General features: G+C 44.3%; 3 protein-coding genes and 1 long non-coding RNA gene across 6 annotated transcripts; 3 read left to right on the forward strand and 1 right to left on the reverse strand.

The window, feature by feature from the left end:
* Positions 1 to 275: 275 nt before the first annotated feature.
* On the forward strand, positions 276 to 39,773 carry LOC141220369 (uncharacterized). Its single transcript, XM_073666294.1, has 7 exons — positions 276 to 333; positions 32,094 to 32,242; positions 32,372 to 32,551; positions 32,651 to 32,774; positions 32,858 to 32,955; positions 33,154 to 33,244; positions 37,902 to 39,773. The coding sequence occupies exons 2-7, from the start codon at positions 32,165 to 32,167 to the stop codon at positions 39,425 to 39,427; spliced, it is 2,097 nt and encodes a 698-aa protein (XP_073522395.1). The 5' UTR covers positions 276 to 333; positions 32,094 to 32,164; the 3' UTR covers positions 39,428 to 39,773.
* A 21,030-nt stretch (positions 39,774 to 60,803) lies between these two features.
* On the reverse strand, positions 60,804 to 195,869 carry LOC141220370 (uncharacterized). Of its 3 annotated transcripts, none has more exons than XM_073666297.1 (7): positions 195,840 to 195,869; positions 73,553 to 73,701; positions 73,244 to 73,423; positions 73,037 to 73,160; positions 72,856 to 72,953; positions 72,226 to 72,316; positions 60,804 to 62,725 (listed from the first exon to the last, which is right to left on the reverse strand). In XM_073666297.1, the coding sequence occupies exons 2-7, from the start codon at positions 73,622 to 73,624 to the stop codon at positions 61,221 to 61,223; spliced, it is 2,070 nt and encodes a 689-aa protein (XP_073522398.1). In that variant the 5' UTR covers positions 73,625 to 73,701; positions 195,840 to 195,869; the 3' UTR covers positions 60,804 to 61,220. The 3 variants fall into 3 exon arrangements, with proteins under 3 accessions (XP_073522398.1, XP_073522396.1, XP_073522397.1); XM_073666295.1 differs by lacking the exon at positions 195,840 to 195,869 and adding an exon at positions 99,885 to 99,938; XM_073666296.1 differs by lacking the exon at positions 195,840 to 195,869 and adding an exon at positions 73,999 to 74,332.
* A 27,896-nt stretch (positions 195,870 to 223,765) lies between these two features.
* LOC141220362 (uncharacterized) lies at positions 223,766 to 229,847 on the forward strand. The gene is made up of 3 exons (XR_012288664.1): positions 223,766 to 223,827; positions 229,504 to 229,587; positions 229,717 to 229,847. It is a non-coding gene; the product is annotated as an uncharacterized lncRNA (long non-coding RNA).
* Positions 229,848 to 243,686: 13,839 nt separating this feature from the next.
* On the forward strand, positions 243,687 to 251,513 carry LOC141220380 (oocyte zinc finger protein XlCOF29-like). Its single transcript, XM_073666312.1, has 4 exons — positions 243,687 to 243,748; positions 249,452 to 249,535; positions 249,665 to 249,844; positions 251,499 to 251,513. The coding sequence occupies exons 2-4, from the start codon at positions 249,458 to 249,460 to the stop codon at positions 251,511 to 251,513; spliced, it is 273 nt and encodes a 90-aa protein (XP_073522413.1). The 5' UTR covers positions 243,687 to 243,748; positions 249,452 to 249,457.
* Positions 251,514 to 288,358: the final 36,845 nt, after the last annotated feature.

The following is a 288,358-nucleotide window of genomic DNA, read 5'->3' on the forward strand; positions in this document are numbered from 1 at the left end:
CACACGCGGCTCCGCTCCATACACCTCGTACACACGCGGCTCCGCTCCGTACACCTCGTACACACGCGGCTCCGCTCCGTACACCTCGTACACACACGGCTCCGCTCCGTACACCTCGTACACGCGCGGCTCTGCTACATCCACACTGTAAACCCCTCCTGACCCCACACATAAACTTCAGCTCATCCAGCACCATGACAACCAGCACAGCAGAGTCCTGCATCCACTGAGGCCCCTGATCATGTGACCCCTGACTCCTCCCCTCCTGTGACCTCATCACAGGTCCTGTGCCACAGAGCAGCCATATATGTGGTGGCGCCTCTGCAGGTGGAGGTATGTGGAGATTCCCCATTACTGGGCGCAGGGGGCATTAACCCCTTCAGCACGGAGACTCTTTTGGGGTCTTGTGTTGCCCCTTTATAAGAATCATAAGGTTTTTGTTCTGTTTCCTGTAATAGATACATACGACCCAACTATGGAGACAGGAAGGGAGGAAACGTATTGTTCTCATAGTACAGGACCCCTTTACTGCCCCACAGTGTAATGCCCCCATTATGCCCCTTATGCAGGATGTATGATGCCCCCCCACAGTGTAATGCCCCCATTATGCTCCTTATGCAGTATGTATGATGTCCCCACACAGTGTAATGCCCCTTATGCAGTATATATGAAACCCCACACTGTGTAATGCCCAAATTATGCCACCTTATGCAGTATGTATGATGCCCCCACACAGTGTAATGCCCCCATTATGCCCCTTATGCAGTATATATGATACCCCACACTGTGTAATGCCCCCATTATGCCCCTTATGCAGTATGTATGATGCCCCCACACAGTGTAATGCCCCCATTATGCCCCTTATGCAGGATGTATGATGCCCCCACACAGTGTATTGCCCCATTATACCCCTTATGCAGTATATATGATGCCCCCACACAGTGTAATGCCCCCATTATGCCACTTATACAGTATGATGCCCCCACACAGGGTAATGCCCCGTTATACCCCTTATGCAGTATATATGATGCCCCCACACAGTGTAATGCCCTATTATGCCCCTTATGCAGTATGTATAATGCCCCCACAGTACCGCCTGAGGTCCTGCAGTTGGAATAAGTCCTGAGGTTTTACAGTTGCAATAAACCCTCTGGAAAATGTTTTTCCTTTTGCCTGCTCCCCTACATATATACCCTCGAGCTTGTATACTTGCATGTAGGGGAGCAGGCCTTACTAGATATCGAGGCTTTGTACAGTAATATACCGCATGAGGATGGTATCAGAGGAGTAAGACATTTCTTGAAATCGAGATCAATAGAGTGTAGCAGACATAATGACTTCATGGACGATCTTCTAAAATTCACTCTTACACATAACTTCTTTCTTTTTGACAGGAAGTACTTCCACCAGCTCAGGGGTACTGCGATGGGGAGACCCTGTGCCCCCTCATATGCTAATCTATTCCTTGGCTGGTGGGAGGAATCCACAATATTCAGAGATGATCATAAGTGGCGTCCACATATTGGGGTATGGTATAGATATATAGACAACATTTTTATCATCTGGTCAGGGACGAGTGAACAATTTTTTTAATTTGTCAGGGAACTCAACATCAATAGAGTGGGTCTGAGATTTACAGCGGAGTTTAGTTATAACCAGTTGCCTTTCCTGGATGTAACAATCAAGAAAGAACTGGATGGGACCCTAGGGACACTCATCTACTATAAACATTCAAGCACTAATAAACTTTTGAAGTGGGATAGCCACCACCCCACCCCCCTAAAAAAGGAATACCCAAAGGCCAATTTTTACGGTTGAGAAGGAACTGAACTAATGTCACAGATTTTAATATACAGGCAATAGACATGAACACCAGATTCGGGGAAGAAGGGTACCTACAGTACATTTTGTATTCCACACAATCAATTTCAGAAAAACGGGAAAGACAGACACTCCTGTTAGAACCTTGCTCTTAGGTTTTTTCCTTTGCTGGTCACATGACCTTGTTGGCCTATTAAATCCTGCTCCGCCCTTCTGGCTTTGCTGGACTTCATTGTATATCTACTTTCTTGCTAGCCTGTGCTCTGTGTCTTGCTCTGTTAGTTTGCTTGGTCTACGGACCTCTATGTTCTATATATTTTGTTTGTTCGTCTGTCTGCTACTATTTCTGTTAGGAGGTGTCCCATATTCCTCCCAGTCCTTAGTACTTGTAGGGATTCCTTCCCCACATCTATAGGTCTCCGTACAGACTAGCTTAGGACTTTAGCAGGTCTGATCGCAGGATCAGGTTCCCTGTTACATCGTAGGGTTTAAGCTGAGTTCTATTGCAGGGACAGATCTCCTCTCTTTCCTTAGCTCTGGTAGCAGAACATAACAGTAAGTCCAGCCTGCAAAATCTCTAAGGAAAGATTTTTCTGTTCCATCATGGTGTCGGTTCAGGATTTGGCTCATCGCCTGCAGGGACTCTCTCTGGAGGTGGCCGAGCTCCGTCAGCACGTGAGTAACTGTCCTGGAGCACATTTCTTGGAGCCTAAGGTATGTTTGCCGGATTTATTTTTTGGTGAACACCGAGAATTTTTTTCATTTAAAAATGCTTGCTTATTGTATTTTCGTTTGAGACCCAAGTCCTCTGGGGATGAATCCCAGCGCATAGGGTTCATAATGTCACTTTTGCGCAAAGAGCCTCAGGAGTGGGCCTTTTCTTTGCAACCTAGTGATACATGCTTCAGATCAGTGGATAGTTTTTTTCTGCTTTGGGCCTATTATATGATGATCCTGACCGTGTCGCATCAGCTGAGACTGAGTTGAGACGTTTAAAACAAGGATCAGGTAATGTGGAAAAATATTGTACTCATTTCCGTCGGTGGTCTACTCAAACAGGGTGGAACGATTCTGCTCTGAAAAGCCTATTTCTTGCTGGGCTCAGTGAAAGGGTTAAAGACCTGCTAATTGCTTATCCTACACCTGGAGATTTGCAACAGGCTATGCAATTAGCTATACGGGTGGATAGAAGACTGCGTGCAAGGGTTAATGAGAGCAAATCCTCTGCTATGTCAGTTTCTGGTTATGAGAATGTATGTACTAACAGTGGTGAACCGATGGAGATTGGATCGGTGGCACCTCACTCTCAAGAAAAAGATCGTCGATTTTTTGAAGGCTTGTGTTTCTATTGCAGAAAATCTGGTCATTTGATAAAAGCCTGTGAGCTTCGTATGAAGAAAGAAAAAAAAATGGTCAGTCACGCCCGTATTGCCTGTTTAAATTCCAAGGGTATATTTTTAGCTGCTTCCACGATTGCTCAGGAAAAAGTAATGGAATTTCGGGTGTTTGTGGATTGCGGGTCTACTCTGAATGTAATTGATGGGGGATTCTTGGAAAGACTCAATTTAAAACCCGAACCTTTGTCATCCCCCATTGCTGTGGTTTATGTGGATGCTTCCCCTTTGAAGAATATTACTCTCAAGGTCAGTGAATTTCCTCTCACTATTAATGGTGTTCACCATGAGAAATTGGATTTGGTAGTGTTGAATAACTTGCCTTCTCCAGTAATATTGGGATTGCCCTGGTTAAAATTTCACAATCCTGTACTGGATTGGTCTACCAGTGAAATTAAATCCTGGAGCCATAAATGTTATGACAAGTGTTGTAACGGGCGTATTGCAGCTTTGGATAGGGGAGAATTGCCTGTTCCTATTCAGGATTTTTGGAGAGTTTTTTCTGAGAAGGAATCGCAGGTTTTGCCTCCCCATAGAGACTATGATTGCTCTATTGAATTTGTCCCTGGAGCGACTCTTCCTAAAAGTCGTTTATTTAACCTTACTATTCCTGAGAGGAAGGCTTTGGAGGAATACATACAGACAAGTTTGGCCGCCGGTCACATTAGGCCCTCTAAGTCTCCTGTGGCGGTTAGATTTTTTATTGTAAAAAAAAAGGACGGCGGTTTACGTCCTTGTCTGGATTTTCGTGAGATTAACAAAATTACTGTACGCAATCCTTACCCACTGCCATTGATTCCTGATCTGTTTAACCAGTTAATGGGGGCCAAGTGGTTCTCTAAAATTGACCTTAAGGGGGCATACAATCTGTTGCGCATGAAGGAGGGTGACGAATGGAAGACTGCTTTTAACACTCCTGTGGGTCATTTTGAGAATCTGGCTATGCCTTTTGGTCTTACCAATGCTCCTGCATTTTTTCAGAATCTTATTAATGACATCCTTGGGCCTTTGATCGGCAAAAATGTGGTTGTGTATTTGGATGACATTCTGATTTATTCGCCGGATCTGGAGTCTCAATGGCGGAGCGTACGTGAGGTATTACAGTTATTAATGGACAATTCGCTTTTTGCTAAGCTGGAGAAATGTGAATTCGCTGTACAGAGAATTAGTTTTTTGGGTTACATTATCTCCAGCGAAGGTTTTGAGATGGACCCGGTTAAAGTTCAAGCTATACAGGAATGGCCTAGGCCTATTGGTTTGAAATCGATACAGAGGTTTTTAGGTTTCGCCAATTATTACAGAAAATTCATAAAAAAATTTTCTAGTATTGTCAAACCTCTGACCGATCTCACCAGGAAAGGTGCTGATGCGGTTCAGTGGTCTGCTGAGGCCATTGAAGCTTTTGTGTATCTCAAGGAGAGGTTCACCTCTGCTCCCATCCTTATGCAGCCTGATGTGACTAAGCCGTTTTTGGTTGAGGTTGATGCTTCCTCTGTGGGGGTTGGAGCAGTATTGTCTCAGGATAACGGGGATGGATTACATCCCTGTGCCTTTTTTTCAAAAAAATTTTCGGAGACTGAACTGAATTACGATATTGGTAATCGGGAATTATTGGCTATTAAGCTCGCATTTGAACACTGGCGCCACTTCTTGGAAGGTGCGGAATTTCCTGTTCAGGTTCTTACGGATCATAAAAATCTGATATATCTTGATGCTGCCAAGCGCCTGAATGCCCGTCAGGCTAGGTGGGCACTGTTTTTCTCGCGGTTTAATTTCTCCGTTACTTACATCCCTGGTACTAAGAATGTTAAGGCGGATGCCTTGTCTCGCAGTTTTTCTCCCATAGTCGGTGCTGAGAAAGAGGAGAACATTTTACAAGAAGGTGTTGTGATAGCTGCTTTAGACTCCGTTTTGGAAGATGAGATTCTTAAAGCACAGGAGAATGCCCCTTCTAACACTCCTCATGGGAGGTTGTTTGTGCCTGGGACCTTTAGGAGAGATTTGTTTGTTGAGTGTCACGAATCTCGGTTGGCAGGTCATCCCGGAATCTCTGAGACCAAGAGACTGGTGGGTCGCAGTTTTTGGTGGCCTGGATGGCAGAAGGAAGTCATTAAGTGGGTGCGCCAATGTACTATATGTGCTAGATCTAAGTCCTCACATACTCCTGCTGCGGGGTTGCTTTGTCCTTTGGAGGTCCCCAGTGCTCCTTGGACACATTTGGCTATGGACTTTATAACTGACCTTCCCCCCTCTGAGGGTTTTATTGTCATCTGGGTGGTCGTGGACCGTTTTAGCAAGATGTGTCACTTGGTTCCCTTCGTCAAACTGCCCTGCGCTAAAACTCTCGCTAAGGCCTTTGTCAAGGAAATTGTCAGACTTCATGGCGTTCCTACTGACATTGTTTCTGATAGGGGTCCTCAGTTCGTGGCTCGTTTTTGGCGTGCCTTTTGTGACAGGTTGGGAATTCATTTGTCGTTTTCGTCCGGATATCATCCTGAATCTAATGGCCAGACAGAAAGGAAAAACCAGGATGTTGAGGAGTTCTTGCGTTGTTTTGTGGCAGACAATCAAGAGGGGTGGTCTGAGTTTCTGCCACTTGCTGAATTTGCTCTGAACAATCATACATCTTCTTCTGCTGGTTGTTCGCCTTTTTTTTGTTGTTCTGGGAGACATCCGTCGTTTGGGTCGTTCTCCAAGTTGGGATCTGCCGTGCCTGAGGAGGAGAATTTTTCCGGTGATTTGGAGAGAGTTTGGACGGATGTGCGTGGTAATCTTCAGGAGGCCAACAGAAAATCTAAAGGCTACTTTGATAGGAAACGACAGGAGGTTTTGTTCGCTGTTGGTGACATGGTTTGGTTGTCCTCTAGGAATCTGCGGTTGAGGATTCCTTCTAAGAAATTGGGTCCCAAGTTTGTAGGGCCCTTTAAGGTGCTTCAAGTTGTCAACCAATCTGCTGTTAGGTTGGAGGTTCCTACCTCCTGGAGAATTAATCCGGTATTTCATGTCTCTCTGTTAAAAAAAGCTGTTGTGTCGGATGGAGACGCCTCTGCCTCTGTTCCTCCGGTGGTGGAGGACGGGGAATATGAAATTTCTCGCATCCTTGACTCTAGACGGTATAGAGGTAGTTTGCAGTATCTTGTGGCCTGGAAAGGTTTCGGACCCGAGGATAACTCTTGGGTGAGGTCAGATGATGTTTCCGCGTCCAGACTTATCAGAGCGTTTAACAGGAGATTTCCTGATAAGCCTGGTCCTAGGGGATCCGGAGGATCCTCTTAGAAGGGGGGGTACTGTTAGAACCTTGCTCTTAGGTTTTTTCCTTTGCTGGTCACATGACCTTGTTGGCCTATTAAATCCTGCTCCGCCCTTCTGGCTTTGCTGGACTTCATTGTATATCTACTTTCTTGCTAGCCTGTGCTCTGTGTCTTGCTCTGTTAGTTTGCTTGGTCTACGGACCTCTATGTTCTATATATTTTGTTTGTTCGTCTGTCTGCTACTATTTCTGTTAGGAGGTGTCCCATATTCCTCCCAGTCCTTAGTACTTGTAGGGATTCCTTCCCCACATCTATAGGTCTCCGTACAGACTAGCTTAGGACCTTAGCAGGTCTGATCGCAGGATCAGGTTCCCTGTTACATCGTAGGGTTTAAGCTGAGTTCTATTGCAGGGACAGATCTCCTCTCTTTCCTTAGCTCTGGTAGCAGAACATAACAACTCCTCCATACCTAACCAAGAGACCAAGAAAAAGATGGGATAACACGAGTAATAGGAATTTATGACAATCAGAGTGACTGTATCTTTAATATCCTCAGAAAACACTGGGGTATGCTTGGAGCTGACCCAGATCTGAGGGTGCTGTGGGATCGTCTTCCACAATAAGTTTCAGAAAGTGTCGGTCAATTAGGGACCTTTTAGTGCATAGAGTCTATAAAAAAAACTCAAGGGGACTTGGCTAGATAGAAGAGTCTGTGGTTTCTTTAGATGTGGAGAAAGTTGTACATGTAATTGGATGAGACCATGTAAATCTTTCTCAAGTTCCTCCACGGACTTTTATTTATGGCCACATGCACCTGCCCCCTAGATTATATGGGCAAGACCAAGGGAGCGAGGGGGAGCATTTGGGCAATATATACCATGACCGTGACACCCCATTAGCGAGACACATGAACAGTGTACATTGAGGTGAAATTGGAGACATTATGTCTCCTTATTCAGAGACATTATTCACCCTGACCAGGCGGGCTTTATGCCCAAAAGAGAAGCAAAGAACAAGACCACCAAGGCCTTGAATCTTATTAATAGGGCCAAATTGGATGGCACCTCTTTGATGCTCTTATCCACAGATGCCGAAAAGGCCTTTGACCGGGTCAACTGGGTGTTCATGTAGGAGGTGTTGAAATCTATCGGGTTGCAGATCTCCCTTCAGCCTCCTAATCTTTATCCTCACTTCCTTTGGTGTATCTGGTCTAACCCAGATATTATGGGTCTAAAGATTCAAAATATCTCTTACAAAATTGCAGCCTATGCGGATGACCTGTGATTCTTCATAACTAACCTGATTGTATCTCTCTCTAGCTTGATGTTGGAATTTAAAAAATATGCATTTTTGTCTAATTTTAAGATCAACTTAACTAAGTCAGAGGCTTTTGAATATAAATCTCCCTTTGAAATTAGTTTCCTCATTACAGAATTCAATCAAATTTCGTTGGTCATCTCAGTCCCTGAAGTATTTCGGCATTCTCCTCTCTGCTGATATGAATTCCATCTTCAAACTTAATTTCTTACCATTGCTCCAGAACACTAAAGTTAATTGTTCAAAATGGTCTAAACTTTACTTTACTTTGTTTGGCAGAAATTCTCAAAATGAATATCCTCCCTCTCATATTATATCTCTTTCAAACTCTTCTCATTAAAATCCCTAGCTCCTTTTTTAAATCTATCGTGTCCTTGCAAATAGGTTCCACATGGACTAACAAACCCGCTAGACTCCAGCGATCCCTTCTATGTAGACCAAAAAGTCGGGGAGGCTTGGGCCTTCCGGATGTAAAAACATACTATTTATCTGGTCATATGTCTAGAGTTATAGATTGGTGTAGGCATGCCTCGGCGAAGCCATGGGTACAAATAGAACAAAGCTTTTCAGAGGCCACTCTAGCTGCTCTCCCCTGGGTACCCTTCTTTTCCCAATCTTCACTGAAATCTCATCCCACAATTAGTGCTACACTCTGCTGCTCCAGACCAATGATACGCAAACTTCTCCTTCCCATTCCATCTCCTTTATCGCCTACTATCGGCTCTCCGGACTTCTCCACTGGTTTGTCAGATCCTGTTTTTAGACTTTGGATTTCTCAGGAAAGGTTTAGGGCTTTCCAGATTGGCGTAGATAATGATTGGCCTTCTTTAGAGGCACTTCAAGCGATTACTGATCCCTTAGCACTGGGCACATGGCGTTCTCTCCAACTGCGTCACTTTGTTCGCTCCCTTCCGCGTTTGAAAATCTTTGCATGGGTAAGGGGGTGATTCATAATGCACTTTCCTCCGTACACTCAATGCTAACTAACGCAATGGATCAGCCTCCTCCCAGATTTTTAACACAATGGGAAGAGGACTTGGGTATCACTCTCTCCATGGAACAAAGCGAAAAGGTGCTGTCCTTAACGCATAAATCTTCCATAAGTTCTCTGCTTCAGGAAGCGAATTTCAAACTCCTTTGGAGGTGGTACAGGGTCCCTTATAAGTTGAACAAAATGTTCCCCTCTATTGACCCTAAGTGTTGGAGATGTGGATCAGGCGAGAGAGATTTCTTTCATATCTTTTGGTCCTGTCCGGTTTTACAACCGTTCTGGACTAAAGTGAAAAGCATTATAAGGTCAATTACAGGCATTTCATCTGAAATGGGTCCTGGACTATTCCTTCTACAGCTTGGTGAGACTTCTGTTTCCTCCTACAAACGTTCCCTATTGAGATTTTTGGTGAAGGCTGCCAGAGCTTGTATTCCGTTGTTATGGAAGAAAGTTAATCCACCTAACCCGTCCCTCTGGATTTCTCAGGTCAATGATTTAATGTACATTGAGGATTTGACTGCTTCTCTCTACAATAGATATGAGGTCTTCTACAAAACGTGGTTCTATTGGATGGAATTTAAGCAATCTAATGAATATGGAAGCCTTGTGCAGCTCAACTCTCAAACTTGATTGCCATTGGGGGATTTTTGTTCAAACGGTTGTCTAGACTGGGGTGGGATTTTTTCCTCTTTTTTTTTTTTCTTCTCCCCACTCCCCTTACCATTTCCCCTCCCCCCGTTTACTTTTCTCTTTAAGTCCTTTCCTTTTTTACCTGAAGTTCTTCTTTTCTTTCTGCTCTTCTTCTCCTTCCTGTCTTAATATGAAAAATTTGGACAAAACTAAACTCACAATGTGGATTCTTGATTACTTTACAGATGTTTATTATATTATATATATATATGTATTATTTTTTTTTTACTGTTCTATGATACTTTTGTATTCTCCTGCATTACTCTGCCAAAAATATGTTTAGTGTATGGCTTTATCTATATACTTGCTATGTTTTATGTTTCGTTCCTAAATAAAGAAATTTGAAAAAAAAAGATCAACAAGTCATGGATCTCCAAGGACTTTTGCACCCCAATTGCACACTGTACAGAGTAGGCGATGTTGTCTTTTTGAGTGTGCTGCATTGATCTCTTGAAATTGCAGTCTGTGATATGGCTTCTGTGCCTGCTCTTGCTGCTGCTGCAAGTTTTAGGCCCTAATTTTGGGAAATGTGGAGAATTCTGATTGTGTTTCCATCCATTGGGTTTGCTGTAGTGGGACAGGTTTGGGTCTGCGTTAAACTACTTGTAGTCTGATGACATTGATGTCACTTCGGTGGTGTCAGGCCCTCATTTATGGCAATGTGAACACTCCTGGTTAGGTCTCCATCTCCTGGACTGTCTGTACTGGAAGAGGTGTGGTTCTTATTTACACTATTTGTACTGTAGTGAAATTGATGCCACTTTGTTGGCGTCTGCCACTAATTTTTTAAATGTGGGGAATCCTGATTGGATCTCCATCTATTGGGTTGGCTGTGGTGGAACTGGTTTAGGCCTCCTTTGCAATACTTATACTCTGGTGAAATTGATGCCACTTTGGTGGTGTTAGGCCCTCATTTAGGGCAATGTGAACACTCCTGGTTAGGTCTCCATCTCCTGGGTTGGCTGTACTGGAACAGATGTGGGTCTTATTTACACTATTTCTAAAGTTGTGAAATTGATTACACTTTGCTGACATCTGCCACTAATTTTTTTAAATGTGGGGAATCCTGATTGGGTCTCCATCTATTGGGTTGGCTGTAGGGGAACCTTCCTGTTCTGCAGTCTAAGTTGTGTAAGGTTGCATACCAGTCCTTGCTGCACTCCTGATACAGACTCTGCCTGCTGAACTCCTGGTACAGACTCTGCCTGCTGCACTCCTGATACAGACTCTGCCTGCTGCACTCCTGATACAGACTCTGCCTGCTGCACTCCTGATACAGACTCTGCCTGCTGCGCTCCTGATACAGACTCTGCCTGCTGCGCTCCTGATACAGACTCTGCCTGCTGCACTCCTGATACAGACTCTGCCTGCTGTACTCCTGATACAGACTCTGCCTGCTGCGCTCCTGATACAGACTTTGCCTGCTGCGCTCCTGATACAGACTCTGCCTGCTGCACTCTGATACAGACTCTGCCTGCTGCACTCCTGATACAGACTCTGCCTGCTGCACTCCTGATACAGACTCTGCCTGCTGCACTCTGATACAGACTCTGCCTGCTACACTCCTGATACAGACTCCGCCTGCTGCGCTCCTGATACAGACTTTGCCTGCTGCACTCCTGATACAGACTCTGCCTGCTGCACTCCTGATACAGACTCTGCCTGCTGCACTCCTGATTCAGACTCTGCCTGCTGCACTCCTGATTCAGACTCTGCCTGCTGCACTCCTGATACAGACTTTGCCTGCTGCACTCCTGATACAGACTTTGCCTGCTGCACTCCTGATACAGACTCTGCCTGCTGCACTCCTGATACAGCCTCTGCCTGCTGCACTCCTGATTCAGACTCTGCCTGCTGCACTCCTGATTCAGACTCTGCCTGCTGCACTCCTGATACAGACTCTGCCTGCTGCACTCCTGATACAGACTCTGCCTGCTGCACTCCTGATTCAGACTCTGCCTGCTGCACTCCTGATTCAGACTCTGCCTGCTGCACTCCTGATACAGACTCTGCCTGCTGCACTCCTGATTCAGACTCTGCCTGCTGCACTCCTGATTCAGACTCTGCCTGCTGCACTCCTGATTCAGACTCTGCCTGCTGCACTCCTGATTCAGACTCTGCCTGCTGCACTCCTGATTCAGACTCTGCCTGCTGCGCTCCTGATACAGACTCTGCCTGCTGCACTCCTGATACAGACTCTGCCTGCTGCACTCCTGATACAGACTTTGCCTGCTGCACTCCTGATACAGACTCTGCCTGCTGCACTCCTGATACAGCCTCTGCCTGCTGCACTCCTGATACAGACTCTGCCTGCTGCACTCCTGATACAGACTCTGCCTGCTGTACTCCTGATACAGACTCTGCCTGCTGCACTCCTGATTCAGACTCTGCCTGCTGCACTCCTGATTCAGACTCTGCCTGCTGCACTCCTGATACAGACTCTGCCTGCTGCACTCCTGATACAGACTCTGCCTGCTGCACTCCTGATACAGACTCTGCCTGCTGCACCATCTAGTCTGTCCTACTGGGTCCAGCTGCTGCACGTTCGTTGGTCTGTCTTGGAGTGGCACCTGCTGTTCATCGGGAGCCAAGTGTAACCTCACCATCAGAGGCTCTAGTAAACAGTCCGCTGCTTGCTTAGTCACCCCCCTCCAGGCTCTCCGGGGTCTGTGGAACAGTGGTTCCACAAACCATGTCCGTGACAAAGCGCCCTCGCAGGCAGGGTCCTCTCTCCTGTTGTACCAGTCGGTGACCCCTTTTGACATGTAAAGCGCAACTGAATAAATGTTGCTGTCACAGTAATAATAATTATAGTACTTATACTCTGGGTCAATTGATGGCACTTCCCTGGTGTCTACACCTAATTTGATGTGTTTTGGCTTCTTTTGGTCCCGTTTCTAGGTGTTGTATATGCATTTTTTGGTCCCCCCATTGACTCCTATGGGATTCGGAAATGTTCGGCGAATATCAATTTGTTCGGCGAACTTTTCAAAATCGAACATTGAAATGTCCGCTCATGCCTACCCAGGACCCATTTGGGCCAGTCTGGAGTGACCTGTTTTTTTATGCATGTATGCATATATGTATGTATGTAATGGTGGTGTGAAATCAGTGGCCCAAAGTCATTTAACCCATGATAAACACCAGTTACTTATGCAAATCTGTGAAAAGTGGCTATTTGCCCACGTTGATGCCCAGAACCCATTTGGGCCAGCCTGGAGTGACCTGAATTTGATGTGGGCCATCACTATGTATGAAATGCTGGTGTGAGATCAGTGGCCCAAAGTCATTTAACCCATGAAAAACACCAGTTACTTATGCAAATCTGTGAAAAGTGGCTATTTGCCCACGTTGATGCCCGTTCTGATGCCCAGAACCCATTTGTGCCAGTCTGGAGTGACCTAAATTTTATGCGGGCCATCGCGGGCTATCGCTGTGTATGAAATGCTGGTGTGAGATCAGTGGCCCAAAGTAACTTAACACCTGAAAAACACCAGTTACTTATTTTGCTCATCAAAATCGACTGTCTGCCCACTTTGATGCCCGTTGTGATGCCCAGAACCCATTTGGGCCAGGACGGAGTGACTTGAGTTAGTTGTGGGGCACCCTGATCTGTGTTTTTGCAGTGTCAGATCTTTAGCCCAAAGTCATTTAACCCTTTCAATAATGCCCTTCAGTGCCCACTTTGATGCCCATTTTTGTGCCAACTTTATGACTTTTGTAGCCGCTTTTAAGAGTATTCACATCAGGACACATCACTACATTGTATTTTATTATTGTAATTTTTTTATTTTTGTAATTAAACTTGTAAAAAACAGATAAAAAATTGCTGAATAAGAAATCAACTTCAGCATGGTCATACAAGTAACATTGCCTCCTTCTTCCCCACACCTACAAGATCTCCCTGTTCAGCCCCCATACAGGAACATCCACTTATCTACGCCTCCAAAACCCCTCAGCTCCTCGGTGTAATCACCACAGCCTCAGCAGCAGCAGAACGCGCCTTCCAGTGTCAGGTTTGCGATGGAGAATGAGACCCCGCCCCTTCCAGTGACATCATCAAATTGCATGGTCACATGGGCATGACGTCAGGAGAGGTCCTTTATTGCAGTGAGGTGCCCGACTTGGATTTAGTCTCTACCATATATGTGGTGGCGGCTCTGCAGGTGGTATGTGGAGACCCCCATTACTGGGTGCAGGGGGCATTAACCCCTTCAGCACGGAGACTCTTTTGTGGTCTCTGTGTGGTGTGAACAGTGAGGTAACATCTGTGGACAGAATGCGGCTTAGCTGGTTCCCGTCCACATTAGATCCATTCAGACGACTGCAGGATGAAGGACAGAAGCCCAGAGAAGTCCTCACACAGCGCCATTATTCCTCTCCTAGCTCCAGCACAGTAATGTAGATAGTAGTGATGATATTCGGGGGATTTGCAGCATTATATGGCCGATACTTTGCTGGATCTTCTGCTTTCTGGACCGGTTCCTCCTGTAAGTCCTATGGAACAATCCAGATGATCCTGTCAGATCTGTGACGCGAGATCCATCAGCTGTCGGCACAGGCAACGTTTCATGGGGACTTCATGGAAAATATTAAGAGGGGGCAGCATAGTGCAACCCTTCACCCACTCCCCCCAGTGTAACCGATCACTGGGTAACGGACAAAGGAGTAAGGCCACGGTAATTCCTTCAGTATTTTTTCTCAGGAGTGGGAGCCAAAACCAGGTGAGGAACAAACAGAGAAAAGGTATAATAGAAACAAGTCACCAATTCTGCATTTATCACATACTCCTGGTTTTGGCTCCCACTCCTGAGAAAAAATACTGGCCAAATACTGATAGTGGGGCCGCGGCCTTAGACTGATTTACTAATGCACAGCCATCTATTGTATCGCTTTCTGGTAAAGCGTTTTTCGTTTTACCTTCATGTGCATATATGAGAAGATTTTTTGGGTTATTCCCCCCCACTCCCCCCCCCCCCCCCCGCCCAGAACAAGCAACATAGAGCTGACCATGTTGCCATAATTAGGAACAGCATCTCTTAAATGAATGTTTTCATCCTCTCAAAGTTTTTGTTGGTTCAGTCGTATGTACAGAGGACGCTCGCTTTCCACCTTAGCATACATATCTACTATAAATTGATGAAAAAGTTGCCTACATGGTAAAATGTGGTTTGAACCTTGTCTGATCATCATATGGTAGGTGTAGAAGTCCATAGCTGATATTTTTTTATTGGTTGGCCTAGTAGTGCTGGAATTGGTCTGCATTAGTGTTGAGCCACCCCCGTAGTGTTCGAGTTCGGTTCGGTTCGTCGAACACCCGTGTGTTCGCCGAACTGTTCGTCGAACTGTTCGTCGAACACCTTCGAACACCGTTAAAACCAATGGCAGGCAAACAAAAACACATAGAAACACATAGAAAACACCTTCAATGGTGTCCAAAAGCTGACAAACTGCTCAGAAGACACAACTAACACATGGAAAAGTGACAAGTACATATAGTCATGCGAAAAGAAAAGAGGTGGAGGAGTAAAAGGAGGGGGAGACACAGATATAGGCATGTCATGCCCTTCTAAAATCCAAAAAGTGAGAAGCCGACATGGCCAGTCCGTTCCTGCCTGTGCCACCTCTGTGTCGCCGGGTTTGTGCCAGAGTCGTGGTGGACCCTGACGGCCAGCCCCCCTATCCCAATACTGGTGCCTGTCCGCCGGTGGGTCGAGGCCCCCCACGGTGGGGGGGGGGGAGTAACATCTGCAGAAGAAAGACCATCTTCCAGCCAAACTAAGATGTCGACTTCTTTTCGTGGACAATGTGATACGATCCCATTCTTACGGACATGCCCATCGCTACAAATTCTAGATGAGGCACAAAAACAGCAGGTGCTTCAACGGATATCAAGTGCTCCTTCAAGTGGGCTCTCCATCACCTCAATTTCAACATCACAAATACTCCAGTCCTCAGAGGTGTCACCCCAATCGCACTTGCTTCCTCACAGCTCCCAAGTCTCCAGCTGCCCGTCTGAGTATGGGGTAACACAGATGGCTGAGTCTACCCAGCTGTTTACTCATACTATAGCCTGGGAAACGGAGGTCTGCTCCAGAGCTTCTGTTAATCCAGATGAGGAAATGATCTGATCCGATGCCCAGAATCTTTATAAGTTGGATCCAGGACCAGATGAAGAAGGTTCTGAGCATAATGTAGACCCTTGTTCCCAAACTGTAACTCCTGTTGGTGGAGACAATGATGAAGACGATGATGAGACTCAAATACCTGATTGGAGCGACAACTTGACTTTTCGGTCAGGGCAGGAAGAGGTTGGCTCTGAGGGCGACGGGTGTGATAACACACAGGGTGATGATGACGAGGTTGGAGATCCCACTTACTGTCAACCCACAGTCAGACAGTCGATGAGGTCAGCAGAGGAGGTGGAGGAGGATGTGACTAGCCCTGGGGATGGGGATGACTCGATACCCGGGCATTTGCCTGGCCTTGGGGATGTCGCGGTGGTCGGCTCCCTGGCCCGTACCCTGGGGTCTCTCTTTAAAAGGGTGGATAATTGTTAATTTTATAAGAGTTCATGACGCCACCTGTGGTATCTGGTGACAAGCACCAGCGCTGCAGCAGTCCACTGAGGCCGGTGATAAGGCAGCTCGATGGTATAGCTCCCCACAGGTGGAGCTAGGTCTCAGGGCAGCGTATGCAGGGGGAATGCAGGACAGGCGAGACCCAGCTGGGTCAGAGCAAGAACGGGAACGGACACGGTAGTCACTTCAGTACCTTTTACTGGTGGAAATTCAGGCACATCCCGGAGCACTGTAGGGTGAAGGGTGCATATCAGGATCCTCCCCAATGAGCGGGTGTAGGGCCTCCTGTTTCTTGCCTCTGCGTAGTAAGTTTCTGACCTGCCTGGAGCTAGGCCTAACTTTGTCTCTGTCCTGCGCTGGCTGACCTTGTGGTAGGGCCTTCTCTTGGAGTTCACGCTCCTAAGCGTCTCCTGGCTCTGTTACATATCAGCACCTTAGCGATCCTGGGACTTGTAGTTCTCCAGGGATTCCGGTTATGCCTTACTGGGTCATAGAGATACCGGTAAGCTCGGATCCTGTGTCCGGTAAATGCTTCGGGGTGAGCTGGTTAAGCTCCTCTGCCCCTTATGTACTAACTCGCCACTCGCCTTCGGCCTACTCGGGCCCTCACTAGGCTATACACACTAACGGCAGCTTGCCGCGCTTCACTGATCTTACGGCACCGGCACACCTTAAGCTCTATCTGGGCTCCCTGAATCTAGCAAGCAGGAGCCTCGTGCTCCACTGCTGAACTATTAACTGCGTTCTCTAGACTAGACTGAGCTCCACTGCAGACTGACCTCTCTTAGGCTTCTCTACTGCAGGAACTCTTCAGAGGAACTGAACTGCCTAGCTCCACCTTCCCTATTTATATCCCTAACGGGCTCCCTCTGCTGGTCTGAGGTGGAAGGTGGAGATGTGTGAATGTTTATGGGGGCCTCTTGTGGAGGATTCCATCAATGCACTCTTGTAGGATCTGTGATACCAAGCGCAGCGGGGCATCACAGATGCTATTGACGACGAGGTTAGGTTGCGCCTTCCTGAACAGAGACGGAGTACTGGAAGCACGTCAACAACTGCATCCTCAACCACAACTCTGCCTCTGACCACAAGTCGTAGTGGCTCTTCGGGTCACATGGGCTCTAAGCCTTGCATAGCCTGGGCATTTATTCAGATCGATAAGGATGACCCAACTCGTGTTATCTGTAATATTTGTCAGCAAAAGCTAAGTAGAGGCCAAAAAATACATAGTTTGAGTACTTCATGCATGTACCGTCACATGGATATGAAGCATAAGTTGCAGTGGGAAGCTCACTGTGCTACAATGCGGCCTAGCCGGCTGGGCTAACCACCGTCTGCCCCATCTTGTGCATCCGCAGCCTCTTCATCCTCTGTGACTGGGGGGACAGCAGTCACACATGTTTTTGGACGCAGACCTGCCACCTCTTTACCCGCAACAGCCAGTGTGATTGGCAGGTCGTCAGTTCATTGGGAAGTGGAAACACCTGCTAGTGTTGAGCGCTCTCCGACATCGAGAGCACCACCTTTGGATCAAGGCAACCTAACATGTCCGCCTGCATCTTCCTCACAGACCGGCAGTTGCCGGGGACACCCTACTCAACACCGTCTAAGCACAACAGCCAGCCCTCGGTCCCTCAGATGTGGAAAAGTAAAAGACCATTTCCTCCTAGCCATGAGAAAGCTAAGAGGTTGAATTTCACCATCTGCAAGCTGTTGGCTACAGAAATGGTGCCTTTCCACCTGGAGGACACAGAGGATTTTCAAGACCTTATGTCCGTCACAGTGCCCCAGTACCAGATGCCCAGTCGGCACTACTTCTCAAAGAAAGGTGTGCCTGCGCTCCACTAGCATGTCGCACACAACATCACCGCTTCTTTGAGAAACTCTGTGTGTGACAGGGTGCACTTCACCACAGACACTTGGACGAGAAGGCATGGACAGGGGCGTTACATGTCGCTGACTGGGCACTGGGTAACTATGGTGACAGCAGGACAAGGGGCTGCTGTCCAAGTCTTACCGTCCCCACAAGTTGTGTGTTAATCCTCTTTATCTCGAACTTCCTCCACTGCTTATGCCTCCTCAACCTCCTCTCGGTCCTCCACCTGCACCCAAAGCCTGTCTGGTAATGCCACCTGCTTTCTAACTGCGCAGAAGGAATCCTGCACACCTCCTTACTATGCTGGCAGCAGGGCTCAACGCATCAGTGTTTACTTTGAAATGTCTGGGAAATGTGAGTCACACAGCTGAGGAGTTTTGGTCAGCTCTGGAGACCCAGTTTCATGAAAGGTTGTCTCCACTGGACCTGCAACCAGGGAAGGCCATGTGCGACAATGCTGCAAACCTGGGTGCGGCACTTCACCGGGGCAATGTCACACACGTGCCTTGTATGGCTCACGTGTTGAACCTGGTTGTCCAGCAATTTTTAGCCCACTATCCCAGGCTAGATGGCCTTCTGCAGAGTGCACGGTCGCTGTGTGCTCACTTCCGCCGTTCGCATCCCGCAGTTCAACGACTTACATCTCTACAGAAGTCGTTGGGCCTGCCAGTTCACCGGCTGAAATGCGATGTGCCGACACGGTGGAATTTAACTCTGCACATGTTGCAGCGACTGTGGCAGCACCGACAAGCCCTGGTGCAATACGTTCTGACGTATAGCCTGGGCCAACGAGATCCAGAGGTGGGGCAAATCACGCTGGAGGAGTGGTCTCAGATCAGGGACCTATGCACCCTTCTGCACAGTCTTGAAATGGCGACGAAGATGTTTAGTGCTGACGATGCCATTATCAGCATGACTATTACGGTGATTTACATGCTGGAGCACATGTTAAACAGAATTCGGAGTCAGGTGGTGGGACAAGAGGAGGTGGAGGAAGTAGAGGAGGAGTTGTATGCGGAAGGGATAACATCTCCAAGGTCCAGACGGTTGGCAGCACCAAGGCGGCAGGCATGAGAGGGTGGGGGAGAGGGATTAACCAGGGCACATGGTAGCAGCCAAACTGTTGAGGAAGGTGCAGGAGCCGAGGAAGAAGTGGAGGACGAACTGGCAATGGGCATGGAAGACTCATCAGATGAGGGAGACCTTGATCACATTTCTGTTGTGCGAGGTTGGAGGGAGAGGGCAGAGGAAGGAAGCATGATTCTTACCTCGCTACCAACACAACAAGGACTTGGTCCTTCTGGATGCGCAAGACACATGAGTGCCTTCTTGCTGCACTACCTGCAACATGACCCCCGGATTGTCAGAATTCGAAGTAATCCCGACTACTGGGTTGCCACACTCTTAGATCCCCGGTACAAAAGTATATTTGCCGAAATAATTCCTGCCATAAAAAGGTATTGACGAATGCAGGAGTATCTGTTGCAGAATCTTACATGTGCTTTTCCACAAAACACCAGTGGTGCACGTAGTGAATCTCACAGTTCTAACTTGCCAACGGTGGGACTGTCGAGTCTTCATCACTCAAACAGTAACAGTAACACAGTATCTGCTGGTAACAGCAATTTTGTGGAATCGTTTCACCACTTTTTTAGACCATCCTTTGCAAGGCCACAGGAGACAAGAAGTCTGACACATAGTCAATGCCTAGAGAGGATGGTACAGGAGAATCTCCAAGTGAACATCGAAGCCATGACTGTGTCACTGGACCCTTGCTCATTTTGGTATTCCAATCTTGAAAAATCGCCGGAGCTCGCCACTCACGCCTTGGAGATCTTGTCATGCCATGCAGCCAGCGTTCTCTCTGAACGTGTGTTCAGCGCTGCTGGTGGTGTGCTGACAGATAAGCGCACGCGGCTGTCCACTGAGAATGTAGACAGACTCACGTTCATAAAGATGATCAAATCATGGATTCGCAAGGACATTTCTACCCCTGTGTCATCCTTGGGAGACTAAAAGCTTGGGGATTTGGTAAAATCACCTCACCAACCGTTTTAAGCAACAGTGGGGCAATTGATGCCACTTAACCCTAGAACGCATGACCATAAAAATCTACACTTTCACATACCTGGGGCCCTTTAGGCCCGTGTGCAAATAACATTGAATAACTCAAACTCAAATGACAAACAACTATATACATGAAGAATACCTAGAGTTTCAAAATTCTAACTAAAGCAATCTTGCAGAAAATAGAAAACAATTAACTGGGCGGGCCTGCAAGGCCACAGGTATGCGTTCTAGGGTTAAGTGGTGTCTGTGCCACAATTTTGGGAGTCCCCTTGCTGTGTCTTACGTGACGTTGGCATCGTCAATTCCAGGTGGGTTGGGTCGCACCCCCCCTTTTAACTGTAAGAAACTACATACACTATGGCTTGGGGTAACACAGATGGTTGAGTCTGAAGAGCTGTTTACTCAGAGGTCTGCTCCAAATCTTCAGTGTCTGCTAGTCAGCGTAGAATTTTTAACTGCATCTAGCCTAGGCAATACTTTGGGCGTAGTAGCCCAGCTGCGAAGCAAGCTGCACCGCCTGTGTATCTAATAAGAATTTTTAAATTAATCTAGCCTAGGCAGACTGTGGGGACCCTCAACCAAACCCAGATGCTCAGCCCCCCTACCGCCCCCCTTTCATGGACAACCCAATAATGTAACTCTTACAACTGGATGGGTGAGGATCGGTCACAGCTTTATTAACTCTTTATACTCATTCCATTAGAAAGGCATTTTATTTCTAAAATAATTCAGCTTGTTGCAGCATGCCCTGGGTCCCCACTCCGGCAAGTTGGCCAACAAGTGTAACTCTCCAACATGTCCTTTCTATTTCCAGGCCACGGAGGATCCAGCGTACTCGTATGCAGGACTCTGACCCCCCACCCATCACTCTTAACGCTTGTTCCACTCCGTCCTGGAGTCCTGACAGGAATATGTCCAGTCCAATATCTATTAAGTGAACACCGTCGGGCCGTATGAGGCCTGCTTTATCTCCTTCCAGTTGTCGGTGTCGTATCACTACACCGCCTCTGTCTCTTCTAAATTTTGCCATCCGAATATTTATTACCCGCCTTGTCCATTCGATGGCCGTGATGTCTCGCGCACCTTGCCATACCGCTATCGGCACAATCTCTGACCATACTATAGCTAATTTTGTGAAAAATTCTCTGAAGCGCTCAGTGTCTAGTTTCATTATTGCCATTAGTTATGCGCTCTTGTGATGACCTAGGTTGTTTCCCCCGGCCTGTATAACTAAGATGACCGGACCTCTTGCCTCTCTCCCTACCTTGATTACCTCCATTAGTACCTGTGGCCATAGCAGGCCTCTAATACCTCTCCAGTTGAAATATGTGTTATGAAACTCTAATTTCCTCCCGCCTGGGCAGACTTTCGCCCTTTTTTGTGCCCAATATATATACGAGTGGCCTATCACTCACACTGTTGGCTTAGCGTCACCTGTAAAAGAAATAAACCACGTTAGGATAACAAGTCCGGTCTTATGTATCTCGCCAAACACGTGGATCGCCATCTCCCTATCCTCTGAACTTCCGTTTCTGACAGTCCTGCTCTTGCTGCTTCCGTGGCCGCACCTATGCGGAATGAGTGTGTCCCGTAATCTTTGGGGTGGTTCCCTGCCGATGTTATGCATTTATTAAATATAGCTTGGAACAGGTATCTTGATAATGGCGTTCCATCAATGTGTGATACGAAGAAATTACTTTGTGATCTGATGGTTAGATATGTTTTTACTATTGTTACCCGACTCAGTGTACCGTTTGTGGGTTGCAGAAGTACCCAAGTACCCCTGCCCGCTGGAACCGTTTTCGATTGGTGTATGCGTAAACGTATTGCATTATTGGCTATGACTACTTCCTGGTGTAATAAGCGTCCACTGGTGGTAATTTTGGATTGAGGGACTAATTCGCTTATACATAGCGACCCGAAGAAGGCGATCACAAATGCAGTAGACATTAGTGTTGCTTCAAATTGTGAGTGTCATGTTAATGGTGTAGGGATAAGATGTGAGAAATCAGTTTTAGTGACACGGGACGGGACGTCTACATTCCTGACTTGGCTGACCCCTTTTCCACCCTTTTATGGATTGTCTGATGATGAATCTTTGTCACATCTCCCCAATTCAGTAGTTGGAAGTGAAATGCTACTCCGGTCAGACACCGCTGCGCTGACGCCCCTGATATGCCCCTCATCATTAGCTGGTGGAGAAATTCTATGGTGATTTGTGATCTGGCTTGTTCACATTGGTCAACCCGTCTGCCTGCTACTAGTCGTGTCCACTCTTCCCATGCCTTACCGTATGCTTGCCACGTTGACGGGGCAACTGACGCTCTGATTAATGGCATCAACTATTCGCCACTAGATCCCATAGGGAGGGTGGGCAACTGTTGCCCGATGGGTGGGCGTTGTGGAAGAGCTCTGTGAAAATCTGCCAATTGAATTGTTATAAAGCGTTAGCAGCAGCTTTATACCCCTCAGCATAGTGGCTAGCGCGGACCCATACATTGTGTTTTAGGCACAGGAATACTAGCCTGCGTAGTAGGCCTAGCACTGGGAGAGACGATGATGCCATCTTATTAATGCAGTGCGCTAGGCTGGTGTTTTGTGTTATGAAGCGTATATTTTTGTTAGCCAGGCGCGCGCCCCATATTTCTATTGCTACCACTATTGGGAAAAATTATTTTCAGGGCTAGATGCAGCTAAAAATTATTATTAATTTCAAAGCTGGTGGAGCTTGGTATAGATGGCCTAATACAATGAGTCCCACACACTGCTAGAAGCCCAAATATTTTTTCAGAGGTAGATGCAGATAAAAATTATTTTTAATTTGCAACCTGATGGAGGTCAGTATAGATGGACTAATAGAGAAAGTCCCACACACTGCTAGAAGGCCAAATATTTTTTCAGAGCTAGATGCAGATAAAAATTATATTCAATTTGCAACCTGATGGAGGTCAGTATAGATGGACTAATAGAGAAAGTCCCACACACTGCTAGAAGGCCAAATATTTTTTCAGAGCTAGATGCAGATAAAAATTATATTCAATTTGCAACCTGATGGAGGTCAGTATAGATGGACTAATAGAACAAGTCCCACACACAGCTAGAAGCCCAAATATTTTTTCAGAGGTACTGTAGATGCAGATAAAAATTATTTTTAATTTGCAACCTGATGGAGGTCAGTATAGATGGACTAATACAACAAGTCCCACACACAGCTAGAAGCCCAATATTTTTTCAGAGCTAGATGCAGACAAAAAATTATTTTGAATTTGCAACCTGATGGAGGTCAGTATAGATGGACTAATAGAGAAAGTCCCACACACTGCTAGAAGGCCCAATATTTTTTCAGAGGTAGATGCAGAAAAAAATATATTCAGTTTGCAACCTGATGGAGGTCAGTATAGATGGACTAATACAACAAGTCCCACACACAGCTAGAAGCCCAATATTTTTTCAGAGGTAGATGCAGAAAAAAATATATTCAGTTTGCAACCTGATGGAGGTCTGTATAGATGGACTAATACAACAAGTCCCACACACAGCTAGAAGCCCAATATTTTTTCAGAGGTAGATGCAGAAAAAAATATATTCAGTTTGCAACCTGATGGAGGTCTGTATAGATGGATTAATAGAACAAGTCCCACACACAGCTAGAAGCCCAATATTTTTTCAGAGGTAGATGCAGAAAAAAATATATTCAGTTTGCAACCTGATGGAGGTCTGTATAGATGGATTAATAGAACAAGTCCCACACACAGCTAGAAGCCCAATATTTTTTCAGAGCTAGATGCAGAAAAAAATATATTCAGTTTGCAACCTGATGGAGGTCAGTATAGATGGACTAATACAACAAGTCCCACACATAGCTAGAAGCCCAATATTTTTTCAGAGCTAGATGCAGACAAAAAATTATTTTGAATTTGCAACCTGATGGAGGTCAGTATAGATGGACTAATAGAGAAAGTCCCACACACTGCTAGAAGGCCACATAGTTTTTCAGAGGTAGATGCAGAAAAAAATATATTCAGTTTGCAACCTGATGGAGGTCTGTATAGATGGATTAATAGAACAAGTCCCACACACAGCTAGAAGCCCAATATTTTTTCAGCGGTAGATGCAGAAAAAAATATATTCAGTTTGCAACCTGATGGAGGTCAGTATAGATGGACTAATACAACAAGTCCCACACACAGCTAGAAGCCCAATATTTTTTCAGAGGTAGATGCAGAAAAAAATATATTCAGTTTGCAACCTGATGGAGGTCTGTATAGATGGATTAATAGAACAAGTCCCACACACAGCTAGAAGCCCAAATATTTTTTCAGAGGTAGATGCAGATAAAAATTATTTTTAATTTGCAACCTGATGGAGGTCAGTATAGATGGACTAATAGAGAAAGTCCCACACACAGCTAGAAGGCCAAATATTTTTTCAGAGCTAGATGCAGATAAAAATTATATTCAATTTGCAACCTGATGGAGGTCTGTATAGATGGACTAATACAACAAGTCCCACACACAGCTAGAAGCCCAATATTTTTTCAGAGGTAGATGCAGAAAAAAATATATTCAGTTTGCAACCTGATGGAGGTCTGTATAGATGGAGTAATAGAACAAGTCCCACACACAGCTAGAAGCCCAATATTTTTTCAGAGGTAGATGCAGAAAAAAATATATTCAGTTTGCAACCTGATGGAGGTCAGTATAGATGGACTAATACAACAAGTCCCACACACAGCTAGAAGCCCAATATTTTTTCAGAGGTAGATGCAGAAAAAAATATATTCAGTTTGCAACCTGATGGAGGTCTGTATAGATGGACTAATACAACAAGTCCCACACACAGCTAGAAGCCCAATATTTTTTCAGAGGTAGATGCAGAAAAAAATATATTCAGTTTGCAACCTGATGGAGGTCTGTATAGATGGATTAATAGAACAAGTCCCACACACAGCTAGAAGCCCAATATTTTTTCAGAGCTAGATGCAGAAAAAAATATATTCAGTTTGCAACCTGATGGAGGTCTGTATAGATGGACTAATACAACAAGTCCCACACATAGCTAGAAGCCCAATATTTTTTCAGAGCTAGATGCAGACAAAAAATAATTTTGAATTTGCAACCTGATGGAGGTCAGTATAGATGGACTAATAGAGAAAGTCCCACACACTGCTAGAAGGCCACATAGTTTTTCAGAGGTAGATGCAGAAAAAAATATATTCAGTTTGCAACCTGATGGAGGTCTGTATAGATGGATTAATAGAACAAGTCCCACACACAGCTAGAAGCCCAATATTTTTTCAGCGGTAGATGCAGAAAAAAATATATTCAGTTTGCAACCTGATGGAGGTCAGTATAGATGGACTAATACAACAAGTCCCACACACAGCTAGAAGCCCAATATTTTTTCAGAGGTAGATGCAGAAAAAAATATATTCAGTTTGCAACCTGATGGAGGTCTGTATAGATGGATTAATAGAACAAGTCCCACACACAGCTAGAAGCCCAAATATTTTTTCAGAGGTAGATGCAGATAAAAATTATTTTTAATTTGCAACCTGATGGAGGTCAGTATAGATGGACTAATAGAGAAAGTCCCACACACAGCTAGAAGGCCAAATATTTTTTCAGAGCTAGATGCAGATAAAAATTATATTCAATTTGCAACCTGATGGAGGTCTGTATAGATGGACTAATAGAACAAGTCCCACACACAGCTAGAAGCCCAAATATTTTTTCAGAGGTACTGTAGATGCAGATAAAAATTATTTTTAATTTGCAACCTGATGGAGGTCAGTATAGATGGACTAATACAACAAGTCCCGCACACAGCTAGAAGCCCAATATTTTTTCAGAGGTAGATGCAGAAAAAAATATATTCAGTTTGCAACCTGATGGAGGTCTGTATAGATGGAGTAATAGAACAAGTCCCACACACAGCTAGAAGCCCAATATTTTTTCAGAGGTAGATGCAGAAAAAAATATATTCAGTTTGCAACCTGATGGAGGTCAGTATAGATGGACTAATACAACAAGTCCCACACACAGCTAGAAGCCCAATATTTTTTCAGAGCTAGATGCAGAAAAAAATTATATTCAATTTGCAACCTGATGGAGGTCAGTATAGATGGACTAATAGAATGATGCTATGCCCAAAAGATTTTACTTCACTAGGTGCAGTAAAAAAATTGGTATTCTATACACAGGTGGTATATCTTGCAACACAGATAGGCTACTCCACTGACTAACACACTCTGCAATAGGCCAAAAAGGATTAGCTTTGCTAGATTCAGCCAAATGCTGTGAAAAAAACTTGCACAGCACTGGCACAGACCTGCCTGGCAAAAACTGATAGGAACTGATGTAACCTAGTCCTGAAAAGGACTCCAATTACAATTAGTCTTTACTCCCACAACCTATCTATTTAAGAGCACAGACCTCCCTGATAAAAGTCATAGGAAATGCTGTAACCTAGTCCTTAAAAGGACTGCAATCACAACTATTCCCTACTCCCAAGCTATCTGTAGATTTGTGCGAAAATTGGCTTGAAATTAACAAGGTATAGCGCACACAGCAACAGCGGTGCCGTCTAACACGCAGCTGCAGCAGTGAGAAAATGGTGGCGACGGGGAAAATGGCTGGGTCTTATAGGGCAAGGACATGTGACATACACTGCCAATGACACATGCCCTTGCTTGTGTGAAAAAAAGCACTTCGCTCCGTGTGTGCGCTGCTGATAGGCTGACAGATTGCACCTCCCCACTGTAAATGCGGGAAAGAGAAAAAAAAAATGGAGATCTTCATTGTTCCTGCAGAGATCCATCCCCTGCCCCTCCCCCCACCCCGCTGTACACTCAAACTGCGTATTAACATTAATTTTCATCATTACTGAGAAAAAATCCAGTTATGATTTTGGTGCACGAACAGTTATCGAACATAACCTCGAACAGCCGAATTTTTCTCAAATTGTTCGTGTTCGCCGAACGGCTCGAACACCGCCCAAAACAGCTCGAATTTGAGATTGGCGAACAGTTCGAGTAGAACAACGCTCATCTCTAGTCTGCATTTAGATTAAAGCGATAGCCATCTTGGCCATTCTAAAATATTATAGGATATTGCAGAGCATCATATTCACGGTTGGGACCCAGTCCTTTGTCAGCCCTTATTCACACAGAGGTCAACTTTGACACATGGTAAGGTTTTTAATGTTAGACAGTGTAGGACTGTCCCGAACGGTTTCACCTTGTCGATGGTGGGATAGCTTATATACTATTTTTGATCAAAAACAGTGTTGCTAAGAACCCTATTTTATTTAAATTGGTCTGTACAGACCAAAAGTTTGGACACACCTTCTCATTTAAAGATTTTTTCTGTATTTTCATGACTATGAAAATTGTACATTCACACTGAAGGCATCAAAACTATGAATTAACACATGTGGAATTATATGCTTAACAAAAAAGTGTGAAACAACTGAAAATATGTCTTATATTCTAGGTTCTTCAAAGTAGCCACCTTTTGCTTTGATGACTGCTTTGCACACTCTAGGCATTCTCTTGATGAGCTTCAAGAGGTAGTCAACGGAAATGTTTTTCACTTCACAGGTGTGCCCTGTCAGGTTTAATAAGTGGGATTTCTTGCCTTATAAATGGGGTTGGGACCATCAGTTGTGTTGTGCAGAAGTCTAGTGGATACACAGCTGATAGTCCTACTGAATAGACTGTTAGCTGCTTTTTTCTTGCCATAATACAAATTCTAAGTAAAGAAAAAGGAGTGGCCATCATTACTTTAAGAAATGAAGGTCAGTCAGTCCGAAAAATTGGGAAAACTTTGAATGTGTCCCCAAGTGCAGTTGCAAAAACCATCAAGCGCTACAAAGAAACTGGCTCACATGAGGACCGCCCCAGGAAAGGAAGACCAAGAGTCACTTCTGCTTCTGAGGATAAGTTTATCCGAGTCACCAGCCTCAGAAATCGCAGGTTAACAGCAGCTCAGATTAGAGACCAGGTCAATGCCACACAGAGTTCTAGCAGCAGACACATCTCTACAACAACTGTTAAGAGGAGACTTTGTGCAGCAGGTCTTCATAGTAAAAATAGCTGCTAGGAAACCACTGCTAAGGACAGGCAACAAGCAGAAGAGACTTGTTTGGGCTAAAGAACACAAGGAATGGACATTAGACCAGTAGAAATCTGTGCTTTGGTCTGATGAGTCCAAATTTGAGATCTTTGGTTCCAACCACCGTGTCTTTGTGCGACACAGAAAAGGTGAACAGATGGACTCTACATGCCTGGTTCCCACCGTGAAGCATGGAGGAGGATGTGTGATGGTGTGGGAGTGCTTTGCTTGTGACACTGTTGGTGATTTATTCAAAATTGAAGGCATACTGTACCAGCATGGCTACCACAGCATCTTGCAGCGGCATGCTTTTCCATCCGGTTTGCGCTTAGTTGGACCATCATTTTTCAACAGGACAATGACCCCAAACACACCTCCAGGCTGTGTAAGGGCTATTTGACCAAGAAGGAGAGTGATGGGGTGCTACGCCAGATGACCTGGCCTCCACAGTCACCAGACCTGAACCCAATCGAGATGGTTTGGGGTGAGCTGGACCGCAGAGTGAAGAAAAAAGGGCCAACAAGTGCTAAGCATCTCTGGGAACTCCTTCAAGATTGTTGGAAGACCATTTCCGGTGATTACCTCTTGAAGCTCATCAAGAGAATGCCAAGAGTGTGCAAAGCAGTCATCAAAGCAAAAGGTGGCTACTTTGAAGAACCTAGAATATAAGACATATTTTCAGTTGTTTCACACTTTTTTGTAAAATATATAATTCCACATGCGTTAATTCATAGTTTTGATGCCTTCAGTGTGAATGTACAATTTTCATAGTCATGAAAAGACAGAAAAATCTTTAAATGAGAAGGTGTGTCCAAACTTTTGGTTTGTACTATATATATATACAGTACAGACCAAAAGTTTGGACACACCTTCTCATTTAAAGATTTTTCTGTATTTTCATGACTATGAAAATAGTACATTCACACTGAAGGCATCAAAACTATGAATTAACGCATGTGGAATTATATACTTAACAAAAAAGTGTGAAACAACTGAAAATATGTCTTATATTCTAGATTCTTCAAAGTAGCCACCTTTTGCTTTGATGACTGCTTTGCACACTCTTGGCATTCTCTTGATGAGCTTCAAGAGGTAGTCACCGGAAACGGTTTTCACTTCACAGGTGTGCCCTGTCAGGTTTAATAAGTGGGATTTCTTGCCTTATAAATGGGGTTGGGACCATCAGTTGTGTTGTGCAGAAGTCTGGTGGATACACAGCTGATAGTCCCGCTGAATAGACTGTTAGAATTTGTATTATGGCAAGAAAAAAGCAGCTAAGTAATGAAAAACAAGTGGCCATCATTACTTTAAGAAATGAAGGTCAGTCAGTCCGAAAAATTGGGCAAACTTTGAAAGTGTCCCCAAGTGCAGTTGCAAAAACCATCACGCGCTACAAAGAAACTGTCTCACATGAGGACCGCCCCAGGAAAGGAAGACCAAGAGTCACCTCTGCTTCTGAGGATAAGTTTATCAGAGTCACCAGCCTCAGAAATCGCAGGTTAACAGCAGCTCAGATTAGAGACCAGGTCAATCCCACACAGAGTTCTAGCAGCAGACACATCTCTTCAACAACTGTTAAGAGAAGACTTTGTGCAGCAGGCTTTCATAGTAAAATAGCTGCTAGGAAACCACTGCTAAGGACAAGCAACAAGCAGAAGAGACAAGTTTGGGCTAAAGAACACAAGGAATGGACATTAGACCAGTAGAAATCTGTGCTTTGGTCTGATGAGTCCAAATTTGAGATCTTTGGTTCCAACCACCGTGTCTTTGTGCGACGCAGAAAAGGTGAACGGATGGACTCTACATGCCTGGTTCCCACCGTGAAGCATGGAGGAGGAGGTGTGATGGTGTGGGGGTGCTTAGCTGGTGACACTGTTGGGGATTTATTCAAACTTGAAGGCATACTGAACCAGCATGGCTACCACAGCATCTTGCAGCGACATGCTATTCCATCCGGTTTGCGTTTAGTTGGACCATCATTTATTTTTCAACAGGACAATGACCCCAAACACACCTCCAGGCTGTGTAAGGGCTATTTGACCAAGAAGGAGAGTGATGGGGTGCTACGCCAGATGACCTGGCCTCCACAGTCACCAGACCTGAATCCAATCGAGATGGTTTGGGGTGAGCTGGACCGCAGAGTGAAGGCAAAAGGGCCAACAAGTGCTAAGCATCTCTGGGAACTCCTTCAAGATTGTTGGAAGACCATTTCCAGTGACTACCTCTTGATGCTCATCAAGAGAATGTTAAGAGTGTGCAAAGCAGTCATCAAAGCAAAAGGTGGCTACTTTGAAGAATCTAGAATATAAGACATATTTTCAGTTGTTTCACAATTTTGTTGTTAAGTATATAATTCCACATGTGTTAATTCATAGTTTTGATGCCTTCAGTGTGAATGTACAATTTTCATAGTCATGAAAATACAGAAAAATCTTTAAACGGAAGGTGTGTCCAAACTTTTGGTCTGTACTGTATATAATCACTCCTTTTAAGGATGGTGGGGCCCAATTAGAGATGTTGCTGTAGGACTTGTGATTTCGATCTACGTCACCGTGTATAGGATAATAGAGTATAATAAAGTTGTTATGGACGTGACTTAACATTGTGTAGTGAGTCTGTTTTGCCAATAGTGACGGATATTTCTTGTTGCCAAAACTGATATTTTTATTCACGTTAAACCTTTGTTAACCAACTCTTATTAGTGCGATCATACAACATACAAGCCTCTGATTGCTCATGTGATGCACTGTACTACTGTATTATCCCTGACTGTCAGTGTAATACTAACGGCCCTATACACATGATAGATATTGGCCGAACGGTCATTTGGCAGATGACTATCTCTCCCAACTCCCCCATACACACAAATATTCCAGCTTTCCTGTGGTCTATATGAGAGAGTCGCCACAAGACTACTCTAGTGGAGGATTATCTACAGGAAGAACAAACGGATTAGCATCTGAAATTCAGGCCCCCAAATACATTATATAGTCAACCAAATCCCCCAAAATCAGTGCCCGACCTAATAGACTTTCGTACATTACAGGCCCAGAAACCATTATTAGGCATTTAAATATTGTAGTAACTAGGCAGCCCCATACTATCGAGTACTTGGGGGAGGAGGGGCATTGAGCCGAACTCTGTCAAACCTTCTGAGATGCCATGTTTTCTTTTGACAGCAGTAAGTGGTTAAACTGCCAGGGTTTTTGTTGCAGCCACATCTGTGTCATCCCTGCAGTGTACATCTATGTTTTGATGCCCAAAACAGTTAATTAAAAAAAAAAAATCGTTTATGGTTTGTTTGTTTTTTGCAAGTATTGTTGGTGCCAATTTTCTGTTGAAACATTTTAATATCTGCCTTTTTTCTGGTGTCTTTTCTTGTAATATAGGAAAACTGAAGGCCAGAAATAAACCCCATAAAACACTGTACAAGGAGACTTTGCTATCAAATAATTTCTGTCCTCGGTATTTGTGCAAACAAATTAGCTTTTATAAATGCCTCAAACTTCTGTGTGTGAATCAGACCTGAGATGTCATGTGATAGAAGATTAAAGTCTGAGGAAGACGGGAAACATTTATATAGACGCCGGGGGTGATGTAGTCAGTGACTGACTCTGACCAAATATGTTCCCGAGCCATAGTAGAAGATGAAGATGTCGTCCTCTTCATCAAGTAGTTATTTCTCATGTTACGTGTAATGAATATCTCCTGCAGTATTGCCAATGCTGATTCCAGTGTCAATAAATGATTAGAGAATTCGCTTTATGGAAGATGAGTCTATGAGAAACGTCTTCAGCTGCAGACTCCGAGGAAGAACCTGCTTGTTGTCTGTGGCCTAAAATATATAGGTTTTATTAGTAGATGTAAAGAAGAAAACTAAATACTGTAAAATAATAAATCTCCTCATATATTTCCCCTTATTGTCTCCAGTAATTGTATTATTACACAGGATTTTTATAATGTTACATCTGTTCATATTCTCATTCAGATCTCTACAATATCAGATCCCTCAGTGAAGATCTTCTATATAAGAGAATTTTCCTGATTTACCCATCCAAGATGGATATGGACAGAAACAAGATGGCAGAGAGGATATTCCACCTCACCCTAGAGATCCTCTTCCGGCTTACTGGAGAGGTGAGAGATTCTGATGACGTCACATTACATCATTCTTATCTATGGGAATAACAGATGGACAGAACTGGGGAGGTGAGGACTCTGGAAATGTCTGGAGGGAGATTTATTAATGTGTCTCTCCATAACCAGGATTACACAGTAGTGAAGAAGACCTCTAGTGAGCGCTGTCAGGACCCTGTGTCTGAGGGATGGGGAAGACCCCTGAGCCTAATCACGGGGCCTCCACCTCACCCCCTGATACATGAGGACATCAATAACCAGAAGATCCTAGAACTCACCTACAAGATGATTGAGCTGCTGACTGGAGAGGTGACATTGCTGGGAATTCTGGGACATGATACAGTAATGCTATGAAGGTTCTGGGGGATTTCGGTATTGGGGGTGTGACAGTTTCATTGTATGTGTCAGGTTCCTATAAGGTGTCAGGATGTCGCTGTCTATTTCTCCATGGAGGAGTGGGAATATTTAGAAAGACACAAACATCTGTACAAGGACATCATGATGGAGGTTCCACAGCCCCTCACATCACCAGGTAATAGACAGGACTAAATACACACGGCCTATAATTATCTGTATGTATAGAATGAATTCAGTCCCTGTATGTGTTTCCTCCAGATCTATCCAGTAAGAGGACAACACCAGAGAGATGTCCCCATCCTCTTCTTCCACAGGCCTGTAAACAAGAAGACCCCAATGTTCCTCAGGATCATCAGGTAGATGGAGAGAAGGTGTCATGAGATCTCCCCTATGATGTGTAGACGGCTGTGAAGGTCTTGTGTTCAGTCTTGTTTTATCCACCAGTATTATATGTTTTATACTTGTGTAATGATAACGGTGGAGATGGCAGGATTAGAGCTGATCATAGATGGGACTTCTCCACCTGTCTGTGACTTTTACAATATTTGTTTCAGAGTGAAGATCTGACCCATATTAATACTACAGAGACATATGTGAGGGGTGATGAGTGGTGTAAAGAGGAGATTCCTACAGATAACCACCAAAGTGAGTAGTAACCACTAAATGCAGAGAAGTCACATAGTCTTCTCAGTCACTGTCTGTGTCTGCTTTATCGGTGGTGAAGTCCGGCCGTATTACAAACATGTGATCACCATTTTGCCTCTAGACCACAACATTCTGCTCCACCAAAAACTGTTCAAATGACTTTGGGCATTAAAAGCCATTTTCTCTAGAGCTTACAACCTGGAGGATACACCTTCCAACTGAAATTAGAAGACGCTGACCCTTACCTGTCCAGATCTGTAAACTGCAAAGCCAAATGACAGCGTACGTAGATTGTGCTGACAAGTTAGAAAATCACTTGAAGAAAAATATTATGATGGGCCTGTAAGAGAAAGCGGAGGGTAATGATGGTGTTGGCTTCCTAGATCCCTGATATCTTATTGGATGAATCTACCTTCTCTCTCTTCTGTGCTGCTGAATGTGCTCATATGGTCCCTACAAGACCAGGTCCAGTCTTTCTGGCCAAACTTCACTTTTTGTAATTGACAACATGTGCAGTGAGGCCAAGTGTGAATTTCTGTACAATAACAACAGAGTTTCCCTTTATCTTAAATTTTCAATTTCTTTTAAAATCAACTAACTTCAAACAGAAATTTGATAAATTATGCAATTTACATTACATCTGTGCCATGATATATCTCTAAGTTGAGCGTGGTTGATGGTTGTAATATACACTGCTCAAAGAAATAAAGGGAACACTCAAATAACACCTCCTAGATCTGAATGAATGAAATATTCTCATTGAATACTTTGTTCTGTACAAAGTTGAATGTGCTGACAACAAAATCACACAAAAATCATCAATGGAAATCATATTTATTAACCAATGGAGGCCTGGATTTGGAGTCACCCCCAAAATTAAAGTGGAAAAACACTACAGGCTGATCCAACTTTGATGTAATGTCCTTAAAACAAGTCATGAGGCTCAGTATTGTGTGTGGCCTCCACGTGCCTGTATGACCTCCCTACAATGCCTGGGCATGCTCCTGATGAGCTTGCGGATGGTCTCCTGTGGGATCTCCTCCAAGACCTGGACCAAAGAATCCGCCAACTCCTGGACAGTCTGTGGTACAACGTGACGTTGGTGGATGGAGCGAGACATGATGTCCCAGATGTGCTCAATCGGATTCAGGTCTGGGGAACGGGCGGGTCAGTCCATAGCTTCAATGCCTTCGTCTTGCAGGAACTGCTGACACACTCCAGCCACATGAGGTCTGGCATTGTCCTGCATTAGGAGGAACCCAGGGCCAACCGCTCCAGCATATGGTCTCACAAGGGGTCTGAGGATCTCATCTCGGTACCTAATGGCAGTTAGGCTACCTCTGGCGAGCACACTCCAAAAAATGCCACCCCACACCATTACTCACCCACTGCCAAACCGGTCATGCTGAAGGATGTCGCTCTCCACGGCGTCTCCAGACTCTGTCACGTCTGTCACATGTGCTCAGTGTGAACCTGCTTTCATCTGTGAAGAGCACAGGGCGCCAGTGGTGACTTTGCCAATCCTGGTGTTCTGTGGCAAATGTCAAGCGTCCTGCATGGTGTTGAGCTGTGAGCACAACCCCCATCTGTGGACGTCGGGCCCTCATACCACCCTCACGGAGTCGGTTTCTAACCGTTTGTGCAAACACATGCACATTTGTGGCCTGCTGGAGGTCATTTTGCATGGCTCTGGCAGTGCTCCTCCTGTTCCTCCTTGCACAAAGGCGGAGGTAGCGGTCCTGCTGCTGGGTTGTTGGCCCTCTCCACGTCTCCTGGTGTACTGACCTATCTCCTGGTAGTGCCTCCAGCCACTGGACACTACGCTGACAGACACTGCAAACCTTCTTGCCACAGCTCGCATTGATGTGCCATCCTGGATGAACTGAACTACCTGAGCAACTTCTGTGGGTTGTAGAGTCCGTCTCATGCTACCACAAGTGTGAAAGCACGATCAACATTCAGAAGTGACCAAAACATCAGCCAGAAAGCATTGGTACTGAGATGTGGTCTGTGCTCCCCACCTGCAGAACCACTCCTTTATTGAGGGTGTCTTGATAATTGCCAATAATTTCCATCTATTGTCTATTCCATTTGCACAACAGCATGTGAGATTGATTGTCAATCAGTGTTGCTTCCTAAGAAGACAGTTTGATTGCACAGAAGTTTGATTTACTTGGAGTTATATTCTGTTGTTTAAGTGTTCCCTTTATTTTTTTGAGCAGTGTACATTTATTCACGCCTGCAGGAGATGTGTTGGCATGGCTCGAGTCCTGGTTTCATGGATTCACTCCACTTCATAAATTCCATTATGTTTTCGGTCCTAATGAATTCAGATTACTGCACAATCTCTCCTGAAATGGGGAGCACTAATTCTTTCTCTACTCTTCTGGTCAGGACTTATAGTAGCTCCAATGGTCCACCATAAATGAATGCACCTCCGGTTTAGTGTTGGAGTTCTCCCTTCATACTTACGTTGTTGTTGGGGATGTAAATTTTTTTTTTATTTTATGTCTATTTTTTACAGGTTCATTCTGTGTAATAGTTTGATTGTGGTGGGATCGGCCGGCCTCACTTATGTGAGACTGTAACTCCCTGGTAGTCTTTAAAAAAAGGTCTCCATTGCCTCTTCCAAATGCCTTAGATCTAAATTTAAGATATCTCAGCTCTTCACTATTATAAAAAGTTCTCCTTGAATGTCTAATATTTCTTCTTGAACCTCATCTGATAGATAATATTAACCCTTACGATAGTTTAGATTGCCAAGAGCCACCGAGCCCCATACTCTAATTACCCCAGAGAGGTTTCACCACTAGTTACTCATCTTTTATTGATGGAGACTGTTCAGTTTGGTCATTTTAGTAGATGTGTTATTGTCTACGCTCACAATTTTTGACTAGGCAAAAAATGGAAGCTGGCACGTTTAGGCGGAACGGTGCCTTTCTCAAGGTATAAAAACCAAATGCCACAATTTTTGACTACAGTAGTTAATGCCCAAAATACTCTGATTTAACCACTTCCCGCACACAGTTTTGTGTTCCTAATTAGGTCTCAAGTTTCATACCTGACGTGTGCCACTTTATGTGGTGATAACTTTGGAATTCTTCACAAAGGATAATAGGAAACAAATGGACTTTTACAAATTATTTTTCAACTTCTCTTGAATCTGACAATACACTATATACAATTGTACACTTCTGTCTGGGCACATAGCAGGTTAAGAAAGGAAGGATTTAGCTATTTGAATGCAGATCTTGCTGGAATAATTTGCAGACACAATGTATTGGGGCACTGTTCGTGGTCACCTGGCAGCTCAAAAGATGGCTCCTACGAACAGGCTTGCCACTATCCACCCCGTTTTCCAGATCTCAGGAATTTTCTCGTTCATCACCCTTTAAACATTAAAGGGTGATGAACAAGGACTTACACAGAGACCCCTAAGCTTGGGCCACGGTGTTACCTGCTATTCTGTGGTGTGACTTGGCAAGAAGAATAGTCAGGTAGCCGAGTCAGAACCAGGAGGGCAGAGAAAATACAAAATCAGAAGACACAAGAGTAGTCAGTAAACGGGCCGGGGTCACAACAGGAAACAAATACACAAGCCGGGAGCTGAGCACAGAGGACTGAACCAGAGGAGAACAAGGCTGTATCTGGCAGCTTCCGGCATTATGCTTCCAGCTTTAGTAGGGTGTGGTGCTTTCCAGCTGGCTAAAGCAGGAAGCTGATTACTCAAGCTGGACAGCACACACACCCATGCTGCCAGACTGGATGGTACTATAGGTCCCAGGCACCCTAATCTTAGTGGCTGGGCAGAGCCTGGGCCGCTTAGAGCTTCTTGCTCCGACACCTCCATTACTAGCACCACCTGCAGAATGAATAAGACAGCGCCTGGTAACAGAAGCAGATGTCTCAGGAGCAGGACACAAAGGAGATGGGACACCCCTTTTGAAGAAGCCCTAATATGACAAAATGGCAGAAAACCAGAGCAGTAGAAATCCCCTAGGAGTAGTGACTATTTTGACTCCACAGGCACTTTCTAGAAATTAGCACGTAGTGGATGTTGGAGAGTGAAAATTGCAAAATAGTATTTTATTACCCAACACATAGTGCCCAGATTGTGCTCCAGGAGACACACACCGTAAATGAAGTGGGATCTTCTCACTATAGTTATGTCAAATACATGGATGCTAAATGTGGTTTGGGCACACTGCAAGGCTCAGAAGTGAGGGGGAGATTTGACTTTGGGATAGTGGATATTGGTGGATTGGTTTATGGAAGCCATGTTGCTTTTTAAGAGCCTTTTAGTCACTAATAATGTGGAAACCTCTGTTTTTCCATTGACAGGTGATGGACCTGTGTGGGGACTTGTTTTTGGTGAGATCAGTAGAAGTTGTTATTGCTATAATTTTCACCTACATAACATTGTTTGATGGCTTTTTATTCCGTATTTGGGAAGCAGAATGAATAAACAGTTGGACACCACGCTGTACTGGTTCATCCTATGAGGTGTTCTATTAGACTGTGAACTGTCATTGTCTTTGTGAATAATTCTATAATTTTACATAGCTGGCCATTTTTACAGACAGTTTAAGTAGAAATGTTGAACAATATAAAATTCAAGGATATTTTATTCAAAAATAATTGGTTTTATTCTTGGCAGATGACTGTACCAGGAGATCAGAGGGACAGCTGACATCTTCAATTTTTAAATCAAATGATCTCGATATCCCACAGGATACAACTAAAGTGAATGCCATTACTCCAGACATACCATCATCCCTTCACAGCAAAGATCTGTCATCTGATGCTTTGAAACAGGTCCTGTCTTCTGATTCATTACCGACTGCTAAGGAAAATGAAAGTAAAAAAATAAGAATTAAAAAACAAATTGCTCCTAAAGCAAAGAAACCATTTTCACATTCAGAATCTGGAAATAATTTTCACTTCGAAAAGCCTTTTCTTAAACATAAAAAAATTCACACAGTGGAGAAAAGATTTTCTTGTTCCAAGTGTGGGAAATATTTTAACCAGAAATCAGATCTTGCTAGACACCAGAGAAGTCACACAGGTGAGAAGCCATACTCCTGTTCAGAATGTGAGAAATGTTTTACACAAAAATCGAATTTGGTTAAGCACCAGAAAACTCACACAGGGGAGAAGCCTTTTTGCTGTTCAGAATGTGGGAAATGTTTTAACCAGAAATCAGATTTGGTTAAGCACCAGAGAACCCACACAGGGGAGAAGCAATTTTCCTGTTCAGAATGTGGGAAATATTTTATGCAGAAATGGAATCTTGTTATACACCAGAGAAGTCACACAGGGGAGAAGCCTTTTTCCTGTTCAGAATGTGGGAAATATTTTTTCCAGAAATGGGATCTTGTTATACACCAGAGAAGTCACACAGGGGAGAAGCCTTTTTCCTGTTCAGAATGTGGGAAATGTTTTAACTATAAATCATATTTTGTTAACCACCAGAGAACCCACACAGGGGAGAAGCCTTTTTCATGTTTAGAATGTGGGAAATGTTTTGGGAAAAAATCATATCTTCTTAGTCACCAAAGAGCTCACACAGGGGAGAAGCCTTTTTCATGTTCAAAATGTGGAAAATGTTTTGGGAAAAAATCAATTCTTCTTGGTCACCAGAGAACTCACACAGGGGAGAAGCCTTTTTCATGTTCAGAATGTGGGAAATGTTTTGGGAATAAATCAGATTTGGTTAAGCACCAGAGAACGCACACAGGGGAGAAGCCTTTTTCATGTTCAGAATGTGGGAAATATTTTAACCACAAATCATATCTTTATAGCCACAAGAGAATCCACACAGGGGAGAAGCCTTTTTCATGTTCAGAATGTGGGAAATCATTTATCCAGAAATCAGATTTGATTAAGCACCAGAGAACCCACACAGGGGAGAAGCCTTTTTCATGTTCAGAATGTGGGAAATCTTTTAACCAGAAATCGCATCTTGATAGCCACCAGAGAATCCACACAGGGGAAAAGCCTTTTTCATGTTCAGAATGTGGGAAATGTTTTAACCATAAATCAAGTTTAGTTATGCACCAGAGAACCCACACAGGGGAGACCCCTTTTTCATGCTCAGAATGTGGGAAATATTTTGTGAAGAAATCATCTCTTCTTAGTCACCAAAGAGTTCACACAGGGGAGAAGTCTTTTTCATGTTTTTAATGGGGGAAATGTTTTACACGGAAATCAACTATTAAAAAACATCAGAGAAGGCACACAAGGGAGAAGCCTTTTTCATGTTCAGAATGTTGAAATGTTTTAATCGAAAATTGTACTTTCTTAAAGGGGTTGTCCACGATTAGGGCAATTCCTTGTCATTCCTCATATTTGGCTTGTTAAAATAAAAACACTCATTCACCATTCCAGGGGTGTCGGCAATCACATTCCCGGGGCTCATGTGAGGTTGTTACATCACATGAGTCCTGTGCCCAATCAGCGACGGCTTCAGTATCCCCGCCTTCGGATGCATTGAACATCAACAGGAAGCCAGGGCTGCTCTCTGACTTCTTCTTGATGTTCAATTTGTCTGAAGATGGGGACAATCACGCCAGCACTAATTGGCTGAAGAGCTCACGTGACGTAACAACCTCACATATAAGCCTCGGGAGCGCAAGTGCTGACACCGCTTGAATGATGCCTCCATGGGAGGTTTGTATCAGTGCTTTTATTTTAACAGGACCAAGCATGAGGATTGAGAAGGGGTTGTCCATGTAGTGGACAACCCTTTAAAAGTAAAAAATCCCACACAGAGAAGCCATTGTCATACCTAGAGTGTGAAAAATGAATTACTGGAAAATTGTATTTTGTTGACCATCAAAAATAACTCAGACTTAGATAAACTATATGTGGTATTGACACATTGTACAAAGAGATATAACAGACAGTTGTATTATTAATAAGCCTCCTTACCTTTACGTGCCAGAGCTGGTGTGTCACTCTCCATAAGGAGAAACACTACCCCTTAGACCTCAGTCCAGAGCCTCTCACCTAGCCAAATCAGTACTCATACTTTGCACTGACGAGGGCCAACAGCCCGAAACACCGTGTCTGCAAATTGAGATTCTGATTTGGCTTTTATCCTAAGTCATATTGCACTACTCGTTAAAGGATTGATTGTGACTTGTAGGATTGCTACTTCCAATAGGTGGCGCTATAGAGTACAAGTCCTCTCTTTCTCTGAAGAGGCAATTTGCATATTATTAAATGAGAAAGGGAAATCACGTTAGAACGTATCATATTTCTTGGCCTATAATACATTTTTATCATGAAAATATCTTAATAAGTAAGTGTGTCTTATAAACTGGAGGCAGCATCCCGTGACAGAGGAGAATGCTGAGACAGTGTCCTTCCTGATCACTGAGAGTACTGCTCTCTCTCCTCCAGCCCCACCTGTATATAACTGATTTGTGCAGAGCAGGAGGGGAAGGTACCAGGACCTGTACAGAGGCTGCACGTCCTGAGTGAGCAGCTAAAAAACCTTCCACCTGACTAGCTCAAGGACCTTTCTGATCATGTAATCATTCACATGACCTGGAAGGAACTGCAAAATGAGGAAATGTGTACACAGTGTTTTTGTATGCAAATTTGCATATAATAATAATAATCTTTATTCTTATATAGTGCTAACATATTCCACAGCACTTTACAGACATTATCATATGTAGCAGAGCTGTGTATGTATGTAAATGTGCATATGTAGTAGAGCTGTGTGTATGTAAATTTGTCTCCCGAAGAAAAATCTCCATTAAAATGTATATACTTTATTTATACCTTATTAAAAAGGAACTACTACATATGTTCCCGATCAAATTTTACAAATTGGCACTATAGAAATGAAAAAAATGTATTTAATTCCTAGGCCATATAAATTAAATCAGGGGTTAAAGGCATGTAGGCGAGGTGGGGATGGAGCCTCAATCCTTTCCCTATTAATTATCCCTCATTATTTACCCTTCCTTGCCGCTGAGGTTTACACCCTAAAAGAGCGCAAGTTGTGGCACCCCCACTTTCTGTCGTATCACGCTAATTATCCCTAGATGATCCTAGGTACTACAACCACTCACAGGAGGAAAAAATTAAACCAAACGTAGTTTTGGCAAATAGTTATCAGCCAAGATATCCATAAATACACATTAAGAGGCTCCTTCAATATCTGCAGAGGTATACCGTATTTTTCGGACTATAAGACACACTTTTTTCCTCTAAAATTTTGGAGGAAAGTGGGTGGTGCGTCTTAAAGTCCGAACATATGTTCTGTGGCTGGTGGGGGGGCTGGGGGTGAGCGACAGCGGAGGAAGAGCGGGGCATAGGAGGTAGCAGCCGCCTGCTGCAGCCTACACTGTGCCTGCTGCTAAAGAAAATGAATATTCCCTGCTCCCCACGCCCATAGGCGTGGGGAGCAGGGAATATTCATTCTCCTTAATAGCGTGCCCACTGTAACCACAGCTCGGCTCCTGCTGCAGCTGGCGGTCTGTGTGCCCACTATTAAAGCTCATGAATATTCTCTACAACCCACTCCCATGGGTTGTAGTGAATATTCATGATCTTTATAGCGTGCACACTGACCGCTGAGCGCAGCAGGAGCAGCACTGTGGCTGCAGTGTGCACTCTGTGTGAGGGTGCATGGCAGGGACGCCATGCAAACCCTGCTATGCGCGGCTCACAGTGAGTGTCGGCAGCAGAGTGGGACGCAGCACTGAAGGAGAAAGGAGGTGAGTATGATTCTTTTTTTTTTTTTTTTGAAAGCAGCGTGATGGGGGCTCAAGGGGTGCCATGCATACCAGGATTAAGGGGTGCCATGCATACCAGGATGGGGGAATCAAGGGGTGCCATACATACCAGGATGGGGGATAAAGAGGTGCCATACATACCAGGATGGGAGATCAATGGGTGCCATGCATACCAGGATTGGGGAACAAGGGGTCCCATGCATACCAGGTTGGGGGAATCAAGGGGTGCCATGCATACCAGGATCAAGGTGTGCCATGCATACCAGGAAGAGGGGTGCCATGCATACAAGGATTGGTCATCAAGGGGTGCCATGCATACCAGGATGGGGGATCAAGGGGTGCCATGCATGCCAGGATGGGGGATCAAGGGGTGCCATGCATACCAGGATAGGGATGAGGGCCATGTATACCAGGATGGGGATGAGGGCCACGTATACCAGGAAGGAGGGGCCATACATACCAGGATGGAGGATATTAACAGAATTGGGGGACATTATCCCAATACCAGAGTCAGCAGCAGACCCCCTCCCCCATAAAAGTGCATCATGACCACATTTTTTTGCTTACATTTTTTTTCCATTTTCCTCCTCTAAAACCTAGGTGCGTCTTATGGTCCCGTGTGTCTTATTGTCCGAAAAATACGGTAATTCAAATGTGAAGACATGAGACTAAATAATAATGTCCATGCCTCTAAAAAGATGCCAATAGTGCTACAGTGTTGTCACAGGCAAATAAAATGACCATGCATGAAATTCACACATAGCTTATATTACATATAAAGCTCCTTCTATGTTTACAGAGGTAGAATTCAAATGTTCATGAAACAAATTGATACATTTTCCGTGCCTCTAATAAGGTGCTAATAGTGCTACAATGTTGTCACAGACAAAATACCTCTACATGTTGTAAATAGCGAGTCCATTCAAAATGTGGTAGATCCCAGCTTGTCACAGAACTATATATATAGAAACCCTACATAGCTACCATTGTAATGTGACCCCAATACATTTCCCCATTCCTGTTCAAGGTTCATCAGGAGGCTTTTTAGTAGTAACCTTTTTTGGAAGTGTAGGATCACTTGTGGTTTCAAAAATTCATGTCATTCGTCTCTCAGCATGTCATAATCCCATGTACAGCACCCTTAAATATGAGCTGTGTGTATGGAAATGTGCGCATGTAGAACAGCTGTGTGTATGTATAAATCTGTACATGTAGCAGAGCTGAGTGTGTGTGCACTGTCCACGTAGAAGTGTTGTGTGTCTATATATGCACTGTAAACTGTTCATTAATGTTCGTACTGGAAGAGGAAAAAATTGCTTGCACCAACTACCTTGGTGTTCTTATATCCAATCGAATGCTGGACTTCAGCAATCAAGCCTGATGGTACCGGTTGCTCACATAAATAAGTACATAAATGTGAAAAAAAGTGGCACTCAGCGGTCCTGTAAAATCCAATGTCTTTATTTAACAAAATATTAAAACTGGAACAGAGCACATGGAAAGGATGACTGCCTTTTTGTGCTAGTCTGTGCTTCAACGGGTCCTTGGGAAACATTTAATTTCCAGAACCCGTTGAAGCGCAGGCTAGCGCAAAATGGGCTTCATCCTTTCCATGTGCTTTGTCCCTCTCAGCAGCCAGTTATAATGTTTTGTTAAATAAATACATTGGATTTTACAGGACCAGTGAGTGCCACTATTATTATTATTTATTATTATAGCGCCATTCAGTCCATGGCGCTTTACATGTGAAAGGGATATACATAGCACAAACAATTACAATAAATTTTGAACAATACAAGTCGGCGGCTGGTACAGGAGATAAGAGGGGAGTAGAGAAGGAGATCTTGTGAGGATCGGAGGTTGCGTGTAGGTAAGTACCTGGAGACCAGGTCACAGATATATGGAGGAGACACGTTGTGGATGGCTTTATATGCCATGATTAGGGTTTTGAACTTGAGTGTCTGGGCAATGGGGAGCCAGTGAAGGGATTGACAGAGAAGAGAGGCCGGGGAATAGCGGGGGAACAGGTGGATTACTCAGACAGCATAGTTTAGGATAGATTGGAGGGGAGCCAGAGTGGTAGAAGGGAGGCCACAGAGCAAGAGGTTGCAGTAGTTGAGGCGGGAGATGATGAAGGCGTGCACTAGTGTGATTGAGGAATGTGCGGATCCAGGAGATATTTTTGAGTTGGATTCGGCAGGGAGTGGAAAGGGCTTGGATGTGTGGTTTAAAGGAGATGTTAGAGTCCAGGGTTACCCGGATGCAGCGGGCTTGCAGGACTGGGGAGAGTGGGCAGCCATTGACTTTGATGAATAGGTCAGTTGGGGAGGTTGAGTGAGACGGTGGAAAGATGATGAGTTCTGTTTTATCCATGTTAAGTTTTAGAAATCTGTCAGAGAAGAAGGATGAGATAGCGGACTGACATTGTGGGATTTTGGTTAGTAGGGAGTTGTGTTGAGCAAATTTGTTCGGCATTTCAAATTCGGGTTCGTGTTTGGGGTTCCGGCTTGTTCGCGCAAAAAAATCGGCTCCATCCATGAACATCGGTGATTTGCCATGCTGTCACTCACATAACATCTGCATGACAGCGTAGCAAATCAGGGATGTTCATGGACGGAGCCGATTTTTTGGCGCGAACAAGCCGGAACCTCGAGCACAAACCCTAATTTGAAATGCCAAACAAATTTGCTCAACATTAGTAGGGAGGAGATATCGAGTTCAGAGAGGTAGATCTGTGTGTCATCAGCATAGAGGTGATACTGAAAGCTATGGGACTCTATGAGCTGTCCCAGGCCGAAGGTGTAGATGGAAAAGAGCAGAGGTCCTAGGACTGAACCTTGGGAACACCGTCAGATAGGGGGCGAGATGAGGAGGCGATGTGTGAGTGAGAGACACTTAATGTCCTGTCTGTTAAGTATGAGGAGATCCAAGATAGGGCCAAGACTTTGATGCCAAGAGAAGAGAGAGTCTGTAGTAAGAGGGAATGGTCCACTGTGTCAAAGGCAGATGACAGGTCCAGGAGGAGGAGGACAGAGTAGTGTCGCTTGGATTTGGCAGTTAGTAGGTCGTTGGTGACTTTAGTCAGGGCAGTTTCAGTGGAGTGGTGCAGTGGGAAGCCAGATTGGAGGCGGTCAAAGAGGAAGCAGGAGGAGAGGTGGAGGACAGTTGAGAAGGGTCGTGTTGTTACAGTAGTTTTGAGGCTTAAGGAAGAAGTGATATGGGGCGAGAGCTAGTCAGAGATAATGGGACAAGGGAGGGCTTTATGAGGATGGGTGTGATCGAGGCATGTTTGAAGCGTGACCGTGAGCATGACCAGTTGTTAGTGACAGGTTGAAAAGGTGGGTTAGGGTTGGGATGAAGACTATGGTGAGGTTAGGGATGAGGTGGAACGAGATTGGGTCAAGTTCGCAGGTGGTGAGGTGTGATTTGGAGAGTAAAGAGGAGAATTGATCGTCTGTAATGGTGGAGAAGATGGTTTTGGAGGAGGATGGTTGAGTAGGTGTACGGAGGGGCTGTGGGGACTTTAGGCAAAAGCGTTGTCTGATGTTATCAATCTTCTGCTTGAAGAATAAGGCAAAGTCTTTAGCTGAGAGGAGAGGGAGGAGGCGCTGGGGGACAGAGGAGAGAATTGAAAGTTTTGAATAACTGTTTAGGGTTGTGTGACGGAGGATATGAGCGATGAGAAGTATGTTTGTTTTGCTGCAGTAAGTGTGAACTTGAAGGTAGTGAGGGACTGTTTGAATGCGATGAAGTGCTCACTGGGAGTGGGACCTTTTCCATTTCTGCTCAGCAACCCTGGAGGCCCTTCGCAGTTCTTTAGTCAGGTTGGTGTGCCAAGGTTGCCGGTTCAGTGGGCGAGCTGTTGTATGTGTGAGTGGGGCGACTGAATTGAGAGCTGCAGCTGCTGTGGTGTGTGGTAGTACTACTTGCTCGGCCACGTCTGGAAGTAGACTCAGGAACCCGGGTTTTCTTTGCAGGCTTTATTAAACAGCATAAAGCTCTGCACTCCAGCAAAATAAACACGGCCTTAATTGGCCTTCAGCCCCCACTCACAAAGATGGCCACACACTGGACGTCATCTTCACCTGCCTCTGTTCCCTATCTAACCTCTCTGCTCACCTCACCCTCTTTCTGACCACAACCTACTCACATTCTCTTCCCTCTCCTCTCCAGGTGGTTCTAATGATATCGACTATTTTATATTATTGTATAGTTTTTGAATATTTGAAAAATCAATTTATTGACTATTGTTATTTATGTCGCTGCGATATACTTACCTCACATCAGATATGTATTGTTAGGAGGTATAATCGGACTTGGCATAGTGGTCTAATGGCATACACCACTGACACTATGGTATAGTCTCTGAACATCTGAAATTGATTACTGCTATCTATTCCGCTGTGATATACTTACTCGATACTCCTTATATATATTGTTTATTTACAACTGCATCTGCACTTTACTATTGATTATATACCTCTTTGGTATCATATGAGAATCAAATATTTAACTATATGAGCCCCATGTGTGATATTTATGTATTATGTATTATTAGTATTTACCCAATATATCATGTACACCATCTCTATGAACAGCTTGCCCTATTTCTGTGTGTTTTTAATAGTGTTTTAGAGGGTTTTTATGGGAATTTATCTGTAGTTGGTATAATTTGTGTAATAATTCTTTCACTAATAAAATTTAGCTGATTATACTTCAGAAAATTATGAGTTTATGAATTATTGTTTGCCTGATGGTAATTAATATTAAAACTGCTTTTGTGGGTACTCTCAGGATTTAAACAATTGATTATATAATATGGGTCAGAATGTCCTGTTTATGATATTAACAGTATATCAGCTGTGCCCACCAGCACCTGCCTGCCTGTGTGTCAGCCATATCAGTCACTATACCTGCCATGCTTGCCAAGTCTACCTATTCCTGGCAGTTAGAGCCTCCTGTCCCTTGGGGGTCAGTTGCCGTGCATCCAAGGTGAGTCCTGTTGTAGCACTTGTTTCCGCCTCCCCTTGGATCGCGGTATCGTCAGCTGCCATGCATTCGAGGTTAGACTTGGTGTGGCACCTAGTCACACCCCTCCAGGCTCTCCTCAGGCCATGGCACAGTGGTTCCACCACCCAACCTAACAGTTTGCACAGGCCATGGGGTCTGCTGGCTCTCAAGCTTCCTCCATCTCTGACCTGTACCAGGAGGTCTCCCGCCAGAAAGATCAATAGTATAAAATCCGATTCTACCTGCGGACAGTAAACACCCGACTAGATATGCTGACAACTCTGTCCGCATCCGCACCTACCCAAGCTGCAACAACTTCAGATGTGACATCAGTCTGCCAGCTACAGTACAGACCAAAAGTTTGGACACACCTTCTCATTTAAAGATTTTTCTGTATTTTCATGACTATGAAAATTGTACATTCACACTGAAGGCATCAAAACTATGAATTACCACATGTGGAATTATATACTTAACAAAAAAGTGTGAAACAACTGAAAATATGTCTTATATTCTAGGTTCTTCAAAGTAGCCAGCTTTTGCTTTGATGACTGCTTTGCACACTCTTGGCATTCTCTTGATGAGCTTCAAGAGTTAGTCACCGGAAATGGTCTTCAATTCACAGGTGTGCCCTGTCAGGTTTAATAAGTGGGATTTATTGCCTTATAAATGGGGTTGGGACCATCAGACTGAGCTAAGGAAATCTCACAGTGGGACAGTAGGATGTGCGTTTTCACACCTTGTTGTCTGAACTCTCCTGCAATAATGAGGCTCTGGTAGCCACTTTCTGAGTGAATCAAGGACAGGTTGGCCGGTCACAATATACCCACCTCACTGGATGACCTGGTGTCTCTGGCAACACGGATAGACAACAGGTATTAGGAGCATTCCAAAGAGGTGACCCGAGAGAGGAGACCTGTATGCCTGACTCCTACCTTTCTAAGACTGGTCATGCAGCAAGCATCAGCTCCGACACCTTCTCCAGAGTCCATGCAAGTGGACCAAACATCGTCAGGAGGTCCTTTGTGTTGAAGCAAGGTGCTTTTGTTGTGGCAGTCCTGAGCATGTAATATGTTCCTGCCCAGAGAGACCGGGAAACTCCATAGCCTGCAGTCTGTTGGAGAGGTCACCCTGGGCAAGAATAGTTCCTCTCCATCGCAGACTCTGTCAGTGTCTATGTCCATGTCCTGTGGCGGCATCCATTTTGTCGAGTCGGCCTACCTGGAATCCGGATCTGCAGGTAATCTCATTCAACAGGCCGTTGTGGAGTGGTATCAAATCCTGATCTAACGTCTTCAGGATCCGTTGGTGCTTTCTTTGGTGGATGGAAAACCTCTTTATGAATCCTGTTCATGACCAAGCCTATGGAACTTCGAGTACGAATGCTACACTCACAGAAGATTAACCACTTCGCACCAGAGCCTGTTTTTGCCTTCGTGACCGGGCCAATTTTTTCAATTCTGACCACTGTCACTTTATGAAGTAATTACTCTGGAACGCTTCAACGTATTCCCCTGATTCTGAGATTGTTTTTTTGTGACATATTGTACTTCATGATACTGGTAAAATTTCTTCGATATAACTTACATTTATTTGTGAAAAAATCAGAAATTTGGCGAAAATTTTGAAAATTTTGCAATTTTCAAACTTTGAATTTTCATGCCCTTAAATCAGAGAGATGTGTCACACAAAATAGTTAATAAATAACATTTCCCACATGTCTACTTTACATCAGCACAATTTTGGAACCAAATTTTTTTTTGTTAGGAAGCTATAAGGGTTAAAAGTTGACCAGCGATTTCTCATTTTTCCAACAAAATTTACAAAAACATTTTTTTAGGGACCACATCATATTTGAAGTCACTTTGAGGGGTCTTTATGACAGAAAATACCAAAAAGTGACACCATTCTAAAATCTGCACCCCCAAGGTGCTCAAAACCACATTCAAGAACTTTATTAACCCTTCAGGTGCTTCACAGGAATTTTTGGAATGTGGAAGAAAAAAAATTAACATTTAACTTTTTTCACAAAAATGTTACTTTAGACCCAATTTTTTCTATTTTCACAGGGGTAACAGGAAAAAATGGACCCCAAATTTTTTTGTGCAATTTCTCTTGAGCGTGCTGATACCCCATATGTGAGGGAAAACCACTGTTTTGGCGCACGGCAGGGTTCGGAAGGGAAGGAGCGCCATTAGACTTTTTGAATATAAAATTTGTCTGAATAATTAGCAGACGCCATGTTGCGTTTGGAGAGCTCCTGATGTGCCTAAACAGTGGAAACTCCCCAAAAGTGACACTATTTTGGAAACTAGACCCCTTAGGGAACTTATCTAGATGTGTGGTGAGCACCTTGTACCCCAAGGTGCTTCACATTAGTTTATAATATTGAGCTGTAAAAATAAAATTTTCACATTTTTCCCACAGAACCGTTTTTCATCCCTTAATTTTGCATTATCATAAGGGTAATAGGATAAATTGCACCATGAAATTTGTTGTGCAATTTCTCCTGAACACGCCGATACCCCATATGTGGAGGCAAATTACTGTTTGGGCGCATGGCAGGGTTTGAAAGGGAAGGAGCACTATTTGACTTTTTGAATGTAAAATTTGTTTGAATAATTAGCGGACGCCATGTCGCATTTGGGGAGCCCCTAATGTGCCTAAACAGTGGAAACCCCCCACAAGTGCCACCATTTTTTAAACTAGACCCCTTAGGGAACTTATCTAGATGTGTGGTGAGCACCTTGCACCCCCAGCTGCTTCACAGAAGTTTATAATATTGAGCCGTAAAAATAAAATTTTCACATTTTTCCCCCAAAAAATGTTTTTCATTCCCTAATTTTGTATTATCATAAGGGTAACAGGATAAATTGCACCATGAAATTTGTTGTGCAATTTCTCCTGAGTACGCCGATACCCCATATGTGGGGGAAAACCACTGCTTTGGTGTACGGCAGGGTTCGGAAGAGAAAGGAGCGCTATGTTGTCTGGGATAGGTTGCAGACACCATGTCACATTTGAAGAGTCGCTGACATGCCGAAACAGCAGAAACCTCCACAAATGACCCCATTTTGTAAACTACACCTCTCAAGGAATTCATCTAGGGAAGTAGTGAGTATGTTTTAATTTTTAAATTTATACCATTGGGCAGTGAAAAAAGCATAATTATATTTTTACCACAAAAAAAATGTTTTACTCTCAGATTTTACATTTTCACACAGGGCAATGGGTAAAAATGGTGCCGAAATGTGTCACACAATTTCTTCTAAAAGTGTCAATACTCCATATGTGGCTGTATCGTAGAGCTCAGCCATGCGGCGAGATCTGGGGGGGACGGAGCGCTATTTGACAATTGGAGAACAAATTATTGTAGAATAGGCATTTGGATTTGGGAGAACAAAATTTTTTGAATTTCTTTTGGGGGGCAAGGGCCATTTTGCTTTTCCAGAGCCTTTCTGCTACCAGTAACTTGGAAGTCCCTTATATTTTTAACAGATGACGGACCTGAGTGGGGACTAGCTTTTTTTGAGGACTGAGTTGAAGCTTTTATTGGGAACATTTTACGTAACATTTATCCGGCGCTCTAGGCTGAGCACTTACATCGGGGTTTCCATCTAAATTTCCAAGTGATGTAATTCAGATGAAACCCCTGCGGGATCCATTCACTGTAATGAGGCAGCAGAGTTACTCTGGACTCCGTCTGGCCTCTGTTTAGCGGTGTCCTTTTTTTCAGAAGTGCACAAAACTGTGGCCAACCGCACTTTTATCTACGCCTAAAACAAATGACACCGTGGGATCCCAGGCTAGACGGCATCCACAGTGGCCTATATCTGTCTCATTACAGGGAATCTTCCGTCATGGGTTCCGGCTGAATCACGTATTTCAGAGATTTACACGGAAACTCTGGTGTAAGTGCTCAGCGCAGAGCGCAGGTTAAATGTGAGCAGAGCCTTACTGGGATCTTTGGGAGACATAATTAATCAGTAGCAGGTGAATAATATTTGTTTTATTTATTTTTTATGCCGTTCCTAGTGTGATATAGCTGATTAGATTACTTTACTCTTCGGGTCGGTGCGATTACAGAGATACCAGATTTATATCGGGTTTTTATGACTGACAGCTGTCACACACTAAAATACGCTTTTTTTGCAAAATCTAGTTTTTGCATCACCATATTTTGAGAGCTATAATTTTTCCGTATTTCGGCCGATAGAGTCATGTGACGGCTTGTTTTTTGCGGGACATTTTTATTGGAACCATTTTTGGGTACGTGACATTTTTTGATCGCTTTCTATTCCGTTTTTTGGGAGGTAAAGTTAACAAAAACAAACACTTCAGGAATTGTTTTTTGAGGTTTTTTTTATGCCGTTCTGCGTGTGGTAAAAGTGATCAGGCAGCGTTATTCTTCGGGTCAGTACGTTTACAGCGATACTATACTTACTGTATTTTTTTATGTTTTGGCGCTTTTACACAATAAAACAATTTTATAGAAAAAAAAATATTTTTTTTGCATTGCTTTATTCTGAGCGCTATAACTTTTTTATTTTTCGGCTGATGGAGCTGTATGGCGGCTTTTTTTTGCGGAACAAGATGACGTTTTCAGCCGTACCATTTTTATTTCTATTCTGCTTTTTGATCGCATTTTTTTCCACTTTTTGTTTGTCGATATGATGAAAAAGCATATTTTTTTGCTCCGTTTTTTATTTATTTTTATTACGGTGTGCACAGAAGGAGTTAATTAGTGTGACAGTTTTATAGCTCGGGTTGTTTCGGACGCGGCGATACCAAATATGTGTACTTTTTTTGGTTTTGTAATAATATACGGATTTATTGGTTTAATATTTTATTTATTTATTTTTATTTATTTTGTGATTTTTTTTTTTAATAGTTTAAAAACTTTTTTTTTACTTTTTTTTTACATTTTTACTTAGTCCCTGTATGGGACATTAATTTTTATTTTTCTGATCACTGATCTCATGTAATGTAATAGACATATATTACATTACATGAGATCTTCACTGACTGTTTCAGTAAGTCTCCTGTCTGGCATCAGCTACATACAGGCTGAAGCCAGACAGGAAGGACACCATATATGGCAGAGCTGGAGGCGGTCATGTGACCTCCAGCTGCCATAGCAACCCCAGGTCCTCAAACGAAACGGAGGTCTTTGGAGGTAAGTAAGACGACCCCCTCTCTTCCTGCTGTCTCCTATATGCCGCGATCACTATAGATCGCAGCATATAGAAGACAGCAAAGGGTTAACATCACTGGGACCTGATCCAATGCTATTTATGATGAAGGAATCCATATCACCTGATAATCATATAGTGAATTTTACTCCAATAACATTTACTGTCATTTGCCTGTGGATAAAGAAAGCAATATTTCTGAAGACACTTCCTCAGATCCTGATAAAAAAAATAAAGGATGAAATCCTTATATTTGTATCAAAAAGTCCCGATGAATACACCGATGTCTCATCTTGCGCAAAAGACGTACGAGATAACCAGACAGTAGAGGACGTGTAAGTATGTATACTTTGTTCTTTATTATTCTTTATTCGTTCCCCTGTTCCCTTTCCTCTATTTTCTTCAGGCTGTTAGTATAGTATATAGATCCTTTTGTGTGTATTGTATATCCTCCCCTTCTAAAAAAACTCAATAAAAATAATTTGATAGAGAAGAGAAAGAACTTACTGATGGCTTTACTAATTCATCTCCTTCTCTCCTCCCACTGGTCGGCCTCCCTCATCTCTTCCATTGCTGATTTCTCCTCCCACGTCTCTTGCCATCCACCTTACTTGACACTGCTTTCCCCCCTGGCTAGCTGAGTCAGTGGAGCAGTCAGTAAGTGCTCTACCTTCTCAAGTATTTTACAGGCACAACTAAGAAGGGAATAGGTTTTTCTTCTTGGTCAGCTGAGGCAGTAAATGCTTTTCATCCTCTCAAACAGCTTTCTCTAGGGCTCCTGTTCTGAGCCAACCTGAGGTCAATCTGCTTTTCTTTGTCGTGGTAGAAGCTTCCGCTATTAGTATGTGAACTGTTCTTTCACAGAAAAAAATAGGGTATCTACATCCTTGTGCTTTTTTTTCCCAGAAGTTCACTCAAGCAGAGTCTATTCATGATATAGGTGACCGAGAGCTTCTGGCAGTTAAAAGAGCCTTTGAGGAATGGAGAAATTGGTTGGAGTGGGCAAGACATGAGGTGACTGTCTCTACCGATCATAAGAACCTGTTGTATAGTGACGCTGCTAAGTGCTTAAGCACCAGACAGGCTTGGTGGGACCATGTTGCCTGGTTTGATTTTGCCATTACTTATCTCCCCAAATCCAAGAATGTCAAGGCTGACTCTTTGTCCCTTAGTCTAGTCGCAGAGTTGATGGACGAAAATCCAGTCAAGATTCTTATTGAGGGGGTGGTGTTTAGTGCTTTGGGGGTAGATATCAGGCAGCGCATTCAGTGTGCCGGAAGGTTTACCTATAAATAAACTTTATGTTCCACCTTCTTTAAGTGTAGATCTTCTTAATGAAATACATGATTCCATTTTAGCTAAGTACTCGGTCTCTTCTGCCATTTGGAGATCTCTTTCCAGGTCCTTTTGGTAAATAAAAATGGAAAAACTGGAAAGACAAGAAATACAAGATAGGGTCTTATCTTGTCAGAAAAGGGTGTAGGGAGTTAAGAAATAAGCTCACCTGATGGGGTTGTGACAGTCACAATCCCTGTGTGAAGCATGTGAAGGCTGCTGCAGGATCACCAATGGGGTTTGATGCAATAGAATATGGAATCTGTTGATTCAAAAAACACGCTGCCAAGTATCCAAAGTGTGATCATAGACGCAGATGTGGTATGATTGCAGTTTATTGCGTCAACGCGTTTCAAGGTCTACAAACCTCTTCATCAGGACAAAACCACAGTAAGGATTACAATTCAAAAGTACTGGAATATATGGACAATACATTTAAAAGAAAGGCGAGCAGTAACGGACCCCTGAGATCATATGATGCTACGTCACAGTGACAAGTGCACAACATAAAAAAGTGTGTGTATTTTTTAAAAGACCAGGAAAAAACACAAGGATAGTTGGTATATAGTAGTTTTTATAGTAGTTTTTCTTTCTCTAGTCCTACAGTGCCTCGCAGAGAAATAAATTCATTACCTTCTCTCCCCCTTTTTTTCTGCTTTCAAAATATTTTCATTTGACTCGTACTTGGCATATCTACCCCACATCCACATCTATAACTTTGCTAGTCACATACACACCCATCACAGGCAGAGCTAGACTCTGCAGATTTCCCTCTTCTCCAGTCTCAATCCAAGGTCCCCAACAGCCTCGAATACAGTATGGTCACCATAGACCCAGTATTATATCCCCCACAGCCCCCCTATGCAGTTTGGTCACCTCAGCCTCCTATACAGTGGAATAATAAAATTAACAACCTCATCCACAACTACCACAAAAGACTTCAAGCTGTCATTGATGTTAGAGGGGGCAATACACGGTATTAAGAACTGGGGTATGTGAACTTTTGATCAGGGTTATTTGGATGTTTTTGGTTGTCATTAAGATTTAAAAAGAGAAAACACAGTAGTTTGACAATAAATGGCTTCACCCAACCAAATTTTTTTTTGTTATCATTCATATTCTCTGAAACAAGGCAAAGAAAGCAAAAATTCTGACGGGGTATGTAAACTTTTGAGCACAACTGTATATACTGGACTCTAGTTAGCAGTCATTGCTAGAGAGAGCCTCATGCTGCATGGTTAGGAGTTTGGTGGTTTGTTGTTGTTTGAGAAGGCGTTTGGTGGATTTATCTAAGACTGTTGCATGGTTTTGGTTGTGTATTAATCCTCTCTTTCTCCTACTTTGGTTTTTCCCATCCTCCACTCACCACTGTTATCCTCTGTTGTTTGTGTGCATATATTTGTATGATTGGTATTTTCCTTTATCCCTGTTTGCATTACCTTGTTACTCTGGTTGGTGTATTGCCTTACACTATTACTCCTCTCTTCCCTTGGTGGAGGAAGAGAACAGGCAGATTGAGGAGTTCAGACAAGGTACGTGGTCCCGGCATTTTCACCTTCAGAAGTAATTCGAGGAACATGGGCAAGCTAGGACGTCCCTAGCGTTAGGGACAGGGAAGGAGCCCCTGGTCCTGGGATACCCGACAACAGAGTCATGACATTAGCTCTGGCTGAAACTGTTTTCTGATCCATCATGGATCCTATCACAGCTCTCACAGGGCAACTGCAGCAACTTAGCCTAGAGGTTGCAGATCTATGCACTGTCATGTTGCAGCTCCCTAACACGTCAGGTCCTGGGACCATGACTCCCAGGCAACCCCCTGTGGAGCCCAAGATTGCTTTGCCTGACAGCTTCTTTGGGGGGGCGTGACATGTTTGTTTTCTTCAGGGAGGCCTGTAAGCTGTACTTCAGGTTATGTCCTATCTCCTCAGGAACCGAGGAGCAATGGGTGGGGATACTAATCTCGCTCCTTCAGGGTGACCCCCAAGTATGGGCATTTTCTCTCCCGCCAGACTCCCAATTTCTCCGGACGGTGGAGGAATTTCTTTTAGTCCTGGGTCATATATACAACGACCCTGACCGCATCTCCCTGGTTGAGTCCATGCTATGTCAACTTCAGCAGGGAGATCGGCCAGCGGAGGTGTATTGCTCTGAGTTTCGGAGGTGATACACTGACACTAAGAGGAATGACCCCGCACGACGTAGCCAGTTTTGTCAAGGGCTATCGGTATGCCCTTGTCGTATAGGAGACTCCAGTTTCTCTTGAAGCAGCCATGTCTCTGGCTATCCAGGTGGATCACAGTCTTCGCCAGAGACATAAAGAAACACCCCAATATGCGAGAGGTCCAGCGCCAAGGGAACCCTGGTCTGAGTCATCTGAGGAGCCTATGCAGTTGGGTGTGGTGACTCGTTCTGTGTATCAAACTCGAGTTCAGCGTAAAGGGGGAGTATGGAATCCATCTGGACAAAAATAAGGTGATCATTTCGGCCTTTCTGGACAGTGGGGCGGGTTTAATTTGATAAACGTTAGGTTCGTCCAGGTCCGGGGCCTCAAACCATATACACTGTCCAGACACATACCCATAATCAGCATCAACTCTGCATCCTTGAGCCAGGGGTGTTTTACTCAAGTCATCCGAGGGTTACATCTACAGGTGGCCATACACTCAGAATGTATTGAGTTTTATGTGCTAGAGGGTCTGCCCTCTCTTGTGGTTCTGAGACTACCTTTGCTCACACTGCACAACCCTGTGGTAGATTGGCAGACTCAGGAGGTAGCAAATTGGATCAAGTATTGTCAAGGACACTGGGCACCTGGCTGGCTAGTGTGGATACCCAGTCTGTGCCTAAATACCTGTCTGACTTTGAGGATGTGTTCTCGGAGCAGGGGTGTCAAAATCTCCCTTCCCATCAACCTTATGACTGTGCCATTAATCTTGTTTCTGGGGCCAAGCTGCCTAAGAGCAGACTTTGTAAAATCTCTGGTCCATAGAAGCGGGCCATGAAGGACTATATCACGGAAAGTTAAAAAAAAGGATCATATCACACCATCGTCATCCCCCATTGCTGAAGGGGTTTTCCTTGTAAAGAAAGACGGGGGGTTACGCCCCTACCTAGATTTCCGCAAACTAAATCCAATCACGGTCTGGGAACCGTATCTGATCCCTCTCACCCCGGACTTATTTAATCAGATCGTGGCAGCAAAATGGTTTTCTAAACTGCTTCTCAGGGGGGCATATAATCTCATTCGTATTAAAGAGGGGGATGAGTGAAAAACAGCTTTCAATATGCCTGAGGGACACTATGAGAACCTTTGTCATGCTATTTGGGTTGAGTGATGCTCCCGCCGTCTTTCAGCATTTTGTAAATGTCATGTTTAGTCACCCGGCAGGTATATTTGTTGTGATCTATCTTGATTACATTAATTTTTGCGCCTGACCTTGAGTCATATCAGGTACATGTCAGGTAGGTCTTACAGATACTCAGAGTCAATAAAGTATTTGTTAAACCAGAGAAGTGTTTGTTCTCTTGAGGAGATCCCTTTTATAGGCTAGATTTTATCATCCACCGGTTTTCACATGGATCCAGCAAAAGTCTGGGCGGAACAGGATTGGGATTGTCCTGAGGATTTAAAAGCGTTACAAAGGTATTTGGGTTTCGCCAACTACTACCGCAAGTTCATAAAAACTTTTCGGTAGTGGCCAAACCTCTGGCGGATATGACCAGAAAATGGACTGACTTTTCTAAATGGTACAGTCCGGCCAGGGAGGCATTCAATACCTTAAGGAGTGTTTTGTATTTGTGCCGATTCTCATGCAGCCTGACGTCACTCAGCCATTCATTGCTGAAGTTGACATGTCAGAAGTGTGTGTGGGGGCTGTTTTGTCGCAGGGTGCATCTCCTAGTAAATGGCATCCATGTGCATACTTTTCTAAAAAACTGTCACTCGCTGAGAGAAATTATGACATTGGTAACAGGGAACTCTTGGCAACCAAGTGAGCTTTTGGAGAGTGGCATCATTTTCTGGAGGGGGCAGATCATCCGATTATGGTAATCACGGACCATAAGAATCTGGTATATCTAGAGTCTACGAAACGTCTAACGCCTAGACAGGTGGGATGGCCGTTATTCTTCACCAGATTTAACTTTTTCGTTACATATAGGCCAGGGAACAAGAACATTAAGGTGGATGCCTTTTCCAGCGGTGGAGATAATTGTGAACCGGTTTCTATACTGCAAAATGGGGTGGTTATTGCATCTATATGCTCCGATCTTGAGAAGGAGGTTGTTGAGGCTCAGGGGGACGCACCTGCTGCCTGTTTATTAGGTAAACTGTTTGTACATGTGAATCTCCATCTTAGAGTTCTCAGTGAACATCATGATTGGGTCTTGGACAGACATCCCTGTTATAAAGACACTACAGATCTCCTTACTCTGCGTTTTTGGTGGTCAGGAGTTCATCAGGATGTTCACGAGTATGTAGCCGCCTGCCGTGTCTGAGCATGTTCTAAGATCTCTCATACTTGTTCATCTTGGTCTCTCCATCCATTGGCGATTCCCAGTAGACTGTGGATTCATTTATCGTTCTATTTTATCACTAATACTAATCTACCCGTGTCAGTAGGTAATACTGTAATTTTGGTGGTGGTGGACAGATTCAGTAAGATGTCACATTTCATTGTGCAACCCGCATTACCTAACACCAAGACTTTGATGCAGATTTTCATCAGAGAGATGGTAAAATTACATGGGAACCCTACTGATATTTTTTCTGATTGGAGGATGTAGTTTATTTCCAAATTTTGATGGGCATCTTTTAATCTTTTGAGGATCCATCTGTTGTTCTCTTCAGCAGTCTTCCGCAGTCTAAAGGGCAAACTGAACATGTTAACCAGAATCTTGAGACTTATCTTAGGTGTTTTATGTCTGAGAATCAGGAGGATGGGGTTACTGACTTACCTCTTGCTGAATTTGTAGTGAATAATCATTGTCATGAATCCACTGGTAAGTCCCCATTTAACAGGAATACCTGAAGAACGTTTTCCATCTTCAATTACGTCTGTGTGGCAAAGGGTTCTTGATTGCTTGAGGAAGATGGGGTCCAAATATAAGAGTGTGGCTGATTGGAGACGTGTGGTGGGTCTGGACCTGTGTGATGACTTGGTGTGGTTGTCTTCAAGGAGCATTAAGTTGAAGGTTCCATCTTAGAAACTGGGTCCCAGGTTCACTGGTTCTTATAAGATTGTGGCCGTCGTCAATCCCGTAGCATTCCACCTTGATTTGCCGCCCACCTTTAGGATCCATAATGTTCCATTAGTCTCTACCCAAAAAATACGTTGCGTCCTTTGTATCATCAGCGCTACTGCCATCTCTGGTCATTGTGGATGGACATTTGGAATTCCAAATAGGTAAGATCGTTGATTCTTGCTTAGTTCATCTGTCACTTCAGTAACTGGTACACTGGAAGAGTTATGGTCCTGAGGAGAGGATGTGGGTACCAGCATCTGACGTCCATGCAGCCAGGTTGATCTGGTCTTTTTATGCGGTACACCCTGATAAACCCAGCTATGAGGTTCCAGAGGTCCCTCGTAGAAGGGGTTACTGTCATGGGTTTACTGCGACAGAGAGGAGCCAGAACACTGCAGAGTCTGATTCCTCCTAATCCTGCACTCATTAGAAGCCTTTCACCTTCATATTAAATGGTGCAGATTTCTTCTAACAGTACAGGAGTTAATCTGCTCAGTTGAGAGCTCCTTGAAGCTTTCCTGCCTTAGTGTTCACAGCTATTCACTATTAGCCACTCCCCGTTCCTATATATACTGGATTCTAGCTAGCAGTCATTACCAGAGCTAGCTGTTGTTTGAGAAGGCGTTTGTGGATTTAGCTAAGACTGTTGCATGGTTTTGGTTGTGTGTATAATCCTCTTCTTCTACTTTGGTTTTACCCCATTCTTCCACTCCCCAGTGTTATCCTCTGTTGTTTGTGTGCATATATTTGTATGATTGGTATTTCCTTTATCCCTGTTTGTATTACCGTGTTAGTCTGGTTGGTGTATTGCGATACACTACTACTCCTCTCTTCCCCGGGTGGGGGAAGGGAGCAGGTGGATTGAGGAGCTCAGACAAGGTACATCGCCCCAGCATCTTCACCTTCAGAAGTAATCCAGGGAACAGGGCCAGCTAGGGCACCCCTAGCGTTAGGGACAGGGAAGCTGTGACAGCAGAGCTGTGAGCAACAAGCATGCTGAGAGATTTCACCAAGATATTGCGGATATGGAGAAAAGATATCAATGAAAATACTTGCAGATAATGATTGAACAATTGTAAGAAATGATTCAATGCAGGAGTACAAGAAGCAAGCAAAAAAGAGTTGTCCCTGAATGAGGACCAAATTTTGTATCGCAATTTCTGTAACTGTTTATATTTCGCAATAGTGTTTAGACAGGTTTTAGTTATTTGAACTGTTGTTAAGTTTCCTCTAAATAAATATCAGAAAATTGGCATAACAAAATATTTGCATCTTTATATTTGCAAAAATAATGTTTCAAAGTACTGAAACTTTTATGCATCAATTATATGCACACACAAAAAGCAAAGACACACCAAGAATAATTAACCTACCATTTCATGGAGGGGGTGACTGCTTAGTATTTGAATTGCACACAAAAAGGCTTGTATAGGGTGCTGTTCACACTAGGGGGAATTTTAATTCTTCTTGGTGTGGCTTTGCTTTTTGTGTTTAGAGTAGGGCTCGTAAGCATGAGAACCCTTGTCGCGGGTTCCGAGCTTACATATTTTGGCCAACATATCAACTAATATCTCATATATTATATATATGTATTTTTGCACTTTTTAATTCCAGGGTGCAGCCAGGCCCATCAGTTCCGGCATTGTAAACTGGGGTGTCTGTTCCTATGGGGTGCACTTGGATAATACTGGGCAGCCCGCCTAATCTAATAGTATGGGCTTAACTAGTAGACTGTAAGCCGGATACTGTGCACTACCCTAGTGTGAACAGCACCCTATACAAGCCATTATTTGCAGTCACCCCCTCCATGAAATGGTAGGTTGTGAGTGATTGTCTCATCAGTATTTTGCACCTGTGTAGCCGCCATCTTTATGTGGGTTTGCTGCACCCTGGTAGTGCATTTAGTTCTGAAGATCTGGGCAGGTCCCTGCTGCCCTTTTTTGCTGTGTTTTTTCATCAATTATATGTAGCAGTAAAAGGAAAACTCTGATATCACAGAAACAAGAGGCAACTAAAAATTTTATTGTGCAATTTGAATTCACATGGTCAAAATCATTAAAAATGGCTCATTTCATAAATGATCTGAAAGGTCCTTGAGGAAGTCTTCAGCTGCTCATTCAGGACATGCAGCCTCTGTGCAGGTTCCTGTAGTTTCTTCTCCTACTTTGCACCAATCAGTTAGATAAGTGGAGTGGAGGAGAGAGCAATTTTCTGATTGATCAGGAAGGACACTGTTTCAATGTTTTCCTCAGTAACAGGAAGCTGCCTAAAGTCTATAAGACACACTCACTTATTAGAAAGATTTTTTCTTGCTAATAAGTTTGTTTTTCCAAGTTAAACATTTCCCATATTAAGAAAAAAAAAAAGGCTTCTTCCTTGTGACTGCTCTGGTGACTAAGAAGAGATGATTTATTCGCAAAACATTTTCCATTAAAATGGCTTCTATCCTGTGTGAGTTCTCTGATGTGTAACAAGAGTTGATTTCTCGGTAAAACATTTCCCACATTCTGAACATAAATAAGGCTTCTTCCCTGTGTGGGTTCTCTGGTGTATAACAACATCTGCTTTCCGGTTAAAACATTTCCCACATTCTGTACATGAAAAAGGCTTCTCCCCTGTGTGAGTTCTCTGGTGTATAACAACATCTGATTTCACAATAAAACATTTTCCACATTCTTTACATGGAAACGGCTTCTCTCCTGTGTGAATTCTTTGGTGATTAACCATATTTGATTTCTGTGTAAAACATTTTCCACATTCTGAACATGAAAAAGGCTTCATCCCTGTGTGAGTTCTCTGGTGTATAACAACATCTGATTTCCGGTTAAAACATTTTCCACATTCTGAACATGAAAAAGGCTTCTCCCCTGTGTGGGTTCTCTGGTGTATAACAACATCTGATTTCCGGTTAAAACATTTCCCACATTCTGAACATGAAAAAGGCTTCTCCCCTGTGTGGGTTCTTTGATGTCTGATCAGACTTGATATCTGTGTAAAACATTTCCCACATTCTAAACATGAAAATGGCTTCTCCCCTGTGTGAATTCTCTGGTGACTAACAAGATGTGATTTCTGTGTAAAACATTTCCCACATTCTGAACATGATAAAGGCTTCTCCCCTGTGTGGGTTCTCTGGTGTATAACAACATCGGATTTATGACTAAAACATTGCCCACATTCTGAACATGAAAAAGGCTTCACCCCTGTGTGAGTTCTTTGGTGCTTAACAAAAATTGATTTCATTGTAAAACATTTTCCACATTCTGAACATGAAAAAGGCTTCTCCCCTGTGTGAGTTCTTTGGTGACTAACAAGAGTTGATTTCTGGTTAAAACATTTCCCACATTCTGAACAGGAAAAAGGCTTCTCCCCTGTGTGAGTTCTCTGATGTTTGATAACACTTGATTGCTCTGCAAAACATTTCCCACATTCTGAACATGAAAATGGCTTCTCCCCTGTGTGAGTTCTCTGATGTTTCTTAAGACTCGATTTCTCTGTAAAACATTTCCCACAATCTGAACATGAAAATGGCTTCTCCCCTGTGTGAGTTCTTTGGTGACTAACAAGATTTGATTTCTGGTTAAAACATTTCCCACACTTGGAACAAGAAAATATATTCACTGCTGTGTGAATTTTTTGATGTTTAAGAAGAGACATTTTGAGAGGAAAACTATTTCCATATTCAGAATGTGAAAATGGCTTCTTTGCTTTAGGAGCAACTCGTTTTTTAATGCTTATTTTGGGACTTTGATTTTCCTTAATAGTCAGTAATGAATCAGAAGACAGGACCTGTTTCATAAGACTAGATGATAAATCTTTGCTGTGAAGGGATGATGGTAGATCTGGAGTAATGGAATTCACTTCAATTGTAGCCTGAGGGATCTCAAGATCATCTGATTTAAAAATTGAAGATGTCGGCTGTCCCTCTGATCTTCTGGTACAGTCATCTGCCAAGAAGAAAATCAATTATTATTTTTGAATTAAATATCCTTGAATTTTATAGTTTTGAACATTTCTACTTAAACTGTCTGTAAAAATGGCAAGTTATGTAAAAATATTGAATTATTCACCAAGACAATGACAGTTCACAGTCTAATAGAAAACCTCATAGCGTGAACCAGTAAAGTGTGGTGTTCAACTGTTTGTTCATTCTGCCTCCCAAATATGAAATAAAAAGCCACCAAACAATGTTATGTACAGTGGGGAAAATAAGTATTTGATACTCTAGTGATTTTGCAATTTTTCCCATCTACAAAGAAGGGAGAGGACTGTAATTTTTATCGTCGGTACACTTCAACTGTGAGAGACAGAATCTAAAAATAAAAAACAGAAAATCGCATTGTATGATTTTAAAATAATTAATTTGTATTTCATTGTATGAAATAAGTATTTGATCACCTACCAACCAGCAAGAATTCTGTCTCTCACAGACATGTTAAGTTTTTCTTTAAGAAGCCCTCCTACTCTGCACTCATTACCTGTATTAATTGCACCTGTTAGAACTTGTTACCTGTATAAAAGACACCTTTCCACACACTCAATCAAAGACACTCCAACCTCCACCATGGCCAAGACCAAATAGCTGTCTAAAGAAACCAAGGACAAAATTGTAGATCTGCCCAAGGCTGGGATGGGCTACGGGACAATAGGCAAGCAGCTTGGCAAGAATGGAAAAACTATTGACACAATTATTAAGAAATGGAAGAAACACAAGATGACTTTGAATCTTCCTCAGTCTGGGGCTCCATGCAAGATCTCTCCTCGTGGGGTAAGAATGATTCTGAGACAGGTCAGGAATCAGCCCAGAACTACACGGGAGGTCCTGGACAATGACCTGAAGAGAGCTGGAACCACAGTCTAAAACATTACCGTTAGTAACACACTACGCTGTCATGGATTAAAATCCTGCAGGGCATTAAAGGTCCCCCTGCTCACACAAGCACATGTCCAGGCCCGTTTGAACTTCTCCAATGACCATCTGGGTGATCCAGAGGAGGCATGGGAGAAGGTCATGTGGTCAGATGAGGCCAAAATAGAACTTTTTGGTATCAACTCCGCTCGCCGTGTTTGGAGGAAGAATAAGGATGAGTACAAACCCAAGAACACCATCCCAAACATGACGACTGTACCGTATTGAAGGGAGGATGGATGGGGTCACGTATCGCAAGATTTTGGCCAACAACCTTCTTCCCTCAGTAAGAGCATTGAACATGGGTCGTGGCTGGGTCTTCCAGCATGACAATGACTCGAAACACCCAGCCAGGCCAACTAAGAAGTGGTTCCATAAGAAGTATTTCAATGTCCCGAAGTGGCCTAGCCAGTCTCCAGACCTGAACCCAATAGAAAATCTTTGGAGTGAGCTGAAACTCCATGTTGCCCAGCGACAGCCCCAAAACCTCAAAGATTTGGAAAAGATTTGTATGGGGGAGTGGGCCAAGATCCCTCCTGCAGTGTGTGCAAAGCTGGCCAAGAACTACAGGAAACTTCTGACCTCTGTAATTTCAAACAAAGGTTTCTGTACCAAATATTAAGTAAAAATTCATGCAATGTGATTTTCTGGATTTTTTTTTAGATTATGTCTCTCACAGGTGAAGTGTACCTACGATAAAAATTACAGATTTCTCCATTCTTTGTAGGTGGGAAAACTTGAAAAATCAGCAGTGTATCAAATATTATTTTCACCATTGTAGGTGAAAAGAATATCAATAAAAACTGCTACTCATCTCACAAAAAACAAGTCCCCAACTCAGGTCCATCATCTGTCAGTGTAATAACAGAGGTTTCCACATTATTAGTGGCTCAAAGGTTCTAGAAAAGCAACATGGCTTCCATAAACCAATCCAGCAATATCCGCTCTCTCCCGAAGTCATATCTCTTCCTCTCTTCTGAGCCTTGCAATGTGTCCAAACCACATTTATCATCCATGTACTTGGCATTACTATAGTGAGAAGAACCCACTTAATTTATGGTATGTAAGTGCCCAGATTGTGATCCAGGAGACAATGTGTTGGGTAATAAAATGGAATATTTGCAATTTTCACTCTCCAACATCCACAGTGCAGAAAGTGCCTGTCGAATCAAACTATGGATATGGAAAATAACAGTGCAATAGTTACTTTGTGTCCTTCTCCTATTGGGGAGAATCAAGCAAACACTGGTGGAGCTATTAATTCTATCTTACCAGTGGTGAATAAGGATAGTGGTGTTTCCAATGATACAGAGCAATCATCACTAATTCATTTTGGGTTAAATGAATTAATTGGTGCAACCTCAACGCAGAGTGTTAGTGTATTGGATTTTTCTATTTTAACTATCCATCCTGATTCCCAAAATTCCTTACCAATAATATCTCAGTCATTAAGTGTAGGGCATACATCATTAGAGGAAGGTTCCACTGATAAATCAGTGAAGCTACCACCTCCACAAAATATAACTTCTTCAATAGAATTGATATCACCAGCTGTAATATTAACTGATGAAACTGCACCGCCTCTCAATGGTCAAAAGAAACACAGCGGTCCTTTATGATACAAAAATCCCACCGTTTTTTCAGCCGGCCCAAGTTCGCCAACCAAAAAGAAAAAGAAATATCGGGGATGTAGGGGGCGAGGTAGAGCCATCCCAAAAAATAGCAGCCCTGTAGGATTTGCTAATTAAAAAGACAAAGCCATTAGGGTAAATATTGAGGAAAGCGAAAAAGATGAGAAACAGAAAATGGTAGGCATTTTTACCCTGTCTGACCACACCTTGTCTGAGGCTGAGATCTCACGATTGAGTAGAGGACTCTCTTTTTGACCTGTTTCAAGTTTGAATGTTTTCAATTTATATGTAGATTTGAATGAGTACTTTAGGAAATTGACGTTAAAACATCACTTTATTATTGAAGAAAAACGTAAATCAATAAACGCCAGTATACCCCTTGCTAATAATGGAGTCGAAAATCACGTGCCCGCTATGGGTTTCCACCATGTTCCACTAGGTGGTAAATTTCATTTTTATCCTACTCACCATAAGGGAAGTCATCTCGAGACTTTTCAGCAACTGATTTTAAAAGACATTCGCACTTTTACTCATATTAAAAAGAGGGATAACCTGACGGCTCCAGAAAGACAAGCCATCTCTAGTTTACGGAAGAATAAAGGAATAATTATTAAGGAAGCTGATAAGGCGGTGGTATTGTGGTGATGAATCGGGGTTGGTACACTGGAGAAGGTTTGCGGATACTGGGCGATACTGATTATTATAATAAATTAGATTGTGATAATTCTGTCACCATCTTTATGGAATATAAAAGCTTAACTAAGGGGGCCCTTAGGGAGGGGATCTTGGATGTGAGAGAGAAAAGATTTTTGGATATATAATTTTTTCAGACCCCTTATTTTTATTTCCGACCCAAGATCCATAAAAGTACTACCAATCCCCCTGGTCGCCCCATCATTTCGGGGATAAAATCTATAACAGCTAATTTATCACATTATGTCGATTTGTTTTTACAAAATATGTGATTAGGCTTGAATGTTATTTAAAAGATTCTTCACATTTTATTAGCTTGATGAGGGATTTACCTCCCTAGGAGGAGGGCGGCATGGTGGCTCAGTGGTTAGCACTGCAGCCTTGCAGCGCTGGGGTCCTGGGTTAAAATCCCACCGAGGACAACATCTGCGAGGAGTTTGTATGTTCTCCCGTGTTTGTGTGGGATTCCTCCAGGTTCTCCAGTTTCCTCCCACACTCCAAAGACATACTGATAGAGAATGTAGATTGTGAGCCCCAATGGGGACAGTGCCAATAATGTCTGTAAATTGTCTGAATTGTAAAGCGCTGCAGAATATGTTGGCGCTAAATAAATAAAAAGATTATTATTATTATGTTTTTTGTACCTTAGATGTGAGTTCCTTGTACTCCAACATTACACATACTTTAGGTTTAGAGGCTATTGATCATTATTTGTGTTCAGATACCTCTATATTTTTGGAACAGAAAAGGTTCTTATTAGAAAGTATTGAGTTTATCTTAAACAATAAAAAAAATTATTTGAAGAGACCACATATAAACAGATGAGTGGTTGTGCGATGGGGACAAGACTCGCCCCTAGCTATGCTAATTTATTTATGGGGAGGTTTGAGTCCGTCTTCATCGTACAGTCCCATCTATATACTAGACATAGATGAGAGGTTGTGCGATGGGGACGAGATTCGCCCCTAGCTATGCTAATTTATTTATGGGGAGGTTTGAGTCTGTCTTCATCGTACAGTCCCATCTATATACTAGACATATATGTCTCTTTAGGAGATTTATAGATGATTTTTTCTTTGTCAGGACCGGTACCCATGAGGAAGCATCTATATTTGTATCTGAATTAAATAATAAAACCTGGGGTCTTAGTTTTTCATCTAATATATCCAGTTTAAGTATTCAATTCCTTGACCTCCTGATTAAAAAAAAACCCAGAAGGAAAGATAATCACCTCCACGCATTTCAAAGAGGTGGATGTGAATAGTTACCTAGCATATGATAGCAGCCATCTTCCAGTCTGGGTGCGTAATATTCCCTATGGACAGTATTGGAGAATTAGGAAAAATTGTAGTAGAGATGTGGATTTTATTAATGAATCTAGGATTTTAAAGATGAGATTCAGGGAAAAGGGATATCCTGACAAATTATTAAGTGATGCATATAAGAAAGCCAAATGTTTATCCCAAGAAAAATGCTTGGAAATGATAAACAATAAGGGGAATCTGGCCGGACCTACCAATGTGGTAAAAAAAAATTAGACTATTAACCCATTGAGTGCCGAGTATAGTCTCATTACAACATTTAGCCAATCTAGAGTTACTCTTAATAACCTATTGAAGACGTATTGGTTCATTTTATCCAGTGATCCCATTTTGGGCAAGCAACTGCCGGCCAAACCAAGGATTATATATAGGAGGTGTCAGAATCTGAAAAATGTGTTAGCGCCTAGCTCCACATCACTGACTAAGAATTATATAAAGTATAAAAATATAAACCAAGGAAGGGGGGATGGGTGCTTTACATGTAGAACATCAAAATGTCTCTGTTGTGGGATCATTAATAACGGAACAAAAACTTTTAGCTTGCTCACCACGGGGGAGACTTTTCAGATTAGATGCCGGACAGACTGCCGTCATATGTGATATATCTGTTGGAGTGTACATGTGGTCTATAGTATGTAGGTCGCACCATACAACCAATGCGCGCCAGGCTAAATAAACATTGGCAGAATATTAGAAATGGAGATTTGTTACATAGTTGTCAAAGCACTTCTTCTTAGAAGATCAGAAAGATCCAAAATATCTGCACCTAATGATTATTGATCATATATCTGACACGGTGCATGATAGATAGAAAAGGTTGGTAAACCGGGAAAATTATTGGATCTATAAGTTGGGAACTTTATCCCCGGAAGGTCTGAATCTCTCACTTGAAAATATTATTAACTAAGTAATATAATTTATGTGGATTTGAAAAATATAGTGGATATTTATTTTTATTAGGTTTTTAATATGAGTGTAATTCTGAATATATGCAGCTTTTACTCTTTTTATATTCTTCTTTTATATGTATATATAGTTTTTTCATGTAGTCTTATGTTAGTGTTGATGTTTTGTCTCTGTTATCGGCCAAGTCAGGTTGGCCCTTAGAATGGGAACCTGTATATATGGTAATGGAGATTTGAGGGTTAACTGGTTAATTGTTGGCACCTGCTGGTTAATTGGTTAAACTTCTATATAAAGTGCTTGTGTGGTAATATTGGCCATCACCTGATGATGGCGGTATTAGCCGAAACATGTTGTGAAGCCATGTGATTAATAAAGAAAATGATGGAGTAACAAATACCCCGGCCTGCTGTCACCTTACCCCATTGAAAACCGCAGCGACTTTGTACTTTGTATTCTTGATTCCCTCTTGGGTGGGTGGTTTGGGGCTGCAGATATCAGCTTATTAACCGTTTACAAGGACCCGCGGTGATGTCACACCCCATGTGATTCTCTCAGCCGGTCAGCCTGAGACCCGTGCGGTGTGCAGTTCACACCGGAGCCTTAATCCGTGGTTGTGCAGCGGTGCGCAACCACACAAGGTTAGTACATTTCTATTTCCATTTTCCTCCCCTCAAAGATCACCGGGTATACACAGGAGCGCCTCTCTTTTCTTCTTTTTTTGCATGTGGAATCAAAATATTCCCTACTCCTATAGATTAATTCACTGAGGGTTATAATTTCCAAAATGGAGTCAATTTATGATGATTTCTACTGCTCCGGTTTTCTGTAATTTGGTCACATTAGGACTTCTGTAAATGGTGGGTCCCATCTCCTCCGGGATCTGCTCCTGCGACGTCTGCTTCTGTCACCAGGAGCCGCCTTATTCATCCTGCAGGCGGCGCTGGTGATGGAGGAGACGTCAGAACCAGAAGCTCTGGGCGGCGCAGGCTCTTTCCAGCCAGTAAGATTAGGGTGCCAGGGACCTTTAGTACCATCCAGTCTGGCAGTATGGGTGTGTGTTCTGTCCAGCTGGAGTAATCTGCTCCCTGCTTCAGCCAATTAGAAATCACCGCACCCTACTAAAGCTGGAAGCATATTGCTGGAAGCCGCCAGATACAGCCTTGTTCTCCTCTGGGTCAGTCCTCTGTGCTCAGCTCCCGGCTTGTGGATTTGTTTCCTGTTGTGACCTCGGCCCGTTTACTGACTACTCTTGTGTCTTCTGATTTTGTATGTTCTCTGCCCTCCTGGTTCTGACCCGACTACCTGATTATTCTTCTTGCCATCTCACACCACAGAACAGCAGGTAACACCGTGGCCCAAGCCTAGGGGGTCTCTGTGTCCAGATCCATGTAGAGGGGTTAAAGGGTGATGAACAAGACAATTCGTGGGATCTGGAAAATGAAGTAGATGGCACCAAGCCTGTTTGTGGTGGTCATCTTTTGAGCTGGCAGGTGACCATGCGACATTGTGTCTGCAAACTATTTCAGCAAGATCTATATTCAAATAGCTAAATGTCGCTCCTTCCCTTCTTAACCTGCCATGTGCCCAGACAGTAGTGTACAACCGTATATAGGATATTGTAGGATTCAAGGAAAATAATTTGTAAGGTCCATTTGTTTCCTATTATCCTTTAAGAAGAATTTCAAAGTTATCACCACATAAAGTGACACACATCAGATTTGAAAAATGGGGCCTGATTAGGATCACAAAACTGGCTGCAGGAAGGGGTTAAATCAGAGAAATTTGGGCAGTAACTACTGTAGTCAAAAACTGACTACAGACAATAACATCTACTGAAATGATCAAACTCAACAGTCTTCATCAGTAATAAATGAGTAACTAGTGGTGAAACCTCTCTGGGGTAATTGGAGTATGGGGCTCGGTGGCTCTTGGGAATCTAAACTATCATAAGGGCCAATATTTTCTGTCAGATGAGTTTCAAGAAGAAATATTAGACATTCAAAGAGAACTTTTTCTAATAGTGCAGAGCTGAGGTGTCTTAAATTTAGATCTCGGGCATTTGGAAGAGGCAATGGAGATCTTTTTTTAAAGACTACCAGGGAGTTACAGACTCACATAAGTGAGGCAGGCCGATCCGACCACAATCAAACTATCATACAAAATAAAGCTATAAAAAAAGACATTTTTTTATTCTATGTTACATCCTCAACAACAACATATGTATGAAGGGAGAAATCCAACACTAAACTGGAGTTGCACTCATTTATGGTGGACCATTGGAGCTACAATAACCTGACCAGAAGAGTAGAGAAAGTATTAGCGCCCCCATTTCAGGAGAGATTGTGCAGTAATCTGAATTCCTTAGGATTGAAAACATAATGGAATTTATGACGTGGAGTGAATCCATGAAACCAGGGCTCGAGCCAACACATCTCCTGCAGGCGTGAATAAATGTATATTACAGCCATCAGCCACGCACAGCTTAGAGATATATCATGGCACAGGTGTAATGTTTTCTGTATTGTTTATCACAATCCTGTTTGAAGTTAGTCGGTTTTAAAAGAAATTGAAAAGTCAGGATAAAGGGAAACTCTGTTGTTATTGTACAGAAATTCACACTTGGCCCTGACTGCACATTTAATGTTATCGATCATAAAAGTGAAGTTTGGCCAGAAAGATTGGACCTGGTCTTGTAGGGACCATATGAGGACATTCAGCAGCACAGAAAGTTTTTGCATCGCCATATTTTGAGAGCTATAATTTTTCCATAGTTCGGCCGACAGTCATGTGACGGCTTGTTTTTTGCGGGACAAGTTGACGTTTTTATTGGTACTAATTTTGGGCAAGTGACTTTTTTTTATCGCTTTCTACTCAGATTTTTGGGAGGTGGAATAAACAAAAACCAACAATTCAGGAATTGTTTTTTTGGCATTCTTTTTATGCCGTTCTGCGTGTGGAAAAATGTATAAGGCCGCTTTATTATTCGGGTCAGTACAATTACAGCCGTACTACATTTATATTGTTTTTTTAGGTTTTGGCGCTGTTACACAATAAAAACTATTTTTTTTTGCATCACTTTATTCTGAGAGCTGTAACTTTTTTATTTTTCGTGTGATGGAGCTGTATGGCGGCTTCTTTTTTGCGGGACAAGATGACGTTTTCAGCGGTACCATTTTTATTTACATTCATCTTTTTTATCGCGTTTTATTCCACTTTTTGTTTGGAAATATGATGATTAAGCACCGTTATTTGCTTAGTTTTTTTTTCTTTTACTGTGTTCACTAAAGGGGTTAACTAGTGGGACAGCTTTATTTTATAGGTCAGGTTGTTCCGGACACGGCAATACCATATATGTGTGCTTTTATTGTTTATTTTTTTTCCATATATTATTTTTAATATATCTTGTAAAAATATATATTTTTTAATATATTTTTACAACAGGCTGATCGCAGTTATAAGGTATAGCAGAGCAGGATCACTGCTATAACTTTTAAACTGTCAGCTCTGCAGACACAAGTTACTTTGATCATGCACTGCGCATGATCAAACTTAACTTGCTGGGGCTGGTGACCCGGATGTTATCATGACGACATCGGGTCACCATGGCAACGATCGGGACCCCGCTGCTGTCCCTCTGCGCACTCACTAAGTGCTGCCGGGAGAGGTGCGGGCACTGCGTGCCGGGTGTCAGATGTCAGAATCAGCTGACCTGGGCGGCGATTGCGCTAGTACAGCCTGTGTGCGGGTGCGATCGCCATGTCGTAATAATATGTACCTAGTCCATACAGTCCAGGGAACAGGGATGTATTTTTACTTACAACGTCAGAAAGGGGTTAACAGTTTTGTGTAGGGGAGAATGTTGTGATCTAGAGGAGAATGGTGATCACACGATTGTGATATGGCCGGACTACACCACCGATAAAGCAGCCACAGCCGGTGACTGAGAATAATCTGTAACTTCTCTGCATTTAGTGGTTACTACTCACCTGGGTAGTCATATGTAGGAATCTCCTCTTTACACCGCTCATCACCCCTCACATATGTCTCTGTAGTATTAATATGGGTCAGATCTTCACCCTGAAACAAATATTGTAAAAGTCACAGACAGATGGAGAAGTCCCATCTATGATCAGCTCTAATCCTGCCATCTCCACCATTCTCATTACACAAGTATAAAACATATAATACTGGTGGATAAAACAAGACTGAGCACCAGGGCTGTGGAGTCGGTAAGCCAAACCTCCGACTCCCGACTCCTCAATTTCCATGACACCGACTCCACGACTCCCTCATACATGGCTCATGTTTAAGTGATAAATTTACTGTAGCACAGATTCATCTCAGCTAAAAGTCCAGACCCTTAGATCAGGAATAGGACAGACATTTATAGGACATTTCATAACTTTCCCAAATTCTTATGAAAAAATATTCCCCAAAAACTGCATTGAACTACTGTACCCAATTTATTATATATTTTAGGAGTCGGTCCATTTGATACCACTCCAAATCCACCAAAATGGGCTCCAACTCCGACACCACAGCCTTGCTGAGCACAAGACCTTCACAGCCGTCTACACATCATAGGGGAGATCTCATGACACCTTCTCTCCATCTACCTGATGATCCTGAGGAACATTGGGATCTTCTTGTTTACAGTCCTGTGGAAGAAGAGGACGGGGACTTCTCTCTGGTGTTGTCCTCTTACTGGATAGATCTGGAGGGAACACATACAGGGACTGAATTCATTCTTTACATACAGATAATTATAGGCCGTGTGTATTTAGTCCTGTTTATTACCTGGTGATGTGAGGGGCTGGGGAACCTCCATCATGACGTCTTTGTACAGATCTTTGTGTTCCTCTAAATACTCCCACTCCTCCATGGAGAAATAGACAGCGACATCCTGACACCTTATAGGAACCTGATACACATAATGATACAGTCACCCCCCCGATCCCTTCATAGCATTACTGTATAATGTCCCAGCATTCCCAGCAGTGTCACCTCTCCAGTCAGCAGCTCAATCATCTTGTAGGTGAGTTCTAGGATCTTCTGGTTATTGATGTCCTCATGTATCAGGGGGTGAGGTGGAGGCCCAGTGATTGGGCTCAGGGGTCTTCCCCATCCCTCAGACACAGGGGCCTGACAGCGCTCACTAGAGGTCTTCTTCACTACTGTGTAATCCTGGTTATGGAGAGACACATTAATAAATCTCACTACAGACATTTCCAGGGTCCTCACCTCTCCAGTTCTGTCCATCTGTTATTCCTATAGATAAGAATGATGTAATGTGACGTCATCAGAATCTCTCACCTCTCCAGTAAGTCGAAAGAGGATCTCTAGGGTAAGGTGTAATATTTTCTCTGCCATCTTGTCCTTGTCCATATCCTGTTGTGATGGATAAATCAGGAAAACTCTCTTATATAGAAGATTTTACTGAGCGGATCGAATACTGTAGAGACCTGAATGAGAAGAAAATAAGTAGATGTAACATCATAAAAATCCTGTGTAATAATACAATTACTGGAGATAATTAGAGAAAAATATGAGGAGATTTATTATTTTACACTATTTAGTTTTTTTCTTTACATCTGCTAATAAAACAAATATATTTTAGAACACAGCCAACAAGTAGTTTCTTCCTCGCAGTCTGCAGCTGAATATGTTTTCTCATAGACTCATCTTCCATGATGCTAGTTGTCATCTCATTTACGGACACTGGAATCGGCATTAGTAATACTGCAGGAGATATTCATTACCTGTGACATGAGAAATAACTACTTCATAATGAGGACGACATCTTCATCTTCTACTACGGCTCTAGAAACATATTTGGCCACAGTCCGTCACTGACTATATCATCACCGGTCGTCTATATGAATGTTTCCCGTCTTCCCCGGACTGTAATCTTCCATCACGTTAGATCTCATGTCTGATTCACACACAGAAGTTTGATGCTTTTATAAAACCTTTTTTGTTGGCACAAATATTGCGGGCAGAAATTATTTGATAGCAAAGTCTCCATGTACAGTGTTTTATGGGGTTTATTTCTGGCCTTAGGCTTTACTATATTACAAGAAAAACACCAGAAAAAAAGCAGAAATTAAAATGTTTCAAAAGAAAATTGGCACCAACAATTCTTATAAAAATAAAAAAACATGCAAACAGCATAAGACACATTTTGTTATTTTCTAACATGTTAAACATAGATGTTCATGGCAGGGATGGCACAGGTGCGGCTGCTACATAAACCCTGGCAGTTTAACCAATTGCTGCTGTCAAAAGCAAACATGGCATCTCAGAAGGTGTGACAGAGTTCGGCTGAATGCCCCTCCTCCCCCAAGTACTCGATAGTATGGGGCTGCCTAGTTACTATGATACTTAAGTACCTAATAATGGTGTCTGGACCTGCAATGTACGAAAGTCTATTAGGCCGGGCCAGAGGCAGCGTCCAATGAGTTACATTTTAAAGCCCCCATACACATTAGACTAAAGTTGCATGGAAGTAATGAATTGGGGGGGGGGGGGGGTGGCTGACTATAAAATGTATTTGGGGGCCTCCCGACAGATGATGTCAGGGCAGAGAAGGATCTGGCATCCTGAATTTTAGAGGCTAATCCATTTATTTTTTCTGTAGATAATCCTCCACTAGAGGAGTCTGGAGGCGACTCTCTCATACAGACCACAAGAAAGCTGGAATATTTGTGTGTATGGGGGAGTCGGGAAAAATAGCCATCTGCCAAATGACCGTTCAGCCAACATGTATCTCGTGTATGGGGCTGTTAAGTACACTACTCAAAAATATAAAGGGAACACTTAAACAACACAATGTAACTCTAAGTCAATCACACTTCTGTGAAATCAACCTGTCCAGTTATGAAGTAACACTGTTGTGAATAAATTTCTCTTTCTGTTGTGTAAATGGAAGAAACGACAGATAGAAATTATAGTCAATTAGCAAGATACCCCCTATAAAAGAGTGGTTTTGCAGGTGGTGACCACAGAACATTTCTCTGTTCTCATCCTTTTTGGCTGTTTTGGTCACTTGCATTTTGTCATTGCTCTCACCCCTAGACGTACAGTAGCATGAGGCGGTGTCTACAACCCACAGAAGTTGCTCATGTAGTGCAGCTCATCCAGGATGGCACATCAATGAGAGCTGTGGCAAGAAGGGTAACTGTGTGTCAGCACAGTGTCCAAAGCATGGAGCATATACTCTACCAGGAGACAGGTCAGTACACCAGGAGATGTGGAGGGGGCCGTAGGAGGGCAACAACCCAGCAGCAGGACTGCTACCTCTTCCTTTGTGCAAGGAGGAACAGGAAGAGCAGTGCAAGAGCCCTGCAAAACAACCTCTAACAGGCCACTAACATCCATTTCTCAGCTCAAACTGTCAGAAACAGACTCCATGAGGGTGGTATGAAGGCTCGACGTCCACAAGTGGGTGTTGCGCTTACAGCCCAACACAGTGCAGGGTCATTGGCATTTGCCAGAGAACACCAAGATTGGCAGATTCCACATTGGAGTCCTGTGTTCTTCACGGATGAGAGCAGGTTCACACTGAGCACATGTGACAGACGGACAGAGTATGGAGACGCTGTGGAGAACATTCTGCTGCCTGCAACATCCTCCAGCATGACCAGTTTAGCAGTGGGTCAGTAATGGTGTGGGGAGGCATTTATTTGGAGGGCCGCACAGCCCCCCATGTGCTAGCCAGAGGTACCCAGACTGCTATTAGGTACTGGGATGAGATCCTCAGATCCATTGTGAAACCGTATGCTGGTGCAATGGGCCCTGTGTTCCTTCTGATACATGACAATGCTAGGCCTCATGTGGCTGAAGTGTGTCAGCAGTTCCTGCATGATGAAGGCATTGATGCTTTGGAATGGCCTGTCCATTCCCCAGACCTGAATCCAATCGAGCACATCTGGGACATCATGTCTTGTTCCATCCACCAATGCCACGTTGCATCACAGACTTTAATTTGGCGGAGTCATATTTCCCGACTCTGAAGGCCGTATGCTGCCACTGTACTTGGCAAGCCCAGTCCAGATGGTATGGAGATAAATGAAGCAGACCAAAGTACAAAAATAAACTTTACTTTACTTAACAAGAACTTGATGACAAGTATATATATATCAGATAGCAGGTACAACACTTTATGAATGTTTCTCCTGCATTATGCTGAGTCAAGAACTTTATGGTTACATGTGGCGGTACATGTAGCTTTTAACAAAAGTTATCACAGTCCAGCAAGCCATTATGGGAAGGTCCATCATCCCTGTGGGGACCATACAGGTTGAGATGTGTCGTTACAGCCCCTCAGGGCAACTCAGTGCTCAAAGTTGATTTGTGAGGACCTCACTGGCTGAGGTGCATCGGTACGACTCCTCACTAGTACTTTCAAAGTCCATTCAATGAGGGCCACACACTCATTGCTGTGGCACTGCATCTTCAGCTCTCCTTAGGAGAATGGATGTCCCAGTTATGCGACACTGTAGCTTCCTCTCTAGTATAGACAACTGTTTGTTTAAATCCTGTTTGTCTAAGATAAGGAATCCTTCCTTAACTTAATTTCCTTTACTCACAGTGGCATGTAAAAGTTTAAACACCCATGGTCAAAATTACAAAACAGAAAATGGGCCGATGCAAAAGTTTGGACACCCTGCATGGTTAGTACCTAGTAGCACCACCTTTTGCAAGTATCACAGCTTGTAAACGCTTTTTGTAGCCAAACAAGAGTTTTTAAATTATTGTTTGAGGGATTTTCATCCATTCTTCCTTGGAAAATTCTTCCAGTTCTGTGAGATTCCTGGGTCGTCTTGCATGCACTGCTATTTTGAGGTCTAGCCACAGATTTTCAATGATGTTCAGATCAGAGGACTGTGAGGGCCATTGTAAAACCTTCATCTTGTGCCTTTAAGGTTGTCTATTGTGAATTTTGAAGTGTGCTTAGGATCCATTATCCATTTGAAGAAGCCATCCTCTTTTCAACTTTTACAGATTTGCGTCAAGAATTTGTTGAAACTTCATTGAATCCATTCTTCCCTCTACCCGTGAAATGATCCCGTGCCATTGGCTGCAAAACAACCCTAAAGCATGATTGATCCACCTCCATGCTTAATGGTTTGCAAGATGTTCTTTTCTTGAAATTCTGTGCCCCTTTTTCTCCACACATACCTTTGATCATTGTGGCCAAAGAGTTTTATTTTAACCTCATCAGTCCACAGAACATGTTTCCAAAATGCATCAGGCTTGTTTAGATGTTCTTTTGCATACTTCTGACACAAAATTTTATGGTGAGGACGCAGGAGAGGTTTTCTTCTGATGACTCTTTCATGAAGGCCATATTTGTGCAGGTGTCTCCGAACAGTAGAAAAATGTGCAACAACTAAAGAGTCTTCTAAATCTTTCTGAAGGTCTGTTGCAGTCAAGGGGGGTTTCTGATTTGCCTCTCCAGCAATCCTACGAGCAGCTCTCACTGAGATTTAGCTTGGTCTTCCTTGCTGCTGACTGCCATTTCTTAATTACATTTCGAACTGAGGAAAGAGTGTAAAGGGAAGTGTCCTAAAATATGCATGCATATACAGTACAGACCAAAAGTTTGGACACACCTTCTCATTTAAAGATTTTTCTGTATTTTCTTGACTATGGAAATTGTACATTCACACTGAAGGCATCAAAACTATGAATTAACACATGTGGAATTATATACTTAACAAAAAAGTGTGAAACAACTGAAAATATGTCTTATATTCTAGGTTCTTCAAAGTAGCCACCTTTTGCTTTGATGACTGCTTTGTACACTCTTGGCATTCTCTTGATGAGCTTCAAGAGGTAATCACCGGAAATGGTCTTCCAACAATCTTGAAGGAGTTCCCAGAGATGCTTAGCACTTGTTGGTCTTTTGCCTTCACTCTGTGGTCCAGCTCACCCCAAACCATCTCGATTGGGTTCAGGTCTGGTTACTGTGGAGGCCAGGTCATCTGGCGTAGCACCCCATCACTCTCCCTCTTGGTCAAATAGCCCTTACACAGCCTGGAGGTGTGTTTGGGGTCATTGTCCTGTTGAAAAATAAATGATGGTCCAACTAAACGCAAACCGGATGGAATAGCATGCCGCTGCAAGATGCTGTGGTAGCCATGCTGGTTCAGTATGCCTTCAATTTTGAATAAATCCCCAACAGTGTCACCAGCAAAGCACCCCACACCATCACACCTCCTCCTCCATGCTTCATGGTGGGAACCAGGCATGTAGAGTCCATCCGTTCACCTTTTCTGCGTCGCACAAAGACACGGTGGTTGGAACCAAAGATCTCAAATTTGGACTCATCAGACCAAAGCACAGATTTCCACTTGTCTAATGTCCATTTCTTGTGTTCTTTAGCCCAAACAAGTCTCTTCTGCTTGTTGCCTGTCCTTAGCCGTGGTTTCCTAACAGCTATTTTACCATGAAGGCCTGCTGCACAAAGTCTCCTTTTAATAGTTTTTGAAGACATGAGTCTGCTGCTAGAACTCTGTGTGGCATTGACCTGGTCTCTAATCTGAGCTGCTGTTAACCTGCGATTTCTGAGGCTGGTGACTTGGATAAACTTATCCTCAGAAGCAGAGGTGACTCTTGGTCTTGCTTTCCTCATGTGAGCCAGTTTCTTTGTAGCGATTGATGTTTTTTGCAACTGCACTTGGGGACACTTTCAAAGTTTTCCCAATTTTTCGGACTGACTGACCTTCATTTCTTAAAGTAGTGATGGCCACACGTTTTTCTTTACTTAGCTGCTTTTTTCTTGCCATAATACAAATTCTAACAGTCTATTCAGGAGGACTATCAGCTGTGTATCCACCAGAGTTCTGCACAACACAACTGATGGTCCCAACCCCATTTATAAGGCAAGAAATCCCACTTATTAAACCTGACAGGGCACACCTGTGAAGTGAAAACCATTTCCGGTGACTACCTCTTGAAGCTCATCAAGAGAATGCCAAGAGTGTGCAAAGCAGTCATCAAAGCAAAAGGTGGCTACTTTGAAGAACCTAGAATATAAGACATATTTTCAGTTGTTTCACACTTTTTTGTTAAGTTCACATGTGTTAATTCATAGTTTTGATGCCTTCAGTGTGAATGTACAGTTTTCATAGTCATCATAGTCATGAAAATACAGAAAAATCTTTAAATGAGAAGGTGTGTCCAAACTTTTGGTCTGTACTGTATATATATATATATATATATATATATATATATATATATATATATGTTTTTTCATACTACCATGTATGCGAATGCATATATATATATACACAGGTGCATCTCACTAAATTAGAATATCATCAAAAAGTCAATTTATTTCAGTTCTTCAATAAAAAAAAGGAAACTCATATTATATAGAGTCATTACAAACAGGGTGATCTATTTCAATTGTTTATTTCTGTTAATGTGGATGATTATGGCTTAAAGGCAATGAAAGCACAAAAAAGTCATTATCTCAGAAAATTAGAATAATTAACAAAAACACCTGCAAAGGCTTCCTAAGCATTTAAAAAGGTCCCTTAGTCTGTTTCAGTAGGCTCCACAATCATGGGGAAAACTGCTGACTTGACAGATGTCCAGAAGGCAGTCATTGACACACCCCACAAGAAGGGTAAGCCACAAAAGGCCATGGCTAAAGAAGCTGGCTGTTCACAGAGTGCTGTATTCAAGCATATTAATGGAAAGTTGAGTTTAAGGAAAAAGTGTGGTAGAAAAGGGTGCACAAGCAACCGGGATAACCGCAGCCTTGAAAGGATTGTTAAGAAAAGGCCATTGAAAAATGTGGGGGAGATTCACAAGAAGTGGACTGCTGCTAGAGTCATTGTTACAAGAGCCACCACACACAGACGTATCCAGGACATGGGCTACAAGTGTTGCATTCCTTGTGTCAAGCCACTCATGACCAATAGACAACGCCAGAAGCGTCTTACCTGGGCCAAGGAGAAAAAGACCTGGACTTTTGCTCAGTGGTCCAAGGTGTTGTGTTCAGATGAAAGTAAATTTTGCATTTCATTTGGAAATCAAGGTCCCAGAGTCTGGAGGAAGAGTGGAGAGGCCACAATCCAAGCTGCTGGAGGTCTAGGGTGAAGTTTCCACCATCAGTGATGGTTTGGGGAGCCATGTCATCTGCTGGTGTAGGTCCACTGTGTTTTATCAAGACCAAAGTCAGCGCAGCCGTCTACCAGGACATTTTAGAGCACTTCATGCTTCCCTCTGCCGACAAGCTTTTTTGAGATGGAAATTTCATTCTCCAGCAGGACTTGGCCCCTGTCCACACTGCCAAAAGTACCAATACCTGGTTCACAAACAACAGTAAGACTGTGCTTGATTGGCAGCAAACTTGCCTGACCTTAACCCCATAGAGAATCTATTATAGAGAATCTATGGGGTATTGTCAAGAGGAAGACGAGAGACCCCAGACGCAACAATACAGACGAGCTGAAGGCTGCTATCAAAGCCACCTGGGCTTCCATAACACGTCAGCAGTGCCACAGGCTGATCGCCTCCATGCCACATTGCCGCATTGATGCAGTAATTGATGCAAAAGGAGCCCGACCAAGTACTGAGTGCATTTACTGAACAGACATTTCAGTAGGATAACATTTCGGATTATAAAAAACATTTTTCAAGCTGTTGTTATAAAGTATTCTAATTTACTGAGATAATGACTTTTGTGTTTTCATTGACTGTAAGCCATAATCATCAACATTAACAGAAATAAATACTTGAAATAGATCCCTCTGTTTGTAATGACTCTATATACGAGTTTCACTTTTTGTATTTAAGAACTGAAATAAATTAACTTTTTGATGATATTCTAATTTAGTGAGAAGTACCTGTATATGCATGTGGATATATTGCCTTATGTGCCTATGTCCCCATGTGTCCCTACACATATATATGTCCACATGCACATAAATATAATTGTGCCTCCACACATATATAGTTGGCCCCCTTATAATAATCCCCCTACTTTTCAGATATGCCCAGGACAAGAAAAGTCTGGGCATGTCAAAAGAAGATGGACAGATGTCCATCTATTGCCTTTGACTATATGCTGACATGGTTAATTACCATGTTAGTAGAGAGTCACACTGCTAGGACAAAAGGATCAAAGAGATCTTTGTCCTGGCAAAAGCCGGTGCCTGCAGGGGTCCAGACGCCAGCACTGATATAATCATATCAGTGTGGGCGCCCAGAACTTCAAAGAACCCTGCCACTGGGTGCGCACAGGTGCATACAGGGATGCCTGTGCATGCAGTGTCATTATAACGCCATGTTGGCACTCACGTCCTGCATGTGTAGCACCCTGAGGACTCGGCTGCTACAGGGGTATTACACCTCAAGCCAGAGGTGTGGTATTCCACTCCCGGGTAAGGATGGAGTGTGGAACTGAGCTAGTAGGCTGCATGCACTACATACATCCCATTTCCGGGGGACAGAACGACGGTACTCCCACCAGTATATGTGCAGGTACGACAGCGTCTGTCCCTGGCTGGAGTGGGAGGGGGGTGGAACATCCCAGTAGTGTAGGGGCAGATAGGGGGAGTAGTCTGGGTAAAGATAGGAGCTCATTGGGTGCTGGTCACCTGAGCTCACACATAGAGGGAATATATAAGGTGGGCACCATCTAGTTGCAGGGAGAAGAAGAGTCTAGGAGAAGAAGAGTCTAGGAGAGCCTGAGCAGAGCAGAGGAGCTCGGCCAGGAGGGCTGACAGGGAGCCGTGGCTCCGGCTGGGCCCAGCTCCAGAACAGAGCCTGCAGAGAGAGAGAGAGGAGTAGGAAGGACCCAGAGAGGAAACAAGAAGAGAACCCCAAGATCCCAGAATAAGGACAGAAGGGTGAAGGGTTGGCGGACAAGGGTACCGGATCCCAAGCTGGCAGAGGCCAAAACAAACCTTAGCCAGGAACCGGAGGTCGTGGTCAGGATCTGCCACGACCCTCACCAAATCCACTAGAAAGGCACACCAAGTATAGGGTCAGGGAGCCCAGAGGAGGGTTGACCACCAAGAGACCCGAGGGAGCCGGCCAAAAGTGGATCCCTGGTGGGAACGGCCAGAGGAAGGGAGAGTCAGAAAGGAGCTCAGAACCACGCTCCGGAATTGCCTGGGGGTTGGCCGAGTCCAGGACCTGGTCGACGCAGCACGGCTCGGGTGGTCACTCAAGGCCAGAGTGACTAAAAGAACACCAGTAAGTAAAAACCCTGAACTGCATCTCCCGACTCTGAGTCTTCTTACTGCACTGTCACAACCCCCACCATCTACACCTGCTGCCCTGAGGCCATACCCCTCCCGTTGGGGGTTATACCATCCCTGCTGCACATATACCACCGGCCTCAGCGGACTGCTCTGCAGCGGCGGCTTCAAAGCCGCACTCAACGGGTGGCGTAGTCGACAATCAAGTTAACATCTACTGCCATAGACTGCCACTTAGTTTGACACCCTGGGCACGGACCGGGTCACCGCCACAAGGACTACTACCCCCATCGAGATCCGGCTCCGGGTATCCCCTACAGCACTGGCCCAGGGGGCGCGTCAACTTTTGGCGTAGTCGGCAGGATATCGTGCCCGCAACCACCGGGTACTGCGTGCCTGAAAAAGACTGTTCAAACTTACCTGTGGTGAAGATTCCCGCCATCCGGCGCCATCTTCCGCTTCCTTCCTGCCATCGGTGGAGTTTTCCCGCCATCCGGCGCCATCTGCAGCTTTTTCCCGCCATCCACGGAGTTTCCCGCCACTGGGAGACGATTCCCGCCATTTCAGAAGATTTCCCGCCCTGGCAGAGTGGACGCCATTATGGGCGTGCCAGAGGGTGGCAAGAGGCCACCTCCCATCGTGGGCCAGGTCAAGGAATGGCGCCAAAAGCGGAAACCGCCCCCACCGGCAGAGACTGTGATGTTAGAGATGTCCATCAGCGTGGGGGGACTGCCCCTGGAACTGACAATCACCAAGTTGCCCCGGGACCACCCTCAATGTGGGCGGATACAGAACAAAACAGAGAAGATGGGAGCCGCCTGGAGGAGTCTGGAGAGGAGTCCGGAGAAGTCGCACCCGGAGATGGAGGGAGAGTCAGGCAGCACCGACCCTGTGGTCAGGAGCCTGCTGCAAGCGACAACCCCACTAGGCCTGGTGGAGATCCTGGCACAGCTCCCCCGAGACCGGGAGTGTGCGCAGACCGAGCTGGAGCGCCTCGCACGGAGGATGGCCCAGGTGCAGCGAGAAACGCTGATGGAGTGGAGCAGAGAGATGGCCCTGCAGGCTGGAACCCGCCAGCGGAGCACGCCACCCGAGATGAGGAGTCAGACCGCCTCTGAGGATGGTGCAGGAGGAATCAAGGCCGGAGACGACGCCGAGGAAGGAGCTAAAGAAACGGAGGCAGGTAAAGGGGACGTCACTACCCCGAGCCGAGAAGCCGTGAGCCTGCCCCAGCTCCCCGTCGCAGAGCCCGAAATTTCCCCTGCCGTGCCCGTCGTTGCACCGTCACCGCTCCCGACTAGGCCTCAAACAGAAGCCGCGGCCACGCCCCCTGTGACGTCACGCGCCTCAACCCTGAGCGCGGCCAAGCAGGAGACGCCACCGGCCTGGTCGCAAGGCCGAGTGCCCCCGGGCGCCACAGTGCCAACAGCGCCCTCCACCCCCACTGAGCCACCGGCCTGGTCGCTGGGCCAAGTAACCCCGGGCGCCGCCGTCTTCACGGTGCCCTTTACATTCAGGGTGCCCCAAGCCTGGTCGCAAGGCCTGGTGAACCCGGGCGCCGCCACCACCACCGCGCTCTCAACGTCCACAGCGCCACACCTGGGTGAAGACCTATTTGCCCAGCACACTTGCCCGGATGGGCAGCCCTTTGTGTGGCCACCGGAGTACCACCAGCCCCGACTCCGGAAAGAAAGACCCCTGGATGAGCCCCTGATCCCGGCTCCGGCGCCCGTCAAGATGACCCCACTCTCGATAGAGGAGGCGCAGTTCGAGTGGGACCCCGCAGGAGGAGACCTCATCGGGTTCACTCAGGAGACCCGGGCGGCCGCAGCTAAGCGTGCGGAGTGCTGCCGCCAGCAGTTGGACGTCTTTGACCGAGAACGAAGAGAGAGGCGGGTCCGTGAGCAGCGGCTGCAAATAAAAAGTGCAGAACAAAAGAGCCGGACCCGAAGGAACCCCCGTGCAGCCCACGGTCCCAGTGCCACCGGGACTGTAATTAAATTCCAGTTGCAGCACGGTTGGGGCTTCATCAGAGATCATCACACCCCCGGCGACGTCTTCGTGACCAGAAGAGATGTCGAGTCCCACCTACCGGAGGGACACAGAGGTCGTGACCTATACCTGGGTGACGAGGTCACATTCACCCGGCACCAATGTGCCAAAGGACCCTATGCCCTTCATGTACACAGTTTGACAGAGGAAGAGCTGAGGTGTCAGGAGGAGCAAGAGGACCCGGACGGGTCTGAGGAGTACAGGGAGGAAGCATCAGGAGGACGCCGTTACTAGAGTACGGTAAAAAGAACTGTGCATAGTTACCCGTCGGGGTACAGGAACTGTTACCATTATAGTCCCCGTTGGGACCAGCAAATTAAACTGTTACCCGTATGTTCCTTCTTCCCACTGACCGAGGACTGAGAGCGGTCATTCCTTCCTTAATCCCACTGGTCGAGGACTGAGAGCGGCCATGCCTCCCCTTGTATATAGTTGCGCTTTCTAAGGCGCCCCCTACTGGTTTTATAGGAAAGCTGTGTTTTTCTTGAAGAGACTGTTGCACTTTACCCGGTCGCAAGTTGCACCGTGGCCGGAGGAACAAGAATGTTTACTATGAAAAGTTTTATATGAAAAGTTTTATGCTGATGATATATATAGTGTTTTGTATGTTTATGATGTTTTTGAAAAAAAATTTGTATGTTTGTGGATGTTTTTATTCCTTTACAGCCCGAGGACGTGCTGTGGTTTACCAGGGGGGAATGTAGCACCCTGAGGACTCGGCTGCTACAGGGGTATTACACCTCAAGCCAGAGGTGTGGTATTCCACTCCCGGGTAAGGATGGAGTGTGGAACTGAGCTAGTAGGCTGCATGCACTACATACATCCCATTTCCGGGGGACAGAACGACGGTACTCCCACCAGTATATGTGCAGGTACGACAGCGTCTGTCCCTGGCTGGAGTGGGAGGGGGGTGGAACATCCCAGTAGTGTAGGGGCAGATAGGGGGAGTAGTCTGGGTAAAGATAGGAGCTCATTGGGTGCTGGTCACCTGAGCTCACACATAGAGGGAATATATAAGGTGGGCACCATCTAGTTGCAGGGAGAAGAAGAGTCTGGGAGAAGAAGAGTCTAGGAGAGCCTGAGCAGAGCAGAGGAGCTCGGCCAGGAGGGCTGACAGGGAGCCGTGGCTCCGGCTGGGCCCAGCTCCAGAACAGAGCCTGCAGAGAGAGAGAGAGGAGTAGGAAGGACCCAGAGAGGAAACAAGAAGAGAACCCCAAGATCCCAGAATAAGGACAGAAGGGTGAAGGGTTGGCGGACAAGGGTACCGGATCCCAAGCTGGCAGAGGCCAAAACAAACCTTAGCCAGGAACCGGAGGTCGTGGTCAGGATCTGCCACGACCCTCACCAAATCCACTAGAAAGGCACACCAAGTATAGGGTCAGGGAGCCCAGAGGAGGGTTGACCACCAAGAGACCCGAGGGAGCCGGCCAAAAGTGGATCCCTGGTGGGAACGGCCAGAGGAAGGGAGAGTCAGAAAGGAGCTCAGAACCACGCTCCGGAATTGCCTGGGGGTTGGCCGAGTCCAGGACCTGGTCGACGCAGCACGGCTCGGGTGGTCACTCAAGGCCAGAGTGACTAAAAGAACAACAGTAAGTAAAAACCCTGAACTGCATCTCCCGACTCTGAGTCTTCTTACTGCACCGTCACAACCCCCACCATCTACACCTGCTGCCCTGAGGCCATACCCCTCCCGTTGGGGGTTATACCATCCCTGCTGCACATATACCACCGGCCTCAGCGGACTGCTCTGCAGCGGCGGCTTCAAAGCCGCACTCAACGGGTGGCGTAGTCGACAATCAAGTTAACATCTACTGCCATAGACTGCCACTTAGTTTGACACCCTGGGCACGGACCGGGTCACCGCCACAAGGACTACTACCCCCATCGAGATCCGGCTCCGGGTATCCCCTACAGCACTGGCCCAGGGGGCGCGTCACATGCACGCCAGGAGGAGGGCAGAGGTTATGGCAGAACTGCAGTGCTTGCACGCTCTACTCTTCTACTTCCCTGCCGGCCTCCACCTGACCTGCTTCTGTTCCTCTCTAGCTCCACGTGTCATCCTTTGCCCGCAGTCCCTTAATCTCCTCTGCTCTCCAGCCTCAGCCCTGCTCCCGTCCTGCACTGTACTCCGCAGCAGCCCCTTCATCCATGTTCCGCTCCTCCTCTCTGTGTCATCCTCTGCCTGCAGTCCCTTCATCTCCTCTGCTCTCCAGCCTCAGCCCTGCTCCAGTCCTGCACTGTACTCCGCAGCAGCCCCTTCATCCATGGCCTCCTCCTCCTCTCTGTGTCATCCTTTGTCCGCAGTCCCTTCATCTCCTCTGCTCTCCAGCCTCAGCCCTGCTCCCGTCCTGCACTGTACTCCGCAGCAGCCCCTTCATCCATGGCCTCCTCCTCCTCTCTGTGTCATCCTTTGCACGCAGTCCCTTCATCTCCTCTGCTCTCCAGCTTCAGCCCTGCTCCCGTCCTGCACTGTACTCCGCAGCAGCCCCTTCATCCATGTTCCGCTCCTCCTCTCTGTGTCATCCTTTGCCCACAGTCCCTTCATCTCCTCTGCTCTCCAGCCTCAGCCCTGCTCCTGTCCTGCACTGTACTCCGCAGCAGCCCCTTCATCCATGGCCCCCTCCTCCTCTCTGTGTCATCCTCTGCCCGCAGTCCCTTCATCTCCTCTGCTCTCCAGCCTCAGCCCTGCACCCATCGTGCACTGTACTAAGTAGCAGCCCCTTCATCCATGGCCCACTCCTCCTCTCTGTGTCATCCTCTGCCCGCAGTCCCTTCATTTCCTCTGCTCTCCAGCCTCAGCCCTGCTCCCATCCTGCATTGTACTCCGCAGCAGCCCCTTCATCCATGGCCCTCTCCTCCTCTCTGTGTCATCCTTTGCCCGCAGTCCCTTCATCTCCTCTGCTCTCCAGCCTCAGCCCTGCTCCCGTCCTGCATTGTACTCCGCAGCAGCCCCTTCATCCATGGCCCCCTCCCAGGGCCGGCTCCAGGTTTTTCTGGGCCCCGGGCGAAAGAGTCTCAGTGGGCCCTTTTAACACATACCACGATTCATGATGCAGAGATACGGCGGAGAAATATATATATATATATATATAGTACACAGGGCCCAGCCTGCCCCCTCATCCTTCACATATGCAGACACGCGCACACACGGTACGCAGACATATGCACGCACACACGGTACGCAGACATATGCACGCACACACGGTACGCAGACATATCCACGCACAAACGGTACGCAGACATATGCACGCACACACGGTACGCAGACATATGCACGCACACACGGTACGCAGACATATGCACGCACACACGGTACACAGACATATGCACGCACACACGGTACACAGACATATGCACGCACACACGGTACACAGACATATGCACGCACACACGGTACACAGACATATGCACGCACACACGGTACACAGACATATGCATGCACACACGGTACGCAGACATATGCACGCACACACGGTACGCAGACATATGCACGCACACACGGTACGCAGACACATGCACGCACACACGGTACGCAGACACATGCACGCACACACGGTACGCAGACACATGCACGCACACACGGTACGCAGACACATGCACGCACACACACACGGTACACAGATATGTACACATACAGACATACACACATTTTTACAAAAATTCTTAAAGACATATATAAAACAGACAAATATATATACACAGTCATACACACTGACATTCACATACATGCACTCACACAGACCCATTGCAAATATTTTTAATATGGGGATTGGGGAAGCCTCACTCACCTGTCCCCGGTCCAGTGTCCTGTCCAGCAGCTCCTCAGGTATGGGGCAGTGCAGGGCCCCCGGCGTGTCACAGACTTCATGGCCCTGGAACATCAGAGGGGCCCACTTGCGGTCGGGTCCGGGCCCCTCCCGCCCATCTGTGCAGGACCTCCGCTCCGACGGTGTTTGATTGCTGGCACTCCCCCCGACATGGCCGCGCGCTGTCCGGCTGTGTCTGCTAGTAATGACGCGGCAGGGGCGACACACAAGCACAATTAAAGGTGCAGTGCCGTCGACCCTGCCGCGTCATTACTAGCAGACACAGCCGGACAGCGCGCGGCCGTGTCTGGGGGGAGTGCCGGCAATCAAGCAGCGCCTGCGTCCCTGAACAGGTGCCGAGGAAGCGGCCAGGGCCCCGACAGTGAGTGGGCGGTGGGCCCCTCTGATTTTCCAGGGCCCCGGCACTTGCCCGGGTACGCCGGGTGCTGACGCCGGCCCTGCCCCCTCCTCCTCTCTGTGTCATCCTTTGCCCGCAGTCCCTTCATCTCCTCTGCTCTCCAGCCTCAGCCCTGCTCCCGTCCTGCACTGTACTCTGCAGCAGCCCCTTCATCCATGGCCCCCTCCTCCGCTCTCCATGTCCTCCCTATGTTCCGCATCGGGCAGCCTGTCACACTCTGCTGCTCACCTTCTGACCTGATCTTCTGCCTCTCTTCACCCCACACGACCCCAGCGTTCCTTATGGCTGCAGCACCCCCTCTCCTACCATCAAGCAACTGTGGTCACCCTCAAGCAGGATCTTCAGCCTCACAGCACCTGGACTCTGCTAAATATCGCTGCTATTAACCCCTTGTTCTCCGTAGGGATAGTTAGTGATGGGCGGTGGACTCTTATTAATGTATGTATTTTTTTAGGTAAGTGGGTGGGAAGTATAATTAGGTTATTGTGGGGCTAATTATATATTATTATTGTGTACTGTGTTAGTGCGGTAATTAGTAGTATAATAACTGAAGACTTGTGTGTAATAAATATCTTTCATTGATACACGGTTTCATCTCAGTTAGTCGCCGTTCAGTATAGTTTATAGCAAGGGAATCAGAGTACGTAACATGTGAGGTATTAGCCAGATATTGGTTACTGATGGTCAAGGCTGGCATTAATGATTAATATACGGAATACCGCCCTGTAACAAAGGGTAAATTGAAAACGCTTTGCTATCTTCTTATAGCCTTCTCCTGCTTTGTGGCCTCCACCATTTTCATTTTCAGAGTGCTAGGCAGCTGTTTAGAAGAACCCAAGGCTGCGTTTTAATGGCACAAGGTTAGAGGAGGTTTTTATAAATCTGGGAAATTTGCATCACCTGGCCTTTCCTTATGATGATAGTGAACAAGCCATAACCCTAAGGTATGTGCGCACATTGAGTATTTGCTGCAGAAATTTCGGCAACGTTTCTGCATCTCTTGGCAGCAAAAACACAACGGCTAATTAAGGTCAGAAACCTTGGTCAAACTGAGTCTCCACAATACAGCCGTGATGTAGTGACGTGTTTGTGCCTGCAGTGCACGGAGTCTCAGACTCACAGGGGAAGGCTGAATGGTGGATCAGGGAGCTTTCAACTCCTGATTCACTATTCTATTCAATGGTATCACCGTCATGGGAATGTGGATGTCGCTGAAATTGTGATGATGGGGAATGAGAGGGAGCCCGATGGCTTGTTGTGGATGTATATAAACAGATGTAAGCAATGATGCTGCTGAATAATTGATACAGTCACTACCTTACCCTATCCTGTACCCAAACAAAGCTGATACTGCCTAACCGCGCAGGTTGGCACACTAAGGAATGACAATTGCGCCTCTGCTCACTGATGGCTGTCCGTCAGATGCCCTGGTTAACTCTGATATATATATCAAAAAAATACACTGATACATTAAATAGGATCAGATATCTCTCAAGGTATATATAAAGGAAAGGGTATGATAGTCATCAGAGAATGTTTCAATAATCCGCCTCAATGCGTTTATCCAACAGGTTCATCAGGAGTCTTGATACAGGGATGATAATTCATGATGTTCAGCATAGTGTGTCTAATAGCCAGGTGTCCATGTATAAATATCCCACTTCATCCAAAACCCCTCCCCAGACTAGGAGACCCATTCCCATTCCTAGAGGTGAATTGTCACAGGACATATAGAATGGAGTCTGTCTACAATAATGTACAGCGTCTGTGCTACTTCTCATGAGCTAGAGGTCCTATAATGTCCATCACCTAGTGTGCATGTCTGGAAGTGACGCACTTTACACTGAAACGCCAGATAAACTGATTGCCGCCGCGCCACTCATACCCGTGACTGCGCATGCCTGTAGTTATGCACTCCATGCCAGAGCGCATCTAGGGTCATTGTCAGCGATTGTGCACACCTGGATGTGTGTATTCTATGCCGGAGAGCATTACAGTCTCCTATGTACGACTGTGCATGCGTTCCACTCCGGAGCACATAATGAATTTGGGTTGCGTTCCAGCAATATAGAAAAGTCCTCTATCTGAGATCAGCGTCAAGGGAGACTAAAAACAAGTATTTCACATCCTCCCATCATGCAATAGGCATGTAGATCTACTTTATCACTTCATAAAATATGGGATGGTGGCCCACAAAATATTCCTAAATGGCCAAATTTCACCCCTATTGCATAATTAGAGATACACGAGGAACACCACACTTGTTAGTTACTAAATAGTATAAGTGGGATGTAGCGTCGGCGTCCCTGCCTCCTGCTAGGCAGGGACGCTGTTCCCCTCACCTCTCCGCTCCGTGCCCGGCGTCTTCCTCCCGCTCTGCTGGCAGCGCGCGCTCCTCCCCGGTCACCGTGCTTAGGGCGCGCGCGCGCTCCCCCTCTCCTAAAGAGGCCGCGCACGCCGCTCTAAGGAGTCCCCGGCCAATGGCCGGAGGACCTCTCCATATATAAGGCACCTCCTCCAAGATGGAGGTGCCCGAGCAATGTTGTTGCAAAGCCTTCACTCTGCTTCAGCCCTCAGGTCCCGTTACCAGTTACCTGCCAGATTCCTGCTTGTTACCTGCCAGTCACCTGCCAGATTCCTGCCTGTTACCTGCCAGTCACCTGCCAGATACCTGCTTGATACCTGCCTGATATCCGCTTACCTGCTTGCAAGCCTGCGGTCCGACGGTCTGCGTTCCGACACCTGTCAGTCTGTCTATGGACCAGCCTGTCCGCTCACCTGGGAGCGCTCACCTGCTACCTGCCTACTAGCCTACCTGGAGGCTCTGCCGTCAGTTGCCGTGACCACCTGCCTGTCCAGAGACTCTTGCCCGCTCACCTGGGAGCGCACACCTGCTACCTGCCTGCTAGCCTACCTGGAGGCTCTGCCGTCACTTGCAGTGACCACCTGCCTGTCCAGAGACTCTTGCCCGCTCACCTGGGAGCGTCCACCTGCTACCTGCCTGCTAGCCTACCTGGAGGTTCTGCCGTCACTTGCCGTGACCACCTGCCTGTCTAGAGACTCTTGCCCGCTCACCTGGGAGCGTCCACCTGCTACCTGTCTGCTAGTCTACCTGGAGGCGCTGCCGTCACTTGCCGTGACCACCTGCCTGTCCAGAGACTCTTGCCCACTCACCTGGGAGCATCCACCTGCTACCTGTCTGCTAGTCTACCTGGAGGTTCTGCCGTCACTTGCCGTGACTACCTGCCTGTCCAGAGACTCCTGCCCGCTCACCTGGGAGCGCTCACCAGCCACCTGCCTGCTGTACTTCTACCCAGAGACTGTCCCTGTCACTTGCCGTGACTACCTGCCCTTCTACCCAGAGACTGTCCCTGTCACTTGCCGTGACTACCTGCCCGCCTTCCCTGGGTGTCACCCGCTTCCTTACAAGGACTGCCCCTTTGTATAGTTGCTCTGTGGTTCCACCTCCCAGACCCGTTACAGTTTGCTCGGGCCATGGAACCCGGTGGCACCCAAGCTCCCTCGCTCTTGGACCTATGTCATGAACTGTCCCAGCAGAGGTCCCAACAGGAGTCCATCCTGAGTCACCTGCGGAATGTCAACTCTCGCCTGGACACTCTGACTGCTCCACCAGCAACCACCGCTAGTGTCATGACTCGCAACCCGGCAGCGCCGCTGCCCACCAATACCATGGTATCCTGCCCCGGACCCCGGCTTTCTGCACCTCCTCGCTTTGGAGGCGATCCCGCTCAAGCTCGGGGCTTCATAAACCAGTGCACCCTGCACTTTGAACTCCTGTCCCACCAGTTTATCTCCGACCGGGCCAAAGTAGCCTTCTTTATGTCCCATCTCACGGGGGAGGCACTGGCTTGGCTAAATCCTCTATGGGAGAGAGGAGACCCCTGGTGTCCAACCTGCCAGCCTTTCTCACGGCTTTCCGGAAAGTCTTCGACGAACCCGGACGGAAGACCTCATCCGCATCATCTCTGCTACGCCTCCATCAAGGAAATCTCACCGTGGGTCAATATGCCATACGGTTCCGTACCCTTGCTTCGGAGCTGGCCTGGGATAATGACGCCCTGGTGTCTGTCTTCTGGGAGGGTCTGTCCGGCCGTATTAAAGATGAACTCGCCGGTCGGGACATTCCTACCACTCTCGACGACTTAATAACACTTGACATCCGGTTCCAGGAGCGCGCCAAAGAGGTCACCCGTGAGAGGAGGTTTCCACGTCTAGCCCCTACCTTCCAGAAACCCGTCACTCCCTCCGTTACTCCCCAGGCACACTCACCTGAACCTATGCAGGTCGACCAGACCAAGATGGTCAAAACCCGTCAAGACTTACGCCGTGCCGAGGGGAGCTGCTTCTACTGTGGCAGTAAGGAGCACCGGATCCGTTCCTGCCCAGAGAGGTCGGGAAACGCCTGTGTCTAGGATCGCTCAGAGAGGTCGCCCTAGAGAAAAGTAAACCCTCTCCATCCCTGATGCTGTCAGTCTCTATCATCTGCGGAGAGAACCGCTATTTTGAACTGGCTCAACTTGACTCAGGAGCTGCTGGAAATCTCATCTCTCAATCCCTGGTAGAAAAATACCGTATTCCCACCAAACCTCTGGCCGTACCTTTATCTGTGGCCGCCGTGGATGGGGGCCTCTTACCACATCCCATCCAACTCATCACCGAATCTCTAACTCTACAGGTGGGAATGCTGCATTCTGAGAGCATCTCCTTTCATGTTCTGCCTGGACTCTCTCACGCACTCTTGCTAGGCCTACCTTGGCTCCAGAAACATGCACCCGTGCTTGAATGGCAGACCGGAGAAGTCCTTCGCTGGGGACAGGACTGCCATAAGACTTGTCTAGTTCCCGTTCATCCTGCTCGTCCTTCTCCTACCCCAGTCAATCTACCCGGTCTACCGGTTCCCTATTGGTCTTATGCGGATGTCTTCAATAAAAAAGAAGCAGAGACATTACCCCCTCATAGACCATACGACTGCCCGATCGACTTGATACCCGGCTCTACTCCTCCCCGTGGGCGTATCTACCCTTTGTCCGCTGCAGAGACCCCGTCCATGTCAGAATATATTGAGGAGAATCTGGCCCGGGGATTTATTCGGAAATCTACCTCCCCGGCGGGAGCAGGCTTCTTCTTCGTCAAAAAGAAGGACGGCTCACTCCGTCCATGTATAGATTATAGAGGCCTTAACCAGATTGCAGTGAAGAATAAATACCCCCTCCCGCTCATTGCTGAATTATTTGACCGTCTGAGGGGGGCTAGAATCTTCACCAAACTGGATCTCCGTGGGGCGTATAACCTGGTCCGTATCCGTCAGGGGGATGAGTGGAAGACGGCATTCAACACCCGGGACGGCCACTATGAGTACCTTGTAATGCCCTTCGGTCTCTGTAACGCTCCTGCCATCTTTCAAGAGTTGGTCAATGACATCTTCCGTGACCTTCTCTACTCCTGCGTGGTTGTGTACCTGGACGACATCTTGGTCTTCTCTCCGGACCTTCCTACTCACCCGAGGGATGTTCGTCAGGTCCTGCTCAGGCTCAGGCAGAACCACCTCTACGCTAAATATGAGAAGTGCATCTTTGAGCAGACCTCTCTTCCATTTCTGGGCTACATAATCTCTCAGACCGGCCTACAAATGGATCCTGAGAAACTGTCTGCCATCCAGAAGTGGCCCCGACCAGAGGGGTTGAAGGCTATTCAGCGGTTCCTGGGCTTCGCCAACTATTACCGCCTCTTCATACCGCACTACTCTTCCCGGACTGCCCCTATCTCTGCGCTCACCCGTAAGGGTACTAATCCCAGAGAATGGCCGCCCGAAGCAGAGGAAGCCTTTCTTTCCTTAAAACAGGCTTTCTCCTCCGCCCCGGTGCTGCATCGTCCGGACGGCAACAAACAATTCTTCCTAGAAGTTGACGCTTCCTCCTCCGGAGCCGGGGCGGTACTTACCCAAAAATCATCTTCCGTAAGAATGGTAACCTGCGGCTTTTTCTCCAAACTCTTCTCCTCTTCTGAGCGCAATTATTCTATAGGAGACCGAGAATTATTGGCCATTAAGCTGGCACTGGAGGAGTGGCATTACCTGCTCGAGGGGGCTCTTCACCCGGTAATAATTTACACAGACCACAAGAACTTGGCCTATCTCCAGAACGCCCAGAGACTTAACCCGCGCCAAGCCCGGTGGTCCTTGTTTTTTGCCCGCTTTGATTTCGTTCTTCATTTTCGCCCGGCTGACAAAAACATCACAGCTGACGTCTTGTCCCGATCCTTCCTGGTGTCTGATCTTGAGGAGGAGCCTAAACACATCATCGATCCCGCCAGAGTAATGCAGGTGGCCCCCGTGAGTCTAAATCGTCTCCCTCCCGGTAAGACGTTCGTAACGGTACCTGATCGGGAGAAGATCCTACACTGGGGTCACTCGTCTAAGCTAGCTGGCCACGCCGGTCAGAAAAAGACCCTCCAGCTTATTACCCGGCTCTACTGGTGGCCTACCCTGCACAAGGACGTAATAGACTTTGTTTCTGCCTGTGTGTCCTGCGCCCGCAACAAGGTTCCGAGACACCTGCCAGCTGGTCGCCTTCTTCCTCTTCCAGTAACTGCTGCCCCCTGGCAGCATATAGCTATGGACTTCATAACAGATCTCCCTGTCTCTGCCGGTTGTACGGTCATTTGGGTGGTCGCTGACCGCTTTTCCAAAATGGCTCATTTCATTCCCCTGCCAGGCTTCCCGTCTGCACCCGAGCTGGCTAAAGACTTTATCCGCCACATCTTCCGTCTCCATGGCCTGCCCCTCCACATCGTGTCGGATCGTGGGGTTCAGTTCACCTCACGCTTCTGGAGAGCCACATGTAAGCTGCTAGACGTCACCCTGGACTTCTCCTCCGCTTACCACCCACAGTCCAATGGTCAAGTGGAGCGGATCAATCAGATCCTGACCAGTTACCTCCGGCACTTCGTTAATGCCCACCATTCAGACTGGGTGGATCTCCTACCATGGGCCGAATTCTCTTACAATAATCACGAGAGCGAATCTTCCTCCAAATCCCCGTTTTTTGTAGTCTTCGGTCAGCATCCTCGGATCCCATTTCCCGTCTCCACCTCGGTGGACAATCCGGCTGCGGAATCTCTCGTTAGCAAATTTTCCTCCATTTGGCAGAGTACCTGATCCGCACTCCTTCAGTCATCCGAGCGGATGAAAAAACACGCTGACAAAAAACGCCTGGATCCTCCACAATTCCATCCTGAGATAAAGTCTGGCTCTCGTCCAAGTATGTCCGGCTCAAGATTCCTTCCTACAAGTTAGGGCCTCGGTTCATCGGCCCACTGGAGGTTATCAAACAGATCAACCCGGTGGCCTATAAATTGAAACTCCCGGCCAACTTGCAGATCCCTAACTCCTTCCATGTATCTCTCCTCAAACCCGTGGTACTTAACTCTTTTTCCAAGTCTACAGGTACGCCTCCTGCTCCGGTTTCCGCTGAAAACGAGTTTGAGGTAGAGAACATTCTGGCCACCAAAAGGGTAAGAGGAAAGACCTTTTTTCTAGTAGATTGGAAGGGGTTTGGTCCTGAGGAGAGAACATGGGAGCCCCGGGAGAACATACATGCCCCTCTCATCCTTGGTAAATTTCTGTCTGGCCTAAAAAAGGGGGGGCCTAAAGGGGGGGGTACTGTAGCGTCGGCGTCCCTGCCTCCTGCTAGGCAGGGACGCTGTTCCTCTCACCTCTCTGCTCCGTGCCCGGCGTCTTCCTCCCGCTCTGCTGGCAGCGCGCGCTCCTCCCCTGGTCACTGTGCTTAGGGCGCGCGTGCGCGCTCCCCCTCTCTTAAAGGGGCCGCGCGCGCCGCTCTAAGGAGTCCCCGGCCAATGGCCGGAGGACCTCTCCATATATAAGGCACCTCCTCCAAGATGGAGGTGCCCGAGCAATGTTGTTGCAAAGCCTTCACCCTGCTTCAGCCCTCAGGTCCCGTTACCAGTTACCTGCCAGTCACCTGCCAGATTCCTGCTTGTTACCTGCCAGTCACCTGCCAGATTCCTGCCTGTTACCTGCCAGTCACCTGCCAGATACCTGCTTGATACCTGTCTGATATCCGCTTACCTGCTTGCAAGCCTGCGGTCCGACGGTCTGCGTTCCGACACCTGTCAGTCTGTCTATGGACCAGCCTGTCCGCTCACCTGGGAGCGCTCACCTGCTACCTGCCTGTTAGCCTACCTGGAGGCTCCGCCGTCACTTGCCGTGACCACCTGCCTGTCCAGAGACTCTTGCCCGCTCACCTGGGAGCGCTCACCTGCTACCTGCCTGCTAGCCTACCTGGAGGCTCTGCCGTCACTTGCCGTGACCACCTGCCTGTCCAGAGACTCTTGCCCGCTCACCTGGGAGCGCTCACCTGCTACCTGCCTGCTAGCCTACCTGGAGGTTCTGCCGTCACTTGCCGTGACCACCTGCCTGTCCAGAGACTCTTGCCCGCTCACCTGGGAGCGTCCACCTGCTACCTGTCTGCTAGTCTACCTGGAGGCTCTGCCGTCACTTGCCGTGACCACCTGCCTGTCCAGAGACTCTTGCCCGCTCACCTGGGAGCATCCACCTGCTACCTGTCTGCTAGTCTACCTGGAGGTTCTGCCGTCACTTGCCGTGACCACCTGCCTGTCCAGAGACTCTCGCCCGCTCACCTGGAAGCGCTCACCAGCCACCTGCCTGCTGTCCTTCTACCCAGAGACTGTCCCTGTCACTTGCCGTGACTACCTGCCCTTCTACCCAGAGACTGTCCCTGTCACTTGCCGTGACTACCTGCCCGCCTTCCCTGGGTGTCACCCGCTTCCTTACAAGGACTGCCCCTTTGTATAGTTGCTCTGTGGTTCCACCTCCCAGACCCGTTACATGGGATATAACTGATAAGAAATAATTCTGATATAGAAGCTCAGATATCTCGATGAAGTAAAACAATATGTGAACCTCATTCACAGGGAACTGAGTAGCAATGGGTAGAGTATAAAATCCAAAAATGTAATCCAGAATGGGGCTGTATTCACACAAAAGAGGCATAGGAAATTTGCTCATTGAGTCACTTAGTGGCTAGTGAATAATGTCTAAAAATCCACTCACTTTCCTTTTTGAGGATACATCTATTGTGATCACCTCCTCTCACGTTGGGATTAACCATCTCAATGATACAAAAGGAGATGTCTCCGGTTTCACATCTATGTACACTGTTCATGAGTCTCGCTAATGGGATGTCCTGACCATGGCGTGTATCGCGCAAATGCCCCTCTCCCCCACCCTCCTAACTAACTAACTCTTGGTCGTGCATACATAATCTAGGGGGCAGGTGCAAGTGGCCATATATGCAAGTCCTGAGGTTTTACAGTTGGAATAGTCCTTCTAGAAAAAGGAGGAACTCGAGAAAGATTTGCATGGTCTCATCCAATTACATGTACAACGTTCTCCACATATAAAGAAACCGCAAACTCTTCTATCTAAGCAAGTCCCCTTGGGTGCAGGTTTTTTATAGAAACTATGCACTAAACGGTCCCTAATTGAACGACCCTTTCTGAAAGTTATTGTGAGAGTAGATCACACAGCACCCTCAGGTCCGGGTCCACCACAAGTATATCCCAGTGTTTTCTGAGGATATTAAAGATACGGTCACTCTGATTGTCACAAGTTCCTATTACTTGTGTTATCCCATCTTTTTCTTGCTCTCTTGGTTAGGTATGGAGGAGTGTCTGTCTCTCCCGTTTTTCTGCAAACAACTGTGTGAAATTCAAAATGTATTGTGGATACCTTTTTCCTTGAATTTGGTGTTCATGTCTATTGCCTGTATATTAAAATCTGTGACATTAGAACAGTTCCTTCTCAACTGTAAAAATTGTCCCTTGGGTATTCCTTTTTTTGGGGGATGGGGTGGTGACTATCCCACTTCAATAGTTTATTAGTGCTTGTAGGTTTAGGGTAGATGAGTGTCCCTAGGGTCCCATCCCGTTATTTCTTGATTAGTACATCCAGGAAAGGCAACTGGTTATAATTAACCTCTGATGTAAATCTAAGGCCCACTCTATTGATGTTGATTTCCCTGACAAATTCAAGAAATTGTTCACTCGTCTCTGACCAGAAGATAAAATTGTCCTGAATATATCTATACCATACCCCAATATATGGATGCCACCACTTATAATCATCCCTGAATATTGTGGTTTCCTCCCATCAGCTCAAACCTAGATTAGCATATGATGGGGCACAGGGGCTCCCCATCGCAGTACCCCTGAGCTGGTGAAGAACTTCCTGTCAAAAAGAAAGAACTTATGAACAAGAGTGTATTTAAGAAGATTCTCCATGAAGTCATTATTTCTGCTACACTCTATTGATCTCGATTTCAAGAAATGTCTTACTCCTCTGATATCATCCTCATGCGGTATATTACTGTACAAAGCCTCGATATCTAGTAAAGCCTGCTCCCCTACATGCATGTATACATGCTCGAGGGTATACATGGAGGGGAGCAGGCAGAGGGAAAACAAATTCCAGAGGACTTATTCCAACTGCATTACCTCAGGCGGTACTGTGGGAACATTATACTATGTGGGGGCATCATATATACTGCATAAGGGGCATAATGGGGGCATTACACTGTGTGGGGGCATCATACATCCTGCATAAGGGGCATAATGGGGGCATTACACTGTGTGGGGGCATCATACATCCTGCATAAGGGGCATAATGGGGGCATTACACTGTGTGGGGGCATCATACATCCTGCATAAGGGGCATAATGGGGGCATTACACTGTGTGGGGGCATCATACATACTGCATAAGGGGCATAATGGGGGCATTACACTGTGTAGGGGCATCATACATACTGCATAAGGGGCATAATGGGAGCATTACACTGTGGGGGGCATCATACATCCTGCATAAGGGGAATAATGGGGGCATTACACTGTGGGGCCAGTAACGGGGTCCTGTACTATGAGAACAATATGTTTCCTCCCTTCCTGTCTCCATAGTTGGGTCGTATGTATCTATTACAGGAAACAGAACAAAACCTTATGATTCTTATAAAGGGGCAACACAAGACCCCAAAAGAGTCTCCGTGCTGAAGGGGTTAATGCCCCCTGCGCCCAGTAATGGGGGATCTCCACATACCTCCACCTGCAGAGCCGCCACCAAATATATGTCTGTTCTGTGCGCACAGGACCTGTGATGAGGTCACAGGAGGGGAGGAGTCAGGGGTCACATGATCAGGGGCCTCAGTGGATGCAGGACTCTGCTGTGCTGGTTGTCATGGTGCTGGATGAGCTGAAATTTATGTGTGGGGTCAGGAGGGGTTTACAGTGTGGATGTAGCAGAGCCGCTCACTGCTGTCAACAACGTTGTCAGAGTATTACGCCACTTTTACGGACTCACAATAAAACATACAAAAATGAAACCAAAATGGATTTTCCTGGGAAATATGTTAAGGAACATCCTTTCCAGGTTAATGGCTTGTATATAAGGCAAAATAAATAACCAAAAACAAAAATACTCCTCCACACCTTCAGCTATGTTCACACACAGCGTTTTTGATGCATTTTTGCACTTTTGCATTGCTTTCAACTGTGAAAAATACATTCACCAGTAAATAACATTTTACAACCTTATCTGGCCATGTGGTGTGTGAGATATGATCAGACACATCCATACAGTGCTGAAAAGACTTGGGAACAGCATGGGGAAGACCACTGGAAGCATCTCTGACTCCCAGGTCAGACGTGATCCTATATTACAGCGGTAATAATACAGACATTTTTGGCAACGTGACAAATATTAAACTCCATTTAAAATGGGCAAGGCGCGTGACAAGGGAGGGGGAAGTGGACATGCACGCCGAGGCCGTGGGCAACATGAAACTGTGCCTGTGAGGGAGCACAACAGGCACCCAATCAAGTCAAACTACCTTCCTGTCCCAATTTCTAGGGGTCCGCGTAATACCACTCTTGAAGCCAGAGCAGTGTGAAAAGGTTGTTGATTGGTGTTAGGAAAACTAACACTTCCTTACTTTAGGTAAGGGTACGGTGAGAATAGAGAGGAAAACAATCTTGAATTGTGTGGATAAAACAAAAGCTTATTTAATGTTCATTCAAAAGTGATTACAAAAATGAAGAAATATAGTTCATAGCACGCAAAAAGAAGAATCAGGTTAGAAGAGAGAAAGGAAACAATTATAGGTTCTTACGTATCCAGTATGGAAGCATGATCCGTGCTGGAGATACCCGAGGAATGAGTGATCTCCCCCATGTCTGGCTCTGCTTATATACCATCTCGCCTCATAGACATACATTGGAGAATATTTTTACAGTTTCATAACCCAATATGGCGACTTGCTGATATATTAGTAGCTTCTACCATATTAGAACAAAACTAGTAGCTTGTGACATATGCATTTTGGCTACGTGCACATCACCTCATGTTGGTATATTTTAAACATATGGCTAGTGACCTTTAAGGATCATTAGTTATACCCAAATAACCCATATAGACAAGAGTCCTATAGGTTTGACAAACTGAACAGGTTTCTACCAAGGTCCCAGAATAACTGCACATTCTTTCTCTATATTTGAATCTAAGCATGGTTAGAGCCTAAGCATGTTAAAGCTTATGTATATATATTTTTCTATCATAAGAAATTAATATTTTACAGTCCCCCCTGATTATGATTTAAAAAATATCATAATCAATCCTAAACTCATTCTCTCACCATTCGTATCACATTCATTCTTTATTCTGAACACCTTGTATCGACACCTGTATTGAATGTCATCTGAGTTCCCAAAAACTTCTGAATTAAAAATAAAAATTCACTCAAAAAGTTATATTTTTTCTTTTTAACATTTCTCTTAAAATATCATCTTCCTTTTTCATTTCTGTCTTTATTTTTTTGTATATTTTCTTAATTTTACACATGATAAAAATCTGATTAACAATACACAGCAAGATCCAAATAAATATGATTATGATCGGATTTGTTAATACATTTCCTGCAGCCATTTTCGCTGAAGACTGTGACCAACTAGTTACTGATCTTCCTAGATTTCTCCTCCAAGATGAGCCTGACATACTTGTCCACTCATGTTCAATATCATCTAAATGACCTTGTTCATGTCCAAATACAATTTCAGCTTCTTTTAGTTGTTTTGTTAACAAACCTTTGTCTTTATTTATCTCATTTGTCCACATATTCCAAGGAAAATTATTTATTTGGCACAAATTGAACTGTATTGAAAGGATTTTCAGATTTCTTGTCCCTATTGATGTAATATTAATACTTCCTTCCTACTTGGAGATATTTTTCACATTTCCCTCCATACAATATAAACCTATTGTCAGATTTTCAGCATGTACACAAGAGGAGAAGAATGCAGAAACAACTTCATTTTCTGATATAACTTGGAAACAAATTTTGTTCAAGCTTATTGGGGTCAACAAGTCATGTATCGTGTGTACATTCTCAACTCTGGCATGACATGAGGTATGATTAATTTTTTTAAAGTACACTCTGCACCCCATCTTGACTGAAAAAAAAACAGAAATACAGACAGTTTTGCAAATTTATTAAAAAAGAAAAAATGAAATATCACACGGGCATAAGTATTCAGACCCTTTGCTCAGTATTGAGTAGAAGCACCCTTTTCAGCTAGTACAGCCATGAGTCTTCTTGGAAAAGATGCAACAAGTTTTTCACACCTGCATTTTGGGATCCTCTGCCATTTTTCCTTGCAGATCCTCTCCAGTTCCATCAGGATGAATGGTAAACGTTGTTGGACAGCCATTTTCAGGTCTCTCCAAAGATGCTCAATTGGGTTTAGGTCAGGGCTCTGGCTGGGCCAGTCAAGAATGGTCACAGAGTTGTTCTGAAGCCACTCCTTTGTTATTTTAGCTGTGTGCTTAGGGTCATTGTCTTGTTGGAAGGTGAACCTTCGGCCAAGTCTGAGTTCCAGAGCACTCTGGGAGAGATTTTCATCCAGGATATCTCTGTACTTGGCCGCATTCATGTTTCCTTCAATTGCAACCAGTCATCCTGTCCCTACAGCTGAAAAACACCCCCATAGCATGATGCTGTCACCACCATGTTTCACTGTTGGGATTGTATTAGGCAGGTGATGAGCAGTGCCTGGTTTTCTCCACACATACCGCTTAGAATTATCACCAAAAAGTTTTATCTTCATCTCATCAGACCAGAGAATCTTTTTCCTCATAGTCTGGGAGTCCTTCATGTGTTTTTGAGCAAACTCTAATAAATTTGCAAAAATTTCTACATGTCTGTTTTTTTTCAGTCAAGATGGGGTGCAGAGTGGACTTTAATGAGAAAAAAATGAACTTTTTAGAATTTACCAAATGGCTGCAATGAAACAAAGAGTGAAAAATATAAAGGGGTCTGAATACTTTCTGTACCCACTATAACCATGAAAAAATGTCTAATTGTTCAGTGTTTGTACCATCAAATGCAAAATCTGTGTACTGTAATAGATAATATAGTAATTGTGTATTACTAACAGGAATGCCCAGAACAGTTATAGGAACCATGGTTTCTTCTCTTCCCGATATTGGGATTAGTGATGTTCCCATACAAATGTTCTGTTCACATCCTAACCACTTATTTACCCACAAATCTGTATGATTTAATGCAAAAATATATTCTGTAGGCAAATTTCTCATTATTCCTAAAGGTGTAATTCCACTTTGCAATGCCTGTGCAATCATTTTCAGATTGGTGGAGTATTCAATCTGAATTTCTAGACATGCTCCGGCCATTGGGATTCCTGTTCACTTTCTATTAGAGCTAAAGTAGCATCTTGTAGATGTGACACTGAAGATCCCAGCACAGCAGCAGTGTTCAAAACCATCTTCTCAAGGAGTTGATGCAAACTTTTCTTAATTTTTACCCCTTTACCTCCAATATACCCAATATTTTCCAAATCTGATTTAAGTGTATGAATGTCCATAGTATTAATTAAACTTCCCACTATTCCTAATCCCCCCCAAAATACCTTCTAATATCCCCCTCTTACTTCTAACATGTGTTGAAGATCTTTTCCCAAACCATTGTTCTATTTCCATCTCCATGTTGATGAGATGTGATTGACATTTGGGATATCTGGATGAGATTTTCAAGTTAGACATATCAAAAGTCCAGACTATAGTTATCAACACTCCATCTCTTAATAGAGGTTTAGATTGTAATTGATTGATTTGGAAAGGAGTAGATGGTTGAAACCTTGTCTGTGTACATACATTATCTACTGCTGACCAAACATTTACATCTTTACATTGTTTTTAATTATTTTTAGTTAAAACGCAACATTGGTAAAGTCTAGAATCCTTAGGAGATGGATTATCTAGAGAAAAAACTAAATTCTTATCCAACCATCTCACATTCCCGTATTGACTTCTATGTATAACATTTGTTGGACCATTTGAAAAACTTCCCAAAAATAATTTGTTTCTGGTCCATGTTAGCAAAGACTCGGGAGGTAACTCTAACCTTGTGTTGCATTTCAATTAAAGAGGAGACATATTTTCTTGACTATGTACTGCTTGTGGTGCAACCCTTACTTCTGGAGCGATAGTATTTGTTACTGTAAAAACTACAGATACTTGTACTTGTACTGATTCTCTGGTTATCTGGAAATTCCATGTTTTTACCCAATCTTCATCTTCTTCTGTAATAGAAAGTAATGAAGGATCCAAAATTTTCCCCAAAAGTTGTATCTTTAACACAATCTCTGTTTCGGATGTTCTAACTGTCCCTTTTGTGATCATATCATTAGTAATATCACCCGACCATACAGCTTTCTCTTCACCTCTTATCTCTATATTCCAGTATAACACATCTGTAGGATTACATTCCCATGTGCCTGTATTATTATAATGTATATAATCTCCTTGTAACTGTGTAAATTTAGACTTAGGTCCTGTGGCAGCATGTAATATTAAATGTCGTGTATGAAGTGTAGCTCAATACAGCATTTTACACCATAACCCATGCAAATGTTTCCAGTAATATCTACTGAATCATCCAGTATGTCTTCATCTATTAGATTTTGTATACTTGATCCTCTTGGTTTGTAAACTTTGTAAAGTTCCTTTGATATGCCCATTCACTTCACTAGTATTTGCTCCATGATATAAAATGTCTTCTGCGTAGATCAGAATTGAAATAGTACAAAGTAGCAGAAATGTGGTTCCCATCAGATAATAGCTTTTCCTGGGAAACTTTTTCTTTTCTTGAAGGATTGGTGTTGAATCCCTTCCATCCATCAAGGACATGGTATTCCGTATTCCAGCTCTTATTGGAATCCATTTCTTCCTAAAAGAAATGCAGTATCATTATTTTGTAATATACAATTTGCATTGATCAATATGTACCCACAATTTTTGCTGTCTGCAGGTATTTTTAACCACGTTGGATGCTGGTTGCACTAGGATCATAACTCATCCCATGGTGTCGATTATTTCAAAGGGACCTTCCCAGTTACTTTCCCAAGGTCCACTCTTCCTGAAAGTTTTAATCATGACTAGAGCCCCTTTTTTGAATTTGGATTCATATGGTGGCTCCATCCTCTGCATTCATGTGGAAGAATGGTTTTCAAGTTTTCCTGCAACAATTGCAACCATTTGAACCTTGCAACACCATCTTTTTGAGGTGTGGACAAAAATGGTTCATGTTGGAAAATCAATGGCATTTTCCTTCCTGACATTAGTTCAAAAAGAGTAAACTGAGTTGTGGAGGAAGTTGTTACTCTAACACTCAACAGTACAAAAGGTACTGCATCCACCCAAGTATTACCTTTGTCCAATAACATTTTGGCAATTCTGGATTTTATTGTCTTATTCATCCTTTCCACAATACCAGCAGACTGTGGATGGTAAGGTACATGAAACTGTTGTTGTACTCCTAGAATAGTACAAACCCCTCAATAGTGACCCCTCTCTGTCCACTTCTATGGGTGCAGTGTGTGACCCCGCTCCGTCCACTTCTATAGGAGCAGTGGTGTAAGGTGTGACCCTGCTCCATACATTAGAAACTGTATCTAATCCCATCCTGTATGATACACTCTGCTGAGCTCAATATCTAACCCCATACAGGACTACACTTAGTCCTGTATCTAATAGCAGCATGTCTTACTCTAAGCATATCTAAACGCGCATGTGATACAGTCCACATATCTAACCCCAGTTTATGATACAGCGAGCAGCACCATCTATCAGGATCAGCTCTGCCGGCCGTCCTCAGTGACACTGTACTTGTCAGTATCGCTGGCGGTCTCCAACAAAATGTGCGATATTCCCCAGACCGGTGTATTTAATCCCGTCATTGTGTGCAATACGCCCCGGACTAGTGTATCTAATCCCATCATGTGATACACTACACTGAGCCCTATATCTAGATATGTGTAGTGTATCATGTGCTGTGAATAGTCCCACTGTAACACTCCGTATTGTTATGGTAAATATTTATACTTTGATTTGATTATTATTTTAGACAATTAAATCTACCTACTGTATTTTTTGGACTATAAGACGCACCCTTATATTTTGGGGTGGAAAATAGAAAAAAATATTTTTTATAATATGGGGGTCCATCTTATAGTCTGAATAGGTATGGTATCTTACCTGGGGGGCAGTGGAGCGAGGGTCACAGGAGGCAGGGTTCCTCAGGAAGTTGGCGGCTGCAGCAGAAGAGGTCAGATGCTGTGAAGCCTGTGCCGGGCCGGGGCCTGTGCCTGGCTAAGGCCCTCAGCCTGGCCGATTCCTGTGCTGGGGCCTGTGGCTAGGGCTTAGGCCTCTGGCTGGGGCTGAGGCCTCTGGCTAGGGCTGAGGCCTCTATATGGGGCTGAGGCCTCTGGCTAGGGCTGAGGCCGGGGCCTCGGGCTGGGGCCTGTAGCGGACTGAGCCCGGGGCCTTGGACTGGGGCCTGTAACGTGCTGAGGCCGGGACCTCGGGCTGGTGCCTGTACCGGTCTGCGGCAGATGCCGGGCAGTGAGCGGCGAATCAGTGCGGACTGAGCAGGTTTCCGGTGTGCGCGGCCATCTTCCTAGAGCTGTGAGCTACAGGAAAATGGCTGCCGGAGCTACGGTCTGAACATGTGCCGGCTCGGGCGGCCATTTTCCTGTATATCACAGCTCTAGGAAGATGGCTGCGCACACCGGAAACCTGCGCAGGCTGCACTGCCTCGCCACCCGACACCGCTCACAGCCCGACACCGGCCCCAGCCCCAGCACCGGCCGGGCACAGGTTCCGGTCCCTGCCCCAGCCGCTCTGCCTCACCTCTGCTGCCGCTGACGCTGCTACCACGACCGCGATCCTGGAGGGCCCTGCAAACCCACTTTACCACCACCGTAGGTAACGTTCAGACCATAAGACGCACCCCCAATTTTCCTCCGAAATATTGGGAGAAAAAAGTGTGTCTTATGGGCCGAAAAATACCGTATATATTTTTGATAATTTAATATTTTAATATTAGTCTTATAAGTGTTACTCATAAAAGCGATAACACGGCATTGTATGAAATATACAGCTGTCTTTGTGTTAAGCTTTCCTACTTTGTTTTTAAAAGTATAGTAAATTGGACAGAGCTAGCTTTCAAGGACTGTTATTTCCAATTAAAATACTTTCTTTCTTAGGTAATGTTACCCACCCCTTTCTTCTGGGGTGTAACAAAATACTTGTTGCTTGGGTTCTGAGAGCAGACAAGAATTGTACACTCAGAAACTGGCTGTGTGTTATTTTATTTCTCCGATGCATCGTATTTATTTATTTAATTTGAACCAAAAATGGCAGATTTGGAGATAATTATCTCAATCCAAATTCTTGGAAGGGCTACCACGACAGTATCTAACCCCAGCTTATGATTAGAGATGAGCGGTGTTCGACTCGAACTGTTCGCCAATCTCAAATTCGAGCTGTTTTGGGCGGTGTTCGAGCCGTTCGGCGAACACGAACGATTTGAAAAAAATTCAGCTGTTCGAGGTTATGTTCGATAACTGTTCGTGCACCAAAATCATAACTGGATTTTTTCTCAGTAATGCTGAAAATTAATGTTAATACGCAGTTTGAGTGTACAGCGGGGCGGGGGGAGGGGCAGGGGATGGATCTCTGCAGGAATAATGAAGATCTCCATTTTTTTTCTCTTTCCCGCATTTACAGTGGGGAGGTCCAATCTGTCAGCCTATCAGCAGCGCACACACGGAGCGAACTGCTTTTTTTCACACAAGCAAGGGCATGTGTCATTGGCAGTGTATGTCACATGTCCTTGCCCTATAAGACCCAGACATTTTCCCCGTCGCCACCATTTTCTCACTGCTGCAGCTGCGCGTTAGACGGCACCGCTGTTGATGTGTGCGCTATACTTTGTTAATTTCAAGCCAATTTTCGCACAAATCTACAGATAGCTTAGGAGTAGGGAATAGTTGTGATTGCAGTCCTTTTAAGGACTAGGTTACATCATTTCCTACGGCTTTTATCAGGCAGGTCTGTGCTCTTAAATAGATAGGTTGGGAGTAAAGACTAATTTTAATTGCAGTCCTTTTCAGGGCTAGGTTACATCAGTTCCTATCACTTTTATCAGGCAGGTCTGTGCTCTTAAATAGATTGGTTGGGAGAAAAGACTAATTGTAATTGCAGTCCTTTTCAGGGCTAAGTTACATCAGTTCCTATCACTTTTTGCAAGGCAGGTCTGTGCCAGTGCTGTGCAAGTTTTTTTCACAGCATTTGGCTTAATCTAGCAAAGCAAAACCTTTTTGTCCTCTTGCAGTGTGTGTTAGTCAGTGGAGAAGCCTATCTGTGTTGCAAGCTACACCACCTGTGTATAGAATACAATTTTTTTTACTACACATAGTGAAATAAAACCTTTTGGGCATAGCATCATTCTATTAGTTCATCTATACTAACCTCCATCAGGTTGCAAATTCAATATAATGTTTTTCTGCATCTAGCTCTGAAAAACTATTTCGGCTTCTAGCAGTGTGTGGGACTTGTTCTATTAGTCCATCTATACTAACCTCCACCAGGTTGCAAATTCAATATAATTTTTTTCTGCATCTAGCTCTGAAAAAATATTTCGGCTTGTAGCAGTGTGTGGGACTTGTTCTATTAGTCCATCTATACTAACCTCCATCAGGTTGCAAATTGAATATAATTTTTTTCTGCATCTAGCTCTGAAAAAATATTTCGGCTTCTAGCAGTGTGTGGGACTTGTTCTATTAGTCCATCTATACTAACCTCCATCAGGTTGCAAATTCAATATAATTTTTTTCTGCATCTAGCTCTGAAAAAATATTTCGGCTTCTAGCAGAGTGTGGGACTTGTTCTATTAGTCCATTTATACTAACCTCCATCAGGTTGCAAATTCAATATAATTTTTTTCTGCATCTAGCTCTGAAAAAATATTTCGGCTTGTAGCAGTGTGTGGGACTTGTTCTATTAGTCCATCTATACTAACCTCCATCAGGTTGCAAATTCAATCTAATTTTTTTCTGCATCTAGCTCTGAAAAAATATTTTGGCTTCTAGCAGTGTGTGGGACTTGTTCTATTAGTCCATCTATACTAACCTCCAGCAGGTTGCAAATTCAAAATTATTTTTATCTCCATCTAACCCAGCCAATACTTTTGGGCTAATACCACAGTTTGGCCACTCAGCTCTGCTCGGTTCCCATCCATTGTTTTTTGTGCAAACAACTCCAGAGTTGTAAATTAGTTAACCACCAAAATGAGTGGAAAAAGGCCTGCTGCTGGTGGAAAGGGGAATAGGCGTGTTGGGAAGGGAAAAAAATTTTGTGTCCGTGGGGTAGGTGTTAAAGCAACAGTAACATCTGCAGAAGAAAGACCATCTTCCAGCCAAACTAAGATGTCTACTTCTTTTAGCGGACAATGTGATAAGATCCCTTTCTTACGGCCACGCCAATCGCTACAAATTCCAGATGAGGCACAAAAACAGCAGGTGCTTCAACGGATATCAAGTGCTCCTTTAAGTGGGCTCTCCTCCACCTCAACTTCAACATCACAAATACTCCAGTCCTCAGATCCAGGACCAGACGCAGAAGGTTCTGACCATAATGTAGACCCTCGTTCCCAAACTGTAACTCCTGTTGGTGGAGACAATGAGGAAGACGATGATGAGACTCAAATACCTGATTGGAGCGACAACTTTAGTTTTTTGTCAGGGCAGGAAGAGGTTGGCTCTGAGGACGACGGGTGTGAGAACACACAGGGTGATGATGACGAGGTTGGAGATCCCACTTACTGTCAACACACAGTCAGCCAAGAGATGAGGTCAGCAGAGGAGGTGGAGGAGGATGCTAGTGACGACGAGGTCAGGTTGCGCCTTCCTGGACAGAGACGTAGTACAACTCTGCCTCTGACCCCAAGTCGTGGTGGCTCTTCAGGTCGCATGGGTGCTAAGCCTTGCATAGCCTGGGCATTTTTTCAGATCGATAAAGATGACCCAACTCATGTTATCTGTAACATTTGTCAGCAAAAGCTAAGTAGAGGCCAAAAAATACATAGTTTGAGTACTTCATGCATGAACCGGCACATGGATATGAAGCATAAGTTGCAGTGGGAAGCTCACTGTGCTACAATGCGGCCTAGCCGGCCGGGCCAACCGCCGTCTACCACATCTTGTGCATCCACGGCCTCTTTATCCTCTGTGACTGGGGGGACAGCAGTCACACCTGTTTTGGGACGCAGACCTGCCACCTCTTTACCCGCAACAGCCAGCGTGATTGGCAGGTCATCATTTTCTTTGGAGGTGGAAACACCAGCTGGTGTTCAGCGCTGTCCGACATCGATAGCACCACCTTTGGATGAAGGCAACCTAACATGTCCGCCTGCATCTTCCTCACAGACCGGCAGTTTGCCGGGGACACCCTTCTCAACCCCGTCTAAGCACAACAGCCAGCCCTCGGTCCCTCAGATGTGGACAAGTAAAAGACCATTTCCTCCTAGCCATGAGAAAGCTAAGAGGTTGAATTTCACCATCTGCAAGCTCTTGGCTACAGAAATGCTTCCTTTCCGCCAGGTGGACACAGAGAATTTTCGAGACCTCATGTCCGTCGCAGTGCCCCAGTACCAGATGCCCAGTCGGCACTACTTCTCAAAGAAAGGTGTGCCTACGCTCCACCAGCATGTCGCACACAACATCACCGCTTCTTTGAGAAACTCTGTGTGTGACAGGGTGCATTTCACCACAGACACTTGGACGAGTAGGCATGGACAGGGGCGTTACATGTCGCTGACTGGACACTGGGTAACTATGGTGACAGCAGGACAAGGGGCTGCTGTCCAAGTCTTGCCGTCCCCACGAGTTGTGCGTCAATCCTCTTTATCTCAAAGTTCTACACTGCTTCTGCCTCCTCAACCTCCTCTCGGTCTTCCACCTGCACCCAAAGCCTGCCTGGTCATGCCACAAGCTTTCTAACTGCGCAGATGGGATCCTGCACACCTCGTTACTATGCTGGCAGCAGGGCTCAACGTCATCAGGCGGTTTTTACTTTGAAATGTCTGGGAAATGTGAGTCACACAGCTGAGGAGTTGAGGTCAGCTCTGGAGAACCAGTTTCATGAATGGCTGTCTCCACTGGACCTGAAACCAGGGAAGGCCGTGTGCGACAATGCTGCAAACCTGGGTGCGGCCCTTCGCCGGGGCAATGTCACACACGTGCCTTGTATGGCTCATGTGTTGAACCTGGTTGTCCAGCAATTTTTAGCCCGCTATCCCGGACTAGATGGCCTTCTGCAGAGGGCACGGTCGCTGTGTGCTCACTTCCGCCTTTCGCATCCCGCAGCTCAGCGACTTACATCTCTACAGAAGTCGTTGGGCCTGCCACTTCACCGGCTAAAATGCGATGTGCCTACCCGGTGGAATTCAACTCTGCACATGTTGCAGCGACTGTGGCAGCACCGACAAGCCCTGGTGCAATACGTTGTGACGTATAGCCTGGGCCAACGAGATCCAGAGGTGGGGCAAGTTACGCTGGAGGAGTGGTCTCAGATCAGGGACCTATGCACCCTTCTGCACAGTTTTGAAATGGCGACGAAGATGTTTAGTGCTGACGATGCAATTATCAGCATGACTATTCCGGTGATTTACATGCTGGAGCACATGTTAAACAGAATTCAGAGTCAGGTGGTGGCACAAGAGGAGGTGGAGGAAGTAGAGAAGGAGGAGTTGTATGCGGAAGGGCTAACATCTGCAAGGTCCAGACGGTCAGCAGCACCAAGGCGGCAGGCATGTGAGGGTGGGGGAGATGGTTTTACCAGGGCGCATGGTAGCAGCCAAACTAGTGAGGAAGGTGCAGGAGCCCAGGAAGAAGTGGAGGATGAACTGATGGAAGACTCATCAGATGAGGGAGACCTTGATCACATTTCTGTTGTGCGAGGTTGGGGGGAAAGGGCAGAGGAAGGAAGCATGATTGTTACCTCGCCACCAACACAACAGGGACTTGGTGCTCCTGGATGCGCAAGACACATGAGTGCCTTCTTGCTGCACTACCTGCAACATGACCCTCGAATTGTGAGAATTAGAAATAATCCTGACTACTGGGTTGCCACACTGTTAGATCCCCGGAACAAAAGTAAATTTGCAGAAATTATTCCTGCCATAGAAAGAGATGCACGCATGCAGAAGTATCAGCAGAGACTGTTGCAGAATCTTACATGTGCTTTTCCCCAAAACACTAGTGGTGCACGTAGTGAATCTCACAGTTCCAACTTGCCAACCGTGGGACCGTCGAGTGTTCAGCACTCAAACCGTAACTGAAACACAGTATCTGCTGGTAACATCAATTTTGCGGAATCATTTCACCACTTTTTTAGCCCATCCTTTGCAAGGCCACAGGAGACAAGAAGTCTGACACATAGTCAACGCCTAGAGACGATGGTACAGGAGTATCTCCAAGTAAACATTAAAGCCATGACTGTGTCACTGGACCCTTCCTCTTTTGGGCTTCCAATCTGGATAAATGGCCGGAGCTCGTCACTTATGCCTTGGAGATCTTGTCATGCCCCGCAGCCTGCGTTCTGTCTGAACGTGTGTTCAGCGCTGCTGGTGGTGTGCTGACAGATAAGCGCACGCGGCTCTCCACTGATAATGTAGACAGACTCACATTCATAAAGATGAACAAATCATGGATCTGAAACGACTTTTCTACCCCTGTGTCATCCTGGGGAGAGTAAAAGCTTGATGATTTGTTAAAATCACCTCACCAACCGTTTTAAGCTTTAAAATTACTAATCATGTTTATCTGTATCTTGGCTGGAAAATAATTTGGGCCTTGTAGCAGTGTGTAGTACTGATTCTATTAGGCCATCTATACTAAGCTCCACCAGATTTAAAATTACTAATCATGTTTATCTGTATCTTGGCTGGAAAATAATTTGGGCCTTGTAGCAGTGTGCAGTACTGATTCTATTAGGCCATCTATACTAAACTCCACCAGATTTAAAATTACTAATCATGTTTATCTGTATCTTGGCTGGAAAATAATTTGGGCTTTGTAGCAGTTTGCAGTACTGATTCTATTAGGTCATCTATACTAAGCTCCACCAGCTTTCAAATTAATAATAATTTTTAGCTGCATCTAGCCCGGAAAATAATTTTGGGGCTCCTAGATGCGCAAGACACATGAGTGCCTTCTTGCTGCACTACCTGCAACATGACCCTCAGATTGTCAGAATTCGAAGTAATCCTGACTACTGGGTTGCCACACTCTTAGATCCCCCACACTCTTCGATCAACCTTTTCATTTTAATAAAGAACAAAAAATGGTCATTTTTGAAATTATAAGCATTAGCAGGTTATTAGAAACTGAAATCAAACAGTTTTCAACTCAAAACTTTATTCTAGGTGATGTTACATTTGCACATAGGACCGCGTGTTCGAAAGGAGCTTCTCAACTCTCTCGTCCATTGAATTTGTCAGGTTTTGGATGGTTTCTGCTTCAATTGTTTTGCATGAGGACAGAATACCCTCCCAGAGCTGTTGCTTAGTTGTGAACTGCCTCCCGCCATCATAGACACTCCTTTTGATGATGCTCCAGAGGTTCTCAATGGGGTTGAGGTCAGGGGAGCATGGGGGTCACACCATAAGTTTGTCCCCTTTTATGCCCATATCAGCCAGAGATGCAGATGTGTTATGTGCAGCATGAGACAGTGCATTATCATGCATGAAAATGATCTTGCTGCAGTATACACGGTTCTTCTTCTTGAACCATGGCAGGAAGTGCTGTTTGAGAAACTCCACATACATTATGGAGTTCATCTTTATCCCTTCAGGGATCCTAAAGGGGCCGACAATCTCTCTCCCCATGATTCCAGCCCAAAACATTACTCCACCTCCTCCTTGTTGGCGCTGTAGCCGTGTTTGTGTGGGGTGTCCATCAACCAGCCATTCTCCATTCCATCCATCTGGACCATCGACCTTTGCACGGCACTCATCGGTGAACAAAACAGTTTTGAAGTCAGTCTTCATGTATTGTTTGGCCCACTGGAGCCGTTTCTGCTTGTGTACAGTGGATAGAGGAGGTCGACAGGATGGCTTACGCACAGCTGCAAACCTCTGAAGGACTCTGCATCTTGATGTTCGGGGGACGTTGGAGGCACCAGCAGCTTCAAAAACTTGTCTGCTGCTATGACAAGGCTTTTTTGCCGCTGCTCTTTTAACCTGACGTAATTGCCTGTAGGAAAGAGTCCTCAATTTTCCCTTATCAGCACGCACACGTGTGTACTGTGAATCAGCTACATACTTCTTGATTGTGCGATGATCAGGATGAAGTGTCTTGGCAATGTTGATTGTAGTCTTGCCTTGACCTAAACACTCCACAATTTGTTGCTTCTCAGCAGCCGACACATCCTTTTTCTTTCCCATTTTGGCAGAAAATGTAGGCTGCTTAATAATGTGGGACAGCCTTCTTAAGTAGTCTTGCCTTTCATTGGACACACCTGCCAAACTAATAAGCACAGGTGTCTGCAATTGCTTACAGTGATATAAAGAGCCCTGACACACATCACCATCAATGAGTTTAACTGACAAACAAAAAATTTCTTCCCTTATCACTTCTAAACACTTTTTGCATAATAATTTGGAACACAGTGTACATGTGCTTTTCCACAAAACACCAGTGGTTCACGTATTAATCTTACAGTTCTAACTTGCCAACCGTGGTCTGTATGGAGTTGTTCAATAAAGGGCCCAAAATTAAGATAACATAGACGGGAGAGGTCTCTATGAATAGGAATTCCTAAGTATTTGATACCATGTGAGGGCCAGGCAAAGGGAAAGTTGGTCTGGATGGAATCCTGTATGGATTTGGGGAGGGAGACATCGAGGGCCTCAGACTTCGCTGCATTGATTTTAAAATTTGACCATGTAACAAAGTGATCTATTTCAGCCATAACAGCAGGGATGGATATATGTGATTGAGTGATATATACTAGGACATCATCAGCAAATGCAGAGCACTTGTACTCGGTGCCTCCCACCTCAATCCACCTAATATTGAGGTTATGGCGAATTGATGAGAGCAGGTGCTCCGTCACTAGGATGTATATGAGAGGGGACAGAGGACATCCCTGCCTTGTCCCATTGGTGATTATGAAAGGTGATGAAAATGTTCCATTAATCTTCAGCCTAGGTGACGTATTGCGATACAAGGCCGTGATTTTGCCTATAAAAGGGTCCCCTAGACCCCTACCCCAAGCATTTTAAGGGAATAATATATGGCATGCCAGGAGACTCTATGGAGTGCTTTCTCAGCATCCAACGAGAGTATGTAATTACAAATTTTTAACTGCATCTAGCCCAGGAAATACTTTGTGCCTAGTAGCAGTGTCTGCTAGTCAGCGGATTATCCCAGCTGTGAAGTAAGCTGCACCACCTGTAGTTTGGACACTTAATTTTTTCAAAGGAAATGCTTCGGGCCCCCGGGACACTCAGTGAAGAGCATCGGGGAGGCACCCCAAGGCATAGGGGTTGGGACTGGCGGTAGGACGCCTTGTGGTGGACCGCCGAGCCCGATCCTTTTAAAAGCTTTTTAACTGCAGCAGCTTTAGTGGACGCTACTGGAGCTGGAATTACGCGGCAGCTGGCATGAGACTTGCCCTCCAATAGATCCTTGTAAAAGGATTTAAAGTGTATTCATTCAAATTAGAGAGACAATTTAAATTAAAAAGCTTAGACCTGCCTCCACTGCAGGGGGGCTCGCTCAACCCACCAGCGGACAGGCACCAGTATTGGGAGAGGGGGGCTGGCAATCAGGGTCCACCGCAGCTCTGGCACAAACCCGGCGACACGGAGGTCGCACGAGCAGGAACGGACTGGCCGTGTCGGCTTCGCACTTTTTTGGTTTTAGAAGGGCATGACATGCCTATATCTGTGTCTCCCCCTCCTTTTACTCCTCCACCTCTTTTCTTTTCGCATGACTATATGTACTTGTCACTTTTCCATGTGTTAGTTGTGTCTTCTGAGCAGTTTGTCAGCTTTTGGACACCTTTGAAGGTGTTTTCTATGTGTTTCTATGTGTTTTTGTTTGCTTGCCATTGGTTTTAACGGTGTTCGAAGGTGTTCGACGAACAGTTCGGCGAACATACGGGTGTTCGACGAAGCAAACCGAACTCGAACACTACGGGGGTGGCTCAACACTACTTACTACCGGCAGTCCTCGGTGACACTGTACTTGTCAGTATCACTGGCAGTCACCAACAAAATGGCTCCACACTGTGATCCTAAATTTCATCCTCTCTTATCCTGTTACAAACACCCAGAAAGGGAGGAGAGGAGCGACATCACACACATGTACAGTGTCCATTTTAGGACATGATCAGGTATCAGAATGATGTCAGTTTGAGGCTAAATACCCTGTCTGACAAGTGATTCTGACAAGTGATTTTAAGTGACTTTTACAACTGTAATAATAATAAAAAATGTCACTGTTTGCTGATGGGACTTGAACCCAAAATTCTGTGTCCAGAAACCAGTGCACTAACCACTGAGTTGAAAAAATCTATGAGTTATATTCGGTTATATGATTTTCAGTGCAAACCTGATTGAAACTCATTGGGACTTATGCACAGACTGCAAGCAAGACAAATTCAAATGATGTGTGATTTTGATGTGTGAGTCTGATGTGTGACTTTCTTCAAACATCAGAATCACAATGACTTTTAGTCACCCGGAGTATTTTCATGGTTGATCTCATAAGACAAAAAAGCTTCTAGTTACAATCACTTGTCTGGATAGCTCGATGGTAAGGCATCAGCCTCTGAAGCTACTGTGTCACAGTTCAAATCTAAATAGGAATATTATTATTATTATTTTTTTTTTAAATTATGCCTGTTTAGCACACAAACTACAGGGGTGTTTTACTTTTAATATCTGACATTTTGATTGTCATCCTGACGTGCTAAGAGTTTCAGACAAGCTGTCTATTTGCATGGTAAATTACATAGCAAATTGGGAGTTTGCAGTCAGTTCTTTGGTGGATGGAAAGAAAAATTGACAATAAAGAAATTTTATCATTAGACCCCTTTAAGAAATTATGCAAATGTACAGTCACTTGGAAATAGATATGTAGTAAATTAGCGCCTCCCAATTTAGTTTGGCTATGTAATTTACCATGCAAATAGACAGCTTGTCTGAAACTCTTAACACGTCAGAATGAAGATCAAAATGTCAGATATTAAAAGTAAAACACCCCTGTAGTTTGTGTGCTAAATAGGGATAGTTAAAAAAAAAAATAATATTCCTAATGGGATTTGAACAATGACACTGTAGTGTCAGAGGCTGATGCCTTACCATTGAGATATCCAGGAAAGTGATAAGGACTGGCAGCATTTCTTGACTTATGAGATTCACCATGAAAATACTCAGGGACTGTGATTCTCATTCTGAAGTTTGAAGAAAGTCACACATCAGACTCACACATAATTTGAATTTGGCTTGCTTGCAGTCTGTGCATAAGTCCCAATGAGTTTCATTATTATTACAGTTGTAAAAGTCAGTTGTCAAAATCACTTTTCAGAATCACTTGTCAGACAGGGTATTTAGCCTCAAACTGACATCATTCTGATGTATGATTTTGATATCTGATCATGTCCTAAAATGGAAAAATGGACACTGTACTACAGAGACCCCTGTACAGAAATATTAGGGCTCCAGCGACATCACATCTATTATACAGAGAATAGCGCTATCTCCATAGCTCTGTACACAAGGACATAGACATCAGACAAGGTCCTCATAATCAGGCAGCTTCTATTTTACACAAACCCTCTTTATAAGAACAAGATCAGAGTCTCATTATACAGAGCAGAGAAGCTCCAGAGACAAAGACCCCGTCTGGTCCTAACACGCTGGGGGCCCGAAGTATCCAGCCACGGGGCCCGGATTCTCTCATTTGTGGCCCCAGCGTTTCTTGTAGAATAAATCCCTTTCTCATCCAGTCCTGTAGTAATGACTTTGTTATCAGGTTTTGTAGGAGGGTTCGTCTGACTACATCTTATGTCATCAATATCTGTGCGAGAAACAAGAGACGTCCGAGCGCAGTTTTACCGAGTGTCCAGTGTCAGTTCTTCTACAGTCTGATAAAGAGCCGCGGTGTCTCCCACCGAACCTGGGGAGTATACAGCTGTATACAGCGTACATACCCGGCTCCGTACACCTTGTACACACATGGCTCCACTGTGTACACCTCATACACACACGGCTCCGCACACCTCGTACCCACATGGCTCTGTACACACACGGCTCCGCTCTGCACACCTCATACACACGCGGCTCCGCTCCGTACACACACGGCTCTGCTCCGTACACCTCGTACACACGCGGCTCTGCTCCGTACACCTCGTACACACGCGGCTCCGCTCCGTACACCTCGTACACGAGAGGCTCTGCTCCGTACACCTCGTACACACACAGCTCCGCTCCGTACACCTCGTACACACACGGTTCCGCTCCGTACACCTCGTACACACGCGGCTCTGCTACATCCACACTGTAAACCCCTCCTGACCCCACACATAAACTTCAGCTCATCTAGCACCATGACAACCAGCACAGCAGAGTCCTGCATCCACTGAGGCCCCTGATCATGTGACCCCTGACTCCTCCCCTCCTGTGACCTCATCACAGGTCCTGTGCGCACAGAGCAGCCATATATGTGGTGGCGGCTCTGCAGGTGGAGGTATGTGGAGACCCCATTACTGGGCGCAGGGGGCATTAACCCCTTCAGCACGGAGACTCTTTTGGGGTCTTGTGTGGTGTGAACAGTGAGGTAACAGCTGTGGGCAGAATGCGGTTTAGCTGGTTCCCGTCCACATTAGATCCATTCAGACGACTGCAGGATGAAGGACAGAAGCCCAGAGAAGTCCTCACACAACGCCATTATTCATCTCCTAGCTCCAGCACAGTAATGTAGATAGTAGTGATTTTTCTCCATTACTGGATCGAGGATGGGGGGAGTTCTAGACCGCCCCCCGTATGTCTTGTGTCTGTTATACGGCCAATATCCATTCGGGCATTGCCTGCCATACACTGTAGTGCTGTAGCCATGTTTTCTACTGGCATTACTGCGATTGTCCGGCCTCATCTTGTTATCGGTAGTGATGAGGGAACCTGCTCTGATAAGGGGTTAACCGAGCACGCTCGAGCATAACTGAGTGTCATCGGAGTGCTCGTATATTCTGTTCGAGTCCCTGTGTTTGCATGATTTGCGGCTGTTAAACAGCTTCAACACGTGAGGATTCCCTAATAAACAGGCAATCCCGTCATGTGTTGAGGCTGTCTAACAGCCGCATATCATGCAGACACAGGGACTCGAACATGATATACGAGCACTCCGATGATACTCAGTTATGCTCGAGTGTGCTTGGTTAACCCCTTTTCCAAAGACCATTCGCTGATCACTAGTTATTGGGTCTTACAGAAGACCCAGCGATGCGATGCTCGGCCCACTGTCCTCAGAAAGTACGGTAGTTCAAGGAGAGTTGTTATAGGAAGGAGTGCTTAGATTAATGTCATCTCCCTTCTAAATATTATAAAGTTGCCTTCCATGAGGAACTAAAGGGTGTATTTCACCTTTTTTAACACCTTTCCGACGTGGTCAGTAATAGTACGCACCACGTCAGAAAGGCCGGTTCAGCGGGGTCTCCGGCGCTGAGCCCGCACTGGACCGAGCACATGTCAGCTGATTATTACAGATCCACCTGCGACTGTTAACTAGTTAAATGCTGCTGTCAATCTCATTAACAGCGCCGCGCCGGAAGCCCATCACTTACCCCACCCATCGGTGACCCCGTCACGTGATCGCGGGTCACTGATGGGTGGGCATGACAGCCCTGGGTCTGCAGCAGACCCCTGTGGTTGTCAGGTAAAGATTGCTATGAGCGCCACCTAGTGGTCGGTGCTCATAGCACAGGAGCATTTCTGCTACATAGAGGTGATCTGCTCATCACCTCTATGTAGCAGAGGCGATCGGACAGTTGCTGCTTCTAGTCTCCTATGGAGACTATAGAAGCAAGCAAAAAGTAAAAAAAAAAAAAAAAAAGTTTTTTAAAAGTTTAAATCACCCCCTTTGGCCCCATTCAAAATAAAATAATAAAAAATAAACCCCATATACACATATTTGTGTATATTTCAGAATCACCCGATCTATCAATATAAAAAAAATAATTAATCCAATCTGTAAACGGCATAACGAGAAAAAAATTCCAAACGCCAGAATTACATTTTTTTGGTCGCCGCAACATTGCAATAAAATCAACAACGGGCGATCAAAACATCGGATCTACCCCAAAATGGTATCAATAAAAACGTCAGCCCGGCACGACCAAAAATAAGCCCTCACCCGGCCCCAGATCCCGAAAAGTGGAGACACTGCGGGTCTCGAAAAATGGCGCCATTTTTCGAGACTCGCAATTTTTTTTTTTTTTTTTTTTTTTTTTTAGCAAACTTTGGAATTTTTTTTTCACCACTTAAATAAAAAGAACCTAGAAATGTTGGTGTCTACAAACTCGTAATGACCTGGAGAATAATAATGACAAGTCAGTTTTAGCATTATGTGAATGTGGAAAGAAAAAAGAACAAAAAACAACTGTGGAATTGCATGTTTTTTGCAATTTCACTGAACTTGGAATTTTTTTCCCGTTTTCCAGTGCACGGTATGGTAAAACTAGTAATGGCGTTTAAAAGTACAACTCTTCCTGCAAAAAATAAGCCCTCACATGTGCCATATTGACTGAAAAATAAAAGGGCTATGCCTCTGGGAAGAAGGGGAGCAAAAACGAAAACTCAGAAATGGAAAATGCTCCTGTCATGAAGGGGTTAAACCTAGTAAATAAATAATGAATTTAAAAAAATGACATGGAGTCCCCCCCACCCACGCCCTCCTGTTTTTGATAACCGGTTAAGGTACATCAGACAGCTGGGGGCTGATATTATCCTGCTGGGAAGGTCCATGGATATTGGCCCCTTCCAGCCTAAAAATACCAGTCCGCAGCAGCCCCAGAATTGGCAAATCACATTAGATGCGACAAATTTTGGCACTTTGCCTGCCTCTTCCTAATTGCCCTGGTATGTTGGCAACCAGGGTAATATTTTTGGGGTTTATGTCAGCTGTGTATTTTCAGCTGGTATCAATCCCTAGAGTTAGTATTGTAGAAGCGTCTATCAGGCACCCCCATTACTAACCCAGTAAACTAAAAGAAAAAAAACACAAATATATATTTTTAGAAAACAACTCCCCGACAGACAACAGAGGAATAAAGTTCAGAGAAGAAGCTTCACAGAAAGACGTTGAAGTTACAGACGTCATTTAACCCTTTGGGAGGAAGTGATTCCAGGGAGTAAATCCAGAACTCGTCTCAGTAGAAGTTTACTGCGTTGTGATTGTGAATCCGCTGCGGTCGTCTCTTCTAACACCGACCGTCGGAGTTCAGAACTTTTATCACCATCTCCGAGAAATGTCTGGTCACCGTGGTCTCCCCAAACGTCTGCTCTTCCTCATTCTTTTTCTTGCAGTGGCCGCAGTGGATTTCATCCTAGACTCATTAGAGCCGAACAGAGAAGCAATGTTCCTTCAGTCTGATTGTAATTGATTGTGACGTTTGTCCAATGTCCACTTTAAAGAATTTGTCCACTACTTTATATGAACCCCCCAATGTACCCCCCCGGGGCCCAGAAATGTTTTTGTAAATACCTTGCGGTGCCTTTTCTGCCTCCTTGCGGCGCTACCGCTGGCCACTCAGAGGCATCACGTGACCCGTCATTGATGTCACGTCAAGTGGGGCGTGACATCAGTGACGCGCTCCCCGCGGTGGATGCTTGGCTGTGGGCGGGGTTACCCCGTGCGTCACACCCAGCATCCCCCGCTTGCTTTCCCAGTGAATGAGGAGAGGAAGAGCGTGCGGTGGATGCCGGGTGTGACGTGCTGGGTAACCAATGCCACAGCCCAGCGTCCACCGTGAAACGTAGAAGTGAGTACCACCTGCTGCAGCGGAACTTGACGTGACATGAGCGGATGTCAGAGCCGGCTGCAGCCAGGGGTCATGTGATGCCTGTGAGCGGCCAGTGATAGCGCCACTCACAGGCAGAAAAGGCACCACAGAGTATTTAGAGAAACACTTATGGGCCCCGGGGGAATGCATTGGGGGATCATATAAAGTAGTGGACAACCCCTTTAACACAAGGGCACTTTACGGAGTAAATCACACCAGAAATGTAGCAGGTAAAAACCACCAATATCCACAGGTGTCCCTTCTAATTGGTGGGAAAACTATCACCTTTAATAATCCTCCAACAGTTCTGGCATGAAAAACATGGAAAAGTGCCCCTTTATGGATTTGAAAGAAAATCTGTTTAGACACTTTAGCTTAATAGTAGCAGCTCTAATCAAATGGTTACATAGTGATTTACCTGAAGATTCACAAATAGTTTTTTTTTTTAAAAATGTTATGTTTAGGGTGTTTTTGTGAATGAATCATGTATTGCTCCCATAGTACAGTGCCCCTTTCTTGGCCCCCACACACCGTATACTGTTCCCCTAGTACCGCCATCAACCCACACACTGTATAATGCTCCCACAGTACCTCCATCCCCAATTTTATTTTTTGGGGGTGTTTTTCATGTAATATATGGAAACCTACATGAAAATGCTAAAAAAAATCCTATCCTATCAGGAGAAAAAAAGAGATTAGTTACTTACCGGTAATGGGATTTCTCGGAGAAATGAACACCAAGACAGGAGGTATTTGATGCCAAATTCTCCATGTACAATGTATTTTATAGGTCGACCATGACAGCACCACGAGAGAGGGAATCCGCCCACCAAGGACAGGAAACCTACAGGCTTAAAAGGGGGCGGCCCTCCCTCTCGCCTCAGTTTGGATTACAGAGCATTGAGAGGACCGCCCGGTTAGTAGACATAGCAACGTAATCATGAAACAAACAGTATATACATTTTCTTACAACACCAATGTGTGAGAATAAAGAATGAAAACAGATAAGAAGTGCTCCCAAAAAGGGGTGAAGGGAGGGAATATAAGGGTGCTGTCATTGTCTCCGAGAAATCCCATTACCGGTAAGTAACTAATCTCTTTATAGGTCGACCATGACAGCACCACGAGAGAATTGCAGAGATGAAGATTCTAGGGAGGGACCACCGCTTGGAGCACCCTTCTCCCAAATGTAAGGTCAGACGAAGCACCCAGATCTAGTCTATAGTGCTTATAGAAGGTAGATGGAGAAGACCAGGTAGCTGCCTCCCGTCGCCTGTGACCGGCTTCCTCCATCAAGGACAGGAAACCAAACTGAGGCGAGAGGGAGGGCCGCCCCCTTTTAAGCCTGTAGGTTTCCTGTCCTTGGTGGGCGGATTCCCTCTCTCGTGGTGCTGTCATGGTCGACCTATAAAATACATTGTACATGGAGAATTTGGCATCAAATACCTCCTGTCTTGGTGTTCTTACAAACAAGCTTTTATAAATGTCTCAAACTTCTTTGTGTGAATCAGACCTGAGATCTAACATGATAGAAGATTACAGTCTAGAAAAGACGGAAACCATTCATATAGACGGCTGGTGGTGATGTAGTCAGTGACAGGACTCTGGCCAAATATGTTTCTAAAGATCAAAATGTCGTCCTCATCATGAAGTAGTTATTTCTCATGTCACGTGTAATGAATATCTCCTGCAGTATTGTTAATGCCGATTCCAGTGTTGGTAAATGAGACGAGAATTAGCTTTATGGAAGATGAGTCTATGAGAAAGGTATTCAGCTGCAGACTGCGAGGAAGAATCTGCTTGTTGTCTGTGGCCTAAAATATATAGGTTTTATTACTAGATGTAAAGAAGAAAACAAAATAGTAGAAAATAGTAAATCTCATATGTTTCCCTTATTATCTCCAGTGATTGTATTATTACTACTGTTGAGCGAGCACTAAAATGCTCGGGTGCTCGAAACTCGGGCCGAGCTCACCGTGATACTCGGATGCTCGACCCGAGCAACGAGCCCAATGTTAGTCTATGGGAGACCCGAGCATTTTTGAGGCGGCACCCCCAGCAGTCTGTAGAAAGCCTAAAAAGTGCCCAAAACGATAGTGACAGTGCTCAAAACACATGGGGACAGCATGGGGATCACCCCAGGAAGCATATCTGACCCCCAGGTCACTGCTGTCAACAACGTGGTCAGAGGTCTTAAGCCACTTTTACGGGCTCACAATAAAACGTTCAAAAACGAAACTGAAACGGTTTTCCTGTGAAATATGTTAAGGAATTTCCTTTCCAGGGTAAAGACTTGTGTATAAGGTAAAATAAATAACCAAAAATACTCCTCCACACCTTGGGCTATGTTCACAAGTAGCATTTTTTATGCGTTTTTGCACTTTTGTATTGCTTTCAACTGTGACAAATATATTCACCGGGAAATGTCATTTTAACATTTTACAACCTTATCTGGCCATGTGCTGTGTGACACATGCATACAGTGCTGAAAAGACATGGGAACAGCATGGGGAAGACCCCTGGAAGCATCTCTGACTCCCAGGTCACTGCCTAAAAGTGTGCCCATCAGAAGTGATCCTTGCCGCATCAGAAGATGCAGACTTGCAACTATCCTCGTGCAAGTCCTTGTCCCAGGGCAGTGTTCAATTGTTTTCCTGCTACTATCCCAGTTCTATAAAACAAAGCTTCAGGTGATAAATGATGGATGAGGTGGTGGCAAAGGAGAAAGAGCAGGAGGAACAGGGACAATTCACATCAATATCAGGCCAGTCAACCACACATGTCTTGTAGGATATGTTTCTGTACCAAAAGGAGCGGTTCAGCTACACAGTTATAGGGCATACAGTGAGTGCAATGCCTACCAAAATTTTCGAGGCACTCCAATGCCCCTTGGAAGTGACATGGAGGTCACAGGGCCTTAACTAAACTGTTTTTTCCATTTATAGCAACTGGGTCTCCTGTACACTGTTGGCCTAAGCAGTGAATGGAAGGCTTTCCAAAAATTATGAGAAACTGCAATGTCCCTTGAAACAGACGTGGATTACAGCATACTAAAAACCTTCTACCCATTATTGGGGAGTGGGTCTCCCTTAGTTTTCGCCTTTGCATTGAAAAGCAAAAGCTGACTAAAATTATGAGGAAATGCAATGCCCGTTGGAAGAGTCGTGGAGGTTAGAGGTAATTAAAATAACATTTCAATGCCCCTTGGAAGAGCTGTGGAGTTCAGAGTGGTTTAACAAGATGGTTTTAATGCCCCTTTGAAGAGACATGGAGGTCACAGTAGCTTAACAAGACAGTTTTAATGCCCCTTGGAAAAGTGGTGGAGGTCACAGTAGCTTAACAAGACGGTTTTAATGCCCCTTACAAGAGCCATACAGTACAGCATATTACAAACATTATTCCCATTATTGGGGAGTGGCTCTCCCATAGTCTTTGCTTATGCCTTCCAAGCAAAAGCTGCCAAAAATTAGGACGGAGGAACTTGCAATGCCCCTTAAAGAGCCATGCAGTACAGCATATTACAAACATTATTCCCATTATTGGGGAGTGGGTCTCCCATAGTCTTTGCTTATGCCTTCCAAGCAAAAGCTGCCAAAAATTAGGAGGAAATGCAATGCCCGTTGGAAGAGTCGTGGAGGTTAGAGTGGTTTAACAAGACGCTTTTAATACCCCTTGGAAGAGACGTGGAGGTCGCAGTAGCTTAACAAGACAGTTTTAATGCCCTTCGGAAGAGACGTGGAGGTCGCAGTAGCTTAACAAGACGGTTTTAATGCCCCTCGGAAGAGATGTGCAGGTCACAGTAGCTTAACAAGACAGTTTTAATGCCCCTTGGAAAAGATGTCGAGGTTGCAGTAGCTTAACAAGACAGTTTTAATGCCCCTTGGAAAAGTGGTGAAGGTCACAGTAGCTTAACAAGACGGTTTTAATGCCCCTTGGAAGAGACGTCGAGGTTGCAGTAGCTTAACAAGACCGTTTTAATGCCCCTTGGAAAAGTGGTGGAGGTCACAGTAGCTTAACAAGACGGTTTTAATGACCCTTACAAGAACCATACAGTACAGCATCTTAAAAACATTATTCCCATTATTGGGGAGTGGGTCTCCCATAGTCTTTGCTTATGACTTCCAAGCAAAAGCTGCCAAAAATAAGGACGGAGGAACTTGCAATGCTGGCAACACGGACCACGGTCACCCTGGTGGTATAGTGGTGGAGCAGGCTGAGGATAAGGAGAAGAGCATAAAACAGCCGAAATGAGGAAGCGTATACCCATGTGTGGGTGTTAAGCGGTGCATGTGAATACACCTCCCTAAATAACACAGTGGATTTGACTTTGTTACTCTGCTGTCATTTGGTGGTGATGAGAAGTCTGGCCCAATCCAGCCCTTGTTCATTTTGATAAGGGTCAGCTTGTCAGCATTGTCAGTTGACAGGCGAGTGCACTTATCAGTTATAATTCCACCAGCGGCACTAAAAACACGCTCCGATAACACGCTAGCGGCAGGGCAGGCCAGGACCTCCAAGGCGTACAGAGTGAGTTCATTCCAAGTGTCCAGCTTGGATACCCAATAATTAAAAGGCACAGAGGAATCACAGAGGACGCTGGTACGGTCGGCAAGGTACTCCCTCACCATCTTTTGAAACTTTCTACTCCTTGTGAGAGTACCCCGCGCCTCAGGGCCTGTCCGAAGGGAGGGTCTGAGAAAACTCACCCAGAATGTTGACAGTGTTCCCCTGTCTCTGCTGAATTGGAGTTGCGTCTCTCTCACCTGTACGCCTTGGTTGGGCAATGAACTGTGACCTCTGCTGCTAGCGTGTTCAGATGGGAATTTTTTTAACAGTTCTGCAGCAAGGGCCTTCTGGTACTGCCCCATTTTTGAAGACCTCTCCACCTCAGGAATAAGAGAGTGAAAGTTCTCCTTGTAGCGGGTCTAAAAGTGTCACCAACCAGTAATGACTGTCACCCAACATTTTGACAACGCGAGGGTCACGGTTAATGCAGCGTAACATAAAGTCAGCCATGCGTGCCACACTGGTAACGGGCAAGACTTCCGTGTCCTCACCAAGATGACGACTGACCATGCTCTCCTCCTCCTCCTCCTCCTCCTCCTCCTCCCCCCTGTCTTCAGGCCACCCACGCTGAACCGACGGTATTACAGTTGTACAGGTACTACCGTCTACAGCGCATGATACCAGCCCCTGTTCTTCCTCCTCCTCCTCCTCATCTCCCTCATTGTCCCCCAATGCACGTTGGGATGAGATGAGGCTTGGCTGTGTGTAATCGATCGCTACGGCTTCTTGATCCATCTCATCATACTCTGGCTGCAATGCCTCCTCTTTAATTCTCTGCAGAGAGCGTTGCAAAAGACAGACAAGTGGAATGCTGATGCTAATGATGGCGGCATCGCCACTCACTATCTTGGTGGACTCCTCAAAGTTTGTCAGTATGGTACATATGTCAGACATCCAGGTCCACTCCTGAGGTCTTATGTGTGGAGTCTGACCTGAATATCGATGGCCTTGTTGCAGCTGGTACTCCCAACTGCTCTCTTCTGCTCACAAATCCTTTGCAACATGTGGAGGGTAGAGTTCCAATGTGTGGGGACATCACACACCAGTCGGTGTGACGGAAGCTGCAAACGCTGCTGCAACACAGCAAGGGCGGCGGGAGCTGTAGCCGACTTGCGAAAATGAGCTGACTGGCGGCGTACTTTGACAAGCAGATCTGGCAACTCGGGGTACGATTTAAGAAACCGCTGAACCATGAGGTTAACCACGTGAGCCAGGCATGGTACGTGTGTGATCTCGCCTCGCCTCAGAGCCGCCACCAGGTTACGGCCATTGTCACACACGACCATGCCTGGATGTAGGTTCAGCGGTCTCGGCCACAGATCTGCCTGCTCTTTCACAGCTGTCCACAACTCACAAGCAGTGTGAGGTTTCTCACCTAAGCTTATGAGTTTCAGCACAGCCTGTAGCCGCTTGGCGGAGGCAGTACTGCAGTGCTTCCAGCTTGTAACTCATGTGGTGATGTCTGAGATGGAGGATGATGCGCAGGAGCTGTACACTGTGGGGGCAACTCTGACTGACATAGGTCCCGCAATCCTCGGTGTGGGGAGGATGTGTTCCGTCCCAAGGTCCGACTGGGTCCCGGCTTCCACTATGTTTACCCAGTGTGCCGTCAGGGAGATGTACCGTCCCTGGCCACAAGCACTTGTCCACGTGTCCGTTGTCAGGTGGACTCTCCCAGTAACTGCGTTGTTGAGGGCACGGCAGATGTTTTAGGACACGTGCTTGTGTAGTGCGGGGATGGCACACCGGACAAAATAGTGTCGGCTGGGGACCGAGTACCGAGGGACGGCCATCGCCATAAGGTTGCGGAAGGATTCCGTCTCCACCAGCCTAAAAGGCAGCATTTCCAACGCAAGCAGTCGTGAAATGTGCGAATTTACGACTGTGGCCTGGGGGGGTGTTGGCTGCAAATTTGCGCTTTCGTTCAAAGGTCTGGGATATGGACAATTGAACGCTGCGGTGGGACGTGGACGTTGATGCTGTATCTTGAGAAACTGCCATAACAAGTGAAGACTGAGAGGAGAGGGCATCTTTGCATGCAGTACACTGTGTTCCAAATTATTATGCAAATAATATTTTCTCAGATTTTCCCAAATTACCTTTATGAATTGCAGTCATTGTAATTTTCCAGTCAAATAACTATTAGAGTACAATTGAAAGGTTTTTGTACAAACTGCCTATTATAACAGTATATTTTTTAAAAAATAAAACACTCAAACTGCTCTCAAAATGCATGTTCCAAATTATTATGCACAGCAGAGTTTTCAACCTTTTCATTTTAATAAAGAACAAAAAAATGGTCATTTTTGAAATTATAAGCATTAGCAGGTTATTACAAACTGAAATCAAACAGTTTTCAACTCAAAACTTTATTCTAGGTGATGTTACATTTGCACATAGGACCCCTTGTCCGAAAGGAGCTTCTGAACTCTCTTGTCCATTGAATTTGTCAGGTTTTGGATGGTTTCTGCTTCAATTGTTTTGCATGAGGACAGAATACTCTCCCAGAGCTGTTGCTTAGATGTGAACTGCCTCCCGCCATCATAGACACACCTTTTGATGATGCTCCAGAGGTTCTCAATGGGGTTGAGGTCAGGGGAGCATGGGGGCCACACCATAAGTTTGTCCCCTTTTATGCCCATAGCCAGAGATGCAGATGTGTTATGTGCAGCATGAGACTGTGCATTATCATGCATGAAAATGATCTTGCTGCGGAATGCACGGTTCTTCCTCTTGAACCATGGCAGGAAGTGCTGTTTGAGAAACTCAACATACATTATGGAGTTCATCTTTACCCCTTCAGGGATCCTAAAGGGGCCGACAATCTCTCTCCCCATGATTCCAGCCCAAAACATTACTCCACTTCCTCCTTGTTGGCGCCGTAGCCGTGTTTGCATGGGGTGTCCATCAACCAACCATCCTCCACTCCATCCACCTGGACCATCGAGCGTTGCACGGCACTCATCGGTGAACAAAACAGTTTTGAAGTCAGTCTTCATGTATTGTTTGGCCCACTGGAGCCGTTTCTGCTTGTGTACAGTGGATAGAGGAGGTCGACAGGATGGCTTACGCACAGCTGCAAACCTCTGAAGGACCCTGCATCTTGTTGTTCGGGGGACATTGGAGGCACCAGCAGCTTCAAAAACTTGTCTGCTGCTACGACAAGGCTTTTTTGCCGCTGCTCTTTTAACCTGACGTATTTGCCTGTAGGAAAGAGTCCTCAATTTTCCCTTATCAGCACGCACACGTGTGTACTGTGAATCAGCTACATACTTCTTGATTGTGCGATGATCAGGATGAAGTGTCTTGGCAATGTTGATTGTAGTCATGCCTTAACCTAAACACTCCACAATTTGTTGCTTCTCAGCAGCCGACACATCCTTTTTTTCCCATTTTGGCAGAAAATGTAGGCTGCTTAATAATGTGAGACAGCCTTCTTAAGTAGTCTTGCCTTTCATTGGACACACCTGCCAAACTAATTAGCACAGGTGTCTGCAATTGCTTACAGTGATATAAAGAGCCCTGACACACATCACCATCAATGAGTTTAACTGACAAACAAAAAAATTCTTACCTTATCACTCCTAAACACTTTTTGCATAATAATTTGGAACACAGTGTATTGACAAGGGATTGCCTTGCACACACAACAGGGGGTTCTATTGCACGCACAACAGCGGAAGAAGCAGTGGTGACACCCGCTGACACTGGTCGTGGACCCTGGGGTTCACCCCACAAAGTCGGGTGCTTTGCTGCCATGTGCCTGATCATGCTGGTGGTGGTCAGGCTGATAGTTTTGTCACCCCTGCTGATGCTGGCAGGTGGTACAAATGGCCTTTTTGGGGTTATCAGCAGAGTCTTTAAAAAAATTCCAGACTCTGGAAGACCTACAGTTTGTACTGGCAACGTCCCTCGTGTTGGTGTTACGGGGAACTGTTGCCTGCCTTCTGTGTGCGGCCACCACACTGCTTCTTCCTGCTTGTTGGGGTACTCTGCCTCCCACACCCTGTGTGCTGCTGGCCTCGCTCTGCATGTCCTCCTGCCACGTTGGGTCAGTTACTAGATCATCCACCACCTCCTCCTCTGCCACTTGCACACCACGATCCATATCCTCACTTCCTGGCAATTGTGTCTCGTCATCGTCCACCTCTTGTGACAATTTCCCAGCGTCGACTTCCTGTGGCTGTGGCTGTTCAAATATTTGGGCATCGCTACATGGGATCTCCTCTTCCACCACTTCAAGCGGAGCAGGCGAGGGGCACAAATCTGGAAATGGACCAGTGAACAGCTCTTCATAGTGTCCAAGTGTGGGATCAGTTCCTGTCTGACGACACTCGGCATGGTGGGAGGAAGGAGCATCAGGGTGAGGAGGAGTATGCAGTCGAGACTCAGGGCTACTGAGACTTGACCGTGTGGAAGACAGACCGGAGGTGGTGGTGCCCAGGTAACTGGAAGTATTATCTGCTATCCAATTAATAACCTGTTCACACTGATCAATTCGCAATACTGGTGTTGTTCTGTGCTTCCCTAGTAATTCGGTCAAGAACTGGGAGTGAGAATATGTGGCTATTGGTTGTGGCACATTTTCACCTTGGCCACGGCCCCGTCCTCTGCACGCACCATCACCAGAACGTCCAGTTCCACTTCCCTTGCCACACTTTTTTTCTTTTTTTGGGGGGGGGGGGGGGGCACCAAAAGGTTAATAAGATGGGTATTTGTACAGTGTGAAGGAGGAAAAAAAAAAAAAAGAGGATTTAGATGAAAAAAAAAGGATTTTTCCTGGCCTCCGAGACCTGGAGCTAATTCTAGCAATTTGAGCAGCATCACACAGGACTGTAATGCAGCGTTTGCTGGTATAACCACTGCGTCTCCTATAGAACCTGCCTGCCTGCCTTCCTGATATCTGTGATAGATATTAGTCCTGAGAAGGACTGTTGGTTTGATTTGGCAGGCTTTAGAGACCCTACACTACCTATTTCGCACTATAAATCTCTCCCTAGCTCAGCAGCAGTTTCCCTACACTGTTTGATCCCGGCCGTCTGTGTCCAAGATGGCGGCGCCCGGTTTTAAATACTCGAGGTGACTCTGTGCCGCTAGCCAATCAAGGTAATGCCCACAACCAACATGGCTGGGGCATTACAGTGACTGGCTGGCAATCCCTGCATTTTCATTGGCTCTGTAAAGAGCGCCAAACATGCAGGGCGGAAACCCGAGCTCCCGCCCGAGTAACCCGGAAATGCTCGGTGCTCGCCGAACATCCCGAGTAGTGTGATGCTCGGGCAAGTACCGAGCAGTGTCGAGCATGCTCGCTCAACACTAATTATTCCACAAGATTTTTATGAATTTACATTGGCTCATCATCTTCCTATTCAGGTCTCTACAATATCGGATCCCCTAAATAAGAAAATTTTTCTGATTCATTCATTAAGCATGGATATGGACAGGTACAAGATGGCGGAGAGGATATTACACTTTACCCTAGAGATCCTCTTCCGGCTTACTGGAGAGGTGAGAGATTCTGATGACGTCACCTTACATCATTCTTATCTATGGGAATAACAGATGGACAGAACTGGAGAGGTGAGGACTCTGGAAATGTCTGGAGGGAGATTTATTAATGTGTCTCTCCATAACCAGGATTACACAGTAGTGAAGAAGACCTCTAGTGAGCGCTGTCAGGACCCTGTGTCTGAGGGATGGAGAAGACCCCTGAGCCCAATCACGGGGCCTCCATCTCACCCCCTGATACATGAGGACATCAATGACCAGAAGATCCTAGAACTCACCTACAAGATGATTGAGCTGCTGACTGGAGAGGTGACACTACTGGGAATGCTGGGACATTATACAGTAACCCTATGTAGGGATCGGGGGGATGACTGTATCATTGTATGTGTCAGGTTCCTATAAGGTGTCAGGATTAGTGTTGAGCCACCCCCGTAGTGTTCGAGTTCGGTTCGGTTCGTCGAACACCCGTGTGTTCGCCGAACTGTTCGTCGAACTGTTCGTCGAACACCTTCGAACACCGTTAAAACCAATGGCAGGCAAACAAAAACACATAGAAACACATAGAAAACACCTTCAAAGGTGTCCAAAAGCTGACAAACTGCTCAGAAGACATAACTAACACATGGAAAAGTGACAAGTACATATAGTCATGCGAAAATAAAAGAGGTGGAGGAGTAAAAGGAGGGGGAGACACAGATATAGGCATGTCATGCCCTTCTAAAATCCAAAAAGTGAGAAGCCGACACGGCCAGTCCGCTCCTGCCCGTGCCACCTCCGTGTCGCCGGGTTTGTGCCAGAGCCGCGGTGAACCCTGACGGCCAGCCCCCCTCTCCCAATACTGGTGCCTGTCCGCTGGTGGGTCGAGCGAGCCCCCCTGTGGTGGAGGCAGCTCTAAGCTTTTTAATTTAAATTGTCTCTCTAATTTGAATGAATACACTTTAAATCCATTTACAAGGATCTATTGGAGGGCAAGTCTCATGCCAGCAGCCGCGGTAATTCCAGCTCCAGTAGCGTCCACTAAAGCTGCTGCAGTTAAAAAGCTTTTATAAGGATCGAGCTCGGCTGTCCACCGCAAGGCATCCTACTGCCAGTCCCAGCCCCTATGCCTTGGAGTGCCTCCTGATGCTCTTCACTAAGTATCCCATGGTCCCGAAGCATTTCCTTTGAAAAAATTGTGTCTAAACTACAGGTGGTGTAGCTTGCTTAACAGCCGGGATAATCCGCTGACTAGCAGACACTGCTACTAGGCACAAAGTATTTCCTGGGCTAGATGCAGTTAAAAATTTGTAATTAGATACTCTCGTTGGATGCTGAGAAAGCATTCCATAGAGTCTCCTGGCACGCCATATATGATTCTCTTAAAGAGCTTGGGGTAGGGGTCTAGGGGACCCTTTTATAGCCAAAATCACGGCCCTGTATCGCAATACGTCACCTAGGCTGAAGATAAATGGAACTGTAGCACCCTGAGGGCTCGGTTGCTACAGACGTATTGCACCTCACCCAGAGGTGTGATATCTCACTCTCAGGTAAGGATGGAGTGTGGATCAGGACCCGACACCTGCATGCATTACACCACATTGCCGTGGGGCAGGGCGACCAATATGCCCCTGAGATGGGCACGACAGTCCCTGTCCCTGGCTGGAGTGGGGGGAGGGAACACTGAGGAAGGGGAACCCTGTAGTGCAGGAGCAGGGAGGAAGCAGTTCCTGGGTGCATTGAGAAGGGAGTATAAAAGGTGGGCACCATCTTAGTTCAGTGCAGAGAAGTCTGAGCAGAAGTGGCAGGGAGCAGGGGCTCTGCATGAGCTCTGCTCCGGAGGCGGGCCTAGTAACAGAGGCCCAGGCCTGCAAGAGGGAGAAGGAAGGAAGAGGAGCGGAGAAGGCTCCAGGAACGAGGAATGAAGGGATCCCAGGGGTGCGGACGCGCGAGTCGCCACCGCACGCCCGAATCCACCTGCGTGGAGGGGTCAGGCCAAAGGGGGAGACCGGTCCCCGAACTAGTGGAGGCAGGAAGCGACCCTCAGCTAGAAACCGGAGGCTCTGACATTTTATGTGGCGCAGCCCCTTGCTCCACCCGCTAGGAAGGCACCACATAGGGTCAGGGAAACTGGCGCCAAGTTTACCAAGAGGAGGCCCGAGGCAGCCGGACAGAAGTGTTGGTAAGAAAGGCCAGACAAAGGACACACAAAGGGGGTCCTGTGAAGCGCTCCAAAGTTATCTGGGAGTTGTCTGAGCCCCTCACCTGGTGAGCACAGTACGACGTGGGCAGCCGTTACCTGCAGACGTGGTCTGGATAATAAGAACTGTGAGTAAAGGCCCTGAACTGCATCACTGACTCCGTGTCGTTACTGCTGCTGCCCTGCACCATCACCCCCATCCTCCGCATACACTGCCCTGAGGCTATACTCCTCCCGTGGGGAGTTATGCTACGCTCTGCTGCACCCACAACACCAGCCTTAGCGGTCTGCCCTGTAGCGGCGGTTCACTCTGACCGCAATCCACGGGTGGCGTAGTCGGACATTTAAACATCAAAACCACATAAATAGTTCCGCCACTGGTTTGACCGCCCTGAGCCACGGAACCGGATCGCCGCCACGAAGACTACAACCACCAGCATCCACCAAAAAGGGTCCGGCTCCGGGTGTCCCAAGGCCCAGGGGGTGCGTCAGAACATTTTCATCACCTTTCACAATCACCAATGGGACAAGGCAGGGATGTCCTCTGTCCCCTCTCTTATACATCCTAGTGACGGAGCACCTGCTCTCATCAATTCGCCATAACCCCAATATTAGGTGGATTGAGGTGGGAGGCACCGAGTACAAGTGCTCTCTATTTGCTGATGATGTCCTAGTATATATCACTCAATCACATATATCCATCCCTGCTGTTATGGCTGAAATAGATCACTTTGTTACATGGTAAAATTTTAAAATCAATGCAGCGAAGTCTGAGGCCCTCGATGTCTCCCTCCCTAAATCCATATAGGATTCCATCCAGTCCAACTTTCCATTTGCCTGGCCCTCACAGGGTATCAAATACTTAGGAATTCCTATTCATAGAGACCTCTCCCATCTATGTTATCTTAATTTTGGGCCCTTTATTGAACAATTCCATACAGACCACGGTTGGCAAGTTAGAACTGTAAGATTCACTACGTGAACCACTGGTATTTTGTGGAAAAGCACATGTAAGATTCTGCAACAGTCTCTGCTGATACTCCTGCATGCGTGCATCCCTTTCTATGGCAGGAATAATTTCTGCAAATTTACTTTTGTACCGGGGATCTAACAGTGTGGCAACCCAGTAGTCAGGATTATTTCTAATTCTCACAATTCGAGGGTCATGTTGCAGGTAGTGCAGCAAGAAGGCACTCATGTGTGTTGCGCATCCAGGAGCACCAAGTCCCTGTTGTGTTGGTGGCGAGGTAACAATCATGCTTCCTTCCTCTGTCCTCTCCCCCCAACCTCGCACAACAGAAATGTGATCAAGGTCTCCCTCATCTGATGAGTCTTCCATCAGTTCGTCCTCCACTTCTTCCTGGGCTCCTGCACCTTCCTCACTAGTTTGGCTGCTACCATGCGCCCTGGTAAAATCATCTCCCCCACCCTCACATGCCTGCCGCCTTGGTGCTGCCGACCGTCTGGACCTTGCAGATGTTAGCCCTTCCGCATACAACTCCTCCTCCTCTACTTCCTCCACCTCCTCTTGTGCCACCACCTGACTCCAAATTCTGTTTAACATGTGCTCCAGCATGTAAATCACCGGAATAGTCATGCTGATAATGGCATCGTCAGCACTAAACATCTTCGTCGCCATTTCAAAGCTGTGCAGAAGGGTGCATAGGTCCCTGATCTGAGACCACTCCTCCAGCGTGATTTGCCCCACCTCTGAATCTCGTTGGCCCAGGCTATACGTCAGAACGTATTGCACCAGGGCTTGTCGGTGCTGCCACAGTCGCTGCAACATGTGCAGAGTTGAATTCCACCGGGTAGGCACATCGCATTTTAGCCGGTGAAGTGGCAGGCCCAACGACTTCTGTAGAGATGTAAATCGCTGAGCTGCGGGATGCGAACGGCGGAAGTGAGCACACAGCGTCCGTGCCCTCTGTAGAAGGCCATCTAGTCTGGGATAGTGGGCTAAAAATTGCTGGACAACCAGGTTCAACACGTGAGCCATACAAGGCACGTGTGTGACATTGCCCCGGCGAAGGGCCGCACCCAGGTTTGCAGCATTATCGCACACGGCCTTCCCTGGTTTCAGGTCCAGTGGAGACAACCATTCATGAAATTGGTTCTCCAGAGCTGACCACAACTCCTCAGCTGTGTGACTCACATTTCCCAGACATTTCAATGTAAAAACCGCCTGATGACGTTGATCCCTACTGCCAGCATAGTAAGGAGGTGTGCAGGATCCCTTCTGCGCAGTTAGAAAGCTTGTGGCATGACCAGACAGGCTTTGGGTGCAGGTGGAAGACCGAGAGGAGGTTGAGGAGGCAGAAGCAGTGGAGGAACTTTGACATAAAGAGGATTGACGCACAACTCGTGGGGACGGCAAGACTTGGACAGCAGCCCCTTGTCCTGCTGTCACCATAGTTACCCAGTGCCCAGTCAGCGACATGTAACGCCCCTGTCCATGCCTACTCGTCCAAGTGTCTGTGGTGAAATGCACCCTGTCACACACAGAGTTTCTCAAAGAAGCGGTGATGTTATGTGCGACATGCTGGTGGAGCGCAGGCACACCTTTCTTTGAGAAGTAGTGCCGACTGGGCATCTGGTACTGGGGCACTGCGACGGACATAAGGTCTCGAAAATCCTCTGTGTCCACCAGGCGGAAAGGCAGCATTTCTGTAGCCAAGAGCTTGCAGATGGTGAAATTCAACCTCTTAGCTTTCTCATGGCTAGGAGGAAATGGTCTTTTACTTGTCCACATCTGAGGGACCGAGGGCTGGCTATTGTGCTTAGACGGGGTTGATAAGGGTGTCCCCGGCAAACTGCCGGTCTGTGAGGAAGATGCAGGCGGACATGTTAGGTTGCCTTGATCCAAAGGTGGTGCTATCGATGTCGGACAGCGCTCAAGACCAGCTGGTGTTACTACCTCCAAAGAAAATGATGACCTGCCAATCACGCTGGCTGTTGCGGGTAAAGAGGTGGCAGGTCTGCGCCCCAAAACAGGTGTGACTGCTGTCCCCCCAGTCACAGAGGATGAAGAGGCCGCGGATGCACAAGATATGGCAGACGGTGGTTGGCCCGGCCGGCTAGGCCGCATTGTAGCACACTGAGCTTCCCACTGCAACTTATGCTTCATGTCCATGTGCCGGTTCATGCATGAAGTACTCAAACTATGTATTTTTTGGCCTCTACTTAGCTTTTGCTGACAAATGTTACAGATAACACGAGTTGGGTCATCTTTATCGATCTGAAAAAATGCCCAGGCTATGCAAGGCTTAGCACCCATGCGACCTGAAGAGCCACCACGACTTGTGGTGAGAGGCAGAGTTGTGTTTGAGGATGCAGTTGTTGACGTGCTTCCAGTACTACGTCTCTGTCCAGGAAGGCGCAACCTGACCTCGTCGTCACTAGCATCTTCCTCCACCTCCTCTGCTGACCTCATCTCTTGGCTGACTGTGGGTTGACAGTAAGTGGGATCTCCGACCTCATCATCATCACCCTGTGCGTTATCACACCCGTCGTCCTCAGAGCCAACCTGTTCCTGCCCTGACAAAAAACTAAAGTTGTCGCTCCAATCAGGTATTTGAGTCTTATCATCGTCTTCCTCATTGTCTCCACCAACAGGAGTTACAGTTTGGGAATGAGGGTCTACATTATGGTCAGAACCTTCTGCGTCTGGTCCTGGATCCGACTCATAAAGATTCTGGGCATCAGTGCAGATCATTTCCTCGTCTGGATTCACAGAAGCGCTGGAGTCGACCTCTGATTCCCAGGCTATAGTATGAGTAAACAGCTCTGCAGACTCAACCATCTGTTCTACCTCATACTCAGACGGGCAGCTGGAGATTTGGGAGCTGTGAGGAAGCAAGTGCGATTTGGGTGACACCTTTGAGGACTGGAGTATTTGTGATGTTGAAGTTGATGTGGAGGAGAGCCCACTTAAAGGAGCACTTGATATCCGTTGAAGCACCTGCTGTTTTTGTGCCTCATCTGGAATTTGTAGCGATTGGCGTGGCCGTAAGAAAGGGATCTTATCACATTGTCCGCTAAAAGAAGTAGACATTTTAGTTTGGCTGGAAGATGGTCTTTCTTCTGCACCTACCCCATGGACACAACCTTTTTTCCCCTTCCCAACACGCCTATTCCCCTTTCCACCAGCAGCAGGCCTTTTTCCACTCATTTTGGTGGTTAACTAATTCACAACTCTGGAGTTGTTTGCACAAAAAAACAATGGATGGTAACCGAGCAGAGCTGAGTGGCCAAACTGTGGTATTAGGCCAAAACTATTGGCTGGGTTAGATGCAGAAAAAAATTATTTTTAATTTGCAACCTGATGGAGGTCAGTATAGTTGGACTAATAGACCAAGTCCCACACACCGCTAGAAGCCCAAATATTTTTTCAGAGCTAGATGCAGAAAAAAATTATATTCAATTTGCAACCTGATGGAGGTCAGTATAGATGGACTAATAGACCAAGTCCCACACACTGCTAGAAGCCCAAATATTTTTTCAGAGCTAGATGCAGAAAAAAATTATTTTTAATTTGCAACCTGATGGAGGTCAGTATAGATGGACTAATAGACCAAGTCCCACACACCGCTAGAAGCCCAAATATTTTTTCAGAGCTAGATGCAGAAAAAAATTATATTCAATTTGCAACCTGCTGGAGGTCAGTATAGAAGGACTAATAGAACAAGTCCCACATACTGCTAGAAGCCCAAATATTTTTTCAGAGCTAAATGAAGAAAAAAATTATTTTTAATTTGCAACCTGATGGAGGTCAGTATAGATGGACTAATAGACCAAGTCCCACACACTGCTAGAAGCCCAAATATTTTTTCAGAGCTAGATGCAGAAAAAAATTATTTTTAATTTGCAACCTGATGGAGGTCAGTATAGATGGACTAATAGACCAAGTCCCACACACCGCTAGAAGCCCAAATATTTTTTCAGAGCTAGATGCAGAAATTTTTTTTATTCAATTTGCAACCTGATGGAGGTCAGTATAGATGGACTAATAGACCAAGTCCCACACACTGCTAGAAGCCCAAATATTTTTTCAGAGCTAGATGCAGAAAAAAATTATTTTTAATTTGCAACCTGATGGAGGTCAGTATAGATGGACTAATAGACCAAGTCCCACACACTGCTAGAAGCCCAAATATTTTTTCAGAGCTAGATGCAGAAAAAAATTATTTTTAATTTGCAACCTGATGGAGGTCAGTATAGATGGACTAATAGAACAAGTCCCACACGCTGCTAGAAGCCCAAATATTTTTTCAGAGATAAATGAAGAAAAAAATTATTTTTAATTTGCAACCTGATGGAGGTCAGTATAGATGGACTAATAGACCAAGTCCCACACACAGCTAGAAGCCCAAATATTTTTTCAGAGCTAGATGCAGAAAAAAATTATTTTTAATTTGCAACCTGATGGAGGTCAGTATAGATGGACTAATAGACCAAGTCCCACACACCGCTAGAAGCCCAAATATTTTTTCAGAGCTAGATGCAGAAAAAAATTATATTCAATTTGCAACCTGCTGGAGGTCAGTATAGAAGGACTAATAGAACAAGTCCCACACACTGCTAGAAGCCCAAATATTTTTTCAGAGCTAAATGAAGAAAAAAATTATTTTTAATTTGCAACCTGATGGAGGTCAGTATAGATGGACTAATAGACCAAGTCCCACACACCGCTAGAAGCCCAAATATTTTTTCAGAGCTAGATGCAGAAAAAAATTATATTCAGTTTGCAACCTGATGGAGGTCAGTATAGATGGACTAATAGAATGATGCTATGCCCAAAAGATTTTACTTCACTAGGTGCAGTAAAAAAATTGGTATTCTATACACAGGTGGTATATCTTGCAACACAGATAGGCTACTCCACTGACTAACACACTCTGCAATAGGCCAAAAAGGATTAGCTTTGCTAGATTCAGCCAAATGCTGTGAAAAAAACTTGCACAGCACTGGCACAGACCTGCCTGGCAAAAACTGATAGGAACTGATGTAACCTAGTCCTGAAAAGGACTCCAATTACAATTAGTCTTTACTCCCACAATCTATCTATTTAAGAGCACAGACCTGCTTGATAAAAGTCGTAGGAAATGCTGTAACCTAGTCCTTAAAAGGACTGCAATCACAACTATTCCCTACTCCCAAGCTATCTGTAGATTTGTGCGAAAATTGGCTTGAAATTAACAAGGTATAGCGCACACAGCAACAGCGGTGCCGTCTAACACGCAGCTGCAGCAGTGAGAAAATGGTGGCGACGGGGAAAATGGCTTGGTCTTATAGGGCAAGGACATGTGACATACACTGCCAATCACACATGCCCTTGCTTGTGTGAAAAAAAGCACTTCGCTCCGTGTGTGCGCTGCTGATAGGCTGACAGATTGCACCTCCCCACTGCAAATGCGGGAAAGAGAAAAAAAAATGGAGATCTTCATTGTTCCTGCAGAGATCCATCCCCTGCCCCTCCCCCGCCCCGCTGTACACTCAAACTGCGTATTAACATTAATTTTCATCATTACTGAGAAAAAATCCAGTTATGATTTTGGTGCACGAACAGTTATCGAACATAACCTCGAACAGCCGAATTTTTCTCAAATTGTTCGTGTTCGCCGACCGGCTCGAACACCGCCCAAAACAGCTCGAATTTGAGATTGGCGAACAGTTCGAGTAGAACAACGCTCATCTCTAGTCAGGATGTCGCCGTCTATTTCTCCATGGAGGAGTGGGAGTATTTAGAAGGACACAAAGATCCGTACAAGGACGTCATGATGGAGGTTCTCCAGCCCCTCACATCACCAGGTAATAGACAGGACTAAATACACACGGCCTATAATTATCTGTATGTAAAGAATGAATTCAGTCCCTGTATGTGTTTCCTCCAGATCTATCCAGTAAGAGAACAACACCAGAGAGATGTCCCCTTCCTTGTCTTCCACAGGACTGTAAACCAGAAGATCCCAATGTTCCTCAGGATCATCAGGTAGATGGAGAGAAGGTGTCATGAGATCTCCCCTATGATGTGTAGACGGCTGTGAAGGTCTTGTGCTCAGTCTTGTTTTATCCACCAGTATTATATGTTTTATACTTGTGTAATGAGAGCGGTGGAGATGGCAGGATTAGAGCTGATCATAGATGGGACTTCTCCATCTGTCTGTGACTTTTACAGTATTTGTTTCAGGGTGAAGATCTGACCCATATTAATACTACAGAGACATATGTGAGGGGTGATGAGCGGTGTAAAGAGGAGATTTTTACATATGACTTCCCAGGTGAGTAGTGACCACTAAATGCAGAGAAGTCACAGATTCTTCTAAGATAATAGTGTAGAAAACCGCAGCACTGCTGGAATAGGTGACGTATGGTCCAAAGCCATTCAAATAGAAAATGAAACTTGCCACTCTAACAGGCATAATTTTAAAGTATTTAATTGCAGTCCAACACAGGTACAATTGTTTCGGTCCTCAAGACCTTTTTCAGAATGTACTGCAGATATCAGACAAAAACATAAAAAGTACGTAAGGTACTAACTGTCATAAGGTATTTCTGAAATTCATAATCATCTGAAAATCCAAAACATTACAATAGAGTGCACATAATGGCTGTATAATAAGTGTGACCTACTAGACTGTTTGGAATATAGCTAAAGGTGAAAGCATGAAGGTACACAGTGTCTCAGTAGAAACACAGAATCTAGGGAGACAAACAGCAATAAGAACATCAGCCTCATAGGGAATTATCCAATAGGGACCAGCAGATATATGTAGAAACATACCCAGTAGTGAGAGCAGGAAGTATGACAGGCGTGAAACGTGGCATCCGCCGCTGGTTCCTAAGGTCGCCATGTCAAGGGAGGAGAAAGCCTAGTATATGTGGTCAGAGGGAGGGACCTAATGTCCCAGGAGACCAATCAGGGTGAACCGCTGGTGTAACGTTCCCGGAAGTGGAGAAAAGAATAATAAGCCTGGAAATGTGACAGGAGGCGAACAGGTGTAAGTGGATCAGCCTGTGGGCAGTGGAGGATAATAATCAGTGATTAAAATAAGGAGAAGCCGTTCTGCAACATAAAGAATACAAAATAAATACCATGATAATGAAAGAAAATTAATCTCCTTCAAATGACATGCAAATACTGTATCTCAAAACACATATACAGTCATGGCCAAAAGTTTTGAGAATGACACCAAAATTATATTTTCACATGATCTGCTGGCCTCTGATTTTTATTAGTGTTTGTCTGATGTTTATATCACATACAGAAATATAATTGCAATCATATTATGAGTACCAATAGGTTATATTGACAGTTAGAATGAGTTAATGCAGCAAGTCAATATTTGCAGTGTTGCCCCTTCTTCTTCAAGACCTCTGTAATTCTCCCTGGCATGCTCTCAATCAACTTTTGGACCAAATCCTGACTGATAGCAGTCCATTCTTGCATAATCAATGCTTGCATTTTGCCAGAATTTGTTGGTTTTTGTTTGTCCACCCGTCTCTTGATGATTGACCACAAGTTCTCAATGGGATTAAGATCTGGGGAGTTTCCAGGTCATGGACCCAAAATATCTATGTTTTGTTCCATGAGCCATTTAGTTATCACCTTTGCTTTATGGCAAGGTGCTCCATCATGCTGGAAAAGGCATTGTTGGGCGCCAAACTGCTCTTGGACGGTTGGGAGAAGTTGCTCTTGGAGGATATTCTGATACCATTCTTTATTCATGGCTGTGTTTTTAGGCAAGACTATGAGTGAGCCGATTCCCTTGGCTGAGAAGCAACCCCACACATGAATGGTTTCAGGATGCTTTATAGTTGGCATGAGACAAGACTGGTGGTAGCGCTCACCTCTTCTTCTCCGAATAAGCTGTTTTCCAGATGTCCCAAACAATCGAAAAGGGGATTCATCAGAGAAAATTACTTTGCCCCAGTCCTCAGCAGTCCACTCCCTGTACCTTTTGCAGAATATCAGTCGGTCCCTGATGTTTTTTCTGGAGAGAAGTGGCTTCTTTGCTGCCCTCCTTGAAACCAGCCCTTGCTCAAAGAGTCTCCGCCTCACAGTGCGTGCAGAAGCACTCACACCAGCCTGCTGCCATTCCTGAGCAAGCTCGGCACTGCTGGTAGTCCGATCCCGCAGCTGAAACAGTTTTAAGATACGGTCCTGGCGCTTGCTGGTCTTTCTTGGGCGCCCTGGAGCCTTTTTGACAACAATGGAAGCTCTCTCCTTGAAGTTCTTGATGATGCGATAGATTGTTGACTGAGGTGCAATCTTTGTAGCTGCGATACTCTTCCCTGTTAGGCCATTTTTGTGCAGTGCAATGATGGCTGCACGTGTTTCTTTAGAGATAACCTTGGTTAACTGAAGAGAAACAATGATACCAAGAACCAGCCTCCTTTTAAAGTGTCCAGTGATGTCATTCTTACTTAATCATGACTGATTGATTGCCAGCCCTGTCCTCATCAACACCCACACCTATGTTAATGGATCAATCACTAAAACGATGTTAGCTGCTCCTTTTAAGGCAGGACTGCAATGATGTTGAAATGTGTTTTGGGGGTTAAAGTTCATTTTCTGGGCAAATATTGACTTTGCAAGTACAGTAATTGCTGTTAAGCTGATCACTCTTTGACATTCAGGAGTATATGCAAATTGCTATTACAAAAAATGAAGCAGTAAACTTTGGAAAAATTACTATGTCTCATTCTCAATACTTTTGGCCATGACTGTATGTACACTCCAACAGTGAAAACTCAAGGCTGACAACAATGTGGTACATCTTATACAGTTCTCCCTAAAATTATCACAGGAATGACAACAAATCATAATCCATATTGAGCCCCCTGGGGGTAAAGGTTTGAAGTTCTTGGATCCAAAAGGCCTCCCTTCAGTAGGCGTACATGATCACCGCGAATAGTGGGAAGCACCTGTTCAATGACCTGGAACTTGAGTTGAGATATGTTATGGCCTAATGTAACGAAATGTTGTAGCAAGAGTAGTAGTAGATTCTTACATCTAATTGTGGACTTATGGTTGTGGTTGTGTCATCTCACCAATGTATGCCAGACCACAATGGCATTTAATGAGGTATACTACGAAGTTGGTGTAACACGTAAAATACCCTGTGACCGGGTATTGTTTACCGGTATGGGGATGGTAAATGGTGTTCCCATGTAGGATGTTGTTGCATTGGTGGCACTGCAAGCAGGGGAAGGTCCCCCTCTTAGGAATTAGTAAAAAACGTTGTTTGACCCCTATATGTGTGGGGCTCACGTCGGCACAAAGTAATGAATCCTTGAGACTGGGCGCCCTTTTGAAACACGGAAAAAATGGTTGTTGGAACTCTGGAATGTGGGGATAAGCGGATTGTAGGATGTTCCAATGTCTCCGGATGGTTTTGTGCAAGATGTATGCGAACGGATGGTAAGTGTGGACAAACAGAATCCGGTTCATGGGTTTAGGACGGGTGTGGGCTGAAGGTGTGTTATGTTGGTGTAGGATTTCGGGGGAATAGCCCCTTTTCTCAAATTTGTGGCACTTTTCCTGTAGCCTCTCTGAGCGTAATTGATGATTGCTCACTATCCTATTTACTTGCTGGAGCTGGGATTTGGAATTTGGAATTGACCGTTTCATTTGTAAAGCGTGATTATTCGTAAAGTGTAAGAGACCGTTTAGATCGGTAGTTTTTGTGTATGTTAGTGGTTAGTAATCCTCGTTGGTCCTTGAGGACCATGGTATCCAGGAAACTGATTTGATGAGAACTGTGAGTCATGGTAAAGCCAAGGTCTGTCCATGAGGAGTTCAAAAGGTCATAGAACTCATTTAGAGATTCCGGTGGGCACCCGCTATGCAAAAAAATGTCATCGATGTAATGTTTCCATGCGATGGAGTGATTACGAAAGAGTGGATTGGAGTAAGCTACTAGGGCCTCAAAGGTGGCCATATAACAGTTTGCATAAGGGGGGGGGGGCACATCAGAGCCCATCGCTGTCCCTTTAGTCTGTAGGAAGTAAGTATCTTGAAACAAGAAATAATTTTTGTTAAGAACTAAGGTCAGGAGTTCAATGCAAAGTTCAATGATAAGGTGATCTGTCTGTGACTCAAGCAATAGACTGTGTACAGCACGTACAATACAGACCAAAAGTTTGGACACACCTTCTCATTTAAAGATTTTTCTGTATTTTCATGACCATGAAAATTGTACATTCACACTGAAGGCATCAAAACTATGAATTAACACATGTGGAATTATATACTTAACAAAAAAGTGAAACATCTGAAATTATGTCTTATATTCTAGGTTCTTCAAAGTAGCCACCTTTTGCTTTGATGACTGCTTTGCACATTCTTGGCATTCTCCTGATGAGCTTCAAGAGGTAGTCACCAGAAATGGTTTTCACTTCACAGGTGTGCCCTCTCAGGTTTAATAAGTGGGATTTCTTGCCATATAAATGGGGTTGGGACCATCAGTTGTGTTGTGCAGAAGTCAGGTGGATACACAACTGATAGTCCTACTGAATAGACTGTTAGAATTTGTATTATGACAAGAAAAAAGCAGCTAAGTAAAGAAAAACGAGTGGCCATCATTACTTTAAGAAATGAAGGTCAGTCAGTCCGAAAAACTGGGAAAACTTTGAAAGTGTCCCCAATTCCAGTTGCAAAAACCATCAAGCGCTACAAAGAAACTGGCTCACATGAGGACCGCTCCAGGAAAGGAAGACCAAGAGTCACCTCTGCTTTTGAGGATAAGTTTATCCGAGTCATCAGCCTCAGAAATCGCAGGTTAACAGCAGCTCAGATTAGAGACCAGGTCAATGCCACACAGAGTTCTAGCAGCAGACACATCTCTTCAACAACTGTTAAGAGGAGACTTTGTGCAGCAGGCCTTCATGGTAAAATAGCTGCTAGGAAACCACTGCTAAGGACAGGCAACATACAGAAGAGACTTGTTTGGGCTAAAGAACACAAGGAATGGACATTAAACCAGTGGAAATCTGAGCTTTGGTCTGATGAGTCCAAATTTGAGATCTTTGGTTTCAACCACCGTGTCTTTGTGCGACACAGAAAAGGTGAACGGATGGACTCTACATGCCTGGTTCCCACCGTGAAGCATAGAGGAGGAGGTGTGATGGTGTGGGGGTGCTTTGCTGGTGACACTGTTGGGGATTTATTCAAAATTGAAGGTATACTGAACCAGCATGGCTACCACAGCATCTTGAAGTGGCATTCTATTCCATCTGGTTTGCGTTTAGTTGGACCATCATTTATTTTTCAACAGGACAGTGACCCCAAACACACCTCCAGGCTGTGTAAGGGCTATTTGACCAAGAAGGAGAGTGATGGGGTGCTACCCCAGATGACCTGGCCTCCACAGTCACCAGACCTGAACCCAATCGAGATGGTTTGGGGTGAGCTGGACCGCAGAGTGAAGGCAAAAGGGCCAACAAGTGCTAAGGATCTCTGAGATCTCCTTCAAGATTGTTGGAAGACTATTTCCGGTGACTGCCTCTTGAAGCTCATCAAGAGAATGCCAAGAGTGTGCAAAGCTGTCATCAAAGCAAAAGGTGGCTAGTTTGAAGAACCTAGAATATAAGACATATTTTCAGTTCTTTCACACTTTTTTGTTAAGTATATAATTCCACATGTGGTAATTCATAGTTTTAATGCCTTCAGTGTGAATGTACAATTTTCATAGTCAAGAAAATACAGAAAAATCTTTAAATGAAAACGTATGTCCAAACTTTTGGTCTGTACTGTATACCTTCAGAGTGTGGAATGCACGTATAGAGGCTGTTGACATCAAAAGAAACCAAGATGCATTTAGGGGGGGGACACATTTTAGGTCAGTGATAAAATTGAGAAAAGCTCCTGTATCTAGTAAAAAGGAGGGACTTTTTTAATCAATGGTATTAATATTTTCTCTAAGAAAATTGATAAAGGTTAAAGAAGCAAATCTGTTGAGGTTACTATAGGACGACCGCGAGGATGGTCAAGGCTTTTGTGAATTTTGGGGAGTACATAAAAGACAGGTGTGATAGGATGTTGCTTAGTAAGAAAATCACGTGCCTTACTATCAATCACTCCTCTGGCGAGAAAATGTTCCAACACAGATGCTATTGCAGTCCTGACTTTGTGTGTTGGGTCATGGGGTAGTCGTTGGTATGTGGAGTTATTGTTAAGTTGTCTATTGACTACCAGGAGGTAATCCCCTTTATACATCACTACTATGGTGTCCCCTTTGTATGCCAGTTTGATGATAAGATTACTCTCTTCCTGAAGGCTTCTGAGGGCCTGAAGGTCAAGGGGAGAAAGATTGGACTGGTAATGAAGCAGCCCTTTGTCTACCTTGGAATGTAAGTCCTGAAAGGCACTATCCACGAAACCAATGAAGGTCTCAAGCGCATGTGAGTCATGTGGAGGTCTGTATGCACTTTTGAGGCATAGGCCGAGACTGGCGCCGTGATGGAGGTATTAACATCAGAGAGGGTAGAAGGAATAGACAAGGTATTGCCTAGTGTGTCATTGGTAAAGTGTGTCCTAAGGCGTAGTGAGCGACAAAAATGCTGTAACTCCATATCAAGATTGAATGTGTTGTACTTGTTAGTGGGACAAAAAGATGCACAACTTTCTGTACTACAGAAGGGGTTAATACTCAAAGTCCTAGAGGAGATATTTACCACCAACGGTGCTGTGTGCCTGAGAGCTGGTCACTCGGATGAAGTCTGTGTTTCCGCTTGTGTTGGCCACCTCTTCTGTTCTTCTGCGTTGGGAATATCTTTTTCGTTGATCCAAAAAACGAGCAGAAGTGGTGAAAGGATCCCTCCTGTCTGTGTCCGAACCGGAGGTAGAAGGATCTGTAGTGGATTTGGCAAATCTGGGAGCATAATTTCTTGAGGTGTATCTATCTTGCTCATAATCTTCGGTATCTCGCAAACTTATTCCTTTTCTTGCTCTCCGTATCTCGTCGATTCTCATCTTGATTTTGTTTTGTAGAGTGATGAGTTCTTCTGTAGAGATAGCGGCAAGCTGAGTTTCAAGATTTTTTACCTGTTCCTTGGTAGATACAATAGCCTTCTGTAAGTAGTCAATTCTTAGGGTAATAATATCGAAAGAGCATTTATTAAGTATATGTTCAAATTTTATGCAGTGCTCAGACTGATCGCTAAACAGGGTTGGACGAATTGGGACCCTCAATCTCCTTGGGATCCTTTGCACTCTCAAGTATTCCGTCAATGTGGCACAATGCAACTCAATGCTGGTGAGGTGGCGTAATTCTCGCTTTAAGTTCCATCCTCGTGTCTCCTTCGGAGGGACTTTTAAGAAATCACATGATAGGTTAGATTGTGCAATGATATTGGATGTTTCCTCAACGTTATACTAGAACGTGGAAGAGGACATGACACTTCAGCGTGCTTACGTACTGGAGTAGATAATAGTGTAGAAAACTGCAGCACTGCTGGAATAGGTGCGCAAGTAGGGTCTAAAACCATACAAAAGGCAAATGAAACTTGGCAATCAAACAGGCATAATTTTAAAGTATTTAATTGCAGTCCAACACAGGTACAAACGTTTCGGTCCTCAAGACCGTCATCAGTGTGTACTACAGCTTAAACACATAAAAATAAAAACTACAAATATCAGACAAAAACATAAAAAGTACTAGAAACAAACTGTCATAAGGTATTTCTGAAATTCATAATCATCTGAAAATCCAAAACATTTACAGATTATTCTCAGTCACCGGCTGTGGCTGCTTTATCGGTGGTGTAGTCCGGCCGTATCACAATCATGTGATCACCATTTTGCCTCTAGAACACAACATTGTCCTCTACCCAAAACTGTTCGAATGACTTTGTGCATTGAAAGCCCTTTTCTATAGAACTTACTACCTGGAGGATCCACTTACTCCCTGGGATTAGAAGATTACAAAATCATAATAAATACACAGGAGTATAAGCCAAACATAAGACTGTTTATTAACACAAATAACACAATACATTACTGGTAAAAAGAGAGTATCAGACATAGGCAACGTCACACAGGAAGAATGCTGGAAACCAACAGCATCATGAAAGAAAAAATGCTGCAATCATAGTCATAGACAATGATTCCCAAAAAAACACTATACATGGTCTACATATTCATGCTTATAAATAAATGACTGAATTCAATGGTGGCAATGAATCCTAACAAAGGAGATTTCCTTATGCAGTAAACCAAACAGTGATATACAACTGACCTGAGCGAGTCAAATAAAATATAGCAAGGAATCAGTGTGTTCTTAACAACACACAAATGTGGTGACACAGGAACTTAGGTAAAAAGAATTGAATGTCTGCCTGAAATATGTTATATGGATGAATCCAAGTAAAGAAAAGGCCCAGAGTATACCTAAAATGTGACGAGATAAGGTGACCTGTGTGACTACCAATGGGACACCCCTGATGCGCGTTTCGCGTGCAGCTTCCTCTGAGGGGTGATGTAAAGGTGTCAGGAGAAGGTTTATATATCATGGCTTACCAATGACCGGTGTTTGAGATGTTCACGTCCCTTGTATCCCACGCCGGAACAACCAGGGTCAGCGTCCCACGTCACCTCCGCCCGCCCACATCGGAAGAAATCCTGATGTGGACGGGGAGAGACAAGGTAGGGACGCGTTGCCATGGCGATCTGTCACCTCCGCCCTCCCACACACGTGACCACAGTGCAGGCGGGGAGAGGCAAAGCCGGGACGCGTAACCACAGAAGCCCAGCTGGCACAGAACAATGGACCTGTGACCCAAGCCACCTCATACCACCCACGCACTAGATCTGAATGTGGGCGGGGAGTGGAAAGAGGGACACGTAGGCCATAGCAACCCGGCCAGGAAGGAGGGGATAAACCCGCATCACCCCTCGCCCGCCCACAACTGTAAACACAATGCGGGAGGAGAGAGGCAGAGCAGGACAAGTAGCCAGGGAAACCAGCCCAAATATGTCAAAAGAGTGAGCGAATGATACAAATAAACTGAATGCATTTGAGGAGAATTCATCACGTACATAACTGCCTGAAGAATAGACATTATGGTGCAATTATAAGATAAGGGACACTTAAATGTGCAAAATATATGAAAGAAAAATTCAAGAAATGCATAGGTGAGTGTTCATTAGATCAATTCGTAAAGTGAATAGTGCAATGGTTAAACATGATAAAAAAAAGTGCAACGTGATGTATGAGATATAATACATAAAGTGAATAGTGCATGCACAACAACTCCAATATAAAATATAATATTAAAGTGCAGAATGTGCAAAACAATCATACTTAAAAAAAATCATACATTTTGGCAGTGAGACAACGTCAAACTAGTAGGAGACGTCCTCTAGTGGATGTGTTCATTATCAATGAATATAGGCGATAAGTTGGAAAAGATAATAATATAGCTTTACATCAAGACTATATAAAGACCACACAGTCACTGTAATTTAAAAATTGCACAATTTTTCTTGTTATTGGTAAATAAACGTTATATATTAATAGAGAATCTTGAGTTAGGGATCATTTTCCTTATTGCAATTAGTTAATAACTGTTTTGACAGCTGACACCCGGCACTCAGTGCACCGCTCCTGCTACTTTAGCCTCTCACAGCTGCTATTGATATCCATCCCAGCATTTAGGAGGGAGCCCCCTCTGCCCTCCAATTGGCGCCCCCCGTGCCATGCTGAACCAATGTCATCATGACGACATCCATGTCATCAGAGCTAGCAAACTTGTTACATCATGCCCAGAGCAAGTTTGTCTGCCAGTGCAGCGCTGACAGTTTGTAAAGCATAGCAAAGCTATTATTGCTATTCTTTATAAGCGATCAGATTGCAAAAAGTGAAAGTTTCATAGTGGGACAAAGTAAAAAAAACTGTAAAAATATAAAAAAAAAACACAAAATAATAAAAATATATATGTTTTGTACATAAATATTTTTATGATAAAAAAAATAAACAAATAAAATACACATAATTGGTATTGCTGCATCTGGAACGACCCAACCTATAAAACTTCCCGCCAGTTAACCCCTTTATTGAACACCGCAAAAAAAAATAAAAACAAGGCAAAAAATTATGTTTTATCATCATACTGCCGAACAAAAAGTGGAGTAAAATGTGATTGTGAAGAATATTCTAGAATAATCACATGTGCCCTGGTTGTCAGGTCCTCAGGCATAGTGTAATCTGACTTTCTTGAATTCCTTTGCAGCCAACAAAGGGGGGTGAGAAATCCCCCTCCCCTGGCAGCTGTGAGCTGAGCTGACAGGCTGGTTCCCTGCCGAGATCCTCTTTGTTCTCAACATGTGCTATGTTGTGTAAGGTACTATACTTCAATACCGAGCTGTGGAAGAACTATATGTCCCAGCTCTTCACAAAATGGATTTTTAGCTCAGGGGAAGATAGCGAATGCCAGACTGCATCCTAGTCCACTCTAGCATGTAGGGATGAGGAGATACACGTCCCAGCCTTTTGGAACCTCCTACAACTGCTGTGTTTGGTACCCACAGGGGTAAGTTAACACTAGAACCGGTTCCCTGGGACCATCCAGTATGGAGGTATGGGCCATGTTAGTTCTGGGAGTCTCTTAGCCAGGAAGGAACAGGGAGTGGAGACTTGGGCTGAACAGGGGGCAGGTAGTGGGAGTTTCCAGAGAGTTGCAAGGTCTGTGTAGCAAAAACCTATTGTCTTTTCCCTGGGGCAGCTCGTGACATGCAGATGTGAGGGACAAGTCCAGCAACCAAACAGGGCACACTTTTCTTCCCCATGTGGTCGCCCAATCCCCAAGCCATGCTTTCCATGGTAATTGACTTTAAGATCTGTTATGCTTGATGTACCATGCTTTTGTATTTGTAACTCTGACCACTGTATATATAACCCTGATGTATATAGTAGATTGTTTAGTGAGCCCTTATGGCGATTAAATATATAATTTAATCTTGGGCTGTCCTTTTATCTCGAAACACAAACTTTACGTCGGTTGTTTGGGCCGACGAATGCGCTACCGGGCTGGTTTCTAGCTCGATAGAAGTCTGTTATATCAAATAGAAACTGGTGGCAGCTCTATCCAGGCCAACAAGGCTCTGCTTCACTGGAGTAGTGAAAGAGCCTCTCAGCCTGTCAAGAGTGTGGGGCCACGTCAGCATCTGAGTGGACCACCTTGTCCCACTCCTTGGTGCCTCTCTGTACCCGCGTGGACAGGAGGTGACAGTGTAGAACTGTGCCGATCTGACCTTACGCATCCTTGTGGGGGGTGCGGAACGTCATGGTGCAAAGGGTAGATCCGTATCATGTGCTTTGTCTGGCGTAGTGTGACGTCAGGCGGGTGGCGGGCTGTGTATCCACCGGAAGAAGCGGCGACAGCGGGATTCTGCGGGGCCCCCCTGGTGCCGTTTCTTCACAGTGATCAAAAATATAAATGTAAATAAATATGGTATCTCTGAAAACGTCATCTTGTCCTGCAAAAAACAATCTGCCATACAGCTCCTTCAGTGGAAACATAAAAAAGTTATAGCTCTCTTAGAATAAAGTGATGCAAAAATAATATTTTGTTTTATAAAATAGTTTTTATTGTATAAAAGCGCCAAAACATAAAAAACAAGAAATAAATGTGGTATCGCTGTAATCGTACTGACCCGAAGAATAATCCTGCCTTATCAATTTTACCACATGCGGAACAACATTAAAAAAAAGAAAAAAACAATTCCTGAATTTCTGGTTTTCATTGATTCTGCCTCCCAAAAATTGCAATAGAAAGTGATCAAAAAATGTTATGTGCCCAAAAATGGTACCAATAAAAGAATCAACTCGTTCCGCAAAAAATAAGCCATGCATGACTCTGTCAGCAGAAATATGGAAAAATTATAGCTTTCAAAATATGGCAATACTAGTTTTTGCAAAAAAAATAATCTTTTAGTGTGTGACAAAAGCCAAACTTAAAAAAACTATATAAACATGGTATTGCTGTAATCGCACCAACCCGAAATATAATGTCGTCTAGTCACTCATGCTGCACGATGAACGGTGTAAAAAATAAATAAAACCAATTCTTCATCTGCTGCTGATTTGTTTATTCTGCCTCTCAAAGATTGCCGTAAAGCTCGGCTCACATTTATCCTGCGCTGAGCACTTATACCAAGGTTTCCATGTAAATCTCTGAAATATGTGATTCAGACAGAACTCTCGGCGCACTGTGAATGCAGTCTTGCCTATGATTCGGCAGTGTCCTGTCTATTTAGGTGTGCATAAAAGTAGCACAGTAGTAGTAGCTCTGGTAGCACAGAGGCTCTGGAATAGTGAAATGGCTCCTCGCCCCCCCCAAAAGAAATTCAGCAAATTCTGCTCTCCGATATTCAAAGGCTCCCCTCCCTTCTGAGTGAGCACCACAGTGTGCCAAAACTGCGGTTAGCGTCCATATGTTTGGCGTTTCTGTAGCGAAGAGAGTCAACCTAATTTACGGGTGCATGTCTCCAGAAGCATGATCTAGGTGCAATATACAGGCACTGCAATGTACTGGGCACTGCAACGTACTGGGCACTACAACGGCAGTTTGCAATTTTCACTCAGCAACATCCACTGCTGCTTGTTTCTGGAAAAAACCCATGGAGTTAAAATCTTCACTACACCTGTAGATAAATTCCCAAAGAGGTATATTTTCCAAAATGGGGGGATTCTGCTCTTCGAGTTCTTAGGTGCTCTTTATATGGAGTCTTGCTCAATGTATTTCAACATTGAGCAGAAATTGTGGGATACATTTTGGTACAATTTTTACCCATTCCCAGTGTGAAAATGTAAAATCTGAGTCTAAAACAAAATTTTAGTGGGAAAAATGTCATTATTTTTTCTTTACTGCCCAATAGTATTAAATTCTGTGACCCACCTGTGGTGTCCATATGATTACTGCACCCCTATATGAATTCATTGAGCGGTTTAGTTTGTAAAATGGGGTCTCTTACGGAGGGGAGTTCTACTGTTCTGGCACCTCAGGGGCTCTGCCAATGTGATATGGCACCTTCGAACCAGTCCAGCAAAATCTGAAATCCAATATGGCAATTTTTCCTTTCTGAGCTTTGCACTGTGCCTCAAAAGTAGTTTTCTTCCACATATGTGGTATTGGCAAACTCAGGAGAAATTTCACAACACATTTTGGGGTCCATTTTCCCCTGATATTCTTGTGAAAATGAAAAAAAAATTGTGGTTAAAACATTTTTGTGGGAAAAATATATATTTTTTCATTTTTACAGATCAAAGTAAAATTCTGTGAAGCACCTGTGTGTACAAGGTGCTCATCACACATCTAGATAAGTTCCCTCAGGGGTCAGATTTCCAAAATCGGGTCACTTGTAGAAGTTTCCCACTGTTTAGGCAAATCAGAGGCTCTCCAAATGCGACATGACACTCGCAGACCATTCCATCAAAGTTTGTGTTCCAAAATGTCACTCCTTCCTTTGCGAGATCTACCGGGCGCCCAAACAGTAGTTTCCCCCACATATGGAGTATCTGAATACGCAGGACAAATTCTACAACAAATTTTGGAGTCCATTTTTTCCTGTTACCCTGGAGAAAATAAGAAATTTGGGGCTAAAATAAACAAATTTTGGTATTTTTTTTTTTCTTTTCATGGCTCAATGTTATAAGCTTCTGTGAAGCACCTGGGGGTTCAAGGTGCTCAAAGTGCTCACCACACATATAGATAAGTTCCCTGAGGGATCTAGTTTCCAAAATGGTGTCACTTGTGAGGAATTTCCATTATTTAAGCACATCGGGGCTTTCCAAACGCGACATGGCATCCGCTAATTATTCCAGCAAATTTTGCATTCAAAAAGTCAAATGATTTTCTGTATTTTCACGGCTCAACATTATAAATTTTTTCTGTGAAGAACATGGGGGTTCAAGGTGCTCACCATACTTCAAACAGTTGTTTCCCCCATGTGGGGTATCGGCGTGCTCAGGAGAAAAAGCACAACTAATTTTTGTGTCCATTTTCTCCTGTAAAACTAAAAAAAATTGGGTGTAAATTAGAATTTTTGTGAAAAATAGTTAAATGTTCATTTTTTTTCCTTCCACATGCCATTAATTCCTGTGAAACACTTGAAGGGTTATCTTGCTTGATAACTTGAAAGAGGGCAGAAAAAGAGGTCTATTATCAAATAATGAATTTGAATATCTCAAACCTGAAACACCAACAGTACCTACCTTCTATTCCCTCCCGAAGGTCCATAAGGTCCTCAGTCCATTAAAAGGTCTCCCTATGGTTGCTGTAATAGATTCGCTATCACAAAATATCGGTATTTACATTGACAGAATATTGTGTCCTTTTGAGATCTCCCTGCCTTCATATATTCGGCATACACCTCACCTGCTTACTCAACTTGAGGGTGTTGCTGTGGAGGAGAACACCTATCTGGCCTCCATTGATGTGGAGGCCCTCTACAGCAGCATCCCTCATGAGGCGGGGATACAGACAGTTGGACATTTCCTAAAATCGAGGGCAGTGGAGTGCTACAATCACAAAGACTGGTGGAGGAATTGTTGCGGCTCACACTTACCAGTAACTACTTAGTCTTTGATGGTAAGTACTTCCACCAGCTCAGGGGCAAAGTGTTGGGGAGCCACTGTGCCCCCACGTACACCAGTCTGATCCTGGGCTGCTGGGAGGAAACCATCATTTTTGGGGAGGAGGAGCACTCCCAGGTTGGCCGCTGGGCCAGATACTTCGATGACATACTGGTGTTCTGGTCTGGCCCAGAGGCCGACTTTAGGCGATTTATGGAAGCCATCAACATAAACTCCTTTGGACTCAGGTTTACATCTGAATACCATAAAGACAGCCAATATTCTTAGATGTTAAAATAAAAAAGGAGAAGGATGGTTCCATAGGCACATGCAAGTATCGCAAACCTACTGAAACAAGTAGCCTTTTGAATTGGAATAGTCATCGTCTTGAGAATCTAAAGCAGGGTATTCCTAAAGGCCAGTTCTTACGAATAAGGAGAAATTGCACTAACATCAGCACCTTTAGAGAACATGCCAATGATTTGTACCATAGGTTCCGTGACAGGGATGTCCTACTTGGAGGCCTTGGGAAGGGAAAGACGGTCGCTTCTAGTCAACCCCAATATTAAAAGAGAGGAAAAAGAGACTACAAGGATGATAGGCACTTTTGATAATGAGTCTGAAAGAGTTTCTCATATCCTAAGAAAACACTGGGGTATCCTATTAGTGGATACAAATGTCAAGAGGTTGATTCCTCCTGTTCCAAGCATTACATACAGAAGGGGTAGGCCTATTGGCGACCATCTGATGCATAGCTTATATCAAAGACCTACTGAACCAGGAACCTGGCTTGATAGAAAACCTTGTGGCTATTATAGATGTGGCAATTGCAGTAGGTGCGACTGGATGGTTGTGTGTAAAACCTTTTACCAGCTCGACAACAGGCAGGCTTTATTCTCTGAGAGATTTTGGTAATTGCAGGGCTTCAGGGGTGGTATACAAAGCTACATGTACATGACCGAAAGACTACGTGGGTAAAACCACGAGGGAGCTATGAACGTGTGGGGAAACATTTAAGAGACATTAGAAATAAGCGGGATACTCCCATTGCCCATCACATGAATGAAATCCATGGGGGCCGACTTAGAGAAGTATGATTTAACATGATTGAACTCATAAGACCTAAAATAAGAGGAGGGAATTAGATAAAACACCTCTTAGAAAAGAATCTGAATGGATATTGAGACTATAGTCGGTATCCCCAAGAGGATTAAACGAGCAGCTCTCATATGTGTGCTTTCTGTAAAAGGCTCCACGTTTTCTTCCTCTATACACGTGTTCGTATATACAATGATATATAAATGCCATCTGAATGTATACCTGTCGCCCCCCTCGCTTTGCTCTTCCTGAATTTTTGCCTCCTTTACCCTTGTGACAATATGGGTGTACTCATGACAGGATGCCATTCTTTTTCCTCCAATCTGGCAGAATTCCCCATTGGGAAATAACTTTATCCTGGTATCTGATTTATCTATATCTATTTAAGATTGGCAAGAATCTGCCACCAGTCTCTTTTGGAGTTTTTTTCCCAAGCCCCATCCTCCCCTTTAAATTGACTTTAATCCCTGTATAACATTAGGGACATGTGACAGACTGGGATCCTATACAAAATACATGCAAGGTCCATATTAATTCTCAGAGAGGGGATTTATTCATTTGTTCAGAAGACTGTTTTGCTATGATACTAAAGATCTAAATCTTTATATGAATTTCTCTGTAATGAAACTGTATATCTATATATTTATATCAGCGGGGGTATTGAATGATATGTTTTTATATGGTGCACTGGTGAATACTGCAACTCAAGTCTTAATCTCAATGTGTGCCGTGATTGGAAATATATACACCATATCCTGGCGGGGTTGTGTGTATGCAAATGCGGGCATTGGTCTAATCCGGACCCCACGTTGGTAAGTCACACCCCGGAGATGACGCGATGGCACATGCGTGGTACCTCTCTCTGCGCTCTATTGTGAGACACGCGTCACTTCCGGGGTGGAGGTGACGTTCTAGTGCATGCGCAGTATCTCTTCTGTGCACGCCAATGTGAGATGCAACCGTCATTTTCGTAATGAACCGGAAGTGACATGGACGCGCTAAAAACCTTTTTGAATTTGCAGCCTCTAGTGCCCAAAGGTATGTGACATGTGCAGTCCATATCTGAGGACAGGAGACTGTCTTTTTAAAGGGGGAGAGCTAGAGAGAATGAGCATGTGGGACTCACTAAAAAGGGATGGATTAACCTATTTAAACACAGCCTTCCATCAAATCAATATAGCTTGCCCTCATCTACCATGCATTTATATTGACACCTCTCTGGATCACTCACTATATGGCCTGATGAACCGACAGAACCTGGAAACGCGTTAGGCGGTTTCCAGAATAAGAGATAAGTTTTACTATCTGGATATGTTTATTGTTATGCAGTAGTTTAGTGTTATATATGTATTAGAGCAGGCCGTCACTCATTTCCTGTATATAGCTCACTCCATCAGGGCAAGACCGGGATAGTGAGGGACGAGGGCGCCAAACTCACTCTCTAGGGTGCCAACCCCCATGATAGGCAGTATCAGAACAGGCTACAGACAAGGCAAGTTAAGGGGATTATCATATATAGTACACTTGTGTTCATGTCTTTATGTATTGCATTGACTCTATTTAGTCCCATGGGGACACTGTTTTTTTTAGTAGGACCACCATACAGTGACATGATTTTTATCCCTTTGATCACATGGGTTTGGTATTTTTAATAGCATCTCAATAAAAATGATACGTTTTAGAGGATTTATGTTTACACAACCATTGTCTCCTGTCTCCTTGTAAAACTTAAATAAATTGGGTGTAAATTAAATTTTTTGTGAAAAATACTTAAATGTTAATTTTTTCCTTCCACATTCCATTAATTCCTGTAAAACACCTGAAGGGTTAATGCATGTCTTGAATGTGGTTTTAAGCACCTTGAGGGGTGCAGTTTTTAGAATGGGGTCACTTTTGGGTATTTTCGGTCATATACATATTGACAAATTACCCAGAGGGTAAAAAAAATGGTTGAGGGGTGTATTAAAACATTACTTTTATTACTGTTTTACTAAAATGTGGTAAAGAAGTAAATTAAAACTACACTAGTTTGTCTGTGCCCTTACTATAATAATAAGTCTCTAGAAATTGTATAGTATTAGGATACATCTGATATCATTAGCTCATTATATTCATTATAGTCTTACTCTATGTCTGTAGTTCATAGATTGGTTGGTCAGATTATTTAGGACATACACAGGTTCCCTAGTGCTAACTAAAATATATACATATCCTCCCCAACAAGTTTCGCCATGTCTGGCTTCCTCAGGGGGCTGGGGCTATTAGTGGCTGAACAGAGCCTGCACCGCCCAGAGCTTCTTTTTCTGATGTCTCCTCCAGCGCCGCCTACATATTGAATAAGACGCTTCCTGGTGACAGAAACAGACGTCGCACAAGCAGATCCCAGAGGAGATGGGACACACACATTCTCAGAAGCCCTAATGTTACAAAATGGCAGAAAACCAGAGCAGTAGAAATCCCCATAAAGTGACTCCATTTTGGAAATTATATCCCTCAGTGAACTAATCTATAGGAGAAGTGACTATTTTGACTCCACAGGCTCTTTCTAGAAATTAACACGCAGTGGATGTTGTAGAGTGAAAATTGCCGTTTTTATAACCCAACACATGATGCCCAGATTGTGCCCCAGGAGACACACAAACCGTAAATTAAGTGGGTTCTTCTCACTATAGTAATGTCGAATACATGGATGCTATGTGGCTTCAGCACCCTGCAAGGCTCAGAACGAGAGGGAGATTTGACTTTGGGAGAGCGGATATTGCTGGATTGGTTTATGGAAGCCATGTTGATTTTCAAGAGCCTTTGAGCCACTAATAATGTGGAAACCTCTGTTTTTCCATTGACAGATGATGGACCTGAGTGGGGACTTGTTTTTTGTGAGATGAGTAGAAGTTTTTCTTGGTATTATTTTCGCCTACATTGTTTGGTGGCTTTTTATTCCATATTTGGGAGGCAGAATGAACAAACAATTGAACACCACACTACACTGGTTCATGCTATGAGGTTGTCTATTAGACTGTAAACTGTCATTGTCAAGGTGAGGAGTACATTTTTTTGCAAAACTTGCCATTTTTTCGGACAGTTTAAATAGAGATGTTCAAAAATATAAAATTCAACAATTTTTTATTAAAAAATAATAATTGGTTTTATTCTTGGCAGATGTCTGTACCAGGAGATCAGAGGGACTGCCAACATCTTCAATTTTTAAAACAGATGATTTTGAGATCCCACAGGATACAATTGAAGTGAATGCCATTACTCCAGATTTACCATCATCCCTTCACAGCAAAGATCTGTCATCTGATCCTTTGAAACAGATCCTGTGTTCTGATTCATTACCGACTACTAAGGAAAATCAAAGTCACAAAATAAGCATTAAAAAACAAACTGCTCCTAATGCAAAGAAGCCATTTTCAGGTTCAGAATATAGAAATAGTTTTTCCCTTAAAAAGTATTTTCATAAACATAAAAAAATTCACACAGCGAAGAATAGATTTTCTTGTTCCACATGTTGGAGATGTTTCAATCAGAAATCAGATCTTGTTAGGCAACAGAGAACTCACACAGGAGAGAAGCCTTTTTCCTGTTCAGAATGTGGTAAATGTTTTACACAGAAATCAACTTTTATCAGACATTGGAGAACTCACACAGGGGAGAAGCCTTTTTCATGTTCAGAATGTGGGAACTGTTTTACAGAGAAATCAAATCTTATCCACATCAGGGAACTCACACAAGGGAGAAGCCATTTTCATGTTCAGAATGTTGAAAATGTTTTAACCAGAGATCAGACTTTGTTAAGCACCAGAGAACCCACACAGGGGAGAAACCATTTTCATGTTCAGAATGTGGGAACTGTTTTACAGAGAAATCAAATCTTATCGCACATCAGAGAACTCACACAAGGGAGAAGCCATTTTCATGTTCAGAATGTGGGAAATGTTTTGCAAAGAAATCAAATCTTATTGCACATCAGAGAACCCACACAGGGGAGAAGCCTTTTTCATGTTCAGAATGTGGAAAATGTTTTAACCCGTAAGGGCATCTTGATAGCCACCGGAGAAACCACCCAGGTAAGAATTTTGCAGCCACACCCAACTGGTCTCTGTACAGACTAGAAAGGCATTAGCTGCACAACTAAAAACGCCACCACGGACCTAACTCCCTAATAGGCTGTTGATGAGTTTCTCGTGCCTCCTGAGGAATCAGAGGGGAGGTCGCAACACTGTGAACAAGGGGAAAGGAAAGTATGAAGAAATATATGAAAACACTGAGTGAGAAACTAAAACACATTCATATAGGGCAAAGAAGGCAAGCTAAGGAGAACCAAAAATAAAAAGAACAAGTATAATCTCCCAGAAACCTAACATTGTTAGAATGAAAAGATACTGGGAGGGAAAGCAAACTGACCGGGAGGACAGTTTCACTTTTGTTGTGAAACTTACAAAATTCATCCTCGCCAACTGTAAATGTAAAAACTGTCCATTTATAATGACCACGGACAAGATAAAGATTCCCAACTCTCATCAGGACCACAAGATCCCAGGGACTTTCAGATGCATCACATCTAATGTAGTGTACTCAATTATATGTAGCAAATGTCCAACTGGGGTCGGTATGTAGGGGAGACAGGGCAAAAACTTGGAACAATGATGAATTCTCATCGCCATACAATAAAAGAATAGACCTACTTGTTACCAAACATTTTTGTGTCCCTGATCACAGCATCACGGACATGAAACTAATTGTATTAAAAGGTAACTTCAAATCTCAGAGAGACAGAGTTATGACAACCTTTGACACAGAGCAGGAATGAATGTGTCACATGGATTTGTCTACTTACATCAGTTAAGGAATGTGCTCCTCAGACCATTTAAGGGCATCACAATCATGAACCAAACCTCAGACACAGGACAATAAAACTTTCACACTCCTTATCTTTGAACTGTTCTAATAATTACGGCCACAACTGCTTCTCCCTTTTCCTAGTTCTGCTTCACGTCACTTGTCTTATCTATTGCATTATTCCTGTGCCCTGTTGTGTATAAATATGTGACTCTTCAGATTTTGTGTTATACTATGTCTGATGAAGAGACCTGAGTAGTCTCGAAAGCTTGAAATTTCTTACCTTTTAATGGCTAACTGAAAAGATGGTATCAACCACTGATGACTCTCAAATTTTAATATTTTTCTCCAAACAGCAATTTTAAGATCTCTCCACAGGTGTTCAATGGGATTTAGATCCGGACTCATTGAGGGTCAGAACTCTCCAGCACTTTGTTTCCATCCATTTTCTGGGTGCTTCTTGAAGTATGTTTGGGGTCATTGTCATGCTGGAAGACTAATGACCTAGGACGCAAACCCAGCTTTCTGACACTAGGCACTACATTGTGACCCAAAATCCTTTGCTAATCTTCAGATTTCATGATGCCCTGCACACAGTCAAGGCACCTAGTGCCAGAAGCAGCAAACCAATCCCAAAACATCTTTGAACCTCCACCATATTTGACTGTATAGGTAGTAAATTTATTAATTATGTTGCTCACCATGGACAAAGGAACATCCGGATCTCTAACGATGGAGCTTGAAATTGTTGATATATTTCAACAATTTTGGTTCAAGTCCTCAGACAGTACTCTTCTTTTTTTGTTTTCTCCATGCTTAGTGTGGCACACATATGCACGCAATGCAAAGACTGAATCAACTTCTCCCTTTTTTATCTGATTTTAGGTGTAATTTTCATATTGCCCACACCTGTTACTTGCCACAATTGCATTTGAAGAAGCTTCACATGCTTGAAACTAAGTTGTTTACCCACAAGTTTGACAAGGTGTCAACAATTGTGTCCAGCCTATTTTGGACATATGGACACAATACTAAGATTGAATCAACTTCTCCCTTTTTTATCTGGTTTTAGGTGTGATTTTCATATTTGTTTACCCACGTTTTTGGCAAGATGCCAACAATTGTGTCCGGCCTATTTTATGTGGTTTTGTGTGAAGTTATGTTCAATTTGCCTTTTTTTTTCTCTATTTTCTTGTGTTGTTCCAATACACACAAAGGAAATAAACAAGTATGACAAAATGTGTAATTGCAATAATTTTCTGGGAGAATTACTTCATTTCTGGAACAATTTCAAGGGATCCAACATTATGACCATGACTTGTTTTTGTTGCCTTTTTAATTTGTTGCAGCATATCATCCTCCTCATTTCAGCTATATTAGGAGGATTGTAGCAAACTCCAATTAGCAGCTTTCCATTATTGCCATTTCCATGTACATTACCCATACTGACTCTCTACATCAGGGATATAAAACTCAAAACATGCAGAGGGCCAAAATGAAAAACGTGGACAAAGTCGTCGGACAACCAGTTTACCGTATAATGGGCCCTACATAGTCCTCCATACAGAATAATGGGCCCCACATAGCTTTCCATACAGTATAAAGGGCCCCCACATAGCTTTCCATACAGTATAATGGGCCCCACAAAGTCCTCCATGCAGAATAATTGCCCCACATAGGTGTGGTGGTTCTGGTGTCGTGGGCTTTCCCTCTCTGCTTTCGTTGGTAAAGCACGCAGTGGATTCTGGGCTGTGACGTGCGATGAAATCCTGTCCACAGCCCATCAATCAAGGGGGAGTGCGTCACTTGCTCACGCCCGACTGCAGCCGGAACTTGACATGACATCAGCGGATGTCTAATCCGGCTGCAGCTGGGGTCACGTGATGCCTGGTGATAGCGCCACCCACAGGCAATAAAGAACAAGCAATGTATTTACAAAAAGACTTGTTGCCACTATTTAAATCCATAGGGGCAATGTTAATAGTAGTGGACAACCTCTTTAATTAATTGGGAACAAAATCTCTCCTCCTCTGGCATAGAGGACTGTAATCCTGAAAAATTCCCAAATACTGGATGAAAACTACCGCAGCTAAAAAAAAGGCAAAGTCCTGATAACCTTAGAGGAACGGTTATTTAGAGCACACTCGGTAAGAGGCAGAAATTCCACCCGGTCTTCCTGATTAGAGGGGACAAAACATCCCTAATACTGCTCTATTTCCTGGTTCATTCTTTCCGTTTGACCATTAGACTCGGCATGATAGACTGAGAGAAAAGACAATGGATAGGGAAGGAGGGGAGGTGGAGGCTTACCATGTTGAGAGAAGGAATGACTTCAGCTGGAGAAATCCTGTGGGTGCCGCACCCATCGGTGATTACAGACCATGAATGGAGAAAAAAAAAGTAGAACCGGCACATCCAACCAGGACATATAAAAGGGAAAAAAATGTATTTGAAGAAAAAAGTTAAATCATGGAAATAAATTCAGAAACCTCAGGAAATCCTGATGCGTTTCAGGTGCAGAACGCACCCTTAGTCATAGGATGTCAGAGGTAACACATAAATGCTGCTATATATCTTAAAGAACAATGTCCATTGACTGGATAATGAATTAATTAACCAATACTGAGGTATCAGGTGTTTGCATACACATAAACTGAGTACATGACGTTATAAGCTGACATGAATGACATAGATATGTAGCACCCTGAGGATTCGGCTGCTACAGGGGTATTGCACCTCAACCCAGAGGTGTGATATTCCACTCCCGGGTAAGGAAGGAGTGTGGATCTGAGCTCGGTAGGCTGCATGCACTACACACATCCCATTTCCGAGGAGCAGACCGACGGTACTCCCACTTAGAAATGTGCAGGTACGACCGAGTCTGTTCCCGGCTGGAGTGGGAGGGGGGTGGTACATCCCATGTAGTGTAGGGGCAGATAGGGGGAGCAGCCTGGGTAAAGTTAGGAGCTCATTGGGTGCTGGTCACCTGAGCTCACACATAGAGGGTGTATATAAGGTGGGCACCAACTAAGATCAGGGTCAGATGCAGAGAACAAGTCAGATGCAGAGAACAAGTCAGTTGGAGACAGCAAGACAGCTGCAGAGGAGCAGACAGCAAGCAGAGAGGAAGTCAGCCTGCAGCAAGAGAGAGACCCAGAGTGAGAGAGGAGAAAAGAGAGAGACCCAGAGCACAGAAGAGAAGGACTCTGAGATCCCAACTAAAAGCACCGGGTGAAGAGTCGGCATCAGGGTACCGGAACCCAAGCTGGTGGGGGTAAAAACATTCCCCAGCCAGAGACCGGAGACCGTGGGCAGCGTTTGCCATGGTCACCCATCACATCCACCCCGAAGGCACACCACATGAAGGGTCAGGGAACCCAGGGCCAAGGGTGTCCCAACAGAAGGCCCGAGGGAGCTGGACCTAGGTGGATCACTGGTGGGGACGGCCAGAGAACGGGACAGAAAGAGAGCTCAGGGCCACGCTCCGGACTTGTTTGGGGGTTGGCTGGATCCAGGACCTGGTGGACGCAGCACGGCTCGGGTGGTCACTCGAAGCTGGAGTGACCAGCACAACATCTGCAGTAAGTAAACACCCTTAACTGCACAACCCGACTCTGTCTTCACTGCCGTCTGCACTACACCACCACAACCCCCATCCTCTGCGCCTGTCCCCTCTGAGGCTATACCCCTCCTGTTGGGGGTTATCCCACCAAGCTGCGCACCCACCATCAGCCTCAGCGGACCCTGCTGCAGCGGCGGCCACAGTGACCGCATCACAACGGGTGGCGTAGTCGACACAAAAGAACTCTTAATAACATCTGTAGGACTGCCACATAACACTGAGTTTGACGCCCTGGGCACGGGCCGGGTCACAGCCGCTCGGAGACTACAACCCCCCATCTGATCCGGTGCCGGGTATTCCCCTCAAAAAGGAATATGTCCCAGGGGGCGCGTCAACTTTGGCGTAGTCGGCAGGATTACGTGCCCGCAACAACCGGGTACTGCGTGCCTGAAGAAAAGTGCAAGTTTACCTCAGAAAGAAGTCTCCCGCCGGTTCCGGAGGGTCCACGCCATCGGACTCCATCACCAGTCGTTTCCCGCCGATTGTCCGCCATTTCCAGCTTGTTCCCGCCATCTGCAGAGTTTCCCGCCACTGGGCGACGCTTCCCGCCAAATCCGCAGATTTCCCGCCTTGGAAGAGCAGCGGACGCCATTATGGGCGTGCCAAAGGAGGGCAGGAGGCCGCCTCCCATCGTGGGCCAGGACAGAAAATGGCGCCAAAAGTGGAAACCGCCCCCACCAACAGAGACTGTGATGCTGGAGGTGTCTGTCAGCGTGAAAGAACTACCCCTGGAGCTGACAGTCACCGAGTTGCCCCGGGACCGCCCTCGAAGTGGGAGGAGACGAAAGAAAAGAGCGAAGATGGGTGCCGCCTGGAGCAGTCTGGAGCGAGCGCACCCGGAGGCAAGAAGTCTGGAGAGGAGTAGCAGAGAAGCTCACCCGGAGATGTCCAGAGAGCAGAGCAGCACCGGCCCGCTGGCCAGGAGCCTGCTGGAAGAAGAGCAGAGCAGCACCGACCCGTTGGTCAGGAGCCTGCTGGACACTACGACCCCACTAGGCCTAGTGGAGGTCCTTGCACAGCTCCCCCGAGACCGGGAGTGTGCACAGACTGCCCTGGAGGGCCTCGCACGGAGGATGGCCCGGGTACAGCGAGAGACATTGGCGGAGTGGAGCCGAGAGATGGCCCAGCAAACCAAGACCCGGAGCACGCCAGCCAAGATGAGGAGACAGACCGCCTCTGAGGATGGCGCGGGAGGACCAAAGGCTGAAGACGGCGCCGAGAAGGGAGCCGAACGCATGGAGGCAGGTAAAGGGGACGCCTATACCCCAAGCCGGGAAACCGCCCACCTGCCCCAGCTCCCCGTCGCAAAGCCCGAAAGTCCCCCTGCTGTGCCCGTAGCCGCCATGTCACCGCTATGGACTAGGCCCCGACCGGAAGCCGCCGCAGCGACCCCTGTGACGTCACGCGCCTCGACCCGGAGCGTGACAAAGCAGGAAATACCACCAGCCTGGTCGCAAGGCCTAGTACCCCCGGGCGCCGCATCACCAACAGCGCCCCCTACCTCCGCGGAGCCTCCGGCCTGGCCGCAAGGCCAGGTAGCCCAGGGCGCCGCCGTCCTAACGGTGCCCTTCACCTTCCAGGTGCCCCAGGCCTGGCCGCAAGGCCTGGGCAACCCGGGCGCCACCACCACCGCGCCCGCGCCCGTAAAACCAAGGGTGCCACACCTGGGGGAGGACTTGTTCAGCCAGCTCACATGGCCGGACGGGCGGCCCTTCATCTGGCCCGAAGAATACCATGAGCTGGAACGGCAGCAGAGACTAAGACCCCTGGATGAACCCCTGATTCCGGCTCCGAAGCCCGTGGCACGGATCTCGCCCCCGCTAGAGGAAGCACAGTTTGAGTGGGACCCCACCGGAGAAGATCTAATGGGGTTCACTCAGGAAACTAGGACAGCTGCAGCAGAGCGCGCTGAGTGTTGCCGACAGCAGCTCGAAGAGTTTGCGAGGGAGCGGAGAGAGAGGCGGGTCCGGGAACAACAGGCCCAAATAAGGAGCGCCGAGCAAAAGAGCCGGACCAGGAGGGACCCCCGTGCAGCGCACAGTCCCCGTACCACTGGGACTGTAATAAAGTTTAACCAGCAGCACGGGTGGGGCTTCATTCGAGACAACAACACCCCCGGCGACGTCTTTGTCACGCGCAGAGACGTGGAGTCCCATCTGCCGGAGGGGCACAGAGGTCGTGACCTCTACGTCGGAGATGAGGTCACCTTTACCCGGCACAAGTGTGCCAAAGGACCTTACGCCCTCCACGTACACCGCCTGACGGAGGAGGAGTTGCAGTGCGGGGAGGAGGAGCAAGAGGACCCGGACGGGTCTGAAGTTACAACCAGCTATAAGCAAAGAGCAGGAGGAAGACGCCGTTGAGTGCGGCAGAGAAGTGATGTAAATAGTTACCCGACCGGGGTATAAAGAAACTGTTGATACATATATATAGTCCCCGTTGGGACCAGCTGAGTGAACTGTTTACCCGTTAACCCCTTCATCCCACAGGCTGAGGACTGTGAGCAGCCATTCCCTTCCCTCTACCTGGCCGAGGACTGAGAGCGGCCAACTTCCCCTGTATATAGTTGCGCTTCCTAAAGCGCCCCCTACCGGTTTTATAGGAAAACCAGTTTTTCTAAGAGACTGTCGCACTTTTCCCGGACACACGTTGCACAGTGTCCGGAGGAGGAACCTGAAACAAGAGACGACGAGAATGTTTATATAAAAAGTTTTATATATATAATATTTTATATGTTTTATATGTTTATGAAAAAAAAAAAATGTATGTTTTTGGTGTTATTTATGTCTTACAGCCCGAGGACGTGCTGTGATTTACCAGGGGGGAATGTAGCACCCTGAGGATTCGGCTGCTACAGGGGTATTGCACCTCAACCCAGAGGTGTGATATTCCACTCCCGGGTAAGGAAGGAGTGTGGATCTGAGCTCGGTAGGCTGCATGCACTACACACATCCCATTTCCGAGGAGCAGACCGACGGTACTCCCACTTAGAAATGTGCAGGTACGACCGAGTCTGTTCCTGGCTGGAGTGGGAGGGGGGTGGTACATCCCATGTAGTGTAGGGGCAGATAGGGGGAGCAGCCTGGGTAAAGTTAGGAGCTCATTGGGTGCTGGTCACCTGAGCTCACACATAGAGGGTGTATATAAGGTGGGCACCAACTAAGATCAGGGTCAGATGCAGAGAACAAGTCAGATGCAGAGAACAAGTCAGTTGGAGACAGCAAGACAGCTGCAGAGGAGCAGACAGCAAGCAGAGAGGAAGTCAGCCTGCAGCAAGAGAGAGACCCAGAGTGAGAGAGGAGAAAAGAGAGAGACCCAGAGCACAGAAGAGAAGGACTCTGAGATCCCAACTAAAAGCACCGGGTGAAGAGTCGGCATCAGGGTACCGGAACCCAAGCTGGTGGGGGTAAAAACATTCCCCAGCCAGAGACCGGAGACCGTGGGCAGCGTTTGCCACGGTCACCCATCACATCCACCCCGAAGGCACACCACATGAAGGGTCAGGGAACCCAGGGCCAAGGGTGTCCCAACAGAAGGCCCGAGGGAGCTGGACCTAGGTGGATCACTGGTGGGGACGGCCAGAGAACGGGACAGAAAGAGAGCTTAGGGCCACGCTCCGGACTTGTTTGGGGGTTGGCTGGATCCAGGACCTGGTGGACGCAGCACGGCTCGGGTGGTCACTCGAAGCTGGAGTGACCAGCACAACATCTGCAGTAAGTAAACACCCTTAACTGCACAACCCGACTCTGTCTTCACTGCCGTCTGCACTACACCACCACAACCCCCATCCTCTGCGCCTGTCCCCTCTGAGGCTATACCCCTCCCGTTGGGGGTTATCCCACCAAGCTGCGCACCCACCATCAGCCTCAGCGGACCCTGCTGCAGCGGCGGCCACAGTGACCGCATCACAACGGGTGGCGTAGTCGACACAAAAGAACTCTTAATAACATCTGTAGGACTGCCACATAACACTGAGTTTGACGCCCTGGGCACGGGCCGGGTCACAGCCACTCGGAGACTACAACCCCCCATCTGATCCGGTGCCGGGTATTCCCCTCAAAAAGGAATATGTCCCAGGGGGCGCGTCAGATATATTAAATAAAAGCAAAAAGACTACCGCAGGGAAACGCAGCACCATCTAACACCAGCCCAAAAACCACACAACTGGATACCAAAGAAAACCAAACACCCTGCCACACTCAACAATGGACTAAAGAAACCAGCGATCTTGGGAAAGAAAAAGGGCAGATTGTATTAACACCAGGAGTATGGATCCTAGCTGACTAACTCACAACTACCAAGAGAAGCAGTGCGGCTCAAAGAGGCACATACCACCACACACAACCACCGATATCCCGCCGGAAACACCAAGGACCAACATGTCCCAGCAATCCCGGAAAGACGTCTACAAATACGAACACAGCAGACACGGTCAACACTGCAACACAAGTGGCAAACGCCATGTATCACTCAAAGAATGAACTAGAAGAACCAGCAGTCTTAGAAGAAAAGACTACATGGTATTGACATCAGCGGTATAGCTTAGGGTAACTAACTGGAAGCCAACGAGGAATAAAGTGCGGTTTATAGGGGCGCATGATACTACATCCAAATACACCGACTCTGCGATGGAAACACTAAAGGACAACACGTCCCAGCAGTCCCAGAACAACGTCCACCAATGCGGACACAGCGAGCATGGCCAGCGATGCAACTCATACCACAACGTCGCCACACGTAAGTAAAATGATTATAGTAATCTATACCGGCGGCCTGGATGAACGGATCTGCCGGCACCATACTGGAACCTCGGAGGAACAACTGGTCCCAGGAGTCCTGACTGACGAACCATTGCTACCAATGCAGCAGACATGGCTGACAATACAACTGAATGCTGCAACCTGGCCGCGGGTGAGTGGAATGAATGTGAACAATTGTAAAACAACAAAAGCCAACGATCCAATGGACCGGCCGTCTACACTACTGCGATAGACACAGATGGAAATATATACAAAGTCCATAAGGGAGTTTTATCGTCTCTTACTAAACGCATTGCCAGATAATTATTAGGAGAAAAAACAAGTGTGAATGGTGTATCAGATAGTGATTCACAGGAAGCAGACACATCATTTACAAAAGAAAACTGAACGTGTGCACAGGGTGCGACTGGGAGATACATATAGTGAATCACAGCTGATCATTAGACATTATATAGATTAAATGTCCACATTCCTGAATAAGGAAACACATTGTTTGATGTAAAATTTAAATTAAATATACATCGCCAAGCCGAAAAACGAGGAAAATGTTCATAGATGAAAACAAATCATTTTTGAAGTTCACGCCATGGTGGTACTTTGTGTTTAAAGTCAGGATCCAATACGCTTCCCTCAGGGCCGGCTGCTTTTTCCAGCTGCCACCACAGGCCACAAAATTGACCTTTTCGAGTCTGAAAAATGAAAAACACGAGGAGTCCCCTTTATGTATTATGGCAAAATGTTTGGCCGCGCCAGAATACCCGGAGTTGTTGGTGATATTGTTGATGTGTTCGGCGATCCTCTTCTTCAGTTTATGTGTGGTATAGCCAATATACTGAAGCTGACGGCTAATGCAGAATATACCGTATACCATGTGGCTGGACTCACAATTTATAAAGGATTTGATTGGATAGGATAAATGAGATGAAGTGCTCATAGAGGGGAATTCCTGTTCTCTATTATCAGTAAAGCCACATATGCTGCATCTATTTAATGCACAACCAGAAGCCGAGAGCCATATAGAAGGTGTTCTGGTATTACACAGCATACCGGGGGACAACATATTCCCAAGGGTTCTTCATCTCTTAGCAATTACTTGACACCCCCCTTCCAAAATAGTTCGGGGACATTTGTCCTGGTTAATAACCGGCAAGTATTTCAGAATACTATTCTTTATAGTGTTAAACTGTCTACTGTTCGGAGTGGAAAATACAATATTCTAAGGAGAAGACCGTTTCCAAATATTATTGGTGCCGTACAATAAATCCCTGCGTGGAGTGTTCCTCACCTGTATGACGGATGTTAGATTTATCATCGCCTCTATCTAATAACCTGTCAGTTATGATTTTTCCTTCACTGGTAAAAGTGTCATCATTGGAGCAGATTCTCCTGGCCCTGGTATATTCGCCTCTGGGGATTGCATTGGTCGTGTGCCTGGGTTGAGAACTGGATGCCAACAGAATGGTGTTACCGGCAGTGTCTTTACGGTGTAAAGAAGTATCAATCCTACCAGTGACTGTGTTACCATGCAATTCAATATCCAAAAACGAGACATGGATGGACAGCTGGCTAGAAGGAAAACGGATGTTACAATTGTTTGAATTGATGTAAGAAGCAAACTCAGAATATGTGGATGTGTCTCCCTGGTAGACAAGGAGTACATCATCCACATATATGGAAAACCAAACCAAATGAGTAGAGAATGTATTATTAATAGAAATAAATTGTAAAATTCTTCCCACCAGGCTATAAAAAGTATTGCTAAAGATGGGGAGAACTTGGGACCCCAATGTCTGTAAATAAAATTTAGTACCAAATGTGAAAAAAATATGTTTTTAACAGGTAATCCAATGATAATAAAATAAAATGTTTGAGGACTGACGAATAGGCACTATACCTCTCCCAATGGTATGCAATAGCCACCATAGCTGTATTGTGAGGTATGGATGAGTATCAGTTGACCATATCACATGTAGCAAACGAATAGTTAGGATGGCATTTGAAATGATCGAATACCTTAAGGACAGTAGAAGTGTCCTTCAAAAAACTGGAGTTTTAATAATGAGTAGTTGGAGATGACCATCCACCCACTCACCAAGGTTCTCGTTCAGGGATCCAATACCAGAAACTATTGGTCTGAGCGGAGGGAGGAAAACCCTTTGTAAACCTTAGGGAGCCCGTGGAAAATAGGAATAATAGGGTATTCAGGAATCAACCGTTTTCGTAATTTAGGGTTCAAAATACCGAGTCTGCTATATCCAGACTGTCAGGAAATATTAAAAATCTCTCAAATCTCTCCCTCCAAACTGTTCAGCCGCCCCACCTCCCCTATCCCATTTGGAGTAAGAAGAGCTTGCAATCTAAAAAGCTGCTTCTATGCAAAATAGTAGTGTACAAAAGAAGTGACAAACTTAATTATCCAAGCTAATTACCATACTAAATGGAGCTCCTGGTAAAGGAGACGTGTGACAAAAAGACACCTTTGAACATATGGGCCAGAGACTGAATGAGTTGTGCATTTGATCAGAAATAACAAGTATGACATCTGAAAGAGATAATAAATATCTCGTTAAGGCTTCAAAGGGAATCTATCACACTCCTTACAATAGCCGGGACAGTCCCAGCTGCACATGAGTTCGATCTCCAGACTCTGAGGCACTGAAATTAAATATGGAATAGCGGCATTTCTATATTTCCGATTGTGATAGGACATATATTTTTAGTGGCGGGGCTAAATAAGGAACAGTATGCACATTTTTCCATATCTGTGAGCCCTGCCGGTGAGCTGTAACTCAACAGTGCATAGATAACCAACAGCATCATGTTTGATCTCTAAGGAAAGGTAAAATCGCAATAAAAAAGATGGCATCATTCGCTAACTTCTGCGATCATGGAGCGAGAAGATATCACAGAAATTAGAGATTTAATAAAACCATGAAGGGCGGCGACCAGCCCACATGATGTCATCACAGGGAGTGTGTGGGCAGGGCCTACTTCGGCATAAAAGATCAAGCTGATTATTGATCTATGCTCATGCTGGGAGATACATACTTTCATGTAAGCAGGGATCACGTTCACTGAAATGGCCAAATCAATCAAAGTGCTCTCCTTCAGCTAAACTGAATCGTCTATGTGATTGGTATAATAAGTTCTTCTATTAATCCCTTTTATTTTGTGTAACTGTATATGCTGTATGGTATTGTCCCCCTTTGTAAAATATTTTGTAGATTTTTTCCATAAACATTGCCTCCCTTTGGTTTAAAGGGGTTGTCCACTACTTTCACATTGAATCTCTATCCTTAGAATAGGGCATCAATGTAAGATCAGCAGAGGTCCCGCACCCGGCACCCCCGCCAATCAGCTGTGATCGGTACCAGGGGCAGGAAGTGCTTACCTGCGGTGCTTGGCCTTCAAGCTGTAGTGGCTGGCGCTTGTTACTGCACATCCGCCTCCTATTCAATTCAATGGGAGGTGGATGTGCAGTACCCTGCGGCGGCCACTACAGATGGACGGCCAAGCACCACAGGCAAGCACTGACAGCCGCCGTCACCACAGTCGATTGGCAAGGGTGCCGGGTGCGGGTAGTGGACAACTTCTTTAAATATAACATTTAATAGTTCTGTTTCTTTTGCTCTGTACTTGTTCCTCCTCTGAAGCTACACGCTACCTATAAGGCGTCCAATCGTCCGGAAAAACAGATTGGTGGTGGTAAAGAATAATCTTTCTTGGGTTATTGTGAAGCGACAGCGATCGTACAAGGGTGCATACATATATTCCATGTGTTGGAAGGTGGTGTGTACGCCGTACGCTCACTGCTAGCTTGCCAATACCTACGTAGTGAGAACAGCCTGCAGCAGCCTATATTGATTGTCGGCCAATCGTGCAATTGTCCAGACAATAGGGGGCTGCAGAGAACTGTTCACTCCAGAGATCACAGTGGGTGGTCTCTATGAGTAAACGGGATCGTGTGGAATCCTTGACACAGACATTCTGGTAACTCAGATTTAAATGCATTAGTAGGATCACATCTTAAGGTGGTGTAGGTGTTTGTGTCACTGAGGATGGAAAGAGCCATGTTACAATACAATTCAGTGTCCAATACCACAACATATCCACCTTTGTCTGATTGCTGGATGGTTATACTAACATTTTGTTGAAGTTCTCTAACCGCTGGAGCATATCAAAATTACTATTATACTTCATATTACAGATACCACCATGTAATTTTTTTAAGGTTGTTTTCAACTAGAGTTTGAAATAAAACTAAAGATGGAACCCTGGATTGCAGAGGATAGTATGCAGGGTTAGATGGGATGATGTTAATTCCTCGATCTTGTGGTTTATTCAAAGAAAAATCTGGATCCTGTAACGAAGACAAAGTTAGTAAGGCAGTCTGTTCAACGCCTCTAAGTGTAGCATCATTATGTTCCATCTGCCGTCATGTTACTAGGAGTGGAAGACTCTTCGGACTCATTGAAGAAATGTTTTGTAACTGTTAATAATGGAATACAGCGATTTACATCTCTTATTGTTTGAAAAAGGTCAAAATCTTGCGAGGGGACATAAATTGTGAGACCAGTCACGAGGTATACGGTATATTCTGCAGTAGCCGTCAGCTTCAGTATATTGGCTATACCACACGTAAACTGAAGAAGAGGATCGCTGAACAAATCAACAATATCATCAACAACAACTCGGGGTATTCTGGTGCGGCCAAACATTTTACCATAATACATGAACAGGATACTTCATGTTAATCATCTTTTGGACTCAAAAAGATCCATCTTGTGGCCTGTGGTGGCAGCTGGCAAAAGCAGTCGGCCCTGAGGGAAGCGTATTGGATCCTGACTCTAAACACCGAGTCCCCCCATGGCGTGAACTTCAAAAACTATTTGTTTTTCATCTACTGATATTTCCCTGTTTTTCGGCTTGGCGAAGTATATTTAATTTCAATTTTACATCAAAACAATGTGTTTCCTTATTCAGGAATGTGGACATACAATTTACATAATGTCTAATGATCAGCTGTGATTCACTATATGTATCTCCCAGTCGCACCCTGTGCACACGTTCAGTTTTCTTTTGTAAATGATGTATCTGCTTCCTGTGAATCACTATCTGATACACCATTCACACTTGTTTTTTCTCCTAATAATTATCTGGCAATGCGTTTAGTAAGAGATGATAAAACTCCTTTATGAAAGCTTTATATATTTCTCTCTGTGTTCTTTGCAATTGTATATATTTCCATCTGTGTCTATCGCAGTAGTGTAGACGGCCGGTCCATTGGATCGTTGGCTTTTGTTTTACAATTCTTCCCATTCATTCCACTCACCTGCCATGTCTGCTGCATTGGTAGCAATGGTTCCTCAGCCGGGACTCCTGGGACCAGTTGTTCCACAGCAGTTCCAGTATGGTGCCGGCAGATCCGTTCATCCAGGCCGCCGGTATAGTTTGCTTTTTAGACAGATATAATCATTTTACTTACTTGTGTAGACATTGTGGTACTTGAGTTACATTACTGGCCATGTTTGCCGTGTCCTCATTGGTGAATTTTTTTGGGGATTGCTGGGATATGTTGTCCTTTAGCAGAGTCCATCGCAGAGTCGGTGTATTTACAGTTGAAACCAGAAGTTTACATACACTATATAAAAAGACACATATGATGTTTTTTCTCAATATCTGACATGAAATCAGAATAAATCTTTCCCGTTTTAGATCAATTAGGATTACCATAATTACCATAATTTTTAATATTTGCCAAATGCCAGAATAATGAGAGATAGAGAATGTTTTAAGGCATTTTTATTACTTACTGCAAAGTCAAAAGTTTACATACACTAAGATCATTATGCCTTTAAACAATTCTGGACTGCCCATATGATGATGTCAAGCGTTTGGAAGCTTCTGATAAGTTTTTTGGCAACATCTCAGTTAATTAGAGACACACCTGTGGATGTATTTTATTGCACACCTGAAACACACTGCTTCTTTGTGCAGCATGATGGGAAAGTCTAAAGAAATCAGCCAAGATATCAGAAAGAGAATTGTGGACTTGCCCAAGTCTGGCTCATCCTTGGGTACAATTTCAAGATACCTGAAGGTGCCTCGTTCATCTGTACAAACAATTATACGCAAGTACAAACAAAATGGGAATGTCCAGCCATCATACCGCTCAGAAAGGAGACGGGTTCTGTGTCCCAGAGATGAATGTGCTTTGGTCCGACATGTGCATATCAACCCAAGGACAAAAGCAAAAGACAATGTGAAGATGATGGCGGAAGTTGGTAAGATTGTGCCAATATCCACAGTGAAACGAGTACTATATCAACATGAGCTGATAGGCCACTCTGCCAGGAAGAAGCCATTACTCCAAAAGAAACATAAAAAAGCCGGATTAATGTTTGCAAATGCACACAGGAACAAAGACCTTAATTTTTGGAGACGTCCTGTGGTCTGATGAAACTAAAATTCAACTTTTTGGGCATAATGACTATTGTTACATTGGGAGGAAAAAGGGAGAAGCTTGGAAGCCTAAGAACACCATCCCAACTGTGAAACATATGGGGGGCAGCATCATGTTGTGGGGTTGTTTTGCTGCAGGAGGGACTGGTGCACTTCACAAAATAGATGACTTCATTAGCAAAGAAGATTATGTGGCAATACTGAAGCAACATCTCAAGACATCAGCCAGGAAGTTAAAGCTTGGGTGGAAATGGGTCTTCCAAATGGACAATGACCCGAAGCATACTGCCAAAATGGTAACAAAGTGGCTTAAGGATAACAAAGTCAATGTTTTGGAGTGGTCATCACAAAGCCCTGATCTCAATCCTATTGAAAATTTATGTGCAAAGCTGAAAAGGCAGGTGCGAGCAAGGCGACCTACAAACCTAGGTCAGTTACACCAGTTTTGTTAGGAGGAATGGGCCCAAATTCCGACCAACTATTGTGAGAAGCTTGTGGAAAAATATACCAAACGTTTGACCCAAGTCATTCAGTTTAAGGGCAATGGTACCAAATACTATTGAAATGTATGTAAACTTTTGACTTTGCAGTAAGTAATAAAAATGCCTTAAAAACATTCTCTTTCTCTCATTATTCTGGCATTTGGCAAATATAAAAAATGATGGTAATCCTAATTGACCTAAAACGGGAAAGGTTTATTCTGATTTCATGTCAGATATTGAGAAAAACATGCAGATGTGTCTTTTTTTATAGTGTATGTAAACTTCTGGTTTCAACTGTATGTATTGTATCATGTGCCCCCAAAAATCTGCACTTTATTCCTCGTTGGTTTTGAGTTAGTTACTCAAATCTATACCCCTGATGTCAATACAATGCAGTTTTTTATTATAAGGCCCCGGTCCCACTATCAGTATTCGGTCAGTATTTTTTCTCAGGAATGGGGGATAAATGCAGAATTGGTGACTTGTTTCTATTATACCTTTTCTCTGATTGTTCCTCTCCTGGTTTTGGCTCCCACTCCTGAGAAAAAAATATTGACCAAATACTGAAAGTGGGGCCGTGGCCTAAGATCGCTAGTGTTTCTAGTTAGGTAAGGATGAGGTTGCTTTATTATTTAACTTTCATTGCAGGGGACATTGGCTTCAGCTGGAATGGGCGTTATGGTAAGTAGGGTTTAATTTAGAATAAAAGGTGTCTGTGTTTATTTCAAATAAAATATTTTATGCATGGTGTTGTAGTTATTTCACATATCACTTTCACTATGGTGTTAGTAATGGGGGTGTCTTATAGACGCCTCTCCATTACTAACCTGGGCTTGATGTCAGCTGGCATTATAAGCTTACATCAACCCCAACCCGCAACAGGGCAGTGGGCAGAACAGAGGCTAAGTGCCAGAATTGGTGCATCCTATGGATGCGCCACGTCTGGGGCGGCTGAGGGCTGGTGTTTCTAGCCTCGGAGGGGCCAATATTTATGGCCCCTTCCTGGGCTATTAATATCAATCCCCAACTGTCTGCATAGCCTTTGCTAGCTGTTAAAATAGGGGGACCCCACGTCATTTTTGGGGGGGTCTCCCATTTTAATAGCCTGTATAGTATTCAGCTGGGGGGCTGATGTTAGTAGCCTGGGAAGCTCCGTGGGTATTGCCCCCTTCCCAGGCTTCAAACATCTGCCCCAGCTGTCTGCTTAACCCCTGCTAGACTATAAAATTACGGGGGACCCCACACCAAATTTTTTTTTTAATAAATCCTTTAATTTAGCAATAAATGACAAGAAGTACAGTAACCAACACTGTCATTGTACTAATTATATACATGACTGACACCTTTTTATCTATCTATTCTATGTGTATAGCTATTCTTTCTATTCTAAATTGTCGGGTACCGATGTATTGTAACTGTATGCGGCTGATGAATTGCTGGCTTTTAAAGAGACGGGTGCGTGAAAATCGGACGGCACTCGCATGGTCCGAGTGCTATGCGATTTTTTTTCACACACCCATTGACTTGCATTGGCGAGTCTCGTCTGAGATAACTGGCAAATTGCAGCATGCTGTGAATCAGCCCGATTTCAGCTGAGAAAAAAAATTGCAGATGAGATGTCACTCATTCATTAACATTGGCCCGAGTACAATTTGATTTTTTATTGCTCTTTCCCAACTAAAGCAGAGAGGGAAAGCGAGCGGCGGATGCTGGGCTGTGATGGGTGGTGAAACCCCGACCACAGCCCATCAATCAAGCGGGAGTGCATCACTTGCTCACGCCCGACTGCAGTGGATGTCAGAGCCGGCTGCAGGCGGGGTCACGTGATTCCTGGTGACCTGCCAGCAATAGCGCCGCTCACAAGCAGTAAAGAACAAGCAAGTGTGAGGCAGTGACTGGGATCATATATGAGGGACGTTATATATCCCCCAGAATGTGTACAGAGACCTATTAAATCCATTGGAGTGCATTGCAGTCACAAACTCACCTGCGGCTGCAATGCAGGAATGAAGGTGAGCATTGACCTGGTCAGACTACCTGGCTAAGGCAGATTAAGTAAAACCCAGCAGGGCCTTCATTTCTTGGAGGAGGTCACAGGAGGCAGTGGGGCGGCCTCCTCCCTCCAACCCGGGTTTTCCAGTGGCTCTTGCCACAGGTCCTTTAAAAACCCTGCACTAAGGATTAGTGCTGTTTAGTGTTGGGACCCCGGCAACCGTTGTTTAAAGGACTTCTGTTAACCTGGCTGCGAACCGGAGAACTTTCTGTTAACCCGTGAGTTGCTGAAATAAAAGCTGTTTATGTTGGACTTGCTTGGGTCACTGCCTCAGTTACTGCACGGTGTGAACACCGCCGCCTTACAGCTTGGTGGAGAATGTGGGCAGTGTGACTGAGGCATACCCCACCGGCAGCTGCGTGACCACAATCCGGCCGGCCACTTTTCAGCCCCATCCCGTGGACAAAATGGAGGAGCTGTTAAAACAGCTGGTACTCACCCAGTGGCAACAGCAGGAGCAGCACCTGAGTCTCCAGCGGCAACAGCGGGAGCAGCAGCATACTCAACAGCAGCTGCTACTGCACCAGTAGCAGCAGAAAACAAATGAACTGTTGATGCAACAGATTGCTGCCCTGCGGGAGACGCCGACGGCACCAGCCCCGGAACGTCGAGAGGCCCGGGACAAGGTTCGTTCCGCGTTGAGGAAGGTGGGACCGGAGGACGACGTGGAAGCCTTCCTGACCATTTATGAGCGCACCGCGGAGCGGGAAAACCTACCAACCGGCCAGTGGGCAGAAGTGGTGGTTCCGTTTCTGGTCGGCGATGCCCAAAAGGCCTACTTCGACCTCAGTCGGGAGGACACTCAGGACTACCAGAGGCTCAATGGTGAGATCCTTGCCCGACTGGGGGTCAATACGTACGTGAGGGCTCAGCGCGTATTTTCATGGGCCTATGTAGAGACCCGACCCGCCCGGTCTAAGGCTTATGACCTTTTCAGCTGGTAAAAAGGTGGCTCCAGCCTGAGTCTTTGACTCCAGCCCAGATGGTGGAGAGGGTGGTGGTCGACCGGCTGGTGAGGACTCTGCCAGCCGCTATCCAACATTGTGTGGGGCAAGGGGACCCCGGCACCCTCGACCAGGTGGTCAGCCTGATCGAGCGCTACTCTGCCACTCAGAACTTCATCTGAGACTCTGCCCCCTCGCGGCTGTCACGCCGATCCCTGCCAACCCAGGAACCAGGAAAGGGGTCGGGTCCCTCTGCTGAGGATAGTCGGCACCGTACCCGTGCTGAAGTGGTACCCCGGAGTGAGAGTGGCAGGAGACCGGTTCCCTTCCAAACGGTCATAAGACCTAATAGTACCTCCATCATGAGATGCTTTCGGTGTCAGGGGCTGGGACATGTGGTTGCTAACTGCCCCCTGACTACGGAACCATTGGACTGCGAGTATAACCGCCGGGTCTCAATGTATGCCCAGATCGTCTGCACTGCGAGTGCCGATCCCTCGGACAGTGAACCTCAACTGTGCCAGGTACTGGTTAATGGGTACCCCACGGAGGCCCTCCTAGACTCGGGGAGCCTAGTGACTTTGGTACATGGGTCGCTGGTGGCAGGAGACAACCCCAGTGGACGGACAGTTGGGGTTGTGTATCCATGGGGACCTCCGAGAGTACCCAACTGCGGAGGTAGTATTGTCCACGCCATGTGGAGACATAAAACATGTGGTGGGGGTGGTAAAAACCCTTCCCTATGGGACTGTGTTGGGAAGAGACTTGCCCCTTTTCTGGACTCTGTGGAAAAACAAAATCCACTCTCCCCTCGGTAAAATTTGTTACAGATGCTGTACCCGATGAACCCGAGTCAGGGGTACCTGCCATAGGGGTGTCCAACCTAGGGACAGAGTGTGACCCCGATAGGTCTCCCCTAGAGGTGCTGGCAGGAGAGGTCGAGGAGACCCCATCGACCCCGAGCTGGAAGTGTCCCGGGGCACGTTTGGGACAGCTCAGCTACAGGATCCCACTCTGACTCGGGCGCGGGAATGGGTGTTGGAGGTAAATGGCGTAGCTCAACAGCCCGGGGCAGATACTGTATTTCCACGCATGGTAGTCAACGGTGAGTTGCTTTGTAGGGTAGACAAAATCAGGGATTAGGTCGTGGAACAGTTAGTGGTACCTCAGTCGTACCGTCGGGCAGTTCTGGAGTTGGCATACACACACCTGCTGGGGGGACACTTAGGGGTTAAAAAGACGCAAGACCGTATCTTGAAGCGGTTCTTTTGGCCGAGGATTTAAGCGGAGGTCCAAAAGTACTGCGAATCCTGCCCCGAGTGTCAGTTGACCACTCCCACCGCCAGTTTCTGTAGCCCATAGGTACCCCTGCCAGTGATAGAGGTACCTTTAGAAAGAATTGCAATGGACTTGGTAGGGCCCATTGTAAAATCCGCTCGTGGCCACCAACATATAATGGTGGTCATAGATTATGCCACCTGGTACCCGGAGGCTATAACGCTACGCCACACCTCGGCGAAACTGATTGCATGGGAGCTGTTTGCCATGTTCTGTCACCTTGGACTACCTAAGGAGATCCTGATGGATCAAGGGACCCCTTTTATGTCCAAGGTGACAAGGGAACTGTGCAAACTACTAAAAATTAAACAATTCCGCACCTCGGTGTACCACCCTCAAACCGACGGGCTAGAAGAACGGTTCAATAAAACCCTCAAGTCCATGTTAAAAAAGGTGGTTTCTAAGGACGGAAGGCATTGGGACATGTTACTACCCTACTTGATGTTCGCCGTCCGTGAGGTACCCCAGGCTTTCACAGGGTTCTCTCCCTTTGAGTTATTGTACGGCAGACACCCTAGAGGTCTGTTGGATGTAGCCAAAGAGACGTGGGAACAAGAGCCGACTACACATAGGAGTATAATTGAACACATGGCTAGTATGAAGGACCGGATTGCGGCGATCATGGCCATCGTGAAAGAACATCGGTTAGATGCCCAGGCAGCCCAGAGGCGCACATATAATAAAAGAGCCACAATCAGGTCTTTTAACAAGGGCGATCGGGTGTTAGTACTGGTACCCACAGCCGAGAGTAAGCTCATGGCCAAATGGCAAGGGCCATATGAGGTTCGAGAAAAGGTGGGGGCTGTATTATCACAAAAAGTGAATGGTGAAGAGCACCCGGTCACCTACTTGACCTACTTTTTCTGTCCCGGCAGAAAAAAACTATGGCGTGATAGAGAAGGAGTGTTTGGCTATTAAGTGGGCCTTGGAATCACTACGTTATTATTTACTCAGGCAGCAGTTCCACCTGGTGACGGACCACTCACCCTTGGTATGGATGAGGAATGCCAAGGAGAGGAATGCGCGAGTCACCAGGTGGTTCCTGTCACTGCAAAATTTCAGTTTCTCTGTAGAACATCGCCCTGTGAAGTTGCAGGCAAACGCGGATGCCCTGTCCCAGGCACCCTGTATGGTGTCAAATGTTCAACCCCACAAGTTTGAACAGAGGGGGGGGGGGGATATGTGAGGCAGTGACCGGGATCGAATATGAGGGACGGTATATATCCCCCAGAATGTGTACAGAGAACTATTAAATCCATTGGAGTGCATTGCAGTCACGAACACACCTGCGGCTGCAATGCAGGAATGTAGGTGAGCATGGACCTTGTCAGGCTATCTGGCTAAGGCAGATTAAAAACCCGGCAGGGCCTTCATTTGTTGGAGGAAATTACAGGAAGGCAGTGGGGCGGCCTCCTCCCTCCAACCCGGGTTTTCCAGTGGCTCTTGCCACAGGTCCTTTAAAAACCTTGCACTAAGGATTAGTGTTGTTCAGTGTTGGGACCTGCTAGGAGCATAGCAGGAAAGCTTGGCGGACCTGTGAGCAGCTAAATCCACGCCTGGGAAGGCTTTGCACCCGTCAGGCTCTGAGCGGCCCGGCGTGGCCGTTGCCCCCGGCAACCGTTGTTTAAAGGACTTCTGTTAACCCGGCTGAGAACCGGAGGACTTTCTGTTAACCCGTGAGTTGCTGAAATAAAAGCTGTTTATGTTGGACTTGCTTGGGTCAGTGCCTCAGTTACTGCACGGTGTGAACAGCGCCGCCTTACACAAGGTATTTACAAAAAGACTTGTTGGCACAATTTAAATCCATGGGAGCATTGTTAATAGTAGTGGACAACCTCTTTAAGGTCTGGAGGGAGGTCGAAAGGTATCTTTTGGTAGATAGTGACTGGGCCAAAAGAGTTGCTAACCGCAGACGTAGGAAGGCTCCTGTCTTTAGGGTGGGGGATTTTGTGTGGTTGTTCTCAAAAAATCTGCGCTTAAAGATCACATCTAGAAAGTTTGCACCTAAATTTGTAGGTCCTTATAAAATTATTAAAATTTTAAATCCTGTGACAGTTAAGTTGCAACTTCTTATTGCCTGGAAAATCAATAATTATTTCCATTCTTCTCTTTTAAAAAAAATTGAGGGGACCTCAAGGCATAATTGAGGTGGATTTGGAAGGGTATTGGGAGTATGAGGTATGGCGAGTTCTTGGTTCCATGTGGGTCAGGTACCGTCTGCATTATCTCATTAAGTGGAAAGATTAAGACAATTCCTAAGTTAATTCGGGGAATCTTCATGCGATCAGATAGACAGATTATTGGGTGGGGCTGGGGAAAACCCAGCAATCATGGTATACATTGGTACCAATGACAGAGTTAGAGGGAGGTGGAAGGTCTTTAACAATAATTACAGGGAATTAGGAGAGAAGCTGAAGTATAGGTGGTGCTTTCAGAAATACTGCTGATTCCACTACGTCACTAGAAAGTCAGGGGGAGCTTACGGAGATAATTAATTGGCAGGAAGAAAGGGTTTAGGTTCATGGAGAACTTGGCTGACTTCTCTGTCGGCTACAGGCTCTACAATAAGGACACCTCAATGGGGAGAATGCAGATGTGCTGGAGGAAAAATGGTCAGATGGATGGAGGAGCTTTCAGACTAGGATCTGGGGGATGGAGGCTAGCTGTGCAAATAAGGGGGTAGAGTAGACAGTGAGACAGTAGGGGTCAATGAGGATTTAGGGGGGCTGGGACATTCAAGGAAAGTGAGGAGAAGTGGCAGTAATAAATGTGCTAATAGTATTAAATGTCTGCAGGCAAACGCAAGAGGTCTTGAAAACAAAATGAATGAATTAGAGACTCTTATGTCACCTACAGACTACGATGTGGTGGGCATTACAGAAACCTGGCTGGATGAAAGCCATGGCTGGGAGACAAACATAGAGGGTTACACTACATTCAAATGCATAGGAGAGAAAGATAGGTAGAAGGGTGGGTATGTTTGTTAAAACCAACTTAAGACCTCGAGTTCAATGACGACATGGGGGGGCTTTGACAATGTAGAGCACACATGCCCAACTGAGGGTGATTATATTTGACTGGCGACACTAGAACCACCACACCTATGTGGGACCATTATTCTGCATGGAAAGCTATGTGGGGCCCATTATACTGTATGGAAAGCTATGTGGGGCCCATTCTGTATGGAGGACTATGTGGGGCCCATTATACTGTATACTGGTTGGCCCACGACTGTCAAAGTTTTTCATTTCGGCCCTCTACATGTTTTGAGTTTTACATCCCTGACGTAAAATCAGTATGGGTAAATGTACATGGAGATGGCAATAATGGAAAGCTGCTAATTGGAGTTTGCTACAAGTCTCCAAATATAGCTGAGCACGTAGAGGATGATATGCTGCAACAAATTAAAAAGGCAACAAAAACAAGTCATGGGGAAAAGTGTTGTCACCCTTGAAATTGTGCCAGAAAATGAAGTAATTCTCCCAGAAAATTATTGCAATTAAATGCTTTATTATACACATTTATTTCCTTTGAGTGCATTTGAACAACACAAGAAAACAGAGAAAAAAGGCTAATTTAACATAATTTCACACAAAACCACATAAAATAGGCCGGACAAAATTGTTGGCACCTTGCCAAAAATGTGGGTAAACAAATATGAAAATCACACCTAAAACCAGATAAAAAAGGGAGAAGTTGATTCAATCTTTGCATTGTGTCCATATGTGTGCCACACTAAGCATGGAGAAAACAGAAAAAGGAGAAGAGAACTGACTGAGGACTTGAGAACCAAAATTGTTTAAAAATATCAATAATTTCAAGGTTATAAGTCAATCTTCAAAGATCCGGATGTTCCTTTGTCCATGGTGTGCAACATAATCAATGAATTTACAACCCATACAGTCAAATATGGTGGAGGCTCAAAGATGTTTTGGGGTTGTTTTGCTGCCTCTGGCACTAGGTGCCTTGACTTTGTGCAAGGCATCATGAAATCTGAAGATTAGCATAGGATTTTGAGTCACAATGTAGTACCTAGTGTCAGAAAGCTGGGTTTGCGTCCTAGGTCATGGGTCTTCCAGCATGACAATGACCCCAAACATACTTCAAGAAGCACGCAGAAAATGGAAGGAAACAAAGTGCTGGAGAGTTCTGACCAGCAATGAGTCCGGATCTAAATCCCATTGAACACCTGTGGAGAGATCTTAAAATTGCTGTTTGGAGAAAAATATTAAAATGTAAGAGTCTTCAGTGGTTAATACCATCTTTTCAGTTAGCCATTAGTCAGTAAGCTTTGGAGACTACTCAGGTCTCTTCATCAGACATAGTATAACACAAAATCTGAATAGTCACATATTTATACATAACAGGGCACAGGAATAATGCAATAGATAAAACAAATGACGTGAAGCAGAACTATCAGTTTGGGAAAGGGAGAAGGAGTTGTGGCCATAAAAATGTTTGGCCACAAGTAGATCTATTCTTTTTTTCTTTTATTGCGTGGCGATGAGAATTCATCCTTGCTCTAAGTTTCTGCCCTGTCTCCCCTACACACAGACCCCCAGCTGGACATTTGGTACATATAATTAAGTACACTACATTAGTTGTGATGCAGCTGAAAGTACCTGGGATCTTGTGGTCCTAATGTGAGTTGGGAATCTATATCTTGTCCATGGTCATTATAAATGGACGGGTTTTACATATACAGTTGGTGAGGATGAATTTTATAAGTTTCACCACAAAGGTGAAACTATCCTCCCGGTCAGTTTGCTTTCCCTCCCAGTACCTTTTCATTCTAACAATGTTAGGTTTCTGGGAGATTATACTTGTTCCTTTTATTTTTGGTTCTCCTTAGCTTGCCTTCTTTGCCATATATGAATGTGTTTTTGTTTCTCATTCGGGGTTTTCGTATTTTACTTCATACTTTCCTTTCCCCTTGTTGACAGTGTGTTGCAGTCTCCCCTCTGGTTCCTCAGGAGGTATGAGAAACTCCTCAACGACTTATTAGGGAGTTAGGTCTGTGGTGGCGTTTTTAGTTGTGCAGCTAGAGCCTTTCTTGTCTGTACAGAGACTAGTTGGGTGTAGTTGCGACATTCTCCCCTGTGTGGGTTCTCCGGTGGTTATCAAGATGCGCTTTCTGTTTAAAACATTTCCCACATTTTGAACATGAAAAAGGCTTCTTCCCTGTGTGAATTCTCTGATGTTTATTAAGATGTGATTTCTGTACAAAACATTTCCTACATTCTGAACATGGAAAAGGCTTCTCACCTGTGTGAGTTCTCTGATGTTTGATAAGAGTAGATTTATCAGTAAAACATTTCTCACATTCTGAACATGAAAAAGGCTTCCCCCCTGTGTGAGTTCTCTGATGTATATTAAGATATGATTTCTGTACAAAACATTTGCCACAATCTGAACATGAAAAAGGCTTCTCCACTGTGTGAGTTCTCTGATGCTTAAGAAAACTAGATTTCTGGTTAAAACATTTTCCACATTCTGAACATGGAAAAGCCTTCTCCCCTGTGTGAGTTCTCTGATGTTTGATAAGAGTAGATTTATCAGTAAAACATTTCCCACAATCTGAACATGAAAAAGGCTTCTCCACTGTGTGAGTTCTCTGATGCTTAAGAAAACTAGATTTCTGGTTAAAACATTTTCCACATTCTGAACATGGAAAAGCCTTCTCCCCTGTGTGAGTTCTCTGATGTTTGATAAGATTTGATTTCACTGTAAAATATTTCCCACATTCTGAACATGAAAATGGCTTCTCTCCTGTGTGTGTTCTCTGATGGTTGATAAGAGTTGATTTCTCTGTAAAACATGTTCCACATTCTGAACATGGAAAAGGCTTGTCCCCTGTGTGAGTTCTCTGATGTTTGATAAGATTTGATTTCTTTGCAAAACATTTCCCACATTCTGAACATGAAAATGGCTTCTCTCCTGTGTGTGTTCTCTGATGGTTGATAAGAGTTGATTTCTCTGTAAAACATTTTCCACATTCGGAACATGAAAATGGCTTCTCCCCTGTGTGAATTCTCTGATGTATATTAAGATATGATTTCTGTACAAAACATTTCCCACATTCTGAACATGAAAATGACTTCTCTCCTGTGTGTGTTCTCTGATGGTTGATAAGAGTTGATTTCTCTGTAAAACATTTTCCACATTCGGAACATGAAAATGGCTTCTCCTCTGTGTGAATTCTCTGGTTCTTAAGAAAACTAGATTTCTGGTTAAAACATCTCCCACACTTGGAACAAGAAAATCTATTCTCTGCTGTGTGAATTTTTTGATGTTTAAGAAAAGACTTTTTGAGAGGAAACTATTTCTATATTCTAAATGTGAAAATGGCTTCTTTGCATTAGGAGCAGTTTGTTTATTAATGCTTATTTTGTGACTTTGATTTTCCTTAGTAGTCGGTAATGAATCAGAAGACAGGACCTGTTTCAAAGGATCAGATGACAGATCTTTGCTGTAAAGGGATGATGGTTTATCTGGAGAAATGTCATTCATTTCAATTGTATCCTGTGGGATTTCAAGATCGTCTGATTTAAAAGTTGAAGATGTTGGCAGTCCCTCTGATCTCCTGGTACAGTCATCTGCCAAGAATAAAACCAATTATTATTTTTTAATAAAAAATCCTTGAATTTTATATTTTTGAACATTTCTACTTAAACTGTCTGTAAAAAAGGCAAGTTATATTCACTTATTCACCAGGACAATGACCATCTAATAGAAAATCTCATAGGATGAACCAGTAGAGCGTGGTGTTCAACTGTTTGTTCATTCTGCCTCCCAAATATGGAGTAAAAGGTGCAGGCTCTGTCAAGCCACTAAGATTAGGGTTGCTGGGACCTGTAGTACCATCCAGTCTGGCAGTATGGGTGTGTGTGCTGTCCAGCTGGAGTAATCTGCTCCCTGCTTCAGCCATTTGGAAAGCACCACACCCTACTAAAGCTGGAAGCATATTGCCGGAAGCTGCCAGATACAGCCTTGTTCTCCTCTGGTTCAGTCCTCTGTGCTCAGCTCCCAGCTTGTGTATTTGCTTCCTGTTGTGACCTCGGCCCGTTTACTGACTACTTTTGTGACTTCTGATTTTGTATTTTCTCTGCCCTCTTCTGACCCGGCTACCTGACTATTCTTCTTCCCATCTCACTCCACCAAATAGCAGGTAACACCGTGGCTCAAGACTAGGGGTCTCTGTGTAGGTTCAGATCCATGTAGAGGGGTTAAAGGGTGATGAGCAAAGTAATTTGTGAAATCTGTAAACAGGGTAGATAGTGACAAGCCTGTTCATGGTAGCCATCTTTTGAGCATTCCTAATAGCTAAATGGCGCTCCTTCCCTTCTTAACCTGCCATGTGCCCAGACAGTAGTGTACAACCGTATATAGGACATTGTCAGAGTCAAAAGAAGTTGGAAAATAATTTGTGAGATCCATTTGTTTCGTATTATCCTTTGTAAAGGATTCCAAAATTATCACCACATAAAGTGACACACGTCAGATTTGAAAAATGGGGCCTAATTAGGAACACAAAACTGGCTGCAGGAAGGGGTTAAAGCAGAGGATTACTGAAGTCAAAAACTGTGACTATAGACAATAACACATCTACTGAAATGATCAAACTGAACAGTCCTCATCAGTAAAAATGAGCAACTAGTGGTGAAACCTCTCTGGGGTAATTGGAGTATGGGGCTCGGTGGCTCTTGGCAATCTAAACTATCATAAGGGACAATATTTTCTATCAGATGAGTTTCAAAAAGAAAAAATAGACATTCAAAGTGAACTTTTTATAATACTGCAGAGCTGAGGTGTTTTAAATTTAGATCTTGGGCATCTGGAAGAGGCAATGGAGATCTTTTTGAAAGACTACCAGGAAGTTACAGACTCACATAAGTGAGGCCGGCCGATCCCACCACAATGAAACTATCATAGAGAGGGAATTTGTAAAAAAAAGAAAGAATATAAAAACATGTAACATCCCCAACAACAACGTATGTATGAAGGGAGAAATCCAACACTAAACTGGAGTAGCACTCATTTATGGTTGACCATTTGGAGCGAACAAGCTGGAACCCCGAACACGAACCGGAATTCGAAATGCCGAACAAATTCGCCCAATACTATTTATGATGTGGAGTGAATCCATGAAACCAGGGCTCGAGCCATGCCACCACATCTCCTGCAGGCGTGAATAAATGTATATTACAGCCATCAGCCACGCACCGCTTAGAGATATATCATGGCACAAGTGTAATGATTTTTATGTAGTTTATCACAATCCTGTTTGAAGTTAGTTGGTTTTAAAAGAAATTGAAAACTCAGGATAAAGGGAAACTCCGCTGTTATTGTACAGAAATTCACACTCAGCCCTCACTGCACATTTAATGTTGTCGATCATAAAAGTGAAGTTCAGTCATAAAGACTGGACCTGGTCTTGTAGGGACCATATGAGCACATTCAGCAGCACAGAAGGGAGAGAAGGTAGATTCATCCAATAAGATATCAGGGTTCTAGGAAGCCAACAGCATCATTACCCTCCGCTTTCTCTTACAGACCCATCATAATATTTTTCTTCAAGTGATTTTCTAACTTGTCAGCACATTCTACGTACGCTGTCATTTGGCTTTATAGTTTACAGATCTGGGCAGGTAACGGTCAGTGTCTCCTAATCCCAGGGGGAGGTGGATCCTCCAGGTTGTAAGTTCTATAGAAAAGGGCTTTCACAATTACACAAAGTAATTTGAATATTTTCGGACGGAGGAGAATTTTGTGGTCTAGCGGCAAAATGGTGATCACACGATTGTGATATGGCCGGACCACACCACTGATAAAGAAGCCACAGCCGTTGTATGAGAAGAATGTGTAACTTCTCTGTATTTAGTGGTTACTACTCACCTGGGTAGTCATATGTAGGAATCTCCTCTTTACACCGCTCATCACCCCTCACATATGTCTCTGTAGTATTAATATGGGTCAGATCTTCACCCTGAAACAAATATTATAAAAGTCACAGACAGATGGAGAAGTCACAAGTTTGATCGGCTCTAATCCTGTTATCTCCACCGTTCTCATAACACAAATATAAAACATAATAATGGTGGATAAAACAAAACTGAAGACATGACCTTTACAGCCGTTTACACATCATAGGGGAAATCTCATGACACCTTCTCTCCATCTACCTGATGATCCTGAGGAACATTGGGATCTTCTTGTTTACAGTCCTGTGGAAGAAGAGGACGGGGACATCTCTCTGGTGTTGTCCTCGTACTGGATAGATCTGGAGGAAACACATACAGGGACTGAATTCATTCTTTACTTACAGATAATTATAGGCCGTGTGTATTTAGTCCTGTCTATTACCTGGTGATGTGAGGGACTGGGGAACATCCATCATGATGTCCCTGTACAGATCTTTGTGTCCTTCTAAATACTCCCACTCCTCCATTGAGAAATAGATGGCGACATCCTGACACCTTACAGGAACCTGACACATACAATGATACCGTCATGCACCTAATCACTCCATAGCGTTACTGTATAATGTCCCATGATTCACCTCTCCAGTCAGCAGCTCAATCATCTTGTAGGTGAGTTCTAGGATCTTCTGGTCATTGATGTCCTCATGTATCAGGGGGTGAGGTGGAGGTCCTGAGATTGGGCTCAGGGGTCTTCCCCATTCCTCAGACACAGGGTCCTGACAGCGCTCACTAGAGGTCTTCTTCACAACTGTGTAATCCTAGTTATGGAGAGACACATTATTAAATCTCACTACAGACATTTTCAGAGTCCTCACCTCTCCAGTTCTGTCCATCTGTTATTACCATAGATTAGAATGATGTAATGTGATGTCATCAGAATCTCTCACCTCTCCAGTAATCCGGAAGAGGATCTCTAGGGTGAGGTGTAATATCCTCTCCACCATCTTGTCCATCATTTTCCTGGATAAATCAGGAAAATTTTCTTATATAGACGATCTTCACTGAGAGGATCCGGTATTTTAGAGATCTGAATGAGAAAAAGATAAGCTGATGGATAAGACCATTTTTCTGCAAACGATGATGCGGAATCCAAAATGTACCATGAGTACCCTTTATCCCTTAATCTGGTGTTCAGGTCTATTGCCTGTATATTAAAATCTGTGACATTCGATCAGTACCTTCTTAACTGTAAAAATTGGCCCTTGGGTTTTCCTCTTTTTATGGGGATGGTGGTGGTTATCCCACTTCAATAGTTTATTAGTGCTTGAAGGTTTATGGGAGATGAGTGTCCCTAGAGTCCCATTACAATACTTCTTGATCAGTACATACAGGGAAAGCAACTGGTAATAATTGGTGTTGGTCTGCTCCTTTAAACAAAATGTACTTTTCAGGTTATCCCCCCAGTACCCTCACTTTTCTTCCCTTCTTTTGAGGCCTACACAGACAGACTCTACCGGCCCTTCTCCCTGCGAGTGGCAGTTGTGTATCGCCCTCTGGGCCCCTCCCATCAGTTTGTGGATCACTTTGCCACTTGGCTTCCAAACTTTCTATCCTATGACATCCCCACCCTCATCATGGGAGACTTTAACATCCCAATTGGTGATTCTCTCTCCCCATCTGCCACTCATATTTTATCGCTAACTTGCTCCTTCGGCTTTTCACAGCTTACTAATTCTCCTACACATAAAGATGGAAATATTCTTTGACCTGATCTTCGCCCAGCTCTGTTCAATGCATGACTTTACTACCTCTCCTCTTCCGCGCTCTGATCACAACCTTCTTTCATTCTCTGTCAAGAACTGTCACCCTGCTCAAGACACCCCCACTTTCCACACTTACAGAAATATACATGCCATTAACACCCAGAAATTTATGAAAACGTTGCAATCATCATTGGCCCCAATCTCCTCCATCTCATGCCCTGACTCTGCACTGAAGCATTATAACGAAACATTGCAATGCGCCCTGGATGAAGCTGCACCTCCTACACAGAGAACAACTCGGCACAGATGGCGACAACCCTGGAACACGTTGCAAACACGTTTTCTTCAGCGGTGCGCCAGGTGTGCTGAACGGCTGTGGACAAAATCTAATCTGGCCGAAGATTTCCTCCATTATAAATTTATGCTTAAAACTTATAACTCCGCCCTTCACTTCTCCAAACAAACCTACTTTAACAACCTCATCATCTCATGTTCCAATAATCCTAAACACCTGTTTGACACTTTTCACTCTCTCCTTAATCAAACAGCACAGGCCCCAACCACCAACCTCAGCACTGACGATCTGGACAATTATTTCAAAGAAAAAATTGACCATATCCGATAGGAAATTTTCTCTCAATCCCCAAATGTTATGCATGCTCCTCCCTCCCACACTGCATCTTGCTCATTTTCTGACTTCGAACCAGTCACGGAAGAAGAAGTGAAAAGGCTAGTTTCTTCCTCTCGCTCTACCACCTGCACCAGTGACCCTATTCCCTCACATCTCCTTCAGTCCCTTTCTCCAGCTGTCACCACTCACCTAACTAAAATATTCAACCTCTACCTCTCATCTTGTATTTTTCCCTCCATTTTTAAAGACACCAGCATACATCCATTACTTAAAAAAAATCCCTCGACCAGAACTGTGCTGTTAACTACAGACCTGTTTCCAATCTTCCCTTTATCTCTAAACACCTGGAACGACTGATCCACTCCTGTCTAATCCGCTATCTCTCAGATAACTCCCTTCTTGACCCTTTACAATCTGGTTTCCGCTCTTTACATTCTACTGAACTGCACTCACTAAAGTTTCTAATGATCTACTAACAGACAAATCTAATGGTCACTACTCCCTGCTGATTCTCCTGGATCTCTCTGCAGCATTTGACACTGTGGATCTACCTCTCTGACCGCTCCTTCACTGTGTCTTTTGCTGGCTTTTCTTCTTCTCCCCTTCCCCTTATTGTCAGGGTTCCTCAAGGATCAGTCCTAGACGCTCTTCTTTTCTACTTATATACCGCTCCTATTGGACAAACAATCAGCAGATTCGGTTTTTAGTACCATCTCTATGCTGCTGACACCCAATTATACACCTCTTCTCCGGACATCACCCCTGCATTATTACAAAATACCAGTGATTGTCTTTCCGCTGTCTCTAACACTATGCCCTCCCTCTATCTAAAATTGAATCTGTCAAAAACTGAACTACTCCTATTTCCTCCCTCCACTAACCTACCTGTACCCAATATTGCCATTTCTGTTTGTGGCTCCATCATTACTCGCCAGCAACATGCCCGCTGTCTTGGGGTCATACTTGATTCAGACCTTTCGTTCACTCCTCACATCAAATCACTTGCTCGCTCGTGTCTTCTACACCTCAAAAACATCTCTAGAATCAGAAATTTTCTTACCTTTGACTCTGTAAAAACTATTACTGTAGCTCTTATTCATTCTCGTCTGGACTATTGCAACTCTTTACTTATCGGTCTCCCTCTTTCTAAACTTTCTCCTCTCCAATCCGTCCTGAACGCAGCAGTCAGGGTCATATTCCTCACCAACCAATACAACGATGTCTCTTCCCTGTGCCAGTCATTGCACTGATTGCCCATCCAATACAGAGTTCATTATAAACTTATTGCTCTTACCCAGAAACCTATCCACGATTCAGCACCACTCTACATCTCCTCCCTCGTCTCAGTCTTGCACCCTACCAGTGCCCTCCGTTCTGCTAATGACTTAAAACTAAAATCCTCCATAATCCGATTCTCCCACTCCCGTCTCCAAGATTTCTTGCATGCTGCACCAATTCTTTGGAATTCACTACCCAGGAATATTTGATTAATTCCCAATACCCACAGTTTTAAGCGTACCATAAAAACCCATTTCTTTAGACTAGCCTATCACCTCAACATACTTATCTAACTGTCCCAGTTTTGGCCCATATTAAAATTTTCTTCAAACTCCTGCTCATACCATCCATGCACTGAATAGCCTCTGTCTGTACTGTACACATACTGGCTGGCGACCAGTTAATGTAGTGTTATGTACTTACCCTATTTAGTATATTAAGGCGGTATTACACAATATATGTACATTTTACCTTTTGTGTCTCCCCTATTTCCTTATAGACTGTAAGCTTGTGAGCAGGGCCCTCACTCCTTTTAATATCTGAGTTATGCTTATTCTGTAAAGTCTGTATTGTCCGTATAAGTCCTCCCTAAAATTGTAAAGTGCTGTGGAATATGTTGGCGCTATAAAAATAAAAATTATTATAATTAAATTCAGATGTAAATCTAAGGCCCACTCTATTGATGTTAAGTTCCCCGACAAATGAAAAAGATTGTTCACACGTCCCTGACCAGGTGATAAAAATGTAGTAAATATATCTGTACCATACCCCGATATATGGATGCCACCACTTATCATCATCCCTGAATATTGTGGATTCCTCCCACCAGCACAGGAAAAGGTTAACATATGAGGGGGCACAGGGGCTCTCCATTGCAGTACCCCTGAGCTGGTGGAAGTACTTCCTGTCAATAAGAAAGAAGTTATGAGTAAGAGTGAATTTTAGAAGATCCTCCATGAAGTCATTATGTCTGCTACACTCTATTGATCTCGATTTCAAGAAATGTCTTACTCCTCTGATATCATCCTCATGCGGTATATTACTGTACAAAGCCTCAATATCTAGTAAGGCCTGCTCCCCTACATGCCTGTATATATGCTCGAGGGTATACATGGAGGGGAGCAGGGAAAGGGAAAACCAACTCCAGAGGGATTATTCCAACTGCAGGACCTCAGGCGATACTGGGGGAACATTATACTGTGGAGGGCATCATACATACTGCATAAGGGACATAATGGGGGCATTACACTGTGGGGGGCATCATACATACTGCATAAGGGGCATAATGGGGGCATTACACTGTGTGGGGGCATCATACATCCTGCATAAGGGGCATAATGGGGGCATTACACTGTGGGGCCAGTAAAGGGGCCCTGTACTATGAGAACAATACGTTTCCTCCCTTCCTGTCTCCATAGTTGGGTCGTATGTATCTATTACAGGAAACAGAACAAAAACCTTATGATTCTTATAAAGGGGCAACACAAGACCCCAAAAGAGTCTCCGTGCTGAAGGGGTTAATGCCCCCTGCGCCCAGTAATGGGGTCTCCACATACCTCCACCTGCAGAGCCGCCACCACATATATGGCTGCTCTGTGCGCACAGGAGCTGTGATGAGGTCACAGGAGGGGAGGAGTCAGGGGTCACATGATCAGGGGCCTCAGTGGATGCAGGACTCTGCTGTGCTGGTTGTCATGGTGCTGGATGAGCTGAAGTTTATGTGTGGGGTCAGGAGGGGTTTACAGTGTGGATGTAGCAGAGCCGCGTGTGTACGAGGTGTACGGAGCGGAGCCGCGGGTGTACGAGGTGTACGGAGCAGAGCCGTGTGTGTACGAGGTGTACGGAGTGGAGGCATGTGTGTACAGAGCGGAGGCGTGTGTATGGAACGGATCCGTGTGTGTACGAGTTGTACGGAGTGGAGGCGTGTGTATGGAGCGGAGCCGCGTGTGTACGAGGTGTACGGAGCGGAGCCGTGTGTGTACGAGGTGTACGGAGTGGAGCCGCATGTGTACGAGGTGTACGGAGCAGAGCCGTGTGTGTACGAGATGTACGGAGTGGAGCTGCGTGTGTACGAGGTGTACGGAGCAGAGCCGCGTGTGTACGAGGTGCACGGAGCGGAGCCGCGTGTGTACGAGGTGCACGGAGCGGAGCCGTGTGTGTACGAGGTGTACGGAGTGGAGCTGTGTGTATAAGAGGTTTTACCCTCATATCTTTACCATTTGGCGGTGTGACAATAATATTACATTTGTTCACCCACCATGCCGGCAGGTCCTATATTAGGCAGCTCCACCCACCGCTCTCTGCTGAATGTTGGTTCCTGGGCAGTTCACTCTGCTAGTGTCCAGTTTGTTGCTCCTGTTATACCTCGCACTCATGTCTCTGAATCTTCCACCAGCTGCTGCGGTCCTGGGGACTACCCTGTAGTACCTGGTGTCTACCAGCAGCCCATCCTATCCTCTCCACAAGAGGCTCTAGTGAAGACCTGGTAGACACCTAGTTATGCCCCTCCAGGGTAAGCCCGGCCCGTGGCCCTGTGGGTCCACATCCACCAGCGTTACACCAAGTAACCGTGTATACAATTACGGTGGCACAGCCTAATCATAGGTATAGGGGAACCTCCGCAGATGGCCACGCTGTTACTGAAAATCCCTATACAAAGATTAAGGCCACATTCACATGTTCAGTATTTGGTCAGTATTTTACAACAAAATTTGTAAGCCAAAACCTATTCTTTATAGTTCATCTCTCTTTGCAAATCCCTTCACTGGCTCCCAATTGCTCAGCGTATCCAGTTCAAACTACTAACACTGACCTACAAAGCCATCTATAACCTTTCTCCTCTGTTCATCTCTGAACTAATCTCCCAATATATTCCCTCAAGTAATCTCCGGTCCTCCCAAGACCTCCTTTTCTCCTCCACACTTATTCGTTCCTCACCCAATCGCCTCCAAGACTTCTCCCGAATATCCCCCATCTTCTTGAATTCTATGCCTCAACATGTCTGATTATCTGCCACATTCGGATCCTTCAGGCGGAACCTGAAAACCCATTTCTTCAAGACAGCCTACAACCTGCAATGACCACGCTGCCGCCTCACCACCACCAGAGCTGCTACAACCCCCCAACCTACTGTCTCCTTCCCCACCATCCTATAAATGTAAGCCCGCAAGGGCAGGGTCCTCTTCCCTCTGTACCAGTCTATCATTGTTAGTTTGTTTACTGTAAGTGATATCTGTATTTTGTGTGTAACCCTTTCTCATGCACCTTGGAATCAATGGCGCTATATAAATTAATAATATTTCAGTCGGATTTTCCTGGATATTTAAGACCATTTAAGTGGACCCGTATATACATTAATCTACTTATCCCTCTTATTCTATTGTTTTTTATGCATATAAGAATTGTTCTTGGGTACACACTTAATATATGTTTGCATGTGTAACTTTAGGTACATATCTAATATATAAAGCTGAATGTGTGTGTGTATTGTAAGGCAGCGCTAGTCATCATAATGGGGGTTACTCGCTTCGCTGCGTCAATCAATGCACACGTGCAATGTCTTTACGTTTTTCTCACAAAGCTGCAGTTTATTACTTCATAAGCCACAGTTCACCGGGTCCAACTCCGTGGCACGCCGACACACATATCTACAAATATTCATGAGCCAAGTGGCACACAGGCCCACTTGCTCCAGGTTACAGCCTACGGCAAGGTAATAAATTATCAATGTCCATATCAACGTCCATGTAACAAAGTGTATTACCTTTGCCGGGTTTTGGCTGCTACAGTCCGTTTATTCCGCCACCACTGTGGCTTTGCGGCTTTCCCAGGTGGGGGTCTCTAGCCGTCTTCCCCTCGTAGGCTACTGGTATGTCTTCCACACTTGACATCCAGCCTGCGCCTTTCAGGGTTCTTCACCAAGCCGGCTCTCCCTCAAAGGCCACTGACATCCACGCACAGGAGCCAGGCTCGGCCTTTCAAGCTGCCAGGCTTCACTCTCGGCCTCACTAGGCCTCTCACAAACGGTGTCCCACACACACGGAGCACAGGCCTCACGCCTCACACCGAACACATCTGTCTCAAATTACCAGGGTTTATATATCCTGTACACACACACACACATACTGACAGGACCTTGCTGATGTCACAGTCATGTGATCAGTCAGCTGTGTGTATAGGTCCTGTGTGCTGTCCCAGTCATGTGTACAGACCTTTACTGTGCATACAGGACCTGTGTGATGTCACAGTCATGTGACCAGTCAGTTAAAGGTGAAGGTACATGGTCAGGTAAACACATCCTGGACCATATACAGTAATGCTAGCAAGCTGCTGCATTACATATCCCCCCCCCCCTCTGTTCAAACTTGTGGGGTTGAACACATAATATACACAATAACATTATAACCCCCAGCTCACATAGAGACCATGTACTTTACAATTGTGCTACTCAGCCCCTGGAACCTTAGTCAACGACATTAGCCCATTCCTTAGGGACCTACCATTTGTCACTGTCACTGACTTCGTCAGGTCACCTTTCCGGGTCGTAACCTTGTCAGAGCTCCCCCGCTCCCAGCGGTCAGTCATAATCTTGTCAGACCTCCCCCGCTCCCAGCGGTCAGTCATACAGCGGTGTGACTCACATGCCCTGTGTATCTAAGGTCCGGTTCGACTCCGTACTGTCCCGTCCTCTATGGGGTCGTTTGTATGGGCTGCTCAAACCTGTGTTACTGGAGGTCTCACTACCTCTAAACCCACGCCCACTACTCTCAGGACATCTTGAAAGGTCCCTAACTCCAGCTGTAGCTGTTCTGTTATTTAGGGGGCCCTTTTCTCTGTCGGGTCTCACTATTTCTAGACGGCTTCCATCTTCTGCTGCTCAGATGATGCTGTCTATCTACTCGCAGTCTAGCGAGATTCAATTGTTCTACCTCCTGCAGGTAGGTCACTCGGTACTCAATCAGCATGCGTATATATTCTAGGCTTTCTTTTGTTCCTATAGCGGAGAAGGACACCATGCCGTCTTCATCTGGTATCCAGTCCTGATGATCACGTGGACTGCTTACTTTCACCACACCAGACTTCTTGACCATCATCTGCATGGCTCGACCGCTTCTCCCAATGAGCTTTCTCACCAGACCATGAGGCACCCGGATGACCTCTTCACGCATACTGTGAGCTTTCCTCATCAGCTCCAGTTGTCTAACGGCTTGTTCCGTCTTCAACCGGAGAAACCGCTTCGTGCGAATATATCGCCAATGCATATCACTTAGGATCGCCACCCTCTTCACTGTGACTTCGGTCACGGACAGAACCACCAGCTGTTTAGCTTCGGAGGTCAAGTACACCTTACAGGCTCCCACAGCCTTCTTAAACTCTTCATGCACGGACTCACGGGTGCATTCTTCCCTCAAATCCTCGGGTACATCTATGAGGCATTTGTACCAAGACGTTTCGGACTCACCAGTAGTTTCCAGACGATCAACCAGCTCAGGGTTCAGGGACAACTGATTTTCAGCTTCTTCCCCCTGTATGCTTACCCAGAGCTGACTCACAGCTACAAATTCACGAATTTTCATCTTGACCACTTCCACTTCATATTTATCTTCTGTTACTCTGCTCTTAGCTCTCCTCAGGTCCAGCTTCTCATGGTATAAGGGAGTGAGTACAACGTGTTTGCCCTTTTCCTTCTCCAAGGAGGCCTCGCTCACCGAGTGATACTTTGTCAGACGATTTTTGAGCCCGGAAACCTCTTCCTCTAGTTCCGTCACTCGCCTCTCAGCGGCCCGTCTCTGAAGCGCTTCCTGCTTCAATTGCTCTTTTAACAGTAGAGTTCTCTCAGACCTCTCTTGCTTCAAATGGGCCTGAAGCAATTCCTTGAGCTCCCTGATCTCGGCTCTTACTTCCACCGAATCATCCAAGATCGCATCACTCGAGGAGGTATCTGCTTCATACCTCCCCTCACCAGCGGCCAACTCCTGGCCCTGGTCTGTGGCTTCTCCGATGGACTCCTCCATCTTTTCCCGCTCAGCTTCCATCTTGCTGACTGTTTCTTTAGGGCACGTCTCTGCCCTCTGGAGAGTTTCACAGGACATCTGTAGCTCCTTCACCTGAGCTTCCAGACCTAGGGTCTTTCCACGGAGATCATCATTCTCCTCACGGGTCTCTTGCAGAGTGGACTCACCCACTTGGCGCACTTGCTCTGCACCCGCCTTATCCTCCTCTAGTTTTTCTTTTACCTTGAGGAGATCCTCATAATCTCTCTTAAGTTGTTGCAGTTCCATGCCGAACTTTTCTTCACACTCCTTGGAGTCACACAGCTCCTGGTTGAACTGTTCGCGCAATCGTTCTAGGTTTTGTTCACGCCCAGCAACTTCATGCTGCAGCGCCTCTTTGAGGGCAGACAGCTCTAACTGTACCACGGAGAAGTGATCTTTCACCTCGCATAACTCATCTTCACACACCGCTTTGTCAATCTGTAATAGAAAAACCTCCTCCTTGATTTTGCGGCGGTCCTCCTTAATTCCGTAGAACATTTCCTTCCAATGGTTAATTTCCGCGTTGCTTCCCTCCATGTCTCGCTGCCAGTTCCTCATAACCTGGTATATTTTCTGCTGCTCAGACTCCAGGTTCAGCTGGTCTGAGGACACGTTCCCCAGGTTTTCACATAACTGACACTGCGGCCTGATAGGCTCCAGCTCTTGGTCATGACGGGCCGCCTCCCCTTTCAGGGCTGTTGGATCCTGACCCGTCAGTCTCAGTACCGTACCGGAGGTTGCTACTGGCAACGTCATCTCCTCTTCTACCTCTAAAGGAGGATCCACACTTGAAGCATAGGCACACAGTACTATATTCTCTTTATTTTCATTTTCAGGGAGTACTACCGGAGCAACCTTTTTGTGGCCCTTGCGCCGTCGACGACGAAAGGGGGACTCTCTCCCCTCGTCTAGCCCCTCCTGACCGAACTCACTTTTTACTTTCATAGTGTCACCGTCAGCTACGGGGTCTGGGTCACTCCCCATGGTGTTGTGGACTAACAGGTCACCTCCCACTTTGACGTCACCCCCTTCTACTGGAGTTACCCCGTTATCAACGGTCACATTGTCATTTTTAGGAGGTACCAACCCACAACCAGTATGTGTTGTGGGTCTGTCCGGGATTGGCATCTGCACCGTCGCAGCTACAGCCACAAAATTTTGCACAGTCACACGTCTGGACCCCGAGAGTGTCATAGGCTATGTTGTGAGGCGAAATTTTAACTCCGAGCGTTCCAATTCACCAAACAATTTTGCCCCTATCTACATAATGGGGGAAAAGTGAAAGGAAAAGTGTTAGAGGCAAATTGATAGCTGCCACATGTGAACAAGGGAGAATTAAAGAATGAGAGCGATGGCGCCAAAGAGTATATACCGTACAGTTGCTAAGGTGGGGCCCCAACATGGGATACTCATACTCACCACACACGGGGATATGAACACACACACAAAATGCGCCACACACTATGTGCTTGAACACATATACCACCCTCAGCACACACAAAACTCATCTCACAAAGATTTATCAGGCTGCCAATAGCAACCAATCACAGCTCAGCTTCTATTTTGCTACAGTTAATTAATCTGAGCTGCGATTAGTTAATATAGGCAACAAAGGACATTCTCAGTATAGCAAAGCTTGTGTAAGGTAATAAGATGTCAGTTAGGGTGTGTTGGTGGAAAGGCTGATGTCAGTCACATTACTTCTATGTGAGAGGATATAGAAACTGCCAGTTACAGACTATTTTTACCACAATAATGCCTCATAAGAAAAGGAATTTCATGGCACGAATGTCAGCTGATGCGAAAAGAAAAGCTACATTACGGGCCAATGAAAAATGTGAAGACCAAGAAACAAGGCTGACACACATGAGAACAGCAGCTGCTTCCTCAAGAGCCAATGAACTTTCTGAGCAGAGGGAAGCGAGGCTTGCAGATAAGAGAACAAGAGCTGCTACCTCAAGGGCCATTGAACTTTCTGAGGAGAGGGAAGCGAGGCTTGCAGACATGAAAACAAGAGCTGCTTCCTCAAGAGCCAATGAACTTTCTGAGGAGAGGGAAGCGAGGCTTGCAGACATGAAAACAAGAGCTGCTTCCTCAAGGGCCAATGAACTTTCTGAGTAGAGGGAAGCGAGGCTTGCAGACAAGAGAAGAAGAGCTGCTTCCTCGAGAGCCAATGAGTCATCTCAGCAGAGAGAAGGCTGACTTGCCACTAAGAGAATTGCTATTTCTTCCACCAGGGCACAGGAAATGGTTGGAGATTTGAAACATGCTGCCTTATGTTACCAGTCAGACATAAACTATCAGGATAATCCTAAAGTTCAGATAGGAAAAATGGATGTGGTCTGCATGTACTGCAGTGCCCTGAAATGGAAAGATGAACCGCCAGGTTTATGCTGTGCAAATGGCAAGATAAAACTTCCACCTCTCTTGTCACCACTAGATCCCCTAAAGTCTCTGATGACAGGTACCAGTACAATATCAAAGCATTTCTTGGACAACATTAGGAAGTACAACTCCTGCTTCCAAATTACATCATTTGGTGCAACAAAAGAAATGTTTACAACAGGATTTATGCCAACATTTAACCCCTTTACTCCCGAGGGTGGTTTGCACGTTAATGACCAGGCCAATTTTTACAATTCTGACCACTGTCACTTTATGAGGTAATTACTCTGGAACGCTTCAACGGATCCCCCTGATTCTGAGATTGTTTTTTCGTGACATATTGTACTTCATGATTGTGGTAAAATTTCTTCGATATCACTTGCGTTTATTTGTGAAAAAAACGGAAATTTGGCGAAAATTTTGTAATTTTCAAAATTTGAATTTTTATGCCCTTAAATCAGAGAGATATGTCACACAAAATAGTTAATAAATAACATTTCCCACATGTTTACTTTACATCAGCACAATTTTGGAACAAAAAATTTTTCTTGTTAGGGAGCTATAAGGGTTAAAAGTTGACCAGCGATTTCTAATTTTTCCAGCAAAATTTACAAAACCATTTTTTTAGGGACCACATCACATTTGAAGTCACTTTGAGAGGTCTTTATGATAGAAAATACCCAAAAGTGACACCATTCTAAAAACTGCACCCCTCAAGGTGCTCAAAACCACATTCAAGAACTTTATTAACCCTTCAGGTGCTTCACAGGAATTTTTGGCATGTGGAAGAAAAAAATGAACATTTAACTTTTTTCACAAAAATGTTACTTTAGACCCAATTTTTTTTATTTTCGCAGGGGTAACAAGAAAAAATGGACCCCAAAATTTGTTGTGCAATTTCCCCTGGGCATGCAGATACCCCATATGTGGGGAAAAACCACTGTTTGGGCGCACGGCAGGGCTCGGAAGGGAAGGAGCGCCATTTGACTTTTTGATTGTAAAATTTGCTTGAATAATTAGCGCATGCCATGTTGCGTTTGGAGAGCCCCTGTGTGCCTAAACATTGGAGCTCCCCCACAAGTGACCCCATTTTGGAAACTAGACCCCCCAAGGCACCTATCTAGATGCATAGTGAGCACTTGGAATCACCAGGTGCTTCACAAATTAATCTGTAAAAATGAAAAAGTGGGAAAGAAAACACTTTGTGAAGCACCTGGGGGTTCCAAGTGCTCACTATGCATCTAGATAGGTGCCTTGGGGGGTCTAGTTTCCAAAATGGGGTCACTTGTGGGGGAGCTCCAATGTTTAGGCATACATGGGCTCTCCAAACGTGACATGGTGTCCGCTAACAATTTGAGCCGATTTTCCAATTCAATTTGTTAGCGGACACAATGTCGTGTTTGGAGAGCCCCTGTGTGCCTAAACATTGGAGCTCCCCCACAAGTGACACATTTTGGAAACTAGACCCCCCCAAGGCACCTATCTAGATGCATAGTGAGCACTTGGAATCAATCACAAATTGATTCGTAAAAATGAAAAAGTGGAAAAAAAAAACACTTTTTTATTTTTACGGATTATTTTGTGAAGCACCTGGGGGTTCCAAGTGCTCACTATGCATCTAGATAGGTGCCTTGGGGGGTCTAGTTTCCAAAATGGGGTCACTTGAAAGGGATCTTCAATGTTTAGGCTCACAGGGGCTCTCCAAACGAGACATGGTGTCCGCTAACAAATTAAATTGGAAAATCGGCTCAAATTGTTAGCGCACACCATGTTGCGTTTGGAAAGCCCCCTGATGAGGTAGCCATCTTGATTGTAGGTAATGATTTTCAAAGCCGTGACATTGTGCTTCAGAAAAGGAACAATAGTTTGCAACGAGTAGCAGAAACTCACAGGTCCTATGATGCTCTGCAATATCCAATAATCTTTTGGCAGGGATAGGATGGCTATCCCTTTGGAATACCTCAGACAGATCTTACAACAGGCAACCCTTCAGGAAAAAAAGTGTCTGCCATGGACTTCTATGCATATAGGATCATGACAAGATTTGCAGAGGAAAATCACATCTTGAAATGCAAACACCTCTTCCACCAATTTATTGTTGACATGTATGCAAAGATTGAGAGTGAACGTCTTTTATATATCAGACTAAATCAAAAGAAGCTCAGGGCAGAGGAATATATTCACCTTAGAGATGCTGTTGCAAATGATACTGATCGAAAAGAGCTGTCACTGGAAGCCCACGACACATGCATGAATACACACAGGATGCAATGACTTATGTGAGAAAGTATGGCCGTCTAGATCTTTTCATTACCTTTACTTGCAATCCTGCCTGGGAGGAAATTGGAGGGCACCTGTTGCCGGGCCAAAAAACTGTGAATCGCCATGACCTTATTGCTCGGGTTTTCAACCAGAAACTTTAAAAAATGACTAATCTCATCACAAAATCACATTTTTATGGTGAGACGCAGTGCTGGATGTATTCAGTTGAATGGCAAAAAAGAGGCCTTCCTCACGCCCACATCTTGATTTGGCTGAAGCAAAAAATACAGCCTACCGAAATTGATAATATCATCAGTGCCGAATTGCCAGACCCTCAGATTGACCCATTGCTGTTTGACACCATCACAAAAAACATGATCCATGGTCAGTGTGGGAGTCTGAACAAAAATTCTCCCTGTATGATTGATGGCAGGTGTTCAAAGCATTACCCACGATCCCTGGTCCAAGAAACCCAAACAGGACAAGGTGGATATCCAGTCTATCGAAGAAGAAAGCCAGGGGATGGTGGTTTCATAGCAAAGCTCAAAATGCGTGTTGGATCATCACTCCAAGAGATAGAAATTGACAACAGGTGGGTAGTGCCTTACAACCCTTTGCTCTCAAAAATCTTCCAGGCCCACATAAATGTCGAATCTTGCCACTCTGTGAAATCAATCAAGTATATCTGCAAATATGTCCACAAAGGAAGTGATCAAGCAGTTTTTGAACTCCAGAAAAATGGACCTATTATTGATGAAGTGGAGGCATTCCAGATGGGCAGGTGCATAAGCAGCAATGAAGCTGTTTGGAGAATACTAGGATTCTCCATTCATGAGCACTACCCACCAGTTGTGCATCAGAGTGTGCACTTGGAAAATGGACATAGAATTTACTTTAACCCAGCAAACTTGCAGCAGCTCCTAACACCACCTAAGACCACCCTCTTGGCATTTTTTGAGCTGTGTCAACAAGACCCTTTTGCAAAAACAATTCTCTACTGTGATTTACCAAAGTACTACACTTGGAATGCCTCCAGAAAAACACTGGAACGGAGGAAACGGGGGCTTGATATTGAAGGCTATCCAGGGGTGAAAGCAACTGATACTCTTGGTCGCGTCTACACTGTTCATACGTCAAATGCAAATTGCTCCTACCTGCGCATGTTACTTCATGTTGTCAAAGGCCCTACATCATTTTCTGACCTGAAGACCGTCGGAGGCCATGTGTGTGAAACATTCAGGGAAGCTTGCCAAAGAAAAGGACTTTTGGAAAATGATGGACACTGGGACATGACCCTCAGTGAAGCAGCAGCCACACAAACCCCAAAGCGACTAAGACACCTCTTTGCTATTATTCTAACAACCTGTAGCATTTCAAATCCTCTTGAGATTTGGACAAAGTACAAAACTGATCTCAGTGAGGACATCCTCATGCAGATTAGAAGGGAAAATCCTCAGCAACTCATCAACTTCACTGAGGAAATGTTCAATGAAACTTTAATGCTCCTTGAAGATCAGTGCAAAGCAATGTCAGGAAAAGCCTTACAGTTGCTTGGTTTGCCTGCTCCAATAAGAAATCCTGAAGGTATCCAAATGTGTAGGGAGATTTTCCTAGAAACAAACTACAATATTGATGAACTGACAGCATTTGTGTCTCAGAATGAGCCAATATTGGTACCAGATCAAAGGGACGCCTATAACTACATTTTAAGTTTCAGTGAAACCAACAAAGGTGGGATTGTCTTCCTTGATGGTCCAGGTGGAACAGGAAAGACATTTGTAATCAACTTGCTCCTGGCAAAATTTCGACAACAAAAAAAGTGGCATCTTCTGGAATTGCAGCTACGCTTTTAAAAGGTGGTAGGACAGCACATTCGACATTCAAACTACCACTTAACCTGTCTCATAGTGACAGCCCCGTGTGTAATATTGCCAAGGGATCAGGACTGGCCAAATTGCTTAAAAAATGCAGTGCCATCATTTGGGATGAATGCACCATGTCACACAAAAGGGCTCTGGAAGCAGTGGACAGACTGCTGCAAGACCTGCGTAGCAACAAATATATCATGGGAGGAGTAGTTGTTGTTTTGGCAGGTGACTTCCGCCAAACACTACCTGTTATTCCAAGATCAACCCCTGCAGACGAACTGAATGCCTGTCTCAAAGCATCGTACCTTTGGAGAAAAGTAAAGAAAATGTCACTGAACACAAACATGAGGGTCTACATGACAGGCGATGTTTCTGCTGGACTGTTTTCGAGCCAGCTGTTGACTATTGGAGAGGGCAAGGCACCAGTAAACTCAACCACGGGACAGATCACCTTCCCAAGCAACTTTTGTTGCATTGTGACTTCCATTGAGGAGTTGAAAGCTAAGGTTTTTCCAAACATTCAACTCCACTTCAAAAATTCTGGCTGGCTGTGTGAAAGGTCTATTCTAGCTCCCAAAAATAACAGTGTCAACAAGATCAATCTTCAAATTCTAAATCTCCTTCCAGGTGTGTACACAACCTACAAGTCAGTGGATACAGTAATAGACCCTGCTCAAGCATTATTTTATCCAACTGAGTTCCTCAATTCCTTGGAGCCACAAGGATTTCCTCCTCACAACCTCTTTCTAAAACCTGGAGCACCTATTCTGCTATTGAGAAATTTGGATCCACCAAAGCTGTGTAATGGAACAAGACTCTTGATTAAGAGCCTGTTTCCACATGTAATTGAGGCAACCATTTTGACAGGATGTGCCATAGGAGAAGATGTTTTCATTCCAATAATTCCTCTCATTCCATCTGATTTGCCTTTTGATTTTAAACGCCTCCAGTTTCCTGTGCGACTGGCATTTGCTATGTCCATCGACAAGGCTCAGGGACAGTCCTTGAAAGTAGTTGGAATCGATTTACAATCTCCATGCTTTTCTCATGGTCAACTTTATGTGGCCTGTTCAAGAGTTGGAACAGCCAAAAATCTGTTCGTGTTTGCACCTGAAGGAAGAACTAAGAATGTCGTTTATCAAAAGGCTCTCGAATAAGGAGTAGAAGATTACTTCACATTACTTGGCCAATTTAGTTACATCTGTGTAGAATATCTCTGGTGTTGAAATATATGTTGTGAAATGCTTCTATTAGCTTCGTTTTTGCCTTTTAATAATTACATTTCTATCTATTTGTTTTGTGATTTTTGTGTGGAGAATAAATTTTTGTTAACACATTCTATTTTGCTAAAAGCAGTTATTAGCCCGGGCGAAGCCGGGTAGTACAGCTAGTAGTATAAATAAATATAGTCGATGGAGAAGCGAAGAACTAGGATATTCACACATAACGGCATGTGTAACACTCCTAGCCGTATGATCTGAACCATTAGTTCGGTATAAATATATTTGGAAAATGACAATTGATGGGACGTACAAGTCAGTGGAGAACAAGGACCCCCAACTACTAGAGGATGATTAACAGCAGAGAGATGCTCATGTAGAGGCAGTGAGTTATAATGGAGGCTATGGTGGGAAAAATAATTCCACGGTCATCAGAGATCACTAGTGTGAGAGAGCAGTTAGCATACATAAGTGATTTTTATGATCTACTCCAAATAAATCCACAAGTTTTAACCTTTTGTGTTTCACTCAACCCCTTATGGCACAAAACATCTGAAGTTTTACCAGTGATGTGGGAACTCACCCTCCAAGAGGAGCGCCTCCAGGATCCATTTGCCATTTTAGACCCCAACTGCTGGAATTGATCCAGGTAATAAAGTTATGTACATCAGTCCTAGAGTTATCCCAGATGATGAACGGGTCATTGATGTAGAGTTTATAGAAAATATTATTATTCAAATTTGTATCATAATTAAAAATATTCTTAAAAATCTCCATAAATAAATTAGCATAAGTTGGTGCTACTTTTAAGACCATCACTGTACCATGAATCTGATTATATGTTTTTTCTAGGAAAGTAAAATAATTTTTTTCTGGATAAAAGAAAGTCCCATAAAAATGAACTTTTTTTGGAGTGTGGAAATCCTCTCATCAGTGGTGAGAAAATGGTTAAAACAAATGAGTTCCAGGTTGTGGGGAACGTTGGAGTAAAGGGAAGAAATGTCCAAAGTTATAAACACATGAATCATTCCAAAGGATATTCTTCTATTAGTTGTGCGGAGTCTCTAAGAAAAGTGGTCAGGTTTTGGACATGATTTTATCTATGTATGCCGCTGGGTTACTTGTCAGGGATCCTATGCCAAATATGAGGGGGCAACCTGGAGGATCTTTTAGAATCTTTTTGATTTTTGGGTAAGTGATAAAAAAGGGGTGAAAAGGTTGTCATTAGAGAGGATTTTTTTCTCTCCGTTGTTCAAAATTCCGTTAGAAGTGGCAAAATCAGTGAGATTTATATTCAGATGCGGCATCAGAGGCTGATTGTGGTGTAACAGTTTTGTAATAAGATGTCTGACAGAATCTTAATGGCTTCATTGTAGTAGTCTTGGTAGTCTACTTGTAGATTTGGTGCACACAGCACTTTGTAGAGGTCCTGCTACGTGTTACATTCCTGTTATAATTATTTTGGTTGTATTCTGACTGCACTATAGTGGGGGCTGATAGCAAACAAGGAGCAGCACCCGGTGTATATAATTAAAATTGACCACCACCATAATTAGATCATTAGTACGTTCATTATCACAACATACATGTGAATTGAAACCTTAAAAGGTGAGTTACAACCCCTAATAAATCTAACAAATATATGGTCTCAACGAGCAAGCATACGAGAAGGCGGCACAAGGCCATCATTGGACGTTATTTACATTACCACCGCAATGGAATATCACTTTTTGGTGTTTATTAATCAACTATCCCTATAAGGGAATCTATGTAGTTAACCCATCGACATCCATTTGAGCGCAGGTTCACTGGTTTTTATTCATTTCAACTTCACCTGCGACGAGTGGATTTGTTGGATTACCTGCAGCTCAGCTAGAATGGGTGGATAGTCAGGAGCGCCATTGTGGATATTGTTGTTTAAAAGGGTTCATTACAATCAGAGCAGTCAGACTGTGGAACGACCTACCACAAGAGGTAGTAATGACAGACACTATAACAACTTTAAAAAAGGGCTGGATGATTTCCTCAGTATACATAACATTGTGGGTTATAGATCATTTTAAATCAAATATTTTTTATTGTTAAAACTTTTTTTTTGTAACACAACAGTAAAACAAATAAAACAACCCAACCAAAGAAGGGACCCAGTCCCTATTCTATCCCTCCCCCCACAACACATTGCCCTTTAAAACAAAACATTTTGAGTTAAATGTTCCACAGTTCTGTCGGGTTATAGATAATTTAGTGACAAAAAATGTATAATTGGTGGAGAAAGGTTGAACTTGATGGACCTAGGTCTTTCTTCAACCCATGTAACTAACATCCCCATCATTCTGTATGGCGACCTCCACACCAAGACATTCAAAACTGATCTTGGAAATTTACAAATTGGGAATGAAAACCATAATTTCAAAAAATTGCGAGGTTCCAGTGGATTGATTGACGACTGCAAGGCCACGTGCACATGTTGAGCATTTGGTCAGTTTTTTACATCAGTATTTGTAGGCCAAAGTCTGGAGTAGGTGAAAAATTCTGAAGTAGTGCACGTGTTTCTAATATACTTTTTCTTATGACTGTTCCACTCCTTGGGTTGGCTTACAAATATCGAGGTAAAAAACTCACCAAGTACTCAACATGTGCACGTGGCCTTAGAGGCAAACTCAGCAAGAAGTAAGAATGAAGACCAGTCCTCCTGCTGAGCCGCAACAAAACACCTTAAAATTTGTTCCAAAGACTGATTTGTCCTTTCTGTCTGACCGGTTTCAGGGTGGTAGGCAGATGAAAATGATAAGTCAATCCCCAGTTTTTTACAAAAAGCTCTCCAGAATTTGGAAACAAATTGCACTCCCCTATCAGACAATATGTTAAGAGCAATTCCTTGCAATCACACAACATGACAAACAACCTGAGTGTCTCGGCATTAGGTAACACTTACAAAGGAACAAAATGAGCCAGTTTATTGAATCAGCCAACCACCATCCAAATAACCATGTTCCCACTAGAAAGAGGCAAATCCGTGATGAAATTCAAGGACAGATGAGTCCACTGTCTTTCTGGAATTGGCAATTGAGCCAATTTCCCGGCTGGCTGGTTATGATAGACTTTAGCATGTGTACAAACTTCACAAGCGGACACAAAATTTTCAAGATCAGTATTCATAAATGGCCACCAAAAAAACTAGTAATAGGTTTCCACATAGCTGTGACCTCATGATGACCACTCAAGATGGAATAATGCAACTCCTGAAACAGATCCAATATTAGGTACACAGCTATAAATAATTTGACCCCAGAAGTGGTGGAAGGAGCCAACGATTGGACTTTAAGGATCTCAGCTTCTAAATCCGAGGATACCTCAGAAACCACAATATCCTTAGGGATAATAGAGGATGAAGGAGAAACTGAACTAAAACTGTGTGATAGTGCGTCAGCCTTCACATTCTTGGACCCCGGCCTAAAAGTGGTAGAGAAGTTGAATCTAGAGAAAAATAAGGACCCTCTGGCCTGTCTAGAAGTTAGCTGTTTAGCTGATTCAATATACGCTAAATTCTTCTGGTCAGTGACCACAGTGACTTTATGAACTGCCCCTCCAGAAAATGTCTCCATTCCTTAAAGGCTAATTTAGCAGAGAGTAACTCACAATTCCCAACAGCACATGAAAATGTTCTCGAGAAAAAAGCAAATAGCCGCAAATTAGTCAGAGTTTGGCAACACCTGAGATAAAATAGCCCCTACCCCGTCCTCCGAATCATCCACCTCCACAATGAATGGTTCTTGGAGATCGGGTTGGATTAGAACAAGAGCAGACATAAAACACTCTTTCAATTGCCCCAATAGCATCCGGTAGCAAAACCTTGAGATCTGCCCTGTACGTGTGAGGTTAGTAAGAGGTTCAGCAATCTGAGAAAAAACCCTAATGAATTTCCTATAATAGTTGGTGAATCCTACAAAATGTTGCAACACTTTCAGGTCACTAGGTTGGACCCAATCTATTATGGCTTTCACCTTCCTAGGATCCATCGTAAACCCATCAGCCAATAAAATGACCCGGGAATGAAACTTCCTGAACAGAAAAAAATACATTTCTCAATTGTAACAAAGAAAGAATTCTCCCTCAACCTTTCTAATACAACATGGACATGTTCCTGGTGAGAATCCAAATCAGGAGAGAAAATTCTATATCATCAAGATAAATCACAAGAAATCTCCCAATGTAATCAGAGAAATATCATTCAGAAAGTTGTGAAATCCTGTTGGTGCATTGGAGAATCCAAATGGGAGGACGAGATTATGGAATAAACCCTCAGACATTAAAATGCCGTTTTCCACTCATTACCCTTCATAGTGCTAATCAGATTGAAATAAGCCCCTCTAAAGTCAAGGTTAGAAAACCATTTAGCCCCCAAAAGCTGATTACAGTCATGGCTCTGCTCCATATACCTTGTACACACACGGCTCCGCTCCGTACACACGTGGCTCTGCTCCGTACACCTCGTACACACGCGGCTCCGCTCCGTACACCTCGTACACATGCGGCTCTGCTCTGTACACCTCGTACACACGCGGCTCCGCTCCGTACACCTCGTACACATGCGGCTCTGCTCTGTACACCTCGTACACATGCGGCTCCGCTCCGTACACCTTGTACACACGCGGCTCCGCTCCGTACACACGTGGCTCTGCTCCGTACACCTCGTACACACGCGGCTCCGCTCCGTACACCTCGTACACATGCGGCTCTGCTCCGTACACCTCATACACACACGGCTCCGCTCCGTACACCTCGTACACACATGGCTCAGGTCCGTACACCTTGTACACACACAGCTCGGCTCCGTACACACACGGCTCCGCTCCTTACACGCGGCTCCGCTCCGTACACCTCGTACACATGCGGCTCCACTTTGTACACCTCGTACACACGCGGCTCCGCTCTGTACACCTCGTACAGACGCAGCTCCACTCCGTACACCTCATACACACGTGGCTCCGCTCCGTACACCTCGTACAAATGCGGCTCCACTCCGTACACCTCGTACACACGAGGCTCCGCTCTGTACACATCGTAAACACGCGGCTCCGCTCTGTACACGTCGTACACACGACTCCGATCCGTACACCTCGTACACACGTAGCTCCGCTCCGTACACCTCGTACAAACGCAGCTCTGCTCCGTACACATCGTACACACACGGCTCTGCTCCATACACACACGGCTCTGCTCCACTTAGAACACCACTTGAAGGCATTCTGCTCCGTCACCTCGTACACACATGACTCCGCTCCATACACCTCGTACACTCATGACTCTGCTCCGTACACACGCAACTTTGCTCCGTACACCTCGTACACGCGCGGTTCCGCTCCGTACACCTCATACACACACGGCACTGCTCCGTACACACATGGCTCCGCTCCGTACACTTCGTACACACATGACTCTGCTCGGTACACGCATAACTTTTCTCCGTACACCTCGTACACACGCGGCTCCGCTCCATACACACACGGCTGCGCTCCGTACACCTTGTACACGCACGGCTCTGCTGTGTACACCTCGTACACGCGCGGCTCCGCTCCGTACGCCTCGTACACACGCGGCTCCGCACGCCTCATACACACGCGGCTCCGCACGCTTCGTACACGCGCGGCTCCGCTCCCTACGCCTCGTACACAAATGGCACTGCTCCGTACACACACGGCTTCGCTCCGTACACTTCGAACACACATGACTGCTCCGTACACGCATAACTTTTCTCCGTACACCTTGTACACACGCGGCTCCGTTTCATACACACACGGCTCCGCTCCGTACCCCTCGTACACGCGCGGCTCCGCTGTGTACACCTCGTACACGCGTGGCTCCGCTCCGTACTCCTCGTACATGCGCGGCTCCGCTCCATACGCCTCGTACACGCGCGGCTCCGCTCCGTACGCCTCGTACATGCGCGACTCCGTTCTCTACGCCTCGTACACGAGCGGCTCTGCACGCCTCGTACATGCACGGCTCCGCTCCATACGCCTCGTACACACGCGGCTCCGCTCCATACGCCTCGTACACGCGCGGCTCCGTTCTCTAAGCCTCGTACACGAGCGGCTCTGCACGTCTCGTACATGCACGGCTCCGCTCCGTAAGCCTCGTACACGCGCGGCTCCGCTCCCTACGCCTCGTACACACGCGGCTCCGCTCCGTACACCTCGTACACACGCGGCTCCGCTCCGTGCACCTCGTACACACGCGGCTCCGCTCCGTACACCTCGTACACACACGGCTCTGCTCCGTACACCTCGTACACGCGCGGCTCCGCTCCGTACGCCTCGTACACACACGGCTCTGCTCCGTACACCTCGTACACACACGGCTCTGCTCCGTACGCCTCGTACACGCGCGGCTCCGCTCCGTACACCTCGTAGACGCGCGGCTCCGCTCCGTACACCTCGTAGACGCGCGGCTCTGCTCCGTACACCTCGTAGACGCGCGGCTCTGCTCCGTACACCTCGTACACGCGCGGCTCTGCTCCGTACACCTCGTACACGCGCGGCTCTGCTCCGTACACCTCGTACACGCGCGGCTCTGCTCCGTACACCTCGTACACACGCGGCTCCGCTCCGTACACCTCGTACACACGCGGCTCCGCTCCGTACACCTCGTACACACGCGGCTCTGCTACATCCACACTGTAAACCCCTCCTGACCCCACACATAAACTTCAGCTCATCCAGCACCATGACAACCAGCACAGCAGAGTCCTGCATCCACTGAGGCCCCTGATCATGTGACCCCTGACTCCTCCCCTCCTGTGACCTCATCACAGCTCCTGTGCGCACAGAGCAGCCATATATGTGGTGGCGGCTCTGCAGGTGGAGGTATGTGGAGATTCCCTGTTATTCTCTATTATTTCTTCCTCTTCCTTCTATGTCGCCTCCATACTCCGCAGCGCTGTACACACATTATTATCACCGTCCCCATCGGGCCTCAGTCTCCCCTTAGTCTTTCTTCACACGTGTTCACATTTGCCGCCTTCTCCATCTGTGTAATGATGTTTTTCATCCATTTTTAGGAATATTTAACCCCTTGGCATCTGGCGATTTAAAGTTTTTGTGCTTTAGAACTAAATTCACTTTAAAATGTACTAAAAAAAGAGAAAATCCTTCATGAAATGTCCGGTGTGAATGAGCAGCGATGTGATCCTCCCGGTCGGTGCGATACCAAAATGAAGAAGAATTTATTATTATTTAGTGGTTAAAGTAAAATTCTGAATTTGGGGAAGAAGAGGAAGGATTTATAATGCTTGTTGTTTTATATATATTTTATATTTTTATAGATTTTCAGTTATTCCCCATTCGGCCCCTGCGCATGTTTCCCCTCCCCCACCCCCACCCCTCCATAGTGCTGTAACCATCCATGGTGGCCTAGATCCAGGGGCTAGCGGGCACATTATATCCCGGGGTTACAAGCCCTAGCCCATGAGAAGCGGCCCGTCCCTAATGGCCTCCATCCACATTGGACTATAGTCAGGTGAATCGATGGGCTCCGCCAGCAGTCTAATGTGTATGGGCGCTTTCCTATTGTTATGAAGAAGATGATGTTGGAGAGAAAAGGATCCGAAGCTTTGGATTTCCGGAGGCCGATTCTTTTGTTCTCAGGGAGATAAGCGAATGCCGGAGCAGCTCTCTCATAGAGAACACAGAAGCTCGGAGCAGAGACCAATGTTCTAGTGTATGGGGGAGTCACGGAAGACAGATTTTGGATGTATCTGATGTGTATGGGGCCTTTATCTATTTTTCTGACATTCTGTGTGTTCAAATCACACCCCTTTTTGCCTAATTAAAAATTAGGAAATAAAAAACAACAACACCTATTTGGTTGAATCGCTACGTTTGTAAAAATCAGATCAAGATAAAAAATAAATTAATCCAATCTTGACTGAAAAAAAAACAGAAATGTAGAAATTTGGGCAAATTTATTAAAAAAGAAAAACTGAAATATCACATGGTCATAAGTATTCAGACCCTTTGCTCAGTATTGAGTAGAAGCCCCCTTTTGAGCTAGTACAGCCATGAGTCTTCTTGGGAATGATGCAACAAGTTTTTCACACCTGGATTTGGGGATCCTCTGCCATTCTTCCTTGCAGATCCTCTCCAGTTTCGTCAGGTTGGATGGTGAACGTTGGAGGACAGCCATTTTCAGGTCTCTCCAGAGATGCTCAATTGGGTTTAGGTCAGGGCTCTGGCTGGGCCAGTCAAGAATGGTCACAGAGTTGTTCTGAAGTCACTTCTTTGTTATTTTAGCTGTGTGCTTAGGGTCATTGTCTTGTTGGAAGGTGAACCTTCGGCCAAGTCTGAGGTCCAGAGCACTCTGGAAGAGGTTTTTATCCAGGATATCTCTGTACTTGGCCGCATTCATATTTCCTTCAATTGCAACCAGTCGCCCTGTCCCTGCAGCTGAAAAACACCCTCATAGCATGATGCTGCCACCACCATGTTTCACTGTTGGGATTGTATTGGGCAGTGATGAGCAGTGCCTGGTTTTCTCCACACATACCGCTTAGAATTATCAGCAAAAAGTTCTATCTTCGTCTCATCAGACCAGATCATCTTATTTCTCATAGTTTGGGAGTCCGTCATATGTTTTTGAGCAAACTCTATGTGGGCTTTCATAAGTCGTGCACTGAGGAGAGGCTTCTGTTGGGCCACTCTGCCATAAAGGCCCGACTGGTGGAGGGCTTCAGTGATAGTTGACTTTGTGGAACTTTCTCCCATCTCCATATTGCATCTCTGGAGCTGGCTCTTCTCCCACAATTGCTCAGTTTCGCTGGACGGCCAGGTGGTCCCAAACTTCTTCTATTTAAGGATTATGGAGGCCATTGTGCTCTTAGTAACCTTGAGTAATGTAGAAATTCTTTTGTAACCTTGGCCAGATTTGTGCCTTGCCACAATTCTGTCTCTGAGCTCCTTGGGCAGTTCCTTTGAGCTCATGATTCTCGTTTGGTCTGAAATGCACTGTGAGCTGTGGGGTCTTATATAGACAGGTGTGTGCCTTTCCAAATCAAGTCTTATAAGTTTAGGTAAACACAGCTGGACTTCAATGAAGGAGTAGAACCATCTCAAGGAGGATCACAAGGAAATGGACAACAAGTGACTTAAATATGATTGTCTGAGCAAAGGATCTGAATACTTATGACCATGTGATATTTCAGTTTTTCCTTTATAATTTGCAAAAAACTTCTACATTTCTGTTTTTTTCAGTCAAGATGGGGTGCAGAGTGTACTTTAATGAGAAAAAAATGAACTTTTTAGAATTTACCAAATGGCTGCAATGAAACAAAGAGTGAAAAATTTAAAGGGGTCTGAATACTTTCCGTACCCACTGTATATATTGGATCAGAGAAAACTTACTGCATAGAAATGATAACAGATCCATACTCGCTATGTAGATACAGTAACACAATCAAGCTTACTACATTGGTACCACAACAATTGTATAATAAAAAGCATGTGGCTTGGAAACTGCTGTTCTAATTGTGCTGCATTCAAGGCGCATTGTGATAACAATAGTGAATATTACATGAGGGTCTTCGTAAAGTCCCCACACACCAATTGTTTTTTTAATTCACCTAAAAAAACTGATAGGTAGTGTGTACATAAGTCTCTGAATCATAATGGTGATAATTTGGGAAGTCTGGGAAACCTGACATGATCGAGAGGAGATGAGTTTAATGACAAACATATGAAAACATCATGTCTGCATAACCTGCGTTTTCTTACATCATAAGACACAATACGTATATCCACATCATTGGTTTTTTCCTTTAAAAAAATTGATTGTTCCATATAAACAGCACATAATTGACAAAGTTGCATCTATTTTTGTAGTAGAGAGACCTTATCATACATACACCCACATATAGACAGGCTTACAGTATATGTGCGGAATATGTTGGCGCTATATAAATAAAGATTATTATTATGTAACCACACAGAGAGTCAGCACTTGTGAGGGAGCCAGCAGGCAGATGCCCCCTTGCCCATCCCAGCCCTGCGGTAATAGTAATACACCCGCCTCCCCAATTGCCATAGACAATAATGATGCACAACTTGGTTCCCCTCCACAGTTATTATGCTCAACAATACTAAAGGTTCATTTAGACGTCTGTGCAATGTATGGCCGTGGGTCTCCTGACTTGAGCATGACGACTTCATAGAAGTTTATGTAGCTCCATGGTGAAGTCCTGGTGATAAGAAACAGGGAAGGGTCGATGCAATATTCCCACCACCTGGTGTAGTTGAGCCGGTCAGGCACAACTGTGATGAGAGAAGTAGCACAATGCTATTCCTTGTATAGACTGCTTCTCCACTGTTGAAGTCAACAGAAGGAGGCAAAAAATGAGGAAAAAAGGCTTTATGATGGCGCTAGGAAGATGTCAGATCGATTTTGAAACACATTGCTATCTTTTAGTATGTTGGTTGTTTTTCTACACCTTCTCATCCTTGTCTTCAGCATGACAGCGCCCACCATAAAGCTTCTTTTCTCATTTTTTACCTCACAATTATAGAAATATATGAGGCTGTCACGCTCCGGTCAGGAGACTCGCGGCCAGTCCATGCATTGTAGTCTGTACTTGGACATTTGAATGAGCTGTAACGAGGTTGTTTTTATCCTCTTTGCTGTAATCTATAGGACACAGTTCAGACTGAACTTTCGTCAGTCCTCATAGCGCAGAGACGCTTAGCACGTGATACCAATAGAGCTCACAGTATTAGAAATATTTATTTTTTCTCCCACCACATATTCAAAAAACCTCACGGAAAAAAGGCGGCCATATTTATCAAAACCAAGATGCTGTTATACTGACTCACTTCTCACGGACAAGCCGTGAGTTAGGATAGTCAAGGAGTTTGAGGTTAAGAGCCAGGAGGGTACATTATAAAAAGAGGGAAGAGACAAAGGCTTAGTCAGGTCACAGTCCAGAGTCAGAATTCCAAGGTCAGCGTGTGTCAAGGCAAAAGGGGTAATACAAACTGGAAGTCAATAGGGAAAGCCAGGGTCCGGCAACAGAAGATCAGAATGTCTGAATTCAGAGCATAAAGTGCAGAGGGAACAGACCACATTGAGCTGAAAGCTACGACCGGCAGCTATCGGGGACTTACAGCTCAGCTAAGTAGCTGGGTAATCACTAGGAACAGGGAACACCTGAAGGAAACTCAGCGCCTCCCAGTCTCAGATTGGACGGCTGAGCTGTCAATAAAAGTACCGACAGCTCAGCAAGTCTCTGAACTAGATTGGATGACTGAGCTGTCACTCACTGCGTCCAAGACACACTGAGCGGTGGAATCGTGACAGACACAATATCAAATACACTGCAGGACACAACAGTCCCCATGATAAAGGCGGAGGCAGCACAGGTGCAAAATAGATGAAACAACCACTCACACTGACGGTTCATGGAAGGGCGGCTGCGTAGTATTATCTGTGTGACTGGCGCCCTATATCGGCCTTATCCATCTGCACTTATAAGTGTGGTACATAGTGTCTGGCCTATAACCTAATAGAGACACTCACCACACACTAAACACTTATAAAGGCTCCATCCTGCAGGGTACAGAAGAGTCCTGCATACACTGAGACCCCTGATCATGTGACCCCTGACTCCTCCCCTCCTGTGACCTCATCACAGGTCCTGTGCGCACAGAACAGCCATTTATGTGGTGGAGGCTCTGCTGGTGGAGGTATGTGGAGATTCCCCATTATTCTTTATATCGCCTCCATACTCCGCAGCGCTGTACACACATTAATATCACCATCCCCATTGGGGCTCACACTCTCTACACTGTGTTCCAAATTATTATGCAAATAATATTTTCTCAGATTTTCCCAAATTACCTATATGAATTGCAGTCATTGTAATTTTCCAGTCAAATAACTATTAGAGTACAATTGAAAGGTTTTTGTACAAACTGCCTATGATAACAGTATATTTTTTAAAAAATAAAAAACTCAAACTGCACTCAAAATGCATGTTCCAAATTATTATGCACAGCAGAGTTTTCAACCTTTTCATTTTAATAAAGAACAAAAAAATGGTCATTTTTGAAATTATAAGCATTAGCAGGTTATTACAAACTGAAATCAAACAGTTTTCAACTCAAAACTTTATTCTAGGTGATGTTACATTTGCACATATGACCCTTTGTTCGAAAGGAGCTTCTGAACTCTCTCGTCCATTGAATTTGTCAGGTTTTGGATGGTTTCTGCTTCAATTGTTTTGCATGAGGACAGAATACCCTCCCAGAGCTGTTGCTTAGATGTGAAGTGCCTCCCGCCATCATAGACACTCCTTTTGATGATGCTCCAGAGGTTCTCAATGGGGTTGAGGTCAGGGGAGCATGGGTGCCACACCATAAGTTTGTCCCCTTTTATGCCAATAGCAGCCAGAGATGCAGATGTGTTATGTGCTGCATGAGAAAGGGCATTATCATGCATGAAATTATCTCGATGGTCCAGATGGATGGAGTGGAGGATGGCTGGTTGATGGACACCCCATGCAAACACGGCTACGGAGCTAACAAGGAGGAGGTGGAGTAATGTTTTGGGCTGGAATCATGGGGAGAGAGATTGTTGGCCCTTTTAGGATCCCTGAAGGGGCAAAGATGAACTCCATAATGTATGTTGAGTTTCTCATACAGCACTTCCTGCCATGGTTCAAGAAGAAGAACCGTGCATTCCGCAGCAAGATCATTTTCATGCATGATAATGCCCCGTCTCATGCTGCACATAACACATCTGCATCTCTGGCTGCTATGGGCATAAAAGGAGACAAACTTATGGTGTGGCCCCCATGCTCCCCTGACCTGAACCCCATTGAGAACCTCTGGAGCATCATCAAAAGGAGTGTCTATGATGGCGGGAGGCACTTCACATCTAAGCAACAGCTCTGGGAGGGTATTCTGTCCTCATGCAAAACAATTGAAGCAGAAACCATCCAAAACCTGACAAATTCAATCGACGAGAGAGTTCAGAAGCTCCTTTCGGACAAGGGGTCCTATGTGCAAATGTAACATCACCTAGAATAAAGTTTTGAGTTGAAAACTGTTTGATTTCAGTTTGTAATAACCTGCTAATGCTTATAATTGTAAAAATGACAATTTTTTTGTTCTTTATTAAAATGAAAAGGTTGAAAACTCTGCTGTGCATAATAATTTGGAACATGCATTTTGAGTGCAGTTTGAGTGTTTTATTTTTTTAAAAATATACTGTTATCATAGGCAGTTTGTACAAAAACCTTTCAATTGTACTCTAATAGTTATTTGACTGGAAAATTACAATGACTGCAATTCATATAGGTAATTTGGGAAAATCTGAGAAAATATTATTTGCATAATAATTTGGAACACAGTGTATAGACTTTATTCACACATTGCAATTGCATTTTGCAGCTACAAAAACTATTAGATTTCTACATTTGTGTGACCTCCCAACTGTCAGGAAATATAAAGAGGGATAGATTGTACATCATGACATCTTAGGCCACGTCCATAACCATTCCTCTAATCCCTAACACCACCCATTACCATTTAATTCTACCCTGAACACATAAAGTAAATGGACGACCCCTTTACACTTAGGCCGTCTCCTCGGTGTTCCTTTCTATCCTCAGACCATCTCCTCTGCATTTCTTGTCGGTCTTCTCAGCGCTCCTCTTTACTCTCAGGCCATCTCCTCAGCGCTCCTCTTTACTCTCAGGCCATCTCCTCAGCGCTCCTCTTTACTCTCAGGCCATCTCCTCAGCGCTCCTCTTTACTCTCAGGCCATCTGCTCAGCTCTCCTCTTTACTCTCAGGCCATCTCCTCAGCGCTCCTCTTTACTCTCAGGTCATCTCCTCAGCGCTCCTCTTTACTCTCAGGCCATCTCCTCAGCGCTCCTCTTTACTCTCAGGCCATCTCCTCAGCGCTCCTCTTTACTCTCAGGCCATCTCCTCAGCGCTCCTCTTTACTCTCAGGCCATCTCCTCAGCGCTCCTCTTTACTCTCAGGCCGTCTCCTCAGCGCTCCTCTTTACTCTCAGGCTGTCTCCTCAGCGCTCCTCTTTACTCTCAGGCTGTCTCCTCAGCGCTTCTCTTTACTCTCAGGCCATCTCCTTAGCACTCCTCTTTACTCTCAGGCCATCTCCTTAGCACTCCTCTTTACTCTCAGGCCATCTCCTCAGCGCACCTCTTTACTATCAGGCCATCTCCTTAGCTCTCCTCTTGACTATCAGGCCATCTCCTTAGCGCTCCTCTTTACTCAGGCCATCTCCTCAGCTCTCTCCTTTACTCTCAGGCCATCTCCTCAGCACTCCTCTTTACTCAGGCCATCTCCTCAGCGCTCCTATTTACTCTCAGGCCATCTCCTCGGGACTCCTCTCTGGCCTCAGTCTGTCTCATCGCTTTTCTATGCTCCCAGGCAGTCTCCTCAGTGCATCTCTCTACACATAGGCTGTCTCCTCAGTGTTTCTCTCTGCTCTCAAGCTGCCTCTTTTGCACTCATCTCTAACCTCAGGCTGTCTCCTTAGCACTCATCTCTTCCTTCAGGCTGTCTCCTGAGTGCTTCTCTCTATCCTCAGGCTGTCTCCTCAACGCTCCTCTTTACCCTCAGGTCATCTCCTCAGCACTCCTTTCTACCCTCAGGTCATCTCTTCAGCGCTCCTCTCTGCTTTCAGAACCTCTACTCAGTGCTCTGCTCTCAGTCTCTCTCCTCAGCGCTCCTTTCTACCCTCAGGTCATCTCTTCAGCGCTCCTCTCTGCTTTCAGAACCTCTACTCAGTGTTCTGCTCTCAGTCTCTCTCCTCAGCGCTCCTTTCTACCCTCAGGTCATCTCTTCAGCTCTCCTCTCTGCTTTCAGAACCTCTACTCAGTGCTCTGCTCTCAGGCTCCCCTGCACCAGCGCCGGCTCTGCTGCTGCTGCTTGGGTCTTCTTTATAGGCTGCAGTGGTGATGTTATGCCTTTAGCGTGTGTGACAACTGCAGCCAGTCAGCGATCTAATGCGCTACAGGTATGATGTCACCAGGGCTGAAAATTTAGTATCTAACAATTTTTTCGTGTCGCCATTTTCTGAGACCCGTAACTATTTTCATTCTTCCATCGATGGACCGGTTTCAATGATTATTTCTTGTTTTCTTCTTTTTGTTGATACAATTTTGGAGGAAATATGACATTTTAATAGCTTTTTATTACATTTTTATGTGGAATTGTGGTGATCAAAAACATTATTCCTAGTTTTTCGATTGATACCATATGCAAAAAAATATTTCAAAATGTTATTAATTCAGGCAGTTATGTACATGGCAATACCGAATATTTTTTTTAATGTACTGGGTAGCACGGTGGCTCAGTGGTTAGCACTGCAGCCTTGCAGTGCTGGGGTCCTGGGTTCAAATCCCACCAAGGACAAGATCTGCAAGGAGTTTGTATGTTCTCTCCATGTTTGCGTGGGTTTCCTCCGGGTTCTCCTGTTTCCTCCCACACTCCAAAGACATACTGATAGGGAATTTAGATTGTGAGCCCTGATGGGGACAGCAATAATTATGTATGTAAAGCTCTGCGGAATATGTTAGCGCTATATAAAAATAAAGATTATTATTATGTATTACATTTTGCTATTTACTTTGGGGGGGGGAGCGGAATCATATAAACATTTATTGTTTGTGTTTTTTTATATTTTGTCCTTGTTGAAAAAGCTAAACGCGAAACGCTCGTCCAAGGGTGTCTCCTAGGGGGGAGAACCACAAACAGAGTGGGTGAGTCTTTGTAATATAACTTATATTGAAAAGAAGCACGTAGTTGCACAGTTATATGGCCCTTCACTTATTTCCTATGCTGATGGCAGGGACTAATATTTGCTTGTAGGGTTGTATTAATAACTTACATACATATATGAAATGATGAGTATGATTAACTGACTCACTACATCATATGTGGTATCCCTTACCTTGCAGAGACTATACACTGAGTCTCTTCAATTACACCTCTATTTTTAATAATTTTTTGTATTGTGTATATCTAATAAAGTTATTGTGATTTTACTAAAGCGTATGACTCCGATTGGTGCTTGTAGGTTTTATGATAGGGAATTTAGATTGTGAGCCCTGATGGGGACAGCAATAATTATGTATGTAAAGCGCTGCGGAATATGTTAGCACTATATAAAAATAAAGATTATTATTATTTATTATTATGTATTACATTTTGCTATTTGGGGGGAAGGGGAATCATATAAACATTTATTGTTTGTGTTTTTTTATATATTTTGTCATATATATACAGTACAGACCAAAAGTTTGGACACAGTCCGAAAAATTGGGCAAACTTTGAAAGTGTCCCCAAGTGCAGTTGCAAAAACCATCAAGCGCTACTAAGAAACTGGCTCACATGAGGACCGCCCCAGGAAAGGAAGACCAAGAGTCACCTCTGCTTCTGAGGATAAGTTTATCCGAGTCACCAGCCTCAGAAATCGCAGGTTAACAGCAGCTCAGATTAGAGACCAGGTCAATGCCACACAGAGTTCTAGCAGCAGACACATCTCTACAACAACTGTTAAGAGGAGACTTTGTGCAGCAGGCCTTCATGGTAAAATAGCTGCTAGAAAACCACTGCTAAGGACAGGAAACAAGCAGAAGAGACTTGTTTGGGCTAAAGAACACAAGGAATGGACATTAGACCAGTGGAAATCTGTGCTTTGGTCTGATGAGTCCCAATTTGAGATCTTTGGTTCCAACCACCGTGTCTTTGTGCGACGTAGAAAAGGTGAACGGATGGACTCTACATGCCTGGTTCCCACCGTGAAGCATGGAGGAGCAGGTGTGATGGTGTGGGGGTGCTTTGCTGGTGACACTGTTGGGGATTTATTCAAAATTGAAGGCATACTGAACCAGCATGGCTACCACAGCATCTTGCAGCGGCATGCTATTCCATCCGGTTTGCGTTTAGTTGGACCTTCATTTATTTTTCAACAGGACAATGACCCCAAACACACCTCCAGGCTATGTAAGGGCTATTTGACCAAGAGGGAGAGTGATGGGGTGCTACGCCAGATGACCTGGCCTCCACAGTCACCAGACCTGAACCCAATCAAGATGGTTTGGGGTGAGCTGGACCGCAGAGTGAAGGCAAAAGGGCCAACAAGTGCTAAGCATCTCTGTGAACTGCGTCAAGATTGTTGGAAGACCATTTCCGGTGACTACCTCTTGAAGCTCATCAAGAGAATGCCAAGAGTGTGCAAAGCAGTCATCAAAGCAAAAGGTGGCTACTTTGAAGAACCTAGAATATAAGACATACTGTATTTTCAGTTGTTTCACACTTTTTTGTTAAGTATATAATTCCACATGTGTTAATTCATAGTTTTGATGCCTTCAGTGTGAATGTACAATTTTTATAGTCAGGAAAATACAGAAAAATCTTGAAATGAGAAGGTGTGTCCAAACTTTTGGTCTGTACTGTAAATATATATATATATATATATATATAAAATGGGCAGAGGAAGGGGAGAGTAGGTAAGGTTGCAGCTGGACAGGTTGTGGACGGGTGGTATGTGTCCCCGAGGTGCCAAGCTTCGGTGATGTAGGACTCTGAGAAGCAGGCTCCAGCACACATAGTGCTGAGAGTTAGTTAATGGGCCCAGATTAAAGGGCTGGGTTTTACGAGTATCTGAAAGAGCTGGGGGGATCAGCTGCTCACTTACCTCCAGTCCAGGTCTTGGAAGGCCTGATTTAAGACAGCTGCGCCTGTCTCAGTCTGTCTGTGTGTTGTTCAAGGTGAGCTAGCCTTGCATGTGCTGCTCAGAGTCTGCTGGAGGCAGAGAAAGGCATCTGCATTTAAACGGCTGAGGCCGTGCTCTATATGGACCTGCTATTTTATGTTTTGTTCTGTTATACCTTTTTGGAACCTGAAAGAGGCTGTGATATTTTTGTCTCCTGCCTGGTTTATGGACATTTAATAAACCACCAGTTTGTTTCAACCTACGGACTGCATCCCTGTGTGAACCAGCGCCTACCACAGAGCTGACCCCTCACAATAAATAAATATATATTATTTATTTTTATTTTTTTCATTACTCTCCTTAGGTGTCCTGCCAATTTTTCCGCACTTCCACATAGTGCTATAACCATCTATAGTGCTCTATAAAGTATTAGTCCCCCCCCCCCCCTTCATTGCCATATACAGTAATGTTCCTCATCTTTGTTACCCCATAGTGTTAGTGCCCCACACCACTAATAGGGTTCTTCTCCTCTTTTGCTATAATCTACAGCAGGGTTCCCCAACTCCAGTCCTCAAGGCCCACCAACAGGTCATGTTTTCAGGATTTCCTTAGTATTGCACAGGTGATGTAACTATTGCCTGTGCTGATGATGGAATTATCACCTGGGTAATACTAAGGAAATCCTGAAAACATGACCTGTTGGTGGGCCTTGAGGACTGGAGTTGGGGAACCCTGATCTACAGGATGTGGTTGTAATCATTTATTTTTTGTAACACCTGAGCATTCACTGCACCCTGCTAGGTGCCACCATGCCAGTGTTTCTTTTTGTATTATCATAAAAAAACAGTGCACCCCTAATACACATTGAAATAACTGAGAGATTTAAACTTGCTTATAACATATCATAATCACAATGGAGACAAGCCTCAGAATATTGCCCAACTATTTTCACTTTTTGGCTTTGTCAGGGGTGAGATGTGGAATCCACGTTCTGTGGATTGAAGGATGATTCCTGAACATTGCACCCATAGCTTATAGCAGGTGAGAATAAAAAATAGTTTTCTTGATCACTTTGAAACATACACTGTGGGCGCAATTATTAGGCAATTGAATATTTTGACTGTATCATCATTTTTATACAGATTTTCCAAATACAAGCTGTATAAATGTAAATGTTTAGTAGATGACATAGATCAGGTGATGTGTATTTTGTAATGAGGGGTGTGTTGCCTATGGATATTGAAACCCTTTATCAGGGGGGTACAATTATTAGGCAGCTTATTTTTCTCAGGCAAAATGGGCCAAAAAGAGTTTTAACTGACTATAAAAACTCAAAAATGGTTAAATCTTACAGAGGGATGCAGCACTCCTTAAATTGCTCAGATATTGGGTGTGATCACAGAACCTTCAAATGTATATAGGGTCACAAAAGAAAAAAAAAAGAATAGCATTAACTGCAAAAGATTTCAGAAGACTCAAATGTGAAGCAACCAGGAAGATATTATCCTCCAGTGCTGTCATATTCCAGAACTGCAGCCTCCCTGGAGGCCCAGAAGTACAAAGTGTTCAGTGCTCAGAGACAAGGACGAGGCTGAATACCGACCACCACTGAATAAGACACAAGAAATATCGGAAGACAGATTTTTCAAAGGTTTTATGGACTTATGAGAGTGACTTTTGACGGACCAGATGGATGGGCCCGTGGCTGGATCAGTAATGGGCACAGACCTCGACTTCGACTCAGATGCTACCGAGGTGGAGGTGGGAACTGCTATGGGCTGGTATTATTACACATGAGCTAGTTGGACCTTTTCAAGTTGAAGATAGATGCAGAATCAACTCCCAAACCTTCTGCCAGTTTTTAGAAGACACTTTCTTTAAACTGAGGTACAGAAAAAATCTACATCTTTAAAAAAAAAACCGGATTGTTCTGCAGGACAATGCTCAATCACAGCATCGAAGTCTTCACTGCTCAGTACCCGGAAAGGTCTTAAAGATGAAAGACTAATGACATGACTTTTTCCTCTCTGGACCTAAACCTTAGAGAGAACTTTCGAGCTTTTCTTAAACTCGAGATTTATGGTGAAGGAGAACAGTCCCCTCTCTGATCAGTGTCTGGGACTATGGTTGGTGCTGCCCACAAAGATGAACGTCAACAAAGTAAGAAACTAATGGACTCCATGGATGGATGGCTTATCACTGGTGTTGAGAAGAATGGTGGCTATATTGGTCACTGATATATATTTATTAAATGTCAGAAATGTATACTATAACAGATGAAAATAAACAATTAAGATGGAAAATTTACATTTTTCATATAGTTGCATAGTAATTCTGGACACAGAGATATTCTGCTAAGACAACACCTCACTTTTACTTTCTTAAATATTCACGTTTCAGGTTTATTACCCTTTGGATTGACCAACAATACTGGAGATGTTAAGGCTGTGTGCCCACAATGCGTTTTTTAAGCGTTTCCGCAGTGGCAAAAACGCTGCAGAAACGCTTAAAAAACGCCTGCCATGTTCCCCAATGATAATCTGCATGTGCTGTGCACATGCTGCGGAAATTTCCGCTGCGGATTATCATTGCGGAATAAAATGCAGCACTACCAATTATTTTGTGGAAGTGCTGCGTTTTCGCCGCCATTAACTTGCATTAGAACGCATGGATTCCGCTTCATTAGATAAGCACATGCGGAATACATGCGTTCAATATGCGGATGGTACCCGGGTGTGGAGGACAGGAGACCTGTGAAAAAAAGAATAAAATAAAAAATAAATGTTATACTTACTTTCTGACAGCCCCCGCTGCGCTCGTCCTCCCATGCCGGCAACTCGCGGTGGACTGGAGGACCTGCGCTGACGTCATAGTCATGTGATGGCAGGGCCTTCAGTGCAGTGTACCGCGATCTGCCTGCAGCCATGACGGAGCGAAGCAAGACTCCGGGGGCCATCAGAAGGTAAGTATAGATTTATTTTTTTATTTTAAACATTCTTTCGGTCACATTATATAAATCCATACTGTTTGCATGGATTTATATAGTGTGACCAAGTTGTCAAGCACTTTCCAAGCGATGCTAAAATCGCTTGGAAAGCGCTTGACAACCCGCATGCGGAAATGCAAGTGAAGAACGCTTCACATCTGCATGTCCCTGGCAGGAAAAACGCATGTACAATCCGCATGTACAATCCGCATGTACAATCCGCATGTGCAATCCGCATGTACAATCCACATGCGTTTTTTCTGCCAGGGAGATGCAGAAACGCTCAGGAAAAATCCGGAGCATTTCTGCATCGTGGGCACATAGCCTAAATAATAAAAGTAACGATCAAAAATAGAAATTGCCTAATAATTGTGCACACATCGTAGAGTAGCCGGTGGAGATAGAAGCACTTTCCAGAACTTATCGTGGAGTGGTCAGATGTATACAAATAAACCATTAACATGTTTTATTGGCTGTACAAAGACTGTTGCGTTCTTTATATTGTTAAATTACCTGAATTATTTTATAACTTCCGTAATTCCAACTGATAGCACATCGGTATCTCTGTATGACCTGAAGATGTATGAAGAGCTCTACCACATTATTGCTTTATACCGGCATCACAATGCTATTAATTTTTTTTATTACACAGAATTTTAGATATTTTACACCAACTCATCTAAAATCCCCACAATATGAGATACTAATAATTTATGTATATAATTTTCCTAGAGAAGAATGGATAGAGACAGAAAGAAGATGGCGGAGAGGATATTACACCTCACCCTAGAGATCCTCTTCCGGCTTACTGGAGAGGTGAGAGATTCTGATGACGTCACATTACATCATTCTCATCTATGGGAATAACAGATGGACAGAACTGGAGAGGTGAGGACTCTGGAAATGTCTGTAGTGAGATTTATTAATGTGTCTCTCCATAACCAGGATTACACAGTAGTGAAGAAGACCCCTAGTGAGCGCTGTCAGGACCCTGTGTCTGAGGGATGGAGAAGACCACTGAGCCCAATCACAGGCCTCCATCTTGCCCCCTGATACATGAGGACATCAATGACCAGAAGATCCTAGAACTCACCTACAAGATGATTGAGCTGCTGACTGAAGAGGTGACACTGCTGGGAATGCTGGGACATTATACAGTAACGTTATGGAGCGATCGGGGGGATAATATCATTGTATGTGTCAGGTTCCCATAAGGTGTCAGGATGTTGCTGTCTATTTCTCCATGGAGGAGTGGGAGTATTTAGAAGAACACAAATATCTGTACAAGGACGTCATGATGGAGGTTCCCCAGCCCCTCACATCACCAGGTAATAGACAGGACTAAATTCACACGTCCTATAATTATCTGTATGTAAAGAATGAATTCAGTCCCTGTATGTGTTTCCTCCAGATCTATCCAGTAAGAGGACAACACCAGAGAGATGTCCCCGTCCTCTTCTTCCACAGGACTGTAAACAAGAAGATCCCAATGTTCCTCAGGATCATCAGGTAGATGGAGAGAAGGTGTCATGAGATCTCCCCTATGATGTGTAGATGGCTGTGAAGGTCTTGTGTTCAGTTTTTGTTTTATCCTCCTGTATTATATGTTTTATACTTGTGTACTGAGAATGGTGGAGATGGCAGGATTAGAGCTGATCATAGATGTGACTTCTCCGTCTGTGACTTTTACAATATTTGTTTTAGGGTGAAGATCTGACCCATATTAATACTACAGAGACATATGTGAGGGGGGATGAGTGGTGTAAAGAGGAGATTCCTACATATGACTACCCAGGTGAGTAGTGACCACTAAATGCAGAGAAGTCACAGATTCTTCTCAGTCACCGGCTGTGGCTGCTTTATCACTGGTGTAGTCCAGCCATGTTATAATCGTGTGATCACCATTTTACCTCTAGACCACAACATTTTCCGCCATCCAAAAATGTTCACATTACTTTGTGTAATTGTGAAAGAACTTTTCTGTAGAACTTCAAACCTGGAAGATCCACCTACCCCCTGGGATTAGGAGACGCTGACCTTTACCTGCCCAGATCTGTAAACTACAAAGCCAAATGACAGCGTACGCAGAATGTGCTGACAAGTGAGAAAATCACTTGAAGAAAAATTATGATGGACCTGTAAGAGAGAGTGGAGAGTAATGATGCTGTTGGCTTCCTAGAACCCTGATATCTTATTGGATGAATCTCCCTTCTCTCCCTTCTGTGCTGCTGAATGTGCTCATATGGTCCCTTCAAGACCAGGTCCAGTCTTTCTGGCCAAACTTCACTTTTATTATCGACAACATTAAATGTGCAGTGAGGCTAATTGTGACTTTCTGTCCAATAACAACAGCGTTTCCCTTTATCCTGACTTTTCAATCTCTTTTCAAACCAACTAACTTCAAACAGGATTGCGATAACCTACACAAAAAACATTACACCTGTGCCATGATATATCTCTAAGCTGTGCGTGGTTGATGGCTGTAATATACATTTATTCACGTCTGCAGGAGATGTGCTGGCTCCAGCCCTGGTTTCATGGATTCACTCCACGTCATAAATTCCATTATGTTTTCGATCCTAAGGAATTCAGATTACTGCACAATCTCTCCTGAAATGGGGGCGCTAATACTTTCTCTACTCTTCTGCTCAGGACTCATATGAGCTCCAATGGTCCACCATAAATGAGTACGACTCCGATTCAGTGTTGGAGCTCTTCCCTGATAAATGCGTTGTTGTTTGGTATGTAACATGTCTTTTATTCTGTATTTTTTTCCAGGTTCGTTTTGTATGATAGCTTTATTGTGGTGGGATTGGCCTGACTCACTTATGTGACTCTGTAACTCCCTGGTAGTCTTTAAAAGTAGGTCTTCATTACGTCTTCCCAATGCCCGAGGTCTAAATTTAAGACACCTCAGCTCTGCACTATTATGAAAAGTTCTCTTTCAATGTCTAATATTTTTTCTTGAAAGTCATCTGACAGAAATATTGGCCCTTATCATAGTTTAAATAACGAAGAACCACCGAGTCCCATACTCCAATTACCCCAGAGAGGTTTCACCACTAGTTACTCATTTAATACTGATGAAGACTGTTAAGTTGGATCATTTCAGTAGATGTGTTATTGTCTATACTCAGTTTTTGACTTCAGTAGTTAGTGCCCAAAATACTCTGATTTAACCTCTTCCCGCAGCCAGTTTTATGTTCTCAATCAGGCCCCGTTATGTAAATCTGATGTGTGTCACTTTATGTGGTGATAAGTGTTGGAATTCTTCACAAAGGATAATGGGAAACAAATGGAGCTTACAAATTATTTTCCAACTACTCTTGAATCCGACAATCCCCTATATACGGTTGTACACTACTGTCTGGGCACATGGCAGGTTAAGAAGGGGAGGAGCGACATTTAGCTATTTGAATGCAGATCTTGCTGGAATAGTTTGCAGACACAATGTATTGGGGGCACTGTTCATGGTCACCTGGCAGCTCAAAAGATGGTCACCACAAACAAACTTGGTGCTATATACCCCATTTTCCAGATCCCAGGGATTGCCTTGCTCATCACCCTTTAACCCCAAGAAGAATAGTCAGGTAGCCGGGTCATAACCAGGAGGACAGAGAAAATACTAAATCAGAAGTCACAAGTGTAGTCAGTAAACGGGCCGAGGTCACAACAGGAAACAAATACACAAGAAGGGAGCTGAGCACAGAGGACTGAACCAGAGGAGAACAAGGCTGTATCTGGCAGCTTCCGGCAATATGCTTCCAGCTTTAGTAGGGTGTGGTGCTTTCCAGATGGCTGAAGCAAGGAGCAGATTACTCCAGCTGGACAGCGCACACGAGGCTCCGCTCTGTACACATCGTAAACACACGGCTCCGCTCTGTACACGTCGTACACACGACTCCGATCCGTACACCTCGTACACACGTAGCTCCGCTCCGTACACCTCGTACAAACGCAGCTCTGCTCCGTACACATCGTACACACACGGCTCTGCTCCATACACACACGGCTCTGCTCCACTTAGAACACCACTTGAAGGCATTCTGCTCCGTCACCTCGTACACACATGACTCCGCTCCATACACCTCGTACACTCATGACTCTGCTCCGTACACACGCAACTTTGCTCCGTACACCTCGTACACGCGCGGTTCCGCTCCGTACACCTCATACACACACGGCACTGCTCCGTACACACATGGCTCCGCTCCGTACACTTCGTACACACATGACTCTGCTCGGTACACGCATAACTTTTCTCCGTACACCTCGTACACACGCGGCTCCGCTCCATACACACACGGCTGCGCTCCGTACACCTTGTACACGCACGGCTCTGCTGTGTACACCTCGTACACGCGCGGCTCCGCTCCGTACGCCTCGTACACACGCGGCTCCGCACGCCTCATACACACGCGGCTCCGCACGCTTCGTACACGCGCGGCTCCGCTCCCTACGCCTCGTACACAAATGGCACTGCTCCGTACACACACGGCTTCGCTCCGTACACTTCGAACACACATGACTGCTCCGTACACGCATAACTTTTCTCCGTACACCTTGTACACACGCGGCTCCGTTTCATACACACACGGCTCCGCTCCGTACCCCTCGTACACGCGCGGCTCCGCTGTGTACACCTCGTACACGCGTGGCTCCGCTCCGTACTCCTCGTACATGCGCGGCTCCGCTCCATACGCCTCGTACACGCGCGGCTCCGCTCCGTACGCCTCGTACATGCGCGACTCCGTTCTCTACGCCTCGTACACGAGCGGCTCTGCACGCCTCGTACATGCACGGCTCCGCTCCATACGCCTCGTACACACGCGGCTCCGCTCCATACGCCTCGTACACGCGCGGCTCCGTTCTCTAAGCCTCGTACACGAGCGGCTCTGCACGTCTCGTACATGCACGGCTCCGCTCCGTAAGCCTCGTACACGCGCGGCTCCGCTCCCTACGCCTCGTACACACGCGGCTCCGCTCCGTACACCTCGTACACACGCGGCTCCGCTCCGTGCACCTCGTACACACGCGGCTCCGCTCCGTACACCTCGTACACACACGGCTCTGCTCCGTACACCTCGTACACGCGCGGCTCCGCTCCGTACGCCTCGTACACACACGGCTCTGCTCCGTACACCTCGTACACACACGGCTCTGCTCCGTACGCCTCGTACACGCGCGGCTCCGCTCCGTACACCTCGTAGACGCGCGGCTCCGCTCCGTACACCTCGTAGACGCGCGGCTCTGCTCCGTACACCTCGTAGACGCGCGGCTCTGCTCCGTACACCTCGTACACGCGCGGCTCTGCTCCGTACACCTCGTACACGCGCGGCTCTGCTCCGTACACCTCGTACACGCGCGGCTCTGCTCCGTACACCTCGTACACACGCGGCTCCGCTCCGTACACCTCGTACACACGCGGCTCCGCTCCGTACACCTCGTACACACGCGGCTCTGCTACATCCACACTGTAAACCCCTCCTGACCCCACACATAAACTTCAGCTCATCCAGCACCATGACAACCAGCACAGCAGAGTCCTGCATCCACTGAGGCCCCTGATCATGTGACCCCTGACTCCTCCCCTCCTGTGACCTCATCACAGCTCCTGTGCGCACAGAGCAGCCATATATGTGGTGGCGGCTCTGCAGGTGGAGGTATGTGGAGATTCCCTGTTATTCTCTATTATTTCTTCCTCTTCCTTCTATGTCGCCTCCATACTCCGCAGCGCTGTACACACATTATTATCACCGTCCCCATCGGGCCTCAGTCTCCCCTTAGTCTTTCTTCACACGTGTTCACATTTGCCGCCTTCTCCATCTGTGTAATGATGTTTTTCATCCATTTTTAGGAATATTTAACCCCTTGGCATCTGGCGATTTAAAGTTTTTGTGCTTTAGAACTAAATTCACTTTAAAATGTACTAAAAAAAGAGAAAATCCTTCATGAAATGTCCGGTGTGAATGAGCAGCGATGTGATCCTCCCGGTCGGTGCGATACCAAAATGAAGAAGAATTTATTATTATTTAGTGGTTAAAGTAAAATTCTGAATTTGGGGAAGAAGAGGAAGGATTTATAATGCTTGTTGTTTTATATATATTTTATATTTTTATAGATTTTCAGTTATTCCCCATTCGGCCCCTGCGCATGTTTCCCCTCCCCCACCCCCACCCCTCCATAGTGCTGTAACCATCCATGGTGGCCTAGATCCAGGGGCTAGCGGGCACATTATATCCCGGGGTTACAAGCCCTAGCCCATGAGAAGCGGCCCGTCCCTAATGGCCTCCATCCACATTGGACTATAGTCAGGTGAATCGATGGGCTCCGCCAGCAGTCTAATGTGTATGGGCGCTTTCCTATTGTTATGAAGAAGATGATGTTGGAGAGAAAAGGATCCGAAGCTTTGGATTTCCGGAGGCCGATTCTTTTGTTCTCAGGGAGATAAGCGAATGCCGGAGCAGCTCTCTCATAGAGAACACAGAAGCTCGGAGCAGAGACCAATGTTCTAGTGTATGGGGGAGTCACGGAAGACAGATTTTGGATGTATCTGATGTGTATGGGGCCTTTATCTATTTTTCTGACATTCTGTGTGTTCAAATCACACCCCTTTTTGCCTAATTAAAAATTAGGAAATAAAAAACAACAACACCTATTTGGTTGAATCGCTACGTTTGTAAAAATCAGATCAAGATAAAAAATAAATTAATCCAATCTTGACTGAAAAAAAAACAGAAATGTAGAAATTTGGGCAAATTTATTAAAAAAGAAAAACTGAAATATCACATGGTCATAAGTATTCAGACCCTTTGCTCAGTATTGAGTAGAAGCCCCCTTTTGAGCTAGTACAGCCATGAGTCTTCTTGGGAATGATGCAACAAGTTTTTCACACCTGGATTTGGGGATCCTCTGCCATTCTTCCTTGCAGATCCTCTCCAGTTTCGTCAGGTTGGATGGTGAACGTTGGAGGACAGCCATTTTCAGGTCTCTCCAGAGATGCTCAATTGGGTTTAGGTCAGGGCTCTGGCTGGGCCAGTCAAGAATGGTCACAGAGTTGTTCTGAAGTCACTTCTTTGTTATTTTAGCTGTGTGCTTAGGGTCATTGTCTTGTTGGAAGGTGAACCTTCGGCCAAGTCTGAGGTCCAGAGCACTCTGGAAGAGGTTTTTATCCAGGATATCTCTGTACTTGGCCGCATTCATATTTCCTTCAATTGCAACCAGTCGCCCTGTCCCTGCAGCTGAAAAACACCCTCATAGCATGATGCTGCCACCACCATGTTTCACTGTTGGGATTGTATTGGGCAGTGATGAGCAGTGCCTGGTTTTCTCCACACATACCGCTTAGAATTATCAGCAAAAAGTTCTATCTTCGTCTCATCAGACCAGATCATCTTATTTCTCATAGTTTGGGAGTCCGTCATATGTTTTTGAGCAAACTCTATGTGGGCTTTCATAAGTCGTGCACTGAGGAGAGGCTTCTGTTGGGCCACTCTGCCATAAAGGCCCGACTGGTGGAGGGCTTCAGTGATAGTTGACTTTGTGGAACTTTCTCCCATCTCCATATTGCATCTCTGGAGCTGGCTCTTCTCCCACAATTGCTCAGTTTCGCTGGACGGCCAGGTGGTCCCAAACTTCTTCTATTTAAGGATTATGGAGGCCATTGTGCTCTTAGTAACCTTGAGTAATGTAGAAATTCTTTTGTAACCTTGGCCAGATTTGTGCCTTGCCACAATTCTGTCTCTGAGCTCCTTGGGCAGTTCCTTTGAGCTCATGATTCTCGTTTGGTCTGAAATGCACTGTGAGCTGTGGGGTCTTATATAGACAGGTGTGTGCCTTTCCAAATCAAGTCTTATAAGTTTAGGTAAACACAGCTGGACTTCAATGAAGGAGTAGAACCATCTCAAGGAGGATCACAAGGAAATGGACAACAAGTGACTTAAATATGATTGTCTGAGCAAAGGATCTGAATACTTATGACCATGTGATATTTCAGTTTTTCCTTTATAATTTGCAAAAAACTTCTACATTTCTGTTTTTTTCAGTCAAGATGGGGTGCAGAGTGTACTTTAATGAGAAAAAAATGAACTTTTTAGAATTTACCAAATGGCTGCAATGAAACAAAGAGTGAAAAATTTAAAGGGGTCTGAATACTTTCCGTACCCACTGTATATATTGGATCAGAGAAAACTTACTGCATAGAAATGATAACAGATCCATACTCGCTATGTAGATACAGTAACACAATCAAGCTTACTACATTGGTACCACAACAATTGTATAATAAAAAGCATGTGGCTTGGAAACTGCTGTTCTAATTGTGCTGCATTCAAGGCGCATTGTGATAACAATAGTGAATATTACATGAGGGTCTTCGTAAAGTCCCCACACACCAATTGTTTTTTTAATTCACCTAAAAAAACTGATAGGTAGTGTGTACATAAGTCTCTGAATCATAATGGTGATAATTTGGGAAGTCTGGGAAACCTGACATGATCGAGAGGAGATGAGTTTAATGACAAACATATGAAAACATCATGTCTGCATAACCTGCGTTTTCTTACATCATAAGACACAATACGTATATCCACATCATTGGTTTTTTCCTTTAAAAAAATTGATTGTTCCATATAAACAGCACATAATTGACAAAGTTGCATCTATTTTTGTAGTAGAGAGACCTTATCATACATACACCCACATATAGACAGGCTTACAGTATATGTGCGGAATATGTTGGCGCTATATAAATAAAGATTATTATTATGTAACCACACAGAGAGTCAGCACTTGTGAGGGAGCCAGCAGGCAGATGCCCCCTTGCCCATCCCAGCCCTGCGGTAATAGTAATACACCCGCCTCCCCAATTGCCATAGACAATAATGATGCACAACTTGGTTCCCCTCCACAGTTATTATGCTCAACAATACTAAAGGTTCATTTAGACGTCTGTGCAATGTATGGCCGTGGGTCTCCTGACTTGAGCATGACGACTTCATAGAAGTTTATGTAGCTCCATGGTGAAGTCCTGGTGATAAGAAACAGGGAAGGGTCGATGCAATATTCCCACCACCTGGTGTAGTTGAGCCGGTCAGGCACAACTGTGATGAGAGAAGTAGCACAATGCTATTCCTTGTATAGACTGCTTCTCCACTGTTGAAGTCAACAGAAGGAGGCAAAAAATGAGGAAAAAAGGCTTTATGATGGCGCTAGGAAGATGTCAGATCGATTTTGAAACACATTGCTATCTTTTAGTATGTTGGTTGTTTTTCTACACCTTCTCATCCTTGTCTTCAGCATGACAGCGCCCACCATAAAGCTTCTTTTCTCATTTTTTACCTCACAATTATAGAAATATATGAGGCTGTCACGCTCCGGTCAGGAGACTCGCGGCCAGTCCATGCATTGTAGTCTGTACTTGGACATTTGAATGAGCTGTAACGAGGTTGTTTTTATCCTCTTTGCTGTAATCTATAGGACACAGTTCAGACTGAACTTTCGTCAGTCCTCATAGCGCAGAGACGCTTAGCACGTGATACCAATAGAGCTCACAGTATTAGAAATATTTATTTTTTCTCCCACCACATATTCAAAAAACCTCACGGAAAAAAGGCGGCCATATTTATCAAAACCAAGATGCTGTTATACTGACTCACTTCTCACGGACAAGCCGTGAGTTAGGATAGTCAAGGAGTTTGAGGTTAAGAGCCAGGAGGGTACATTATAAAAAGAGGGAAGAGACAAAGGCTTAGTCAGGTCACAGTCCAGAGTCAGAATTCCAAGGTCAGCGTGTGTCAAGGCAAAAGGGGTAATACAAACTGGAAGTCAATAGGGAAAGCCAGGGTCCGGCAACAGAAGATCAGAATGTCTGAATTCAGAGCATAAAGTGCAGAGGGAACAGACCACATTGAGCTGAAAGCTACGACCGGCAGCTATCGGGGACTTACAGCTCAGCTAAGTAGCTGGGTAATCACTAGGAACAGGGAACACCTGAAGGAAACTCAGCGCCTCCCAGTCTCAGATTGGACGGCTGAGCTGTCAATAAAAGTACCGACAGCTCAGCAAGTCTCTGAACTAGATTGGATGACTGAGCTGTCACTCACTGCGTCCAAGACACACTGAGCGGTGGAATCGTGACAGACACAATATCAAATACACTGCAGGACACAACAGTCCCCATGATAAAGGCGGAGGCAGCACAGGTGCAAAATAGATGAAACAACCACTCACACTGACGGTTCATGGAAGGGCGGCTGCGTAGTATTATCTGTGTGACTGGCGCCCTATATCGGCCTTATCCATCTGCACTTATAAGTGTGGTACATAGTGTCTGGCCTATAACCTAATAGAGACACTCACCACACACTAAACACTTATAAAGGCTCCATCCTGCAGGGTACAGAAGAGTCCTGCATACACTGAGACCCCTGATCATGTGACCCCTGACTCCTCCCCTCCTGTGACCTCATCACAGGTCCTGTGCGCACAGAACAGCCATTTATGTGGTGGAGGCTCTGCTGGTGGAGGTATGTGGAGATTCCCCATTATTCTTTATATCGCCTCCATACTCCGCAGCGCTGTACACACATTAATATCACCATCCCCATTGGGGCTCACACTCTCTACACTGTGTTCCAAATTATTATGCAAATAATATTTTCTCAGATTTTCCCAAATTACCTATATGAATTGCAGTCATTGTAATTTTCCAGTCAAATAACTATTAGAGTACAATTGAAAGGTTTTTGTACAAACTGCCTATGATAACAGTATATTTTTTAAAAAATAAAAAACTCAAACTGCACTCAAAATGCATGTTCCAAATTATTATGCACAGCAGAGTTTTCAACCTTTTCATTTTAATAAAGAACAAAAAAATGGTCATTTTTGAAATTATAAGCATTAGCAGGTTATTACACACTGAAATCAAACAGTTTTCAACTCAAAACTTTATTCTAGGTGATGTTACATTTGCACATATGACCCTTTGTTCGAAAGGAGCTTCTGAACTCTCTCGTCCATTGAATTTGTCAGGTTTTGGATGGTTTCTGCTTCAATTGTTTTGCATGAGGACAGAATACCCTCCCAGAGCTGTTGCTTAGATGTGAAGTGCCTCCCGCCATCATAGACACTCCTTTTGATGATGCTCCAGAGGTTCTCAATGGGGTTGAGGTCAGGGGAGCATGGGTGCCACACCATAAGTTTGTCCCCTTTTATGCCAATAGCAGCCAGAGATGCAGATGTGTTATGTGCTGCATGAGAAAGGGCATTATCATGCATGAAATTATCTCGATGGTCCAGATGGATGGAGTGGAGGATGGCTGGTTGATGGACACCCCATGCAAACACGGCTACGGAGCTAACAAGGAGGAGGTGGAGTAATGTTTTGGGCTGGAATCATGGGGAGAGAGATTGTTGGCCCTTTTAGGATCCCTGAAGGGGCAAAGATGAACTCCATAATGTATGTTGAGTTTCTCATACAGCACTTCCTGCCATGGTTCAAGAAGAAGAACCGTGCATTCCGCAGCAAGATCATTTTCATGCATGATAATGCCCCGTCTCATGCTGCACATAACACATCTGCATCTCTGGCTGCTATGGGCATAAAAGGAGACAAACTTATGGTGTGGCCCCCATGCTCCCCTGACCTGAACCCCATTGAGAACCTCTGGAGCATCATCAAAAGGAGTGTCTATGATGGCGGGAGGCACTTCACATCTAAGCAACAGCTCTGGGAGGGTATTCTGTCCTCATGCAAAACAATTGAAGCAGAAACCATCCAAAACCTGACAAATTCAATCGACGAGAGAGTTCAGAAGCTCCTTTCGGACAAGGGGTCCTATGTGCAAATGTAACATCACCTAGAATAAAGTTTTGAGTTGAAAACTGTTTGATTTCAGTTTGTAATAACCTGCTAATGCTTATAATTGTAAAAATGACAATTTTTTTGTTCTTTATTAAAATGAAAAGGTTGAAAACTCTGCTGTGCATAATAATTTGGAACATGCATTTTGAGTGCAGTTTGAGTGTTTTATTTTTTTAAAAATATACTGTTATCATAGGCAGTTTGTACAAAAACCTTTCAATTGTACTCTAATAGTTATTTGACTGGAAAATTACAATGACTGCAATTCATATAGGTAATTTGGGAAAATCTGAGAAAATATTATTTGCATAATAATTTGGAACACAGTGTATAGACTTTATTCACACATTGCAATTGCATTTTGCAGCTACAAAAACTATTAGATTTCTACATTTGTGTGACCTCCCAACTGTCAGGAAATATAAAGAGGGATAGATTGTACATCATGACATCTTAGGCCACGTCCATAACCATTCCTCTAATCCCTAACACCACCCATTACCATTTAATTCTACCCTGAACACATAAAGTAAATGGACGACCCCTTTACACTTAGGCCGTCTCCTCGGTGTTCCTTTCTATCCTCAGACCATCTCCTCTGCATTTCTTGTCGGTCTTCTCAGCGCTCCTCTTTACTCTCAGGCCATCTCCTCAGCGCTCCTCTTTACTCTCAGGCCATCTCCTCAGCGCTCCTCTTTACTCTCAGGCCATCTCCTCAGCGCTCCTCTTTACTCTCAGGCCATCTGCTCAGCTCTCCTCTTTACTCTCAGGCCATCTCCTCAGCGCTCCTCTTTACTCTCAGGTCATCTCCTCAGCGCTCCTCTTTACTCTCAGGCCATCTCCTCAGCGCTCCTCTTTACTCTCAGGCCATCTCCTCAGCGCTCCTCTTTACTCTCAGGCCATCTCCTCAGCGCTCCTCTTTACTCTCAGGCCATCTCCTCAGCGCTCCTCTTTACTCTCAGGCCGTCTCCTCAGCGCTCCTCTTTACTCTCAGGCTGTCTCCTCAGCGCTCCTCTTTACTCTCAGGCTGTCTCCTCAGCGCTTCTCTTTACTCTCAGGCCATCTCCTTAGCGCTCCTCTTTACTCTCAGGCCATCTCCTTAGCACTCCTCTTTACTCTCAGGCCATCTCCTCAGCGCTCCTCTTTACTCTCAGGCCATCTCCTTAGCACTCCTCTTTACTCTCAGGCCATCTCCTCAGCGCTCCTCTTTACTCTCAGGCCATCTCCTTAGCACTCCTCTTTACTCTCAGGCCATCTCCTCAGCGCTCCTCTTTACTCTCAGGCCATCTCCTCAGCGCTCCTCTTTACTCTCAGGCCATCTCCTTAGCACTCCTCTTTACTCTCAGGCCATCTCCTCAGCGCACCTCTTTACTATCAGGCCATCTCCTTAGCTCTCCTCTTGACTATCAGGCCATCTCCTTAGCGCTCCTCTTTACTCAGGCCATCTCCTCAGCTCTCTCCTTTACTCTCAGGCCATCTCCTCAGCACTCCTCTTTACTCAGGCCATCTCCTCAGCGCTCCTATTTACTCTCAGGCCATCTCCTCGGGACTCCTCTCTGGCCTCAGTCTGTCTCATCGCTTTTCTATGCTCCCAGGCAGTCTCCTCAGTGCATCTCTCTACACATAGGCTGTCTCCTCAGTGTTTCTCTCTGCTCTCAAGCTGCCTCTTTTGCACTCATCTCTAACCTCAGGCTGTCTCCTTAGCACTCATCTCTTCCTTCAGGCTGTCTCCTGAGTGCTTCTCTCTATCCTCAGGCTGTCTCCTCAACGCTCCTCTTTACCCTCAGGTCATCTCCTCAGCACTCCTTTCTACCCTCAGGTCATCTCTTCAGCGCTCCTCTCTGCTTTCAGAACCTCTACTCAGTGCTCTGCTCTCAGTCTCTCTCCTCAGCGCTCCTTTCTACCCTCAGGTCATCTCTTCAGCGCTCCTCTCTGCTTTCAGAACCTCTACTCAGTGTTCTGCTCTCAGTCTCTCTCCTCAGCGCTCCTTTCTACCCTCAGGTCATCTCTTCAGCTCTCCTCTCTGCTTTCAGAACCTCTACTCAGTGCTCTGCTCTCAGTCTCTCTCCTCAGCGCTCCTTTCTACCCTCAGGTCATCTCTTCAGCGCTCCTCTCTGCTTTCAGAACCTCTACTCAGTGTTCTGCTCTCAGTCTCTCTCCTCAGCGCTCCTTTCTACCCTCAGGTCATCTCTTCAGCTCTCCTCTCTGCTTTCAGAACCTCTACTCAGTGCTCTGCTCTCAGGCTCCCCTGCACCAGCGCCGGCTCTGCTGCTGCTGCTTGGGTCTTCTTTATAGGCTGCAGTGGTGATGTTATGCCTTTAGCGTGTGTGACAACTGCAGCCAGTCAGCGATCTAATGCGCTACAGGTATGATGTCACCAGGGCTGAAAATTTAGTATCTAACAATTTTTTCGTGTCGCCATTTTCTGAGACCCGTAACTATTTTCATTCTTCCATCGATGGACCGGTTTCAATGATTATTTCTTGTTTTCTTCTTTTTGTTGATACAATTTTGGAGGAAATATGACATTTTAATAGCTTTTTATTACATTTTTATGTGGAATTGTGGTGATCAAAAACATTATTCCTAGTTTTTCGATTGATACCATATGCAAAAAAATATTTCAAAATGTTATTAATTCAGGCAGTTATGTACATGGCAATACCGAATATTTTTTTTAATGTACTGGGTAGCACGGTGGCTCAGTGGTTAGCACTGCAGCCTTGCAGTGCTGGGGTCCTGGGTTCAAATCCCACCAAGGACAAGATCTGCAAGGAGTTTGTATGTTCTCTCCATGTTTGCGTGGGTTTCCTCCGGGTTCTCCTGTTTCCTCCCACACTCCAAAGACATACTGATAGGGAATTTAGATTGTGAGCCCTGATGGGGACAGCAATAATTATGTATGTAAAGCTCTGCGGAATATGTTAGCGCTATATAAAAATAAAGATTATTATTATGTATTACATTTTGCTATTTACTTTGGGGGGGGGAGCGGAATCATATAAACATTTATTGTTTGTGTTTTTTTATATTTTGTCCTTGTTGAAAAAGCTAAACGCGAAACGCTCGTCCAAGGGTGTCTCCTAGGGGGGAGAACCACAAACAGAGTGGGTGAGTCTTTGTAATATAACTTATATTGAAAAGAAGCACGTAGTTGCACAGTTATATGGCCCTTCACTTATTTCCTATGCTGATGGCAGGGACTAATATTTGCTTGTAGGGTTGTATTAATAACTTACATACATATATGAAATGATGAGTATGATTAACTGACTCACTACATCATATGTGGTATCCCTTACCTTGCAGAGACTATACACTGAGTCTCTTCAATTACACCTCTATTTTTAATAATTTTTTGTATTGTGTATATCTAATAAAGTTATTGTGATTTTACTAAAGCGTATGACTCCGATTGGTGCTTGTAGGTTTTATGATAGGGAATTTAGATTGTGAGCCCTGATGGGGACAGCAATAATTATGTATGTAAAGCGCTGCGGAATATGTTAGCACTATATAAAAATAAAGATTATTATTATTTATTATTATGTATTACATTTTGCTATTTGGGGGGAAGGGGAATCATATAAACATTTATTGTTTGTGTTTTTTTATATATTTTGTCATATATATACAGTACAGACCAAAAGTTTGGACACAGTCCGAAAAATTGGGCAAACTTTGAAAGTGTCCCCAAGTGCAGTTGCAAAAACCATCAAGCGCTACTAAGAAACTGGCTCACATGAGGACCGCCCCAGGAAAGGAAGACCAAGAGTCACCTCTGCTTCTGAGGATAAGTTTATCCGAGTCACCAGCCTCAGAAATCGCAGGTTAACAGCAGCTCAGATTAGAGACCAGGTCAATGCCACACAGAGTTCTAGCAGCAGACACATCTCTACAACAACTGTTAAGAGGAGACTTTGTGCAGCAGGCCTTCATGGTAAAATAGCTGCTAGAAAACCACTGCTAAGGACAGGAAACAAGCAGAAGAGACTTGTTTGGGCTAAAGAACACAAGGAATGGACATTAGACCAGTGGAAATCTGTGCTTTGGTCTGATGAGTCCCAATTTGAGATCTTTGGTTCCAACCACCGTGTCTTTGTGCGACGTAGAAAAGGTGAACGGATGGACTCTACATGCCTGGTTCCCACCGTGAAGCATGGAGGAGCAGGTGTGATGGTGTGGGGGTGCTTTGCTGGTGACACTGTTGGGGATTTATTCAAAATTGAAGGCATACTGAACCAGCATGGCTACCACAGCATCTTGCAGCGGCATGCTATTCCATCCGGTTTGCGTTTAGTTGGACCTTCATTTATTTTTCAACAGGACAATGACCCCAAACACACCTCCAGGCTATGTAAGGGCTATTTGACCAAGAGGGAGAGTGATGGGGTGCTACGCCAGATGACCTGGCCTCCACAGTCACCAGACCTGAACCCAATCAAGATGGTTTGGGGTGAGCTGGACCGCAGAGTGAAGGCAAAAGGGCCAACAAGTGCTAAGCATCTCTGTGAACTGCGTCAAGATTGTTGGAAGACCATTTCCGGTGACTACCTCTTGAAGCTCATCAAGAGAATGCCAAGAGTGTGCAAAGCAGTCATCAAAGCAAAAGGTGGCTACTTTGAAGAACCTAGAATATAAGACATACTGTATTTTCAGTTGTTTCACACTTTTTTGTTAAGTATATAATTCCACATGTGTTAATTCATAGTTTTGATGCCTTCAGTGTGAATGTACAATTTTTATAGTCAGGAAAATACAGAAAAATCTTGAAATGAGAAGGTGTGTCCAAACTTTTGGTCTGTACTGTAAATATATATATATATATATATATATATATATATATATATATATATATATATAAAATGGGCAGAGGAAGGGGAGAGTAGGTAAGGTTGCAGCTGGACAGGTTGTGGACGGGTGGTATGTGTCCCCGAGGTGCCAAGCTTCGGTGATGTAGGACTCTGAGAAGCAGGCTCCAGCACACATAGTGCTGAGAGTTAGTTAATGGGCCCAGATTAAAGGGCTGGGTTTTACGAGTATCTGAAAGAGCTGGGGGGATCAGCTGCTCACTTACCTCCAGTCCAGGTCTTGGAAGGCCTGATTTAAGACAGCTGCGCCTGTCTCAGTCTGTCTGTGTGTTGTTCAAGGTGAGCTAGCCTTGCATGTGCTGCTCAGAGTCTGCTGGAGGCAGAGAAAGGCATCTGCATTTAAACGGCTGAGGCCGTGCTCTATATGGACCTGCTATTTTATGTTTTGTTCTGTTATACCTTTTTGGAACCTGAAAGAGGCTGTGATATTTTTGTCTCCTGCCTGGTTTATGGACATTTAATAAACCACCAGTTTGTTTCAACCTACGGACTGCATCCCTGTGTGAACCAGCGCCTACCACAGAGCTGACCCCTCACAATAAATAAATATATATTATTTATTTTTATTTTTTTCATTACTCTCCTTAGGTGTCCTGCCAATTTTTCCGCACTTCCACATAGTGCTATAACCATCTATAGTGCTCTATAAAGTATTAGTCCCCCCCCCCCCCCTTCATTGCCATATACAGTAATGTTCCTCATCTTTGTTACCCCATAGTGTTAGTGCCCCACACCACTAATAGGGTTCTTCTCCTCTTTTGCTATAATCTACAGCAGGGTTCCCCAACTCCAGTCCTCAAGGCCCACCAACAGGTCATGTTTTCAGGATTTCCTTAGTATTGCACAGGTGATGTAACTATTGCCTGTGCTGATGATGGAATTATCACCTGGGTAATACTAAGGAAATCCTGAAAACATGACCTGTTGGTGGGCCTTGAGGACTGGAGTTGGGGAACCCTGATCTACAGGATGTGGTTGTAATCATTTATTTTTTGTAACACCTGAGCATTCACTGCACCCTGCTAGGTGCCACCATGCCAGTGTTTCTTTTTGTATTATCATAAAAAAACAGTGCACCCCTAATACACATTGAAAGAACTGAGAGATTTAAACTTGCTTATAACATATCATAATCACAATGGAGACAAGCCTCAGAATATTGCCCAACTATTTTCACTTTTTGGCTTTGTCAGGGGTGAGATGTGGAATCCACGTTCTGTGGATTGAAGGATGATTCCTGAACATTGCACCCATAGCTTATAGCAGGTGAGAATAAAAAATAGTTTTCTTGATCACTTTGAAACATACACTGTGGGCGCAATTATTAGGCAATTGAATATTTTGACTGTATCATCATTTTTATACAGATTTTCCAAATACAAGCTGTATAAATGTAAATGTTTAGTAGATGACATAGATCAGGTGATGTGTATTTTGTAATGAGGGGTGTGTTGCCTATGGATATTGAAACCCTTTATCAGGGGGGTACAATTATTAGGCAGCTTATTTTTCTCAGGCAAAATGGGCCAAAAAGAGTTTTAACTGACTATAAAAACTCAAAAATGGTTAAATCTTACAGAGGGATGCAGCACTCCTTAAATTGCTCAGATATTGGGTGTGATCACAGAACCTTCAAATGTATATAGGGTCACAAAAGAAAAAAAAAAGAATAGCATTAACTGCAAAAGATTTCAGAAGACTCAAATGTGAAGCAACCAGGAAGATATTATCCTCCAGTGCTGTCATATTCCAGAACTGCAGCCTCCCTGGAGGCCCAGAAGTACAAAGTGTTCAGTGCTCAGAGACAAGGACGAGGCTGAATACCGACCACCACTGAATAAGACACAAGAAATATCGGAAGACAGATTTTTCAAAGGTTTTATGGACTTATGAGAGTGACTTTTGACGGACCAGATGGATGGGCCCGTGGCTGGATCAGTAATGGGCACAGACCTCGACTTCGACTCAGATGCTACCGAGGTGGAGGTGGGAACTGCTATGGGCTGGTATTATTACACATGAGCTAGTTGGACCTTTTCAAGTTGAAGATAGATGCAGAATCAACTCCCAAACCTTCTGCCAGTTTTTAGAAGACACTTTCTTTAAACTGAGGTACAGAAAAAATCTACATCTTTAAAAAAAAAAACGGATTGTTCTGCAGGACAATGCTCAATCACAGCATCGAAGTCTTCACTGCTCAGTACCCGGAAAGGTCTTAAAGATGAAAGACTAATGACATGACTTTTTCCTCTCTGGACCTAAACCTTAGAGAGAACTTTCGAGCTTTTCTTAAACTCGAGATTTATGGTGAAGGAGAACAGTCCCCTCTCTGATCAGTGTCTGGGACTATGGTTGGTGCTGCCCACAAAGATGAACGTCAACAAAGTAAGAAACTAATGGACTCCATGGATGGATGGCTTATCACTGGTGTTGAGAAGAATGGTGGCTATATTGGTCACTGATATATATTTATTAAATGTCAGAAATGTATACTATAACAGATGAAAATAAACAATTAAGATGGAAAATTTACATTTTTCATATAGTTGCATAGTAATTCTGGACACAGAGATATTCTGCTAAGACAACACCTCACTTTTACTTTCTTAAATATTCACGTTTCAGGTTTATTACCCTTTGGATTGACCAACAATACTGGAGATGTTAAGGCTGTGTGCCCACAATGCGTTTTTTAAGCGTTTCCGCAGTGGCAAAAACGCTGCAGAAACGCTTAAAAAACGCCTGCCATGTTCCCCAATGATAATCTGCATGTGCTGTGCACATGCTGCGGAAATTTCCGCTGCGGATTATCATTGCGGAATAAAATGCAGCACTACCAATTATTTTGCGGAAGTGCTGCGTTTTCGCCGCCATTAACTTGCATTAGAACGCATGGATTCCGCTTCATTAGATAAGCACATGCGGAATACATGCGTTCAATATGCGGATGGTACCCGGGTGTGGAGGACAGGAGACCTGTGAAAAAAAGAATAAAATAAAAAATAAATGTTATACTTACTTTCTGACAGCCCCCGCTGCGCTCGTCCTCCCATGCCGGCAACTCGCGGTGGACTGGAGGACCTGCGCTGACGTCATAGTCATGTGATGGCAGGGCCTTCAGTGCAGTGTACCGCGATCTGCCTGCAGCCATGACGGAGCGAAGCAAGACTCCGGGGGCCATCAGAAGGTAAGTATAGATTTATTTTTTTATTTTAAACATTCTTTCGGTCACATTATATAAATCCATACTGTTTGCATGGATTTATATAGTGTGACCAAGTTGTCAAGCACTTTCCAAGCGATGCTAAAATCGCTTGGAAAGCGCTTGACAACCCGCATGCGGAAATGCAAGTGAAGAACGCTTCACATCTGCATGTCCCTGGCAGGAAAAACGCATGTACAATCCGCATGTACAATCCGCATGTACAATCCGCATGTGCAATCCGCATGTACAATCCACATGCGTTTTTTCTGCCAGGGAGATGCAGAAACGCTCAGGAAAAATCCGGAGCATTTCTGCATCGTGGGCACATAGCCTAAATAATAAAAGTAACGATCAAAAATAGAAATTGCCTAATAATTGTGCACACATCGTAGAGTAGCCGGTGGAGATAGAAGCACTTTCCAGAACTTATCGTGGAGTGGTCAGATGTATACAAATAAACCATTAACATGTTTTATTGGCTGTACAAAGACTGTTGCGTTCTTTATATTGTTAAATTACCTGAATTATTTTATAACTTCCGTAATTCCAACTGATAGCACATCGGTATCTCTGTATGACCTGAAGATGTATGAAGAGCTCTACCACATTATTGCTTTATACCGGCATCACAATGCTATTAATTTTTTTTATTACACAGAATTTTAGATATTTTACACCAACTCATCTAAAATCCCCACAATATGAGATACTAATAATTTATGTATATAATTTTCCTAGAGAAGAATGGATAGAGACAGAAAGAAGATGGCGGAGAGGATATTACACCTCACCCTAGAGATCCTCTTCCGGCTTACTGGAGAGGTGAGAGATTCTGATGACGTCACATTACATCATTCTCATCTATGGGAATAACAGATGGACAGAACTGGAGAGGTGAGGACTCTGGAAATGTCTGTAGTGAGATTTATTAATGTGTCTCTCCATAACCAGGATTACACAGTAGTGAAGAAGACCCCTAGTGAGCGCTGTCAGGACCCTGTGTCTGAGGGATGGAGAAGACCACTGAGCCCAATCACAGGGCCTCCATCTTGCCCCCTGATACATGAGGACATCAATGACCAGAAGATCCTAGAACTCACCTACAAGATGATTGAGCTGCTGACTGAAGAGGTGACACTGCTGGGAATGCTGGGACATTATACAGTAACGTTATGGAGCGATCGGGGGGATAATATCATTGTATGTGTCAGGTTCCCATAAGGTGTCAGGATGTTGCTGTCTATTTCTCCATGGAGGAGTGGGAGTATTTAGAAGAACACAAATATCTGTACAAGGACGTCATGATGGAGGTTCCCCAGCCCCTCACATCACCAGGTAATAGACAGGACTAAATTCACACGTCCTATAATTATCTGTATGTAAAGAATGAATTCAGTCCCTGTATGTGTTTCCTCCAGATCTATCCAGTAAGAGGACAACACCAGAGAGATGTCCCCGTCCTCTTCTTCCACAGGACTGTAAACAAGAAGATCCCAATGTTCCTCAGGATCATCAGGTAGATGGAGAGAAGGTGTCATGAGATCTCCCCTATGATGTGTAGATGGCTGTGAAGGTCTTGTGTTCAGTTTTTGTTTTATCCTCCTGTATTATATGTTTTATACTTGTGTACTGAGAATGGTGGAGATGGCAGGATTAGAGCTGATCATAGATGTGACTTCTCCGTCTGTGACTTTTACAATATTTGTTTTAGGGTGAAGATCTGACCCATATTAATACTACAGAGACATATGTGAGGGGGGATGAGTGGTGTAAAGAGGAGATTCCTACATATGACTACCCAGGTGAGTAGTGACCACTAAATGCAGAGAAGTCACAGATTCTTCTCAGTCACCGGCTGTGGCTGCTTTATCACTGGTGTAGTCCAGCCATGTTATAATCGTGTGATCACCATTTTACCTCTAGACCACAACATTTTCCGCCATCCAAAAATGTTCACATTACTTTGTGTAATTGTGAAAGAACTTTTCTGTAGAACTTCAAACCTGGAAGATCCACCTACCCCCTGGGATTAGGAGACGCTGACCTTTACCTGCCCAGATCTGTAAACTACAAAGCCAAATGACAGCGTACGCAGAATGTGCTGACAAGTGAGAAAATCACTTGAAGAAAAATTATGATGGACCTGTAAGAGAGAGTGGAGAGTAATGATGCTGTTGGCTTCCTAGAACCCTGATATCTTATTGGATGAATCTCCCTTCTCTCCCTTCTGTGCTGCTGAATGTGCTCATATGGTCCCTTCAAGACCAGGTCCAGTCTTTCTGGCCAAACTTCACTTTTATTATCGACAACATTAAATGTGCAGTGAGGCTAATTGTGACTTTCTGTCCAATAACAACAGCGTTTCCCTTTATCCTGACTTTTCAATCTCTTTTCAAACCAACTAACTTCAAACAGGATTGCGATAACCTACACAAAAAACATTACACCTGTGCCATGATATATCTCTAAGCTGTGCGTGGTTGATGGCTGTAATATACATTTATTCACGTCTGCAGGAGATGTGCTGGCTCCAGCCCTGGTTTCATGGATTCACTCCACGTCATAAATTCCATTATGTTTTCGATCCTAAGGAATTCAGATTACTGCACAATCTCTCCTGAAATGGGGGCGCTAATACTTTCTCTACTCTTCTGCTCAGGACTCATATGAGCTCCAATGGTCCACCATAAATGAGTACGACTCCGATTCAGTGTTGGAGCTCTTCCCTGATAAATGCGTTGTTGTTTGGTATGTAACATGTCTTTTATTCTGTATTTTTTTCCAGGTTCGTTTTGTATGATAGCTTTATTGTGGTGGGATTGGCCTGACTCACTTATGTGACTCTGTAACTCCCTGGTAGTCTTTAAAAGTAGGTCTTCATTACGTCTTCCCAATGCCCGAGGTCTAAATTTAAGACACCTCAGCTCTGCACTATTATGAAAAGTTCTCTTTCAATGTCTAATATTTTTTCTTGAAAGTCATCTGACAGAAATATTGGCCCTTATCATAGTTTAAATAACGAAGAACCACCGAGTCCCATACTCCAATTACCCCAGAGAGGTTTCACCACTAGTTACTCATTTAATACTGATGAAGACTGTTAAGTTGGATCATTTCAGTAGATGTGTTATTGTCTATACTCAGTTTTTGACTTCAGTAGTTAGTGCCCAAAATACTCTGATTTAACCTCTTCCCGCAGCCAGTTTTATGTTCTCAATCAGGCCCCGTTATGTAAATCTGATGTGTGTCACTTTATGTGGTGATAAGTGTTGGAATTCTTCACAAAGGATAATGGGAAACAAATGGAGCTTACAAATTATTTTCCAACTACTCTTGAATCCGACAATCCCCTATATACGGTTGTACACTACTGTCTGGGCACATGGCAGGTTAAGAAGGGGAGGAGCGACATTTAGCTATTTGAATGCAGATCTTGCTGGAATAGTTTGCAGACACAATGTATTGGGGGCACTGTTCATGGTCACCTGGCAGCTCAAAAGATGGTCACCACAAACAAACTTGGTGCTATATACCCCATTTTCCAGATCCCAGGGATTGCCTTGCTCATCACCCTTTAACCCCAAGAAGAATAGTCAGGTAGCCGGGTCATAACCAGGAGGACAGAGAAAATACTAAATCAGAAGTCACAAGTGTAGTCAGTAAACGGGCCGAGGTCACAACAGGAAACAAATACACAAGAAGGGAGCTGAGCACAGAGGACTGAACCAGAGGAGAACAAGGCTGTATCTGGCAGCTTCCGGCAATATGCTTCCAGCTTTAGTAGGGTGTGGTGCTTTCCAGATGGCTGAAGCAAGGAGCAGATTACTCCAGCTGGACAGCGCACACACCCATACTGCCAGACTGGATGGTACTACAGGTCCCAGGCACCCTAATCTTAGTGGCTGGACAGAGCCTGCGCCTTCCAGAGCTTCTGGTTCTGACGTCTCCTCCATCACCAGCGCTACCTGCAGAATGAATAAGGCGGTGCCTGGTGACAGAAGGAGACGTCACAGGAGCAGATCCCAGAGGCGATGGGACCCACCATTTACAGAACCCTTAATATGACAAAATGGCAGAAAACCAGAGCAGTAGAAATCACCATAAAGTGACTCCATTTTGGAAATTATAACCCTCAGTGAATTAATTTATAGGAGTAGTGATTATATTGACTTCACAGGCACCTTCTGGAAATTAGCACGTAGTGGATGGTGGAGAGTGAAAATTGCTAATATACTATTTTAATACCCAACACATAGTGCCCAGATTGTGCTCCAGGAGACACACACCATAAATTAAGTGGGTTCTTCTCATTATAGTAATGCCAAATACATGGATGATAAATGTGGTCTGGGCACACTGCAAGGCTAAGAAGCGGAGGGAAGATTTTACTTTGAGAGAGCGGATATTGCTGGATCGGTTTATTGATGAGTAGAAGCTTTTATTGGTATAATTTTCACATACATAACATTTTTTGATGGCTTCTTATTCCATATTTTGGAGGCTGAATGAACAAACAGTTCAACACCACGCTCTACTGGTTCATCCTATGAGATTTTCTATTAGACTGTCATTCTGTCAATAACTTGTCATTTCTACAGACATTTTAAGTAGAAATGTTCAAAAATATAAATTTCAAGGATATTTTATTCAAAGTTAATAATTGTTTTTTTTTCTTGGCAGATGACTGTACCAGGAGATCAGAGGGACAGGAGATTTTTAAATCGGATGATCTTGAAATCCCACAGGATACAATTGAAGTAAATATCATTACTCCAGATATACCATCATCCCTTCACAGCAAAGATCTGTCATCTGATCCTTTGAAACAGATCCTGTCTTCTGATTCATTACTGACTACTAAGGAAAGTCAAAATAAAAAAATAAGCATTAAAAAACGAACTGCTCCTAAAGCAAAGAAGACATTTTCACCTTCAGAAAATGAAAATAGTTTTACCCTCGAAAAGTCTATTCTTAAACATCAAAAAATTCACACAGTGGACAATAGATTTTTTTGTTCCAAATGTGGGAGATGTTTTAACCAGAAATCAGATTTTGTGAAGCACCAGAAAACCCACACAGGGGAGAAGCATTTTTCATGTTCAGAATGTGGGAAATGTTTAAACCAGAAATCAGCTTTGGTTAAGCACCAGAGAACTCACACAGGGGAGAAGCCTTTTTCATGTTCAGAATGTGGGAAATGTTTTAACCAGAAATCAGCTGTTGTTATACACCTGAGAACCCACACAGGGGAGAAGCCTTTTTCATGTTCAGAATGTGGGAAATGTTTTAGCCATAAATCAGTTTTGGTTAACCACCAAAGAACCCACACAGGGGAGAAGCCTTTTTCTTGTTCAGAATGTGGGAAATGTTTTAACAATAAATCGGTTTTGGTTAATCACCAGAGAACCCACACAGGGGAGAAGCCTTTTTCATGTTCAGAATGTGGGAAATGTTGTAACCAGAAATCAGATTTGATTAACCACCAGAGAACCCACACAGGGGAGAAGCCTTTTTCATGTTCAGAATGTGAGAAATGTTTTAACCAGAAATCAGATTTTATTAAGCACCAGAGAACTCACACAGGGGAGAAGCCTTTTTCATGTTCAGAATGTGGAAAATATTTTAATCGTAAAATGATTCTTGATAGCCACAAGAGAACTCACACAGGGGAGAAGCCTTTTTCATGTTCAGAATGTGGGAAATGTTTTAACCATAAATCAGCTTTGGTTAATCACCAGAGAACTCACACAGGGGAGAAACCTTTTTCATGTTCAGAATGTGGAAAATGTTTTAATCGTAAAATGATTCTTGATTGTCACAAGAGAACTCACACAGGGGAGAAGCCTTTTTCATGTTCAGAATGTGGGAAATGTTGTAACCAAAAATCAGATTTGATTAAGCACCAGAGAACCCACACAGGGGAGAAGCCTTTTTCATGTTCAGAATGTGGGAAATGTTTTAATCAGAAATCAGCTTTGGTTAATCACCAGAGAACTCACACAGGGGAGAAGCCTTTTTCCTAATCTTTTTCTTTTTAATCCAATACATTTGAGATTTTTTTTCATTAGTTTTTTTTTTTTTTACAAAACAAGAATCCAGTACAATAATAAAATAACATACCATAGGGATGACATACATGCATCTCTCCTATATATCCTTTCAGCTTGCCCATTACCGTCTGATAACTTGCAATTACTATATCTTACAATTAACTTTCCACATTCTTGAAATCTCTTATATAACCATAATATTGTAATAAACATTATAATCCTATACACATATAGGTGTGCTATATTACCCATACCACATGTATATTGGAATTCCTTAACATTACAATGAAACATTAGACCTCGCCAATACTTCTCCCAAAAGTCATTGTCTCTCCAACAATAACCCCCTTGATGGTATTCCAGGTTTATCCAACCATAAGCCCCATATTTTCTCAAACGTATTCATTCAGTTATGTTTTTTATATACCCCTTTTTCTAATCTGATAATATTATTTCTCCTATTTTTGAGTTCACTAATTTCTGGAGGTGAGGGGTTAATGCATTTGGATGCAATATGTTTCCTAGCTTGAAATAAAATATGCAGCATCTGAAACAACGGATACTGGAAGCCTGTGCTAGCATTTCTTCTGCGGTGTTGCTATCAGTGTGTCAAGAGTGGGAGAAGAGGGTTGCATTGACAATCCAACACAATGGGCAGCACTTTGAACACATTTTAAAAGTGGTCATAAACTTGTAAAAAATTCATGAAAGAATAAAGCTACGTTAAAACCAAGCACACCATTGTTTTTCCTATGAAATTCTCAATAAGTTTGATGTGTCACATGACCCTCTTCCCATTGAAAAAAATTAAGTTGAATCCAAAATGGCCAACTTCAAAATGGCCGCCATGGTCACCACCCATCTGGAAAAGCTTTCCCCTTCCCTTATACTAATGTGCCACAAACAGGAAGTTGATATCACCAACCATTCCCATTTAATTTAGGTGTATCCATATAAATGGCCCACCCTGTATATATCAGTAAATCGTCAGCATAGAGTGAAACTCGTTCATCTAAGATACCATATTTAAAGCCTACAATATCCGGACTAGCACTCAACATACAGGCCAAAGGTTCAATGGCCATCGCGAGAAGGAGGGGACAGGGGGCATCCCTGCCGTGTGCACCTCCCCAACACGATTGAAGCAGATAAGAGCCCGTTAGTTCTTATTTTAGTCTGAGGTCCCGAGTACAAAACCTGTATGTATAATAGGAATTTGGGACCCACCCCAAACCTTTTCAGAACCTCCCACAGGTATTTCCATTCTACGCCATTGAATGCTTTCGCCGCATCGAGAGAGAGAAAGAAAGAATAGCTTTATGTCCTATTATTACATCTGATTTCTGAATATTCAAAAAAAGCCTTTGCAAATTTATTGCTGTGGACCAGTTTGGCATAAATCCTGATTGATCCTGATGAATAATCTCTGTAATAATGTGAAATAATCTATTTGCCAGGGCCTTTGCAATAATTTTAGTGTCTACCGATAGAAGAAAAATGGGACGATATGACAGCATAGATTTTGGTGTGTGACCTGATTCCAATGCTTCATTAAAAGTATCTAATAGTTTAGGGATTAGGAGATCCTTATATTTTTAAAAAACTTCACATAGCAGTCGATCAGAGCCGGTGCCTTTTCATTAGTAGTGGACTGTAATTCATCCTCAAGTTCAGACATTGTCAGTGGATTTCCTAGGAGCTACTTTCCTCTTTAAACTTTTGGTAATTTTATATCATCAAGAAACAATCCAAGTTCGTCCTCATTACCTCTATAAATCTTAATTCATAAATATTAGAATAGTAAGTATGAAAGGCATTTAGCACATTATTGTTTTCCGTTATGGTGTCTCCATTTTCCATAATCAACTGAGTGACATCAGATGGACCCTCTTTTATTTATTTTTATTTATTATTTATTTCCTGTGATTTATCTACGGTAGAAAGAAGATGCCCCACATTTCCCCCTGTTCAAACTATTTTTGCTTTGTAAAGAACTGCTTGTTTTCCGCCTTAGAGATAAGATGATCATGAAATAATCTCTGAGCGGTCTCTAACTCCCGGCCATTACCAGCTGATGGGTTTAGGGTGTATTGCACCTCAGCCTGTTGCACCCCATTTTGGAGATCTTGTGTGAATTCTTTAGTTTTAGCTTTGTATCTAATAATATCTCTTATAAGTGTTCCTCTAACATCGGCCTTCATGGCCTCCCATAGTTTTATTTATTTTTTTTTTTTTTTGTTAACGTTTTATTGGTTTTATTGTAAAGATAATACAAAACACATCCAAACATAAACACAAGAAATAATCAATCCAAATGGGTCTTGCTGTTGATTCTTGAGCTTTCAGCCATACGTTGTGAAATAGACCAATCCTTCCTTTCTAATTTGTTCTTATTCTCCTCCTCCTTCCTTTCCCTGATCTACATGCTATTGATTATTAATCTTTGTCTAACCATTTGTGAACCTTTATGCAAGTTGGTTTCTCATTATGTGTTCTAATTAGGGTTGAGCGAGTATGTTCTGTCCGAGTATGCTCGGGCCGAGCTCCGAGTATTTATAGCTGCTCAGTGATATGGTTGAATCGCTCCCGTGTGCATGATTTGCAACTGTTTGACAGTTTTATTACATGTGAGGAATGTGTAAGAAATAGACATTCCTCACATGTAATAAAACTGTCAAACAGTCACAAATCATACACACGGGAGCGATTCAACCATATTACCAAGCAGCTATAAATACTCGGAGCTCGGCCCGAGCGTACTCGGCGAAAGGGTTAATAGAACATACTCACTCAACACTAGTTCTAATATCTATTACTTTTCCCAATAGATTCTTATGTATCAAACAATATTTGCAGAATCATCTGTTGGGTCTTGTAGGAGTTTTCTTAGGGACCCTCTCAATCTCTCAGCATGACACCAAACAGAGTTAACACACGACGTTACAATATGTGATTTCTCCTTGATTACAGTGTTTTCCAATAAAAGTTTTCCATTTAACAAAGTATTTGCTTGTGAGTTTCTTATTTTTTTCTGCTTCTATTCTTTCTAGATATAATAGATTTTTTAATTGTGAGATGAAATCCTGTAAAGTCGGGATTGAAGTTTCCAACCAGCAGCCTAGTAACATACGCTTTGCCAATAGAACCAAAACATAGAATAATGGAGGGATCTTAAACGAGGAACTTCGTTCTTTCGTTTTATCTCTAGGCCAGTAGTGAAACAATATCATCATAAGAGGGAGTTGTGTTTTAAAGTTCCACATTTCTTTAATGCAATCTAGAATAGCCCCCAGAAGATGCGTAGTTTTGGACACAGCCAAAAGTCCATGTAACAAGTCCGTAGAAGGGGTTTTACATTTAGGACAATAACTAATTCTATCAGGTTTAAGGGGCGTTTTGGGGAGATCAAAGGCGTATCTTGCTTTATGAATGATCTTAAATTGGGTTTCCCTCCACATCTCATTAGTTATTGCTTTACTGTTTTTCCCCAACCTTCTCTTATCTTAACTCCAATGTCTTGATCATTAAATTGTTTCTCCCAGTGTTTGAAAAAAAAATTCAGTATTTACTCCCAACATCACATCCCTTATTGCAGAAAGATAGATGATGACGTCCTCGTGGCCCTCACTAAGCAATCAAAGTCATTAGTAGTAATTTCTAGGGAGGTGTCTTTCAGGTGACTCATTATATAGTGTCTAATTTGTTACAATTGCAATGTCTGATTAGGGCTTAGAGGAAATTTCTCAATCAACTCATCATCTTGATTTTTGATGTTGATCCCTCGTTTATTTAAAAAAGTTCTATCAGATCCTATTTTAAAGAATTACCCACCAACATTAGCCAATATGGATTCAATCGTCACGGGTATTTCATTGCCCCCTCTATTCCTCTGTTCTCAATTACACACATATCGGAGAATGGTCTGAGATTCCCCTGGGTAAATATTTCACTTCATGAATTAACGGGTTCAGAGACTCTGTTCGAATTGCCAAGTCAGTCCTTGACAAGGAATGGTGTGACATTGAGTAGCATGGATATTGTGTAATTGATTTCCCTGTCTCCAAATATCCACATACCCAATTTCTCAAAATAATCTAGCCATCCCCGTAGAGAAGGCCGAGTCAGGTATGTTACCCATATGCAGCCTATTCCAATGTGGGTGGAAATAATTATTGAAATCTCCCATCAACAAAACTGGAGTCGTAGGAGATTCCAATGTAAAGTATAATACGTTTTTAATAATTTATCCTTATATGGAGGAGGTTTATATAAAGCTTCTAAAATGATTTTAATTCCGTATATATAGCCTAATATACCAATATACCCCCCTTCAGTATCCATGACAGTTTTAAGGCATTTAAATGGGATTGATTTATGAATCAAAACAGATACCCCTCCGGCATGAGAAGAAAATACTGAATGAAAAGCATGGCCTATCCACGACCTATTAATGATTTGTTTTGTTTCATGGGTCAAGTGTGTTTCCAACAAACAGACAACAGCTGGTTGGTATTGATGTAACCAGTATATACAGCCACCTCTTGGTTGGGTCTCTCATGCCCCACACCTTCCACACTATAATATTTACATGCTTAGCCATATGTGCACAGGGAAACAGAATAACCAGTAGACCGTTTTGAGCTGTTCCTCCACCCTCCCTTCTTTTTTTGCATGTACCCCTTTTTAACACATAACATAAATAACTTCTAACATTGCTATACAACCAATCAAATATTACTGACATTTCTTACCGGAGAGGAGATTGGGAGCCTTTATAAGTCCAAAACCTGACATAAAAAGAAAAGCTCTTCTTCAAAACCTTTTCAGAGATTCCCGCGGTCCATATCAAATGGCATTAAGGCCAAAGCGAAAGTGTTGATGTTTATGGAGGTCCGGATTTTTCCGCTTTCAATTTGGCGTCGTTGATGTCCAGCCATTGTGTAGTTTCCCGGGGAGATTCATGGATGAGCACCTTTCCTGAGACAACGATCCTCAGGTGTGCCGGATACATCACAGAATATGGGAGTAGTAAGTCTCGCAGTCTTTTCTTTACAGGTGTAAATTGTGCTCTGCGTTTCTGCACTTCAGCAGAGAAGTCAGGAAAGATGGCCACCTTGGTCTTTTCAATGGATAAGTTAGGACAGTCACGTGCTTTGCGAAGGATTGTGTCTCTATAGTGCAGTAACTTCAATACAAAGGGCCTTGGCGGAGCTCCTGGTGGAGGGGGTCTGAAAGGCGCCCTATGAGCACGCTCTATTGCCAACATGGGAGACAGAACCTCTCTTCCAAACACATCCCTGAGCCAGGTCGCCATATATTCAACTGGGTTTTTGCCTTCAGCTCTTTCTGGAATTCCTTATAGGAGTAGATTTTTTCTACAGGGTCTCTTCTCCAATCATCTGTTTTATTAAGCAAGGTAATCAGATTTTGCTTGTATGTTTTCATATCCTTTGCATAGGAGACAATTGATCCTCAATATTACTAATATTGCCCTCTGTTTCTTTAATTCTTTCAAACGCCCTTTGCAGGGACTTGTTGGACATATTGACCACAGTTAGCACATCTCTCATGGTGGGTTCCTGGTCTGTGGTATGCTCTATGTTTACTGCCGGCACCAAGTAAATTCCTTCACTTTATGCCCTGGACAGTTGCTGCTGAATATTTTTGCTGCATCATTTGCTCTTTATCAGGAGCACACGGTTCTCCCTGCTCCTCCTGTTCCTCCCCCGGCTGACCTTAGGCTATGTGTCCACGATGCAGAAATGAAGCAGAAAATTTCTGCATCTCCCTGGCAGAAAAAACGCATGCAGATTGTGCATGTGTTTTTCCTGCAGAATACATGCGGATTCACATGCGTACCCACATGCGTTAACGCATGTGTTTCCGCATTCGGACTAACAAGCACTTTCCAGGCGATAGCATCACTGGGAAAGTGCTTGACAACTAGGTCACACTGTATAAATCCATGCAAACGCCATGGATTTATACAGTGTGACCGTAAAAATAAAAAAATAAAGCTATACTTACCTCCGATGCTGCCGCGTGAGCTGTCGCGCTCCTTCCTGGTTCCTTCCTGGCTTGCCGGCATCTCGCGAGACAGCCTGCGGTCACATGACCGCGACGTCATCTCAGGTCCTGGAAGGAGAAGCGCTGCAGGGGCCGCCGGACAGGTGAATATAAACTTTATTTATTATTTTGTTCTTTTTTTTACAGGTACAATGGTACCCAGGTCTGGATGAGAGTCTTCTCTCCTCCAGAACTGGGTACCATCCGCACATTGAAACGCATATTATCCGCTTGTACAAATGTACAGACACGGATTCTATGCGTCTCAATGCAAGTCAATGGCGGCGCTTCCGCAAAATTAATGAACATGCTGCGGATTTATGAGCGCTGCGAAAACGCTGCGGAAAAATCCGCAGCATGTGCATTGACATTGTGGAATGCCATTGGGGACCATGGGGTGCGGATTACCATGCGTTTTTGATGCGTTTCCGCTGCGGAAATTCCGCAGCGGAAACGCATGAAAAACGCATCGTGTGCACGCAGCCTAAAAGAGAAGCCTCTACGGCTGCCTTTGTCACACGGGCAAAGCATCTCAGATGAGATGCGGCCTCCGACATCTTATCTCCCCTGTTGTGCTTCTTCGGCCGGCGCCATGTTGGACTGGCTGTCCTCCTTGCCAGTGCGGCTCTTTTGACGGGTCAGTCTCCTTGGGGACCCCCGATATCAACTCCTCACAGGTAGCAGAGTGTGTTAGGAGGTAGGATTAGCGGTATAAATCTTTTAGTCGGTACAGGCTGGGATTACAGGATTATGAGTGGGAGCTCACATAAAGCCTCAGGCCACAGCCAGTACCTTGTTTTTTTAGTATTTTTTTTACGATGTTCACTGAAGGTGTTAACTAGTGGGACAGTTTTATAGGTCGGGTCGTTCTGCACGCGACGATACCAAATGTGTGTACTTTTTCTATATTTTTTTCTCATAAAAAATATTTATTAATGTGTACAATATACAGTACAGACCAAAAGTTTGGACACACCTTCTCATTTTAAGATTTTTCTGTATTTTCATGACTATGAAAATTGTACATTCACACTGAAGGCATCAAAACTATGAATTAACACATGTGGAATTATATACTTAACAAAAAAGTGTGAAACAACTGAAAATATGTCTTATATTCTAGGTTCTTCAAAGTAGCCACCTTTTGCTTTGATGACTGCTTTGCACACTCTTGGCATTCTCCGTGCTTTACTGTAGGAATGGTGTTCCTATTCATCATAGGCCTTGTTGACCTCTCTCCAAATGTAACGTTTATGGTTGTGGCCAAAAAGTTCAATTTTGGTCTCATCACTCCAAATTACCTTGTCCCAGAAGTTTTGAGGCTTGTCTCTGTGCAGTTTGGCGTATTGTAGACGAGATACTTTGTGGCATTTGTGAAGTAATGGCTTTCTTCTGGCGACTCGACCATGCAGCCCATTTTTCTTCAAGTGCTTCCTTATTGTGCATCTTGAAACAGCCACACTGCTAGTTTTCAGCGACTCCTGAATTTCAGCTGATGCTATTTGTGGGTTTTTCTTCGCATCTCGAACAGTTTTCCTGGCAATTGTGGCCGAAATTTTTGTTGGTTTACCAGACTGTGGTTTGGTTTTTACAGAGCCCCTGATTTTCCATTTGTTAATCACAGTTTGAACGCTGCTGACTGGCATTATTAATTCCTTGGATATTTTTTTGTATCCCTTTCCTGTGTTATACAGTTCAACTACCTTTTCCCATAGGGCGTGATCGCGCCCCCACAGCCTCTATGCGATCGTGATCGCCATGTCGTAATAATACGTAGTCACTCTGACTTCATGGCGCCTGCGCACAAGATCCCTGCAGTACAGTGAACATAGATGGCAGGAAGAAGTGCACCTTGGGTGAAAGAAGAAGTGCGCAGGCGCTGGATTTGGTCGCGGCAACTGCACGTCAGAGGGCACGGACGTGCAGGGGGGGACATTGTAATTCACGCAGGAGAAAGGATTTCTTGCGGGCCCCGGGACGGGAACGCATCAGAAACTTGCTGTGAAATGTTTTTTTATTACTACAACAAGACCTCTAATATGAGGCATACAGGTAGGTATAGATTTACATTTCTATCACCTTTACACCATTTTAGAGGTCAGATAAGTCCCAGCGGGTGACAGATTCCCTGTAACTTATCTACTACAGCCTTAACTGATGACTAACACAGACTCTCGTCATATGGTATGAACTGTGTACCCACTTACAATTTCGACCTTTTTTCCACAATTTGTGATGTCAACAAATTAATCAGGAATATCCCTGTTAGAAAGCATTCTGACAATGATGGAATTAATGTACATTGTGGTGAATTGAATCCAGAAAACGCCTTCAGGTCTTTACGCTTTACGGAGCAACTTTCACTCTTCTGCTTGGAAAAAAGAAAATACTCATAACAGTACTGCTGATAATCTCATCAAGATGTCATCAATGTACCAAATCCAAATTTATATCCAGTACAAAAACGCAAACCAGCTGTGGATCAATTACAAAATAAGAGAATCAGAGCGGAAGACGCTTTCTGAGAAATTCCAAGATGGATGAATTTATACCAGCAATATCCAACCCAGTTTACAGTGCGCCTTACAACAACTCAGAACCAAGAACAACTTATCAAAACCTCAGAGAGGAGGATCAGTGGTTGTCACGGATAAAAGGATTATGTGAACTGGGTTGAAGATATGCTGTTTGACAATAATGTGTAGAGGCGTTTATCAGGTAATCCAACTCAGTCTGTTAAAACTAAACTTTTTACTTTGTTGGAACAAGGTTTCAGTTTAGGGTTTTTTTCAAAGAAAGAAAATGGAGTATCTCAAAATAGAAACTCCTGTCATGCCAATATTGTATGCTCTGCCCAAAGCCCACAAAGAAATATATCCACCCCCCATGAGACCAATCGTGTCTGGCATTGGCTCTCTGGGTGAGAGGTTTGAGGAGTGGGTTGACCGGCTCCTCCAGTCCCTCGTCCAGAGGGCACCTGGTTTCCTTCAGGATAGTACTGACATGTTGCAGGACATGAGTGACATCATATGGCAACCATAATAATAATAATTTTTATTTTTATAGCGCCAACATATTCCGCAGCACTTTACAATTTTAGGGGGGGCTTGAACAGACAAAAAGACATTACCAAATAAGCATAACTCAGATATTAAAAGGAGTGAGGGCCCTGCTCGCAAGCTTACAGTCTATGAGGAAATAGGGGAGACACAAAAGGTAAAATGTACATACTTCGTATAATACAGCCATTAGATGCTAAGTAGGGTAAATACATAACACTACATGAACTGGTCGCCAGCCAGTATGTGTACAGTACAGACAGAGGCTAATCAGTGCATGGATGGTATGAACATGATTTTGAAGAAAATTTTGATATGGGCCAAACTGGGACAGTTAGACAAGTGTGATAATACGATAGACCAGTCTAAAGAAATGGGTTTTTAGGGCACGCATAAAACTGTGGGTATTGGGAATTAATTGAATTGTCCTGGGTAGTGCATTCCAAAGAATTGGCGCAGCACGTGAGAAATTTTTGAGACGGGAGTGGGAGGTTTGGTTTAAGGAGGATTTTAGCTTTAAGTCATTGGCAGAATGGAGGGCATGGGAAGGGTGGTAGACTGAGCTGAGGGAGGAGATGTAGAGTGGTGCTGAATCGTGGAGAGCTTTGTGGGTAAGAGTGATAAGTTTATATTGAACTATGTATTGGATGGGCAACCAGTGCAATGACTGGCACAGGGAAGAGGCATCGGTGTATCGGAGACGAATATGATTCTGGCTGCTGCATTCAGGATAGATTGGAGAGGGGAAAGTTTAGAAAGAGGGAGACCGATAAGTAAAGAGTTGCAATAGTCCAGACAGAAAGAATAAGAGCTACAGTAAGAGTTTTTGGCGAGTCAAAGGTAAGCAAAGTTCTGATTCTAGAGATGTTTTTGAGGTGTAGAAGACACGAGCGAGTGATTTGATGTGAGGAGTGAAGCAAATATCTGAATCGAGTATGACCCCAAGACAGCGGGCATGTTGCTGGCGAGTAATGATAGAGACAGAAACGGAGATGGCAATATCGGGCACAGGTAGGTTAGTGGAGGGAGGAAATATGAGCAGTTCAGTTTTTGACAGACTCAATTTTAGATAGAGGGAGGACATAATGTTAGAGACAGCGGAAAGACATTCACTGGTATTTTGTATTAGAGTGGGGGTGATGTCTGGAGAAGAGGTGTATAATTGGGTGTCATCAGAATAGAAATGCTACTGAAAACCGAATCTGTTGATTGTCCAATAGGAGCAGTGTATAAGGGGAAAAGAATGGGGCCTAGGACTGATCCTTGAGGGACCCCGACAATAAGGGGAAGGGAAGATGAGGCGGCAAAAGACACAGTGAAGGAGCGGTCCAAATTTTTCTTGGATAGCTAAAGCAATGAAAAAAGAAAAAAACGTAGCACTCACCGGTCTTCTTGTTAAAAGGCCATAAATGTATTATTCCATTCTCCCCCTGTACCATTTTTAATGGAATAATAAATTTATGGCTTTTTAACAAGAAGACCGGTGAGTGCTACCTTTTTTTCTTTTTTCATTGCTTTGGATATTTACTCTACTATTGGTAAGCACCTGGTCTTGTTGGAAGCTGTGGACTCTCTTTGTCTCTCATTTGGATTGCGGTCCAGGGTATTTGTTCACCAGTTGCACAGGTGCGGACTTTCTCTCTTGGTTAGCTTCTCACTGTATACATCGATCCCCCACAAAATAGCTCCTTATGCTCTAAATTTTCACTTTTCACATGAAAAAATACAGTAATTTTTCACCAGATTTACAATTATTTGTTTTGGATGTTGTACATTTGCTCATACAAAACAATTATTTTTCATTTAATGAAACATTACATGCAAATCAATGGAGTTTCAATGGGGGCAAAATACTCCCCCTCTTTAGCCAACTTAGTTATGAGCTGGTGGGAGGAGTCGTATGTATACAGCGTGGACAATCCATATAGAGACTTTATATGGTGGTGCGGCAGATACATTGATGATATGATTATCATATGGAATTCCGATGTATCTGCCATACAAAATTTGATAATTTCAATTGCAACCCATTTAACTTAAGATTTACTTTCCATCAAGAACGAACACACATAGATTTTTTAGATTTAAATCTGGTTGGCATTCCCTATAAAACTGTGATCACCTCAACTTTCAGAAAAGTACAGCAGGTAATACAATCCTGCACACAAAGAGTCATCATAGAAGACACACAACTAGAGGTATACCTGTAGGGGAGATAATCCGGACAAAACGTAATTGTAGCATGGAAAGCGACTATTAGAGAAGTAAGAAACATCAGAAATAGACTATCCGAGAGAGGTTATAGGAATTAGAGGCTAAATAGAGCCGAAAAAATAGTTGAGGACAAAATCAAAAGGACGTCTCCGCTACACTTGTCCTGCAATACAGCAGTCAGTTTTCACAATTAAAAGAATATATTATAATAATTTATCCATTTTGAAAGAGGTCCCAGATATAGCTAAAATAATCAAAGGTGGGTGTAGTAGTATCCAGAAAAGCACCATCTTTGGATCGAGCCTCTCCTCTAGTTTTGACAACTACACAAGCCGCTTCCTCTAGTTTTCTACACTTTAAGGGTTTTATCAAGTGTGGAACAACATCCGGCAAAACATGCAAATACTCCCACAAACGTCAGAATTTTACTGCCTCAAGTAACAAAAACACCAATCAGATCAAAATGTTCTTAATTGCAACACGAGCAGTGTAATATACAAGATGGATGCACGGCCGGCAATCTACAATATGTCGGCAGCACAAAACGCCGGTTACAGGCTGGAATCAGAGAGCGTATTAATGATATCGAGAACAAAGGTACAAATAGAAACATATCACAAATCTCCAAACATTTTATACAGGAACATCAAAGTCATCTCGGCACATTAATCATTTATGTAATTGAGAAAACACATGAACCCCTTAGAGGTAGTGATACGGAGAAGATACTGAGAACCAGGGAGGCATGGTGGTCTGTCAGCGAAACACCGGGGTACCGCATGGTGTAAATCTGAGAAGGGACATCATGCTTTTCCATTACATCTCCATCTCCACCCTGCTCTTCCTCTCACACTTCTTATCATCATTTGCTGTTCTCCATCTCTTGATCACCAGGATTAGAGCCTCCATTAGTCTCTCCATCTGCCTTGAAACACTGCGGCCTCGGATCTTTATATACGGAAAAACTCAGTTCTTTATGGGGGCCGTATACAAGTTTACTGAAAAGACGGCCCGTAAATCCACGCTGTGACAAGTCTGTCTCTCCCCGAATGATCTGTTCTCCTTCCCAGCATATGGCTAACACGCCAACTTGTCTCCACCTTAGATACCCAGCGATTGTTAGCGTGCGGCTTCCACACATGTTGTTCTAATAGGAGTTTTTTCTTATCCCGCTGATTTTGAATCATTGTCTAAACCTCTGCTTTGTATGCATTGCAGTCTATTGTTAGATTACCGGTCTTGTGTATTTTGATGCCATATAGTGAGTAAATGTCATCATTAAGAATTGTTATAAAACACAAAAAAAACTGAAAAAATATAAAAATGTACTATATTATCATACTTGTGCTCCTCTTTGTTTGTACACACAGTCAGAGTCTTTCAATCAAATTTATGTAGCCTGCATTAGAAATAATAAATCAATACCAAATTTGGCATTTTATTTACCCTAAGGCTGTGTGCCCACTATGCGTTTTTCAAGCTTTTTTGCCGCGGAATTTCCGTTGCAAAAACGCTTAAAAAATGCTTGGTAATATGTGCCCCATAGTCCCCAATGATAATCCGCATGTGCTGTGCACATGCTGCAGAAATTTCTGCTGTTGATTATCATTGCGGAAAAATACGCAGCATGTCCATAAATTTTGCGGACACGCAACGTAATTGCCGCCATTGACTTGCATTGAATCGCTTAATATCCGCATGACTACATGTGCACATGCGGATATTAAGCGATTCAATGTGCGGATGGTACCTGGGTCTGGAGAAGAGGAGACTCTCCTCCAGACCCAGGTACCTTAGTATCAGTAAAAAAAGAATTTAAAATAAAAAAGAAACATATACTCACCTTCCGATGCCCCCCGGTGTTTTCTCCAGTGCGTCTGGTCTTTTGTACGGCTCGCGGTGGTCTAAAAGGACCTGCGGTGACGTCATTTGACTGCCGACGTCAGCGCTCGCGTGACCTGTCACATGACTAAATGCCGTCACCGCAGGTCCTTTTAGACTACCGCGAGCAGTAAAAAACACCGGACGCACCGGAAAAAACACCGGGGGCCATCGGAAGGTGAGTATAATATTTATTTTTTACCATTCTTATTCTTTTTTTTTTAACTATTACTTGGTCACGCTATATAAATCCATGCCGGTTGCACTCTTTTTCCTCTGATCCCTCTCATAATGGCTGTGTACTAGTAGGTCTCTCAAGTTCTTGGAACGTCGTGCTGTTATTGCAGGGTTTGCAGGTAATTAATTCTTCAGAACGGGATCAACTTGTAGTACTCGCCAATGTTTTTTAATAATCACTAAAATATTTAGATTTGAGAGTCCTCAGTGGTTGATGCCTTTTAATGGCTAACTGAAAAGATGGTAACAAATTGCAAGCTTTCGAGACTACTCAGGTCTCTTCATCAGGCATAGTATACCACAAAATCTGAAGAGTCACATATTTATACAAAATATTGCGTAAAGATATGTGACTCTTCAGATTTTGTGGTATACTATGCCTGATGAAGAGACCTGAGTAGTCTCGAAAGCTTGCAATTTGTTACCATCTTTTCAGTTAGCCATTAAAAGGTATCAACCACTGAGGACTCTCAAATCTAAATATTTTTCTATCTACTGGCTAACACAGTACAAGAATATATATTTTCCCTATAATAATTACTACAAATTCAAACCATTTCTTACTATAGTTAGCAATCAATCGTACCTGTTTTTTGTCCATGTCACTATCCTTAACTTTCTGATTTTGGTACAAAAGTTAGTTTCTAGAGATTTTCTTAGCTCTTAAATAGCCTTGGTTAATTTTTCTCCGACTTTAACCTCTCGCCTGGAATCTACATCGTAGATATCTTGATTTTTCCTTAAAGGCTTTCTCTTCAGAACAAATTCTTTTAATCCGTAAAAACTGGCCTACTGGGATTCCCCTAATGGTAGAACTAGGATGAGATGAACTGGCACGAAGTAATGAATTTGTAGCAGTACTCTTTCTGTAATCTTCCGTTGACAAATTTCCATCTGATTCAGTGTGGATTTTGATGTCCAGAAACTCCACATCTCGACCTGTTTTAAAAGTAAAGTTTTAAATTTAAATTTGTTTTTGTTGAGTCTGGACATTACTTCAATCAGGGCGGACAATGACCCTTCCCAAATAAACCACACATCGTCAATAAAACGCATCCAGTGATGTATATTTTCTATTCACGGTATCAAGTCGTCCAAAAAAATCTCTCGCTCCCATGCCCCTAAAAATAAGTTCACATATGAAGGGGCACATGTGGCCCCCGTAGCTATTCCTTGCAGTTTTAAATGCACTTTATTATTAAAAATGAAACATTTATGGGTTAAAACGAAATCAATGAGAATCAAGATTAGTTCCGCCATGTCAGATTCAATGTTACTCCCTCTCAGAAACTAAGTAACTGCAGTTAGCCCGTCGGTATGCCTAATGAAGGTATACAGAGATTCAATATCTGCTGTTACCATAATCATGTTCTCAGTCAGATGCATGTTGTCTAATCTCCGTAAAGCCGCTGTGGTGTCTTTAATATAAGACGGTAAAGTGGTTACCAGAGGTTTTAAAAATAATCAATGGTTTGCCCAATTAGATCACAAAGGCCTCCACTGCCCGCTACAATGGGTTTTCCAGGGGGATCCATTGGATCCTTATGAATTTTCGGAGTTAGATATAGAGTTGGCAATCTGGGATTTAGTTCTTTGATCACATCGGCCATTTTTTTAGGGATCATTCCTTCTTGGTAAGATCTCTCTAGAATGTTGATCAATTCCATCTGAAAGGCCGACATAGGTTCAGCTGGTAATTTCCTGTAACAGTTGGTATCATTCAACAATTTATATGCCTGTTTTTCATGCACAGTATTAGGCCAGATAACTAAGTTACCACCTTTATCTGCCCCCTTAAATACAACATCTCTCCAATCTTGCATTTCTTTTAATGCTGTTCTGTCTGCATTGCTCAAATTTGAGAAAGTATTTTTAGTGTTAAGTTGCCTAATTTCTGCTGATACAAGTTTGGTGAAAATGTCTACTGCTGGACATAAATTTAGAGCCGAAAATTTTTTGGATTTATTGAAAAGTTGTATGGGGAAAGTACTTACCTCTGGTGCAATAGTCGTGGTTTCTTCTGCTAGTGATTCCAAGATACATAAAGCCTCAATTTCTTCTTTAGTGGTAAAAATTTCTTCATTATTGGTTTTATGATGAAGTTTTTTCAATATAAGTTTTCTGGCGAAGAAATGAACATCTTTGATTGCTAGAAATGGGTCTAAGGGTTGAGACGGAGAAAAGGTTAATCATTTTTCTAACACATTTATTTGTGCCTCTGTGAGAATATAGGTCAAGAGATTAATCACCTTAAGTTTATCATTCCTTTGGTTTCTACCTCCTCCTAGGTAGGTGCTCCAAATTTCTTTTTCTTATCAAAAAATCTCGTTTTCTGACCATTATAACTGGCACCATCCGGTCCATCCTAGTCCCTATTGGATGATGTGCTTTCTGCTGCTGAGGACAGCGAATTTGAGGATATACTTCGCGTCAAGGATGTTTTTCTATTCAATTTCTTGAATTGCCATCTGTATACTTTATTGGATTCATAATCCGCCTGATCTCTGGCGAATTTTTTCAATTTGCCTTGACTTATATTATGTTCCCATTTTTCCAAGTCCTTCTCAGTATCTTTTTGGCATTTTTCAAGATTCTTAGTTGACATATCTTTATGCATGACTTTTTCTATTTTTTCAATCTCATTATCCATTTCCACCAATAGAGAGGTATTTTTGTCCACTTTGATCTTAATGAACAAAATGGAACATGTAGTTGCTACTGTGATCCATTTACTAACAAGGGTTTCATCTTCAAGTTCAAAAGTGGGAAAAAGCTGGATTCTCAGACTCCTAGGAATTATTTTTTGATCTAGATCTCAAGTGAAGTTTTGGTCCACCAAAGTTTGGTTTTCTTGAATAATAGATTTTTGTATTGACGTATGGTTTCTTTATTTGAAGTGGAGGTGTCACTAAAACCACATGTACTACCTTCTTAAAAAATTTCTATAGCCTTAGATTGCCAGACCAGTTCTCTGGCTTTAGCCCCTTAAGCCCCGAGGGTGGTTTGCATGTTAATGACCAGGCCAATTTTTACAATTCTGACCACTGTCACTTTATGAGGTAATTACTCTGGAATGCTTCAACGGATCCCCCTGATTCTGAGATTGTTTTTTCGTGACATATTGTACTTCATGATTGTGGTAAAATTTCTTTGATATCACTTGCGTTTATTTGTGAAAAAAATGGAAATTTGGCGAAAATTTTGAAAATTTTGCAATTTTCAAAATTTTTATTTTTATGCCCTTAAATCAGAGAGATATGTCACACAAAAGAGTTAATAAATAACATTTCCCACATGTCTACTTTACATCAGCACAATTTTGGAACCAAAATTTTTTTTTGTTAGGAAGCTATAAGGGTTAAAAGTTGACCAGCGATTTCTCATTTTTCCAACAAAATTTACAAAACCATTTTTTTAGGGACCACATCACATTTGAAGTCACTTTGAGAGGTCTTTATGACAGAAAATACCCAAAAGTGACACCATTCTAAAAACTGCACCCCTCAAGGTGCTCAAAACCACATTCAAGAAGTTTATTAACCCTTCAGGTGCTTCACAGGAATTTTTTGAATGTGGAAGAAAAAAATGAACATTTAACTTTTTTCACAAAAATGTTACTTTAGACCCAATTGTTTTTATTTTCACAGGGGTAACAAGAAAAAATGGACCCCAAAATTTGTTGTGCAATTTCCCCTGGGCACACAGATACCCAATATGTGGGGAAAAAACACTGTTTGGGCGCACGGCAGGGCTCGGAAGGGAAGGAGCGCCATTTGACTTTTTGATTGTAAAATTTGCTTGAATAATTAGCGGACGCCATGTTGTGTTTGGAGAGCCCCTGTGTGCCCAAACATTGGAGCTCCCCCACAAGTGACCCCATTTTGGAAACTAGACCCCCCAAGGCACCTATCTAGATGCATAGTGAGCACTTGGAACCCCCAGGTGCTTCACAAATTGATTCGTAAAAATGAAAAAGTGAAAAAAAAAACCACTTTTTCATTTTTATGAATCAATTTGTGAAGCACCTGGGGGTTCCAAGTGCTCACTGTGCATCTAGATAGGTGCCTTGTGGGTCTAGTTTCCAAAATGGGGTCACTTGTGGGGGAGCTCCAATGTTTGGGCACACAGTAGCTCTCCAAACGCAACATGGCGTCCGCTAACAATTTGAGCCGATTTTCCATTCAATTTGTTAGCGGACACCATGTCACGTTTGGAGAGCCTCTGTGTGCCCAAACATTGGAGCTCCCCCACAAGTGACCCCATTTTGGAAACTGGACACCCCAAGGCACCTATCTAGATGCATAGTGAGCACTTGGAACCCCCAGGTGCTTCACAAATTGATTCGTAAAAATGAAAAAGTGAAAAAAAAACACTTTTTCATATTTATGAATCAATTTGTGAAACACCTGGGGGTTCCAAGTGCTCATTATGCATCTAGATAGGTGCCTTGGGGGGTCTAGTTTCCAAAATGGGGTCACTTGTGGGGGAGCTCCAATGTTTGGGCACACAGGGACTCTCCAAATGCAACATGGTATCCGCTAACAAATTGTTGGCTCAAATTGTTAGCGGACATCATGTTGCGTTTGGAGAGCCCCTGTGTGCCCAAACATTGGAGCTCCCCCACAAGTGACCCCATTTTGGAAACTAGACCCCCCACAGGCACCTATCTAGATGCATAGTGAGCACTTGGAACCCCCAGGTGCTTCACAAATTGATTCGTAAAAATGAAAAAGTGAAAAAAAAAGCACTTTTTCATTTTTATGAATCAATTTGTGAAGCACCTGGGGGTTCCAAGTGCTCACTATGCATCTAGATAGATGCCTTTGGGGGTCTAGTTTCCAAAATGGGGTCACTTGTGGGGGAGCTCCAATGTTTGGGCACGCAGTAGCTCTCCAAACGCAACATGGCGTCCGCTAACAATTTGAGCCGATTTTCCATTCAATTTGTTAGCGGACACCATGTCGCGTTTGGAGAGCCCGTGATGTGCCTAAACAGTGGAGCTCCCCCACAAGTGACCCCATTTTGGAAACTATACCCCTCAAGGATTTTATTAAGGTGTATAGTGAACATTTTGAACCCAGAGGTACAACACAGAATTTGTTTACATTAGGTCATCATATTGAATAAGTTGTCATTAGTCTTGAGCGCAAGTGCTCGCTACTTGAGTTTGCATCGGGTATTCAGGTATGCACCATGTACAGCGTGTGCTCGAGTGACATGCTCGAGTCCCTGCTCCGCATGTTTCACGGTTATTAGACACCCCCAAAAAAACATGCGGGGATCACTCGTGCATGGCAGGCAATCCCCGTAAAGTTTTTTTGGCCGCGAAGCATATGGGGCAGAGACTCGAGCATGTCACTCAAATACCCACGATACTCAATGCATACCAGAGCACCGATGCAAACTCAAGTAGCGAGCACTTGCGCTCAACACTGGTTGCCATATCGTCATCTTTTTTTCTTACTTTTGAAAAAAATCCCAACCCCATCACAACCCCAACCCCAGCCCTAACCGTAGCACAACCCAAACCGTAGCACAACCCTAACCGTAGCACAACCCTAACCCTAGCACAACCCTAACCCTAGCACAACCCTAACCCTAGCACAACCCTAACCCCAAACCCAGCCCTAACCCTAGCCCAATCCTAACCCAAGAGTTTATTTTTGACGCCGTTCCTCGTGCGGTATAAGTGATTAGACGACTTTATTCTTCGGGTCGGTGTGATTACAGCAATACCAGAATCATATGGGGTTTTTATGACTGACAGCTGTCACACACTAAAAGACGCATTTTTTGTAAAATCTAGTTTTTGCATCGCCATATCTTGAGAGCTATAATTTTTCCAGATTTTGGCAGACAGTCACTTGACGGCTCGTTTTTTGCGGGATGAGTTGACGTTGTTATTGGTGCCATTTTCAGGCATGTGACATTTTTTGATCGCTTTCTATTCCGATTTTTGGGAGGCAGAATAAACAAAAACCAACAATTCAGGAATTTTTTTTTTTTTTATTCTGTTCCGCGTGTGGTAAAATTGATAAGGCAGCTTTATTCTTCGGGTCAGTACGTTTACAGCGGTACCACATTTATATCGTTTTTCTATGTTTTGCACTTTTACATAATAAAAGCAATTTTATAGAAAAAATTATTTTTTAGCATAGCTTTATTCTGAGAGCTATAACTTTTTTATTTTTCGGCTGATGGAGCTGTATGTTGGTTTGTTTTTTGCGGGACGAGATGACGTTTTCAGCGGTACCATTTTTATTTATATTTGTCTTTTTGATCGCGTGTTATTCCATTTTTTGTTTGGCGGTATGGTGATAAAGCATTGTTTTTTGCTTCGTTTTTTTTTTTTTTTTTTTTACCGTGTTCACTGAAGGGGTTAACTAGTGGGACAGTTTTATAGGTCAGGTTGTTCCGGACGCGGCGATACCAAATATGTGTACTTTTATTGTTTTTTTTGTTTTTTTTTAATAATAATATTTATTGATGGGTACATTATATTTTTATTTTTGGTGGATTATTTTTTTTATTTTTTTTTTATATTTTTGCAATTTTTTTTTTATTTTTTTTTTTCACTTTCTGACACTTTTTACACTTTTTTACTCTGTCCCACTCTGGGACTTTCACTTTTTTTTCTCTGATCGCCTGCATGGCACAGGAATGCAGCACCATCCCTGTGCCATGCAGGCTATCAGCGTTGGACAGGGAGATGATTGTTTGGAGATGCACTGCGCATGTCCAAACAATCTTCCTGCTGTCTGGTGACCCGGATGTTGTCATGATGACATCGGGTCGTCATGGCAACACCCGGGAAGCCTTTGCAGACAGCGCTGGAAGCCGGAAGAGGAGGTGAGTATCTGCGATCACCTCCCCTTGCCCCCGCAATGCTGCGATCGACTTCGATCGCAGCATTGAGGGGGTTAATGTGCTGGGAGCGGTGCAGGATCGCTCCCTGCACATAGTATCGGGTGTCAGCTGTGACAATCAGCTGACACCCGGCGGCGATCGCGCCCGCACAGCCTGTGTGCGTGCGCGATCGCCATGACGTACTAATACGGGTCTGGCTCTTAAGTCCCAGGGCACAGACGCGTATTAGTACATCAGATGTTGTTAAGGGGTTATGATCCATTTTGGATTTAATCAAACAATTTTTTACTTGGACACTCTGTAACAACAGAAATAATTAATATATCAAAAAAAGTTCAGTATCACCAAAAATTTTAATTCAGTGGTGTTACCCTACATGCGGAACAGTGCAAAAAAAAACAATTCCTGAGCTGTTGGTTTTTGTTTATTCTGCCTCCCAAAAATTGGAATAGAAAGCAATCAAACAATGTCGTGTGCCCGAAAATGGTACCAATGAAAACGTCAACTTGTCGTGCAAAAAACAAACCTTCACATGACTTTGTCGGTCGAAATATGGAAAAATTATAGCCATCAAAATATGGCGATGCAAAAACTAGTCTTTGCAAAAATAAGTGTATTTTAGTGTGTGACAGCAGCCAAACATAAAAACCCGATATAAGTCTGGTATCACTGTAATCGCACCGACCCAAAGAATAAAGTAGTCTAATCATGAAGAACGGCATAAAAAATAAATAAAATCAATTCTTCACCTGCTGCTGATTTGTTCATTCTGCCTCCCAAAGATCGAAGTAAGGCTCGGCTCACATTTATCCTGCTTTCCGCACTGAGTTCTTACACTGGGGTTTCTGTGTAAATCTCTGAAATATGTGAGACGGAACCCCCGGCGGAAGACTCCCTGTAATGAGTGAGATGGAGGCACCGTGGACGCAGTCTGGCCTGTGATCCCACGGTGTCTGTCTTTTAATTAGATGTGCATAAAAGTGCCGTTAGCCACAGTTTTGTGAACCTCTGAAAAAAAGGACACCGCTAAACAGAGGCCAGATAGAGTCCAGAGTAACTCTGCTGCCTCTTTATAGTGAATGGATACTTCGGGGTAGGGTTAGGGTTAGGATTAGAGTTACAGTTAGGATTAGGGTTGTTTTAAGGTTAGGGTTGTGTTAGGGCTGGGATTTTTTCAAAAGTAAAGAAAAATATGATGACGATATAGCGACTAGTGTTGAGCGCAAGTGCTCGCTACTTGAGTTTGCATCGGGTGCTTGGGTATGCTCCGAATATCGTGGGTGCCTGCCATACATGAGCAATCCCCGCATGTTTTATTTGGGTGTTTAACAACCGTGAAACATGCGGGGCGAGGATTCGATCATGTCACTTGCGCACCCACAATACTTGGTGCATACCCAGGTACCCGATGCAAACTCTAGTAGCAAGTACTTGTGCTCAAGACTAATGACAACTTATTCAATATGATGACCTAATGTTATCTAAATTCTGTGTCGCATGTCTGGGTTCAAAATGTTCACTATACCCCTTGATAAAATCCCTGAGGGGTCTAGTTTCCAAAATGGGGTCACTTGTGCGGGGTTTCCGCTGTTTAGGCACATCAGGAGCTCTCCAAATGCGACATGGCGTCCGCTCTCGATTCCAGCCAATTTTGCGTTCATAAAGTCACACAGTGCTCCTTCCTTTCTGAACCTTCCATGCGTCCAAACAGTGGTTTTTCCCCACATTTGGGGTATCAGCGTACTCAGAAGAAATTGCACAAGTTTTTGAGGTCCATTTTCTCCTCTTACCCTTGTGAAAATAAAAAATTTGGAGCTAAAAGATCATTTTTGTGGAAAAAGTTTTGTTTATTTTCACGGCTCTATGTTATAAACTTCTGTGAAGCACCTAGGGGTTCAGGGTGCTCACCACACATCTAGATAAGTTCATTGAGGAGTCTAGTTTCCAAAATGGGGCGGTTTCCACTGTTTAGGCATATCAGGGGCTCCCCAAACACGACATTGCATCAGCTAATTATTCAAGCAAATTTTACATTCAGAAAGTCAAATGGTGCTTCTTCCCATCCGAACCCAGCCATGCGCTCAATCCATGGTTTTGCCCCACATATGGGGCATCAGCTTACTCAGGAGAAATTACACAACAAATGGTATTGTACAATTTCTCCTGTTACCTTTATGAAAATGTAAAATTGGGGGATAAAAAACATTTTTGTGCGAAAAATGTGAAAATGTTATTTTTATGGCTCAATGTTATAAACTTCTGTGAAGCACCTGGAGGTTCAAGATGTTCACCACACATCTAGATAAGTTTCCTGAGGGGTTCTTTTTCCAAAATGATGTCACTTATGGGGTTTTTTCACTGTTTAGGCACATCAGGGGCTCCCAGAACGTGACATGCCGTCTGCTAATTATTCAAGCAAATTTTACATTCAAAAATTCAAATGGCGCTCCTTCCCTTCCGGACCCTGCCATGTGCCCAAACAGTGGTTTTCCCCCACATATGGGGTATCGGTGTGCTCAGGAGAAATTGCACAACAAATTTTGTGGTCCATTTTTTCCTGTTACTCTTTCAAAAATAAAAAAAAATAATTTCTAAAGTAACATTTTTGTGAAAAAAAGTTAAATGTTTATTGTTTTCTTCCACATTCCAAAACTTCCCGTGAAGCACCTGAAAGGTGTCACTTCTGGGTATTTTCTGTCATAAAGGCTCCTTAAAGTCACTTCAAATGTGATGTGGTCCCTAAAAAATTTTTTTTAAATTATGTTGGAAAAATGAAAAATCGCTGGTCAACTTTTAACCCTTATAACTTCTTAACAAAAAAAAAATTTGGTTCAAAAATTGTGCTGATGTAAAGTAGACATGTGGGAATTGTTATTTAGGAACTATGTAAAGTAGATATGTGAGAAATGTTATTTATTAACTATTTTGAGTGACATATCGCTCTGATTTAACTGAATGAAAATTAAAATTTCGCCAAATTTCAGATTTTTTCACAAAGTAACACAAGTCACATCGAAGAAATTTTAACACTATCATGAAGTACTATATGTCACGAAAAAACAATCTCAGAATCAGTGGGATCCGTTGAAGCGTTCCAAAGTTATTACATCATAAAGTGACAGTGGTCAGAATTGTAAAATTGCAAAAATTGGCCTGGTCATTAACGTGCAAACCACTTTTGGGGGTAAAGGGGTTAACACAACAAAAACAAAAATTAAATGGAGCAAATAATATATATTAAACCAAAGGAAAGTATCTACGTATCAGACAATTGTCTAGTACCAATAAGATGGTGACATATCTATGCTAGGATATGAATGGCAGAACATTTGGGAATAATCAGAAACACCAAACATGAGTTTGGTCAAAAACCTTTATTTCACAAGCAATTGGTTACATGGTGGCACTGCAGAAGCGGGTGCCCACACTACATAAAATACAGTGATTGCATAATACACAAACCGTTATATGTACAGTAGGTGATATCCAGAAGTCTATTGATCCTATTCTGAACATTATTGGAGAGTTTGGTGAATGGTCAGGACTGTCCATTATTTGGGATAAATCGGTTATTCTACCATTTGATGATATCCCTAATTAGAGCATATTAGAACATACACGAATACAAAGGGTTGAGAAATTCTAATACCTTGGTATAAATATAACAAAAAGAACTCCGGATTACATTGCACTGAATCTATATCTTCTTCTGGAAAAGTATAAAAAGAAAATAGATGTGTGGTGGAGATTACCATTATCGTCTGTAGGAAGAGGGAAACTTATTAAAAATGATATTGGTGCCCCAACTCTTATACATTCTGCATAATGCCCCTATGTGAATCTATAATTCCCATTTTCAGAAAATTCATAGCAAGTTTCGTTCTCTTATATGGATAGGCTAGGATAAAATGTGAGTATCTACAAAGTGACAAGGAATCTGGTGTTTTGGCGATTCCTAATGCACTAATGTACAGTGGGGAAAAAAAGTATTTAGACAGCCACCAATTGTGCAAGTTCTCCCACTTAAAAAGATGAGAGAGGCCTGTAATTGACTTCATAGGTAGACCTCAACTATGAGAGACAAAATGAGAAAACAAATCCTGAAAATCACATTGTCTGATTTGGAAAGAATTTTTTTTCAAATTTTGGAGTAAAATAAGTATTTGGTCAATTACAAACAAGCAAGATTTCTGGCTCTCACAGACCTGTAACTTCTTCTTTAAGAGGCTCCTCTGTCCTCCACTCATTACCTGTAGTACTGGCACCTGTTTGAACTTGTTATCAGTATAAAAGACACCAGTCTGCAACCTCAAACAGCCACACTCCAAACTCCACTATGGTGAAGACCAAAGAGCTGTTGAATGACACCAGAAACAAAATTGTAGCCCCACACAAGGCTGGGAAGACTGAATCTGCAATAGGCAAGCAGCTTGGTGTGAAGAAATCAACTGTGGGAGCAATAATTAGAAAATGGAAGACATACAAGACCACTGATAATCTCCCTCGATCTGGGGCTCCACACAAGATCTCACCCCGTGGGGTCAAAATGATCTCAAGAACGGTGAGCAAAAATCCCAGAACCACACGCGGGGGACCTAGTGAATGAGAGAGCGGGGACCAATGTTACACAGGCTACCATCAGTAACACACTACGCTGCCAGGGCCTCAGATCCTGCAGTGCCAGACGTGTCCCCCTGCTTAAGCCATTACATGTCCGGGCCCCTCTAACGTTTGCTAGAGAGCATTTGGATGATTCAGAAGAGTATTGGGAGAATGTCATATGGTCAGATGCAACCAAAGTAGAACTGTTTGGTAGAAACACAACTCGTCGTATTTGGAGGAGAAAGAATGCTGAGTTGCATCCAAATAACACCATACCTACTATGAAGCATGGGGGTGGCAGCATCATGCTTTGGAGCGGTTTCTCTGCCAAGGGACAAGGACGACTGATCCGTGTACATGAAAGAATGAATGGGACCATGTATCGTGAGATTTTGAGTGCAAACCTCCTTCCATCATGGGCGTGCAAAGGGGGTGAATATTCATGCCCTTTAATAGCGGGCACACGCGATCGCTCAGCAGCAGGAGCCGGGCTGCTGATACACTGTGAATATAGAATCCGGCACTCATTCAGTAGTATGAAATATAATTCTTAATCAAATAATTAAAGTTCCTTTAGAGATTCATGAAAAATGCAATCCACAACATGTGACGTTTCGGTCGTTCAGCCACGACCTTCATCAGACTCTAATGCATACAAAAAAACAAAATATATGTACAGAAACATTATGTGGATAAAAAATAAGGGAAAGGGTAGAATTCAAAAACATCATACAGGAAAGACGGACAATAAATCATTTCATTAGAGCATGTGGAGGATAATCTCTACTATAATCACAATGTAATACAATATTCAATGATATAGTACAATGCAGCGTGATGATCAAGCCTCATCAAAAGCAAAGGTGTAAGTAAATATGGTGTACCCGGAAATACTCCATAGGGAGCCTGAGAATCATTAAATCAAAAGAGAAAAAAATGCAAAAAGGAAAAACAGGGGAAAAGTTTATAACCCACTTGTGGTGTCATATAATAAGATCTGGACCCTTAAAATAGAAAAAAACTTTGGAAAGGGAGAAAAAAGGGGAATAGACACTGAGCTGTTGATATACTGTGTGCCGCTATTAAGGAGCGCCTATGGGCGTGGGGAGCAGTGAATTTTCATTTTCTTCAGCAGCGGGGACAGTGCAGGCTGCAGCAGGCGGCTGCTGCCTCCTGTGCCCCGCTCCTCCACCACAGTATTATATATATATATATATATATATATATATATATATATATACACACACACACACACACACATACACACTATACCCCCCCCACCCCCCAGCAACATTCGGACTATAAGACGCACCCATTTTCCTCCAAACTTTTGGAGGAAAAAGGTGCGTCTTATAGTCCGAAAAATACGGTAAATACTGGAAAGGAGTTTTGTCTAATATAAAGAGGGTATATAAAAATAGATATTCAACCAGACCCAAAAAAATGCCTATCAGGTATATTAGAAGATGATATGGAATTTGACCCAATTTCTATAGGGATTTCACATATTTTATTTCAAGCTAGGAAACATATTGCATCCAAATGGATTAACCCCTCACCTCCAGAAATGAGTGAACTCAAAAATAAGATAAATAATATTATTAGATTAGAAAAAGGGGTATATAAAAAACAAAACTGAATGAATACATTTGAGAAAATATGGGGCTTATGATTGGATACACCTGGAATGCCATCAAGGGGGTTATTGTTGGAGAGACAATGACTTATGGGGGAGGGGGGTATTGGGAGGTCTAATGTTTCATTGTAATGTGCATTGGAATTCCTTAACATGTGGTATGGGTAATATAGCACACCTATATGTGTATAGGATTATAATGTTTATTACAATATTATGGTTATATAAAAGATTTCAAGAATGTGGAATGTTAATTGTAAGATATAGTAATTGCAAGTTATCAGACGGTAATGGGCAAGCTGGAAGGATATACAGGAGAGATGCATGTATGTCATCCCTATGGTATGTTATTTTATTATTGTATGTCCTTGTTTCTTGTTTTGTAAAAAAAAAAAATGAAAAAAATCTCAATAAAAATTTATTGGATTAAAAAAAAAAATAGAATAGGAAAAAAGCTTCTCCCCTGTGTGAGTTCTCTGGTGCTTAATCAAAGCTGGTGTTTGGTTAAAACATTTCCCACATTCTGAACATGAAAAAGGCTTCTCCCCTGTGTGGGTTCTCTGGTGCTTAATCAAAGCTGATTTTTGGTTAAAACATTTCCCACATTCTGAACAGGAAAAGGCTTCTCTCCTGTGTGAGTTCTCTTGTGGCTATCAAGAATCATTTTACGATTAAAACATTTCCCACATTCTGAACAGGAAAAGGGCTTCTCCCCTGTGTGGGTTCTCTGGTGCTTAATCAAGCCTGATTTCTGGTTAAAACATTTCCCACATTCTGAACAGGAAAAGGGTTTCTCCCCTGTGTGGGTTCTCTTGTGACTTTCAAGAATCATTTTACGATTAAAACATTTCCCACATTCTGAACAAGAAAAAGGCTTCTCCCCTGTGTGAATTCTCTTGTGACTATCAAGATTCATTTTACGATTAAAACATTTTCCACATTCTGAACAAGAAAAAGGCTTCTCCCCTGTGTGAGTTCTCTTGTGACTATCAAGAATCATTTTACGATTAAAACATTTCCCACATTCTGAACAGGAAAAGGGCTTCTCCCCTGTGTGGGTTCTCTGGTGGCTATCAAGATTCGCTTTCCGGTTAAAACATTTCCCGCATTCTGAACATGAAAAAGGCTTCTCCCCTATGTGGGTTCTGTGGTGCTTAACCAAAGTTGATTTCTGGTTAAAACATTTCCCACATTCTGAACAGGAAAAGGGCTTCTCCCCTGTGTGGGTTCTCTGGTGGTTATTGAGATATGCTTTCAGGTTAAAACATTTCCCACATTCTGAACATGAAAAAGGCTTCTTCCCTGTGTGGGTTCTGTGGTGCTTAACCAAAGCTGATTTCTGGTTAAAACATTTCCCACATTCTGAACAGGAAAAGGGCTTCTCCCCTGTGTGGGTTCTCTGGTGGTTATTTAGATACGCTTTCTGGTTAAAACATTTCCCACATTCTGAACATGAAAAAGGCTTCTCCCCAGTGTGGGTTCTCTGGTGGTTATTTAGATATGCTTTCTGGTTAAAAGATTTCCCACATTCTGAACATGAAAAAGGCTTCTCCCCTGTGTGGGTTCTGTGGTGCTTAACCAAAGTTGATTTCTGGTTAAAACATTTCCCACATTCTGAACAGGAAAAGGGCTTCTCCCCTGTGTGGGTTCTCTGGTGGTTATTTAGATATGCTTTCTGGTTAAAACATTTCCCACATTCTGAACATGAAAAAGGCTTCTTCCCTGTGTGGGTTCTGTGGTGCTTAACCAAAGCTGATTTCTGGTTAAAACATTTCCCACATTCTGAACATGAAAAAGGCTTCTCCCCTGTGTGGGATCTCTGGTGATTAACAAAAACTGATTTCTGGTTAAAACATTTTCCACATTTGGAACAAAACAATCTATTGTCCGCTGTGTGTATTTTTTGATGTTTTAGAATAGACTTTTCGAGGGTAAAACTATTTCCATTTTCTGAACGTGAAAATGATTTCTTTGTTTTAGGAGCAGTTTGTTCTTTAATGCTTATTTTATTTTGATTTTCCTTAGTAGTCGGTAATGAATCAGAAGACAGGATCTGTTTCATAGGATCAGATGATTGATGTTTGCTGTGAAGGGATGATGGTATATCTGGAGTAATGGCATTCACTTCAATTGTATCTTGTGGGATCTCAAGATCGTCAGATTTAAAAATCTCCTGTCCCTCTGATCTCCTGGTACAGTCATCTGCCAAGAAAAAAACAATTATTAATTTTGAATAAAATATCCTTGAAATTTATATTTTTGAACATTTCTACTTAAAATGTCTAAACAAACACATCCCTGGGCTACATGCTAATCCAGGGAAATGAAGAGATATATGCTCAAGTTTAAATATTCCTCTATTTTTTAGATTTGTGTCTAATTAAATACATTTTTAAACTTGAGCATATATCTCTTCATTTTCCTGGACTAGCATGTAGCCCAGGGATGTGTTTGTTTAGATTGATTTAGAAGTGGTATGAAATCTTTATTTATTTTTCTATGGGATTCTTGTGTTAATTGTACTTAAAATGTCTGTAGAAATGGGAAGTTATTGACCGAATGACATTTCACAGTCTAATAGAAAACCTCATAGGATGAACCAGTAGAGCGTGGTGTCCAACTGTTTGCTCATTCTGCCTCCAAAATCTGGAATAAAAAGCCAAACAATGTTATGTAGTGTAGGGTTCGGTACTCACTTAGCCACGTTAGAGGTAGGCACGGGACACTGTCTCTTTAAAAATGTCCAAGGCAGGTTTATTATGCTGCATAAACCGCACTTCCAGAAGTAAACAAAAGAAAACCTTGTTCAGCACAGTGTAACAAAACAGAAAGGAAACAGTCCATCCAATATGGCGGATTCACCCGCTCACAATCAGTGTCTTTTTACCCTCAAACACTCTGGAGGTCTCCACACCTCCAGCCACAGACACTGAATGAGACACTTGGTCTCCATTTTATACACACGCCCTGGGGCGGGGATATGTGAGCAGCCAATCCCCCCATCTCTTATGACTGCTCGAAAAAAAAGGCCCTGATACGCCCTATTAAAACTATCAGCACTATGTGTGCTGGAGCATGCTTTCCCGGTTTCACATCACTGAAGCTGCCAACTTCAGCGACACATATCTTCCCTCAAGGACATGTCCGGCGGCCCTCTTACAGTAGGCAAAAATGATACCAATAAAAATTCCACATTATTAGATTCTCAAAGGGTCTTGAGAATCAACATGGCTTCTGTGGCGCCCCTGCGGGTTCAGTTGCCACAGAGGTACTGAATCTCACCCAGAGGTGTGGTACCCCACTCTCAGGTAAGGTGGGAGTACTACCCGGGACCCACACACACGCATCCAATACACTCCACTTCAGTAGGGAAGGGCGAGATTGCTCCTAAGGGAGAGCACAGTCCCTGGTCCCTAGCTGGAGGGTGGAACCATGTAGTGGGTATGGGAAGAGGAAGTAGATCAAGGGAGCACCGACAGAAGGAGTATAAGAAGTAGGGGAACCATCTAGGAGTTCAGTCAGTCCAGTTCAGAGGAGAGAGAGTTGGGAGCAGGAGCTCAGGTCAGAGGAGTGGAGAAAGGAGCAGGGCCCAGTCTGAGAGGCCCAGGAGGAGAGACTGAAGAGAAGAGAGGAGCGGTGAGGAGGGCTCCAAGAGGAAGTGAGGGGATCCCAGGGGCACGGAGAGTGCGGATGCCACCTGTGCACCCGAATCTACACGGACGTGGAGGGATCAGGCCGCAGAGAGGGGACTGGCCCCTAAACTAGTAGAGAACAACCAGGCTCAGCTAGATAACCGGAGGCTGCTGCATTTTCAAGGTGCTGCAGCCAACAACCACAATTACATCGCAGAAAAGGTGGCCACATAGGGTCCAGGGGATTGCACGTCGCCCGACAAGACCCGAGGCTACTGGCTTGGGACACTGATTGTGAGGCGCAGGGCGGGAGGGTGAGAGCCAGAGCAGTGAGACAACCGGGAAAGGTACATAGAACGGGGTCCCGTGCAAGTTATCCTGAAATACCTGAGAGTTTGCTGGATCACTACCCCGGAGGACACAGGACGGTATGGGCGGTTATAATCCGGAAAGTGCAACCTGAGGAACTTAACAACTGTGAGTAAAATCTGAAGACTGCACCCCACTGTGTCCTTGAATAATTGCTGCGCCATCACCAGCCCTGCACTACACTGCACCAACAAACATCTACCTCATAAAATCCCCATCTACTGCCCTGGAGCTAAGCTCTGCCTGTGGAGAGCTGAACCAACTCTGCTGCGTCACCATCAGCTCCAGAGGATCTGCACCGCAGCGGCGGCTCCATATAGCCGCATACCACAGGTGGCGTCACGAACATTATCTCTAAAAACTTTATTCCCCTTTTACTTTTCCCCTTTAATTGACCACCCTGGGTCACGGACCGGGTCACCACCACCGTGACCTCTCCCAGCATCGACCAGGACGGCTACCTAGTAGCCTACGGCCCAGGGGGCGCGTCACTTCCATAAACCAATCCAGCAATATCCGCTCTCCCAAAGTCAGATCTCCCCCTCACTTCTGAGCCTTGCAGTGTGCCCAAAACACATTTAGCATCCATGTATTTGGCATTACTATAGTGAGAAGAACCCACTTAATTTACGGTGTGTGTCTCCTGGAGCACAATCTGGGCACTATGTGTTGGGTAATGAAATGGCAAATGTGCAATTTTCACTCTCTAACATCCACTGGGTGCTAATTTCTGGAAAGTGCCTGTGGAATCAAAATAATCGCTACGTCTATAGATTAATTCACTGAGGGTTATAATTTCCAAAATGGAGTCACTTTATGAGGATTTCTACTGCTCTGGTTTTCTACCATTTTGTTATATTAGGGCTTCCGCAAATGGTATGTCCCATCTCCTGTGGGATCTGCTCCTGAGACATCTGCTTCTGTCACCAGGAAGTGTCTTATTCATTCTGCAGGCGGCGCTGGTGATGGAGGAGACGTCAGAATCAGAAGCTCTGGGCAGCGCAGGTTCTGTCCAGCCACTAAGATTAGGGTTCCTGGGACCAGTAGTACCCTCCAGTCTGGCAGTATGGGTGTGTGTGCTGTCCAGCTGGAGTAATCTGCTCCCTGCTTCAGCCATTTGGAGAGCACCGCACCCTACTAAAGCTGGAAGCATATTGCCGGGGGCTGCCAGATACAGCCTTGTTCTCCTCTGGTTCAGTCCTCTGTGCTCAGCTCCCGGCTTGTGTATTTGTTTCCAGTTGTGACATCGGCCCGTTTACTGACTACTGGTGTCTTCTGATTTTGTATTTTCTCTGCCCTCCTGGTTCTGACCCGGCTATCTGACTATTCTTCTTGACGTTAAAGGGTGATGAGCAAGGCAATCCCTGGGATCTGGAGTAGATAGAGCCAAGCCTGTTCGTGGTGGCCATCTTTTGCGTTGCCAGGTGACCATGAACAGTGCCCCCAATACATTGTGTCCGCAAACTATTCCAGCAAGATCTGCATTCAAATAGCTAAATGTCGCTCCTTCCCTTCTTAACCTGCCTTGTGCCCAGACAGTAGTGTACAACCTTATATAGGGGATTGTCGGATTCAAGAGAAGTTGGAAAATAATCTGTAAGGTCCATTTGTTTCCTATTATCATTTGTGAAGATTTCCAAAGTTATCACCATATAAAGTGACACACGTCAGATTTAAAAAATGGGGCCTGATTAGGAACACAAAACTGCAGGAAGGGGTTAAATCAGAGTATTTTGGGCACTAACTACTGTAGTCAAAAACTATGAGTATAGACAATAACACATCTACTGAAATGATCAAACTCAACAGTCTCCATCAGTAAAAAATGAGTAACTAGTGGTGAAACCTCTCGGGTAATTAGAGTATGGGGCTTGGTGGCTCTTGGCAATCTAAACTATGATAATGGCCAACGAGTTTCAAGAAGAAATATTAGACATTGAAGGAGAACTTTTTATAATAGTGCAGAGCCGAGGTGTCTTAAATTTAGCCCTCGGGTATTGAGAAGACGTAATGGAGACCTTCTTTTAAAGACTACCAGGGAGTTACAGAGGCCAATCCCACCACATTAAAGCTATCATACAAAATGAACCTGGAAAAAAATACAGAATAAAAGATATGTTACATCCCTAACAACAACGTATTTATCAGGGGAGAGAACTTCAGATCTAAACCGGAATTGCACTCATTTATGGTGGACCATTGGAGCTACTATGAGTCCTGAGCAGAGGAGTAGAGAAAGTATTAGTGCCCCCATTTCAGGAGAGATTGTGCAGTAATCTGAATTCTTTAGGACTGAAAACATAATGGAATTTATGGCGTGAAGTGAATCCATGAAACCAGTGCTGGAGCCATGCCAACACATCTCCTGCAGGCGTGAATAAATGTATATTACAGCCGTCAGCCACGCACAGCTTAGATATGTATCATGGCACAGGTGTAATGTTTTTTATGTAGTTTATCGCAATACTATTTGAAGTTAGTTGGTTTGATAAGAAACTGAAAAGTCAGAATAAAGGGAAGGTCTGTTGCTATTGTACAGAAATTCACACTTGGCCCTCACTGCACATTTAATGTTGTCGATAATAAAAGTGAAGTTTGGCCAGAAAGACTGGACCTGGTCTTGTAGGGACCATATGAGGACATTCAGCAGCACAGAAGGGAGAGAAGGTAGATTCATCCAATAAGATATCAGGGATCTAGGAAGCCAACACCATCATTACCCTCCGCTTTCTCTAAGAGGTCCATTATAATTTTTCTTCAAGTGATTTTTGTCAGCACATTCTACGTACGCTGCCATTTGGCTTTGTAGTTTACAGATCTGGGCAGGTAACGGTCAGCGTCTCCTAATCCCAGGGGGTAGGTGGATCCTCCAGGTTGTAAGTTCTACAGAAAAGGTCTTTTACAATTACACAAAGTAATGTGAACATTTTTGGATGGACTAAAATGTTGTGATCTAGAAGTAAAATGGTGGTCACACGATTGTGAAACGGCCGGACTACACCACCGATAAAACAGCCACAGACGGGGACTGA

The sequence above is a fragment of the Phyllobates terribilis genome, unplaced genomic scaffold, assembly GCF_046119375.1.
Source record: "Phyllobates terribilis strain yellow unplaced genomic scaffold, ASM4611937v1 Scaffold_285__1_contigs__length_2463970, whole genome shotgun sequence".
NCBI lineage: Eukaryota > Metazoa > Chordata > Amphibia > Anura > Dendrobatidae > Phyllobates > Phyllobates terribilis.

Coding starts and splice junctions, on each gene's coding strand:
- LOC141220369 (XM_073666294.1), top strand. CDS start 32,165: ATGGATATGGACAGAAACAAGATGGCAGAGAGGATATTCCACCTCACC. Junction 32,552..32,650: donor TTGAGCTGCTGACTGGAGAG/GTGACATTGCTG, acceptor TGTATGTGTCAG/GTTCCTATAAGGTGTCAGGA. Junction 33,245..37,901: donor TCCTACAGATAACCACCAAA/GTGAGTAGTAAC, acceptor TATTCTTGGCAG/ATGACTGTACCAGGAGATCA.
- LOC141220370 (XM_073666297.1), bottom strand. CDS start 73,624: ATGGACAAGGACAAGATGGCAGAGAAAATATTACACCTTACCCTAGAG. Junction 73,424..73,552: donor TCTTTCGACTTACTGGAGAG/GTGAGAGATTCT, acceptor CTCCATAACCAG/GATTACACAGTAGTGAAGAA. Junction 73,161..73,243: donor TTGAGCTGCTGACTGGAGAG/GTGACACTGCTG, acceptor TATGTGTATCAG/GTTCCTATAAGGTGTCAGGA.
- LOC141220380 (XM_073666312.1), top strand. CDS start 249,458: ATGGATAGAGACAGAAAGAAGATGGCGGAGAGGATATTACACCTCACC. Junction 249,536..249,664: donor TCTTCCGGCTTACTGGAGAG/GTGAGAGATTCT, acceptor CTCCATAACCAG/GATTACACAGTAGTGAAGAA.